The following is a 288358-nucleotide window of genomic DNA, read 5'->3' as shown; positions in this document are numbered from 1 at the left end:
TTCAAATGATTTTTGTGGGACTTTTCTGCACTCTCTCCAATTTTTAACATCCTCTTTAAAATTTGGACGCCAGACGTGAGCATTAGCCTGCTAAACCCAGGATTGTGAGTTCAAGCCTTGAGAGGGCCACTTAGGAATCTAGGGCAAAAAATCTGTCTGGGGATTGGTCCTGCTTTGAGTAGGGGGTTGGACTAGATGACCTCCTGAGGTCCCTTCAAACCCTGACATTCTGTGATCTATTCTCAGCATTCTGTATCAGTCTCACCAATGCCCTATATAATGCTAAAATCACATCCTGACTCCTACTTGCTACCTCCTTGTTTATATAGCCAAGGATTGCATTAGCCCTTTTTGTCACAGCATTGCACTGGAAACATGATTGTGCATTTTGTTTCTGGAAATGGCTAGATTCCCCTTGCATCATTAATAATATTCTTACAAAATGTATCATAAATGGCCCTACATACACAAGAGATATTGGTTCAGCAAAACTGAACTACAAAGTCACTCTTATTTTCAGAAATACTGATTGTCTTCTCAATATTTACACTTAGGGCTGTTCTTTAGGACTGGACTGCGCAATCCTTACTCCTGCAATCTATATGTCTCAAGTCTGAACTTGAGCTCCATGTAAGGTCTGATCCAAAGCCCACTGAAGTCAACAGAAGCCCTGTATACTTCCAGAGAGGCAAAGGCCTTGTCCTGTTGCCAAACATGTGAAAGACCAAATCATAACTGGCTCTAGAAATGTTTCTGAAATGGTTTATACACCAGTGAGACAAAAGCAGCTCCAAGAACCATGTGTGTGAGCTCTGGGGATCATCAGTGATCTATGTCCCACAGTTTAAGAACCGCTTGGCCAAAGGATAAATACCTACTTAAAAATTAATACTAGTCTGTGCACATCTTCCCAATCAAATATAAACCAATGCCTGCTATCTGCAATAAAATACTTCGCTGAAATTATATAATGTCATGCATTAAATATGAAAAGAAATCTAAGTATTCTCCAAACAAAACTCTCTTACATCTTTTCTTAACTGGAAAACCATGCTGATCTTTCAAAAGCAGGCCTTTTCATCAAGCAGAAAGAGCAGATACTTTACAGACATACTTTACAACATTTTCCTCATTTTCACTTTTTTATTTCCAGTTAAACCAATGTGTTATGTGTACTTGCCCCTTCCGATGAATCTCTTTTCAAATTATCAGGCAGTTTGCCAAAATATTAGAATGTTTCTTTTAGAAAGAATGGAGATGACTCACCTCCACTTTCCTCTGAGTGAGTCACCTCAGAATTGTGTTAAAATCTGAGCCAAATAAAATAACTCTGATAAAGCAGCAGAATAGTTTTGACACACCAAAGCCAACACTGTGTCCCTGCTTAGCTAAATTTCAGAGACAGATTTGACAGATAACGTGTCTGGTTTCCCTAGTGCAAAAGCCAGATGTGAGTTCTACTACATTTTCTGGAATCCTTCATGAATAAAGTGAGAAAATATTTCAAGTGTTCCTCACGGACTAGCTTAGCATTTGTTGTAATGCATTGTTAATTAACCTTCATTTTTTTTAGACAGTGGAACCCTATATCTGAACAGGGGTGTTGAATTTATTAGACAGGAGGGGGAGTTTTTCCATGTAGGTGATGCATCCTAGATACAACTTGGATAAGTGAACTCCTACTGTATAACCGCAGAATCACAGAATATCAGGGTTGGAAGAGACCTCAGGAGGTCATCTAGTCCAACCCTCTGCTCAAAGCAGGACCAATCCCCAGACAGATTTTTGCCCCAGATCCCTGGTAGAACTAGAACACCAGGAAGGGTATAGAACTGAGCCTACGCTGTGGAGGCCAGTGCAAGTACCATTCACTCCTTAGATCCTTGCTAACCACGGCCTCTCCTTTTAGCTCACTCCATCCACACCTGCGGTTCAGTGGCCTTCTAGGAGAATTTAAAATTCTTTTCACTGACAACAAGGGCTGACACGTGAGAGGCCTGCAGAAGGAGATCACATGGTCAGGGACGAATGATGGTCCAGTGATTTGGGTGCTAGCCTGGGCCATGGGAAACTCAAGTCTAATTCCTTGCTCTGCCACGCTATCTGTGTGACCTTGGGCAAATCACTTAGTCTCCCTGTGCTTCAGTTCCCCATCTGTAAAATGGGGAGCATAGCACTGCCCTGCCTCACAGGGGTGCTGTTAAAAAGAGTGAGGATCTCAGGTACTATGGTAATGAGGCCACAGAAGTACTTGAGACAGAGAGGGATGCATGCCAAATGCATGCTCGGCGCCTACCCAGGGAAGTTATCTCCTCTTGCATCTGTCTAGTAAGTACTTGTAAGGGATTACTGTACATCTGTATGTAGTTGTTGTCTTCATGACTATGAGATACCAGAATTCTAGTGCTTGTTATGTCTACTTACTTTAAAAATTCAGTGCAGGAGAAAAAAAATATGTCAGCATCTTGGCTTTGCTTGATGGTTCATTGGTGGCTTTCTTTCCCCCTTAGGGTAGGTCTGCCCTGGAATAAAAGACTCACAGCACAGTTGCGGCTGGCCTAGGTCAGCTGACTTGGGCTCGCAGGACTTGGGCTGTGGGGCTAAAATTTGTTGTAGGCTCTTGGATCTCCTTCCTCGCGGGATCCCAGAGCTTGGACTCCAGCCTGAACATCCACACAGCAGTTTTACAACCCCGCAGCATGGAACCAGCGAGCCAGAGTCAACTGAACTGGGTCAGCGACAGGTGTTTAATTGCTTGTAGACATATCCTTATAGGCACTTAATTTGCTTTCACTGATGAGATACGCAAGACAAGGGCTGTGACAGGAAAATACCACTGCTCATAGGCGCGGACTCCGTGGGTGTTAAGCACCCACCGGCAACCAGCTCCCCCCAACGCATCCTGCCCACTGGTGGCCCCGCTGATCAACTCCTCCCCCTCCCTCCCAAGGCCTCTTGCCCGCCGCGATCAGCTGTTCTGTGGCGTGCAGGAGGCACTGAGGTGGGGAGGGAGAGGGGAGGAATGGGGCAAGCTTGGAGGAGGGGGTGGGAACCGGGAAGAGGCGGCATGGGGGCCTGTGGGAAGGGGGCAGAGTATGGACAGGTCCTGGGGTGAAGTAGGGGTGGGAAGAGGCAGGGCAGGGGTGGGAACTTGGAGGAAAGGGGTGGGTAGGGTTGGGGCCAAGCAGGGAGTTGAGCTCCCTTGGGGTCCAGAAGAAGTTGGCACCTGTGCCACTGCTACTAAAATGTACAGCTGAAAATTGGTTACAGCTATGCAATCTGGTTGGTCTCTGATGTTCTTTTTATTATTTATTCATTTAGATGTGTATACAAAAATAAAAGCGGAAACACTCTTGGTGCCCTTACCATAAATCACAAAAACACATACACACACAAATTAAACAGCCAGCGAAACACAAATCACCCTTCCTCTTCCTTCTTTATCAAGCAAGACAACTAACAAACAATTCTTTACTACAGAGACAAGGTGGATGAGGTAATACCTTTTATGGGACCAACTTCTGTTGGTGAGAGAGAGAACCTTTTGAGCTTACACAGAGCTCTTCTTCAGGTCTGAGAAATGTACTCAGAGAGTCAAAACTAAATACAAGGTGGAACAGATTGTTTTACCCACTAAAGCTTATGTCCAAATAAATCCGTTAGTGTTTCAGGTGCCACAGGACTCACTCCTCGTTGCTTTTTTAGCATAAGTAGTTAATACATATTTCAAGGGACCATTCAAGGTGAAATGGCCAGTTTACACCTCTCCAGTCATAGTGGGGAAAGGAGAGAAAGACAAAAAGCTGTGTTGTGTGTGTGGGAGAAATTAGTGGGTTATAGATTTTTGTAATAAACCATAAATCCAGTACCTCTATTCAGTCCGTGATTTTTAGTGTCTAGCAAAGTTATGTATTTAAGCTCCTAGGCTCATCTTTTAAAGGCGTTGTACAGGTTTCCTTTGAGGATGAGGACTGAGAGGCCAGACATAGAGTGACTGCTTTGTAAAAAGTGTTCACCCCCAGGTGATATGGTGTTTTTGTCTTTTTATAATTTTCTGTGCGAGTTCATTCGAGAGCATGGTGATTGTCTCATTTCACCCATCTACTTGTTATTTGGGCATTTAGCGGACTGCGTGAGTTACATACATGTTTATTTTCTTTATATTTATAAACTATATTTATGGTTATCTTCTTTACTACCACCACTAGATGGACCCAAACTCTGCTACAAACTGATGACTCCAGAACATGTATTTTCACCTTAAAAATTCAGGTCTTCAGGTTGATTTTGTAAAGAGCAATATCTCTAGATGGTTTTTAGGCTTTGTCTGCACTGCCAGTTGAATGACAAAACTACTTCTGTCATTCACAGGTTCTTTAAAAAGCCCCACCCCACTCTCAGACAAAATTTTTGCCATGGCAAGTGGCAGCATAAACGGCTCGTTGTTGGCAGGAGCGCTCTCCTGTTGACAACGCAAACCCGACTCGGAGAGGGTGGATGTATTTTGTCTGCAAAAGTGCCAACAAACAGTGTTTACACTGTCTGACTTTTAGTGACATGGCCGTGTCACTAAAAGCTGTGTAGTATAGACAAAGTCTTATGAGTTTTGTGCTTTGACAGAGACGTGGCAATTCAGATTTCAGAAAACATTCGGTCTCTCACTGAAACAATTACAATTTATGTAGGCCGGGGTTAATATGTAGTAACAGCACATGCAGCCAGGAGAGAAAAAGCTTTATCATAGCAAGGAAAACACTTGAAGTTGCTTTATAAAGGCACCTTTTCAAAGAACCAAACATTATAGATAGAGATCATTAACTGAAAAAATGTTATACAGTTTTTAGCAGGCAATAATTAGCTTTAGGTCTAAAGCTATGTGGAACTAAGCATAAATGGAGCTAACTCACCTGGTGTAGTGTAAATCGAGAGGCAAAGCTATTATAGTGCCAGTGCTCTTGTACAGCAGCACTGATTCCATTGTGTAAACTGGATTTCACTAATTGCTGGAGCGACTAGCCAGTCAGAAATCTATTTACTATAGCGAAGTGGAGCAGTAGTTTTCCTTTGAGGCTGTAAACCAAGATTTGGTTTTCAGCATTTGGCTGAACCATTTAAATAATATTAGCCCTTGATTTGGGGGGAAAATATTAAAAATTACAGTGGACTCACTTTATCAGAGAAATTAAAACCCCAACCAAGCAATAGCAGCTAGTTAAAAAAACAAAACCCAGAAGGTGCTGAAGGAGGAGATACAAGTAGAAAACTCCATTCAGCGCCATCTAGCCAATACGCAGATTCAGTTAGGGATGATAGAAAGCAATAACTGATTTGCCAAGCTAGGCGGTAATACTCGAAGAGCAAGTGCTATTAATTGGGAGAGGATATGCTATATTTTTCATACATAAAAGTGTCTGAATCCCTGCTTTAAGTCTTTACCTTTGGAGCTGTGACTGGCGTCTCCGTAATGCATGCCCTGAACTGGAGAGCAGGAATGATCCCTCAGCCGATGTGTTTATAAAGCTAGCGATAAACACGCTAAGATACCGGTAAAAAGCTATAAGCAGCCAATCTATTTACAACATGGGACAATCACTGTCAATAACTCAGCTATAGATGTCAACATCTGACACTGTGTCAATAGCCTTTTGTGTAAGGATAATGCACTCTTAGGTAAAGGCTACTATAAGAACAGTTTGCCATCAGGCATTGTGTTATTACAATTACCTATTCTCATCCCCCATCCTATTATATATAGGGTCAATCGTTTTGATGGATGGAAGTTAGTGTAGTTGAGTGAGATTATTGTACTGTCTCTGAATAGCTGCATTTGGACTTGTTTAGACCAGTGTCTCCCAAACACTGGGGAGGTTTTGATCTCTGAAAGATGCAGAAGCTAGTCCAGGGAAAATGGGAGGAGGAAAAATTGCTGCTTCTTGCAAATTCATTTATATTGAGGATTCAGCAAAAGAGCATTTAACAGATGTTTCTCGCTTTTGATGAGTCTTAAGTAAAGCTGACCCAGCACAAGAGGATCATCAACACACTCTGGCCACTTTTTCAATGGTCTATAAAAATGCACTATATTAAAAAAAAATAAAATCCTTAAGGAGAATACCTTCCCCAGCACCAATGCCCCAACATCTGGGTCTTAAGCAAAGGTAAATAAAACTCTTTAGTTCACCTAAACAAGTTACTCCTCAAAACGCGGTTTTCTTTTTAAGCGGCAGTGCACAGTATTATTCATGAATATAGTAAAGCCTGAACGTCTCAAATTTATTTGATGGAAGTTCATTTCCATTTATGATTAACCCCAAAGTGGTTACTAAAAATACAATTGCTCCCCAGCTATATGGATTCCAGTTTGTACTGAGCATCCCTGATTGCAGTGTATGCTTGTATTAAAAGGAAATGAATAACAAGAGAAGGTTTTAACCACTTCAAAATCATCCACAAGGCTCCCAATAGCACTGTGCAATTGGAAATCATAAAATGAGCCCAACAATAAAATAGGACAGCCTTGGAAAAGATGTGCTCACTTTTTAGCGAGGGTGTTAGCCAAACAAAAGAATGATAAGTTTGCCAATCTGGACCTATTTTAGAAAGGAACACACCAGTCAAACTGCCACAATCTAGTTTAGCAGGCAATGTGCACATACATTATTCAACATTTTAAAGTCGAAAAATCAATGCTTTATGCTGGGTAATCCAGCTTAATGCAACAACCAGAAGGCCAATTTATGAGTGATTTCAGATGAAGTTTCCCCACAAAACCACATAACTGAAATCACTATATGGAACAAGAAGCCTCTGCCTTTTCCATGTTACACACATTTATACCATTTTCTAGAATACAGGTTTCATTCATGACATTGTGCTGTGGCTCAGAGTGCTGTCTCCCTCCTCACACAGTATAATTAATGGGCATCTCTCTATAAAATGCTGACACAAGTCCTTTAAAATATTCCTACTCACTGAACTAGTAGGACGAGGCTTGCTTGAATCCCCAAGTATCTGACCGTCATTTCTAAGTGTTATGGCATGAACAGCAAATGCAGGGAGGCTAATGTGAGGTTTCTGCTAATTACAACCTACACAGTTTACTGACAGCTGCATCACTGTGCCTATCTGCAATCAATGTAAAAACCAGGAATAAACAGGCAATAACAGATCACAAGCTTACCTGTATTTTCTATAATATTGAGCATTCTATCAGCGCTTAAATAATTAATACTTTGCACTCACACAGTGCCTTTCATCCAGGGATTTCCAAGCACTTTGTAGGGTGAGGATATGTATTCCCATTGTACAGGTGGGGATACTGATGCAGAGAGGTTAACTGACAGTCCATGATCACTGAGTTACTGGCTGAATCTATTCCTGGGTTTTATTCCCCAAACTTCTGCTTTAACCATTGACTGGATACCTGCTTAATCAAACTAGCAAGAAGACAGCATGTTAACACTAACAATATAATCTCCCTTAAAGCATACCATATGTTTGTGATTAGGAGGACGAACGCTCCAGAGGAATCCATGGCTGTACTAATCTTCAGAGTGTTCTTTGGTACATTAAGACTGAGCTTTTCAACGGAGGCTAAGGGAGTTAGACACACTCTTCTCATAGGATTTCAATGGCAGATGGGTTCCAACCTTCCCAGGGCTCCTTTGAAAAGCCACGCCTAAATGTCTATACTGGTTCCCCAATAATATATTGGAATTGTGGGGTCAGATCCTTGATGCCAGACTGATTCTCACCATTTGAAGATCTGGCCCATAGAGCTCATATCTAGAGTGAGACCACAAAAATTTAAAGCCTGAATTAAACCATTTTTGAAATGGAGACTAGCATGTTTTGGAAAAATAATTTTGGACATAGCCATTAATCGAGGTCAATGTTCGACCCAAGGCATGATAAAAGAAGTGGATTTTTAAAAATAGTACACAGTTACAGATATACATAGATAGGAATCTACCTTGCATTGCTTGGTGTGAGGCTCTGAGCATGTACTGATTCCTTCTAGCCATCAGGTCCAAAAGCACCCTGAATCCCCTTAAGGCAGCAATTATGCAGGCTCTGAGCAAGGCCCTGCTATTATACTGCTCCCTTCATTCTAAACTATCATTATCTCCAAAGTAATCCCAAAGTACCATCTCTTTATTTCAAAAGCTTCTGATACTCCTCAGTGAATGTGAGAGATGTTCCAAAAGGATTGCCACACATTCAACGTCCTTACCCAAGGCTGTCATCTTTTCAAAGCCTCAACTGGTCTAAAGCAAGACTCAGCTGGCTTCTATAAGCCATACAGCCATGTGCTAATAGCTAAGCTATACAGGGATACATTTTCAAGACCTAATGGAGGACTGTGTGCATACAAATCCCAGAAGGCAATGACAGAGTCTGTGTGCAGCGTTCCAGTCAAAATGATCAAATACATTATAGATGCATATTTTGATTTAGTCTTTGTTAGAGACGTATTTGTGTCTCACAAAATGGGTAAGTCACAATGGTCTGATAGCTACTGCCCCATTTGCAGATGTTTTTCTCGAGGGAAACGCTACCTTCTTGGCATAACACTGCTTTATCTCAAGGAGCACTGACCTAATGCATTCCCATGTTTTAACTAGGCTGATGTGTTATTTTAAGATACGGCAAAGTAAAGCTTCCGTATGGCAATTCTTCAAAAAGAGGAGGGTGTTTTACGTGTAATTGTCTTTTGTTGTCAATCTAAACAGCGAGAATTGTGCCAGCATCGAACACCAGATATTTTGTCGCTCTGACAAACTCAGACAAGAGCAATGGGCTACAAAAAAGGAGCCACTTGACATGGCAGGGAAAGAAAATAATTTTTTTTTTCCAGTGTGCAGCTCTTACACAAAATGAGTCAGTAGGCCTTACAGAACAGAAAACAGAAGTTGCCATAGAAACTTGCCTGCCTTAAACTAAAGAGAAGGAAAAGATGTAGGCCAATATTTCTGCTTAGCTGGCTCCCATTCTTGGCTGGCTCTTCAGCTTGTCTGGATTCTGGAGCTACATGAGATGCATCTATTTTTTTTCCAACACAGAAACGCCCTTGCCCCCACCTCCCCAGGAAAACTGCTGCTGTTCTGCACACACATCAGCTGAGCCAGTGCTAAGAAACTGTTGCCGGGTTACTACGAATCAGGAATCAGCGTTGTTTCCTGCAGCAGGTTAAGTGCATCTAATGGAACGCTTGGGAATGTATTATTAACAGTAGGGTGATGAGTACTCCAGTACATGAGCAGTTTTAAGCCTTCAGCAAACAGCATTCTTCATATTATTCACAATGAACAGGGCAAAAAGGACTGAAAGAAATCAGCAAGAGTTTTGGATTTCAAACATGCTATTTACACTGTAATATTGCAGTCAGCTTCTTATTTAAAATAAACTTTTCCTTTTCTCAGTTTACCTCAGTTTCCCCATCTGTAAAATGAAGACAATACTTCGTTCCCTCACTGAAATGGTGCGAAGTGCTTGTAAAACCCTCTGAGATGCTCAGATGGAAAGAATTATACAAAGTATATAAATACAGACTGATGGCCTGAACCTTTAGGCCCCGCTAATCCGCATATGTTTTCTATTCAAGGAGCTGCCGTAGATAATGCTAGAACTAGTAATTACAAGCCCTGCTATGTACTCCGCAGTTTCAATGGGGTTTGGATCAGGTCTGCAATTCTGAAAGCCTGTGCAATATGTGGTTGAAAACAGCCACAGATCTATCCCTTTGCAGTTGCTGATGATTGCTTGCAAAGAAAAAATGCTTTTAAGAGTTTAATGTAAATGATGATTGCTGAACTGTTATTTATTTTTTACACCTAAGGAGCATGTTATTGTTACATCTCCCTTTTAATCATGTGGACAGGACAATCTATTTAATTCCATTGTCACGGCTTCACTTAAGGACTGAGCAAAAGCAGAAGAGCCTACTAAATATTCAGTAGGCTGTTTTGCTTTTACTAAATCCAAAGTGAAAATATGCCAGCAAAAGAAGAAACCTTTTTTTTTTCAGCTCATTTCTGCCTTGGCTATATTGTGTCCCTCTTGTAAGAAAAGAACTCTAGCATAAATATTTGCTCAGATAATATGTATTTCAGTCTTTAGCTAGCTAGCAGATACCACCAATCTTTACAAAACACCCATTAAAAGAAATTCATTTTAAAGTCATTGTTTTAATCTATTTTGAATATAGAGCACTTTAAAATAAAAGAGTGTATGCAGCTTTTACCCATCGAACTTGATATATGTTAATGAATGAAGAACACTATTTACAAGAGCAGGTCAAGATATCTGACGACTACACAAGCCAACATTTTCAGAACAAAATCATGAGCAATTTGATGTCTAGAAGATATTTGTAAACGTTTAAAATGCATTCTAATGTTTATTTAGTTATCTCAGGTATTCAGGGTAAATCATTGTACCTTTCCTTCAGCTATTCCATCCTTAACATCGCTACCCCTTTTGAGCTGAGCAGCTAGCCAAAAATTCAGGGTCTTGCAGGTTGTTCCAGTTAGGAAAAGAAATTGATGATGGAGTCAGAGATCTTTGACATATTCTTGTTTATCTATAATGAATGTATGAAGTCCTGTTTCTCTGAACATGGGAGGAACCCAGTGGTGTGCCGTGACATTTTCAGGAAGGCATGCAATGCTACATCTGCATGTTGTGCCGAGGATATCTGGGGGCCTGGCGGAATCATTCCTTGGCCACAAGTGGTCCTGGGATATGCAATGCATGTGTTGCATACATAGATGGCACACCACAGGAGGAACCAAACAACATGTGACAGTTTCCTTGCTCGCAGCCCCCAAGCCTCTTTTAGTCAGCACCAGACCTAAAAGCCCATTTTCTAAGCTTCTCTGAAGGCCGAACATGGTGCTTGTGTAGGGTGGCTGAGTCTGGTGCTTCCTTCCTTCTCTGTTTGTTTCTGTGTGTCTCTTTCTCTGCTTGTCTTCCCCTACACCTCTAGTCAAGCAATGCCCAGCAAACCCCCCACCCACATAGTTCAAATTCCTGAGTGGCCTTGGGTGTGCCTTTGTTTTGAATGGAAACGGCTATTATATCATAAAGGAGCTTAACTGCTTGAGCTGTCTTAGGTGAAGGGCTGGGGTTATAACACCCACCAGCTTCAAGGAAGTTTACCCCCACCTATAATAGCAGCATACCATGGAAATATTTCAATTGGTACTATCTATGAAGTGGCGCCTTTCAAGTCTCACACATGATGCACGGCTGCGTATCTTGTAAAATCAGCTATTGCATTTGCCCAGTTTGACGTGGTTCATGCATCTAAAAATCAGAGACTCTATGAGTTAATACAAACATTTTCAAGACTAAAGAGCCTGTAGAAGCCAAAGGACCTACACATCCCCATTTGTGCAACTAGCTCATTGTTGTCCATCACTCTATGAACTCCTGCCTCTCTCTGTCCCTTCTACTTGCCCACAGCAAGGGAATAACAGGCAATCCCACTCTCATCCCCATGTAGAGACCTAAGATCTGGTACTGTAATGCAGCCATGGGGTGGGGGGCTATTTCCTACTACTCCCCTGCATAGCTCCATTAGGGGGAGTCATGATTTACCCCACAATGAACAACCGACTTCCTTCAAATTCCCTTCAACCTTGGTCTCACAAATAAATGCTTTCCTTGGTTAATAAACAAACCACAACAACAACTAGTTCTTACAGAGCAGCTTTTCATCAGCAGAAGTCACAATGCTTTATTAAAGATGAGCACTTTGAAAGGTAGCAACGTTTAAAAGAAAATGGCCAAAAACAACGCAAGAGGTATAAAGCAAGGGGAAGCAGAACTCTTTCACAACCGGTCATATTGTCCAGCATGGCTCGGTTTAAGAATGTTTCAATGTGCACGGTAAAAATATTGTTTAACTGAATTCAATAGACTCATGAAAGCATATGATCAACTGCATCATTTGAAAACTTGCATGTCTTTAATCAATTAACTCAAGATCTTGACAGCTGGAGAGACAGGTAGCTGACAATAATATCTTTCCCTTTAAAAGGTTTTGCAGGGGAAGAGAACATCTTAATCTGTAAGTGATCTATGTCACTGAAGCTATGATATGACTGTTACATTTAATATGATTTTCAAATCCCTCTAGTTAATGATAGTTTAATGCAATTATCTGCTGATTGTGAATCAAGAAATAGCCATTAAAAGCCAGTTTCCTGCTCGATGTGTACTTCAAAACATTCTTATGGATTAAGTTCTAGTTTATTCTGTAAATAAATAAATAAAAAATGCTAGCAGTCTATTATGGTACAAGGCCCAGATACTTCATTCGAAACATTTCCCCGTGCACTAATGTTGCATAGGATGTGGGTTTTTTTAATGACATTTTTATACTGGCACAAGTCCTAGTGTAAATGCAGTTGTGCTGGCAGAAGAGTGCTTTTGCCTCCATTGTTTATTTTGTCCCGGGACTAGTATATGCTATAGCAGGCATTTGCCAATATAAGCTGTGTCTATACTAAGAGAGTTTGCTGGTATAGCTACACTGGCAAACCTTTCTCTAGTATAGACGAGGTCTAAGCCCTGAGATCTATTCTTGGCTCTGACATGTGATCCTGGGCAATTCACTTCCCTGCTCTGTGTCTTTGTTTTCCCTGTCACCATTTGATTTTCTTGTCAATTTAGATTGTGAGCCCTTCAGGCTCTTACTATGTGTTTGGACAGTGCCCTGAACAATGAGGCTGCAATCTTGGTTGCAGCCTCTCTAAGTGCTCCTGTAATACAAGTAATTCATAATAATTGTACTTCAAGCACCTGCTTTTGATGGGTGTGGGCGAAGGGGGCGACAACTGATCACAGTTGCTAGCATTAAAGACATAAAAGGAAGCTGTTTGTACCTTCTGTTGCAACGGTCAGCAACCTTTCAGAAGTGGTGTGCCGAGTTTTCATTTATTCACTCTAATTTAAGGTTTCGCGTGCCAGTAGTACATTTTAACCTTTTTAGAAGGTCTCTTTCTATAAGTCTATAATATAGAACTAAACTATTGTTGTATGTAAAGTAAACAAGGCTTTTAAAATGTTTAAGAAGCTTCATTTAAAATTAAATTAAAATGCAGAGCCCCCTGGACCAGTGGCCAGGACCCGGGCAGCGTGAGTGCCACTGAAAATCAGCTTGCGTGCCACTTTCGGCACACGTGCCATAGGTTGCCTACCCCTGCTCTATTGTATAGGTTTTAGCAGTGAATTCATAGGGAAAGCAAGAGTCTAATTCTATGTCTGCTACTCTGCTTGATTTGATATGTGGGACACCTCCCTCCGGGAAGGAAAAAGTAAGTCAGTGAAGAACAAAAAAAACAACAAAAAACCCCACTTCAGGATAAAAGGGTCTTAAATCCACAAGAAGATATCTTGAGACCATGTTAAAATCCAATTGTTGTTTACAGACATTTCTAGAAGGTTGGCGTTTTTTAATTCAAATTAAAAATCGAAGAACATGTCTCCCTGTGTATGTTGTACTAGTAAATAATTCTCAAATGGCCAAAAGGTTTTTTTATTAATTAAGCGTAAATGAGGGATCAAGTAAAATGTAGCATAAAAGAAGCATGTTGCATTGCAGCCTTCTTCACAGGCTGTAGCATTGCCAATTCTCTTCCCAATCCCTCCCGCTCTGTGTAACACAGCAGCTATTTCAGCGCCTGAGCTCTCTAAATAGGGATAATATGTCACTTGTGTCAAAACGATACCAATTACATCATGTTTTTCTGTTGGTTTTAGTGGCTTTCAGACAGAAAAATGCCTACGATTATACTGAGACTGCTAGTCACACTGCAGTTAAGAATTTAGTCAGATTTAAAGCTATGTTTTTATCTACCGCTATGACAGCTACCACTGAAACAGCTAATGTAAATTAGCTAAAGGTCTTTTGACCTAAAAATGTCAAAATTAAGATCAGCTCTTGCAAACACTTACGTAAATGTGTAAATTTACTCTCTCTATTAATATTAATGGGGCAATTCATATGAGTAAAGTTACTCAGATATACTTTTGTAGGATTGGGCCTGTATTATGCCACAATGGTACTTTTAAAATTAAAAATGCTTTCTTGCCATTTATAAAGTAATACTACATCTTTAAAAATACTAGAAACTTCAGAATTTCATGTTAAAAAATCATTAAATCAGAAGAGAAGCAAATCATTCTGTTTTATCCTAAAAACAAATCCACAGTATGACCCAGGCCCGAGTTCAGCAAGGTACTTTAACACATGCTTAACTCTAAGCATATGAGTAGTCCTGAAGCCAATGGGACCACTCAGTACCTGTACTTACATGTTCTTACTGGCCAAGTGGATGGGGGAGGGAAGCTCTAGAAGTGATATATCTTGATTTTAGTAAGGCTTTTGCCACGGTCCCACTTGACATTCTCATAAGCAAACTAGGGAAATGTGCTCTATATGAAATTACTATAAAGTGGGTGCAAAACTGGTTGAAAAACTATACTTAAAGCATAGGCACCGATTCCCTGGGTGCTCCAGGGCTGGAGTGCTGTGGAAAAAAAATAGCGGGTGCTTAGCACCACTGGCAGCCAGCTCTCCCGCACCCACCCCAGCACCTCCTGCCCACTAGTGACCCTGCCGATCAACTGCTCCTACTCCCTCTCAGCACCTCCCATCTGCTGTGATCAGCTGTTCCCTGGCGTGCAGCAGATGCTAGGAGGGAGCAAAGTGAGGACAGGGTGCACGTGAGGGAGAGGCTGGGGGCGGAGCTGGGGTGGGGGCTTGGAGGAAGAGGTGGAGTGGGGCCTGGGGCTGAATGGGACTTGAGCACCCCCAGGGAAAGTTAGAAGCCAGTGCCTGTGACTTAAAGAGTAGTTATCATTGGTTTACCAACAAACTGGGGGGACGTCCTAGTGGAGTCCGCAGGGGTCAGTCCTGGGTCCAGTACTATTCAATATTTTCATTAACGACTTGGATAATGAAGTCAAGAATCTGCTTATAAAATTTGTAGATGATACCAAGTTGGGACGGTTTGCAAGCACTTTGGAGGCTAGGATTTTAATTCAAAATGACCTTGGGAAATTGGAGAATTGGTCCGAAATCAACAAGATGAAATTAATAAAGATAAGTGCAAAGTACTACACTTAGGAAGAACAATCAAAGCATAACTACAAAATGGGGAATAACTGGCTAGGCAGCAGTACTGCAGAAAGTTCTTGGAGGTTGTAGAGGATCACAAATTTAATATGATGCAGTTACGAAAAACACTAATATCATTTTTGTATTAACTGTTTTGCAAGTCAGCACTAGTGAGACCTCAGGTGGAGTACGGTGTCCCGTGCCACACTTTAAGAAAGATGTTGAGAAACTGGAGAGAGTCCAGAGGAGAGCAACAAAAATGATAAAAGGTTTAGAAAACCTGACCTATTAGGAAAGGTTAAAAAAACTGGACACGATTAGTTTTGAGACAGGAAGACTGACGAGGATATGATAATCTTCAAATATGCTAAGGGCTTTTTGAAAGAGGATGGTGATCAATTATTCTCCATGTCCACTGATGGTAGAACAACATGAAATCAGCTTAATTTACAACAATGGACATTTAGGTTAGATATTAAGAAAACCTTTCTAACTATATGGATAGTTAAGCCTGAGAACAGACTTCCAAGGAAGATTGGGGAAACTTGAGGTCCCTTTCAGCCCTACAGTTCTATGCTTCTGCGGATCTATGTTTCGCTGGAGCAGGGCTTTATTGCTGTATTTCTTTCCACCATTTTCTCAGGAAGAAATAAAAAAGCATGTGTAAATCCATCAGAGGAAATGACTAATGGTATTCAAGTAAACTTAGCAAGTTGATGTTCATACCTGTTATAAAGATTTATATAAAAAAGAACAGGATAAATGAAGAACCACAGAGCAGATTTCCTCTGCAGGAAGAAGCAACAGATATCCATCCTTCTAACATACAGACTTAAAATGTTACTCTTTGTACTGGAACTATGAGAGTTATCTCACTAACAGGAAGAGGGACAATTCGTTAGTGTTCAAAGATTGATCTCTGGGAATTTAGGAATAATGCCTAAAAGAAGAAAATAGTCATCAGTAGGATGCCAAATGAAAGAAAGAACCTACACTAGGAGTTTGCACATTTATCCCAATCCTTTGTAAAAATGAAGCGACCTTCTAGGACTTGTAAACATGCTTTTCAGAACAGGAAACTTGTGGCAAAAATGTGCATCTTTCATGTTAAAGAGGGAAAGATTATGCTATTTTTCTTTCAATACACAGTAAAAGCTTTGTTATCTGGCATGTTGGGGGAATGGAGGCTGCCAGTTAGTCAAAAGTTCCGGTTAACTAAGAGTTATACTTACCAATGGAAGGAGGGAGTTTGGGTGTGAGAGGGGGCTCAGGGCTGGGGGTTGGGGCATGGGAGGGGTTTCAGGGTGTCGCATCTGGGTGGCACTCACCTAGGTTGGCATCCCGCAAGCGGCGATATGTCCCTGCAGCTCCTAGGTGGAAGTGTGGCCAGGCAGATTTGCATGCTGGCTCCACCTGCAGGCGCCACCTCTGCAGCTCCCATTGGCTGCAGTTCCCAGCCAATGGGAGCTGCAGAGCCAGTGCTCAGGGCAGAGACACTGCATGGAGCTCCCATGGCCATTCCTTCACCTAGGAGTAGCAGGGACATGTCACCACTTCTGGGGAGCCATGCGGAGTCAGGTAGTGAGCCTGGCAACCCTACTGGAGATTTGTATTGGAGAATATCAGAAATGTCAGTTTCTAGGGCTTTCTGGATGGTAAAGTGCTGGATAACACAGCTTTTTCTTTTTCTGTATTAACTACCCTCTAAAAAGATCTTGTTTTAGAAAAGTCTCCAAGTTTGACATAAGTAGCTATGATTTTCTTAAGTAAGGCTATTGACTTCAATAGTACTGCTCACGGGAGTAAAATTATTCACAAAGTCATTACAAGATTGGACTCATAGTCCATTTAGGATGAGCAAACATTCATAATCTTTCCACCATCTAGTGAATGCTTTCCAAGTTACTAATCTGCCATGTTAGCAAAGAGACAGTATGGAAACTTTACAGATTGATGTTGCAATTTCAATGTGAAGTAGGAGTTAGTTATCCACTAATAAACCACAGCTATAAGAAAAGCTGAAAGTATAATTGCATGTCCAAGAATCTGGTGCAACATTTTTTAAAATTATGCACATTTTATTATAAGATTATGTACAATTTTGAGTGTCAAAAACAGTTTGTGGTTTCAGCCAGCAATTTACGTACATGACGTGAAAAGTTCCCAGAAAAAAAATATTCAAAATATATGGAGCAATAGTCTCAATCTCAATGCAAACCCCTATGTAAAAGAATGCATTGTGGCGCCAAGATAGCTCAAGAGCTGTCCCATCTGGTGCATTTTGTAAAGCTGCTTCGATAAATGTTTGGTTACAAACTTTTAGGTAAAAAAACATATTATCACCATACTGTTTTCACCTAATAGCTAGAAAACGTTACCAAGCGCACACGCTTTCGAATACACTCCAAGTCTCTATCCTGATATTCAAAGCCTTTCATTGGATTGGGCCTACCTGACTGAGAACCTGCCTCTTCCTATGCTTCTTACCTTCCACCACAGTTACTGTCCACTCCGCTGACCAGTCTGGGGAAGCTCATTAGGGAAGGAGACAGAACTTTCACAGGAGCTGGCCTCAAGATTAAGCAATTTTTTCTGGCAAGAAAATAGAATGACCACAGAACTAAGCGCTCTGAGAACGCAGGCTCTGATCTGCAAACACTTACACACATAAGTACAAATTGAACTGAGTGGCACAATTCAAGTGAGACTTTATGCATGTGCTTAAGTGTTTGTAAGACAGGAGTTTGCTGTAAAATATATTTCTTTGACTTAGTTTTTCCTCAGCAATGCTTCAACACAGCAAGCCATTTGAACACAATTTGACTTCACTGAAACTTCTTACATGGCACATGCATAAATTCTTTTTCACACACATCACCATCTGTACAGAAAACTGATAAACCCCTCCCTGTAAACAAATCACAATTCTCTGACAGGCTGGAAAGAAGAGAGATGGTTATTGTTTTTAATAATCAGAAGGAGCCATATAAGAACCTAGCTAGAGACACAGAGAGAAACACAACAGTTTTCACACTGAAAACCTCCAAATTCTGTTATAGGTAACATATACAAACACTATTCTCCAGAAAGGTTAGGGGATGGGGCAGGAAAAAAGGTCATAGAAGATAAATTGAAGATCCTTGGCATCAATGCCAGTGTGATATTATCCTCTGCTAACACTATAAATAACTTCAGGGGGGGAGAAAAATCCACGATAATGGGATTTTTTTTACAGAAAGATTTGAAGTGATATTTACTGTAACCAGAATCTTGATATTGTACAAACAAATATTTGTTTTGCATTTCTAATACGCAGCCTTCCCAATGGATTCAAGCTTAAAAAACAAACTGAGATCGTATTTTCAATGCACAATCATGGAAAGCACCTCTCATTGGAAAGAGCTAAAGTATTCAGAACTACCTGTTTTCATCTGCCTGCACAAATATATTGGTTTCCCACAATGGCTGTTTTACAGTAGCAATAAGGCTAATAAAGATGGTGTGATTAACCTAAAATGATCACACTGGAAAGATTAAATAACTACTTAAATTGAAATAATCATTTTGCAAGAAAATGATTGATCCCCCACTAGCCACACTGACTACAACTCCCTAATGCATCATGTGAGGTGAAAGGAAATTGCCAATGGATCAGAGAGCTGGTTCTTGGCAGAGGCACAAACAAAAAGGCTATATGGTCCTGGGTGCACTGGGCAAGGAGGATGCTGAGCATCAGCTGGGAAAATGCAGGGACTACCACTGGACAGTGAGTGAGTATGGAATTCATGCACTGCAGAAAGACACATACAATAGACTGTGTATGTTTGTGACATGAGTGCAGTCTGATCCACGGGAAGGGGATGAATACAACAGCTAGTAAAAGGTCACATGCATAGCTCAAGCTATAAAGGTCAGAATGTACAAGAGAGACTGTGTGGAGATGGAAAGTGGATAATAATCTGAGAACTGTAAGAAATGGCAAAGATGCTCTGTAGCAATGTTTGAGGGTATCTAGCCAGTCTGGCTACAGGCAACAGTGTAGAGCCTTGATCTTAATATAGGAAGAGGAAATGGATTCTTGTACAGTCCATGTATAGTAAGTTAATATCCATGTTTAAATAGTGGTTCATGTGTGACAAACAACAAAAGCCAGGAATTTCCAATCTGTGCCTGTGACTTTGCTATAAATGTATATTCCTGGGTCATGGAGGGGAGCAATGTCACCTTAATTAAACATAAGGGCTAGGTTTTTAAAGCAGTGGAGAGGATTTAGATACACATCAACTATTAAAGTTTTAAAAAAATTACTGGTCCACTGAGCACACAGTTCAAAGCAACATACCAAATTATCGACACATAGTTCCACTGCTCAGCCCAAATTAGCCAACCACTATTATTATAGTTATTTGTATGACAGTAGCTCTGCAGGCCGCAACTGAGATCAAAGTCCTTATGTGTCAGGCACCTCCAAACACATTAGAAGACGGTCCTTGCCAAGGACAGTTTACCAGCTATGTGTACAAGACAGACAAAAGAAGTATTCTTATTCTGATTTTAGAGCTGCACAGAAGGCAGAAGAGATGCACAGAGGTGAAGGAACTTGGCCAAGGTTACACATGAATCTAAGCAGTCAGGAATGGAAGTGTCTCAGTCCACTGCCTTAACAACAAGATCATGTCTTTTCCATGATAAAACCACAGCATGCAAAGTCCAGACATTCAGACATATTTGCATTTAATATGTTGGATTTAATTATCATTTTCTAGCAACCAAGACATCCTTATGATGGTAAGGATTAATAGGAAATGTTTCATAATTATAGGAAGTGCACTATGCTAAAGATTTTAATGGTTTCTAATAACCTTAAATCTGCATTTCCCCCCACTTAAATTCTAGGGTTGAAAGCTCAATTAATTTTGAACTACAACTCTGTCTATCATTTCAACAACATGTGGCAGAGCAAGAATTCATGCGAGACAAATGGTTATTTTTTGGTATCTGCTGCTGCCTAATGCCAGGTGTGCTGTCCTAAATAATTAGATTTCAAAAGGGGATCCCCTTCACCTTTCTCTAAAACTGGTTAGTGATCTCAGTTTTACTTCATTAAGCTCTTTGACAGCTCAATGTTCTCACATCTGTTATTGTTTGGTAGTTTGATTCCAAGAACACAAATCGCTTCAAGAATTGGCATCAGATTTATTCAGGCTTGTGATGCAGATCAAACCCCATCTGTTTACTAATCAAAAGCCATATTTTAATCACAGTACAATCCTGGTGTCAGCAATATCATCACATAGACTTTCTCTTTCTGCCCTAACCAGTGATAGATGGCTCTCATCATTTAAGCTGGACCTATCTGAATTATTCTCTTATAATACAGCAAACATCATGATATCCACACACCCATTAACCAATTTATTTGGGCTGTGGTACTTCATCTGGCATTTTTCACCTGTAGGCTCTGATCCTGCAATGAACTTTCTGTTGCCACCATTTTTTCCACTCAATCAATCACATTGAACTGATGAATTAACCCACCTTATGAACCATATAATAATAGCAACTAAGAACACAAGGAAATTTTTGGCACCTTCAGACAAATGGTAATTCCCTCTTCACGCTCAGGATCTAATCAAAATTTCCACAGTCAAGATGATCGATCTATCGATTGATCAGTTATAAGTGGGGCTGTTATTAAAGTTGTCTGACTCGTCCTATTATAGACAGCCAAAGTTTGGCAAGTTACAAGCAATTGACAACAGGTTCTTATAATGGAATGTTGGACAACCTTAAGAATAGGCAGAGCTGCATATGATGGAATTTCTGGGGTGTTTTTTTTTTCTTCCAGATTCCTTTTTTCAAAACCTTGAGACCCAGAGGTCTGAAATAACTCCCAAAAACCTATGTTAAGAGAATGTTGTTAAAGTTGCAAAATCAAGCTCTCAGAAGATAGAAAATGCAAGAATTAAGGTGGCCTGGGCCTCCTAATTCAACATCCTTGTGCATGTGCATTATGATGCATTCTTTAATTACATGATAACATACTATTTTTTCCACAGGACCCCTGCATCATTTACTATATACGGGCAATCTGCTCTGGGATGAATCAGAGTTGTGTACTGAAGGAGACTCTTGCCTGTAGAACTGCCTTATTTGTTGCGGAAGCTAGAAGGTGAAGAGTGAATGAAGCAGGTGTCTGTAGAGGAAGAGAAAGAATGGTCAAGGGTTAAGGCAGTTGAATGCATTTCTTGGGGAACTGGATTTTATCCCTGTGCCACAGAGTTCCTGTGTGATGCTGCAAGGCAAGCGACAAAGAGTCCTGTGACACCTTATAGACTAACAAACGTATTGGAGCATGAGCTTTCGTGAGTGAATACTCACTTCGTCCAATGCATGTAGTGGAAATTTCCAGAAGCAGGTATAAATATGCAGGCAAGAATCAGTCTAGAGATAATGAGGTTAGTTCAATCAGGGAGGATGAGGCCCTCAACTTCTAGCAGCTGAGAGTGTAACACCAAGGGAGGAGAAACTGATTTTGTAGTTGGCAAGACCATTTACAGTCTTGTTTTAATCTGAGACTGGTGTGAAATTGCAGAATGAACATGAAGCTCAAGCAGTTTTCTCTGTTGTGGAGTCTGGTCTGGAAGTTTTTTGCAGCAGGAATGGCTATCTTTAAATCTGTCTTGTGGTTCCAGAGTGTTCTCTCGCTACAAGGTTTTGTAAAGTATTCTGCCAATTCCTAATATCTGACTGTAGTCCAAATTAACCTTTTATGTAGTGACTGTCCAGTTTGGCCGCATGTAAATAGCAGAGGGGATTGCTGGCATATGATGGCGGTATATGCCAATTGGTGGACGTGCAGGTAGAAATGAATACGTGATGTTGTGCTGATCGTTAGTCCTGTGATGGTGGCGCTGAGGTGTGAATGTGCGCAGAGTTGGCATCGAGGTTTGTTGCATGGATTGGTTCCTGAGTTAGAGTTACTATGGTGCAGTGTGTGGTTGCTGGTTAGTGATCTCATGGTGCCTGCTGTATTATAAGGGAACAATCACCCATGAAAGCTTATGCTCCAATACGTGTGTTAGTTTATAAGGTGCCACAGGACTCTTTATTGCTTTTTACAGATCCAGACTAACACGGCTACCCCTCTGATATTTGCTGCTAGGCAAGTCACTTAAATCAAACTTTTCACAGCTAGTCACCAATTGTGTGTTCCTCTTTTATTGGTGCCTGGCTTGAGACCCAGAGATCTGATACGCGGAAGTGCTGAGCATTCACACTGAAGTGAAGTCGACGGGAGCTACGCTTTGAACATATTATATACTATATAATGCTACATGCTCTGAAAAACCAGGTCCTAGGCATCTCAATCAGGAACCCAACATTAGTAATTACTTTTGACCTTAATCCCTCTGTGCCACTATATCCCCATTTTACAGATGGGGAACTGCACCTCTGTATCTCACTGTGGTGGTGTGAAAATAAATTCATTAGTATTTGTGAAGCACTCAGATACTACAGCAGGGGTGGGCAAAATTTTTGGCCTGAGGGCCACATCAGAGAATAGAAACTGTATGGCAGGCCATGAAATGCTCACAAAATTGGGGGAGTGGTGTGGGAAGGGCTCCAGGTTCCGGCTGGGCTCTGGGGTGGGGCTGGGGATGAGAGGTTTGGGGTGCAGGAGGGTGGTCCAGGCTGGGATTGAGGAGTTTGGAGAGCGGGAATGGGATCAGGGCTGGGGCAGGGGGTTGGGGTGTGGGGAGAGGCTCAGAGGCACAAGGTCCGAGCGGCAGTTACCTCAAGTGGCTCTCGGAAGCAGTGGCATGTCCTTTCTCTGGCTCTTATGCGGAGGTGCGGCTCTGAACACAGCCCCATCTGCAGGCACTGCCCCTGCAGCTCCCATTGGAGCACTGGAAGGGGCCATTGGAGCACGTAGGAGCTGGAGAGGGGCCATGCTGCGGCTTCTGGGAGCTGTGTGGTGTGGCCTCTGACCCTGTGCCCTGGCTGGAGCACCGGAGCGGGGCAATCCCAGACCATCCAGCCTACAGGCCGTAGTTTGCCCACCCTGTACTACAGTGATGAATGCCACAAAAAACCCCAGAGGCCAGGTCAGTTGACTCGGGCTCAAGGGGTTCGTGCCACAGAGATAAAACTAGCAGTGTAGGCTTTCGGGCTCAGACTGGAGTCCAGGTTCTGAGATCCACCCCATTCTCCTCAAGGTTTCAGAGCCGAAGCTGAGGCTCGCTGCCATGGGTTGTTTTTTTGCAGTGCAGACATACCCATAGGTAAGTTTCAGCCTCCGTATTTTAAAAAATGTGTTCCCATTATATAATAAACAATAAGAAATTGGGAAATAACATTGTAATTGGAAAAGATGGAATCCTCCTGGAATCATAAAAGAACTGGACATTTATATGGCTAACAAGGATATCTAGAGGTATGATAGTAAAGATTATCTGTTTTTAAAAAGAAAGATTTGGAAGGGATACACATTCTCAAGCTCCAGGGCATGAGCCAATTATTACTAAAGGGCATTAGGAAGAAACTTTCCCATGGACAAGTTATTTATAACTACCTTTGGCAGGGTTTCCGGCACTTTGCTCTGGAGCATGTGGTATTGGCTGTTGATAGAGATAGAATACTGGACTAGATGGACCATTGGTGTGATGTCTGATCCAGTACGGCAATTCCTGTGTTCTCAACCATTTCCAACATGATGCTAAAATACTCCAACAGGTGAAAACAGCCTGATGGAGCTAACTAATAGTTGAGGTTTCCATATGGTTTCTCTGAACTCTCTCCCTGGAGCAAAACATCTTGCCCGCCCAGATGATAAAACTGACTTGGATTTCTGAGAAAGAAGGAAAGAAAGGATTCTTTACTCACTTCGCTCTTGGTCTGATGCACAATGAACACTTAATGGAGGAACAGCAACTCACTAGGAACTTTGAGCCAGCCCAAGTATGTCATGATGAAATTGTTCCCTTATCTCAATTTGATCACTGGTTTGGAGAATATCTTCAATGCAATAGTTAAGTTAAAGGAGAAATCTATGCTACAAATTTTGTAAAAAACTAAGGATGAAGATCAGATAATTCCAGTACCATATGGCTACTGGCACAGGTAAGTACACTCTTTAAATCATTACTTATAATTCCCTCACCTGATTGCTGAAAACACAATGCTTGTGGTCTTCCTCCTGAAAAGCCTTTGACATGAAATCATGGAGCCACTTTGGGTCCTGAACAGGATTACCTTAACAGAACTGTTGGGAACTGCAAAGTAGAGCAAAAAATACCTTTAAATTTTCCTGGAAGAAGACAGATGAAATCTATAGAGCACAGGAGAGGAATACGCAGTGGAAGTATCAGGAAAGTTTGCAAATTGATTGTCTCCTGTAACTCTGAGCTCAGAATCCAGTTCAAGGGAGATGAGAGATAATTAGAAGTTTCAAGATGCTTGGCTGAACCTAGGAAGGACAGAGAGAACATGTGGATTTTGACGGGGGAAGTCCAGGGAGAAACTTGTGGGTTTGGATTTGACACAGGGAGAATGTTTTGCTGTACATGCATCTGTGACAAGGAAGGCAGATGGAATCCCTGGTCTGAGTTTATGGGGGTCACACAGTGCGAGGTGACTCGGAAGAGCTGCCAAATGGGGGGTAGCAGTTTTCATTGCAAGAACACTCGCCGATGCTGACAGGTGGGGGAAAGTACTAATCTTATGATGCTGCCATATCAAACCGTGAAACTGGCTGTTGCTTAATCTTGACAGGGAGAAGCTGCGTTGTATCTAGGTCAGACTTGGAAAGGGAATAGGGTGACCAGACAGCAAATGTGAAAAACTGGGACAGGGGATGGGGGTAACAGGAACCTATATAAGAAAAAGACCCCAAAATCGGAACCGTCCCTATAAAATCGGGACATCTGGTCACCCTAAAAGGGAATCTAAAGATGTCCTGCTGAGATGGACTACTGCATCCAAGTGGACTAAACGAATGACAGCTTGTGCATGGGAAATGGGCCTACAGAGCACTCCAGGAGTCAGCGTTAGGTCTGCATTCTTTTCAAAGCTTCTTGAGAAGAGAGCTCAGAGAACATGCAGTTCATGTGACGCAAATGGCAGAACTACAGCAGAAGTCACCGCATTTCCAGCTCTTCCCCCCCTCCCATGCAAACAAGAACAGCAGAGCTGCAAAAGTTACATAGCACAACGGAACACAGATTGGGAACGCAAATGGGAAGAACAGTACCCGGGAGTCTGAGGACAGAGAAGTTATTTAGTCACTGGTTGTAGCTGTACCACAGAGAGTAAGGCAGGTTAACCCACCAGTTCCTTAGATCAACTCAATTTTATCCCCAAAACTGCAAATCCAAATGAGAGTATTATACATTTACATTGTACTGTGTGAAGGATTAGTGTATAACTGTACATCTCTATAGCAAAGTACAAACTCCATTTTCTTTTGTGAACACCATATAGATTGCAAAACTGTGCTCTATCACCACTGTTGTTGTTTACCTCCATCATGGACTGGGATTCCTGGAGGCATTGGCTGAGGCTGATCAATGCAGAGCAGTCAAAGCTCCTTAAACTGGAAGATCTCCTATGAAAATGGAAACACTCTTGGACAATGAGTTAGCTAACACCTAAGGAAACCTGTTCTTCCAGGTGAGTTGGTAACCAAGCAATGGATCACCTGACAAGGGACTTGAAGTCACTGAAGGTGGTCAGCTGACAGAGGGGAGTGCAACCTTATACAAAGGAGTGTCTCTCATCAGCCATTTTGGGGAGACTGAGCAGCAGAAGGAGAAGAGGAGAATCATGGACCCCCTGAACAAACACTGAGCAAATCCCAAAGGGCTCTTTGGGGGATGCAAAAACTGAGACAGGGATTTACATACAGATTTTTGTTGTCTTCCACAGATCTGTGTATCTCTCCTGTTGTCTAAGAGTAAAGTGTGAGTGAGTTTAGAAATTCCTTACAGAGTCTGTGTCTTTCAACTGTCATGTTGCCTCAAAGGGGGAAACGGTAAACCAGAGGGTCCACACCATCAGGAGAACTCTGAGAGCATACAACAGCTACTGAGGAAGCTTGGAAGAGCTGGTGCTGGTTTCAGGGCCTTGGCAATCGGACTGCAATGTCCCCGCTGCCAAGAGGCGGGGTCAGACATGGAATCTGCACCTAAAGTGTGAGCCTAAAGCTTACAGCTACAGAGATGCACGCACTCCAAGCTTGGGTCCAGTCCAGCCACCTGGTGAGTGCCCACTGAGGGGAGCTCATCCAGGATGGTAACATGCTGTTCAATCCATGCTCTCTTTGGGAGCAATATAACCCGGTTGCAGCAGATGTTTCTGCAGTGAAAAACATCCCTATGTAAACACATACTAAAGGTAAATATTAAGGGAAAAGTTATGTGTGTGGGATGAGATGAAACAGCATCTTGAAAATTCCGAGACAAAGAACAATGAGGTTAGGATTCTTTTGCAAATGCTTGCATTTTTCATATGGTAAATTTTCTGCATAGATATCTAGCTCATGCAATGCCCTATCACATTAAAATCACCTAAATAACATACAAAGAAGAATTTACCATATTCTGAAAACCACATTCTTCAAGGTCTGTGCCTTATATTTCTTAAAACTATAAAACATCAACTGAGGTAATGCCATATGATCCAGGGTATTTTTTAAATAAGGATGCTGACGGTTAAGTGAGACTGACGTGAAAAAGCCATTTTTCATTAATTATATAACAAATGGGTCATATGTATGATTTGGTAAAAAAAAGTAATGTGCTACCTACTGGGAGATCTAGTGATGTGATCATTTTTTGCAGGGTTGGAAGTCAGGGAGTCAGCTTTCTGGAGCAAGCTCATTTGTCCTGTCTGCTTAAAAAAACCCAAAACAACACTGCTATGAACGTTCTCTCTAAAAGAAGAGTTGGTAAAAGCAGAAGCCCAGAAAATTGCTTGGAAGAGATGGGAAAGACGATGGACAGTGTATTCGCATCAGCAAAATATCTTAGCTTACAAGATTTGACATCTTTCCCCAAATGGATCAGACTAATCATATCCCTCTTCTAACTGAATTAATGTACAATTGCACAGCACAGGATATCATACGTCAGATATTGTTTTCCTCCTGTTGTTCTTGCCTTCTGTTTAAACTCTCTTTGTGGCTTATCACACAAGAGAGTTCTGAGTTGAAAAATAATTAAACACTCAAGAAATCAAACAAGGTCCAGCCAATTTGATAAATGCATGTGGAATTGAGAAGCTGGATTAACTGAAGAGTGAACTGATCAAAAAGCAAAGCTAAAATTTGTTGTGGCTGTATTCAGGTTGTAATAAATCACAGATGTTCAAGAGAAAAATCAGTATAAAGAGTAACTGGAGTACTATCTTGATATCCTACACAGTACAAAATGAGAAAGCTAGGAAGCACTGCTATTGACAAAGACTGGAGAAATAAATTACTGTATGTGAATAATATGGATTCATTACAGAATATTTTTAATAGAGGAAAACTAGACTCAAAAATTAACTTCAAAGTAGATTTGTGTGTGCACATTACTAAGCCACAATAAAATGTAACACAATTCTGTATCTTCAAGAGAGATCCAGGATGGGAAAAGAAGGGGTATTTCTAGTCCAGGCTGAAGTATGAAGGAACTCAGCAGAGGTTTGAACCAAGTATCATGAGGACAGATGTTATCCAGTCTCTCACCCACACACCAACTTTTGTTTGGAACAACTGCAAACATGTAATATCAGTAGATGCATATCAGGGTCTCTTAGGGTAGGTCTACACTGCAGCTGGGAGCATGCCTCCCAGCTCAGGCAGACAGACTTAGGCTAGCTCTGCTCAAGCTAGCACATTAAAAATAGCAGTACTGATTTTGCAGCACAGGCTAGCCAGACATCTGAGATCAGAACCAGAGGGGAGAGCAGGTGGCTAGCCCATCCTGTGACAGCTATGCTTCTATTTTTAGCACGCTAGCTTGAGCAGAGTCTGTCTACCGGCACTAGAAGGCATGCTCCCAGCTGCAGTGTAGACAAGCCCACAGTCAATCAAAAGCATCACTTACAAGCTCTAATGGTGAAAGTGAACTGGTGTACCAACATCATCCAAATAAATAGGAAGTGGATTAGTAAGTAGCATACTGTATGTTTATGTAAAATTCCCCATCAAAGAAAGTTTTGTGTTTTTGTCAGCATCATGTTCAATCAGATCTTCTACCCAGTGGATAAAGTTAACCCCTAAGAAAACAGTCAGAATTAACCTTTCCAAAGATGTATCAATTGCAAGTCCAAACTCTTTTTTTCAGGAGAGTACATTAGAACTTTAATAACTTCTAGATTCTTGACATTTATGCTGAATTATCAAAATGCATTTAAACAAAAGAATCCTTATAAAACAGTTGGTATCCAATGTTCTGTTGCCAGTATCATTTTAGTGCAAGAGTCTTTGCCACTGTCCTTTGAAATAAAGTACCAAACATTGGATATGTCTATACTACAGAGGTGTGATGGACAGAAACACAGACTAGCCACTTGAGTACAAATCCAGGTTCCCAGGTGGGCTTCTACAGCCCATGCTGCCATGGCTTCACGGCTATCTTATTTGAGCTAACTAGATCAAAGCTAGTTTGCGTGTGTCTACACGTCCTGCAGTCACATCTCTGTGCAGTGCAGACATCCCCCTGGACAAAAATAAGTTGAACAAATTAGATATAAATTTGTAGCAACTGTAAAGGACTCCACTTCCGGTATTTTCATAGCTGTCCATTACACCATTGGTGTATTCAATCACGTGCACATGGCAAGCACGTGGTATTTATATAAGGCTTAACTCTATTAATTTAGCATAAAGAAGAATCAAACTCTGATGTTTCAGAGACAATTTTCAGATTGAAGAGTAACACCAGGCATAAGCAAGCAAGACACATGCTTACTTCTGTGTTGGTTACAAGAAATCTTATACACATACAATGTACAAAAAAAAAGCTGAGTACTATGAAACTACTTCAAGCATAGATAGGGACAGGAATATGTTGTTGGAAAGTATTTCTTGCTGCATGACCACCAGTTGGGTAAATTAAGTGTGTCAATTCAGTCCTGATCCTGCAATCTGCTGCATGTAGGTGCTCTGCTTTGCCTGTATGGAGCCTCACTGAAGTTCGTATCGCTCTACAAGGATGTAATGTATTGCAGGACTGGCGCCACACGTGAATTCTTGTCCCTATTAACCCAAACGAGAGTTTTGCTATTGACTTCAATAGGGCCAGGATTTCACCATAGTTTTTCTTGATGTAGTCAACCAGTAAGAATCTAGTTTATTTCATTTACACATATATAGAAATGCCTATGGAATTTACAAGATGGTTAACCTATAACCACTATATTAGAGCTGCAGAATACATGTAACTACTTTGTTAAGCGCTGACAGATTAATAAATTGTTCCATCTTATTATCCTCATAGTAACAGGCAAACAATGCTACAAGCACATATAAACCAAAATTGTGTGTGTGTGTTTAAACAGAAAATAACAAAACCAATAAAAATACAAATGATTCCCTGGATTAAAAGAAGAAGTTGATGAAAATATTAGTTCGGATTTATATAGTACCCAGCAGGGTAATACTTTACAAACCAAACACTGCTGCAGTGTGCTAGTGCATGAGAACCAGAAAGTCAAACCGACTAAAAACAACTGTGAAAGGACTCCTCTCAATTTCATTGTCCAAGACAAAGTGCAAATATGAAAAGTAAATCAGACATCAGTGGTGCCAATTCCAGCTGTTCAAAAATCAGGAGTGAGGATGCAAATAATCACAAGACATGTTTTAAAAGAATGAAATTATTTTAAAAATAATGAATGTGGGATTCTTTTTATTTGTCTTCTAGCCTTTGAGCCTTATGGGTCATGTTTTCATGTGTTTATCTGCAATGATGAGGGCTGGAAACTTTTTTTTTAAATCAAAACAAAGATTCTTAGTCAGTCGCATGCCTTCAGGAGCTAAGAGAAACACCAAATATCATGAGACTCAAAATAAATCATGAGAGTTGGCAATAATTAAATATCTGTAAAAGCATTTTAGTTTTGATATAAAAGTGATAGGAGAAACAACCATAAGGTTATAAAATAACAATTTGTATTGGCACAGAAGCTCATAAACGCAGAAGATAATAGGGAAAAGGCTTGTTGCTCTAAGAGATCATGTATTATGGTGAAAGTCATTCATTTTCTACTCAGGAACATGTTCGCTTTAATTTATAATGTTTAGTGCACAGTAGGATAGAAAAAGCCATGCAACCAAGAAAAATGATATTTCCTTTCTGAATTTCTGCTAAATATGTACAGTTTAAGGTTTTCTAAAGTGAAGAGTAGATCATTTTAAAATGATTGTAAAGTCAGCTGGACTAGTATAATTTGAATAGAAGCCCTCCAGCCAACCCACAACAGAAAACTGATTCTCAAACCAATGCAATGCATAGAACTGTACGAGCTTTTTGTTTTCAGTTTAACAAAAAAAATATTCAGATGATCAGGCTGAGATTCTTTGGTCTGTTAAACCCACTAAGCTACAAAAAAAAAGTCCTAAAATAGCCAACAGTGGAGAACTCTCCTTGTGCAGGAGACCTCTACTGGTGTAAAGTTGGCAGAGATAGTATAGCTGCCTCCTCATCCCTGACATAGTAAGGGAGATGGCAGGTTAGGTCATTCTGGAATAGGTGCGGGGCAGGAATGGAACGTGGAAGAGCAGAGATCAGCTGCCCCCCAAGACTGGCACAAGGTCACTGAACGAGTGTAAGTCAGAGCTGCTCTTCTGCAGGGGTCTGGGTGTCACTCAGGATCGAGGAGATGCCATCAGTTTCCTGACCCCCCCACTCCCTGAGTACAAGTGGTGTTCAGATGCAGCTGAGATGCTGCCCCATAGATATTAGGCATCATGGCTTGTTTACTAACAAACCAGTCGTATGTCTGTCCAAAATCAGTGCTAAAAAGGCTTCAGTAATCCACTGTCAAGCTATTTTTTCTTGCCATGAAGAAGTAAAGATAGTTGCTACAATAGATAGCTTCAGTAATCTACCATCCAACTATTTTTTCTTGCCATGAAGAAGTAAAGATACTTGCTACGGTCAATGAGGCAGTAGGTAGTCTTGCCATCAGTGCATCTGATACATTTTTTAAAAAAAAATAAGCCATTTAATATTTTAAACAGATAAAATTAATCTTGAAAAACAATTCTAGTGGAAAAATAACAGTGTGACATGCATCCTCAGTCCTGTTACGGCTTAATTCATAATTCTCTCACACTGAACAATTACTCATATTTCACCTTTCTTGTCCCTGAGGTTTTTAATTCTTCTCTCCAAAAAGTAATATTATCTTCGCTGTTCAATTACACTTTAACTACTCTATCAGATCAGACGTATGGACTCTTGTCTGAGTCTCCCTTACTCAGCTTTTACTTCATGAACAGAAGAGCTACATTCCAAGGTCACAAATGATTAATCTTGACCTGTGAACCATGAAAGTGTTAAGTCTTAATATAAACGTATTACTGAACATAGCAATGTGAAACATACTATGTACCCAAGAAAAATAATTAACTGGATTTTCCTGACTTTACTCTTTGGTTGCTAATTAAGCACTTAATACAAAATCAGTTCTCTGTGGATATATTATATGCTTAGAAAACAGTGGAATCATTTGGCCCTTCAAGAACATGTGCTGTATATATTTGCTTTCCCGGTTTTGCACAATAGGCTGGTTCCCTGTTAAATTTTGAGGTCCCTTAGTGCTCGTAACATGCAGTGATCAGGATGTTAGAAGAACAAGCTGGCTTTGTGAAGGGAGCACTGTTTGCAAATGTGCATATTTAATATATCTGTTAGTTGTCTGATGATATTTGATTAAAATTACATCACAGAGTAGGAAGGAGGTAAGCAGAGTGAAATGACTTGGGGAGAAAAATGTTTGAAGTGGAGATTAACAAACCCAAGATAAGTGAGATGGCAAATAACATGTAAAAAAATTAACTAAGAACAAGGCATGGGGGGAAAAGTTCCCATTCCCTTCCAATGGCAGTACATGAACATTAACTTCTTAAAAAAGAAAATACGTTTTTATTTAGGTCCACTAATCTGGACTGCTGAAATACCCACTGTTCTCCAAGAATGTCTAGTCCAAATAGTGGAGTGAAAGTCTGTGTTGTTGGGAGCTCCTTTGTGTGTCCATGCAAGGTGTGTTACAGGTATGCTAGGGAAACACACAGTGGTTGACATGGCAAATTTCTTCCGTGTATTTGTGCAGGGCCCCAGTTACGCCAGTTTCAGTGGTGTAACTCCACTGACTTCAACAGGATTACTTTGGTGTACAAGAGAAGAAAATTGGGCTCCTTGTTGCAAAGAGACATTTGGTAAATGTAATATAACAACAATTTACCAATATACATTACTATCAACCAAAGGCGGCATTTCCATACACAGCATTCTTATTCTGAAATAGAATCCTCATTTTGCACACAATTCATATCCTGTACATTTATTTAGTAGAAAGGAAATTATGCCACAATGCATGGCTTACTCAACCAGCTATTATAACAGTTATCTCATTTACTTTTTAAATTAACCAAACAACAGAAGGCAGTCAAGTCAGAATAAATTTGCAAGCTACTTCTTGGAATTATAACCAGGGTTGGAAACATTTTCCACTTGTGACAGTGCAATTGGTTATGCTAAGCAGATCTTGTGAAACCCATCTCCAGAATATACTGAAATAAATAGTTCTGGAACTAAACATTATATTCCCTGAAGCTCTCAGACCTGACACAAGTAAACACATGAAAAAAATCTATTTTTAACTGTAAATCATTCATTTCTGAAGTACTGGCTGGTGGGCACACAAAGTACTACTGTCTAAAATTAGATGTGTTCCCATTGGAAGCAACCATTCATTCTATCAGGTTATTTGTGTGTTTGGTATCAGAAGACAGCTTCTTATGGGATACAGTGTCGCTTTTGTACCAGATTTTTCTGAAACTGCTTGTATAACAGCTGAAACATAATATTACTATTATGAGTAAGTCTAGGGCAAGATACGCTTCTGTAAGTATGGGTAGGCCTAATGATAATATAATATCCCCCCCTTTCCTCAGCCAGGTAGGTTCTGTGTATGATGCATCATTAAGATTAACTCAAATTTACAGCAGATTGTAGGAAACAACCCTAAAATCATCTCCACAGAATGCATATAGCGTGGTGACAGGATTCCTTAATAGTTGTCTATCCCTGACCCGATATCCGCAATTTGCAAACAGAATGAACACTGCATTACCAACAAACATGCAACAGATACTCTCATCTTACACTACACCCATCACTGTTGTAATCACTGACTGCAATGATAGCTTTAATTTCAGTCTCATTGCCCGAGGCGATCCACTGCAATGATAAACAATATCCTCAGCGAGCACCTGCTCTTGTCAAACCCCATTCACATGTCACAGTGAAATTACCATATTCTTTTTTGCCCTTTACTTCTAGCCACTGTTAGGATACTGTCCTATTACTGCTTCTGGGAGTACGCTCTTGGTATAATTTACTTCATAAGGGGTTTGTTATATTTTGGTCTATATGAAATGACCTTTTACATTGTAAATCAATTCTTTATTGGCCAATGGCATTGCATTATTTAACATGTTCTGCCTCCCATACACTAATTAGAAAATGTAACTAATTCTGAATTCAGTTCTTGACACTTTTCTTCATAACTAACTATCTATCCTGAAAACAACCAGGACTTAAAAGATAAATGGGCTAGAGGTATGTTGCTGTAAATGAGTGTAGCACCACTGACTTTAATGGAGCTAGGCTGATTTACACCAGCTGAGCATCTGACCTCACTATTTATTTCGAATTAGCTTAAACCGATATTACAAAACAGATCTAATAAAATTGGTTTAGCGCGTCCACAGTGGGATCCCGAAATCGATTGTTTGCGTCCATGGTCCAAAGCTACCATCGATTTCAGGAGCGGTGCACTGTGGTAGTGTTCCTCAGCTATCCCATAAGTTCCCACTTCCGTGTTGAAGCACAGTTGCGCGAGGGCGCAGAAAACACTGCCCGGTTTGGTGCTGGGTACAGCCCTCAACCCCTTCCCTTTGTGAAGGCAGCAAACCCTTTGGCGCCTTTTTCGCGGGAGTGCATTGACGCAACGCCATAGCACAGCAAATCTTTCCCTTTTTTTTTCACGTGTGTGGGGGGAAATAAACTGAGAGCTGTTCCCGTGAACACATGCCAGACACTGTGTTTGAAACCTACAGACATTGGAGCTCAGCCAAGAATGCAAATAATTTCAGAGACTGCTGTGACTGTGGGATAGCTTGGAGTTCCTCAGTACCCCTCCCTTCCTTCTGCGCGTCCATTTGAGTCTCTGGCTTCCCGTTACACTTGTCACACAGAACGCTGTGTATCCTGGAGTAGTTTTTTATTCAAATGCTTTTGGCATTTTCGTGTTTCTAGTAATGGAGCTGGATACAACAGATATTGTCTCCCCATACAGCGATCAGGACCTAGTATCTCCCGTACGGTTCTATGCTGGAGCTCTTTTTTCGATTTCAAATGATCACCAAGCGTTGCTGATCAGAGCTCCATGCTGGGCAAGAGGAAATGTAATTCAAAAGTTCGCGGGGCTTTTCTGTTAACCTGCCCGCTGCATCCGAGTTCAGATTGCTGTCCAGAGCGAGTGCTGCACTCGGATGCCGCGCCGATGGCAATAACGTCGATTCCGTCCACACTGAACCCTAACTCGAGTTATCACTATCGAATATATAAGCATCCCTCGTTGGAGAGTTCCGAAATCGATTTAAGGAGCCGTTTAACTCGATATTAATGACGACGTCGTGTGAACGGATACAGCATTAAATCGGTATATCGGCCATTAAACCGATTTAAAGTCGCAGTGTAGACCTGGCCCCAGACCTGTTCTTATCAATTCTGCTTTGAGAGAAATGGATTCCTGTCATTCCAGGGCCCCATCACTTCAGCCTGAGGTAGCTCATTACTATGCTTCACTTTAGCTAACCAAAATGTACATATTTTTTAAAAACTTATATTCATTTATGTGCTCAAAAGCCTTATAAAGTAATATTCAATAAGGCCTAATAATATAGGTAGAACTGGCTAATTATATGTTCAGTGGCTACTGTGCTCTGCTTAGAAGCTATACAAAGATTTGCATTGTCATGCATTTAAACCAAGGGTAGGCAAAATATGGTCGAAGGCGGCATGTGAGCTGATTTTCAGTGGCACTCACACTGCCCGGGTCCTGGCCACCAGTCCAGGGGGCTCTGCATTTTAATTTAATTTTAAATAAAGCTTCTTAAACATTTTAAAAACCTTATTTACTTTACATACAACTATACTTTAGTTATATATTAAAGACTTTTAGAAAGAGACCTTCTAAAAATGTTAAAATGTATTACTGGCACATGAAACCTTAAATTAGAGTGAATAAATGAAGACTCAGCACACCACTTCTGAAAGGTTGCCGACCCCTGATTTAAACCACAGGGAAATCTGTAGGCATCTGAGTAAATCAAATCTGCTATCAAGGAAATCTAAAAGGAAGCAACTGTACACTAACGAAAACATCATCTCCTTTGGTTACTGTGGGAGCAGGTTTGAGACTTTCACTAGCATATTTCCAAAGGAATAAGTGCAAAGCTGACAACTTTGTATCAATCACAAAATCCTGCAATGATCTTCCCACAAATTAAATCTGCTCTACATCACAGGCTCACCCTATTAACATGCTCCAGGTGAAATGAGTGCTACTATTTTGGGGATTAGGCTGCTCAGCCACTGGATGTCATTGTTAGTCTGCACCAGGGATCGGCAACCTTTGGCACGTGGCCCATCAGGGAAATCCGCTGGCGGGCTGGTACAGTTTTTTACCTGCAACATCCACAGGTTTGGCTGATTGCAGCTCCCACTGGCTGCAGTTCACCGTTCCAGGCCAATGGGGGCTGCGGGAAGCAGCATGGGCTAAGGGATGTGCCAGCTGCTGCTGATCTACACACACAAAAACAAAATTGCATTTGTTTGGCAATAGAAAATATTTAAAGATGATAGGATGACTCTGAACCCCACTGCACACAATGATTAGAAATATGGCTTTCAGATACTGAAAGAAAATTGATCACATTTTCTATCTGAACATGCGTATTGTGACAAGAAACACCTGTATTAATATTCCTCTTTGTAGTCTGTTCATTTGTGAATTTGTTAGGAGTCTGATTAATAGATTCATAAATTATAAGGCGAGAAGAGACCACTGTGCTCATCTAGTCTAACTGGCTGTATAACACTGACCATAGGCCAGATATACATTCAATTTCACTTTCTTGGTGATGGTGAGTTTAATCTCCTATGTCATCTGTTGCTCTGGGTGGAGCTCAAATGCATGCTCTCCCTCAGATCCTGCAACCTTACTAGCATTGCTGCAGCTGTGATGATGCTATTTCTGAGTTACAGACCAAAAGTATTTCCTTCCCTTAATATAGGGTGGCTCTCTGTCTCCCTCTAGTGTCTGGATCACATAGGAAGGTGTATGAATTGGGTACAAGGTTGAGAAGAGTCCTTTGGCTCAGCCAGCAGAGGTTCATTCTGTTAGCTCTAGATGCCATGGTTTTATTCCCACTGCTGATGACTCACCTAGGGGCATCACAGTATACCACAACTACAGAAGTACTAGGGTGAGACAAAATGGTGTACATCAAGATCTGCAAAAAAACATTGCCCATTAAGCAAAAGAGGAGGAAAAGAGTTTAAACAGACTTTACAGTTTATTCCTGGATGTCTCAATATATCCAAAATATCAAAGCAAAGAATCAAAAAGGTGAATAAAGCAGTATGCTTCCTTATAGCGTTAACAACCAATAGGCCTGCTTCTCTGATGTCTTGCACTTTTTGCAGTAATTTACTACTGTGTAAAGTGGCTGCAGAATGCTACCAAATTAGAATGGTAACATTTTACCGCAACTTGTGACCATACCCGGGGAGAATCAGGCCCAATGGGTAAGAGAAAATGAAGAATCAGCTAAAAATTAGAACAAAAATCCTAAAAAATTAAGACATTTCAACCTTGCCTTTTAAAAAGTCAGTTTCAGCAAGGTTCCAAGAAACTGGGAACCACAAATACACTGTGCAAAACTGGAAGTCTGCTACACAGTCGAGATGTCCATTCTGTCTAGCTGCTGCTGCTGCTGCTGTTATCTTATAACAGTGGAGCAAGAACTGGCTGTTAGTCAGTCTGCCTAGAGTGGGGACTTTCCTTGTTCAGGGAAAATTTTAAAGCCATGAGCATAGAGACTGAACCCACCCTTCACCAAACAAATAACTCTCAAATGCCCCACAAAAAGGCAAGAGAGCTAGCTGGTGGAAAACCCGGGTATCAGGAAGTCTGGTGCCTTTGCATAACATAAAGCCAACATTTGTCCGTAGGAAGAAGGCAAAACAAACAAGCCCTCAAAAACAGAAAAGACAGTGCCTGGACATTAAAAATCTGATTAATCCAAAGTAATGAATTATACTGGGGAGTCCATATACATAGTGGGGAGAATTTACCCTAGTAGACCCATTGGTTTCAATAGGACTACTCACATGTGTGTAAATAGTGGTGCCAGAATCTGGCTCAGCAACATTATTTTAAGAGGGAAGAGAGACATCTCAAGAGACACAAAATAGTTGCTATGACCTGAGCAAAAATTTGACATTCCCTCACTTTACAAAAATAATTATTTTAATGATTGCTACCCTGTGTACAAAAAGACTGGGGATTATTTTGGGGATGACCTACTTCATTGATCTTTATTATTACTAGTCTCTGTATTGCCTCCAGATACCTGCATTTTTCACTTCAAAGCTGTGTTGCTGCTAATTCCTTAGCAAAACCAGAAAGAAGTTTAACTATCCATGCTGCCGTAGCAATCACAGGATTCAAATACTGACATTAATTAGCTTGCTCATTTCTTGGTTCTATAACGTTAGCTAAAGAATAAGATATAATAACAGTCATGAACCAACTCTTGTCTAATATACACATTGAGGTTTGTTTTGGGGATCTGGCAATTTACAGAAAATTGCATCAAAAAATAAAAACACTAGGTCTAATTCCTACCTCTGTAAATTAGGAGTAGTTCCACTGAAGGCGATGGAACTCTCTGGGTACAAAACAGGTAGGTGTAAATGAGAGGCAAATAAGACCCATTTTCTAGATGATATGAAACCCCATGTGAATATTTGAAATTATACAAGTAATCGTAAAGCAGAAGCACGCTTTTTCGAAACACTACTTACATTTAAAATACAGAAACACTTGATTGTCCAGTAAACAGTATACAAAACCTATTCATGAGAAGTTCCTCAGAACAAAGACAAACTCCTTTAAACGTACAGCATCTATCCATAAAAGCGAATCTCAGCCAGGGTGAAAGAAATGCTACTGTAAGGTCACCTTTGAGACTTCAATTCGGTGACACATTGTCTCAGAATTGCCACTATGGCAACAAGCTTACTGTCTGTTCAATTTGCTCCATGGTGGATGGCCACCGATTGCAGTTCAGTGCCCCTCATGCTCCAAGAGAGAATGTGTATCAAACAGATCTTCCGCAGCAGCCAAGTGTGGATCGATTACATCCATGCTTAGATGCAGAAGTGCTTGGTGTGCACTCACTACTGAAGTGCAAGAGAATTCAACTGCAGCTGGCAGTCAGATAGAACATGTTAGCAGGGAGCCATAGAGATCCCAATACATGAAGAAGGAGAAGGAAAGTACAGATGCCTCCATACTTAATGACCTCTCCTACCAAAACGTTTCATCTGCAGCAGGGGAAATAAAAAAATGGGACGGGAAGGTCCTCAGAGGAAATGCTTTTCTTAGGAAATCTGGGAAAGCTTTTTTTCAAGGATTTAGTTTCTCTTTAACTGCCTCATATTGTGAAGCCAAATTTTACACTGGAACTGAATAAATTATGACTATAGATTCTCTTTGATACTCAGAATTCATAGATTCATAGAATCATAGGACTGGAAGGGACCTCGAGAGGTCATCTAGTCCAGTCCCTTGCACTCAATTACTTTACTGAAAAGAGAAGAGCCAATTTGTTTGACAATGATTTCAAATAATTAGACTGAACTGAGCCCAATTGTGTAATCCTTACTTAGGTATAATCGATGGCAGCAATGCTAAGGGCTTGGCCACACATAAAAGTTGCTTTAATTATACTCTTATCATTACAACCCTCCTAATTCCCCAGTGTGGATGCAGTAGTACTGGTAGAAAGGTGCTTATACCGGTATAGCTTATCGTCATATGGGACAGGGAATAAGCTATACCGGTATAAGGCACCATATAACTACAGCCACACAAGGGGTTGTACTGGTATACCTATTTCCGTAAAAATCACACCTCTAACTGACATAGTTAGATCAGTACCGAAGTTGAGTATAGAGTAGGCCTCTAACACATGCTACAATGACAGCAGTGCTGAAATTTTGCTCCTTTTGAAGCTGAGAGAGAATCTGATTAAATGCAGTAAATTGGCACAGAATGGCATCTTCTGTAGGTGGCTCGGCATCTCAGGAACAATAGCTGAGCGCGTAAATGTTCAAGAGAATGGCGCTGCAGCATTAGGATTGCTGACTGCCCGCAGCTGCAGGTTTGGAACTTTGAAGTGTTTCAAACAACAACTTTCAGTGCTCAACAAAATGGCAGACAGCCTGTAGCACTCTGTCTAACTGTAGTGAATCTGTTGACATGTCACAAGCTCTCTAAGAATAGCCTATGAAATGGAAAGACGTTTCTCTTGCCCCCAGAAAGAGAGTTAAAGGACTGTAGCTTCCTGCCTGGACAATCCCTGGAGAGTAGCTACAATTTTTTACTTGCCAAGGAAAGCAAACATGGGAGGCGGAAAAAAAAGAGAAAGGTGATACTGTCATCTTGGGAATACGTTTATTCAGTCCCTGATGTCAATAGAGTCACGACAATTTATACCAGCTGAGGAGGTGCCCTCTCTGGAGTCTCATATCTGATAGGCTAGGAGCTCAGGAGTTCAATCCCAGTTTTACCATTGTGTGACCTAGGAAAAGTCACATAGACCAAATTTTTCTAGTGTCTTAAGTTTGGATGCCTCAATTTTCAGGTACCCAGTTTTGGATACTTGAGGCCTAACAGAGGTAGTGCGCACTTGCATTCCAGTTGAAGCCAATGGGAACCATAGGTGCCCTGCACTGCTCAATATCAGGCCTCTGGTATGTAAAACTGGATATCCAAAAATGTAAGCACCTGCATTAAGAGGCCACTCTTGAAAATGCAAGTGTCATACACTCTCTACTTCAGTCTTCTCATCTGTAAAATGGGGATAATGCTTACCTACCTCACAGAGGAAAATAATTAGCAACGAGGCTTAATGAATGTTTGCACCATATTTTGAAGAGATAAAAGGGCTGCATATTACGATTAGATGTTAAATTTTCAGCGGCAAAAGATACATACAAACCATTCAAGAAAAAATTACAAACTCTCAAAGACTTCTTAAGCTCCTAAGTAAAGCCCCATTTACCTTACTGTAGGATTTACAGGCAAGAGCCACTCGTCTTCTTGTTAATTCTCAGCATGAAAATAATTCCTCGGCTTGACTGAGAAGATGGCAAGCTTGGATGTCAATCTCTTACGAGGCAGAGATTTAAGGCTTTGTATCAGGTAGCTGACAGGATCCAAAAGCTTCTTGCTCATTCTGCAATACATTTTTCCCCTGGCCAGAGGATGTGGGCTGCCTTTTTGAATGGTCACAGTGAAAATCTGACAGCACCACATATGATGTTACCAATCTGACAAAAATCTAGGTGAAATTCTGGCTCCACTGAATCCAGTGGCAAAACTCTCATTGACCTCAGTGGGGCCGGTATTAAAGCAAAAGCCATAAGAATGGGTATAGTAAGGAGAAAGTATGTCAGAGGTATAGACAGCACTTAGGAGAGTGGGCTTGTACACAGAGCTAATACTAACAAAAAGCTGAAAACTAAAAATCAGAAAAGCTAGTGGCCTAAATTTTCAAAAATGGTGAGTGATTTTGGATGTCTCCATTTTTGGGTGCCCCACTTGACATACCTCTGATTATTTGAGGGTGGCACTTTATGAAAATCAGGCCCTTTTAAGGTGTCTTAATTTGGACACCAAAAATTTGAGGTAGCCAAAATTACTAGTCACTTTAAAAAAATTTAGATCAGGGTTCATAATGAATTGTTATCCCCTTGCCTCCAAAAGGCTATGAAACTAGATGGTGTTTTCGCTATATTTTTGGCTCCCAAAGATAGTAGAGCTGTTGCATACCCTCATGAAAGGCAGGAACAAAATTAACCTTAACTTCAAACAAACCTAAAAAGTAATTAAGAATTGAAACACCCTTGCTTTAGTTTAACAGGTAGCAGCATGATTTGGCCATGGATTCAATCCACAGGGGTCTTTCTGTGAAATCGGCACAATTATCCTCTCTTTAGGGTTTTCTGAAAAATGACACGGGCTACAGGTTATTTCACAGCTCACAATTAAATGTTTTGGTCACGTTTGGACTTTGTTTGCTCTGCTTTGGATTGTGCAGTTTCCTCTCTCTTGAACAAAAATAATGGTTTGTCCATCGATAATACCTAGCTGTCAATATGCAATACATACATGCATAGGACATATTACTTAATTTAAGGGCCTGATTCCCTAGTGCCTTGCACCTTGTGTAAACCTTTATACCTTTCCAAGGTGGGTGTAAAACACTGCCACCCTGATCTGGTAGCATTTATATCCTTCTGCAGTGGTTTAAAGGACTACACAAGGTGCAAGACAATGGAGGATCAAGCCCTTAATATCATTTAAATGAAGTATTCCTTTTGACGTTGACCTACCACACTCTTCCAGACAAGTTTATCTGCTCATGCTGCTTAAAAACTGGGTATTTAGATGGCAGATAAGCAAAATCAGGCAGCTTGTCCTTGCACTTGTTTCACTGATTTATTAAGGGCCATCCTCAACTGGACCAGTCTGTAAACAATATAAGGAATGATAAGCTGATAAGCAATATGTATTAATCTGTAGGTAAGCAGGGTAATGTACATCAAGTGACAAGAATAAGATATTTGGAGCCAGAACCTCAGCTAGCGTACATTGGTGTAGCTCTCTGGACTTTAATGTTGCTAAGATGATTTATATCAGCTGAGGAAGGGGCTCTTGACTTATATATATCATTGCTCAGAAAACATCAAATCATAATATTGCATTTTATATCTAAAAAAAACATAGTCAGCTATCCACACCCAGGCAGTCTAGGTCAAATCTGTCTCTGTTCAATGCTAGTGGAAATGAGAGATTGATAGCACTGTCTATAGAAAAGAAGAGAAGGTTACTCACCCTGTGCCGTAATTGAGATCCTTCAAGATGTATGTCCCTATGGATGTTGCACTGTAGGTGTGGTGGCGCCCCCTCAACCTGGGATCAGAGATCTTCAGTAGCATTGCCCGTTGGACCTCACATGCTCTCTTCCCTGTCTTGCGCCGTCCAACTGCCCCCCAGTTCCTTCTCTATTGCAGAGCTTGTCAACTTTGAAACAGAAGGGAGGAAAGCAGGTAGTGGAGCACCCAGAGGGGGACACAGCTTGAAGAACCTCAGTTACTGCAAAGGGTGAGTAACCTTCCCTTCTTCTTCCTGCGGTGTCCCTATAGGTGCTCCATTCTACGTGACTATAGAGCAGTGCCTGTAGTTGGAAGGCTGGGGCTTTGGAATGGTGTTTAATACAGATGATAGGACAGTGTGTCCTAGTAGGGCATCTGAAGCTGCCTCATGAATAACTGTGTAGTAATGACTAAAAGTGTCCACGGATGCCCAGGTGGCCATTTTGCAAATGTCAGCAATCAGGACATTATTGAGAAATGCAATTGAGGTGGATAAAGAGTAGGTGGAATGCGCTTGAGTTCCAGGAGGAGGTTGTCAGTTGTGCAGTTGGTAGGACAGGTGTATACATTGCAAGATCCACTTGGAAAGGTATTGTTTATAAATGGCTGCGCCTTTCAATTTTTCGGCCATTGATAGGAATAAGTGAAGCAATTGTCTGAAAGATTTAGTTCTGTCCAAATAAAAGGCTAATGCTCACCTGATGTTCAAGGTGTGTAACGCCACCTCCTTCTCGTTGCTGTTTGGCTTCAGAAAGAAGCAGGGAAGGTGAATAGGTTGATTTAGATAGAAGGAGGATGGTCTCTTGGGTAAGAACGTTGGATGTGGATATAACATAACCTTATCTTTATGAAAAATCATGTATGGAGAGTATGCCATGAGCATGCCAATTTCTCCTACCAATCAGGCAGAGGTGATAGCAACAAGAAATGTTGTTTTCATGGATAGATGACTATCAGAGCACGTTGCCATTGGTTCCAATGGTGGTCTAGTTCTTACTAGCATAGGACAAGGCTAGCGTCCCAAACTGGGGTGGGATCCTGTATGTGTAGGTAAAGATTTTGGAGGCCTTTCAGGAATCTCTTCATGAGTGGGTGGGTAAAAATGTAGTGGTCATCTATATTGGGGTGAAAGGTCATGATGGCAGCTAAGTGTACACAAATGGAGCTGGTGAATAATCCCGATCTTTTAATATGTAAAACACAATCTAGGATGAGCAGTCATGGACCGCTTATTGCTGTGACATGACTGGTGGTGCACCAGGATTGGAATCCTGTCCATTTTTGGAGGTAGTTGCATCGAGTTCTGTCATGTCTGCTGTTCAAGAGTACCTCTTTTACTGCCTTTGAACAGGTCATCTCCAGATCCTGAAACCATGCAGGAGCCATGCCTTCAGAGGGAGGAACTGTGGATTGGGATGGGCGATTCAACCTGCACCCTGTGAGAAGAGTTGTGGAGTCAGTCGCAAAGTGATTGGAGGATATAGTGCCATGTGAATGAGGTAAGTATACCAGATCTGAAGGGGCCATGTTGAAGCTATAAGGATGACTCAGGTATGATCTCTTTGACTCTTGTGGCGTACTCTGAACAAAAAGGGAGAACAGCATAAAGTAGTGGACCATCCCATGGGAGGAGGAAAGCATCTCCCAGGGATCCGCGGCCTAGGTCCACTCTCAAGCAGAATTGAGGACATTGGGTGTTCTCCAGTGTGGCGAAGAGATCTATGGTTGGGAATCCCCAGCAGCTGAACATGTGGTGCAGGGCTTGTGTATCCAGCTCCCCACTCATGGTCTTGGGATAATCTCCTGCTCAATGAGTCTGCTGTGGTGTTCTGGTGTCCACAGAGGTATTCGGCTGAGATGCTGATGTCATGCTGGATACACCTGTTCCATAATTTCAGGGCTTCCAAGCCTAGAGAGGGGGGCCTCATTCCGCCTTGCCTGTTGATGTAGAACATGCAGGTGATATTGTCCATCATAACTCTTATAGTACGATGTCTGATTGATGGTAGGAAATGTTGGCAGGCACTGTGGACCACTAGTAACTCTAGGAGGTTGAAGTATAGGATGGATTCAGTTAAGGACCATCTGCCCTACACTGTATGGATCTAAAGTGCACTCCCCAAACTGATTAAGGAGATGTCAGTTGTAAGTATCATGGACAGTGTTGGTTGAAGAAAACTGACACGGACGTTTTGGGGTTGTGTCTACCAGAGTACTGAGTCCTTGACCTTGACAGGTGTGAACAGGAGTTTGTGAAGGCTGTGTCTGTGAGGTACAGTAACTCCTCGCTTAATGTTGTAGTTATGTTCCTGAAAAATGCGACTTTAAGTGAAACGATGTTAAGCAAATCCAATTTCCCCATAAGAACTAATGTAAATGGAGGGGTTAGTTTCCAGGGAAATTTTTTTCACCAGACAAAAGACTATATACATATATACACACAAACACACGGTATAAGTTTTAAATAAACAATTTAATACTGTACACAGGAATGATGATTGTGAAGCTTGGTTGAGGTGGTGAAGTCAGAGGGTGGGATATTTCCCACGGAATGCCTTACTGCTAAATGATGAACTAGCAACTGGCTGAGCCCTCAAGGGTTTTAACTCATTGTTAATGTAGCCTCACTCTACAAGGCAGCACATATGGAGGGAGGGGAGAAAGCACGGCAGACAGAGATAGAGACACACACCGTGTGTGTGAGAGAAAGATGCACATTGCTCCTTTAAGTACGCTGATTCCACTCTAAGTACATTGCATTTTTAAGTAGATCAGCAAGCTGAGACGGTAGCTCCTGCCAGGAAGCTCCCTCCATCTGAGCCCTGTCGTGTGTCCCCCCTGCTCTATGGAAGATGGGGTAAGTAGGGTGCAGGAGCAGGAGGACACGCTGCATTAGCCCCCTCTTCTTCTCCCTTTCCCCCACACAGCAAGCAGGAGGCTTCGGGGAGCAGCTCCAAGGCAGAGGGCAGAAGCAGCACATGGCAGTAGGGGGAAGTTACGGAACTTAGGGAAACAGGGAGCTGATGGGGGGCTGCTGGTCCACCCTGGTTCCAAGCTCCCACCAGCTAGCTCCAATGGGCTGCTCTTCCTGCAAGCAGTGGACAAAGCAGGTGGCTGCCAACAACGTTATAAGAGAGCATTGCGCACCTTTAAACGAGCATGTTCTCTAATTGATCAGCAACGTAACAACGAAACGTTAACTGGGATGACTTTAAGTGAGGAGTTACTGTACACAGACTGTATATAGCCTGGAGACAGTGCATGTGCAGTCTTGGATACTTTACCACAAACTTGGCTACTGCCATGTGGCCAAGCAGCTGGAGACATGCCCTGGCTGAGATCTGAGGACAGGTTCTCACCATTGACACGAGACTATTGCCGAAAATCTGTGAACTGGGAGGAAGCCTCTGGCTTGTATGGCACCCAATTGTGCCCTGATAAACTCCAGATGTTGTACCGCTGACAATGTGGATTTTTCTTTGAGGCTCGCCTATTGGCATAAAAGACGTCGGGTTCAGATGAGGCCTTGATGAGACAGTTGTCTGAGTAGGGAAATATTACAATTCCCTGTTTGTGTAGGTAGGTGGGCACTACTGCGAGGACTTGGAGAATACTCAGGGGGCTGCAGAGAGTTCAAAGGTAGTGGACAATAAAGGTCCTTTATTGGTAGTGATCGGTTCCCATGATGAATTGGAGGAACTGTCTGTGAGCAGGGTGCATTGTGATGTGAAAATACGTGTCTTGGACATTGAGGGCCAAGAACCAATCCCCCTGTTCCAGTGCTGAGATAATGGTCAATAGGGTAACCATCTTGAAATGTTGCAGTTTGATGAATTTATTGAGGTTTCATAGGTCTAGGATTGGTCTCCAACTGCCGGATTTATTTTGGATTATCTTAAACTACATGCTGTGAATACTATGGGCACAATTCTCAGCTAGTGTAAATCAGCGATCATTAGAGCTATGCCCATTTACACTAATTAAGAACCTGGCCCTATATTTGCTATAAACATAGGCTATGGCAATATACCACACAAAAACAGGCCTAAAGGTGGCATGCTCACAAAACAATCCTGCTAGAAACAAGACAAAATAGAGATGGAAAGTCCTGTTAGATCATCCGATCTGTGCAGTAGAAATAAATGTAAAATGCTTTGGGATTTGTTGTCGGCATGTGGAAGAGGTTTTCCATTATGCTCCACTTGATCCACTGCCTGATTCCTTCAGAAAGGCTGCGTGGTAGTGAGGTGGGAAGCAGCCCTATCTGGAGGTTAGGACATGGGAGTGGGAATCAGAAGACTGGTGTTCTAATATTGGCTCTGTCACTGATTCTCTTGCCCACCTTGGGTTACTTAACTCCTCTGTGCCTTTTTTTTGCACACCTCTCAGGAAGGACAATTTTACTTGCCCTAGTCACATGGAGTTTATGAGGACTAATTATTATGATATTTACTATTAATGTTGTGGTAGGGCCCAAGTTGACCCAGTCAGGATAAGGGCCCTGTTGTGCTAGGTGTTCTTACCCTAGTTTACTATCTAACCAATGTCCTTGTAGCGTGCTTCAAATACAAATTATGGGACCCGAATGAGCTTCAGATGGTAATTTTAAGTTGTATGTTCCTATTAGCGAAATCACTGCTCTTGCTGGCTTCCCATCTCCCTCACCTCACCCTAGGCCTTCTCCAATCACCCTTATGGCCTAATCCCCACCCTCATTGTGTCCTTGTAGCCCACCCCATGATTTAATCGACTTCCACAGCCCCTCACAAACTTCCCATCTACAAATTTTTCTTCTTGCTTTTGTCATCTCTGCTGACAAATCCAGTCTCTTCCTGGTCACTCAAGAGCACAATCTTGGAGTTTCCTTCCTTTTCCTTCTCCCCTCACATTCAGGTTTTCAACAAAATCTTGCTGCTTCTCCCTCTCTAACAATTCTAAATTGCATCCCTTTCTGCCTTATTCCCATTGCAAAAGCCCTGGCTTACGCCTCGATTCTCACTCACACAGACTACGGCAACTTCTTCTTCAGCCTTCCTGTCTCTAACTTCTTCTCTCTTCAATCCATTCATCCAACATATTACAGCTAAAACAGCCTTCCTCTCCCTTTTCTCCACTCCTGCTCCCCTGCTTGACTTATTCTCAGAAAACGGCATATATAAGAAAGCGGCCAATCTCTACTGTCACCTGTTTCCTTCCATTCACTTACCTTACCTTTATCTGCTCTCATTATCCATGTTTGTATAACTTTGTAGGCTGCAATCCCACAAGTGGCTCTAGACCAGCAGAAAATCTACCTGAATGGAGAACCCAATGACATTCCATGCAGACACAGATGTCCTCCTAAACAGATGCAATTGCAAGGTCGAAGCCTTATACCGCAAGCTCATGGGGGCAAAGACTGTTTTCTTTGTAAAGTGTCATTCACACCTACCCACTACTTATATATGGGTAGGTAACTTATTTACTTCTTGGGTGTTGTGCAAGGATTGACTGGCTAGTGTTTGCAAAGATGTAAAGTGCTATTTAGGTACAAACAATGATTAATTATTACGATTATTGTTAACTCAGAGGGGTGTTGCGAGAATCACTTAATGCTAGCAAAGCGCTTTGAAGATGAGAAGTGTTACATAGGAACTACTACAAATAATAATTGCTTTACCCATCTTAGTAGCCATAAACAGTTAGGTTGAAAGAACTTCTTGTTGTGAGACCAGCGAGGTCAATTACATTTTCTGTTCACAGTCTGTTGCCCTTTGGGGTTCTCCTGTAGCACATGCTGTTGTCTTTGGGTTTCCAGCTCTGAGAGAAAGATTTAAATTAAATTCTTCTTGGGTTGTTTTTTTTTTAAATCATGAAATTATTTCTATTCATTCCAGGCTTTGTAATCTTTCCCCACCCTTCCCCCATTTTAAAAAACAAAGCTAAATGTTCCGTCTAAAACTCCTTGCCAACCTCCCATTTTAATCAGCCTTGTGGCATATTGGAAAATGGATCATTTGATTCCACTGCATTATTATGGGGGAGAGTAATCTTACAGACAGGCTTCAAGCACCTAAATACCTGGAGCCACTTTCTAATCTGTAATGCACCTGGGTATATGCAGGCAAGCAATTTTTCATTTCCTTGGGGCAACACTGCTTATGGTGACTGGCAGGGGCTTTCTGAATTTCATAAGGCTTTTTATTAACACACTGCTAGAGATCTATAGCAGCACCTGCTGTGTTAGTGATCAAATTGTGTGCAATGGCATGTCTATCATGGGAAATAATGGGTATGCTGCTGTCAGGGTACAACGGATAGGCCAGTGTGTGAAGAAATTTCAGATTAATGGCTACACCCCTGGTAGTGCATGAGACTTAACGTGTACCTAAAAACATGTCTAAATTTGCATGAACATAGAGATATCACTGGTGGAAGCCCCTGTGCTCAAGGCAAACAGCACCTTTTTGCCCCCAAAAGGTCTTGTTGCTCTGATCCTGAGGAGACGCCAAGCAACCTCAACTCCCACAGTCTACTCAGGAGCTATTCAGCACCTTTCAAGATCAGGTCCACAAACCTAATCATAATTGCTTTCCATCTGGCATCTAGTTCTGTGAGAACCTTGACTACAAAAACAGCCCAACTGACTTAGAATGGTACATTGTTTGTACACTGTCAACTGATTTTGATCCCGTTCATCTTTTGTATATTGTTTGTCAGATGAAGAGCCGGGATACAGCTCTGAGAATCAAGATGAACAAATGAAAATACTCTGTCCATAGGTGCTCAGATATCACAGTGATAAGCCTGGCATAAATAATATCTACAGAGACTGGTTAGCTAAATATATCTCCAGCTAAGATGATTTAAATGGCAAAGGACACCCTACAGCCTGGGGATCTATAGGACCCTTGTGCTTTGAAATTGATGAAGCTGGTTACTTTCTTTCTGGTAAACTGATTGAATCAACGGATATTACTAATATTATATTAATAAACTTGCATCAGTTAACTGATGCAATAGCCACCTACCTCCACCCTGAAACCGAGGAGATGTTTAAAAACAGCCAAACTGAAAACAATAACAAAAAAAAAGTCCTGAAAATTAGGGTTGGCCAGAAAATAAAACTTCCGCTTTGCAAAAAATGCAAGGTCTTGACACTGATTCCTGTCCTGATGTGAAACAAAACCAAGGGCCCTTCCCCTCCACTTTTGACCTGAAATTCCATCCTGGAACTAAGACATCTTCCTGAGTAAACTTTAGTCAAAACTGATACATTTTCACTAAATTTCTTTTTTTGACAAATTGGCATTTTCTGACAAATAAACATTTAGTTGAAAAGTTCCCAACCAGTTCTACTCAAAACACAAAGGCTAAAAGAGAGAAGCAGCATTTTTGGATAAGGGGATGGCCCCATCTAGAGTACAAAAAATCTGTTATCTGAACACTATTTAGAAAATGCTGTAGCCAACCAAGGGTTTAAGATGCTTTGCCTGGTAAGTGTGTATCAGCCAGAGTATGTTAAATCTATTTTAGAAATCTGTTTTCAAGAGGATTTAATCCTGTGAGGAGCTGAGTGTCTTCTGAGAGGGGGTTGGCACCTCACCTTTGCAGAATCAAGTGCATCTAGACCTACTTGCACTATATACAGGTTCAATTTAACACAGTCCTTTTTTTAGTGTATATGGTGTTCAGTATTAGTGCTGTATCAGTTTAATATCTGATACATCCCCTATCAGGGGGTCTGTATCCTGCAACTCTCAGGGGATAGGGCTCAACTGTGTAATAGGTCTTTTCCATCTCTAACATACGTTATAAAAAAGAAAATCCCTCTCCCTTTCCTCTCAAGGACACCAAATAGCCAATCAGAGAGAGTGAAGAGGCAGAGTTGAACCGTTGGCACTTGGGAGTTGAACAGGGGACAGTGTGTCTGGTACGATATTTGATTTTTTCAAGGCCTTGCCCCCGAGCTGCTTGATTGTCTTTAAAAAGCTGCATAATGTTTTCAAGCCACAAGTTGTGAGCCTCTGATGCAGACACGTTGCTATACATAATGCAGCGCAGAGACACGGTTGGGTGGTATCTTGACTGCAGAAGATCTTTAAAAACATTGACACGTCAGCAAGACAGAAACCACACCTTCTTGTGATCATTTGAAAGGGACTGAAATGGGTAGCAGTACCACAGACAGATACACTCCTCCTGGCAGCATTGTGACTATAACAGCTGTGCTACCGAGAGGGGGAGGAAAGAGGATGATGCAAGGGGGTTGGTATCACACTCAGCAATCACCAGACTGCGTCCTTTCGTAAGAAGCCAATGAAGCATGCGTAGCCAAGAGAGACAGCACGGATGTATGGATGCAGTCACTGAGAGTGGAAAGTACTCTGACTGCAGAGCCAACAGTGACATAGTGCATAGCATTTTCATCTGCTTGTTAACCCTGCCTGAATAAGATCCATGTTTTGCTTCTTACTCTCATGAAGTTATTCCAGAAATTACAGGGCACAATATAACAGTCAGCACTGATATTTAGTGACTTATCTTCAAAGCTGTTTAAAAACAGTAATTAAGCCCCACAAAAGCCTTGTAAAATACAAGATTAAGTATCATTAGCCCCATTTTACATATGGGAAACTGAGGCAGGGAAGCTAAGAAACCTACCCAAGATCACAGAGGGTATCAAAGGCAGACCCAGGATTCCAATTAATCAGTTAATATCCTGCCTCCAAAGCTCTCAAGAGGCTTTGTAAACATTAATAAATTAAGCCTCAAAATGTACCTGTGAGGTTGGCAAGTATTGTTATTCCTGTTTTACAGCTGGTGAAACTGAGGCACGGGTATTAAGTGATTTGACCTGGTTCCCAGATTAACTCTCTGAGAGAGCCAGAAAATAAACACAGGTCTCCTTCTTCTCAGTGGTCAGACCAGTTTACCACACCTCTCTCTCACTGCAACATACCTCCATAATATTCATTCAATTGCCTTTTATATACATTTATTTATGCTTTAAACAAAAATGAAACAATCAGGTGCAACACATGTAATATCTATCTTCTGGAATGGACTTTTAAATGTTCTTAACTTTCTATCTGCTTATCCTAGCTGTCTAGAGACCACTAGTCCTCAGGTGGAGACATGTATTTGTATCAATAGCAGTAGCAATTCTTCAGAAGGATTTTGTACAATCTAACAGATTTCTGGATGTGGTGCCAGATGATTCCTAATATATAGAGATATACCTATCTCCTAGAACTGGAAGGGACCCTGAAAGATCATTGAGTCCAGCCCCCTGCCTTCACTAGCAGGACCAAGTACTGATTTTGCCCCAGATCCCTAAGTGGTCCCCCTCAAGGGCTGAACTCACAACCCTGGGTTTAGCAGACCAATGCTCAAACTACTGAGCTCTCTCTCCCCCATGAGTTACTCATGAGTCCCTGGCTACTGCATTTCAAACTGAGCTGCTGTATCTTAGATGCCATACATAGATGCTTCCCTATAAACCATCATGTCACTTTTGGCCAGTCAAATAGTTTCATCCACGAATGTTTATCTTGCCTTAACTGTCAGCCTCAAGCTGTAAAGATGGAACATTCTGCTGTGACACACTAACACTGCTCTGGAGAGTGCTGGATTTCTAAATAAATCCTTTCTTTTCTCTCTCTAATTGATATGGACTCTATCCTGCTCCCATTTCAGTCAAAGGGAGGTTTGCCACAGACTTTAAGTGGAAAAGGATCAGGCCCTTCAGGGCACAGCTACACAGCAAAAAATATCCTGTGGCTGCAAGTCTCAAAGCCCAGGTCAGCTGACTCAGGTTTGCAGGCACTCACACTATGGGGCTAAAAATAGCAGTGTAGACGTTGTGGCTTGGGCTGGTACACAGGTGCTGAAACCTGGCAAGGGGGTGGGTCTCTGAGCCCAGGCACCAGCCCAAGTGGGAACGCCTGCCCTGTAGCACGAGCCTCTGAGTTGACCTGGTTTGTTGCCGTGGGGGCTTGCAATGTAGACATATCTTCAAAGACCCTTATATAATAAAGGCCATACACTATACCCTTTGAAGTCAATAGGAGCCTTTCCATTGGCTTTAATGGTGTCAAATCAGGCTCCAAAAGTAGATTCTTGTTTATAACTGTGCCTTTGTGCAAAAAACCACTTACAAGACAGCTCTCTTAGGTAAACGACACTCTTGATGGGGACCAGGAGGAACAGTGGCTCGATCCATTGTTTGCTACCAAATATTTCAGGTCCAGTCAGGTAGAATTCACCTGCTCTACTTTTTGGGGGTACCAGCTACCTGCTAACATCCAATTGGTTTATTCGTCTCTGGGGTAATACTGTGCACCATTCAGAAACAAGTTTGGGATTTTCTCTGTAGACTAGACAGACCCAGTGCCACCACACATAGTCAGGCACAATTCTGACAATGTGGAATTTCAGAAACGAGGGACGAGTTCCCCATAAGAAGTAGATGATACAGGAAGGAGAGACAGAGAGAAAGTTGAAGGCTGTAAGAAAAGGAACTGAGAGTGGACAGTCGGGGGCGGGGGGGGGCCCACCCCATCTAGACTAAGAGCCTGATTCCAATAGGTGCACCTTAGCAGCAGTGGGGGGGGGGGGGGGGGGGCTTTATGGGAGAATTAAAGGCTGGGGGACAAAACAGACATGACACTGGAAGCAGCATAGGAGTTCTGGGGTGCTGCTTTCTGCCTGTTTTGTAGCTGGCTTGCTATTTGGCTTTGAACCAGTCTCATTGTTAATTGGATCCTGAGTGATGGATCTGGCCACCTGGCATTCTGTCTGGCTCTTAGCTGATGGATCAACTCATTTGGCAGGCTAAGTGGGGAACTGGCCACCTGGCTAATAAATGGACTATGGAATATTTGACTAGCTGACTGTCAACCTGATAAGACATCTCTTTATTGTGGATACTGACAGCAGACACTCTCTTTTGCTCTCACTCAGCTGTCTCACCCTAGCCTGTGTTCCTAAGAAAACACCCCAGATCAACCCCTCCCCCTCCTTACTTTCCTCTGTCTGTCTGCCACACGGATAAAGGCAGATTCTTTCCTTAATTGCTAAATGAGACTGACATCAGCTTCTCTCCCTTCTCCTCCCATTTCCTTAGCTTCTTCCAAGCTCCCTCCCCCCCATCTCCCACCCTGCCTCTAACCCAGGGGGAGGCAACCTATGGCACGTGTGCCAAGGGCGGTACATCTGAGCTGATTTTCAGTGGCACTCACACTGCCTGGGTTCTGGCCACCGGTCCAGGGGCTTCTGCATTTTAATTTAATTTTAAATGAAGCTTCTTAAACATTTAAAAAACTTTATTTACTTTACATACAACAATAGTTTAGTTATATATTATAGACTTATAGAAAGAGACCTTCTAAAAATGTTAAAATGTATTACTGGCATGCGAAACCTTAAATCAGAGTGAATAAATGAAGACTTGGCACACCACTCCTGAAAGGTTGCTGACCCCTGCTCCAACCTAAGGTCCTCAGCATTCCAGATTACTATTTATTTCACTTGGAGTGGTTGATAGCAGTTCATGAATGCTGTAGCAGCAGCTCACTGAACATTTCTTGTGACTGCAGGGGGTTGATTCTGTCCTCATGCCTGTATAATCAGAAGTAACTCCATCAAAGCCAGAGGGGTTAAAACAGCATGAAACTGGTGTAAGTGAGATCAGATTCAGGCCCTGAGAGCATCTGCCTCCACTGCCTTGTACCTGGTGTTATGCCCTCATCTGTGAAATGGGAGTACTAAATGGTGCATTCTGATTCAGTAGTATTTTACATTCATTTTGCACAGATGTAAAGGACTCCACAAGGTTCAGTGCGGTGGAGAATCAGACTCAAAGCATGTAAGCACGGGTCAGTAAGACTTCAGCAGTTTATTGCCAACCCAACCTAGGTGACCCAGAGATTGGCTGAAAATCCTGAGTTTTAATTAATTAAATAATATTAATAATTAATAATAAATGTAGAGGGGTTTTGTTTATCTTCAGTTTTTTGAGGAGTTAGGCTACATCAAATAGCGAGAGACTCGTAAAATCAGAAGAGTTGGCACATTGCTTCTGGGTTCTATTCCCAACTCTGCCATTGACTCACTTTATGATTTTGTACAAGTCACTTAAAATCTCTCTACTTTAGTTTCCTCTTCTGTCCATGGGAATAATAATACTTTAATACTTCACAAGGAATGTTGTAAGAATCCATTAATTAAAGTTTATAAATGGCTTTGGGATCCTTGGATGGAACACACTAGACAAGTCCTGAGTACAATGATAATTCTTATATTCTAGGAAATGCTTGGTATTCCACCAGTGAGTGACATAGGCAAATGCAATGTTCTCCACCTCATCTCCTAACCCAGATGTCATTTCCAACAAGTAACCAGCAATTATGATGTGGCTGAAAGCCATGGGTCAGAGTCAGCTCAGGTTTGCTCTGACTTTCACAAGGGTAAACTCAGGCAAAGCTTTTTCCCTAAAGGAAAAGTTTATTATGGAGGATGAGGTTGCACTGACAGAAAACTGCTGCAACCTTCCTTCTGCAAGGTCGGTGGGGGCATCTCATAGCAAATAGACAGAGCCCCAAAAGTGGACAGCCCTATCTGGGAAGAGGGCACGACAAGGGCAGCCACAGGATGCTATGATTCAGCACATCCCATCAGCCACTAGTAGGGCTTGCATGAATCCAGAGCTAGAAACCAAAGTTACTTTCCTCGGTAGAAATCTCTGAGGAATGGCAACAACAGCAACACCACCTATCTTCTATTGTAAATCAGGAGGATTAACTGGCAAAGAGAGGCATAAGTTACACCTCCCTGTCTGGTGATTCTGTCATGGAGATCTTCTCTATGGTGCACAGCAAGATGTGGAGCGCACCTGTCTCCATACCTCTCTTAACAGCCTACTGCCGGGTTGGAATCTGTTTAGGAGCTTCCAGGGCCTGAGTCAAAGCTAACTGAATTCAGTGGTAGTGCCCAAATCAGGCCCTTCATGAGTATATTAGGACCCACCAACATTAACTATAACTCACATAAAAACAATACAGGGGCCCCAGTCATTACAGCTTATTTTTCTATCTATCATGCTTCATTAGGTATTCTCACATCTGTTATAACACAGCACAGGGAACAACTTAAATAATGAATGATGGACTGCTCTCTATTCACCATCCCTTATTTTTTTAAATAGAGACCTAACATCCAATTTTTTTTAATTGATCAAAAACAATTAAAATATTTTTTCCAAATAATTCAACTGAGACTGAATAATGTAAAGATAAATCCTAGAATTATGATTCCGTATGAAATATGTTTATTTTGAGTCTACTAACTCAGTATCAGAAGGGTAGCCGTGTTAGTCTGGATATGTAAAAAGCGAGAGAGAGTCCTGTGGCACCTTATAGACTAACAGATGTATTGGAGCATAAGCTTTCGTGGGTGAATACCCACTTCGTCAGATGCTCATGCTCCAATACATCTGTTAGTCTATAAGGTGCCACAGGACTCTTTGTCGCTTTTTACTAACTCAGTGACTCTCAAAACAGTTCAAAGGTCATTTATTATCATGATAATTTATGACCTAATATCATTTATCAGGTTTCCTTAACTGATGGAATATACCTAATTTGGTACACCAGAAAAAAGGAAATTTTTCTTCATCTGGTTAATTGATCCAAAACATTAGCCCTTATGATGCTATGCAGAAGATTCCTCATAGTATCAAAGACAGGAAATCTGAAATAATTTCCCACAACAGGAGATGCATATACTACTTGTGGAGTGAGATGAGAAAGAAAGAGGGAAGGTTAATATTGAAGTAACTGCCACAAAACATGAATCTGTATTCTCATTTACATTAAGCCTCTTTACACACTGAAATGAATGTAAACGTAAACTACACCCATTACAACACCAGAGCGGTGTAAAGTGATTTTAGAGTCAATGAGAATCAGGCCCAAATGGACTAGATCCTCAACAGGTGTAAATCAGCATAGCTCTATTGAAGTCAATAGAGCTATGCCATTATAGTTCATCTGAGGATCTAGCTCACTGGAAAGAATTAACTTGTTTCTGGAATATTTAACATGCACTGTAAGTTTCCCACCATGCATTGCAGTTTAGATTATTATTTTTTTTAATCCTTTACACTGCAAGTGATTTTTTTCCAATTACAAGTGTATTATGACAAGGTTTTGTAGTATTTTAAATTTTGCCTACTAATATAATGAATAGCTAATATCAGGTTTTTCTGTTCATTAACGTGGGTTTGAAAATAATGTACTTTGTTAATTGCAATCTTTGTACAAAAATTAAATTGCTGATTGAAATATATAGGGTCAAATTCATCTCTGGTGTAACTTCATTAATATTAACCAGACACTAATTTGTTTCTTCTAGCTTCTTGTCCTATTGAAGGCAATGGAAGACTTTCCACTGACTATTCAATGGAAAATGTACCAAGCAGTGCAGAGAAACTGTTTTTTCTAGGGAATCAGATTCTCAGCTGGTATAAAATGGCATATCTCCGTTGATATCAAATGAGTGAGGGTTTTTCCTCTAGATATGGAGTGTTTTTGTCTTTTGATTTTACAAAAGTTAAAACTAATAAAAAGAAGCATATTGCACATCTAAGTAATTCATCTCAAATAACGATAGCACCTAGGAAATTTTCATTGAGGGCTAGCTTAGCAACTAAGAAGTTATTAGCTTTAAAATGCATATTGAAAAATAGCATATTGGCTTAGCAGATGTGGTTAATCCTGGGAGGGTTTCTTTTCATATAAGAAAGAAATTACAAAATTTGGTCCAGTTTTCTGGATATTTATAAAATAATAGAATCATAGTGCTGCAAAGGACTTTGAGAGGTCAATCAGTCAAGCTCCTTGCACTAAGGCAGCACCAAGTATACCTCCTGGACTATTCCTGAGGGGTGTTTGTCTAACCTGTTCTTAAAAACCTCCAGTGACAAGGATTCCATAATTCCCTTGGTAACCTATTCTAGTACTTAACTATCCTCATGGTTAGAATGTTATTCCTAATATCTAACCTAAATCTCCCTTGGTGTAGATTAAGCTGATTACTTCTCATATTACCTTCAGTGGACATGGAGAACAATTGATTGCCATCCTCTTTATAACAGACCAATCACGTCGACATATTTGAAGACTGTCATCAGTTTGTTATGACCAGTTCAGTTCATGGATATTCTCTCTCTCTGTGTGTAAATTTACTGTTACTTAATTTTATATATGTATATTAATACAGTTTATTGAAAGCATATGTGAAAGAAAAAGAAAGAAAGAAAGAAAGAAAGAAAGAAAGAAAGAAAGAAAGAAAGAAAGAAACTTTAGTTCCATTGCTGATTTGTCATTTTAAGTATCCCTTTTACTCTTTTGTCATAGGCACAGTATCCAAGTCATAGACAGCACAACAGAGGTGAAAAACAAATGCTTTTACTCACCCATAACATACCTAAGTTCAAGTTAGATTTCACAAGAAGACATTTAAATAAAGTGCTATCACCTTTTTACAAAGTACAGTGGCTGTGTGAGCTTCCAAGTCCCTATGCTTCCCTGGAATTAGCCTACTTATCCTTTGTAGCTTTTTTGTCACTTATCTTAATACAGCCATAATTAGGGAAAGATTCTTTTTCTAGTCTGAAGGTAGGAGAAACTATTTTAAGTAGCCATATTAAATTAGTAAAGCTAGGATGCCTTCCCAGTTAAAAATGTCCTTATTTCAGTCAAATGTATGATTTTCTTTGATCTACACTTGAGAAGGTATCAGGAATCAATTATTGCCATTGAGAGAGCATATATTGGCAACTTCTATGCATACCTTTGAGCAATGTCTCTCTACTATGCAAACCTGTACCAGGAAAAATGCTGTCATACATGCTTTAAATGATTTCTTAGAAGCGACCAAAAGACTCTCTCACCTCTGTTTTTTCTGTGCTTGATGATTTTCCTGCTGAAGAAATGCAAGGCTTAAATATCAGCCTATCAGGCCAAATTAATGCCCTCTGTAATTCCACTAAAGTAATAAAGTTATACCAGCATTGAATTTCATTGATTATGGGCCAGTTCCTGAGCCTCCTCTGGCATCACAAAAGAATTATAAAGCTGGAGGATCGAAACCACCTAAGATTGCCTTTGCCTATGAGAATTCACAGCATTCAGCAGCCGTAGTCCCTATGCTTCAGCAATCCTCAGCTTTTGAAATGGCCCCTTGGAAACTGTGATCAGTTGGCCATAATTAGGAGCAGCTCTAATGTTGCTCTAACTTTGTTGGGGACTGGCCCAATCCTCAGCCAGCTCTGGCATTTGAGATGTATAAAGCTCCATCCCCTGGTCTTGCACTTATTGCAGTTTGGACAGACTGGAAGATCTAGGCTTTGACATTTAATGGGTAACCAGAATGAATACAACTTACAAGTTCATCACAACATGCACCTTGCAGAGTTCGCTACAAATGTTCCTTTCATAGGTGAGGGAATCAAGGGTCTGTAGATGAGTCAGGAATCCAAGCCGCACAGATCCCAAGGATCTGATAGAAATGGATGTTCTAGCCATATAGATGGGCCCCCTTCCTATCTGGCAGCAGGATTCCCCCAGCAGCCATACTACCACTGGCCACTCTAGCCACACCTGTATGGTAAATCCTATGCCACAAGGCTGGTTTGGGGGCTTTACAGTCTTATTTGACTTTAATTTGCTCTCTTTTATGCCTCACAGCTGATGGGAGCACACAAATATTAATTTTTTTTTAAAAGCCAGTGATTTTATTTAATTCTCTCTTTCAGGTCCCAATTGTCAAGCTACAGCTGTCTATTGCGCTTCTGTGCTCTGTGACTGTATCTCCCAGAGACTGAACTGCTAAGCTACTAGGTAACAGCTCACTGGCCCGAAGATCCTCCCAGTGCTTTCAGCTGGCTCAGCTCTTTTTGCGAGGAGAGTGCTTTCTATTTTTCTGACTGGTGATGCATCTCCTCACATTAGTGTTTAATCTTCAACTGGTAAAGGGCTGCTGAACATGTGCAAGGCTCATTTCCAAGCATGACATTTAGCACTACGAGTGGTTTATTTTCTCCACCTTACATGTCAGTGGGAGTCTTGTTGCTTTCATCTAAGAGGATTTAAAGGTTCACTGTTGTGGACAATGATGGCAGCAACTGTGGGGCAAAGAGGGGAGACTGAAACTTTCAATCAACATTTTGGACTATTTCAGTAGCGTGCATAGGTGCCAACTCTGTGGGTGCTCTGGGGCTAGAGCACCCATGGGGAAAAATTAGTGGGTGCTCTGCACCCACTGGCAGCCAAGCTCCTCTCACCCCCCACCCCACCTCCTCCTCCTCCCCTGAGTGTGCCACGCCCCCGCTCTTCCACCTACCTCCCAAGCGATTCCCGCCTGGCTGCCGCCAAACACGTGTTTGGCAGCACTGGCATGCTCTGGGGGGCGGGGAGGAGTGGGAACGTGGCGCACTCAGGGGAGAAGGTGGGGAAGAGATGAGGCCAGGGCGGGGATTTGGGGAAGGGGTTGGAATGTGGGCGGGGAAGGGATGAGAAGAGGAGGGCAGGGGTGGGGCCTCATGGAAGGGGTGGAGTGGGGGTGTGGCCAGGGGCAGAGAGGGGGTTGAGCACCCACAGGAAAAGAGGGTAAGTCAGCACCTATGGTAGCGTGTACAGACTATTATCTGATGTAGCTGCTGCTAGTACTGACCATGAGAGGTGCTGAGCACTTGCAGTTTCCATTGACTTCAGTGAGAGCTGTGGGCGCTCAGCATCGTACAGGATCAGACCCAATATTGCCCCCTCTACTATTCATTATTGTGTCTCTTCACAGCCCTGCTCAGTAGTGGCTTCTTGTCTCTGGTGTTCTCTGGCAGTCACTGAGCCAGGCGCATGCACACACAAAGCTGTAGAACACTTTAAGAGTTTGTTTTCATTTAACTGACCTGGTGGTACAAGACTAGATCTATACACTGTAATAGGTACAGTATGTGTAAGTAATGACTGATAATGCTATCAAAGTCTTTTCCTAGAATATAGGGATTAAAGCACCTCATTAAGTGTACAGGATTCTGCCTAACATAATGCAGTACTACTTCAGGACAACTATTTAAGATAGCCAGAAAACATTATGCTCTGTGAGAACTAGGATGATCCCTGAATGTCCTCGTCTTCACTGACCTCACACTTGGTAAAGCAACCCCCATCCTTTCATGTATTTATACCTGCTCCTGTATTTTTCACTTCATGCATCCGATGAAGTGGGTTCTAGCCCCTGAAAGCTTATGCCCAAATAAATTTGTTTGTCTCTAAGGTGCCCCAAGGACTCCTCATTGCTTTTGCTGATACAGACTAACACGGCTACCACTCTGAAACCATTCAGATTTTTGTCATCCCTTTAGACTAGTGCTTAGACATTACAGCAGTGGACACCATAGAAAAATCTAAAACAGATTATGTTTGATTTCTGAGTACCAAACAAATCACAGAGGAGACAAACATAATTAATTGGGGCACAAAAGGACTAACTCATAGGGGAAAATTCCATGAAACCTTGAAAAAAGGTGATCTTTATCATGTACCTAAGGGGGCACATGTAATGATCTAGTAGGTAACATACTCTAATGGACTGAGCGGGGCTTTCAGTCAGAAACTCCTAAGTATCAGGCAGGGAGGTTTTTTTCTTGATAATTTGTTTGCAGGCATCTAAGACTTCAAATCTGGTTGTCCAACAAGAAAAAATGGTCCTCTTAGTTTTGAGGGTGTGGTCTCATTCTCTCAAATGAAAATCTTGTTAGTCTTACTCTAGATGAATGGCTCAAAACTATGAGAAGTGGTTGTTATGGAAAAATGAATGCAGCAATTATGTAACCAGCAAAATAGTCAGAGCACAAAGAGATACTTAAACATTCGGTTACCATTTATTCAATGCTCAAAGTACATTTGCCTGCAAAAAATCCAGCTCACCCATCCAATTTTTTTTACTATTAACATTTGATAGACATGCCTGGTTTGTTAATTATGTATAATCAGAGAATTCACTCAATGTAATAAAACCACTAGAAACGACGTCAGCGGTAGTATAAAGATGCTCACTCTGTATTATAGTAACACCCTATTAAATAGAGAGATCTGATTGTATTATAGGATACTGTTTCTCTAAACAAAAGCTCACTGTTGTAATTATTAGTGTATTGTCTGTGATTTTACGTAGCTAGGATTTGTACACTTGCTAAAACTTTCTAAATAAAGGCAGTTTAAAAAAAAAAGAAATCTTGCTGTTGCTTGGATTGTGTAAAGGCATTTCTCAGCATTTGGACTATTACATTAGGATTTCTCACTTAGTGCCCATTCCTGGTAATGTGAAAGTCAATGGCAAAACTGACATAAATTGTCTTCCGTGGTACAGGGTTGGGCTGTTCGAAAGTCAAATTATTTCTCACAAATGGCAAGCCAAAGTTATAAGGGAAAAACAGATCTCACTTTTATAGTTGTTGGGTTTTTCTTAACTCATCTAGATAGATCCTAGCAGCACTCTCTGGCCTGTCTGACTTCTTGTCTGAATCACTCTAGGGCAGATGACCAACGGCAATTATGTATGTTCATGCTTCAGAAACAAGCTCTCAGGATGGGATTTAAGAGATGTGTAAGTCTTGTGGTGGCCTCCTGGACGGAGCTGATTGTGAATCTCTTACAGCCGCAAGTAGGTATGTTCCCCGCTTGTGTTACTACTCATGATGGTCATAATTAAATCTCTTACTAGGTGCCTTGTTGTCAAACTAGTTTCCTCTAGAGTTGTTTCTTGCACTTCTTCTGTCAATTAGTCAATTCTCACGAACACAATAACCTCTTTAAAGCAGAGTTTCCAACTCTATCCACAATGGAAGATATATCTTTCAAAGTTGTGCTGCACATCATCTGTTTGATGAGTACTCTACATTCCCCGACTCAATGTCACAAATCGGTAAAATAATTGAATCGTACATCCAGAATCCTAAGCAATATTTATATTGGGAGAAATGACTTTGCAACTGAAGAGATGATACATACTCTTCATATTTACATAATTCTCATTCTCTGACTCGTCAGACTCTACCTCTTTGGTTGTTTTTGGTTTTTCCAAATACCTCCTTAAAATGGAAAACTATTTCTTAAAACAAAGAAAGAAAAGTGCAGCTCAATAAATACATTTTAGACGTGTACTCTATCTTGGATGCCTTCAATCAATACATATGACATCAATAAATCCTATATTTTGTAACCCATCAGAAAGCTCAGGAAAGATTTTGTATTGTCTTGTGCTGTAAAATGTCAAAAATGATCTAATTTAATATAGCTTTCACAGAGCCTGTTTAATGAAAAAGCTGCCATACAAGATAAAGAAGAGGCTACAGATAACATGAGGAAGCCTGAAAATGGGGACAGAGAAAATTCTCCAAGCCCAATGTATCCCACTGGGATTCTATAAAGGAACCAAAGAGTATTTGATTCCCATTTCTGAAGCATTATTAAACCTGCCTCTTAATCAGACATTTCTAAATAAGAACTCTCCTTATGTATTATAAGAATTTCCAAACAAAGGTTTGAATATCCTTTTACAAACAGTAGTGAATTAGGCCTAATCACAATACTCCTCTGTAATTTTTATAATTTTAGTGTCAAATATTGTTCCTAGTTATAGCTGTGCATCACCACTGGACAAACCAATGAGGTTAGAATTCTGGTGTTCATAGTGTTCATTCTGCTGTTGAGACCACCACACCATGTCTCTCTCAATTTATTCAGTAATGAATTGAATGCAAATATATTGAAACTATCCGAGACAGTCTCACTATTACCCACTTGATAATATCTTGAATACTTATAAACTGAAACTATGTAATAAATATTCTAACTACTGCCTACCACTGATGATAGTTATACCAGAGTACAGAGGATACAATATAGAACCAAGGAGAATTTCATCCTTAGAATCAATCCAAAGGGTTCTCTTATCAGGGCCAAAATTTTGCATATTACAATGGGTCTCTTTATATTTTTATATATGGAGATAGTAAGGTTATTGATCGTGGTAAATCAGACATTTAGGACTTGATGCTGAGAAAGCATTTGAGCCAGTAGAACGTGTATTCGTGTTAAAGTCCTACTATAAAAAAATTGAAGCAGAGACCAATTAGTTAATGGCTCTGTCTACCACAGTTGAAGTCAACAGGAGTTTTGTCACTGATTTCTAAAAGAACTTTTCAACACTTTGTCAATTCCATGGTGCTGTCTATCAAAGCACAGAAACAAACTTGCTTTTATAAATGTGAACTAAATATTTAAGCTTTTTTACATGTGAGGAAAGTGAGCTACAAAATGGTTAAAAGACTTGCCCAAAGTAACACAGTCATTAGCAGATCAAGGCATAGAATCATAGAGCGGGAAGGGACCTCATCTAGTCCAGTCCCCCTACGCTCAAGGCAGGACTTAGTATTATCTACCATCCCTGACAGGTGTTTCTCCAACCTGCTCTTAAAAAACCCCAATGATGGAGATTCCACAACCCGCGGTTAGCAATTTATTCCAGTGCTTAACCACTCTGACAATTTTTCCTAATGTCCAACCTAACCCCCACCCTTGCTGCAGTTTAAGCTCATTGCTTCTTGTCTTATCCTCAGAGGTTAAGAGCAACAATATTTCTGATTCCTCCTTGTAACACCCTTTTATATACTTGAAAACTGTTATCAAGTCCCCTCTCAGTCTTCTCTTCTCCAGACTTAACAAACCCAATTTTTTCAACCTTCCCTCATAGGTCATGTTTTCTAGACCTTTCATCATTTTTGTTGATCTTCTCTGGACTTTCTCCAATTTGTCCACATCTTTCCTGAAATGTGGCACCCAGAACTGGACACAATATTCCAGCTGAAGCCCAACCAGCGTGGAGTAGAGTAGAAGAATTACTTCTTGTGTCTTGCTTACAATATTCCTGCTAATACATCCCAGAATGATGTTTGCTTTTTCTGCAACAGCGTTACACTGTTAGCTCATATTTAGCTTGTGATCCACTATGACCTCAAGATCCCTTTCTGCAGTACTCCTTCCTAGGCAATCATTTCCCATTTTTTAGGTGTGCAACTGATCGTTCCTTCCTAAGTGGAGTACTTTTTATTTGTCCTTACTGAATTTCACCCTATTTACTTCAGACTATTTCTGCAGTTTGTCCAGATCATTTTGAATTTTAATCCTATCCTCCAAAGGAACCTCATGGAACCATGATCACATTTATCACACTAGTTCACATTTTAATTGCTGGATGATACTCCCAAACCTATCTGATCCTGCATTCCTGTTCTCTGGTGGTATTCAACAGGGTTGCTCCCTTTTCCTAATGTTATTTATTTGAGTAACAGAAATTTTGGTTTGAACTAGAACGAATTAGATTGAGCTTATTTTCTTGCCATGATCATTTATAATCTCTGCCTTTGAACTACTGAATCCATGAGGTACAGTGGCTTTTGCCACCTCTGCAAATATAGAAGTAAAACCAGAAAGTCTAGTAAAATCATTTCTCTCACTAGAGAGGGTCTAAAGTGCCTTTTCTATCCATTTAAAGTGCTAGACCATAAAGAAACATATCAGGGGAGTCAGTCAGTCTACTCTGTTTCTTCACAGTACCACTCAAGTTGTGAGCCCATTTTCAGTACAATCCCAGATGATTTATGTAGCTAGGAAAACAATCTTTTATCTAGATTCTCACATTCAAAAGAACGGATCACAAAGACTTCTTTGTTTTTTTGCCCCCAATTTGCTCTTCTATAAGACTTTTTTTTTAATATGTTCAATCTAAGGCTGGGAAAATGTATCTGGAGGATGAGAGAATTACAATAAACATAAGCCAATAATTCCCCCAGTTGCCTTAGGAGAAACATTTCTGTAATAGACTTTAAGATTTTTTATCTCTATCTCTGTCTCTCCCAGGCAGCCAACTTAGTTTCCTCCATAGCCTTGTATTTGTAATAAGCCCCCCATTCCCATTGCTGTTATCATTCTGATGGTAAATTACTGAGACCAGCGATTTTCTCTTCCCCACTGGACTTTTTCCTCCATAGATTTTCTGCAAAAACAATGGCTTAAAGCACACAGATTTTTTTCTTCCTTTACAACTTTCAATTCATTTGGTTAAAAAGGGCGTACAATGATGGCTGGTGTCTCAGAGAGGCCCTCCTTCAGCACATGTTTTCGGCAATGTTATATTAATTAGAACTGTTCTCCAGAGATTCAAACCTGAGTGAAAAAGGCTACCTAAGCTTACTACTGTTTGTCCATTGAATAGACTACAAAGAATGGCCAAATTCCACCAAAGCATGTAATTTATAGGTAGTATGATATTCAAATAGCAGCATAACTAATAAACCTTTTAATTTTCAGTAAACTTCATTTTAAAGCGGTGCCAAATGTATAATTTCATTAGGGGGTGTGTGTGTTTGTGTGTATTTGTATAAGGGTTGTGCTTGGCATGTCCTATGTTTGTGAATCATAACATATTGTGAATCACCTAGCTCAGTGATTCTGAAACTTTTGTACTGGTGCCCCTTTCACATAGAAAGCCTCTGAGTGCGACCCCCTCCCCTATAAATTAAAAACACTTTTTAATATATTTAACACCATTATAAATGTTGGCGGCGAAGCGGGGTATGGGGTGGAGGATGACAGCTTGTGACCCCCCACATAATAACTCACGACCCCCTGAGGGATCCTGAGGGGTCCTGACCCCCAGTTTGAGAATCCCTGACCTAGCTCTTGGCAGACAAGACAGTAACCTTCACTATTCTCATAGATGCTACATTTTGATTAGAAGTAAAAATAGCCTAATCTGAACCATTTTTTAAAAAGTTGACAACCACCCTCTATAGAAGAGAAATGAACACTTACTGCATATTTTAAACAGCTGTAAAAACTTCTAGTCAGGCCCATAACAGTCATGTCACAAGTAGAAGAGAACTATACAAATTTTTAGGGGGACTATATTCAGGGGTATTCAGATCTGAAAAACTTTAGTTCAGGTCCATTTCTTTTGAAAAGTATCCCAAATCTTTCTTAAAGTGATAAATCAACATGATATTGACAATATTGTTTTTCCAGGAAATCGTTTCGAAAATGCTATCCTTTATTTTCTACAAAATTTTGCAGATACTTAATATTTAAATTGACTATCAATCTTTTACAATAGGAGTGGGTGCATTTGCTAAATAACAATAGATGACATTCAAGGTGAGGAAAAGCGCATTCCTTTTCTCTTCATTCTCAGGCAATAAATATTTGTATTTGAGAAAATTAGGAGATAAGAAAGGTTAGAAATTGCCACTCAGGTGGGCTACTGACCAGGCTACATGAAGATCTTAGAATCTGCAACATGAATTTCCTGTTACATTACTAATGACTTCAGCTGCAGAGATCACCTTTCTCTGGGGTAAGAAGAAATTCAGTCTTTATGCCAGCTAAGCCCTGTGCTGCTTCTGAGAAGAGTAAGAAAGACAGTTATGTCAAGGATATATATAGCAATTCTGAAAAGTTGATTATTGTCTACAGGTCTACTGTACTGCAACAGTGGATATAGTTTAAACGTTATGCAACATTGTTCCATAAATAAAATTTATTTTCTACATAATCAAGATATCCTTGCCCATTTTACTAACAACACTTCAGATTATTGAGTTGTATTTATTTAGTTTTCAGTTTTCTCATTTCACTCAGGTAGAGCATTGAAACTAAGTTAATCAGTTTCACTTCCAGTCAGTTTATCTTTCTGGTTCTCCTGCACCAGCATTACCTTGTTCTCTCTGGGTTCAGGACACCACAGGGAATGACTGGAAGATTGTAATCTCTTCAGGGCAGGGACCATGTCCACCTCTGTGTTAGTAGAGTGTCTAGCATAACGGTCCCCAGCGTTAAAAAATGATTGCTAATAGCCATGTCCTGCAACCCTGCAATAACAAATCAATGTGTATACTGAAAGTCTATTGGAGGAAAGAAAATTTCAGTTTGACAGCAGATTTCAGATTCCTAAGGCACATGAACAATAAAATAAAAGATAATAAAAATTATTAAAAATAACATAACTTTTAATATCAGAGTGAATGCAATGTGTTGGAATTGAAAAGCAAATATTTTTTAAACAAATTATCCTTTTCTGAATAATAATTACATACAAAGGAAGCATTTTCATTTAATTTCACCTGCATTGTTTTATTATTTCTAGGAAAGGAACCCACTGAAATTAATTTACAAGGGACTCTGGATGGCGGCTGCAGTAGCAATACACACACATTATGAGTTACCATAATTAGCAGTGTGAGTTAAAGAATGAAAAAATATGCAACACATCTGCTGTATTTTTAATGATGTCTTAGACTCATTCAACACAAAGATATATTCAAAAGAAAAATTTATCTGTCTCCTTTTAAACCTGGACCTATTCAAGGGGAAACCACTGTGACCAAAGGTCAACAGTAAAATATGAAAAGAACCCTTTTTTTTTTATAAAAAAAAAAAAAGGTGTGGGCGGGGGAGAAACAACCCAGAAGGCACTTCAGTCCAAATCTGGGATAACTATGGATTAAGAATGCTGTGATATTAGCCTGTGCTTTCCCCTCCTTTAATACTATGACCTCACGGTAAGATGCTTTGGATTATTTGCCTCCAAAACTTTTTACTCCCACACTAGTGTTACAGTACCTTCCTTCTTATGACAAACAACTAATGATGAATCCTTACATCACTGTTTATAACAAGCTGCCAAGCTGCTGTGTAAAAACTAATTTTCCCATACTAATTTTCCCCCTACTGTTACTCACACCTTCTTGTCAACTATTTGAAATGGGCCATCTTCATTACCACTACAAAAGTGATTTTTGCTTCCCTTGATATTCTACTGTTAATTGAATTGTCTCGTTAGACTGACTCCCCCCCGCCGCCACTTAGTAAGGCAACTCCCATCTTTTCATGTACTATTCGTATATACTTGCTACTGTATTTTCCACTCCATGTATCTGATGAAGTGGGTTCTAGCCCACGAAAGCTTATGACCAAATAAATTTGTTAGTCTCTAAGGTGCCACAAGGACTCCTGTTTTTTTCTGATTAAAATGATTTATAATTCATGTGCTTGTTAAATGTGTACGTTTGATTGAAAAAGATGTCACTGAAATACAAGGAAGACTTGTACTTCCTTGTCTCCTAACTTTTATTCAGAAAGCTCAGATTACATTGAACTTCACTTGTCATGCGATCAGAGAGATAACGCTAGGATTATGGAATTATCTATCCAGATATTGGGTGTCTGATTTTTAAACAAGCTAGCTCCCCAACTGAGTGATTTCATTATGCAAATCAGGTATACCTCTACCCCGATATAACGCTGTCCTTGGGAGCCAAAAAATCTTACCGCGTTATAGATGAAACCGCGTTATATTGAACTTGTTTCAATCCGCCGGAGTGCACAGCTTCGCAACCCCCTTTCACCCCCAGAGCACTGCTCTACCACGTTATATCTGAATTCATGTTTTATCAGGTCATGTTATATTGGGATAGAGGTGTACCTGTGCCCACAAATGACCTTAATTAGCCATTTGAGGCTACGATTACCTAATTTACAAGTACCTCCATAGCATTTGCATGCCCAAATTACCAGCATAATTGGACATATATTTTACAAGTACAACTGAAAGCCTAACTACACCCCTACCTTGATATAATGCGACCCGATATAACACAAATTTGGATATAACACGGTAAATCAGTGCTCCAGGGTGGGGGAGGCGGGGCTGCGCACTCTGGGGGATCAAAGCAAGTTCGATATAACACGGTTTCACCTATAACGAGGTAAGATTTTTTGGTTCCTGAGGACAGCGTTATATCGGGGTAGAGGTGTAGTTTATTATATGTGTGTGCATATATGTGGTTTTACTGTACTTTTTATTAACAGAGCTTTGCATGTCACTAATAGTGTTAACTTTATTTTATAAAACTAAAAAGTGCAAAGGCAGTAGGAATAATTTTGGAAATATGCAATGGAAAATTTTCATTTTTACTTATATATTGGAATTACGGACTGTATATGACACCTGTCAAACACTGCAGTCTCCTCACAAACACATGCAGTTATCTCCCTACACTGGGGTTTGTTATATCATTGCCTTAAAATGGGAAGACCTGAGCTTCTAATGGACAGTGCCTTAATACATGGAAATAAATGAATGTGCAGGTAAATCAGAAGTCTACTTTTTTCTGTTGGAGGATATTGGCAGGTATGCTATTGCAAGGAATGGTTAAATATAAGATACATTGCTTTTGTCCCTATGATGGTTTTTGGATTGGTCTGGCAGTCCACTGAAAAATATTTTACCTACTAAACTGATCTAGTCATCCCACTTGTCAGCTGAAAGTTCATGATATGATATTTGCTTCTTGCAACTAAGTTGAGCACCACCAATTTCCTCAGCAAAGCCAGAGATGGCAGCAAAATTGTATGGCTGAAACATTCTGAACTTGATTTTACTGAGACTATTGCTCTGAGGTAAGTACTGGGCTCTTAAACTAGGAAGCAGAAAGGTACAAAAACATACAAAAATTATATAAATCTGGATACTAACATGTACTATGATGTAACATGCAAAATAAGCACAACTAGCACAAGTATACCCCATCATAGGTCATACCCACAGCTAGTAGAAATGTTAAATGAACATTTTTATTCATGTTAGATCTTCTATGCCCCCACCTTTCCCCTCATTTTTTGACAAGTTTCTGTTTTGGCCTAAAATTAATTGACAGTGCTCTTTTAAGCATAATTGAAAGAGAACTTCCACCAGCAACTTATTTAAATAGTATATATTATCTCATTTTAGTTACTTATAAGAACTGTAGATAGATGTCTGAATGTACTAAGTGAATTTCTTAATGTATGGAAATAAATGTCCACAGTTTATACTAAACATGAAAAGCTTCATCAAGGACACTATGTTTGCTTCCAGAATTCACGCTGTCACCAGTAAATACATACTTCCAACATTTGTAGGAATAACATTCCATAGTACAGGTGCCAAAGGAGGTGGAACTTTGCAATGTAGCAGAAAAGAGCTTACCACATCACCAAAGTACAAAGGAGACAGCAGAAGAATGGTGACTCATCATATGAGCCTGATTTACAGATGCTAGATAAAGTTGTACTTCAAAGGTGAGCAGCGAAGTTTATATAAAGTCCTTTGTTAGTGCAAGAACAATAAAATAGGACTGATAAGCTAATGAAACACTGTTTGTAGCTGGACCTTTGTCCTTTAGCTTTAAAGACAATTTGCAGATTCTGAATCACCACGTGATTTAAAAAAAAAAAATAACCAGAAGATCCTAGCCACAAAAGGCAAGCTGTTCAATCAAGGCAAAGAAAGAAAGAAATACACTCTTGTTTGCATGAGCCATTTATGACACAGCAAGGGCTCACTAGCTTTGGCTATAACCACTGTGGAATAGAGGGCTATGAAATATTTGTACCAAAATGCAAAAGACTGAAAGTAATGTGATTGTCATTCTTTATGAACTTGAAAATGAGCTCACTTCGGTCAAAAATTCCACTAAGCTGGGTGAAGACTGCACAACACTGGGTCCATTTGCAGGTCCTCAGTGTTGGAACTCATTCTTAGCTTGCTAGAATCTGGATTTGCCAATCCTCCGCGGTGCTACAAAGCTCACTGAGTACTGTGGCTTAGCAACAAGACCATCATTCATCTTTTCCATTTCATTTTCCCATGCTTTTTAATTATGGCCAACAATTTTTACCCTATAACATCTCTTCGTCAATAGTTGGGACATAACGGTTTTGTTGTAAAGCAATGCTCTTGTTTTCAGGAAGGCCACCCTCAGTATCTTTAAAATATTAATAAATGTTATCTTTTGGAAAGCCTCTGTCTCTCTAACTGCTACATTGTGTCCTGCTTGAAAGCATAGATTAGTCCCTGCTGCTGGTGCCCCTTACTGGAGGAGACTCAGCAGAACAGAGAATGGCAAATGTATGCTTCCTCTGGCTGATGCACCACAGAAATGGGTGTTGGCATGAGACAAAATTGTCACCCCACCCACTGTGGTGTATTCATCTCAGTATGGTGAAATAATACAGAGACGTCAGAGAGTCTGCTCAGAGATGCCTACATGGACCTGGTCTATGGGATAAATACTCACCTAGCTCTAGATAGGGAATAAATTATAGTGACACAAACATTGTCATAACTAGCTGTCCATGTACGACACAGGGAAAATTAAGGTCTAGCAATGTCTCACCATTCAATTTAATGAGTCAATGGGCATGTCCACCTGTGTCATTACCTTTGTCACCAAGATACATCACATAAAATGAGGATTTCCTCATCTTCTCACTCACCAATAATTAGTGGCTTCCCTTGTGGTTTAAAGCAGGGCCTACTCTTCGAGCTATGCAAAATGTCCCATTTTTTCCCCATAAAATTTAATGTAAAAGGTTCTTCCAGTGTGTTTTGCAGGAAATCACAACCCTTGGAATTTATCTTCAAAGCCACGACAATTACACAACTTACACATGAGTGTACTCCCTGTGGAAACAATTTAACCCAAAACCAGTGACAACATTCCTTCAGAGTCAGTCTCAGCCTGGCTGCTGTTACCTCATGATATGAGCTAAACCACTTGTTGTTCAAGGCTTGTTATGTTGCCTCTGCCTCTCAAGACAGAAATTATGCCACTCTGGCCATCCAAGTTGACTCCTGCCAAGTAGCAGCACAGGCCACGTGCACAAAGGTATGGAGGAACGCCTCCCAGGTCATCTTCTAGGTCCAACTTCACCAACCCAGGGTCAGGCCTACCTGAGCTACCCTCTCAAGGACCAGCAAGACTCCTTGGAGCTCACTTTTCAAGGTACTTCAGGAACCGCTTTTGTTACTGGCATTGGGCCTCCAGCTGATTTTATCCACCCAGGAGAAGTACGGAGGTCAGTTACTGTTGTGTCACCAACAAGGAGGCAATCTCCTCCATCTGATTTCTTCACAGTAAAAAAAGCAAGAGAGGGTTCCATCAAATAAACCTTGCCAGCTATCACTTCTGTTTCTATAGCTGTTTCCATAGCTGTTTATTCTTTTGCTACCTCAATTTCCTTTCAGTTCCAGGGGCCAAGTGTCTGCCAGCATTCTCCACCAAGTTTAGGCTGCCGGCCTGTCTTCCCAACCCCTGAAGGATTGGTGCCATGCCTAAAGCCATGCTGATTCTTTTTCTCAGGGCTTCATTCATTGATGACATCAACAATCTTCAACAAAACTTCAGAATAAACAGTTCAACATAAATCCAAGAGCTAAACCCAGTCCTTTCTTTTGACTCAGCAGCTTCCTATCAGAGTCTCCATGCTCCCAGGAGCACTCTACCTCAACTAACCCACTTGCTGGCTTTTATAATCATCTCATCCTTAGTTGATCAGTCTCACCTGAGAGGTAGCTGATCTGTTACAGATGAAGCTATGCCCAGCTCCCCTTAAAGGGCCAGTCACCCTATGACAGCATGTGTAATAATGGGCCTTACTAGATTTTTAATACCCATTTTAAAGATATGTAAACTGAAGAACAGAGAATTTAAGAAATTTCCCCAAATGCAAACAAAATCAGTGACAGAAGCCAGAAGAAAACCCAGAAGTCTTGAGTTCCAGCCCACTTTTCTAACCACTAGATCCAATCCTACCCTAATCCTAAATAATATTTCTGATAAAAATAACCTCTGAGTTTCCTATAAGTTTCTATGAGCCAAACCCAGGGTATTTATCAGAGATCTGTGAATATCTCCAAACTCTGCCCAAACATAGATGTGGGGAAAGACCAAAAGTGACTAATGCAGGAGGCTTCAGATGATGCAGAATTGACTTATTTAGCAAGAACAGAATTTCCCAAACCTTCATCTACTGATGCAGCATTTATAATATAAATAATTTACCAAAATAAAAGAGGGCACCAAATGTGTGAGAGACCAAGGTCAATACAGGCAAAATGTGGATAACACTCACTTAGGGACCTTAATAGGTAAAGTGACCGTTCAAAGCCAACATCTTCAATAGCAACAAATATTTTAGCCATTATATTTTGTTGCATACCCCAATACAACTGCTTTGTCATGCACATACATAAGCTAGTATAATAACCACCACATCTTTTGTTCATACATAACAATTAGAAAATATACATAAAGGACCAGTGGAAGGCACTTTCAATGTGCAAGGTTACTTTTGTAATTTAGCAAAATGAGTACCTACATATATAGATAGATAGATTACAATAGATTATAGATTATATATATAGATTACAGTTTAGATTTACAATAAGATTGAAGGGAATATATAGATTATCTATCTATAATCTAGCTATCTATATAGATATGTATTTCCTTCGATCTTATTGTAAATCTAAAGCTAGATCTTTAACCATCTTTATTTTGCTGCAATAATTTAAAAATATATAAAAACACACCTACAATGTAACAGATAAGGCTATGCATGTCTGGAAAGGTATAAAATACAATGAGGAAGAGATCATTCTGCATGGCTGTGTAATCTGTAAACATTTACTTTAGGAATAGTATGAAGACAAATTACAACAGTGGGGCCATAGTCACAACATTTGGATCTTGATACCTACTCAGAATTTGAGGGTATTCTAATCTGAGATCATATTTTGGCCCATTATTAAAATACATTTTAGGAACCAATCGAAAGGTTTTAATCTAGTTCCAAAGTTAGATGGTGTTTTGATTTGGGAGTTTGTTTCAGACCAAGATTAAATGATGAAAATTACAAGGAAGATAAAGCGGAGTAGTTTAGTATCACATTATTTACAGAGAAGTGTGATTTATTATTAGAACACATGACTGGAAGTCAGGACACGTCCAACTCTGCTGCCTACTTTTACTTTGGAAAAGTCACAATCTTTCTATGTCTCAGATTCCTCATCTGTAAAGTGGGGATAACAATATCTATCTCATAAGGGTTTCAAGAGGCTTAATCCATGTTTGCGAAGTGCCTTGAGATTCTTAGCTAAAAGTGTAAAATATTATTGGATGTGTACCTCAAACAATATTTGATAGAGAGTTATAGTTCTCAAAAATTCTAAACCAGGTTCACCATTTTAATTCCAATATTCTTTCCAAACAAAACTATATATATATATGCTTTTGATTTACAGCATTAGTTCTAATCCTAAATTTCAATCTCTCTTTCTTCAAAGTGCCTGAACACAGGTTGCAATTAATGTAATGGGCAGATCCGATTTAACAATGAGATCAAGTGGTGGCCATAGCAAATACGATACTGTAATTGGAAAAAAACCTCCATTTTGTTGGTGACATTCTGAAGTTCAGCCCAAAGAGACTTGTTTGATCCTTAAAACACTTTCAGAAAAAGTCTTTATGGTTTGTAAAATGGAACTAACTTTGTACTCTATAGGCATCTGTGCCTCATGGCAGTTTTTAAAGTAATACTGAAATGCATCCTTACAGAGTAGCTATATTTTAAATAATCAAGGAAAGGCTATTAATGTTTTCCTACAAAATAGTTGTTTACAGTATTTTATTTTAAAAACATTATTTAAAGATCCCCAAGCTGTTTTTATCATGTCAAGTATATATATGACTTTTATACCTGTATGTAGCATTTCCAGAGAATCCCTTCTCTTACGGGTTTGTGGTTTAAATTCTGTTTAGTGTCTTACTCTGTATTTAAAAAATCGTTAATTTTTTTACTGTGTAAAGTTAATCTTAAAGTGAAGTTCCAATTATTCACTCCTGGTATGTTCCCGTTACTAGTCTTTCTTACTGAATACACTTGCTGGGACAAACAATCCTTCCAGGCAAGTCTGATTGTATCAGTTCTTTGTATTATTAACATGATTATATCACTTTCTGGACAGCAGGGAGCCCTGGTTTGTTACTGAGGCCTGATCTACACTACGCGTTTAAATCGATTTAAACAGCGTTAAATCGATTTAACGCTGCACCTGTCCACACTACACTGCTCTTTATATCAATTTAAAGGGCTCTTTAAATCGATTTCTGTAATCCTACAAAACGAGAGGAGTAATGCTAAAATCGATATTACTATATTGGATTAGGGTTAGTGTGGACGCAAATCGACATTATTGGCCTCATTATTTTACAGTAGCTACCCACAGTGCACTGCTCCAGAAATCGATGCTAGCCTCGGACCATGGACGCACACCATCGGATTAATGTGCCTAGTGTGGACGCGCACAATCGACTTTATAATATCTGTTTTATAAAATCGATTTAAGCTAATTTGAATTTATTCTGTAGTGTAGACGTGGCCTGAGGGGCCATTAATGGATTATCATCCAATATAAAGGAGTAGGAGCCATTTGTCACAGAAAGTCAAGTGTTTAGCTAATTGTGACCACACCCACTGAAATTGATACACTTGGGCTTCTAATTTAATATCAGTGTGGAGTCTATCTATTAAGGGTTTCCATAGGAATATAAATGTAGATGGTGTTTTAAAGAAAGCTAACTCCAGTTTCTTTATCTGACATTCTAAAAGATCACATCGGATGAAAAAACTGGTTCCCACTATCTGACGATATTATGAGTGTCACAAACAATGTCACTTTTAGAGAGCTATGAAGGACAAATTTAGGAGACAGGAATGCTTAGAATTCCATGGTCCATTCCTTGTCTCTTGTGCTGACTCTCTCTATGACCATGAACAAGTCTCTTAGGCCCAGATCCTCAAAGGTATTTAAGCTCCTTCCTTCAATGAATCTTTTGAGGACCTGGGCCTATGCAACTTCTAAAAGCCTGTCCTTACGCCATTAGAATCTGAGCCAATGACCCTTGGACTTGTAATATAAAATAGACATTAAGAATTACTTAGAATATTTAAATATGAAAAACATGATATCAGATAACGGTTAGTGTTTTAAGAGGTTACAATGAGATATTGCTCCATGTCTGCTAAGACTCAGAGTTTGCAGTGTGACTTTTTTTTTCATTGGCCATGAAAAAAGGTTGGGAAATTTTCCCCCAAAACAAGTTCTCTTGGTTGGCTAGTTTTTGGAATATCATGCACCTGTACCTTAGAGAGAACTGCTTGGGAAGGAGAAGGAGGAAGGTATGTTTCGAGTGGAAGATACCATGTTCAAGATTTCCCTGAAAAAATATTGTTTTCTTTGCACGGTGCTCAGATACTACGGTAATGGGGTAGTAAAGAGAGAGAAGAAGTGGGAGTACAGATGTAGGGTAAAATTCAGGCCCAATATTAGTAGGTGTAACTTGACTGTAGTCAGTCGTGGAGTTGCATCAGTTTATATCAGGTCTGAACTGGACCCACATAGTCTAGATTTGTGGGCAAATGCTTTCCTTAAAATACAAGATGCCTAGAGTTAAGGCACAGGACTTCACAGATGCTGCCACAATCTACCTGCTACCATGTAGCTGCAGTAGAAATCCTGGATGTAGAAGAGGAATGTCATGTAGCTTAGGCTGAAAATTTAAGTTTAGTTACAGTGAAAATGTTTTACAAAATAAATATACACTATTTCCATAAATTAAAAACAAATACAAACAAACAATGTAGATATTTTCTTTCTGGATATCAACAGTCCCTTCACTGCTTGAAACCCAAACTTTGCAGGATCTTGCTAGTGCATGAGAACATGAGAGTAGAAGTGACTAGAAGCAAAAGAAATTCTTTTTTACACTCTTCTAGCAGTACAAAGGTTCCTTAAAATAGGTATAAATTACGTTTGCACCCACTTCAAGACATTTCTGCAACGCAGTGTAAGGGGACCTTAGCATAAATTAAAATCAAATCAAAAAATGACTGATCTGTTTTCACTGCACAAGATGAGTGAAATACAAAAAGTCAATGGTGTAAATAGTGAAATTAAATGAAAAATGCATACTGGGAAATTTAGAATAATTAAATTGGTCTAAAAGCTTGTTAGTGTTAATAATCTCAGGTGTTATAACTAACAGAAGTAAGGAAATTCGTTCTGATACATTATTTTTAACAGACACTGCCCCTTTCAACATTGAAATCAATATACTTTAACATTAAGCCCCAATCCTGCGATTAGATCCACACAGAGCTCCATGGTACTCAATGAGGCTCCACGTGGCAGCAAGAGTACGCCTGAAAGGAGCTATTTGAATGGTTGAACCTTAGTTGTAGTTTTTTAAATTTTGTTTTAGCCTATGAGTGCATTTAGTTTTGAGCAAATGAGTGACTCATAGTAGAGACTTGAGCTAAACACAGCAAAAGCAAGTACTAATTAAACCCAACTTGGCTTTTGCATCTCGAACCTGACCTATAATATGCGTGCTAGCCTGGCTCTCCTGAATGCAAGAATAGTCAGTTATGCAGAACTGTACAATAATAACAATGCACCTTTGTGATGAACAGAAATAGAGCACAGGATCAGACCCACAAAACTGCTTTCCCTTTAAGTTAGGATTTGAACTCTTGTCTCCTCAATATAAAGCCAGTACTAACCATCACACCATCTAGCTCACTGTTAGTTCTAGTATTCATAGCTGTAATAGTGAATGACTTTACACTTTTGGTACACTGTGGATCCCTAGAATTGCCTTTGGAAATAGTTGTCATATCAGCTGCTCTGGGTATAAAGTACAAGGGGTTTCAGAACTTAAAAGGGACTCTCAGTTTGCAACTACTCAATTAAAAAAAAAGTTAAAAGAAGCTTTGTATTCTACACTTACTCCAAGTGACGCTATTATTTTAGCAGTTTTATAATCACATTTCATTATGTGTTTTTATATTGTTTTCTCTTTCCTACTGCTATGTGAAAGCCCAAAAAAGTGAAAGAGGAAAGTGACTAACTGATGATACACAGGGAAACATGAAATTGACTATGCACAAAGTGCTGTCAAATGCCCAAAGTAAACAAACCAAAAATACCAGAGAGATGTTTTTTTTCTAATTCCAGTTACTTGTGTCAAAGTCTTATATTGTTACTTGCAATAAAACTGGGTAAAAATATTCAAAAAGAAGTGTGACTGTGAAAATGGCAGTGTGGCTTTAATCCTCTTAAAATGTATACTTTTACAACTAAAAATATGGAAAAATAATATTTATGTATGTACTGGGCATCAATAATTTAGAAAACGTTATGGACCAAATTCAGGCCTGGTGTAAAATGGGTGGGACTATGGAGTTATGCTGGCGATCACCAGGGGTGATTTCATGTCTCTATAACATTTCCTGTAATAACAAGATTCTTTCTGCTTTTCAGCTTCATGTATTATAAGCAAGTGGTTGCACTGATTCTGTCTATTACCAGCTCAGCTTTGTCATTTACCCCACACAAGATATGTTTTTAAGCACCTATGTTAGAGTCTGCTGTCACTGGCACTCAGGCAAGCCAGTGAAGTCAATGGGGATTGCATGGGCGTAACTGAGGGCAGAATTTGGCTGTTGAGGTATAAATCCTGAGAAAGGAGTGTTGTAAATGGGCAGAGCAGGGGACTGGGTCTTACCTTTTATGGATTTTATGCCCACTTCTGCTACTTACTTGCAGGAAACTAGTGGACAAGGCACACAAATCTCTCTGTGCCTCAGTTTACCTCCACGAAACATAGCTAGCAACACTTACCTACTTCATAGGCACGCAGTGCAACTTAATTAACTAGTTTTTGTGAAGGACATTGAGATGTTTGGCTGAAAGATGCTATTTAAGTGCCAAGTTTTATTACTGAGGGAGACAAGGTAGGTGAAGTCATATCTTTTATTGAACCAACTTCTGTTGGTGGAAGGGACAAGCTTTTTAGCATCACAGAGCTCTTCCTCAGATCTGGAGAAGGTAACCAGAATGGCCAAGCTAAATACAAGATCAGACAGATTGTCTACCAACAGAAGTTGGTTTAATAAAAGATATTACCTCACCTATCCTGTTTTTCTCATATCCTGGGACCAACATGGCTACAATAACACCACAGACAAATATTATTACTCTCTCATATTGCTCTAGGGTGGTATGAGTGTATCTCAGCAGGATGTGCTGAGACTTGCCGAGTCGCTAGATCTCAAATCAAAAGGAGGTAAGGGTCATGAATGATGTGCTTGCTTCTTTCAGATCTAGTGAGCTTAGGTCCTGAGGGCAAGTTCATTTGTTAAAATACTGCTGATTCAGCAGCAGATTTCGCACAAGACAGAATTAACATACCGTGCCAATCCATCTCCTTGTGTTGAGACCAAATGTAACATCCACCAGAGAGGAACAGTGATGACTTAGCTTTAGGGATTTTTTCCACACAGCAGCTATCTCCAATGAAGATATTGCCATACCACATTGCAGACTCCCATCTAGCTGACTGCTACTACCACTTCTTAGTTTCTTTCAGTACTACTGTTTCCCAGATTTCTTCCCATTTAGTGTATGTGTCAAATTATTTTTCTCTATAGGTATTAGAAATTTGTTCTATTTAAGACATATTTTCCACGGTGGATTTAATTATATTACTCTCTTCCTATATTGCTACCCTCTTCATGTCCCTTTTTAATATTTGTCTCTTCAGAAGTATTTGCAACTCTTCTCAGTTTAGCATCATTTGCAAATATTAAAATGATTTAAACTACATATTCCAGATCATTAATTAAAAGGTTAATAAAAAATAACATTGAACCTCAAACTGATCCCTGCAATACCCCCACCGGAACCCTCCCCACAACTTAATACAATGCTATTTATCATTACCTTTTGTTTATTGTCCTTGAACCAGTATTCAGTCTACAGGGTTCATATTCAATCCAATTTGAATACATTTTTCTAATAAGATTTTGTGAGTCTGCCTGATTTTTTGTCCCTTGGGAAGTATACATGAGTGCACAAAAATGTGTGACTACTTTATGAGCATATTATTTGACATTCACCATGCAAGCTCCATGACACCACTGCTCTGGCATCTGCACTAGCTGCCTCTTGGATTCAAAGTGAAATATAAAGTATTGATTTTGACCTATAAAGTCCTAAATGATCTAGGATTTTCCTACCTGACATACTTCTTTTTACGTGCCATAGTGCTGGAGTTGAGATCAGTAGAGGCATCTGAGCTGGAGCCCCTCAGTACAAAAAGGAGGGAGCTGCTGGTTGGGCATTCTCCAGGGTTCCTCAGCTTTGGAATATACTCTTCTTTTTGGTCCAAAATAGCTCAACTCTGTTGCTCTTCCAGGCATGCTCCAAAGCCCATTTCTCTGAGTGAACTTCTGGCAGAACTGCAGCTGACTTAATGGTAATGTGAGAAATGGAAGGTTCTGATCTGTAATATTCATGCAGACTAATAATTGTTATGTAGTGACTCATGCTCCAGTTTGTTCCTAATTATTTTCATGTTGTATTTATAATTACTGTCAAGGGTACCTAGAGTTTCAGCTAGGCACTCGTTTATGCTGAATTTCAATCCAAATAAGTAAACATAAATAAATGCATGGGCCCATGGCTAGATGCAAATCTATTGTTACATGTGCACACAAACTGAGATTTTGCACATCCATCTCTGGCGGTCTACTTGAAAATATGCACTTAACTAGACACTGGAGAGCAGTCACTTTCTGATATGTGGGAGATGGCATTGAGAGTGGGCATGGCACAGAAGAGTTGTGTGGAACATCACAAGATAGGGTTGTCAGTTTGAGAGGACTCTCTTTTGTGCAGGGGATAGGTGTTCTGTGGGGCTGGGAGTTGGATATGCTGAGAAATGCAGTGTGTGGTGTGGAGATGGAAATGGAGAGTGATATGGAGGTTTGTGGGTCTGGGAATGAAGGTGTTTGGGGCTGGTAGATACTGGAGGATGGGGTGTGTGGGGCTGGGAATGGATTTGCTGGGGGATGGGTGTGTGGGACTGGTAGATGCTGGAGGATGGGGTGAGCGGGGATGTGCTGGGGTATGGTGTTTGTGGGACTGGCAGAGAGGACATACTAGGGGAAAGGATGTGGGGGTCGGCTGTGGGCTGGAAGTGGGGGATGGGGCGTGTGGGAAAGGACATGGGGGAGATATTAGGACTTGCGCTAGCAGATGCTTGAAAAAGGGTCTGCCCGCGGTGCATGCCGGGAGAGGAGGCAGGCGCGGTGCATGCCGGAAGGCGAGCCTCAGCTTTAGCTTCCCAAGATGGCCTCTAGGCTTCTGTCCCCGCCCTCGTTCCTGCACATGCGCAGTGAGTGCGGCGGGCCGAGCTATTCCCTCCCTCCCTCCTGGCGGCCGGGGCGCTACTGACAGACCGAGGAGCCGGAGCGGCGGCGGCGGCGATAGCCGGTCGGAGTCTGCCGAGACCCCCCCCTCTTCCCCCGCACCCCCACCCGCTCCAGTAGCGCTACCCCCACCCCCACCCACTCCACAGGGCTCGGCGTCGGTGAATGGGAGCGACGGGCGGCACCGGCCTCAGGGACCGAGGAGAAGCGGCGGCGGCGGCGGGGGCGCGGGTAAGGCCGTGTCCAGGGGAGAGCCCCTCTCCGCCCCCAGCATCCCCCCGCCATCCGGGAGCGGCGGTGCGAGCCAGGCCCTGCTGTCCGTGCGCCTCTTACCTCCCCTGCCCCCTCCCTCCTTCTCTCCAGCTCGGCTCTCAAAATGGCTGCCGCGCCCGTTGGTGGTGAGGAGGGGGGGGCAGGGCGAAGTGGGAGGACAAGAGGGGAGCTCCCTCCCCTTCTCCGCAGCACTGGGGGCGCGAGGGGGGCAGACCCACCTTCACTGGGTCTTAGCCCCCCTCGGCGGTGATTTAACAAGAAAATAGGCCAAGGCGGGGGTGGGCCAGACAAGGGGTGGGGGAGAGACGTGCACCTTCTGGGTGGGCTCCAGCCCCATCTCTCTGGGGTTTCTTCCCCCCCTCCCCGCCCCTTCAGGCCTCTAATTTTCCCCATTCCGTAATGACTTAGCAAGAAACCAGCGAGGAAAAGACTGAGATGATGGGCCAGGAGACTGGTAGTAAAAAAAAAAAAAATAATAATAATAAATTGAGGGTGGTGTGTGTTATATAAACTCTGCTTCCCTTCCCCTTCCTCCCTCCCCACAAAAAAAAAAAATCCCTTAGAGGATCTAGTTTTGTTTTTTCCTTCCCTTGTTCCCTTTGAGATTTGTTAGGTGGCCCAGATCTTCGGAACCAGCTGCAGCACTAACAACAAAACCAGTATTGCTACCAGAGAGAAGAGGTCTAGCCTTTTATTTTGGGTCAGTTTCCCACTCACCCCTACCTTCTTGCAGTGATTTAATGAGGGAAGAAAACATTGCTAGGAGATGGGTCAGACCTTCAGAGCCAGCTACAGCAGAAATGTGAGAGGGAGGTACAATCTCTCTCATTTTTGGGGCGTCAACCCCCTGCCTAGTACTTGGCATTAAAATGGGTTTTAGGACAAAAATAGGTGGATGGGAGAGAGGATGGAAATCCTGCTGCTATTGGCTTTTGTGCAGGATGGAGTTTATATGCAGGCAGATTTTGGGGCCAGGAGTGAGGGGTTGAGAATGGTGTCTTCTCTCTTACCTTCATAAAAAGTTGGGGTGACTCAGTTTTGTGGCTGTAAAATTTATGCATATAGAGTGAAGGAGATAGTGTACTTGGCCTTTGATACAACAATAATGTGACACCCTCACCTCCTTTGCCATAGTAGCTGTGCTAAAATTTCTCTGCTGATAATGCTGCAGCAGGGCTTGGCTGTTGCAGGTCAAATCAATTCATAATGAATTACCTAGCCAGGGTGGTGGTAGGTTACTGAAGCTATATTAAAAGCCTTCATTGAACTCTTTGACTGCAAAATAATTGCAAGTGATCTGTTTAGATTTATTAACCTGATTGAATCATCTGTGAGTGTGTAGGAGGGGGGTGTCAGGGTGTATACTATGGCAAAATGTTACTTGCACATTTTAGTTTTATGGGGTGGGGAGAAGAATCTGTTCACAATGATTTGTCATTTGCTGCACAATCGTTTTATATTCAACTGGCTTTCAGAAGAGGGAGGGTCTCCTACCAAAATGTATCATTTGCCTTTAAAGTGTCTCTGAAAAACAGGAAAATATACTAAGGAGCTAAACAAAAAGAAAATATGTCTTTAACAAAAGGTTTTGTTGCTGATATCTGGTTTGTTTTTAGGGCTATTGTTTTTGTGTTTTCTTTTGATTTGACCATGTTTATGGATGCTGGGTGCAGCCATTGATCAGAGAAGAGACTGGGTGGAGTAAGGAGGCAGAAGCTGCGAAATGGCTAGATTACCCTTTCATAGCATTTTGTTTCGTTGCTTGCATTTTGCTGGGGTGTGGGAATGCTAAATGCTGTAACAATGAAGTCTCTTCTTTAGGAAGAGTAGTGGTGCAGGAACCTTCTAAAATTAAACGAATCTAGTATTCTGTTTTGTGGTTTATTTTTCTGCAGGGTGGATATCGATTAGTCTGGCAGTAAAAAGTGACCAGTCACTGTTGCAGAGCGAGGATTATGTTGTCTGATTATCCTTTTCATATGTTGACTTTTATTTTTCAGTTGTTGACTTAATTTCATTAAATAAGTATGAACTAAAGATTATCATTTTTTTTTTTCAATTTCTCTTCTGTGTAAACATTCTGAATTCTTATATTGTGGTTTGGTGCTCTGTTTGTTCATTCATATAACTTGATGTATTCCCTACACCTCCAGTGCCCTAGCAGGGTAATTTTATAAGGTGTCAGGAATGCCAGACTTGAAGCTGGGTGATGCAGTTATATGAAGTGATGTGCAAAGATTTTTAAAGCTCTTGTACAAATGTGTTGCTTTGTGTAGCATTCTCATAGAACTAAAACCTTCAGCACCATGGGTAATATTGGTGCTTAGGTTTAAAGATGAATAGAAAAAGCTTCAGAACAAAGAGGTTTGAGAACCACCATAGGGATCAACTGGTAGACATCTAGGAAGGGCTTCTTATTCTCTCCAGAAGTACTCTCCTCTAATGAGAGGAAGCAATGTTCCCACCCAGATCCAATCTTAACCATAGAAAGTATAGCATTGAACTTAGGGTGATTCTCTGATAAATTGTCTGAATCGTTTTTTGTGTGGTGCTTGTATCATTTTCATTTTGGGGTTTAGTCTCTGGTATTAGGTGAGTATAGACTAAACTTATTTGCCAAATTTAACATAAAATTTAAATATCTATTACAGGGCAGTTGTTTTTAAAAGATAATTTTTGATTTACTAGAGAAACTGGTTTTACAGATCAGGAAAGGTTTATGCTTACTAACAAAACATCTGTCCTGTAAGATGTCTCCAGAAAACTAAATCTATCAGAATACTTTCTTCCTTATAACTTTGGTTGACTGTCCTCCTTGGAAAGATGAAATGCATCTTTTTTAAGTGCCTTTAGTACAGGAATAACCTGTTCATTTTCTGTTCTCTGAAGGAAATAGCAGCTAATACTCACTTGTATAGCTCTATGCAAGGTCTCTCCTGCCTACAAATCTGACGACATTTCTTTCTACACTGCTTCCTATGCTCCACCCAACCTTCTTTTGAAAAATTTTAGTCTTTATTGCCTTCTCTCAACTTTGTGCCTTCCATATTACCTTTTTGATACCTAGAACAGCCATTTAGTCAATTTTTGCTGATTGCCTTGCTTCACTTTCAAAACTTTCTTTTGCTCAAGGCCTATGCAATATAACTTGCATCCAGCTGTACTATACATTTGTATTTTTTGAACTCAGGGCCTTGTCTTGTTTGTCAGTGATTATTTTTATGATTGTTAAATGTTATGCATGTGAATGGTCCTTGAATACATTCAAAAAGTTGAATATTTAAATTCTTATTTGAGAAGTTATTATTAGACATGAACTGCAGAGGTCTGAATTATTGTGTTAGAAGTAATAGGCTTTGCATAGTAGAAGCTGGTTGTAATATGATGCACTTAACTTCCATTTGGAAAAATGGTTTGGCCCAAAGGCAAAGGAAAATTTAGAAAACTCATCCACTTTCAAGGAAAGAGAGTGTTTGTTTGGATCAGGGGAGACACAAACGTATCCTGATCTGAAAGTTTGGTTCCCTTAAATTAAAAACAGCTTATTGCCTGTTTGAACTTTCCATGTAGTTAAATCTCCTTAATCTATTTAATTTTTGCTGTAGATATTTTGAAATCAAATCCTGCTCCTAACAGGTGCACTTTATTGGCTCGTTGCATTGCATCTTAGAATATATTGGTATTTCCATAGGTTCCAGTTAAGAGATCCTCCTTTCTTGAATGTTAGAGGCCTGTGTGTTGGAAGAACAGGTTCTGGTTCTGGCATTAAGTATTAGGATGAAGCATTGGCCTCTATATAGTTAAGTTTCCAACCACAGTTTTATTAAAAGGCTAAAGCTCCATTGTAACTCCCTTCCCCATCTTGTTTTAGAATGAAGTATGATAATAGAAAGCTTAATTTTCAGAAGACAAATACTTCTTGTGATTAAAATACTTTTAAGTAGTTCTTGGAATAGTACTTAAAAGTAGCTTTCAGCACAGTGGGGATCCTAGTCCTGATTGGGGCCTTTGGGTGTTAAGATAATAAATACTGGTAAATATTGTTGCTTTAAGTTCTTCTGTCTGCCCAACAGTCAATTACATCTCAAATATGAAATAGGTAAACTTTGACACTGACTCTTGGAGGGCACAGGAGTATAAAATGTTCAAGAATCTGCCACTACCTGTAAATTAGATATGATCTGAAGGAGACATGTCATTGAAATTGACAGAGGAAAAACATAGTGTCAGAACATTTTAAGTCTGAGCTGACCAAGGCTATTCTTCAAAGACTACTCCTGCATTCTCCACCAAAATATTCCCTTGACTTAGGGGAAATATGTACAGGGTCATCTTCCAGATGCAAGTATACGTTTATAGTTCAGAATAGAACCTTGATTTTTTTTTGAAGTGGTAGACACATAACACGTTCACTAGACCACACAGCCTCTCTGACCAGGATGAGTCCAATTTCTGTGCTAAAGTCAAGTGTAATGAAGATAATGCCTTTGATAAAGTGTGTTTGGGACCTTCTGATGACTACTGTATAATACAAAGTACTTCTAGCAGCCACATCTTTCACCTGGGGCCAGTAAGAGGCACTGATTCAATGATTTGTCTAAGATGACATAGTTATACGTTGGATGTGGAACAGGTTTGGGATCTAAACTTCAGTCTGGCATAGAACTTGTTGTAATCTGTACTGCATATGCTGAGTGTCTAATTTAGCTTTGTGGTAGGAAAGATATTTATGTACTCTTACCAGATGCAGGAAGGATTCTGTTAGAACCATTGCTGTATTGATCACTAGTACCTCTCTAACTTAACCTAGTGAATTGTCCATCCTATGTCGCTAAAAAAGAAAATTAAACATTTTACAAGGGAAAAAATGGAATGATGGTGTGTGTTTTGGTGTCTTGTCCTTTAAACTGTTAGTTACTAGTTAACGATGCAGTTCACCTATCCCATCACTTACAAAACCCAAGTGTATAAAAGCAAAGAAAGGACTAGTAAGGGATATATAATAAATCTTGCGCTAATGGAGTCATAAACACTTCATTTTAAAATATAAAGAGGCTATTTCGTCACAAGAAACCTTAGTTTTGACCCAAGCAAAAATGCTATTTCAGTAGTACTCAAAATATAAACATAACACAATCTTGAAAAATATGTACATTGTCACACTAAGCAGTGTCAAGGGCAATACCTCACACGTAATTTTACTAAAAATCCCTATTATGCATTCATTTAAAGAATTCCAAGTACTTCACTGCAAATTATCAGCTGACAAATATTTTAAGTTTCCCACTTAATAGAATTGCTTCTAAGAAATAGTTCATATACAAAGATCATGATAACCAAAAAAACAATTATTGGCTCAGTTAAGGGTTATTGTGATTAAGTATGTATTTATTGTCTTCCTCGCTTTTAAGTTCTTGGACTTGGTGAATGACTATAATTACTAGTCTGTTACCACCTTAATTGATATTTTTTTTAAAGTCTTTTGTTTCTGGAATGGAGTTAGGCCCAATTGTGTTACATGTTCAGATCTTTGAGGCTTCCTATCGATGTGTCTGCAGTCACATCAATCTTCAGTTGCAGTTTCATCAGATTTTCTATGTGAAATAGCGCTGTGCCTGATCAATTCTTAGATAGACCTTCAGGAATAAAAAGATGTTGTAGGAAGGGTTGTTGGTGACTGAGATGGCATGTCTCCTTTTGATTCATTGATTAAAGGTAATCGTTTTTTATATTAGCATGGGATAGAGTGCTTTCTCTGGGACATAAAAACAAAGACCTTTACAACATTCAGTTTTTAATACTGATGACTAGGGCCCTATCAAATTCACAGCCATGAAAAAGACGTCATGGGCCGTGAAATCTGGTCTCTTGTGTGCTTTTACTCTAGACTATACAGATTTCACATGGGAGATGAGCGTTTCTCAAACAGGGGAGTCACAAGGTTATTTTAAGGGGGTCGCAGTATTGGCACCCTTCTCCACTGCTTTCAGAACTGGGTGTCTGGAGAGTGGCAGCTACTTTGAAGGCAGCAGCACAGAAGTAAGGATGACAGTGCCATACCATGCCATCCTTATGTCTGCACTGCAGCTGGCGGTGGCTCTGCCTTCAGAGCTGGGCTCCCATCCAGCAGCCACTGCTCTCCAGTTTCCCAGCTCTGAAGGCAGCACCGCCACCAGCAGCAGAGCAGAAGTATGAGTAGTAGTACCGCAACCTCCCCTACAATAACCTTGTGATCTCCCCACAACTCCTTTTTGGTCAGGACCCCTACAATTACAATATCATGAAATTTCAGATTTAAATAGCTGCAATCATGAAATTTACAACTTTTAAAATTCTAGGACCATGAAATTGACCAAAATGGACCATGAATTTGATAGGACCCTACTGATGATGCTTGAGAGAGGAAGGATATTCGCTCCTATTATGCTCTGCAAAACTAAATTGACTCAATTTAACGGGATAAGTCATTTTTACTCCCCAGTCTGACTTCTTTTCTCCTCAAAGATAGCTTGATTTTAGGTATTAAATGTAAGATAGTATGGTAGAGAAGGTTAACACAGTAAACAAAATCAGTTAATTTATACATCTTACCATAGATTCAAGCTTTCCTCCGGTGATATATCACTCTTTTTAAAGTAACTAGGTAGTGTTTGAACTTGCCCTACTTGGTCCACCTGCCTTTGAAATGGAAGAGAAATCAGTTTTTCTTAATTGACTTGTTTGTTTAGATGCCTGAATGCTTGCATACAGTTAGGAATAGTATGGTTTCATTAATTTAGGCATGACTTTTTTAAAAGCAGAAAGTGCATTTATTAACAGTGGAATATTTTTTTCTAATTGATCTAGACTAGAGGCATAATGCTGTATGGGGATTGGGAGGGGGAAGATGACTATTGGAAATGGCACACTGGATCAAAATATCCTGTTAATCTCCTTGGAAAATGAAGATGCCAGAATAAAAATTTGAGAGCAGTTATACACTGACTTTTGTAATGAATAAAATAACAATTAGAGTACTATAGTGTTTGCTGGCACTATTCCTTACAAAATTTGACATCTGTCCTTATGCATAATGTTTCTCACATTCATAGTAATTAGAGACACACATCTCTTGCCCAATGACTGGGAAATACATCTTTGATTGTTTTCTTTTTATTTTCTCCTTTATCTTTCGCACCCATTTTAGTGGTATTAAATAGGCTTCATATGTTTGAAGCCAGGGCATGGTTAGGGAGCACTACTGTGCTAGGTTCTAATCAGAGCAGCGAGGGAAAACAAGTTTGTCCCTCTTCTTAAAAAAAAAAAAAAAAAAAAAAAAAAAAGGACAATTGGTAGGGTTTTTAGGGAGCCTCTTAAAAAAAAAAAAAAAAAAAAAAAAAAAAGTTTGGTCCTATGAAGTGTTGCCTAAGGTTTTTCATGTTTTGACTTCTATTGTTTCTGATGCATTAAGATAGACACTCACATACTGAAATTTGTTTATGCTGGAAATAGGGTATGACTTCACTTTGAATGGCAAAGAACATTTTAAAAGATCCAGAAGATGACAGATTGAACTTTATCAAGTTGCAACTTAATTTTACGCTAATGTAGATTCATAGACTTAAAGCCAGAAGGGACCATCCATGATCGTCTCACCTCCTGCACATCGCAAGCCATAGAACTTCACCCATCCACTCCTGTAATAGATCCATGACTTCAGTAACTCAGCCTGAGGTTCTCAAATCTTAATTTAAAGACATTAAGTTATAAAGAATCCACCATTTACTCTAGTTCAAACCAGCAAGCGACCTGTGCCTGATACAGCAGTGGAAGGCAAAAAACTCTCCAAAGTCTCTGCCAGTGAGACCTGGGGAAAAATTCCTTTCTGATACAAATATGGCAATCAGACCCTGAACATGTGGGCAAGATTCACCAGCTGGACACCTTGGAAGAATTCTCTGTAGTAACTCAGTCCTGCCTGCCTAGTGTCCCATCTCCAGCTGTTAGATATTTTTGCTAATAACAGTTGCAGATGATCCATATGCCGCTGTAGGCAATCTCATCATACCATCCCCATGCTAAACATATCAAACTCAGTCTTAAAACAAATTGGGTTTCTTGCTCCTACTACCCTTAAAAGGCTGTTCCAGAACTTCTCCTCTTTGGTGATTAGAACCCTTTGTCTAATTTCAAGCCTAAACTTGTTGATCGCCAGTTTATATCCATATGGTCTTGTGCCAGCATTGGCCTTTAACTTAAATAATTCCTCTGCTGCCTCTGATCTGTTTTATAGGGAGCAATCTCCTCTCCTCTCCTTCTTTATTTTATTAGTCTAAACAAATCAGGCTCCTTAAGTTTCCTTTCATAAAGTAGGTTCTCTATTCCTCTGATAATCCACGTAGACCATTCCTGAACCAGTTTCAGTTTGAATTCCTTTTTCTTAAACATAGAAGATCAGAATTGCACACAGTATTCCAGATGAGGTCTCATGAGTGCCTTGTATAAATGGTAACAACACTTCTCTGCCTCTATTAGAAATACCTCACCTGATGCATCCTAGGATTGTATTAGTGTTTTTCATGGTCACATCACTGTCAGTGTAATACACAGTCAATTTAAGGAAACAATTTCTGTACTTGAGATGTAGTCCTACAGACAAATTTAAAATTAGAGGTCCACTACTGGATGCTGCAAGAGAGAGGAAAAACTTGCAGTGTAAAAATCAACATAGAAATCCAATACAAGATGCCTGGCCAAACATAAGATATGGCCCAGTAATGGCTCCACAGAGGAAAAGGGGTGTTTGTCGATGCTGTTAACTCTTTAAAAAGAAAACTGTGAAACGTGTTCAAGCTCCTGAAGATGCAATATGATAAGGAAGCTTTTGCCATTTGATCGGACAACAAAAACTAAGTATAAAAAGACAAGAAATTCTTGAGTGCAGTCATCTTAAATGTCTGAGTAGTTGAGGGACACTACTTTAAACAATCTCAGAGCTGATTGTGGAAGGTGAAAACTTTCCAGCAACACGCAGTGGAATTTGTAAAGATTGATACAGATATAAAGACAATCAGAAATGTTAGTTTTAACTTGTAACTATTGCCAGGAGGAGTTTGATGAAAACATAGCACATGCTTTATACAAAGGACTCTACAGAGAGGCATTAAACCTAAAATTGTTTTAGATATTGGAGGGGCTTGACAGGTTGCAGGCTGATGCTATGGTTGCAGTTGGAGAAATCTCGCTTGCTCTAATAAACAGAGAACCACGTGGGCAGAACTGTAAAACACTACAAAAAAGCTGTCTCCTTTCCATCAGTGTCCAACAAAATGAATAATAAATGGTTATTTACTGAGTCTAGAGCAGGAAGAAGCAGAAATATATTTAGTGGAATATAATCAGGAGATTGTTCCTTTTCAAGTATTTAAAACTAAAGATCTAGGTTTCTGATTGAAAATCTGTTTCTGAAGGAAGCTGTCAAACTTTATTCCATCAAAATTGGTGGAAAGCTGAGGAACAAAAATGATGGAATACAGAAGTGAATTCAGAGTCTTGTCAAAATTTGATACCCACTTTTGCACCAGCAAGTCCTTTTCGTGGCATGTTTGCTATGGTCAAAACTTCATAATAGGCTTGGTGCTGAAAAGGCAAATATATTTGTAATATTGCATTGGTGTCAAGGCCTTGATAGTACTTGAGAGGCTCCTGAATGTTGGTTATAAATCTGAATTTCCCAGTCAGCTTTTTCTAAAGTAGACTGTTATGGAATTGTAAGGTTTTTTTGTTTTTTGTTTTTAATTTTTGACATTGTGTGCCTCTTTATTGTTCAACGAACATACCTTACAAAATGAATAGTACAACATGTTTTCATTTTTTAAAACCTTAGTAGGCTCTTGCTTGCTTTCTAAAAACTGTTTATCTCCAACCTGGAGTGTGTGAGAGGGGGTTGTGGGAGTTTTAATTCCTTGTATGAATGGTGGCACTGGTCTAACGTCATCCAGTTTCTCCTCTTTTTGGGCCAATAAAACATGCACAAGTGCAATGTTAAATTGTATTATTTACTAAATAAACTGGCTTGTAAATATGTTCTGAAAACAAAATCTGGTATCTTTTGTTTGATCAGTTAAGTATTTCTTACTATCAAACCCTATGTGTAATAGGTTACATTGATATTTTGGTTTAAATTGTTCATTTGGACCATATTTTAAAGGTGAGTCTGATTTACATTTCACCCTAATCATCTGAGGTTAGTATGGACACCTCTTTAACTTTTTTTTTTAAAAATGTGGAAGGATTTATAAGTGTTTTCTCTAACTTCTTAACCAGTTGTGTATCAACATAGGTTAGTCCACCTCATAAGTGAGTTCCCATTTTGCACTGTTAGTTTCATCCCTGCATGCTTAGCAGGTAGTAAACCTAAAATATCTTCCAGGGTAGGACTTATGTACTGGGTCACATCTAATTTGTAGATAATGCTGCGATCAAGATTCTGATGTAGTAAAGTAGAGGAGAGGGAACTAAAAATGTTCTTAATCATATTCTTCAACTGTACTACAACTATGGACTTACAGGGCTGTAGTATGATTTAGAAATACTATAAAAATATAGCTCAGTTTCTGTCTCTACTTGAAGAGTCAATGGTATTTTAATCAAATTTCCTGGCATGGTCACTTCTGCAGGATGGATAAAACCTTAGTATGATGACTGCTTTGTTCACTAGCTTATTTTATGACATAAATTATAACAAATGGAGGTTTATATTTTATCCCCCTTATAATTTGCCTTCCAGTTTCTTCCCAGCAGATGGAGACAAATGTCTTAAATTTCTTTTCGAGATACGGATGTTAATTCACTTTTTTTTTTTTTTGGGGGGGGGGGGGACCAGTTCCATGGCTAGCTGGTCGTTCTCCTTCCTTGAATGGTGTGCTCTATTCATAGTATTCCCCTTCTCTCTCCCCCAACCTACCCCAGTTCATTCTAGAGAGACTGGATCTATTTTGTGGTTATACCCTTAGAGTTCACTGGTTCAGAGTAGCTTTTTGTTCATATATGTTAGAACAAAATGAAGCCATTGAAATGAGACAAGATCCACTGAAATGCCTTTAACACCCTTCTCCCATAATGCATTTGAGAATTATATCTCTGAAGCTGCCAGGGGATGACCATTTTCTTAATGTATTTTGAAAGAGTCACATTAAGCCCAAGTACCCTATATGTATATGTAATTCACCAGCAGTGCAGCTGTATATAGTTCATATTAGCTCATATCTACTGAATAAATTTCAAGTTCCGTCTACTCAATCCCTTTGCCAGTGCTTGTGGCTTAACACCATTTTTTTAAGTCACTTTCCTCTTGGTGAATTTGAAAACTTTGTGTGAAGAGAGAAGGCTAACTAGACAGATAACTCTGTCAAATATATAAACAGAAAAAACAAAAATATTAGAAAATTCTTCTAGCCTTAAGTGTGCTTGTAAATAAGTCTTCAAACAGAAATGACTTAAATTATGTCCCTGTGATATATTCATCTGTCTTTTTTTAATTTTGAAAGACAACTCAGTCTTGCATAATTACACTGGTCATTGGATCCTAAATTGGTTGCTAGTTACAATTTAAACTCAAAACTACATTTAACCAATCCCCATGTCTATAATTTTTTTTTGATTCTTCAGTGTAACTCTTCTACCCATACTATGTTCTTCATAATGTTACACAGATTTGTATAACCCTGTTTCTGAAAAAAACCCTTCTAACTGAAGAGCTTGGGACTAAAATTTCCTATCTACTGCTAGTTGCTGGTCCCTCAGTTTCCAGGGCAGATATGGATTGTCTGGTACATGGGTTGGTTTGTGTGTGTGGTTTTTTTTGTACACAATGGACAACTCTTTGCTCTTTAAAGTAACCCTGGGTTTTGACTACTGAAATCCCTTGTCGATTTTAGTTTTACCTCTTCACCACCCTCTGATTTTTAATGTTAAAGTATTGCAAGAAGATAAGGTGGCATGATAGATCTAGCAACAAATTAATCCCCTAGGCCAGGTTTATATATGGTCTATGAATATTAAATGGGGATTAGCCCTTCAGCTTGTATGCCACTACATTGAGAACTGCAGTTGAATGTTTTGGAAACTATTGTATTCTTCAAATGTGTAACTTGTGTTAGACTAATAATTGAGATGAAACAGAAATTTTGAGAACTGTATATTTTTTCTTAAATATTTTAGGACAAATTAACTTTAAAATCTGGATTTGAATACTTTTTATTTTAAGGCTATAACTGTGTTCCTTCACAGCTAAACCTGTAACTTCATGGAATATTCTTGAGCTTAATTCAGGGCCTGTTTTTAAAAGTGAAACATTACTGATGCCATTTACAGTTGTTGCCTTCAGACTTTAAGTTGTACAGCAAAACAGTAAGAAGTATTGGATAACTTCTTTCCATTGTATTGAAAACTGAGAAACTTTTTATTTAAAAACACATAAGTACAAAATCATTTCAGAACTTCATTTATCTTAGCTTTAAAGTAGTAGTATGTTAAAGGTTTTAATAAAGGCTTTAAAAGAAAGTGACTGAGCAAAGATGTTTTAGTGGACTGCGTTACCATCGCCTTTAAATTACCAAAGTTATGAATGACTGGGGTCTAATAAACTCTAGATCATACATACTTGTAAATGTACAGAAAAGCTTACTTTAAGACCAAAAAGAGAGTCTGTTAATGTCAGTTATCACAGCAGAGAACTCATAAAACCACCAGCCAAATCTGAGTGGGGGAAACTTGCTTGGGGAGCCTAAGCCATCAGTTTCTGCAGAACTCTTCTTTAAAAGAAACAAAGAGAAAACCTCCCCCAAAACCTTAGCCCTGTGATTGCAAAGAGTATGCTGAATATAAACAGATGTTAATAGTGTTCTCCAGACTTTGTGGATAGATCCATCAATTAGCATTTGCTTTTAGATTTCTCAAGCATCTGTAGAGTAAAATTAAGATGACTCAGGTCAGTGTCAGGGGCTCTTAATTTTCCGTTTCACTTCTTCCTTCATAACACTGTGGGCTGCAGTGAAGTTGATCAGACTTGTTAGTTTAACTATGGCCGGAAATCTAGGATACCTAGGATTATTGGAAGGCTCACAAGAGAGAGTGATCAAAAATGCTGTTTTGGGGTTTACAAAGAGATAGGAAGAGTGATAGAGGAATGGGAGTTGGCTTCTCATAGCAGACAGTAAGCTGCCGCTTCCAGAAGATGAAATGATTAGGGGACTTCTTGTTTGTCAGGATGTCGAAGATGTCACCCGTTACCTGGATCTTGGAATAGAGTTCTAGCAGATGTCACTGGCTTCTACCATAGTGCTGTTGGGGACTTCCTCAGTGTTGATGGGGACTCCTCCTTTTATAACGACTTTGAACCACTGAGCTTTTTCTTTTGACTAGTAGGTGTTTGCCACTGTAGGAGAAGCTGGTAAGATTGAGGGTTTTTTTATAATTGTAAAAGAATGCTAATGTAATTCATATATAATGTCTTTTTTGCAGTGGGATACTTCCCCATGACACTCCAAAAATGTCTGCTTATTACACTACACGTGCACTTTGGCCTTGTCTTCATTACAGCTTTTTACTGTCATTTTTATATCCAGTTTCGTCACCTTAATTGGTTATAAGTAATATAGTTTGTTATCTCAACTGTGCATGTGTGTCAGCACTTGCTGTTTGTAGCAATGCATTTTAGGAAAATCTAGGCAGCCTTAGCCAGGAAAAGTATTACAAGCAGGACATGCACACAGAATTGTATTGCTGATACGTATGGTATGTGCTCTGGAGTGTCACAGTACGTAGGCTGTTGTGAAGAAGGAAGGCCAGTTAAATTGGTTATGCATACATGGTTATAGGATCCTGTCCATGCTGTAGGAAAGTGTTGAACTGGTTACAGGAAGGCAACCAGCTAGCAGGAATGAAATGCTGTTAACTGTCACAGGTAGTAACAGCCTTTGTGTGGTATTTGTACATAACCTATGCTTGGATCCAGTTGTGCTAGGAGCTAATTACAAATTTAAGTTGTAGCATACTTAGGGGCTTAAGCTGGAGTGGAAGATACTGGGCATACTCAGTTAATTTAAGTTGGGCTCTCTGTCTTGTCTTCAATAAATTATGGGCTTCTGCCCCAAATATAGTAATTGAGGGTTCTCATAGTTCCCCATTAATTAGTGAGGCCTCTGTTCTTGTTTCCCTATTAAATGGATTCTTGGCTCTTCTCTCTGTAATATAAACTTGGGATCTGCCCTGCTCCCTGCCTGTTGCATGGCTCCAAGATACACAAGAGGCCCTTTGCCACCCAATAACTCCTTCTCAACATATGCTGCTCTGCTGCTGTTTTTTTTCTCTGTTGGAAAAACAGGGGCTTCATGCTCCTGCCTCCCCTTCTCTTAAAGGAGAAGGAGTACCTGTATTATTCTTTCTCTTCTTGCCTACTTCCCATTGGAAAAGAACTCTTCCTTCCCATCATCTCCTAGAAAAAGAACAAGAGGCTCCAGGGCCATTCTGCTTCCTCCTGTTCCCTACAGGAAAGGATCTAACAGGTCTCCACCTTTCCTCAGCCTGGTTGACTATCCTCCATATTTAGCCTGTCTAAATACACCCTGAGTTTGCTGTAATGAGAACCTCACTTGTCTGTTTCTTGACACTGCTTTTGAAAAGTTATACTTCAGCATGTTTCCCACTCCTTAAGCCTGTATTTGTAGAGGGCTGACACTGTTGTGTTCATTATTTATCTTTTTAGCAGAAATGTTTGGACAAGTCTTTAAAGTTTTTGATGTAAGATGCACCCTCTGGTAATATGAAGAGTAGATATGTCAGAGGAATCTCATGTTGAAGATATCCTTCTCAGGGCAGCAAGCAGGATGATATCTAAATTGTGTGCCGCCTGTTCTTTCTCACTCAGGTCTAGCCTATGCTTAAAATATAGGTCGATGTACCTATGGCAATCTAACCCCTGGTGTAGATGCAGCTAGCTTGATGGAAGAATGCATCTTTCAACCTAGCTGCCATCACTTGGGGCATTGGTTCCTACAGAGACTGAAATGCCCGTTCCGTTGCTTTGGGTTGCATCTGTACTATAGATTATGCTGGCATAGCTAGGGCATCATAGCTACAGTCCCGATAGTGTAGACATGGCCTCAGTCTCATTGTCCTGATGGGCCTTCTAGTTGAGCTGCTCTAGGAGTGTTTGGAGAAGTTTTTGTCCTTGAAGTTTCCCTTCTTACTGGAGATCTCTTCCTTCAGAAGATTGAACATATCTTCAGAGCAAGGCATATTGGCAGGGATGCAGTTAGTTAAGAGCAAGTTTGTCATATTTTATTCTTTGGTTTCCATTCAGTTTCATGGTGTAAGAAGTAGAGAGGCTTCATGCTATTGCATCTGTGCCCTGTTAGTCTGTGGGAGTCATATCAGTTATTGCTAACCATTTGATATCTGAAAATTAAAATCTATTCTTGAAGTACATCTGTTTGTTTCACAGAATTACCATCTTAAACTGAGAAAGTGGTACGGTGGTTAAGGACAGACAATAGGAGAAACAAACAATATCTCATTTTGGAGCGAGGGAAGGAATGTCTCCTGCTGTTTTAGGGTAAAGTGTCTTTCAGTTGGTCCTTTTTTTAGGAGGCTTGTCTGATCCATTAACTCTTAAATTGATCAACAGGTACAGTATTCTAGATCATCTCTGTAGGAAAATTGTTCATAGGATTTTCCAGCTAACACCAAAAATCATATTCCTGCAATTTACAAAACACCCCCCCCCAAAAAAAAACCCCAAAAGCCTAAACATAACCAACCCCCCCATCATTCTAGGATCATCTCTAGCAACATCTGTTAAAACACTGGGATGAGACCAGTCCTATTTGGTCAAGGAGATGGAAAATACCTGTGGCTCTGTGCAGCAGAGAATGCAGTCACATACCATCCATCAGGATATTTGCTTTACATTGTGTCAGATGGCCAGATGGATAGTATGTGACTGCATTCTCTGCTGCCTTTGGTACGTGTGTTCTGTGGTAGTCCACACCAAAGTAGTTTGAGTAGTAGAACATTTTTTTTTTTTTTTTTTTTGGTGAACTGTTAGTGCTCTGAGCTGATACAGATGTTGTGGATTTTTCTTTTTTTAAAGAGAAACTATTTTTCCTGTAACTTGAATCTTGGTTCAGTAGTCAGTATACCCTAAACCCTGATTTTAGCAATCCAACTTCTTACCCAGAAGAAATTAAGGAATGGGTAATATTTAGCTGTAAAAATTGAAAATACAGGCTAAAGTGTAAAACTCTTAAAACATTGGTTATCACTAGATACAAAGAAATAAGTTCCAGTAGTTCCTGCCTTTTGTAGGTTAATTATATTTATCTCAAAGCCAGACTTCCTCTGTTGTGGAACAGGTTTACAGGAATTTAACTTATAATATCTGAACATGGCAACCTCTGTACCTTAGTCTTCAGACAAGAAAATTTAGCTACATATTTTTCTAGAAAGTAGTAACTCTATCTTGGATCTGTTAAAGGATTTCTCCTAAAAACCTGAAGGGATTTAGTGTCTCACAGTACTGAGTTGTCTGTATTAACGACTTTAGCAAAAAAGAGAAACTCCATACCACATGGTCCATTAATATTCTTCCTGGTGTGTTTTCAAACCTGACATCTTTGTTTTGCTTACATCTTTGTCTTGTAAGATGACAAGCTTAAAGGTTTGTCTGCCTGTGAAGTTGTCTGATTTAGCTTTGCTGATACGGAACTGTCTATTCGTAGGCAAGATACTAGCAGATGGCTACCCAAAAATGTTATGGCCCCAAAGTAAAGTCATTTTAAATGACTACCTTGCTTTACCTTTTGTTGCAAATAGACCAAGAGGGAAAATAGTTAAACTATTTTTTTAGTCAACAAAAGGGCACCTAACTTCACTTGATACAGTAGTGATATTGGCATGATGATTTATTTGCTTCTAATCTTAATTTTAAACATTTGGGCGAAAGCAAGAGCAAAGCTGTTAAAAGCTGTTTGTGCTCTGGGAGATGCACTGGAAAAGAACACCTTTGTTTTTTAGCTGGTGGGAAAATAAGACTGCTTATAATAAACTGTCTGACCAGCAATTTGTTTTTTAGCTGAAGAATAATAATAACAATAAAAAAAATCATTGCAGGCAGTGTAGTCTTAAATTAGTCCATGAATTGAAAATACTGGGTTCTAGGCCTGCAATTGACTTGCTATGTGACCTTTGACTTGTTGTTTAAACTGAGCCAAGGACTAACCATTTGTAAAGGGAGTACAGTCCACCTCATGCTGGTGTGTAGAGGCATGAAGCTTTCTTATAAACTGAGTTGAGGATATTCTGCAAAACTAACTTATTCCTGTCTCCAAAATAGCATGGAATTCTACAGCTAGCATCCTGCTGAACCAATGGTAGTGCTCAGACTTAATAGTGAAAAGTGAGTACCCCAGGGTATATCTTCACTAGCAATGTTAAAGCGCTAAAGTGGCTGCGTAGTCACAGCACCAGCGCTGGGAGATCTCTCCCGTGCTTTAAAAGAAAGACACCCCATGAGGGGAGTAGCTGAAACCCCTGCGCGAGTAAGTTGTAGTGCTGTAAAGTGGCAGTGTAGACAAGGCCTTAATTAGCTACACAGTTGACCTCTTGGTGATATACTATTACAATAAATCGTTAGTTTTGACTGGTTTGTGGTATGCTATTTCCAGAGGAAAAGCATCTGTTTTAAGCCATGCCAGCAGTGTGTGACCATGCTGACCTGCTCATATGCTTACAGCCATTCATATATGTATATTCGGGAAAATTCTGGGCAGCTATCCCACTGCTTCAGCTGCTCGTACCAGAAGTAAAGAAAAGGACTGTGAATTTGTTTCACATCTATGCTGTATTGAAATGCACAAGACCTGGGAGGTAGAACTTGTTAACATAATTACACACACAGTTAAATGGTCTTATCTAAGCAGTGAAGAACTACTGGAAGTATGTGTAACCTCATAATATTGCTCAGTTCGTCAGTTGGGTTCCACACGGATAGGAGTAAACAAGTTTTGCAAGTGGACATCATTATGTAGTCAGCCATTTCTTTAATCAGGTTTGAAACTAAAATATTCTATAGTATAGACAGCTCCATGAGTGGCTCGGGCTGTTTCAGTTTTAGTATTTAAATGGCTACTAATACTCAGTAGATAACTCTATTTATTTAGAAAAAATCCTGCTTAATATTTTCTTCTTTATCGGAAATGAAGAAAAACATACATTTGCATGAAAAAGAATCTTCTCCTTAGTCTATTGCAGTTTAATCTTCTGTTTGCAAGATATTATCTGACTAAGCTGTTGACAGTAACAGGCTTGTATTCAGATAAGGAATAAACAGGTGAATTTTATAAGATCCTGTTCGTGAGCATGATCTTAGTAATGAGGGAAGAGGAACATAATTCAATTTTCATAAGGTGCTTGCAGCCCTTTAGTGAAGTGGGAAGAATTAGCTATTAGCCAGGATGGACATGGATGGTGTCCCTAGCCTCTGTTTGTCAGAAGCTGGGAATGAGCGACAGGGCATGGATCACTTGATGATTACCTATTCTGTTGTTTCCCTCTGGAGCACCTGTCATTGGCCATTGGCCATCCTGTCAGAAGACAGGATACTGGGCTAGATGGACCTTTGGTCTGACCTAGTATGGCCATTCTTATGTTCTTAATGTTTAGCCTTGTTTGAGTTTTCTCAGCTGTTTGAATGTCAAATTTGATAGAACCTTCATTCATTTGCGAGAAATGGCACTGTTTGCACAGCATAGTACTTAATAGCTGCAATTTCTGTAGTAATGCCTAAAAAAAGAAATAAGAGGAAGTCAAAACCACTTTTCTGCCAGGAACTTACCTTACTACTCAGTAAATTAAGCTTTATCTCTTGCATATGTGGTTTCACTGTTTGTATATATCTGGTATTTACATATGTAAACTGGCATTGGCTCCAGTTTCTTTACATAAAGAACCTCAGAATCTACTAGCAAAGGCCCACCTCAGAGATCTGAGGACTTAGTGGCTCTTTCAGGCGGTACCACGGTGAAAAAGCCAGTTTGCACTAGCCCTGCTGACAGAAATTTTGTTCTAATGCACTCGGGATTTTAGGTATCTGGGTTGGGTGATCAGATTACTGAAAAATCTGAAACTGTTGGAAAAGCATTAGCATCATGATGCTATTTGGTATAGATAAAATGGGCATAGAAGTACCAGTGTCTTGGACACTAAGTATGATTATTGGGCTCTGACAGTATCCTGTTCCCAGTGAGAAGAGGATTTTCGGCTTATTGATACTTCCATTTGCCTAGACTGAGTTATTAAAACAGAGTTCTGGATTCTTAAGTCGTGGCAGATGTCCAAACAGATAAAGTAGGCAATTATTCATAAGATGAATGTGTAAAACCTGTTGGAGTGAATTATATCGTTAAACACACTTTTACCCCCGGTCAGCTGTGAAACTTTTTTTGGTGGAAGCAACCTATGACCTTACTCTGGCCTCCTGCATTATATCAGTAGCACCTTACTGTTAAGCACACCGCAGCGCTGAGTGTCTCCAGTTTGACTCGTTAATGATGACATTGACTGTAACTTGTGGCTGGAACATTACCATATTACTTGTGTAGTGTAATCTCTTTGAAATTGACTTTCACAACTGAGACAGATTTTTGCACATCTTACTTAAAATTAAACAACTTGGTATAAATGCCACTCAGCTGAATACTATTTAATATGAAGATATTTGAGTCTTAGCTCAGTTCAGTCCATCTAAATAAGACATAATCTCAGACAGAACAAAACTAGCCATTTCCTGAAAGGAATCAGACTGTGTGAATCAGAAGACAAATCAAGGAGAACTAATGTAATTTACTGTAAACCTTCACCAAGACATGCATACAAACAGTTAAAGCAGTGGAGTTGACAGAAACTGATAATTCTGATTGGTTAATAATAGCTTTCCACTTCTAGGTCACAGTTCAGATCTAGCCTGTCTATAGTGACTGAAAACAGTTGTTATCTAATGAGATCTGGTTCTTAGTGGACTGTTGTCACATAACAGAAACCACCATCGTAATCTTCCTTGCCAGCTTTGTACACTAGGGATGGAGATCAGACTGTTTCCCCTGTAGATGGTCCCTTCAAGGCAAGTGATGGGTCACTGTGGGGAAAACTGTACTGCTGTCTATGATGCACATGTTATTAATGTGACCATTGGAAGAAATAGAACTTCAGGCCTTATTGTGGTGGTTCTTCCCCAGGGTGAGTTTGACTTAAATTACTAGTCAAGAAGACTCGATTTAATCATGGATTTCTACGTAAAATTGCATTCTTCTTGGTTGTTCTAAACTTAATTCATAACTCAGAGATGTAGGTTTCATTCTTAGAAGGTGCACACTATTTTTAAAGTGATTTATTTTGAAAACTTTTCAGATTAGTTTTATGGCTGTATCAGAAAATGAATGATTGGTTATTTCATTTACCAAAGGTAATTGAAGCAGATATTTATGAAGTCATTGGAGGTGAATTATCTCCAATTCGACAGGTTAATTATTAATATTTGGAGGATTTTCTTGCCATGCTGTACTAGGAGGAGAACATAACCAGGCAGACATTTAAATTGTTTTATTTAACTAAATCAACTTTATGTATTCTGGATTTTTTTCTTCAACAGCAAACATATAATATTTTAACAAAACAAGCCTATGAATTGTTGAATTTAGTTAGACATTCCGGTTTTTCTTTGCACTGTTTTCATTTTGCACACATGCCTGTCTTACTCACAGGTAGAGGAACTTCATTAAGATATTCCCAAACTGGGTCTCTCTCACAGCCTGCTGCCATTATAAGTTTTCCCTCCTAGTGAGAGAATGGTATGGTAGATCTCAAATCAATGAGGGTGACACTCAGGAAAAACCTTAAGACTCCTGGAATATGCTGCTCAAACAGTTTCACTTTTGTTTCTACTGGCTGTCCCTCCCTTCTCACATTTATCTCCAGACTTCTTCTCCTTGTCCAGATCTATTCTGCCCCCAACAATCTTTTATTCATTGAACTTTTTGAGACTTTGCACTTATAAAGAGAGGTGAGGGATTGACTCTGTGTCTACAAACTTGCAGAGGGACAATAGGGTTGAGGTATGTTATTTCTCACCTCTGTATAAGTATTTAATTAGTTAAAAACATTTTTGCTGTTAACAAGTATGTTATCTCTGGAGACACAAAGCCACAGTTTGAGAACTGCAAAACTAAGAATCTCAGATGGTATCTTCTAGACTGAGCACCGAGTCCCATTGGGTAGATAGAGTAAATAAATCTATACAGAAACCCCTGGAACCCTATAAGATTGGGTCCCTAATCCATGAACTACTGGAATTCATTTACAAAACTATTTTTTCTTAAACATTACATCAATATATTGTCTCATACTATAGAATTAGAATTTATAATCCCTATTCCATGATGAGATCTTCAAGCTCTAATGTATCTTAATTAAAACTATCTTTTAGATAAAATGTGTAAGGAAAAAAAAATCCAAATTTTTTTCTTTTAAACATCATTGATTTTTATCCACTCTGTTCTTTTCCCCTTAGCCTTCACAGTTGTAGAGCACCTATAGCTCACATTCTCCGTTTGAGAGAGAAGGAATCAGCATTTCAGAAACTCAAGCTCCTTGTTCTAGTTAGTTTTTGATCATATGAAGTGTGTTTCATTTGACTCTTCATTCAGTTTTTTACTAATTTCACTGCTCTACAGCCAAAATGCTTCTGAAATAAATGTAGTCAAACTTTACTAATTCTGGGTCACTGAGAACGAAAATGATGCTTAAAATTGTTGATTGGTTCTAGTCTAGCTGTTGGGCTCCAGACTACAGCAGTGGAATCTCCTGGCAGGTGGTGATAGGGTTTCCATGTTCCGTGACCGTCAAAAGGATCTTGTCCCATTCTTCTTCATGGAAGGTGATCTTGTAGCCTGCAACAACATCGATGGTGTGATGGCAGCCCTCAACATCGTTCACGATCCAGATGAGTGGAGACTGTTCATTGATTCATCGAAGACGAGTCTTAAAGCTGTTTTGCTGCATAATGGCAATGTTTTGCCATCAATTCCAGTTGGTCATGCAGTCCATATGAAGGAAACCTATGACAACATGAAACAACTTTTGAGGTGCATAAACTATGACCAACATCAGTGGCAGCTTTGTGGCGATTTGAAGGTTGTTGCTCTCTTGCTTGGTCTGCAGACTGGATACACAAAGTACTGCTTTTTTCTCTGCGAATGGGATAGTCGTGCAAGAGATTCCCACTACATCAAGAAAGATTGGCCACTCCGACAGTCATTGGAGCCTGGGAGGAAAAGTGTTCAGCATCCACCACTTGTTGAATCAAGGAAGATTTTGTTACCACCCTTACACATCAAGCTGGGTCTGATGAAGAACTTTGTCAAGGCCATTGACAAAACACAAGCAGCTTTCAAGTACCTCCGTGGAAAATTTCCAAGGTTAAGTGAAGCTAAGATAAAGGAAGGTGTCTTTGTTGGTCCTCAGATTCGTGAACTTCTTCGAGATGATGCATTTGACCATGCACTGCGTGGCAAGGGAAAGACGGCATGGAAAGCCTTCCAGTTAGTGGCAATAAATTTTCTCGGAAACAACAAGGCAGACAACTACAGGTTGTTGGTGGAAAACCTCCTCAAGGCATACAAAAGCCTTGGTTGCAACATGTCACTAAAGATACATTTTTTGCACTCTCATCTAGATTTTTTTCCACCGAACTGCGGAGCAGTGAGCGACGAGCACGGCGAGCGATTTCACCAGGACATTGCAACAATGGAGAAACGCTATCAGGGCAAATGGAGCCCATCAATGCTTGCAGACTATTGCTGGACAGTGACAAGAGATGCTCCATTTAATGAATACAAGAGACAAGCCAAGAAGCGCCGAGTAGACACTGAATAGGACTAAACTATGTACATAATAGTTTTTTGCCTTTTGTTTCATAATAAATTTTATTTATATAACCCTTTTGCTGATTTTTAAAGTGTTACATAAACAGGACAGGTGAAATATTATCATGTAAAGCAACCATAAACACATGAAAAGACCTAGGTTTACAATTTATGATTAAAACTCTACTATCTACACAATATACATAGACATAAAATGTAAAAACTTAAATATCTTAGAAACAGTAGCCAATCAGTTGTTTTAATTGTCATATTTGAATTCAGCACATCAAAATACATAATAAATAACACATTTTATCTCTGAAGTGGACGACTTCTCAAAAATTGTAGACCAGTGTTTTCAGAGATGAAACATAATTTATTTCCAAACTACATGAAAATTTGGTATGATAGTTCAAGATCTATATGTAAATGAATATATTCAGTGGAAGTACTGGTAGGTTTCAAAGCTGTTACCATGATTAGTGTTCTTAGATATGTGAGTAGTGCTCGTTCTGTATATGTGAAGTAACTTCCAGTTTAGAAACAGAATCTCTTTATGAATTTTTCAGGATGTATGTGCACCCCACAGGACCATTTTGGCCAGACAGCCTACTGATCTAAAGTCCTGTCTATGTGATTTGGCCCAGCCTTTGTAGAAATACAAGGTTTTGCAACTGGATTCAAATCCATGGTCTTGCCCAGGTAAATCTAGACACTATCTCTTTTAGTATAAAGAGGACCTAAATTAAGTCAGCTAGTTGGTCTAGAGTTGCATAAGGCATTTGGAGTCCATGACATGGGCAGAATGATCACGTCATCACTGTATGATTGACTTTTGCAAAGCAGCATAGAAAATGGTAAGAAATGAACCAGAACTTTGGGAATTGCCCATCATTCCATAGCTCTTACCACAACACACTGGTGGGAGGTGTGTGATTTTTTTGTAACTCTGATAACACTGCCTCTCCTCTTTTCCTCCTGCACACATCTTTGATATTACATTAAACATGTATGGTAGAACTGCATCAAAAGAAGCTTCTTAAAATAGTAAATTTCATAATTGTCACTATTTCAGTAAAAAAAGTATGTGTGTGTATATAGTATATTTCACTAGATTTTTGTTTAAAAGTAATCTAATCTAATTCTTTAGTTTTGGTATTAATGGCACTAGCTCCAATTTGTTTGCTTTCCATTTACATTTTTTTGACTTGCTGTTACTGAGTGTTACAAGCAAATCAAATGCGAACTTTGAAGGACACCCTTCTTCTTCGCTGTGCAGTTCCCTTTTGAAAAATCGAGAATCATGGCCTGCTAACCGCTTCCTCTCCAAACAGTGAATCGTATCAACTAGTGTGATAGAAAAACAGGCCTGTAGTTCCTGGATGTAAAATTGTCTGACAAAATATTGGGTCATGACTTTATTGTTTGAGTTAGTGGTATTTGTGCAGTATACTGAAATACCTGTTATGAATATAGGGACTACTTATTGCATTTTATTTATATTAATCCAGAATCTAGGGATTAAATTAAAATTGTAGGTGTAGATGGAGAAAACCTTTTTGTAGTATAGACTCTTCATGTATCTGGAATGCTGAATTTAAATAAGTCTGCATGAGAGAGCCTTAATATTTTTGCTAGGTTGAGTGTTAGACGTTCATATTTTCTTAATATATGATCTAGTATCTAAAGTTTAATGGTCCAGACACTGTTGGTATCCAATTCTTTGAAGTTTAGGTGGTCAAACTTCTTGGCAGCCAGCTGTGAAGCCTGATTTCTGTAGCTGGTTGAATGGGTGTATCATCAGCTTGTCAGTAATATTTCTGTCTGCCTTTATTCATACTCTTATCTATAGGACAAGTGTATTTCAGAAACAAGAGGATTCTTTCATTGTGAACAATGCTTGTATTTGTATTTAGAATACTTTGTTTTGCAGTTTTCAACTAGAGTGCTATAAACCAGATAAGTCTCTAGACCTTTATTCTTAAACCCATAGAGCCATTGCAAGGCTAAGTGGTGGTTTGGAATGCCCAGAGGTCTGGCAGCATTGCCCACTAGAGGGCATCTTTTCTAATCAATTCAAGGGACAATGGTTTTGTATTACATATTCTCTCTTCCCTCCTTCTCTCCCCCCTTAACTTGAATACCATTTCTTCCCTGTACTGCAAAAGGTCAATCTTCAAGCGCTACATTGTAACTGCATAGAATCCTAGAACTGGAAGGGACCTTGAGAGGTCATCTAGTCCAGTCCCCTGCATTCAAGGCAGGATTAAGTATTATCTAGACCAGGGGTTGGCAACCTTTCAGAAGTGATATGCCGAGTCTTCATTTATTCACTCTAATTTAAGGTTTCGTGTGCCAGTAATACATTTTAATGTTTTTAGAAGGTCTTTCTCTATAAGTCTATAATATATAATTAAACTGTTGTATGTATAAAGTTAAATAAGGTTTTTAAATTTTTAAGAAGCTTCATTTAAAATTAAAGTAGAATGCAGAGTGGACGGTGGCCAGGACCCAGGCAGTGTGAGTGCCACTGAAAATCAGCTCGCGTGCCACCTTCGGCACGCGTGCCAGAGGTTGCCTACCGCTGATCTAGACTATCCCTGACAGATGTGTCCAACTTGCTCTTAAAAATCCCCAATGATGGAGATGCCACAACCTGCCTTGGCAATTTATTCCAGTGCTTAACCACTGTGACAGTTAGGAAATTTCTCCTAATGTCCAACCTAAACCGCCCTTGCTGCAATTTAAGCCCATTGCTTCTTGTCCTATCCTTAGAGGTTAAGGAGAACAATTTTTATCTCTCCTCCTTGTAACGACCCATATCATGAAGCAAGGCATAAGCGCAAGGCTGAGTGAAGAGGTGGTCATCTTTGCTGCCTCTTGCTGGTGACCTGGAATCCATACTGTCAGCTCCTACAGCACTGTTTCAGTTAGTTCATGAAAAACACTGTTTGACTGGTATTGTGGATGGGGTCAAGCAAACTAAGTTGTCAATCTCATTGAGATTGTAAGCTTTTTGGGGCAGGGATAGTTAATACTTTGTGTACAATGCCTAGTACAGAGGAGCCGAGAGCAGAGCACCTAGGCTCTACCATAATACAAATAACTTATAGCCTAGACTTATCTTCAGAGCATATCTTCCCCATGTCCACAGTGGATAGCCACGTGGTGTTAAGCATATAACAGCTGAGTATTTTTTAAAACACTATTCCTAAATCTAGCTTTTGAGGATGTGGACTAAAGTATGTGTACGAAAGCATTGACTTTAGTGTATAAAAGAACACTATCTGCTTTGAATAGGCTTCTTACCAAAATTCTGGATTTAACTGTTGTTAAAAAATAAGTATTCCAAATGGAAGGTAAACTGAGCGCACACATACTATAACACTTTTTTATTTGCACATTTTACTCTATTTCTAAAATTCACTCGTTTGGTCAGTCTGCTTTGTTCTTCAGCGGACTGAGTAAATGGTGTAGTACAGAGACACTTGTCAAGTGCATGCAAAAAATAGGATCCTGGCTTGCTCATAATGATATTGTTTGCACAACAGAACCTAGAGCATGGAAGATCACTGGAACTGCAGGGGAAGCTGTGTTAAAGTGATTCAAATGACAGCTCCTGGTCCAAATCTGATCACAACCATCCAGTAAAAGTAGTCTGCACACTAAGGATATTAAAATTCCAGTACTGCATAGAATACAGTTAAGTGGTGAAAAGCAAAACTTATGCCGTGACTCATCCTACCAATGTAAAGATTTAGATTTTGAAGATAATTTTGAGAATGAATTTGAAAATTCTGTCATAAGTGACTGGTTACTGTTTGCAAGATTCAGCTCAGTACAGTTAAAGTAACAAGCTTTAATTAAGGTAACCCAGAGCACCAAGAATCATACTACCTGGTCAGATTTTAAAAATCTATTTTAAAACTTAATGTCTGGATGAAGACTTAATACTAATACTTTTTTAAAGGTATGTTTAGCAGATGATTAGTCCACGTTACAGTGGAAATTCTAGTGAACTTTTTTGGATGGTGTGGTGACAGACTTAAAATTTCATATTAGTACTGCTTTTTCATGTTGTAGGCTTTGGCCTAAATGCTTGAGTACACTCAATAGCTTTGTAGCTTTAATTCGGAGGCACATTGCCAAAATCCTTGAATTTGGGAGAAAGTAGCAGTACCAAGATGGTTCAGATCATTAGCGCTCGGTGCTGGGTGTTGCAAACTGAAATGGACTAAAATAATTGGGACAGAGTCCTGTGGCTCCTTATAGACCAGAGTTTCTCAAACAGGGGTCGCTGCTTGTGTAGGGAAAGCCCCTGGTGGGCCGGGCCGGGCCAGGCCGGTGTGTTTACCTGCCCCGTCCGCAGGTCGGCCGATCGCGACTCCCACTAGCCGCGGATCACTGCTCCGGGCCAATGGGAGTTGCGATCGGCCGGACCTGTGGACGGGGCAGGTAAACACAATGGCTCGGCCTGCCAGGGGCTTTCCTTACACAAGCGGCGACCCCTGTTTGAGAAACCTTGTTATAGACTAACAGACACGTGTCTGACAAAGTGGGTATCTACCCACGAAAGCTTATGCTCCAATGCTTGTTAGTCTGTAAGGTGCCACAGGGCTCTTTGTTGCTTTTTACAGATCCAGACTAACACGGCTACCCCTCTGATCTTAAAATAATTGGGAAATCTTCACTTCACAATGTGGTATGGAGATGTAGATCATTAGAGTTATGGAGACTGCTGTGAGGAAAGCAACTAAAGATTGAAGGAGACAGCTGTAGCCTATCCAGACCCCTCTCCTGAGAGGTGAAGAAAACTTGCAAGGGTGCAAGTCAGAAAAATTAATGTGGGAAGAATGCAGTAATTTGCGTGCACACTTGTTCATTTTCACTATTCCAACCTGGGTATGTAGATGTTTATGTGACTTCAAAATGTCTTAAAATGGCTTCATAAACATTTTGAAAAGGAAAATGTATTTTTTCCCCTTCTAGATGGAATGAATCTTCCCTGTTGAATGCCTCCAGATTTCCTATTGGATTTCACGTGTGGAGAAACATTTTTCCTTTTGGTTGAAGCTGCTCTGTGGCAGACTAAATTTTGGATCCAGGATTCACAAGATTTTTTTTAATCTTGCGGAGGCAGCCACAGCTGAATCACGTTAGCCTGACATCACAGCCACCATGGTGCTTTCACAGAGGCAACGAGACGAACTGTAAGTATTTTTTACAGTATTTATTTAAAATAGCAAAAGTAACCTTTGCTTACACTTAGTTCTTATTTCATCAGCCTTCCAAAAAAACACTGATCTTTCTCTTCCAGTTTGATTCGATGAAATGGCTCTTCCCGTATTTGTTCTGCCTCAGTTAAGTTTCTGTGAATTACCTTTTTATGATCTCTGGATATCTTTGCTAGTATAACCAAAGTACAGAACTTGCTGGTATAAACTAGAATGGTTAAAGATAGGAGTTTAGGAATGGTAGACTGGAGGAGGGAAAATGTAACCAATTATTTGAAACAGTCTTTATAAATTTTTATAGTGTGAGGCCGAAACTGGGAGTTTTGGTTTTTTGGCATAGGAATGATTTGCTGAAAATTAGACGTAGTCTGTTCAAAGTACATTGGAATAAAATGCTGAAGTTTAGAGTTTTAAAGTATTTGCTCTGTATTCGGTTTGTGATGCCTAGCAAGCGCACACATGTTCTGCCGGACCAGTGTAAATAGAGTAAAAACAATATGCAGGTGTGTGAAATGAGAAATATGTACAGTGCAAGTAAAATCATAATGGTGTAGTGTTGCTATGTCTCTAGTTTCCAGACATAATAAATGATCCCCTTCTTGCAATCTGTCCATGACCCACTCTTCATCATTGGAGTTAACAATAACCTACTTTCCAATTTCCACTGTCACCCTTAGCACCTCTTCCCCCATCAATGAAAGAGGGGGGAGTTAGTCATGAAGAAATTAATACAAAGTGAGTCTATCAGGAGTCTCTCAAAGTTCCTTGTTTTAATGGGGGGGAAATAACAGAGGAAGGAAGGTGGTGTCTTGAGCAGATGCTGGTGCATCTTCTGCCACTCTACCACCATTCTGGCCTGGTATGGATCTAGTCAGCAGGGTTCCTATTGGCCCAGAGCCCAGGACTCTGCGAGTACTGGAGCAGCTTACTCCTGCCTCCCTATATCCTCTTCTAAAATGAAAGCTCATCTTAAGCAGATGAGACAAATATGGTGTCAGTTCAGTTTGGGAGATAGGCAATTGTCACATGATAAACTATGAATGGTCTTCTGTATATACACTTCTGCGTGTGTGCTTTTGCAGAAAACTAGGATGGGATGTTTTAAATGATGATTGCATACAGGAGTTGGTTTGGTTTAGCACAGTGCCCCAATTGTTGATGGACAACAGCATGAAGTGTTTAAATGGCTCATGAATGCATGGACTGATCCCCCTGTTATAAAAAAGGAAGGGAGAAGTTGGAGGAATTTTGCCTTGTTAAAAATAAAATAATAAAGTGCTTGATAAAAGAATGAAAACAGATTGGGAGTTAGGAACCCTAGCATTCTTATCCAGTTCTTTTGGTCTTACTGTCAGATCTTGGGCAAGTCACTTCACTTCTGCTTCAGTTTCACCCTCACAGGTATCTCCTCGGTGTCAGTACATACCCTTAATATAAACAAAAATAGTGTTCACCTGCCATTTCTTCCAGGTTTTATTGTATTGAAGTTATTTTAAATGAGGCAAAACCCTGATGTACTAAAACGGCATGTGAACTATTACATTTTTTTATGAAAGATTATGTGGGTATTTATAGCATTGTTTATGAAAGGGCTGGGAATAAATGAGGCAGGAAAGGCTTCCTGAACGCATCTAGAATTAAAATATTGTCTTTTGGTTGCTAGAAGCCAAACTTCAAGGAACAAATATGTGAACAGGAAGGTGGGGAAAACAAGACATTCTGCATGGATAATTAGGAGTTAACAAGGCAATTGGGGCTCCTTTAGAGGAGAGATGGCCTGAGAAGATGATAGAGAGGTCAGAGATCCATTCATTCTGCATATGGGGAGCAGGAAATACTGAGAGGGGGTTGCTGGTTCTCTCTGAATACAGACAGTGGGTTGATGTCTAGAATGAATCCATAAGGGAAGAGGAATGTATAACAGGAAGAGGGGGATGTGATGAAGATCCTAGAGAATGAATAGGGATGGGGAATTCCAAGGAACTGGGGAAAACCTCCTGAGTAGAAGTTGGGGAGGGACTTGGAGATGTCTACTGGCCCAGTAGTTTATAAGGGAAGGCAGTTAGAAGAAATTTTAGTACATCCCTTATTGTGTTGGGGACAAATGTGTGCGCAAGAGCGAGAGAGAGGATCCCATTGATTCTTTTTTAAAAAGCTTGTCCTCCAAGTAGTTTGGGGGCCCCTTTTTTTTTTTTTTTTTGAAGAATTTTGTTTAGGCCTGTTAATAGGTGTGAGGGGTAAAACATTTGTATTTTTAGAGGTTGCTGCTTCACTTAAGGAAAGAATATTTAGTGCTTAAATAGCACTTTGAAATAAATTATTACCCACATGTTAAGACTTAATGACATGAAATTGTTTTTTGAAAGTTCTTCAATTCAGCTCAAGGAACTAGTACCATACAGTTGTCCAGTAACAAGTCTTTACAAAAACTTTTGAAGGACAAGTGCAATCCTCCAATTTTTTGACTTGTGTGAGAAATAAATGTTGGTACACAGCATTATGATGGTAAAACTTAAGTTACAAAGATTGTTGTATTCCCAAAATAAATTGCGCTTGCTACTGTTGGTGGTACTTAGTGATGCTCTGTGGAGTGTAGTGCATAACACTCTCAGTTCATTCAGTACATCATCCTATAGCATTTGACTGTTGCAGGTTTTCTGTTGTTAGCCTACCCCAATGAGACCATATTGATGATGCCAGTAACTTGCCTTAGTGGAGAGTCAAGAGCCAGTATATAAACATAGGGCAAAAGGAGGAGATCTTAACCTTCACGGAAACAATGACTGTCAGTCAGTGCTGGGCTTCTGATTTACAAACTACTGACTCTCTTCTAAACGTAACCAAACAGTCCTTTATTGTTCAAATAATTCTAAAGTTGGCACCTTATTACTGGACGCATGTTTCACTTGTGTCTTCAGAAGTGTATTTACTCAGTTTTTTTCACTGCTCAGGTGACTGGAAAACACAGCCTGGTTGTCTGATAATACAAGGGTGAGCTCTGTAGTAGTGCTGGTACTTAGCAGGAATCTTTTTGTAAATTGCACAAATTAGTGCTGCTGAATTTTTAATTACCCTCTTGACGAATAAGTCAGTTTGTAAAGTAGTACTAGTTGAAAGGGGTAAAACTTCCACTGTGTCCCATGCACTTGATTATAGTTTCTGGTTTCATATCTGTGATGGACTCTGCACAACATGTCTCTAGTAAGCTATAAAGCAGTATGCTATGAGAGAACCTCTAACTGACCTGGTTTTAGTCTGAACAATTGAATTCTTTTCTCTATGAAAATATTCTGACAACAGGTTTTTGGATCTGTGGGTTTTGAAAGGAATTGGCTTTCACACTTTTTTCAGTGGAGAAACCTGTTTGGTGTATATTTTGGATTAGCCATAGAATTGCCAGGTTTATCTCTGGCCCTGAACTTTTTTAGCAAGAAGTGGTAGGATGAGGAGAGGTTGAGATTGCAAGTGGCTTCTTATTTAAGATTTTTAAAGTTAGATGTGAGGTGAGATTTGTAGTTTTATTAAACTGGAATTGGTCCAAAGCCTTGGAATATTTTAAGTGCTTTTTAGTTATTCAATGACCAAAGAAATGCCATCTGAAGTATAAGCCGCTTTATACTAACACATTGGTATGCACTCAAGGAAACTGAGTTCCTAATAATGGGAGACAAACTGAGGACTTGGACATTCTATTGTTGCGTGAGTTACTGCACATATACAGGTACCAGATTAGATTCTTTGACTCTTAGCCCATACTCAGGAAAGGTGGGTTTGGTTTTTTTGTTTGGTTTTTTTGAAGCGTGGGTCTACTCAGAAAAGTGACTGTGTAAAAATGGAACTGCTTTACTGTGTAGATCTGGTCCCTGTGTATATCTACAAGTTCTGCTTTTTGTGATAAAAATAAGTGGTGGTAGGTGGTTTTTTATTTTTGTTTTTAGAGTTTGCTCCTAATGCTACTGATCCAAGAGAAGTCATAGTGAAGGTTTGTTCTATTGAGGCTCTTTTATTAAGAGTGATTTACTTAAGTTCAAATTGTTGTATATGAGACAATAGGAGTCCAGCATGACTCTCAGATCCTAGGTTGAGTTTTCAAGGCTGGTACTGTGGAAAACTAATATTTTTATTTGTAAACTAGGTACACTGAGTTTGAGGTCATTTGAGTTAAACAACCTTGTAGCCATTAAGTTACTTGCTCAGTTGAGCTGCACTGAGCTTCTGATGATATTGGCTCTCTTTATTGTCCCTAGATGTTTTTGCATAAAGATAACCTTGTTTTTTTCAAACAAGCAAAAACAACCATTCCTACAGTTGAGGGAGAATATAGCACACAGTGATAAGTGAATCTTGAAGTTTCTACACCCAACTACCCCACAGTCAGTGTAACATGCTTCATAAATTATAGTGGAGAAAGAGCAGTAATCCAAGAAAAAAGGTGAAATTGTTGTCTTTTCAGTTTCCTTCCAGACATCAAAGTATCTGCCTCTTGTGGATAAATGTCATAAGCTTTATGTTCTAAAATTATCTGATCTAGACACTTTGTCCTCCTGAAGCCCTTAATTTAGAACAAATTTGAGCAGGATAGCTTGAAAAATTAAATCCCTCATAAATAGAATTTAATTTAAAATAAAAAGTTGCCACACCCAGGATAAGAGCAGTTTCTAAGGTGTTAATTTTAACAAACGGTTAAGTGCATTGCAATGTGTGGAAATCTGTTTTTAGTCTTTGAATTGCTTTTTTTTTAAAAAAAGCATTTCTATTTATTCATTAAATACTTGTCCATGTATGCTGTATTGTCATCTGATGTATAGTAAGGTAAAGTTTGTCATGCTTAAGTTACTATTTTCCTGAGGTCTGAGTAAATATATTCAAAACATGGAGTCAGGTGTTTTTAAACATGGCTCTTAGTAGCAAGGCACTAAATTTTCTAATATGGTTTTGCAGGCAAAAGATGATAGTGATATATCAGAGCTTGAATGTTGCAGAAATTGCTGGCTTGCCTTGATGCTTACCAGGGAAATCTTGCTCGCTCACGGCAAATGGATATTTCAAGCCCTGGATCCTCTGCTTCAAATTAAAAGTTCTAAATTCTGCAAATATATTAAAGCCTAGTGAAATGTATTTTAGTTTAAAAATTTCATTTTGCAATTATAGCTACTGTAGCAGATAACAGTTTGATTCAGAGACCCTTTTAAGGACAAAGTAAATAAATTCAGAACTAAGTTTCAGCCTTCCTGGTCATTTTAACTGCTTTAGTTAGAATGGAGTGAGTAACAGATGCAGAATGCTTGCTATCTAAATCTCTTTAGGAGGATATCTCTGGTTGACCAAATAAAATCAACATCAGCAAACTACATGAAACCACCTGTAAGAGCTGCCCTTATGACTTGGTTATTTGACTCTTGACAAACTTTTAGTTTGGTAAAGGACAGATATAGGCAAAGACCATGAGGAAGACTGTTTCATTTGGAAGTGTCCCCAGTTGATCGACACGTACTGCAGAATAGTCTAGGTTTCAGTTAGTTATAGCACATAAGAATAAGGACCCCCCCGTCCCTCTCCCCCAAGCTATAATGAAGGAGCATGAATTAAACTTACTGTGTTAAGGAGGAACATGAGGGCATCCTTTTATAAATTCCTTTTGTAATTATGTTGGACATAATGATAAACCTTTTTAGTTACTGCTGAGTCACTTACAATCTTTATAAGAAAGAACTGAAAGTCTGAAACTTTATCTACTTAAGGATGTTAATTTACCTGTAATTTGAAGATATTGTACACTGGTGACAGAAATTCATGTAGTGATACTTACCTATAAAAACTTAATTTTACAAAATAATAGTGTATTCTAAAACTTGGGACATGTTCACTTGAGAGAATTGCTCTGTTTAACCTAAGATACGAATTTAAACCAGCATAAATCCCTGTATGCATGCTTATTTAGGTTTGTCTTAAAATTGTTTCCCAAAATCTACTTGAGCTAAACTAAAAGCCACTCTTAAACCTTCGCAGCTTTTATGTGCTTAACCTGCATTTTCATCTTTACTTAAGGGATAATGAGTATTAAAATAGTGAACAGGAGCTGCCTTTATCATAATTTGTATATTAAATACTCAATTTTTTAATCGCAGCAAGTTTGTTAGAATTTAAAACTACATACTAAATGTGCATTTTTGTTTTACTGGTCATGTTTTGACTTGACAACTTCATATGCCATGTTTGCTTTTAAAGTTGGTTTGAAGATTTTAGTCATCGTATTAGCTGATTCTGTCTTAATACAACGAATAACAAGGTTTACCTTATTGGTTACTATTTGAAAACCTGTACGCATTCATTCTGTATTTTGTTTTTCAGTACTTTTCAGAACTGTGGCTAGGATGATGATGTCTTACTGTTTAAATCGTTTTTATTTTGTCTAGAAATCGAGCAATAGCAGATTACCTTCGATCCAATGGCTATGAAGAGGCTTATTCAGTTTTTAAGAAGGAAGCTGAGTTAGATGTGGTGAGTTGAAACACAAGATCCTTCATAAAGCTCGTTTGTCGTGTAAAACATTATATAAGGTCTGTGGAGTGCACTACTTCTGCTAAAACAGTCCTGTTTAGCCCTTACAATGTGGAAATCAATACATCATACACAAGCTTAATGCAATAATCACTTAAGACACAGTAAATGTTCTCTCTATATTGTGATGGTCTCAACTCTGCCCAAGAAACTTCACATTACAAAATTCGTCCCCCTTTACTCCCCTATTCCTGACACTGGTGTATTGTTCTTTAGGCCTGTTTTCCACCTGCCTGTCACCCATCACTCCAGAGCAGCCCGCTTTTCTGTGGTATTGTAGGGATCCAGTTCCTAAAGGGCTCTGAGTTCCTCCAGGATGAAAGGTGCTATAGAAATATAAAATAAACTTTTTCTTGATATCAAAAAAGTGAATGAATGTTCAGGAGAATGCATTTAATTTTCTGAGACAGATAATATTATTCCTTGAGTGTTCTGATCATGGTGATCATCTGAACCTGGTTGTATTAGTTTAACTCTGCTTGAAAATTAATCCAGTTCCTTGGTTACTCAATTCTTGTACTGAACTTTGTCCAGATATAGGATGAATCAGAGCCCCTGCTAAAATGCTTAAGGGCCCCAGCTGGAGAAAGTACAAATTATTCAGTCTTCCAATTTAGTATTATGGAAACAGACTGTTAGTTTCAACTTTAACAATGGTAAGACTGATTCACTTTTGACCCCTCTGGCTTTGTCAAAACTGACCCTGACCCTATCAAGTTTGGCAGGAAGTTTTAAGCCGAGGGGAAACCTTTTGGAATGCATGAAGTAAATAGGATGAATTGTTTGTTTGTGCCATAAGGGAAAAATGTGGGGATTGTCAGACTTCCAGAAATATCCTTTTGTATTCACTCTAAAAATCCTGTAAGGGGTTTTAATCTTTTGGCCTCGACTCTTCTGTACTGGGAAGGGGTTTATGGACCCCCGCAACTAAGGCAGAGACAGGAAGAGAGCTGGAGCAGTACTGGGCCAGGAAAGCTCTGCCCCATAGGCACTGTTGAGCATGCTCCTGGGGAAAAGACCAGTATACAGAGATCTCGAGCAGTCCAGAGGAGTGGGGGAGAGAAAGCATTTCCTGGACGAGCATGGCTCTTCAGTAGTAGTAGAAGCCCTCCCCAGTAAGGATGTCTATGTACGAGTCCCCTCCCCAGACATCACTCGAGGGAGGGAGAACCACACAGTAGCACCAGAGTCTCCTGTATCAGCCCCAGACTGTGGGGGTTTGAGACAAGGGACTCTAATCCAGTAGCAGCCACACCTCAAACAGAGGCGGCATGTGGCCCAGGGGAAGGTGAGCAGGAGGTGGGCCTAATCCTGGCTATTCCATGCTTTTCCTACCCAGCCCAGATTCCCCTGTTCCTAACGCTAGGATGAACGGGACCATTGGTTACCGACAAGGAGGCTGACCCAGCTGGAACTTGGTCCAGGACATGTTGGGTTGAAAGAGAGAATGGAGGGAGAAGGCCAGACCACTGGGCCTGCTGACTGAACAGACAACAGTGCTACATGTACTTGTATACATATATTCTAACCTTTTTAAAATTACCTGGCTTTCTGATATCTATTTAATTGCTAGAAGGTCCCCTCTCTTACTCCCAAATTTATTTTTTTACTGAGAATTATATAGAAGCCGAGAAATAAAGGAGGCTTTTGTAGTTTGGACCATTTATCTAATCAACAACTATTAAGTGACTTATGAATTCTGGGCCTCCTGTTTCAAAACCTTAGTCGGCACCACCTGTATAAGGTTAATGTACTAGTTTGTGTAGTGGATATACTAATTGCTGAACTAAAGTGAAGAAATCAGGTGTGTCTGCTCCAGCTGTATGTACTGTCCAGATGTGGCTGAAACAGTTTGGTGCCTCTCACACTATTGATTTGTATTCTGTATAGTCATGGGAGGCAGGGGATAGAGGTGTGTGTAATAAGTACCAGGGTGTGTTGACTGAAAGTGCTCATGTCACCTTCAATCCTGTTTTAAATACTAGCCTCTAAAATCTAGCCAGTTATAACAGATTGAGAATATTTTGTATGTCAGTAAAATTACTAATATTTGATACCTCGAACTTGATGGCTGGAAAGACTTGAGTTTTAAATGATTTATTTTTAAAAAATAAGTGAAAGCATCTCTTGAACAGTTCAACGTACGCAGTTTGTTTAAAAATTGCTTCTTAGATTTTTCCAAGTATTGAAGTATTTGGATCAGAATGTGCTTAATGTCTTTCAAAAAATCATTTATAAACTCTTTTGAAGGTCTACTTAAACTTTTATTAAAAGTACTATTTCTATAAAATAAGAGATCTGCAATCATACTATTCTCATGTTATCCACATACCTTGCTTTTTTACTCCATAATCTAAGATTTCATAGAGGAATAAACTATGAAGGTCCTTTTGAAACTGGAATGGCTAATAACATTGATGCATGGTTTGCATCTGCAGAGACTGTCAATATCAACAGCCCTGCCCTTTTTTTTGTTAATGTTCTATGAGCAGTAAAGCCTGTGCCATATTTGTCACCGTTTTCAATGTTCATCATACCGAGAGTATCCAGAAAATGTTCCTATTATGTCCTGGGTTGAACTCATAAAGCTACTTCAGTACCTGAAACTGCTAGAAGTCACTTGGTGGTAATATAGGTGGTAAAAATTCTGCCAAACAATTTATTTTGACAGGATAGCCAGTTTACTGCTTATTGGAAATAGTGGGCCAGACTTATTGTCACTGTAATTCCATTGACTGGGATTCACAACACAGGTGAATTTAACCTGTCTTTTCATTTTTGTTTCATTTGTATGGTACTTGTCTCCATGACAGCTGGTCAGTGGAACTTAAACTGGATTATATTCAAATTCAAAAACTTCTTTTGCTTATGTGTAATGTCTTTTTGACCAAACACTTGCCAATTTTCTCACTTCCAAGCCATATGAAGAAAATCCCTGATCTTTGTTTTACATCTAGGAGCTGACTCTAAAATGAACAAATATCCCTTGTTTTGGATTGAAAATCTGTAGTGAAATTAATATTGTGTACATATGTAAGATTAATCAGGAGAAGTGTTGAGTTGACTGTGAGCAGGTTACATTTGTAATTGTGCTTTCCACCTATTTCTGAAAATAACCCTCAAGACTAGCAAACTATGTAAATTAGCATTTCTCTTAATTTGGATGTTCATCCTATTTTCCAAAATACTCAGTTGAGGTTTTACTTGATTTCCCTAAACTGCACTCAGTGTTCTAAGTAACAAATGAAAGAGAGGATTAATTGGGATATCATATGTTTTATAATAGAAAACCATAAACATATCCATCAACCTAATTGTCATCCCCCCCACCACCCCCCCCCCAAAAAAAGTTAAGCTCTAAATATGTTAGGCAGTCTGGTTATTTGATAGTCTTAAGGGAGGTACAAGAAAATCAAGTTAGTTAAAATTGCAGATAGGAACTTTCTCATAGGAAAATGTGAATTAGATGGGACTACTTTAATACAGCTTAAAAAGGACTAACAATTTCTGACACATTAATGGGTTCAGTGAGTGGTAAGGAGTTAAGCAGAGCCGTATCTGGGGATCAGTTCTGGTTCTAGTTCTGATCAATTCTGCAAATAAAGCAAGTTCTCACAAACATTGCCGGAGTAATAGGCTGCTCCACCATGGAGTCTGACCCAGATAGCATATTTGTCTAGAAACTTTGTGGCAGGTTGCCCCCTCTCCAGGGTGCCACCTGATGCACTGGGGTACCACTGAACCCGCTGGTTCTACCACTCTGGGTTCCCTTGCACTGCCCTGCTGAGCCAAGCACTCAAGCCTTCTCCAGCACACACATGGGTAGAGCCACACCCAGGCGCAGAAAGACACACTGAGATCAGCTCTGTGTAGGAAGACTTAACTTGGGAATTGTCCAGCACTCAAATGCACACCCCCTCTGGAGTGTAAACCCAAAATTGTATTGTCTTGGGCTGTACAGAGAACTGTACAATGTAAACTCATGAAATCTGCCCCCTCATTCAATGTGGAGGAAGATATACACAGCTTTTTGAGCCTCCCCTCCCCCCCCCAAGTTATGAATTCCACAAACTGGCTTTGGAATAAGCAAAAACAAGTTTAATTACACAAGACAGATTTTAAGTGATTATAAGGGAGAACAAAACGATTAAAGCAGGTTACCTTAGTAAGTAAACAAAAACCTCAAACAGAGTTTAATACTCTAGATAGGTAGGATATAAATTAGCAAAGTCTCATCCTAAGTGATAAACAGGCTGGCAATCTGGGACCATCACTTTCCACAGTTGAGTCCTTGCCCCTCAGGTGTTTCCCAGTGTGTTATTGCAAGGAGAATGAGGTCCCATCATGATGTCATTGTTCCCCTTTTTTATCTTCTTCCCACTTGCTGGAAAGCTCTTTTGCTGTGACCTGGGTCAAACAGTTCCTATTGTGTAATGTCAAGTATCAGAGGGGTAACCGTGTTAGTCTGGATCTGTAAAAGCAGCAAAGAATCCTGTGGCACCTTATAGACTAATAGACCTTTTGGAGCATGTGGTTTCGTGGGTGAATGCATCCGACGAAGTGGGTATTCACCCACAAAAACTCATGCTCCAAAACGTCTGTTAGTCTATAAGGTGCCACAGGATTCTTTGCGTTGTGCAGTGCCATCTCTGAGAGGTTTCTATTGTACATAGTTCCTGGGGTAATCCTTGTACTTGTGTGCATTTCCTCAATAAGCCATTAACATTGTTTGTTTGGCCTTTTTACTGATGCACCTGAAAGGCTGCTTGCGGGTGTTTTCAACCTCTCACGTTTCAGTAAAGCATACATTGCCAAACTTCGTAATTTCACATACGACGATAGTACATACAATCCAACAAGATCTTAATGTCTAACAGATCAAGACTTTTAGAAAGATAGCTCACAAGGCATACTTTGTACAAAACTTATGCTAATTACTTGACAGTGATGAATACTGGGTGTCAAGGTGTTGCACTCTGAAGTCTTGCTTCTGCCCTGCCTTTGTCCACAGTCTGTTCTTCCTCCAGCTCCAGGTATCTCAAGACCCAGAGACAGAAACTACATAACCTATAATGTAGGCAGGATGCCCTTGTCTGCTTGCCTTTTTTTGCCCCTTCTTGAAGCTGGGTTCTTTCTCTTGTTCTTTTCCTCTCCCACAGAGGGATGATTAGGATTCAGTGTGTTTGCTTCCTTTCCTCATATTCTTGGTGTTTACTAGGGAAGATAGTTATCCCACTTAATGGTGGGGTCAGTTGCTCATTGTTGGAGCTGGGGTTGTGTTCATCAGCTAAAAATAAGAAACCACCATAGCCTATATATGCAAGCCTGCCTTCTGGCAGCTGCTAGTAAATTTTTAAGCAGTGCAGCAGATGTCTTAAGTTAGCTGATTATGCGTGCAAACATAATGGTAGCATATTTCCTCGGCTGTTGTACATACAGGTCCCTCAGTTTTTGATCAAAAGGTTAGGTAATTACGAAAACCTAATTATTACCAGGTCACGCTTACTCTCCAGTCCACACCATCAACACATCCCTTCCTATCTTTCCTTTTCTAATTGATGGGGGTTGGTGGGAAAGATAATATCACAAGTTGGGTTTTCACAGCTGTTCATTGTATACTCTACTCCCGAGGGAATTCTGTGCCAAAAATTTAAAATTTTTGCATATTTTGTCAGTAAATAAATGTGGAGGCTTAGCATGGCAATGGGGGATCCTGATGCAGTGAGGAAGCACAGGCCACTGGCTGCATGGATGCGCAAGATCCTGCAGTGCCCCCACCATGCCCTGACACAGACTTAGCTGAGAGTCTGCACAGAAACGTCCAGGGGCCCTTCGCCTCCATGCCAGGTGCACCAAGATAGTAAGCGAGATGGACAGAGTCTCTCACGCATGCCCAGCCCTCGCCCCTGATCCAAGGTGTGGGGCAAGCAGGCTCAGGCTGGCAGGATCCAAGTATGAAGTGGTTTAGTGTGGGGGATTCAGGTGTGGGGTGAGAGGCTGGTGTGGGGCAGTCCGAGTGCGGGTGGCTCAGTGGGGGGTTCTGGGTGTGGGGAGAACTGGACACATGGTTGTGTGACAGGCGGGTGGGGGGAGAATACCCTTATAGTGCCCCTTCCACTTGTAGCTGTGAAGTGATGGCACAAGGAGTGTGGTATGAAGCTTTGTGCAACTGGGGGAGGTTTTGGGATGTGGGTCTGATTGGGTGCCCCAGCCCCAGCTGCTCCCTTGTAAGGGAATAGGAAGTCTCGTCTTCCCCCAGCCCAGCTGGGACAAGAGGGTTCAGCACAGAGTGGATGCCAGGCTCATCCTGCAGTGATTTACCTCTCCAACAGCTGCTCTAGGTGTCTGAAACAATGCATGACTGTTCTTATAGCTTCCTTTTGCTTCCCCATCATCTGCAGAGAAGCAAAAAAAATTTGTGGGGTACTTGACTTCTGTGCGCATGCAGTGGTACAGAATTCGCCCAGTAGTAATACTCATTTGAGAGCCTCTCATGAGCCCTAGAAATAGTGGGGGGTTTTAATGGCCAGAATACAATAATGTGGATGACTTGAGAGTTTGGGTTTGTGGATTTGATTCACAGAAAATCTTTGGCTAAACTTCACTGTTACTTTGTAACCAAAGTGGCTCGCCAAAGTATTTATGGTATTAGTCTTTAAAAATAAAATAAAAAATCAAGATGTCCTTATAGTGACTGAATTAAGTTGATTAAAAATCAACTGATTCCTCTTCTTTCCTCCCACAAATTACTTAATTTGAATGTTTAGACATTTTTGAAAAAATTGACTTGCTTTGGCTTGTCTCTTAACTACATTATAACAACTTTTTGAATTACTGTTTCAGAATGAAGAGCTAGATAAGAAGTATGCTGGACTTTTGGAGAAAAAATGGACATCTGTTATAAGATTACAAAAGAAGGTAAACGGGAGGATTTGAGTTTTTCGTATTATACAGTTTTACAATGAGTAATCAGTTTTTAAAGCAAATTATTAAGGGCATTTGGTGGACTGAAATTGAAGAGAAACTATTGTATGCATTTAAAGGACGTGTGGGCTTATTATTTGTTCTCCTAAAAGTATTTTTGGAGGGCAGAATAGGGAAGGTAACAGTATCCATCAAGCAGAATATTTAGCCTTGAAATGTGTTTTCTACTATCCACTTCATCTCCAGCAAAAATATTAACTCTTTTATAGTGGCTTCTCTGATATCTGACTCTTTGCTTCATCTCATGGATTTCTTTTGCACTTTGTGAAGATGGTGAGAAGGAAGGAGTGCCCCAAAGCTTTTTGGAAATGCAAAGGCTGAGTAGTTGTCCTCCAAAAGCTTCCTTAGCAGGGAAGAAGGCAAAAGCTCTGCTGCTAGTCCTCTTTATCTCTTCCTTTGCAGTGAAGCCTTTAGTTCTGGTGCATTAGAGTAAGTGGCTCTTACTCTAATACAAACACACAATACAAAATATGTGCTTAATAGAGCATCGATAGGTATATATAGTGTATTAAAAATATCAAAAATCATAACATTTTAACAGCAGAGGCTACCAACTGTAGTGGTAAACGTTGCAGGATTTTACTGAATTTTTAATAGTTTTTGCTCTTGGATATCCTGTGTAAACATTTGATATGTAAATCCCAAGATTGTCTTTGACCAGTGGTCCTTGGAGTGTGTAAGCATTTTTCGTAGTAAAATTACCTCTGACAATAGTTTTGCCAAAAAGCTGTTCACAAAATTCAGTAACTTGAAAAGTTACTTTCAACCAGTTTGAAGCAGTGAACTTTCCAGTATGGTAGCACTAAATGACGTTGCATGTCAGTCCCCTTCTCACACAAAACCTCTGGGGAAAATTTTGAGTTCAAATCAAGTATTACTCTTTTTACAAGGAAACTTGTTCCATTGTGTTTTAGGGATGGTCAGAGCTACTGGAGGTCAGTAACTTGCTCTCCACCTAAGAGAGAAGCAAAATATTCTAGATCCAAAGCCATTCAGAAAACGTAGCTTTGTTAATGACCATTGCAGATTAGCTAAATCTTGCTGTAAAAAGTTGTAGAAACAATTGATCTTTTTTTTTTAAACACCATAAATCTCAGGTGATGGAATTAGAATCTAAGCTAAATGAAGCAAAGGAAGAATTCACATCAGGTGGACCTCTTGGTCAGAAACGAGACCCTAAGGAATGGATTCCTCGTCCTCCAGAGAAGTATGCATTGAGTGGACATAGGAGTCCTGTCACAAGAGTAATTTTCCACCCAGTTTTCAGTGTTATGGTCTCTGCTTCAGAGGATGCCACAATAAAGGTAAATGCGTCTATAGACAGTTTATACGATGGGCTAAGCAAATCAGTTTGAGATAATGAGGGATATATGCCACCTGCACACATGCAGTCCTGACCCAAGATTTACCTACTTTCATAGTCCCCTTATAATTTAGAGATTGATCATAGTCTGTGTGGTGGTATTCATCAGATTTTAGTCTGATGCCTTCAAGTCGTCTGTGGGGGTTTCTCTTGGGTCAGAAGAAATATTTTGAAAGCTGTTGAGACCACAAGTGTGGATTTAGGGACTGGGTAGAAGATTAAGGAATAAACGCTCTTGTGGAAGGAGAGGAGCCAAAGATTAAGGCAGATGATGTGGGATATAGAAGTCTTTGGATGAGTTAAGAGTACGCCTCTACCGCGATATAACGCGACCCGATATAACATGGTAAAGCAGTGCTCCAGGGGGATGGGGCTGCGCGCTCCGGCGGATCAAAGCAAGCTTGATACAATGCGGTTTCACCTATAACGTGGTAAGATTTTTTTTGGCTCCCAAGGACAGCATTATATTGGGGTAGAGGTATAATGAGATGTTGAGCAAGAGAAAGAAAAGACTATCTCAGAAGATTCATGAAAGAATGACGACTTTGCAGACTAAAATTTTAAATAAACACTAAACTGTAATGTTCCCTCCTCCCTCACTACTTTTTAGTATAAAGGATTGATATCTTCTACTTCTTTTGTAATACTCAGCCACCAGTTGATGCTGGTTTTCAAAATAGCCTCCTAAAAACATTCTTGGGAAATGAAAGATAATGTGTAGAAAAAGGTTTAGTCTTCCAGTACCTCTAATGTTGTCTTTATTAAGATCTTTGTAGCCATTGTTGCAGGTGTTAATGCACCCATATGAGACTCATGTGGTAGGCATGTGCTTTGTCCATTTAGTATCCTAATTATAAAGAAATATTTGTGTAACTGATTTATTCGTGGAATGAAAACGAGTACTTCCACTTGGCTACAGTCCTTGGGGACCTTCTCCTTGAGCATTTGCTTGGGGATTAATTTAAACTTATGCTTGCATGAAGACTACCATGGAGCTGATGCTGCTTTGGAAATGGTTGAAAGTGTCATACTGACTTAGAGTTTGGGTAACAAATATTATAAAGAAATATTGAGCAACCAGTTGTGATGGAGGATACAACGAAGATTAAATTCAAATAATTTTACATCGTTTTAACCAATTGTACTGTCATTCTTTGAGTTATTGCACATATAGATTCTACTTACGGTGTCCGTTTGCCCCAGCATAGGAGTTTAGAACATTTTCACCAGCAGTGTCTGCAGCGGTTGTATATGCACCCTGCATGCCCTTACGACACTTCTCCCCCCCGGGCATAAAGTGCACGATGACCCCCAACTGCCACTCTGTTCCTTTGAACCAATTTAGGCAGTGAGTCAGAACAGCGTAGTGTCCCTCTGTAATAATTAATCTGGTAGATAGGTAGTGGTAGGTGTACTTGTTACTGTTTCATTTAGCTTATTACCAGTATATCAGCCCCTCACCCCCACCCCCCCAAATAATAAATAAATAAGAGAGAGCAAGCTCCTATCTTCTAGCAGAGCCTACACTTCCAGGCTCTTAAGGCATGCTGTTCCTGCAGGGGGAGGGAATTATTTCTCCTAACAAGATCAGCTAAAACTGTTCAGTGGCATTCTTACATGCCTTTGTTAAATGTTACTGAAAACTTTTTTTCATAAACTCGGTATCCTTCACTCTCTTCTATTAGTAGAAATTTATCTGGTGGGTGCTGTTCTTTAATTCAAACTATTTAGTACCATCTGTCATTTTTCTAAACGGGCATTATCACTTGTTAACACATGGAGTAATGCTGAAGTGATGGTGGAGAGCTAGACAGATTACAAACCATATATTTTGTAGGTCCAGCATAAACCATGGCTATTTTAATTATGCATTGCCACCTTAAAAACCAGATCACATCAGAAATGAACCCTTATGATACCTGTGACCGGTATCCACCTCTCATTTTATTTGCATTATTAAATAAGGCTAATGATTTTAGAATCAGATGTTTTCATGCTTCTAAATGTTATAAAGTGAAACTCTTAATTTAGTTAATCCTCAATTGGATTGTGATGAGGCCAATAGCATTAAGAAATTAACATCTGTAGTAGCTTGTTTATTTTAGAGTGAGGTAGGTTTATGTTCATGGTTATTTAATTATTAGAGTATTGACAAGTTAATAGTGTGAATACTTCATTTTCACCTCTTGATTAGCTCCATGTTTATCACAAATGTTTCATGTTTCTGTTGACTAGTGTCCTGGCTGATGCAAGAGTCTATTTACTTAATTTTGGAAATGACCTCCGATCTTCTTCCCTAAGCTGACTGAAATGCTGCATATTGCAGAGTTCACATACTGCTTTCCAGTAGGGAGTGTTGACCATATGGCTCTTTAGCATCGCACAATTACTATCGGTACACTGATGCTTAGAAAGGGGAAGGGTGTAAGGGAAGAACATTGGAAAGGTTTGTGGAAGTGGGTGGTAAACGAGTGGAAGAGAAAAGGACTCTGTGTGTGTGTGTGTGTGCACGCGCATGCGCGCACACACTTCTACCTAATTAAAATTTTACTTGCGTGATCTATTTTTCCTTTTTTAAAAGGTAAATTGTATCAAGACTTTTCAGGGATGCGGCAAACTCTCTTTTCCTATTCACATTGTACAGGAGACCATTTACATTAATTTATTTTGAAATCTGGGAAGTGCACCTATTCTTTAAAAGTAACTAAACCATATAAATATAGCACAGCTTATTTTCTTCCACTGCTTGGCTTTTCTAGGACAGTCTGCCTTTGTCTCCTGCTCGAGTTAATTATTGAACAAGGTGCCAGACTAGCCTGTGGGGTGCAAATGTAAAGCTGGAGAACATGAAGAGTGATAAGCTGGTGTTAACGAATTTTCTGTTCACTTGTCAGGTGTGGGATTATGAGACAGGCGATTTTGAACGAACCCTTAAGGGACATACAGACTCTGTGCAGGATATTTCGTTTGACCACAGTGGCAAACTCTTGGCCTCCTGTTCTGCTGATATGACCATTAAGCTATGGGATTTCCAGGGCTTTGATTGCATCAGAACCATGCATGGTAAGGAGACTGACTTGATCTACAAGATGAAGAGAAATCAATTTTTGTATTTTGTTGATCCAGAAAACTGCTGATGTGATAACGGATATATAATCAGAATACCAAAAAGAGTTCTCTTTAACCTTTGGAGTGCCTTGTACGTAACTGTCTGTTATGTCCCATCGCTAATTGAAAATGCAACTCTAATCTGCTGTGTGAGACTGTACTGGAAATAAAATATCTGTAGTGGTAGTTTCAGTGAAACAGCAGATGAATAGGCTTTAGTACTTGCTATATCCAGAGCTCAATAGAAAATGGGACCATCCCACAAGAGAATGGGGTTATAAAACATAGCTTGGTACATGTGGGAAGAATAAATGGTTTTTGCTATTTTGCTTGGTATATTGAATCCACCTTTTATGGGAATCTCTTGTTCCACATTTTCTTGTTTTGAATTAACATGCTTCCTGCTCTTGGTCTAGAAACTGTGTGTGTAAATTGTGCGTTCCTTGTACAATGGTGGATGAACACATTCCCAATCTGTCAATTTCAGGAGCCATAGCATGGCTCAGAAGGGACCGTGATCCTTCTGTACACTGCAGGCCACAGAACCTCATCCACCTGTAATAAGACGCCCAAGCTAAGCTACTGAAGTCCTCAAATCATGATTTAAAGACTTTAAGTTACAGAGAATTCACTCTTTACATAGTTTAAACCCATAAGTGATCTGTGCCCCATGGTGCAGAGGAAAGTGAAAAACCTCCAGGTTCACCCAATTTAAGGTTACAAAGGCACATGGTGGAGGTGATGGGTTGTGGGTGTGGGATGGAGAATATGAAGGCTGCCTCTGCAGTCTTCAGAAAGTTCTGAACAAAAGTATTCCTATGCTGCTGCATCATCTCAAGATAATTCTGTTTTGTGATAGTTAGTTGTATTAGAAATGAGTGATCAGCGGGAGTAGATAATCTTTTTTTATAAAGAAACAAAGTTTTTGTATTGAAAAGTGTACTAAAGAACAAGAGAAGAGAGAATTAACTGCCCACCTGCTGTTTGTAAAAAGGGCTCCAGAGGTAATCCTGGCAATTACAGACCATAAGCCTGACTTCAGTACAGAGCAAACTGGTTTAAACTATAGTAAAGAACAAAATTCAGACCCATAGATGACCATAACTAGGGGAAGAGTCAACATGTTTTTTGTAAAAGGAAATCATGCCTCACCAATCTACTAGAATTCTTTGTCCACATGCTTGTTGGCCCCCTCAAAGGGGTTCCAGTGGATATAACTTATTTAGATTTTCAGAAAGCCTTTGACAAGGTCCTTCATCAAAGGTTCTTAAGTAAACAGTCATGGGATAAGAGGGAAGGTCCTCTTATGGTTTGTAAAATGGTTACAAGATAGGAAACAAAGGCTAGGAATAAATGGTCAGTTTTCAGAATGGAGAGGTAAATAGTGGTGTCTCCCAGGTGTCTGTGCTGGGTCCGGTCCTATTTGACATATTCATAAATGATCTGGGAGAAGGGGTAAACAGTGAGGTGGTAAAATTTGCAGATGTTCAAAAGCACTCAAGATAGTTAAGTCCCAGGCAGATTGCCAAGAGCTACAAAGGATCTCTCGAATCTGAGTGACGGCAACAAAATGGTAGATGAAATTCAATGTTGATAAATGCAAAGTAATGCACACTGGAAAACATAATCCCAACTGTACATATAAAATGATGGGGTCTGTTAGCTGTTACTATTCAAGAAAGAGATGTTGGAGTAATTGTGGATAGTTCTCTGAAAACATCTACTCACTGTGCAGTGGCAGTCAAAAAAGCGAACAGGATGTTGGGAATCATTAAAGGGATAGATAATAAGATGAAAAATCCTATTGCCTTTATATAAATCCATGGTACACCCACATCTTGAATACTGTGTGCAGATGTGGTTGCCCCATCTCAAAAAAATATATTGGAGAAAGTTAAGAAAAGGGCAACAAATTATTAGCGGTATGGAACGGCTGCCATGTGAGGAGAGATTAATAAGACTGGGACTTTTCAGCTTGGAAAAAAGGCGACTAAGGAGAGGGCTGAGATAGAGGTCTATAAAATCATGACTGGTGTGGAGAAAGTAAATGAGGAAGTGTCATTTACTCCTTCTCATAACGAGAACTAGGGGTCACCAAATGAAATTAATAGGCAGCAAGTTTTAAAACAAACTGAAGTATTTTTTTCACACAATGCATAGTCAACCTGTGGAATTTCTTGCCAGGGGATGTTGTGAAGGCCAAGATTTATAACATCATTCAGAAAAGAACAAAATAAGTTCATGGAGGATAGGTCCATCATTGGCTATTAGGAAGGGATGGTTTCCCCTAGCCTCTGTTTGTCAGAAGCTGGGAATGGGTGACATGGCATGGACCACTTGATTAGCTGTTCTGTTCATTCCCTCTGGGGCACCTGGCATTGGTCACTGTCTGAAGACAGGTTACTGGGCTAGATGAACCTTTAATCTGACCCAGTATGGCCGCTCTTATGTTCTCGTGCCCAGAGTCTTCAGTGAAGCATCTGCTGTTCTTTAAGCATCACTGAGTCATTCAGCAGTAGGTGAATGAGGGCTGTATTCACCTTAAGCATGCCATGTGTTGTTGCCTCTGTTTTTTCCCTTGCTATAATGATCCTTGGTTACTGCAGTATTTCAGAACCTCTGTACATATGTCCAGCATATAGGGTATTTGTTTTTTATAAACCATGTTCTTTCAGTTAACATGGGTATGGGCGAAATGGCTTTACTCCATACTTCATAATTTCATTGTTTGAACTTTTTTCCCGTTTCCTTTTTTAAAATGACCATTCAAATGGATATCACTTTGATGGAGCAGTATGAAGTACAGAAAATCTCCTAAACTAGCATTCCTCAGACTTTTTTCATATCCCCAGAAATGGCTAACTTTTTTTTAGTGGGAGTTTAAATTCTTCAAGATTTACTTTTTTCAGTGAGTCTTCCTGTTTTATTCATAGATATCTGGTATGCAAGACATTATGCATTTACTATTAAAACCTCGTTAGTAACCTAATTCTTGGGGAATACTAGAATTTCTTGTTAACATAGGAAGTTGTTTAAATTAATACTCTTAAACTGCTGCCTCAAGATTATTCAAATCATTGTACCTGAAGCTTTAGAAGTATTAACTTCTGCCCCAACATCTTAACTGGAGGCAGTATTTTTTTGAGTTATTTTGCATTTATCTTAAATGTTTAAGAACCTCTACATGAATGGACAAATTGTTGATATGGTCAAAGTTTTTTTTTTTGTGGACTTGTCAAAACAATACACACAGTTTTTCTGGATGAGATTTGTGTTAAAATTATTTCAGAAAAATTTACTAATACTTTCTATTCATTAACACTTTTATTCAGATGTGTGAAATCTCTCTTGACCCAAAACACATTCATTAATCCTCAACACTCGTGGGATGGATGGTAGTATCCTCTCTTATAGATGGGATAAGTGAAGCCAAGTGGTGAAACTACATATCCAAGGTCACCGTGAATCTGGAAGAGCAGAGACCAGAACTGACTCTTTTCTGACCTGTCCTGATCCCGTTCCTTAAGTCACTAGATAATAAGAGGAGAGACCATCAGTTATGTTGCTCTGAATGATAGTTATTGCACTATAACTAATGCCTAAAATGAGGCACTCTTGAAATGTTTAATCTTTAAAATTGTGTTAAGCCCCGAATGAGGATTTTCATTTAGGTCTTGTTCTTGCCCACTTGGTGAAAACTTGAGTTATTTTCCTTCAAAGTTTTCTTTCCAAGAAACATGGTGTTGCGGTATCATATTCACAGAATATATTGTGAACAGTGGTTACCCTGTAATGCATACCATGTATGTAAAAGTAATTGCAAAAGGGAGTGAGGCTAATATTTTAATGCCTGAACACTGCCATACAGAAACACTTGACATACCAGTGCAGATGCATTGAAATATTACGTAGCTCATTAAAAACCTTCATAAGCTTCCATATTAAGATTTTCCCATAAAATGTATAGTACGTCATAGTTTAATTTCTCAAGAGAATTGAATATTGGATTGCTTATGCATTGTAATACTATGTATCAGAGCACCACTTATACAAGCTTGATTTGTTTTTAGGTCATGATCATAATGTTTCTTCAGTAGCCATCATGCCCAACGGAGATCACATAGTCTCTGCCTCAAGGGATAAAACCATCAAAATGTGGGAAGTTCAAACAGGGTAAGTATAGTTCTGGTTAAAAGCATCCATTCCAAAAGGAAACACTGTGTACCCTTTGTAAGAAGTGTACCAAATATAGCTTGAATGTCATCACAACATACCCTTTGGATTCTGTGCCTTGAGACTGGCTGCTAAAGGATATTTCCTAAGTGACTGGGCCCCGAAGATCCAGTAACCACATATTGATTCCCCCCGCTCCTTGTGAGCTTGTGGTCTACTGTGGGAATGTAATCAATAGATTACTATATAGTTTTGAGCCACAATGACCGTACCTTTATAGCTACCAGAGAGGAGTGCCATTCTTGATGTGGACAAAAGGCTCTTCCCATCTTTGTACTTTATTCCTCAATATGTAACACTCTCCCATAAATCTTTGCTTCTCCCTTCTTTTCCCCCGCCCAATATGCTCTGAACACACGCATAAGTATTTCTATATTGTCTCTAGCTCTCCCCAGATGTCTTTTTAAAAAGCCTAGTTTTTTACGCAGATTAATTTTCTCAGTGCTAGTTTTTCTCTAGGCCTGCTGTTTTACTACTTTCATATTTCCTTCCTTCCCTCCCTATCTGCTTATTTTAATCGCCTTTTCTTTCTAATCTAGTGACCTTTCTATCCATGAATTTTAACTCTTCTAGAGCCTTTTCCATCTTGCTTAGCCAGCATGTTGATACTTCAGTTCATTAGTAGACCACCTTATAGTCATAGCCACTTCAACAATAGCCCCCATGTCCCTAAACCATAAAGCTGCCTGCACCAGATTTTTATAGCAGCATGCTTGGAATGATTCATTACTTTCCTTTGTTTGATAGTTATTGTGTGAAGACTTTCACGGGGCACAGAGAATGGGTGCGCATGGTGAGACCTAATCAGGATGGTACCCTGATTGCCAGCTGTTCTAATGACCAGACAGTGCGTGTTTGGGTAGTAGCAACAAAGGAATGCAAAGCTGAGCTCCGAGAACATGAGCATGTGGTAGAATGCATTTCTTGGGCTCCTGAGAGCTCATACTCCACCATATCAGAAGCTACAGGATCTGAGGTAAGCATAAATACAGTACAGGTCTTTCCTTCCTGTTCCAATGCAAATACAGTACAAAGACAACTGTAAAGGTTTTGGAGTATTAAACGTTTTTTATAATATTTGGGTGCAAGGGATATGACACCACATTTGGGGTATTGTTCCTATCAGTGTCACTTCCTGAGCTCCCAGGTTGAAGTGCTCTTTCTGTTGACCTTTTTGAGTAAATTCAGGAGCTACCTGTGAACTCACTATCAGGAGGTCGGGGGGAGAGGGGGGAGTGGCAAGTTTCTTCTGCTTTTGGGGAGAAGGGTGAGATGCTCTGATTTTAAGAAGCCCCATTTCTCAACCTGGAAGGAACATGAAAAGAGATGGTACGTTCTTGTCATTAGTTCAGCTCCTTTAATCACCTAAAGGCCATTTGAGAAGTGGAAGGGAAACCTATTCTGGAATGAAGAGGCAGGCTGTCTGTTAAAGGATTTGTGCAGACTTCATTTGAGTTGAGCTTTGATTTGAATGTCCTAGAACACAAGAGATTCTCACTCTTTCCTCCCCCCACCCCCATGTGCGCAAAGCCTTTAGTTTTAGAGGTAACTCATCAGTAAGAGGTTTGTTCAGAGTTTGTGCAAATCACTTTTAAGGGTGACCTGAAATGTGACTGTTCTGTGTGGACAGCGGCTGTTGGAAGTTCCTTTTTATTCAGGTGAAATAAAAGCAGCCACAGACCAATGACAGCTTTGGACAAATGTCAGTTAGATGATTTTATTCACTTTTTAAAAACACTTTAATGTACTTACAATTTTTGAAGTAATTTCCAAATGTTAACTACCATGGCAAGAGGCAATTAGTTACCAAAGTAATGCTCTCTCCTGCCCTCTTCTGGATTTATTAACTACATACATTCTGTTGACAGTCTCGTTTTGAAAAAGAAGCGAGCAGGTATATTAGGACTGAAATCTTTCAGCTGTGCAGCTAACAACTGAATATTGCATTGGTATTTGGGATTGGGGCTATTGGAAATAAAGTCACACAGAGTAAGGGTTTCCAAATAGTATTACCCTCTCAACTGATTACGTGAAGATTCAGAATATAGGAAGGCTATGTCTTGATAGTCTAATGTTCCCATTGAACATGTTTGGGTTCCCTTTTTGCTATTTAATTACTGGATTGCTTCTGGAATTTGATCCGAGGAAGTCACAGGCTATATCCACCAGCATGTTAAATGAGAAGGCTCAATCTTACTAAGTTGAGAAGGGCACCATTATTAAGTCTCCCAAATGAAAACTTTAGTTTGGGTCGTTGGGGGGAAGAAGGGGGCAGGACTTTGTTTTATATGAATGCAGCAGCAAAAATATTAGTTCAATGCTTGTGCTTTTCTTTGTTAATGTTAATAACAAAATTCATCAGGATTTTTATTTTTAGTTTTGTAGTATGTGCTTAGTAGCCTTAACCTTGTCAGACGACAATCCAGTTTCCACTTACCGGTAATTAGAAATATCACTCAAATTAGGGGTGTCATTTGAAAGGTGTCTGCATATTTTTCTTTCATGGATAATACCATAATCTAAAAGTCTTGTTTGTTTCCATAGACTAAGAAGAGTGGTAAGCCTGGGCCTTTCCTGCTGTCTGGATCCAGAGACAAGACCATTAAGATGTGGGATATTAGCACTGGCATGTGCCTTATGACACTTGTAAGGTTTTTTCTGTACTGCAGACATATTACTTTAGTCAGTAAGAGAATGAATGATCTTAAATGTGAATTCGAAACTTAAAGGCCAGCTCTCCTCCTTTAGAAAGCTTCTGCAATGCTAGATGCAACAAAATAACACATTCAGACAAAATATACAACATAATAGCATCAGTATTTGGTTTCTGTTAGGATCATTAAGAAATAAAATACAATGCTCTTCTTGGTGAAAGAAGCATAGGTTCTGAAGTACTATTGTGTGGTTGTATAACATTGGGTATCTTGATTCACCTTCTGAAACTGTAAGTTTAAAGTTTTGTCTAAATTCTGCCCTACATAAATGTGTCTTGAGACCCAGCAAATTCAAAAGTGAAATCAAGTGTGTTGCTGTGTTTGGGCTGCTGTTGCAACATTTGTTATCAAGGCTGGGATGAAAATTGGTGTAAATATCCAACATTGAAGACACTAGGGGTTTGGCTACACTTGCAGCTGCACAGCGCTGGGAGTTAAAGCTATCTTCGTATAGCTGTGTAGGGAAAGCGCTGCAGTGTGGCCACACTGACAGCTACCAGCGCTGCAGTGTGGCCACATTTGCAGTGGTGTTGGGAGTGGTGCATTATGGGCAGCTATCCCAGCGTTCAAGTGGCTGCAACGTGCTTTTCAAAAGAGGGGGTGGGGTAAAGTGGGACAGGGAGCGTAGGGGAGACAGAGTGGATTTTTGGAGCTGACACTGTCAGCTCCCTGCCTTCCAAGTTCTAAGGACTTAAGATACACAGCACTGACCTTCAATCATTTTAAAAGTTTTGACCCCTTCCTCCACCCCTCTCTCATTCACTAAATGCACATAGCCTTCAGACCATATAAGCAGCTGCTCCAAAATGGACCTCCCCTCCGGGCAGCTTCTCTTCTCAAGCAAACACTAGCTGTGGACATTCATCCCCCTGCCTGCCTCTGCTCGAGCACAGTAGCTGTGTTTGTTTTTTAGATAAGCAGCTCCTGGAGCCCCGAGTTCACAACAAAACAGAGTGTTATATTTAATTAAAAAATATTATAGGAAGGTTCTGGAGGTCAGTTACAGCGTAGTAAGATTAATCACTGTTTACACTGACACCCCAGCGCTGCAAGAGCAGCGCTCTTCTCTTTATTCCTCTCGTAGAGGTGGAGTACAGCCAGCGCTGTAGCCAGGGAGATAACAGCGCTGTGTGTGCCTTGCCAGTGTGGACGGGGAGTAAGTTACAGCGCTGTAGCTCTCAAGTGTAGCCAAGCCCTAGGGCTGTTTTGTAGAAGAGACAAGGAATGTTGGATGGATTTTAAGAAAATAAACTAGCATTCTGTGATGAAGAAATAGCTTTATTCCATATTGACACTTGTTAATGAGAGACAGTTAAGTATTTTAAGCAGATCTAGAGAGAATGTAAGAACTTTGTCTGTCTGCTTGTTCATAAGGTGGGCCATGATAATTGGGTACGTGGCGTTCTGTTCCATTCTGGAGGAAAATTTATTTTGAGCTGTGCTGATGACAAGACCCTCCGTGTCTGGGACTACAAGAACAAACGATGTATGAAAACCCTTAATGCGCATGAACACTTTGTTACCTCTTTGGGTACGTATTGCTCTACAATGCTTACTACAGAACACTGAACTAAAACTACCAACTTTCTACACTTCTACTCCTTGCATTCTAGGCCAGAAATATCCACCCTGAAGACTTTAAATACAGTACTCAAAGGAATAACAGTAATAAAGTGTGCTTAAATGTAAGGCCTTTTGGCACCCATCTGAACTGCTTCTGTACCTGCAGTTCGTGCACTGTTCACTAGGCAGTGCTGCCATCAGAGATGCACAAAATATGTCCCAAAAGACTGTTTAATTTTAAGGTACATCAGTAAAACAGTATTACAGGGAGCAAATCTGGTAGAAAAGACTTGTGCTATTCAAGACTTTGTAAGGTTAGTCAACCACTTATTTGATGGCATTAACTTATGTATTGTCAAGCCAGTTTTTAGTGGATGATGACCGCATCTAAAACCTCCACCTGCACTGATTGAGTTTCAGCACACAAGCCAGAGATGTGTGTACATATTCTAGCTTCCAAGCCACTTAGGTTTCCTTCAAATCAGGGTTGAAGCAGGTTGAAGTGGATGAAAAGCTTTAACTTGCAATGTTAGTCTGAAACAGTTTACCAGTATGTGTGGATGGGGATTGTGGGTACACTATATTAAAATTAGCTGTCCCTTTAAGTACTTTACTTTGTGCTCATGTGCACTCTTGTGTGCTAATTAGCTTTATTAGCTGTTCAGTCTTTTTTTCCAAAAAGTTTAAAATACTTCCCAGACAAGAACAATCCTGGATTTATCATAGAATCTCTTCTCTAGTTGTGATGTTTTTTCTGTAGTCTTCTAAACCCTCTGTGTCAAGGTAGTGATAGGCCTGAAACTTGGGCCACTAAGTGTTTGTGTTTATCACAATTAGCACGTGAGTCAGGCTTTCTGTATGCCCTGGGATATTACTGCTAAAAGGAGTAAAGTCAGTAGGGAAGTAAAGAAAAGATGTCAATGTTAGATACATCTGAAATTTTATAGCACCCACTTTTTAAAGATTGCTGCTTCCTAATTTTTCCACTTAGCCCTCCCAATACATTATTGTCCACCAATTGACCTGATCAGAAGTTGATTACAGGGTTTATAATGCCTCTCAGATCCCCCCCTGAGAAGCAGTTTCCTTTTAAAGCCTGTGAAATACACACGTATCCATTCCTGGTCAGTACTAAATCTCTCTGCTCCAGGAATAAAAACATGGTACATGCTGATGTCCGAAGTCAAACACTTGATCTGTATGAAGTTACTTAATGGTGTTTTGTAGCCAGAGGATGCAAGACCTGAGCCTACAGCAATCTGACTACTTAGTACACCTTAAGTTATGCTACAAACTTCATACAACCATACATTTACACAACGCTTTCTAAAAATAGAGCAAGACTATTTATTTTTTTCCTGCCCCGCAGAGCTTATGATTTAAATGTTAATAAGATCCAGACTTTTCAGTATGAAAAGGAAGAGTTTGTCCTTGCAGGAACTTAGAACAGTAGCGTTCTTCTAGCTGAACAATCACTGGGGAGGGAGTGCTCATCTTATTTGGGACCTCTGTGGCTCAGATTCAGAACATAGTTCCCTGTAGCAGAACTCCAGAAGAAAGCTGAGATTTGCACCCTTTTTAGAGTATTTGGAGTATGCTTTTTGTTGAAATTCTGTTGCGAGGTCTTTTAACTTCACCCTTCCAGTAACATCCTGGGCTGGGGAGTTTTAACACTCTAGGGAATGCTTCTTAAGCTTATTATGGTTTTCTGTTGCAATAGTGTTTAGGAGCCCCATTGGCCCTGACTCTGTTGTTTGTACAGTGCCTAGCACAACAAAAGATGGTCCCTGCCCCAAAGACCTTACAAGCTGTGTCTCTCCTTCACCTTTATAGCATTGTTGTGCTTTTTCAGAGGGGAAAGATATTTTTGATGGAGAGAGGGAACACTATAAATTGTTGCATTCATTTAATATGAGTTTCTCTTTCTCACAGATTTCCACAAGACAGCACCATATGTGGTTACTGGCAGTGTAGATCAAACAGTAAAAGTGTGGGAGTGCCGTTGATTGAAGTCACATTTGACCCCCTTTTCCTCTGGATGCACTCAGATACCATGGTTGTCCATTGAGCTCTGTTTAAATAAATATTGTCCTTTCATGTAAATTATTCTGGATGTAGATTGAGCTTATTAAATGTTACACACAAAGTATTCATGCATGGTGAATCCAAATTGTATACTGTAAATTTACATACGTTGTCTAGAAGTACCATAGGTTTAAGAACATGGGCTGGCATTGGTCACATCAGACCTAAGAAGGCAGAAGTTGGATAACTGAGATAGGCCACTTAACTGAATAGCTGACGGTGTCGTTGTATGTTGTATAATTATACCTGGTTTTCTTTCTGCTGTCTGTTGGTGCCTGAACTGGTGACCTCATTTGGGAAAAGTTTTGTAGGGCTCTTTCAGAAATGTGTATCTATATAACATCACTTAAGTGTGCTTAATAAATCTTCTCTAAGGATACTAGATAATAAGGCTGCAATTCAGAATCTTCTGAACCTTATATGTAATTAATGGGAATTAATTAAACTTTAGGATTTTTGTCATGACACATTTGCCAAATCAATAGAATACGTTTGTTTTGGCCTCCTGTCTCGCAAAGGGTGGTGTATTTATATAAACAAATTAACTTGTAAATCTGAAATAAGAGAACACATCTTAGTAGCAGCTGATGTGATATATTTATTTTATTTGGTCATTCAGTGGTTAAGCTATATGTAAAACTTTAAGCATAATGCTTTTCTTGTTAGACATACTTCCAAGAGGAGTCCTCCTTCCTAGTAGACTTTAATGATCTAATTTCCATCTAGAGCTTGATCTCTACAGTGACTACGTTGTGGTAGCAGTTTACTGTTTTGGTTTTGACATGGTTTGTGTGCAATGCCCATTAGGCAATATCAAGGACACTCTCTCTGTATTCTATGTGGAAAGTGCGGGAATACAGGGGCTCGTGAGTGCCACCTCAAATCCTTCTGAAATGTGAGGTAATATAAAACATACGTTTTAACATAGCTTGCATCAAAATTTACCATGGTCTGTGTAAGAAAAAGATCTTAAGGTACAGTATTCAAATTCTTTCAATAAAGCACTAAAATGGATCTGATTGTAGAGTGATGGACTCTATTACAGATTTTGATACAAGCTTCTAAAAATGTTCACATTTATAGCCTTATAATGAGCCGCCCGAGTGTGGGAATGAAACTATCAAGTAAATGTTAAAAACCAAACAAAATCTTAGGGTGATTTGGTAATTCGTAATCCATTTCTGGTAGAAGTTTTAATTTGCATATCCCTAAAATTACATATTTTGATCCGAAGTGAATGAAAATATCAAATGAATATTTTAATCAGCATTTTTGTGACAAATGCCATTGTAGATAATTAAGAAATCCATTGCTTATCTGACCAGGTCTTTTTAAAAATCCACTTTAAAATTTGCAATATAATGAAGTTATCAGTCTGACATTTTAATAGGTGAATTTATTCTGTGCATTGTTTTATTCGTTTTGTTTACATGGCTTTTAAAACTGTCCCTTTTTAAAGAAATGATTCAATGGAAAGCATTGGATTGGAGGGTATACACACACTAAGGGAAAAAATGGTGAGTAGTAGGATTGTCAATTTCCTACAGTCACATACAAAAAGGGTCCATAAAACCACCAGAAGGAGCTGGATTCTGATATTGGTTCCTTGCATAAACGCGCCTCTGGTGTAGGGGAGGAAACTGAGCGTTTAATGTATTTTGAAAGCAGATGAAGATGGAGGCTAATTCCTTAAATCTAGTGGTTTATATCATTCAGGATAATGTTTTCCACAGTAAAACATACACAAATTTGAAGACTTTTTGCTTAAGCTGTTTCAACTGGAATAACTTGCTGCTATTTGTCCTATTTTGAGAATTCCAAATACAGAGATGGTCCATTTTAAAATTTCTTTATACATCTGCAACTGTAAACTAGTATTGCATTTTAATTCCTGATAGGATCTAGCAACTTCAGTTATTTAAGGGTAAAGTAAACCCGACACGTGTACATAATTCATTAACATGAATGAGAAACTTAAAGGTACCTATTATGTGGAAATTGTGCACTGCATTTTTTCCCCTGTAGCATGCAACGATTTACAGGGACAAAGAGGAACTAAAGTTTTGTAAGCAGCATTTTATTTGATTGAGAAAGTGAAACACCTTGCTGAGTATTTAAACTTGCAGCAACTCAATTTGCAATCTTCTCCTTTAATAAGCAGTGAATAATCTCAGGGATGGTCCTAAAATGGATCAAAAGTTAAAGCCCTGTTTTTAGACAAAAAGTGAAAGCTTACTACACAGGAGTTGGGTTTATGAGTTGATATTACACTGTGTTGATCTTTTTCACCATTTTCAATGTTTTCTGTCAGCTGTCTAATCCTGTGCCTTTCCTGTGATAAGTACAATGATGAGGTTACTGGTTTGGATTGTAAAAGGAATTTATTGGAGGGTTTAGAGGTTCACTGCTGCTTTGTCACTTTCCTTACTAAAATTGGCATTTTAAAAAGAAAACATAGTGCTACATTCCCAAATACACAAATATGAATTTTGTTAAAATGAATGAGAACAGACATTCCAGTGCCACACTAACTTAACATGCCCACGAAATCCTAGATGCATTCTTGGAAAGTGCAAAATTTATTGTGGTGTAGACATAACCTGAAAGTTGATGTTTTATAGCATCTTGCACTTTAGAAGATTAAAAAGCCGTCCTGCTTTTGTGTATGGTGTGACCAATGATGTGCCCAGGGCACTAATTAAAAAGAAAAAAGCAAAGCAAAACTAGTTGCTAGCAAGTTCTCCAAGGGCTGTGGAGCGCTGTAGTGGTTTGAAAGCTTTGGCTATAGACTCACCAAGCCCAGTCTACTTATACTATCAGTACCCTGCTTCTCTTGTTTGCCTCCTTCTGTTTTTGTGAACTGCCTGGTAATATCACTCTTAAATAGCTTTTGTTCCTCATAAAAGCTATTTAAAAGAAAAAATATATACTTTTTTTGACCGTGGTGGCTTGATAATCCTTAACAATTTGAAGATTAAAAATTGCTGAACTGAATGAAGGAAAAAGGCACTTAGACTGCTCATTCTCTGTCCAGCTGTACATAAAGTCCAGTGTGTTAGTTACTACAAAGAATAATCTCCATTAGTGGAGAGAAACTCCATGTAAAAAATGGTAGGGAAGAACACTTGGGGGATGGGGGAAGTGAGCTGGATTTACAAGTCACGACTGGATTTAACTGGCCTTTTATCTTTCCACTGTGTCATGTAAGTAGCTGCTTTCTTGTCCTACCTATCCTTCAGGCTTCCCCCAGTTCATTCTGAAGATAAGTTAGTGAAATCTTCAGGTTTAGAATTTGATCCTGACATTGACATGAAGGCAAACATCAACTTTTTTTCATAAGAACGATGTAGAGATTGCAGTTGGAGAAAACAGTTCCCAAACTGTAGGAGTTAACTGAAGATATGACACAATAATAGTAAAATCAGTAAAGGAATGTATATAATACTGCTCTGTGTTTTACAGTAAGATTTGTTGCTCTCAGACTGTGTAAAACAAAATTTATTCATGTTTTCTGCATATTAAAAAAATCTTATTGTACCAATTGGTAAACTATTAAATGCATATAAAACTAGATGTGGTTTTTGTTTCCTTGGATGCAGGAAGTAAAACTGTTTGATAAAAGCTTTTGTAGGTTCACCCTTCAGATTTCACTCCACACTTTTAACTCCTAAACTCATTCCAACCAGGAAGTGTGGAAGTAGTTCAAGTTGATTAGTTAGCTCTAATATTATAAGAGGAGTAACTGAATTACATAAATGACAATCTTGGGTTTAAGTGATGCAAACTGAAAATTTGAGTGACTAGTTCAAGGGAGACAAGGTGTGTGAGGTAATGTTTCACTGGACCAACTTCTGTTGATGAGAGAGAAGCTGGTCCAATGAAATGTTACTTCACTCACCTTAGTCTCTTTAATATCCTGGGACTGACACAAATACAAAAACACTGCAGAGTTCAAAGGAAGCTGTCTAACTCTTTTATTTCCCATTTTAGTTTCTTTACTGCCTAATTTTGTCCCTTCCTATTAAACAAGCATCAATTGATATGATGCTTTTAATGGAGTACTTCCTTATTTGTCTTCAGTCTTTTTGAGGTGTCAGCACAGCGTGGGGATTTAGGTTTATTGAATGGTCCTTCCTGATAGCTTTGTAGCAATAGTACAGAGATATTGCAGTGGCATCTCTCTGCAGTGCTTGCTTGTTTTGAGGTCAATTTTTGTCTAAGACTTACCTTATCTAGAGGACAGTTCCCTTCCACAGTTGCTGGTTTCAAGAGTAGAAAATTTTGAGCATAAACTACTTCATATGCAGCACTCAACCTGGGTTAGAAAGCTCTGAGAATTATGGTAGAGAGGACCCAATGTGAAGGGTGTCTTGCAGAGCAGGAAAACTACAATGATTGTTTGATGTACACAAAATGAGTAAGACCCAATCAGTGAAGGAGAAGAACTATGAACCTTTTCAGCATGATATATGCTACCTGGCAAACTGCAAAAGGCTATTTGTACCAGATCCAGTCTTCTGCATCGGGAATAGGCTTTGCTTGATACCATACATTATCAACTGTATGTTATTTGCAATGGAGATGATCAATATCTTGAGACTCCATGAAGAGGACCTATCAATGGCTCTAGTTGACTATCAAATCGCATCCATGTTTGTAGAAGTAAACAAATGGGCTTTGTCTTTGTGCTAGAATGAAATGAGAGCCATACAGAAGGCCACAGTATTTGTACCTTAATAGCAACTGCTGAACTTAGAGTAAATGCTACAATGAAAGGAAAAGCTTCAGTTCAGCAGAGGGAGTGGGAAGATACAAGTGGACTTTGGCAACCTACTGGAAAGGTCTATCCATGCAATACATTTTAGTGGATACTTTTACTACAGCGAACAATCACTCTAAAAGCTTTCATGACATTTGGTGTTTTTTCTTAAAGGCACAGCTCCTGGAATCATGTATTGCATGAAAAACACTGAGCTTTGATGTTAGTTTCTAGCCCTTGTGGAAAAGGCTCATACAGAAGGTCAAGAAAAAACAACTTTATTTTTAGAAATCTTTTGCTGATCTGACTAATTTTAGTGAGATATCAGGACATTTTTCCTAACTCTAAGGATAGTTAAGCATGGGAACAGGTTACCTAGGGAGATCTGGAATCCCAGATGTGCTTTTGTAAGAACGGGTTAGACAAACACCTGTCCGGGATGGGCTAGATGACCTCTTGAGGTCCCATCCACCCCTACATTTGTGTCCCCATTTCTCTAAACCACCCCTATCTGTTCAGTGGGAAGTCTCTCCCCATCCCATGCTGTCTAATGTCCTAGCAGTAGATAACAAGGGAGTGAATTTGAACTGATAAGACATTGTTTCTATTTTTTAGTTCTCAGAATAAACAAGTACAGCCTGGATGGTGTTAGAAGATGATGATTTGCCAGCCCAGTTTGGAAGGGTTGTCTATATTGTCCAGCAATGTGCAGCATGCTCTAACTTGTGGATCTTTAGCTGCCTTTGAGAATTCATCAGTGTCAGATTTTTTTCATTTCACTGACACACTCCTTGTCTGGCTGTACTAAGACTGTAGATTGAGCTGGGGACAGAACAGAGATTTCTAGCTGAGATACAGGAGGATGTGAACATTCATTCTGCTGAGGTCTCCTGACTCATTAGCCATCCTGGGCAGCAGGTCAAACAAGAAAAGGCTGTCAATAATGCCATCCAGGGTGTGGGAGACAGGCAGCAGAAAGTTTCAAACCCCTCTGCCACACACACATTCAAGTTTGAAATCCATATATTTGACTTTCCACCTCCCCCATTCTTGTTGGATAGCTTAGCTCTACTTTTGAGTGCTTTATTGCAAGGAGCTTGACAAACACCGAAGACTAATTCCCAGGACAATTTTCTGAAAAAGCTGGGGGGTAAATGATCAGTATGTCTGAATAGTCCAGTGTTTGGGAGGTTTTCAGAATTTAATTTTCATGTGTAGTGGGTGGAGGAGTAATTCTCTGCTTTGGGATTTAGTGTTGGAGTCAGAGTAGCCCATTCTTCATTCAGTTGAATGAGAGGGTGGCTGGATTCCACTCTAAACACAGTAGGGGTTAAAATGGTGGCATTTCTGCTCTACTAAAAAGAAGAGTTGCAGCTAATTATGTATCATTGCAGAATATTTGACATGAACTCAAATCCAGCAAATTCCTTTGGGAAAGGAAGCAGTGGTGATAAAAATAGGTATCTATTTTTTCATACTCATCAGGAATAATTTCCTCCTCCTGCTTTTTGCCAGTTTTCTCTGATGTTGTTCTATTCCCCCCACTGGTTCTAACTGACTATATGAAAAGTGACATTCAGTTGTCCCCTTGCCAGCCTGATTAGTGAGTGGCTGAAGTTTGTATCTTCTTAGTGGGACCAAAAAACCAATGTATGTGCCACTGCCTGCCCTGGGTAACAGGAGTCTGGATTTGGGTTAATCAATTAATAGAACTGTGATAGAGCAACATTCTCAGGGATAGGTTGCTCATTCTTTAAGCAACTTACACCACTAAAAGCAGTTGACAAAAAATGGAGAGGAAGGATTGTCCTGGTTAGGATGTTAGCCTGGGTATTTTGTCCCAGAGCCAGGTGCTGAACCCAGGGGTCAAGTCAAAAAGGGCTGGGTCTTCCCTGCAGTGTTGACTGTTCAAGTTAGCCGAGCCTGAGTGAGGGCAGTGGTATTGCAGAATGTTTGAGCTGTGGAGTTCTCTGGGCTTTGGTCCCTAATCTGTACAATGGGGGTAATAGTAATTTCCCAGCATGCAGGGACTTGTGCAGGAGGAGGGGACAATGGAGCATGAGTGGGAGGTGCTACTATGACATGGTGATGGTGACAAGATCATGTTTGTTAAAAGTAGTTTTTCCTTGCTAGAAAGTGTGGATAATACCAAGCTAGGAGGGGTTGCAAGTGCTTTGGAGGATAGGATTAAAATTCAGAATGATCTGGACAAACGGTGTGAAGTAAGATGAAATTTTAATAACAAATGCAAAGTACTCCCATTAGGAAGGACCAATCAGTTGCACACCTATGAAATTGGAAATGACTGCCTAGAAAGGAGCACTGCAGAAAGAGATCTGGGTCATAGTGGACCACAACTAAATGCGTCAAGTTTTGGTAATGCTGGTTACCAAAAAAAAAAAAAAAAAAAAAAAAAAAAGCAAAATGTCATTCTGGGATTGTATTAGGCAGGATTGTTGTAAGCAACACATGAAGTAATTTCTGCTCTGCTCTGATTAGGCCTCAAAACTTGGCCTAGTGTAGTCCAGTTTCGGTGCCAATTTCAGGAAGGACTGTGTAAATAGGAGTGGTCCAGAGAAGAGCAAAAAGAATGATGAAAGGTCTAGAAAACATGAGCTGTGAGGGAAGACTGAAAAAATTGGGTTTGTTTTGTGTGGAAAGAATAAGACAGAGTGGATATACTTTTAAGTATGTTAAAAGATTAAGAGGAGGAGGAGGAAAAATTTTTCTTAACCTCCGAGGATAGGACAAGAAGCAATAACGTGGTTTAGGTTGGACATTAGGAAAATCTTCCTGACAGGGTAGTTAAGCACTGGAATAAATTGTCCAGGGGGGTTCTGGAATCTCCATTGTTGGAGATTTTTAACAGCAGTTTGGATAAACACCTTCTCGGGGATGGTCTAGATGATAATTAGTCCACCAGGAGAGCAGGGAACTGGACTAGATGACATCTCAAGGTCCCTTCCAGTTCTATGATTGCAGGAAGGAAAATGCTTTTAGCAAAGCCAGCAGGAAACTGAGACCTCCTAGCTAGCAGTACCCAAGAGGCTGTTTGAAGCAACATAACAAACAGGGGCTGTTGTATTTCAATCAAGGTGCTTGGGAAAATCATGAAAAGCAGCAGCTCATCAACATCTTTTGATCCATGCTGCTCCTTGCGTGCAAGATTCCATCAATAACTTAATCAACAACTAAATTAATCTTTACAGAGAGAGGCCCAGATTTCATCTAAATTCCCCAAGAGTGAGCTGTTCGTTTTGCCCTAGCCCATTCAGTTTTGAGCAGTTAAGTTTCATATTAGGCAGGTGGTGCCTTCTGTGCACGTCCCCTCACTCCCAAGGACAAACAAACCACTTGCTACCAAGATCAAGGTGTGGCTTACTTCAGAAGTGGAATTTGGAATTAAAAAAATTCTTAATGCTTTAACTGTTGAGGGGGGAAGAACTGATTGTGATAGTTTATTATGGCTCAATGTGTGCAACTCTTACCTATTGTGTAAGAATAAAAGGAGTGAGATTCTCTGTTAAATCTACAGTTCCCTTGGGAGTGCTGTTTTTTTTTTTTTGCTAATTTCTTCTACCTATCTCCAATAGCCTCCTAAAATGAGCAATTCTGTGCTATAATTACACCACTTAGAACTGATTCTTCTATTTGATTGAACTCAGTCAAAACCCCTTGAGATTTGGTGCTAAATAAGGGATCTCATATTACAGAACCAGACCTACTGTACTTTCCAAGCCCACATTTGTCTGTGCCTTATGAGGAAACCACCTAATCAGCTGGTTACTCCTGATTGTTTCTTGAAGCAAGGCCAGACTCAGCTGATGTAATAGAGATGCTTAAGTTTACACCTATTCTTTTCCAACTCCTAGCTGAAATACTTTGTGCTCTGTCCTGTGGAAATGCCAAATGCCTGAAGTGGGTCCTGCTCCTTGGCCACTGTGTTTATTTTAAAAGAAAATACTGACTATGCTGTAGCTTAGGCTGAGGAATTAAAGTTTAAAAACCAAACCAGGCAGCATTTAGCCAGCAAGAGATGCAATGTTTAATGTATTTCATTTTCTGCCTTGCTTCAGCAGGTACCTTTATTACAGCTGCTTGCTAAATGTGAAAGAGCAGTGTCCTGTTCCCACCCCAGAATGGGAGGTAAGAGGTGGGAAACTGGCTTTTAGGCTCTCAGGCCAGGTCTACACTGCGACTTTAAATCGGTTTAATGGCCAATATACCGATTTAACGCTGTATCCGTTCACACGACGTCATCATTAATATCGAGTTAAACAGCTCCTTAAATCGATTTCGGAACTCCTCCCAAATGAGAGGAGTAGCGCTAAATTCGATAGTGATAACTCGGATTAGGGTTCATGTGGACGGAAATCGACGTTATTGGCCTCCGGGCGGCATCCCAGAGTGCAGCACTGACCGCTCTGGACAGCAATCTGAACTCGGATGCAGCGGGCAGGTAAACAGGAAAAGCCCCGCGAACTTTTGAATTACATTTCCTGCTTGCCCAGCGTGGAGCTCTGATCAGCACGGCTGGCGATGCAGTTTGAAATCGAAAAAGAGCTCCAGCATAGACCGTACGGGAGATACTAGGTCTGATCGCTGTATGGGGAGACAAATCTGTTGTATCCAGCTCCGTTACAGAACACGAAATGCCAAAGCGTTTGAATAAAAAACTCCAGGATACACAGCGCTGCGTGACAAGCGTAACGGGAAGCCAGAGACTCAAATGGACGCTCATGAAGGGAGGGAGGGGGTACTGAGGACTCCAGCTATCCCACAGTCCACAGCAGTCTCTGAAAATTATTTGCATTCTTGGCTGAGCTCCCAATGTCTGTAGGTTCAAACACAGTGTCTGGCGTGGTTCAGGGAACAGCTCCTCAGTTTATTTCCCCCCACCACCACGTGAAAAAAAAAAGGGAAAGATTGCTGTGCTATGGCGTTTGCTCAATGCACTCCGCGAAAAAGGCGCCAAAGGGTTGTCTGCTGCCTTCACAAAGGGAGGGGTGAGGCTGTACCCAGCACCACCCGGGGCAGTGTTTTCTGCCCCATCAGGCACTGTGCTCTCAACACGGAAGTGGGAACTATGGGATAGCTGAGGAACAGCTACCCACAGTGCACCGCTCCTGAAATCGATGGTAGCTTTGGACCATGGACGCAAACAATCGATTTCGGGATCCCACTGTGGACACGCTAAACCGATTTTATTAGATCTGTTTTGTAATATCGGCTTAAGCTAATTCGAAATAATCGTGCAGTGTAGACGTACCCTCAGTATTGCACTTTTCCTCAACAGAGGCTGGAGCTGGTCTGAAAACCAAACCAATTCAAAATAAGGGCTCACAGTCTGAGTCACAAATTTGTAGTAAGAAGTGGAGCCTTTCCTCTGATGGGGTGGGGGGAAGCTGAAGTCACTTGATGGGGAGGGGGGAAGCTGAAGTCACTTGATGGGGAGGAAAAGCCAACACACTATTAGTGCATCAGAACAAGATTATTTTGAAAAACTGATCAGTTCAAAGCCCATCTCTTCCCTGTAAGCTGCTCTAGTGTAAGCTACTCCTGGAGCTGGGTAGAGTATAATTATACCAAGCAGGAAGGAAAATTTACTGCTCTGTTAGGAACATGGCTTCAGTATTACTTTTCTTTAGTGTTGTGAGACAGACAAGTACCCCCTCGCACTGCATTGTGGAAATAGGAGTGGAGTCGAAGTTACTTGTTGCTATTTTATCTATTTTTTAATTAGCTGCTTAAGAAAAAAAATCCAGTTGCTTTTGTGCTTGGTGTTACCAAAATGTGGAAATCAGGCTAGAGAACAAAGCAAGCAGTGGGGGCGCGGAGGGTGATGATTCAACTTCTGTATCTAAGTCTCATCTTCCCTCACCCCTTACTACATGTGGTAGGAAATCAATCAGTTTAGACTAATCTTCTGCTTCTGTGGCTGTCTCATTCATTTTCCTCACCTATGTGTGAATGACTCTGCCTGTGAAGAATTAAATCTCTCTCCGTAGATTATCACTCCTGAAGCAGTGTGTACCTTACCGAAAGAACTGTGATGAGGAATAGGGGGCAGTGCCACCATTGTGTGGGGAAAGAGAGCAAAGCCCACTGCTCCAAACCCAGGCCTCTGCTTCACTGTCATGTGCAAGCGGCAGGGAAAGACTAATGACCTGATGCTGTAGCAGACAGACCGGTCTTCCTGTGTAGCCTATGAAGATAAACGTTGACAGCCCATTTATGCTGGATTCCACCCATGGAAAGCATAAGGTAGTAAGACTGTTTAAAGGGCTGTCTAAACCGTGGCACAGCTTTAAAAATCCAATCAAATCTTGATGTAAGTGTGAGTGTATAGACCAGGCTTAACTTGCAACTATAGACTGTTACACAATTGTGGACACTCCACTAAACAGGAACAGTGTCTCTATTTCCTCAGGATGTAGGCCACCTACACCTCCTCCGTGCCAAGAACTGGAATCTAGTTCTTTACCTCTTTCCAAAGAGAGTGGAGAGGTGGAATCCAAACATCTGCCACCTGACACTTCATCCCAACTCTGTGGGTCTCTTCCTGGCTGTTCATGTCCTATCTCTACATCCAGGTGCAGTATAAACTACATTGCGGGAGTTCACTTACTGTGAAACCATTAGACTGCACTGCAAAGACACATTGAAGGGATGAGAAAAGCAGTGGGTTACCTACCTTGAGAGACAGCTCCTTGCATTAGTCAAGTTACACAGCAGTGCAGAAAGCACTTAGTAACAAATATTAAGTACCCTCAACATTAGATATGCAGTCAAAACTCATGTGGATCCTACCAAATTACATTAGGCATTTTAAAGCAATGAAGTTACTCACTTCATAGCAGTTGCCATGTTTTACAGAGACACAATGTATGTCATTTCATTAGCCCAAGAGTGGAGTCAGGTCAGTTACCTTCTGTACAATTGACAGGGTGAGAGCCGCTGGCCTGTAAGAAGGTTGAGCATGTGTGTATTATTTCTGTTAATGGGCACTGCTCTTGGTATTACTTTTTCAAAAGGCATAAAGGGAGGAGAGATTCAAGCTGCTCATGCTGCAAAACAAGCTTTCCCAGGCTCAGAGCAATCTTAACAGGAGGCTGGTGCAAAATCCACAAAGCAGGTGGTTGGTTTGTTTTGAGCATCATTAGAAATGCAGGGGTACTGGGAAAATGTGTGCCAAATGCACAATGGGAAAAAGACAGTTGAAGCCCTTAAAGGGAAGTACTAGCTCAACTGCATGCAACACTTGCATCAAACTGAAGTTCAGTGGCACTTAGATGATTAACACTTGTGTGCTAATTAATGCTAGGGTTTTCCCAAGAGTGTGTGTGTTTTAACCCACCTATGACACGTCTTCTGACCTGGTTTACACCATTGGTACTTCCCCTTCTTTGCATCAGTGTGAAGTAGCAGCAGCAGCTTTTAGGCAGCATCATCTGTTTAAACAAATCCCTGAACTCTGCTTGGATTTAACACAACAAAATTAAACTTCTTAGTAAACTACTTTGCACATTTTTATTTAAGAGGTTTAATTAATGGACTAGAACTGGAAGACATTAACAAAAAACGCTTGTGTGAAAGATGCCTGTTCATTTATTGAATGTTTCCAGTGGGAGCAAGTTTTTGGATCAGAAATGCCTCCTGCTTTGTACATTCCCTCTTCCCCCCAAGTTACAAATACCCAGTATGCAGTACAGGAAACCAAGGGTAAAGAGCACAGTGATAGCACTTGTTTTCCCAGAAGGTCATCAAAAAAGCAATGCAAATTAGCATAGTACTGGTGCTGACAAAGAGACATGACTCCTTGGGCAGCATGATATGGTTTTGGACTAGCAAACCTCTCACTATAGGTCTTCGTTTACTTGGAAAAGGACATTCAACTCTGTCGGCATACCATGATCTGCAGTGGATCTCGCCTATTTGCCTTGTGACTGCACCAGCAGGAAGCATGCTGTATTTTAAGGGGGGCAGGCAGAAGCGAGAAGGAAAAAAAGTCTATTGTTCATTCATTGGCATCTGCTATGTCCGTAACATCCATTGCCTGCAATGGAAGTTCTGCTGGGAGCGATCTCAACCCAGCATGCAAAAAAACCAAAACCCAGAACAAGATATTACCCCTAGCGTTAAGTGCTATGGGATTTTTAGTATTCTTTCAGCCAGAGGGAAAAATGCCTAGTAATTTTAGGTTGTGTAAAGACATACATGATTCAAACCTGTAGCAGTTTGCTGATTACTTTACAATTAGAAGATGATTAACTTCTGACGCTCATTCAGCTTTGTATTAAAGCAGCTGCTGTAAAAAGGGTAAACTCCCCTCCCCATAGCTATTCCAACAGAGGCCAGGTTTTCCCCTTCTGTGAATTTCATTTGGACAGTCCACTTTAATGCCAACACTGATCGAGGAGAGGCACTGGGATTTTCCATTGTAAATGGATTAATGACAGGTTTTTTTTTTAAATTTTAAACCCTTACTCTTTGGATGCAATTTCCTCAGTTACTCAGGCTCAAGCAGAGAGCACAGGGGCTGCACAATGACCTATGGATCATGAAATCAGAATGTAAACGGTATGAAAATCCCATGGCCACTTGGACCTGAGCAACACAAGAGAGGCTACAGGACCCAAATGGCTATATCCTAATGTAGCAAAAAGCAGAGCATTTCCCCTACCTCTTCACAGGTTTCAAGCACTTAGACAGACCAATATGGCTGCTTTTTCCCCCACTTAGGGCAGCAACTAATAGAACAGTATTGTTTGGCTTGGAATCCAGGTTTCAAGCTAGAACTGAGCACGAGGATGGGTGTTCTGGCGAAACAGTGTCCCTCAGACAACATAAAATGACCTGAGAAATGTCCTACCTCCAGACCATTCATTTGGAATTCAGATATGTACAAAGTCGAAATGGACTGACACGCGTGGCACACGCACACACCCACACACACCCGGACGTGACAGCCACTGGCTGTGCTCACCTAGGATGTTCTTTCGTATGCTGCTGCATCCTGGCCACCTTTCCCCCTTCGCGTGGTGGACACGAGCGCAGTCAGATTCTAGTTCTCAACTTCGTTCTTTGCATTGTGTATTAATTGTACCAGTGCAATAACATTGTCAAACAAAGGAGAAGCTGCCCCAGGGGAGTCCAAGACCCTGGTTCAGATTCAGAAAAAGGGGAGGGTTTAAATTTTGTGGTTTTTAAGCGAGGTACACTTTAAGCAGAGCTCTGTGCTGGGGGGACCTCAGCAGAAGGCATGCTCGGCTCAGCCGCTCTCTCCTCGGAGACTGCATCTTCTGCTTCCAGCTGTTCGCTGTTCTTCACGGCCTCTTGGAGCTGCTGGCGTCGCTGCACCTCTGCTTTAAGGTTCTCCAAGTCCTTTTGGCTAGGGAGGGAAGCAGAAAGGAGGGGCTTGTGTTACAGCTGCTTCAGGAACCTGAGAGAGGAGGGTAAGCATTGTTGGGGAAGGCAGGAAATCCTGGGGGATTTCCAGCCTCCTCTAGCATCTCATTACAATGCCAGTCCCCTGGTGAAGCAGGGCCCTGCACACCGTCTGCCAAATGGTGCTGGCCTGTTTAACTATGGCAGGATAACCCACTCTGCTCCCAGAGGTGGAGGGGAGAACATGTGTATTCTCCTCCTAGACATGTGATCCCACCTGTTCCTCATTCTTTCCCTGGCCCATCAGCTGCGATATTCCCCACCGATGCTTTACATGACAATGGTTTAGAGATGTGTCATTCACCAAAAAGCATTAGCTGGTGCTCCACGGCAGCAGAGTGCAGTTCTTGCCCCAGCTTCTCCACCTGCGAGCCTCTGCCCATCCCTCGCCGAGCAGCCTCAGGGCCGTGCAGGCTCTGGGATGTGCCAGGACTGAGAGTTTCTTGGCTAGTGAAGTCTGGCCGGGCTCAGATCACTGGTCAGCGTGGAGGGGTGGGAAAGGTTGGGAAGGGATATAAATACCCCAGGCCGCTCCAAGGCTGGATCACTGCATTTGAGTTTGTAATTGCTCCACTGGACTAGTCCTATAAGGCAACAGCTCAAATCCTTCCCAGTCCTGAACCGGCCCATCACTTTGCTCCCATCTAATTATCTTGACAGTGACTTCTTGTCAACTTCCCTATAGATTTATACCAAACGCTCACAGGCCCTGCTACTTCGCCAGGGTCAGATTAATAATCCCTGGGGAACAGGGATTTGCAGGGGCAAACTGATTTTCCCTCCAGCAGCCATGCAGCGGGGCACTGGGATGCGGCCAGAGAAAAAGCATGCCAACGCATGAAACACTCTACCTGAGTGGAATGAAAAGAATTCCATTGATAATGTTGAGCTGCTCCAGCACGCTCGCCATACTGGGAGCGGTGAACTAGGGTTAAAAATAAAGAAATCAAGTCAGTCATTTGTAAGACACCCGAATGAGCAGAGAGACCTCAGCATTGACTCACTTGATAATGACTTCCTTACCTCCTAGGGGGGTGGAAGGATAAATCAGGTACAGCCGGTACATTTGTACTGCACCTAGCGCAACGGGGCCAATCTTAGTTGGTCTCCAGGCACTACTGGAGTAAACCTGATTAACAGTGCAATGCTGGAGGCTACAGAAATGCCCATGTAGACAGGAGAGAGGGGAGACAGAGCAGGGCAATAGGACTGACTAGCTATATCAATTCTGGGACCATTACATGAGCCAAATTTGAATGATTTGGTCTTTTTAATTTCAGGGAGTAAGGAGAGATTAAACCTTATGGTCTCTTGGATTTGAGCCATTCCCTCAGAATTTGACAGGAGGGTGGGGATGGGGCAGGGATTGGCCTTGGCATGTCTAAGGATTTGCTTTAGGCCCTGGCCTGAGAGCGTCACCTAATTTGAACTGTGTCCATAATCTTGCTCAAGATGTTTCATTTTAATCTCTCCAGTTCTGTAGCTGAAAAGGGGGGAAAAAGCCGCCAGTGACCTGGAAAGCGCAGAGCTGCGGGGCTGTCGACACTAATCTGTTCCTCTCGTCCCCAGTGGTTCAGCGCCTCTGCAGAACCAGTGGCGTGAGCAGCCAGGAACCCAGCAGTGCAGTAGCTTCTGCACAGCCAGTCCCAAATGACACTCGCCGTGTGTGCGCGTTTGGGCTTTTCCAGGCACAGCATGAGAACTCCACTCCCGCAAGGTGCACGTGCAGATAAGAGCAGCTGGTTTTGGAACCAGACTCTTCCCACGTTAATTCCTGCAGTGTTGACGGTTGGGCATGGCCCTGCTATGATATGATATGCCGTCCAGCCTCCTGTCAGGCTCGCTCTGCCAACGCAGTTAGGCTGCACATTTATTTACGTGGTGCTTGCTTTCCATGGATTTCAAAACGCTTTGCACAGAACAGGGACCATTGTACAGAGGAAACGGAAACACAGAAATTAACTGACTCGCCTACAGTCACAGTGAATCAATTGGCAGAGTCAGAACTAAGGCGTTCTAGGTTCCCACTTATTTTCAGCGAGTGCCTGATTCTTTCGTACCGGGTTTTTCCAGCTGGGACTGACCATGTTGTAGAGCAAATCACCCAACCTCCTAAGTTTAGGGGAGATCAGAAGCCAGCAGGTTCCTAGCCCTTTCTTGCAGTTATCTAATCATGAAACCACCTCAAAAATTCAAAGCCAACAGCATGTGTGTCACATCGGTGCATGAACTAGTGTTACAAATAAAGGTTTCCAAGAGTCAATTGGAAAAAGGCACCCTGCAGTATCAGGTGCTTTCCGACTAGCCCATTTCTGCAAACCTACAGACCAAGACACCTGAGTCTCTCCTGGGGGGCAAAAGAAAGTCTTAACTATGAGGTTATGGGTAAGGAATCCAGAAGAACGTTGCTAAGCAGGTGGGGTTTTAAAATCCAAGGTTGCACTTGGTCACTTCTGTTTTGGAAGATCCTACTCGCCAAAGAAACCTCATGCGAGTAAAATGGGGACTACCAGTAGAGGGGGTAGTAGCTCCCAAACCAGGAGAAACAAAGTTCACCCATCGCAACTGTTGTTGCAGCATACACATCTTTGTGGAAAATACCCAGACTGCCCTAATGAATGCAAGTTACCTTAAGTGGCATAATGTTAGCATTGGATCCATTCTTGTAGATCTCATTCATTGTGCGTTGAAGAGCCACTGCTTGCTGAGTCAGGTATTTCAAGTACTCAGAGCTTTCTTTGGTCTTTTCATGGTGTTCTCCAAGCTGGCCAGAAATAATAAGAAAAAAATTGTATCAGAACAAACCCTGAACTCTGCCTGAATCACAGCATCTAAATGGTTATTTGAGACAGTGGAAGATTTCACCTACTGAAACCCACTGGGACTGGACTGTGTCTCACCGTAGAATGAGTGCGGATGACCTGGTATAACATGCAACACTGCCTGCAGGCAGCTGCTTATCTGCTTGATGCAAGCACACAGCTTTGATGCATGTTCTCGCTCAGGTTTACAGAGGTTTCCTCCACCAGGCTGAGCATGTTGTCAATGAAAGCGAGCTCAATCAATTGCCTGGCTTCTTTTGTCAAACAGGTTTGCCTGAATACATTGGCAGGTTTGCTGCGTCTCAGTGAGTTCTGCAAGCAAGAGAGGTTCCCCCCGGCCCAGGACTGGGTTGTGTCTTAGATTTGGAAGGGTGTTATCAAGAGCGAGACGCACACTCTGAATCTTGTCACTGCTTTCTCACATCTTAGTGTTTTGCAGCAGCAATGAAGCCTGCAGGTGTTTCACGCAGACTGAAAATCTGTCCAGTGACTGCAACCACAGAGGTTACAAGTCAAACGGGAGACCTTGTGGCAATACTAGGAAAGACTAGCTTTCTAACAGCACGTGGCAAGACAATCACCTCCTAACAGTCTGGGAGGAGTTCTCCAGAGCTGGTCCTATGAACAAGTCTCCCCCATGTTGTAAGATGCAGGACAGTTTCAGCACAGAACTAGGGGCTTCGCACCGGAAAGCCAAATGGGGCAAGCGAAGCAAGCACAGGCTACTGACCTGATTTTTGTAGATTGTGTAGCCTTCCTTTTCATGCTGTAGAGCTGATCGGAATTCTGCTTTACTCTCGTACACTCGGGCTACCAAGTGATGGCTGCAATGGAAAGGAAGAGATGTGGATCTAGCTTTAATGAACGCATGGTCAATCAAGGGAGAGAGTTCTTCTCTTCTGCAAAGAGGTACATGCAATGCTCAGTGCTAACACAACAACGGCCATACTGGTCAGATCAATGGTCCATCTAGCCAAAGCCAGATGCTACGAAAGGAATTAATAGAACAAGGCAATCATCAAGTGATTCATCCCATCATCCAGTCCCAGCATCTGGCAGTCAGACTTAAGGACACCTAGAGCATGGGGCTGCATCTCTGACCATCTTGGCTAATAGCCATTAATGGATCTATCCACCATGACTATATTTTTTTAAGTTTTTACCTTCACATCATCCCCTGGCAAGGAGTTCCACAGGCTGACTGAACAAGTACTTCCTTTTGTTCGTTTTAAACCTGCTGCCACCTCACCATCTCAGCTCAAGGGATGACCAGGGTCAAAGGAGGCGGCGGCCAGATATTTGACTGTCAGGACAGTGTTAGTGGTTACCTTCTCTCTGGTTAACTCTTCAGATTTACTCCATTTTAGGTTAGGAAATTACGCCTAAAACCTAGCAAAAGTAGATCAAACCCTCATCACTCCAACCAGAGAAGAAAAGTCACCTCAGACTGCACTTGATGTTGAATTTTGGTCACTGTCTGCTGCTTGGGAACAGGAAGCTTGTTTTCTGTCCAGGACATTTTAAAATGCCAGTTGTACGTTATGTGCTCAGCACTTCCAGGTAATGCTGAAGGCTGTGAGAATACCTAATTGGTCAGGCTTCTCTCCCAGCCAGGTAATTAGAGTAAGAGGAAGCAACCCAGGGGTCTGCCCTTTCTAAAAATGCATTTTGTTTTCTTGGAAAGTGAACAAGTGAATCTCTTAGCCAGCCCCGCGTCAGAATCTTACAACAAAGACACAACTGGCAGCAACAGTGACAGCAAGAGCTGCTGATCCAAGTCACCTAGTTGTTCTCCAGTTGGGAGAGTCACCTTGGCTTGATCTCAGCAGCTCAAGCATTCTTGGAATGGCAAAAACTTTCTACGTTTGGCTTCGTTATTCTAAGGGATCTCAGTGCACATCTTAGCCCCATGGAGGCATGCAGGAAGAAGTTCTCTGCAGAATTTGTATCCATCAATTGTTGGAGAACAAATCAGACTCATGTGGGTGCTTCAGAAGATTTCTCTTTACCCTGATGAAGTGCAGAGGGCTGCAGCGTGGGGGTGACAATTTCGAATGGGACAATGCCCACTCGCCATTTTTTCAAGGGAAATGTCTGTAGCAATGGGTACTGACTCCACAATTTTAGGATCTGATCCTAAGAGGTGCCGAGTGCTCTCAACTCCCAGTGGAGTCACAAAGAACCACTTCATAGGATCAAGCCTTTACGGTGAAAGACAAATGCAAATGATCTGTGTCTCCAAGCTAGTTCAGCAAGAAAGAACAACCAGGGGCTTTCCATCATCTCAGTCCCAAACGTACTGAGGATATTTATCCCTCTCCTCCCAGCCTTCACTTACTGTTTGCATTCTTACATAGGAAGCAGGGATCTTACTACGTTTGTGCACAACACCTAGCATATTGTATTGTGGTAGGTCCTACATGTAGATAATTCTAGATCCACAATTCTCCGCCTTTCGAAGCAGCTATCCCAGACTCAGCCAAATCAAGCATAGCTGCCTTCCAATTGAACTGGGCAGCTGAGCTCTCACTTCAGAAATCATATAAATGGTTGGGGGAAGAAAGAATGGAGGCTTGCACACAGCTGACCAGGGACAGCACTCATAAGCCAGAGTGGGGCCCAATCCCAGATGCGACGAGGGTAGAATCACAGTCTGACTTTCCTATAAAGCATCACATCCCTCAAACACCAACTTCAACCCATTTCCCCAGACCGAGGCGCCATACCTCAGTGCCACCTTCAGAGACTTGAAGCCGTGATACTTGGAGTTGATCGCTAGAGCATTCTCCAGGAATCGGAGGGACAGGTCGTATTCCATAACCCCGTGAAGCACCAAACCAATGTTGTTCTAAGGGCAATCACCACACACAGATCAGAGAACAAGAGGGAATTTCGAAAGGTGACTCCTGACTAAGCCTTTTGAGCTAAAGACACAGAAATGTGTGGGACTGTTATTTTTATTAGCTCTTTGTCGAGGGTCCCACAGAGATCAGGGCCCCATTGCACTAGGCACACGTAACTAGAGATACTGTGCTCTGAAGAGCTCTGAGCAAGGCAGACAGAGGGAGTGAGAATGGAAGTACCCTCATTTTATGTACAGGCAGGTTAAGTGACTTGCCCAAGGTCACATAGGAAGTCTACGGCAGGGCTGGGAACTGACCCCACATCTTCTGAGTCCTAGTCCACTGTCTTAGCCACAAGACCATCCTTCCTCTCTACAGAACTACTATCTATGCATCTACAAGCTTGTTTCTTCCCCCATAGTGGGAAAGTAGGAGCAATAATGCACGTTGGAAGGGATGGAGAGACATTTGCCTATTGACGGGATTAAAATAAGTGAACAAGCTTCACGGAGCCTAGACAAGGAGTTTACTCAGAAGGATCACTTACGTCTAAGAGTGCCATTTCTGGGTGGTCTTCTCCAAATACCAACAGCATGAGGTAGCGTGCGCGGTACAGTAAGTTTAATGCTGTGGAGAGTTGGCTGTTGGCAAAGCAATACAAAGCAAGGTGCATCTACGGTATAAGAAACATTCAGAGGTTAAAAATGTGGCATCACATCCTCAGTACAAATAAACCAGTCTCCCTCCCACCTGTCCCCCTTTTGTGTGGGGCACTGAGAAAAGCACTGCCTTTAAGAATCAAAATAATTCAGGTTATAACCATTAGGAAGAGTTATTAATCTCCTAGCCAACTTAAAGAAGCCTGATATGCCGTGTGAGACATAGAGCTGAGACACGGTTGTGTTTATATTATATATAATCAGTATCTCCAGAAAGTATTTCAAAGTTGACCAGCATGTATAATATACCAATTGTTACACAAAATTTTACAAAATTGGGATGCGGGGGCAATATGCATATTTTTTATATTTATATATAAAATAAAATGTGTATATAATATAAACATCTGGCAAACCAGAACAAAAGTCTCTCTCACCTGGTGACATTTCAGTATGAGCAATTGCAGGATTGGATTTTTGGAGAAAAAAAATTTTGAATACAACCTTCTACAGAACGACAGGGCCACACTGACAGCGTGAGGTCAGTTTGGAGAATCCATTTCAATCTCTCTCTTCCCATGATTGCTATAAGTGGGGTTTTTTTGCATGCATCTTAAGTATTAGTTTAAGGGCCTGCTTTTCAGGACTTCACTTTTAACTCTTGTGATTCAGTGACGCTCTGAGCGAACAGAGACTCACTTTCCACACATCTTGTTCCTAGCCATAAGACACCTACAGAAAAGAAATACCCCCAAGAAAGCAGGCAGCGTGGGAAGAACAGGTTTACCAAGAGACTGTTTTACAAAGTTAGGGAGGCTACAGCTGGTCTGCAAATGGGCGCATAAGCATTAAGTCACAGACACCAGATGCGAACGCTACACGCACTATTCTCTCTTTATACTCACATATTCTTGGATTGTGTTGGGATGCTCAATGCCCAGGACCCTCTCACTCATTAGCACCGCTTTCTGTTGATTACTTAAGGCCTATGGAAGAATGACAAACAGGAGGATGTAGCAAATTCTGAGACTTGCATCTCAAGAGATACTTGGGTGGGAACAGAAGAGAGGAAGGTGTCTTGGTTTCCAACCTCTCTCTCAAGAAACGGAGGATCTCAGCAACAGTTTCCATTCATTTTTGGACTTCAGCAAGAGAAATGCCTTCCAGCAACTCAATGAGAAGTCTGGGTGAGTTGTGCCAGGGCACAGCTAGGTTTGCCTCTTGGTAACTCTTCTGCCTTGGCAAGTTAGAGACCCAGATTTCATTTCCACTGGGAGTCAAAGGATATGCTGGGTGCACTCGAATAGCCCAAACCTGAAGGGCTGTTAATCCCAACACTCCTCAGCCCAAATGAGCCAGCAAGTAGGTCATTGCTGAGGAAGAGGACACATGTTCAGGGTACCAGATAAGAGAGCCTTCAACAGGAGTCAAGGAGAAACCAATGACCTCCAGCGAGGACTATGGGTACGGTAACAGAATCCAAGTGGGCTTCTCATCAGGATGCCCACCTGTACAGTGGTGAAAGTGACAGAGTGCTGGCCACATGGCCCTTTGGCTAGCTAGCTAACATAGCCATAAAAGGAGAAAGGGAAAAACCACTGACGCAAATGATTTTGTTTCCTTAAATAAAATGTAATGCTTCAGTAACTGCTTTTCCAAGAGAGGCTAATGAACCCCCAGGTCACTCTTATGCAGTAGGGAAACAGATGTTCTACCCATTCCAGAGACAGGAAAACAGACAGGTGTAAGTGGCCAGAGACAAGACTGGAATGAGAACCCAGGAGACCTGGCCCCAGGCCTGTTCTCACATCCACTTCTCAGCTGAAGTATATCCCTCATTCTGCAGTTATCAGGAAGTCGTTAATCTGAAGGCACAAAGGGCAGCCGGGAGGGGGAGAAAACAGTTACCGCTGACCAGCCAGGACATTTCTTAGGGAGGCGGCAGAGGGGCTGAGTGTACCTCTGAGTAGTCTCCCATGATATAGTTGAGGCGAGCCAGCAGCCGAAGGCAGGCACAGATTTCCACGTGCATAGCACCGTACACATTGTTAAACAAGTTTAAGGCTTCGTTGATGAGCTCACAACCCTCCTTCAAGAAACCTACAAAAACCCATAGGAAATATTAGAACATAAGAACGGCCATACTGGGTCAGACCAAAGGTCCACCCAGCCCAGTATCCTGTCTGCCGACAGTGGCCAATGCCAGGTGTCCCAGAGGGAGTGAACAGGTAACAAGTAATGATCAAGTGATCTCTTTCCTGTCATCCATCTCCACCCTCTGACACACAGAGGCTAGGGACACCATTCCTTACCCATCCTGGCTAATAGCCATTTAGGAACTTAATCTCCATGAATTTATCCAGCTCTCTTATAAACATTGTTATAGTCCTAGCCTTCACAACCTCCTCAGGCAAGGAGTTCCACAAGTTGACTGTGCGCTGTATGAAGAAGAACTTCCTTTTATTTGTTTTAAACCTGCTGCCCATTAATTTCATTTGGTGACCCCTAGTTCTTCTATTATGGGAACAAGTAAATAAATTTTTTTTTATTCGCTTTCTCCACACCACTCCTGATTTTATATTATATTATATTCTTATTAAGTATTAACCTGGGACTTCAATTTCCTTTTCCTGTAACTATAGAGCAGAGAGAAGGCTGGGGAACTTCCTTTGCTGAATCTCTGGGCAACTGTATTACCCAGAAGCAATGAGAAATCTTAACTCCTAATGCCACAGGAAGAACAAGCATCGTCCATAAAAGAGAAACACAACGAGGGAGGTCTAGACAGCTCAGGGAAGTAGTGATGGGACACACAGTTCTCTACCACTAGGACACTAGCTCATGTTATGATTCTGCCTTTTCTTTGTTTTTGGTAAAGCCTAAAATTACTCTCTCTCAGACAGAAGTTATTTCAACCATCTAATCCCGATCTGGGTTCTGTGAACCTATGCTGGATTTCAGAGATCCGACAGCGGTTTAATAGTTAGCGTGCAGTGAGACTGTTTGCGTGCAGTCCCCTTCCTAGAAGTCATGTGCCTGTCACTGGTCCCTTGGTAGTTTCCACTGCGGGACTGCTTTATGACTGGGCGTGGAGACTATTTCTCTCTCACCTCTGGAGGGTGTCCCCCTAGAACAGACTAATGACTGACACAGGGCAGCCTCCCATGCTGTGCAGAGCCTGCGCTGTGGCTAGACAAGGTCAGGGCACAAAGCAGCATTCATAAGAGGTGGCACGTACCTTGCTGGACCTTTGCTTGCCCGCTCTGGAAGAAGTGGAAAGCATCTGAAGCTTTGGGGTTTACATGCTTCACGACTGGGAAGATGTTGAGAATATCCTCCTCTGTGAAGGTGGGTTTGTGCCGGTTATCGAAGTTATACTCTTTCAACAGGATCTGAAGAAACCAAAAAAACCCAAAGCTAACATCTTTCAGCTACTTTCCTCCCTCCCAAAGCCATTCATGGACATCTGGGGCAAATGTAACCCTCAGTGGCACTTGTGTGACCCCACTGAAGTCCAAAAGAGGCTACCTGGATGTAACTGAGGACAGAATCAGGCCTCCCAGGACACTGTGCAACCAGCTATGCAGCAGGCAAATGTCCCCATTTCCCAGACGGGCAACACTGAGGCCCAGAGATGTGAAGGAGTTTGCCCACGGTCACACAGCACGTTGGTGGCAGAGCTAGGAATAGAATCCAGCCCCTCTCAGCCCTAACAGCAAAATCACACTCCTTTCCATACTGTAGAATCTAGAGGGGAGTCAAATTCCTCCACATCCGAACAAGACAGGCCAGTGGCTTGGGTTGCCAGGTCACAGACAGACAAATCAGGGGCAGTGTTAATGCACACACGGCTAGCTTCCCTTTGGATTTTGTTTTTACGTTAGTTTACGTATGAAGACGTGGGGACAGTATCTTGAAAGAGGGCCATGGTGGAGGTCTGTGCTGGAAGGCCGACTCATCGTATGCCTATATTAAACCCCTGCAGCAAACCGATCCCTGGTTCGTTGTAGGAGCACGCTGGAGATGCTGAGCTCTGGGTTGTGCCAGCACTTGCATTATGAACCCTGATGTGCAGGGATTGATAGCCTACGATAAGGTGCCATCTGAGCTGAATCTTGACACAAATCTACAAACGGGAGCCATTTTTTTTCGGTAAAGAGGACAGCATCATCCTGCTTTTTAAGGCAGAAGTTGAGCCTATTCCCCTTAACAGCAGTGGTTTCACTTTGTATTGTGAAGGGCCATTTGGCCAGCACCAGAAACAGGACTAGACAAAGGACTGAGACTGGAGCAGACCAATCTTCTTATATAAAGCATGTTTACCCTTAATGCAACTACATAAAATCCCTTTGCAGGGCTAGAACTGCCATTTCAGTATTAAATCTGTGGGAGGAGTGAAGGGCCAGGGGTGGGAATCATCTTCTGAAAGACCTTGTGATCTGAATCAACATATGCCCCCTGTTAGTGAATTTCCCCACTGGAGAAAGTGATAAAGGAAAGCCGGAGGACTTGGCTCTCACCTGGATTCCAGTTTTGAGGGAGATCTCACGTAGAAGGGTGATTTTCTGGAGGTTATACACCTCAGCTGCTTGGTCAACATTCTCGCTGAATGAATAAATAAATAAAATTAAAGAGGCGACAGCTTGGGGTAAGTTTATACTCAAGAGTATCCACCTAGGGCATGCCTGAGGCCCTCCCCCCGGAATAGTTAGGCGCTAGTCAACAAAGAAGGTGCAACCGAACTAGGTCACCAAGCAAGGAGCTTTCCTGCAGAAGCCCCAGAATGCTGGGTGTACACCAATGCGCGTTCACTTCAGTCCTACACTTCAGCTTTAGCAAGAGGGCTGCTTGATTCAACCTTTCCCTTATTTGTACTAAAATCTTAAATTCTCGACTTAAAGAGTGTGTGTGTGTGTGTGTGTGTGAGAGAGAGAGAGAGACACACACTGTCTTCCTCCTCTTACAGCACCGGCAACCCCTTCATTTCAGGGGCTGGCTAAGATCTGTCCTTGTTCTAGGAACATCCACAGATTTCACACCCGCCTAACCCATGGCCATGAAATCTCTACTCCCCTCTCTGCCAACGCTCCTCTCAGACTGGATACTTGTCCCCTCTTCTATCCTTCACACTATCTCCTCTGCAGCTTGTGCCGTCTGAATCAGCCTTCTGGGATCTCTTTGCCTCATGCATTTGATCTCATTTAAAATTTCACCTGTAATCCTAATTCAACCCTCCCCCACCCCACCACCTCTCCATCTGCTACTTAAGGCTTTTTAAAAAGTCTGATTCCAGTGCTTAAGGGATTTTATAATACAGGCCCCCTTCGCAATGGAGCTACTGATGAGAAAGAGAAATCGGGCAAAAGGAAGGGAAAGTGACGATAAATCATTCTACTTACCATTCAAGATGAAAATCAAAGTAGTTCTTTGCCTCAGAACAAATATTCTTCCAAAGCTCCTGAGGGGTCATGCTGGACCAGGCAGTGTTATCAGCATTTCCAAGGTTCCTGTTTTTCCTTTTCTTATTCTTCTTCTTGGAGACCAGCTCATCAGCAGGGAGATGGGCAACTGGGTTCAGGAAGGAGCTTAGGAAGCAATTGAGGAAGTGACTGATGGCTGCCGATAAACCAGACAACTCCACGCCCTGTAGCAAAATACTGCAAGTCAGTTGCGGAACCTTTTCTGCGTTACACATGCATCAATCTGACCCAACTCTAATGGAAATCCAGTCCCATCTATACGACAAATACCATCGTGGTGCCCAAAGAGTCAGAGGGAAGCTCCGCGAGGACAGCGCATCTCAGAGCAACAGAACAAACATGCGTGAAGTGCCACACACAAAGTCATGCACAGTTTCAATAAAACTCCAAAAAGGGGCGGGGTTGGGGAGAATGAACAACTACTGGGGATCTGGAGATGGTAATGCAGAATTCTTCTAACAGATTTCCTTGCTTCTGGAACGATGCATTGCTCCATGTCCTAGAGTTCATGTAACAAACAAGCATCCAAACAAGCACTGCTGTTTGCTTAAGCAGAGTAAGTGTTTTAAGGTAAGACAAGCTGTGATTTCACTCTTAAAAGCCTTCAGTGTAATCAGTGAAATTCTGGGGAAGAAAAGCATGAATAATAATCCGCTGGAAGTGCTTCCTTCAAGTGGAAACTTGTTTTCTCTTGGATCCAGGTCTCTACCTATATTAGGCCTAATGAGATTTTACTTCCAGTTGCTAGGCAACATCCATGAACTAGCTAATGAGAATACAGATTTAAACAGCTTCTATTTCTGAAAAACTGTTAACGAGAACCTCACAAGGCGAGAGTTTAGACAGCCGCTCGTACCTGAAGGTATGTCTTGAAGATGTGTTTGGCTGATCGAGTGATCAATTCGCTTATTCCAATTTTCTACCCAAAGGAATAAAGAACAGGGACTAAGAAAATTAATTAGTCAATAGAGGGAAAACCACACACACACACACTTTGCTTTTAGATGCATTTTGATCCATATTGACAAAGGGCCCAATTCTGCAATCGTTACTACTGCAGAGTTGTACCCTACTCTGCAAATCACAGTGTAAATTCTTGGAGGCAGGGAACGCTTTGTTCAGGAAAGGAGGGTAGTATGCAGGGCCTCAATCCCTGGCAGAGGCTTCTAGGAACTATTCCATTTCAATGGGACATTCCTGGAGCAATGTACTCAGTACTCAATGTGAGCCAGGGTGGCAGAATGAGGCCCCAGCGTAACCCCCTGACCAATCACAAGTAACATCCTTTCCATTCAGTCCAGGGCCCCTGTGGGTCACTACATGGCCAGAAAAACGCAGGCTGTCTCGGACCGATCAGCAATGCCTTTTACCCCAAAGTGCTTTACGGACCCTCAAGGCACCTACCCCTCCCTAGCCCGAATTAAAACAGAAATATAGGAGTAAAACCTTCAACCCCTGCAATCCAAGGCTTTTTCACGTAGTTTCAAAGCCTGGCTGTTTATTATTACATGGAGGCTGACAGAATGCAATTAGCCGAGTTGGAATGTGGCCAGGCCCCAATTATCCCAGTGGCAGCTGAAGTGACAATCAGAAACAAAACCCGCTGCTTACATAGATGTGATCCAGCTGTGGGCGGGCGGGGGTCTTGGTGATGAAGTCGACGACTTTGCCTAGGTAGCGCATGTTGATGCCTCTCTGGTGCATGGCCTCTGCTAACGTAGCGCCATCCATCGGAAGCATGGTGTGGTCCAGGCAGTCTTTCACCTGCAGAGCACATGGAGCTTACGGCAAAGGAGCCACCGGCCAGAAACGGGGCACTCTGAGCCAGATGTTCAAACGTGCCCAGCACCTGCTAGCTCTCGTGGTCCTCAGTGGGGGCTGAGCCCCTCTGAAAAGCTGGTCCCTTGCTCAGACTGGGCTCTATGTTTCAGATCTTTTTGGGGCGGGGGTGTAATGCATAGGGCCCCAATTCTTGACTGGGGTTCCTAGGAACTCTTGCGCCAGATAGGATTCTCAGGAGCTCCACACATCTGATAAGTGTCCTCCCTTCCTCTGCCTGGAATCCAGGCACAGACCATGCATGCCCATGGCTGGAGAAGCACGGCTGTATCAGGGAATGCTGTGCAAATCCACCTGTCTGGAGCCATTTACCCAACCTCCTGCAAGCGGGAACCTACCAACTAAGGAACAGGGAGAAACAAGAGATGGTCTCCCCTCCTGGCTGCTGAAGGAAAGAACTACCACATTTCCCATGCTCTCTACAAATCACAAAAAGAGGTAGAGTTGGGCTGGGGAGAGAGGCCAGGGCTGGGCGAGATAAGAGGTATCGGTTTCTAGTGCTGGCAAATGGAAGTCGTGAAGTACAATGAACAATGCAAATGTAAATGCATCCCCTTGAGTTTTAAATACATTTGTGCAAGTTACCTTCACATATTGAGAATGGGTGGGAGGGTGGGTACACAGCAGCTCTATACGTGTCTGTCACCTAGTTTGTATGCTCCTGCACGTACACACCCACACACACACACACACACACACACACACACACAGTTGTGTAGTATTTTTGATCCCTAGTTATGCTGCTCATTGTAGACTAAGTATTCAACAAAGAAAAAAAATTGAGTGTGTGCCTTTTTTTATTGTTTTACTCTGGTATAAGGGGGAAGGGTTGATTTTTCTCAGGGTTTTTTAAGATGAGCGTTTTGGGTGTTGAGAGTTATGACAAATACTGAATCAGTGAAATGATGACATCAGAAGCATGTGAAAGCCAAGCAATTGATACAGGAAGAGATTTTCATTCATTGTTTATTTCTCTCTTAGTGACTAAAGAGCACTCTGGAGAGAAGAGAGCTTTGTAGATTCACCAGCTCTACCCTTCAATTAGAGCGCATGACTGCACACCACACACAAGAATCTGCCCCCCAAAATGCCTTCAGGAAAACAGGAAATGGCAGACGTTTCTTACATTAACAATCAGAAAGAGCTCTTAAAAAGTAACCCCCTCCATAGCCCTTTCAATTCTAGCAAAAACAGAAAGGTCACAAATCCAATTGGTTATTGTGGGGTGGTTGTTTTTTTAAGTCACCATCAATACATGCAGGGTCAGCGTGAGGGTGAGCAGGCAGAGAATATTTTCACTGTTCCATTTTGTGATTACAGTGTATTTTGTAGTGCATCTTAGCATTGCATTTACACAGCTCTCTCTCTGCCACATTGAGTTCGTTTTCAGAAGTTCCTGTCTGCAGACATGACGTGGTCAGTGTTTAATCCACGCCAGGGAAGCACTGACTGGAATAATGATTGGGGTGATCCAATAGGTCTGTTTCATTTGCAATTTCCATGATACTATAACTGAAGATTATTTTACAGCTTCAGAAAATGGTAGTAGGGAAATACCGTTGATAGAGTTCTTTGTTCCGTGGCACATTTTTCCTTCTAAACTAGGGGCTGTGAAAGAGAAAACCCCTCTTCTCTTTGCACCACCAGAGATGTTTACATTGTTCTTTGTATTTCACAACTTCCATTTGCCAGCACGAGAATCCACCCACTGTTTAAGATGAGCAATAACTGCACAGCTGTGCTGCCTGGCCAGATGTGAGGCAAGATTTGATGGAGAAGATCAGCACAACCCCCCAGTGCCTTACCAAGCCTGGGATTTGGCATGACAGTAAGAAAGCAGCGGCATCCTTTAATAACTGCTTCTGATCCTGCATTTCCTCTTTGCTGGACTCAGGGAAACGAACACCTAGGAGGGAAATTGAAGAGCTGAGAAACGGAACGACAGGGAAAAAAAGCCCTTAATTCTCAAAATATACATACAAGAGCATGTGGCAATAAACAGAAGTGCTTTGCCCTTTCCTGTTATAAAGATGCTCTTTGAGACCTGTCAGTTCTGCAGAGCACACCAGCTGGAATAACCATGATCCATGCTGTGTTTGTTACAGGCTGCTTTGCTTCGTTCCATACCTGCTCATTCTTGTCTTTGTCTGGCACATTCCGAAGTGCCATGCACACTCACAGGGCTAAAATGAAGAGTCAGTGAAATGAGAGAGGGTATGTTTTGTCAGAAGGATCAAAACATCGTGCAAGCACTAGAAGCTCCTTAAGCCCTTCCATCAGATGGACTCAGGTTAAAATAACCTCCTTTAAGCTGCCATCCCATGCAGAGTCAGCAACAGCCCTGTCTTCACCATCAGCATGAAAAAGGTGCTTGTGGATTTCAGCTGAACACGGCTTCTACCGCATTTATTTCCAGGCCAAGATATAGAGTCAAATCCTGCTGCTTTCGACCGCGCATGCGCAGCTCCTGTTTCAGACCATGGGGTTAGGACACTCACCCCCAAAGAGATAATACAGCACTGAGGAAGCATTTCCAGCATCTAATTTAGTCACCAACAGATGTACCCGAGGATCCTGACTCGTATGGACAAGCTGTGATCAGCTTACAGCAAGTCAGTGGGTTTGGTTTGTGATCTGAGAGCAGAGGCTCTCAAACTTCACTGCACCGCGACCCCAGAAACCTGCCTGAGCAGATCATTAAAATGGGGTCGTGACCCACTTTGGGGTCCTCACTCTCAGTTTGAGAACTGCTCCTTCCCGCACTGAGGAGATTCAAACAGCTGCCATGTGACAGCCACAGCAATTGTTTACGGGGACAACATCAGGATCGTGTTTAATGTGTTTCTCCGCCTCCACTGATGTGGTCTAGCAGCTGGGATGATGGAGAGCCAGCTCCATGTGCCAGGCCAGCATTCTTCAGACCACCAGCAAGTGCAGGGAGGCAGCCTACGTGTGGTAGCTCCAAGCATTACAAACAATTACATTGCATCTTTCTGCCCCAGGCCCTGTGCAAGAGCAGAAAGGGAGTCTACACTCTATTCTGAACAGTTTCAAGGCCATCCCTCTGAGCCCCTACCTGGTGAGAAGATATCCGGGTTAAACCGAATGTCAAAGGACGTGTCGCTGATGGAACCCACGGCTTTGCAGGCATTTTGAATCACCTCTCTGCTTTTGGGATCCACTGGGTAAGGAAGGAGACAGAGAGACTTGGTAAAGAGTTAGAAAAAAGTAATGCAGATTCGAAAGACAGCCCACAGCAGACATTAAAGTAAGAGGCAAGTTTTATTACGGAGAAGTGATGTTGCTGCACTGCTCTGCAAAAGGCCACTGTAAAGCATTTGGCAGTGCAATATTGTTTGGGGTACAGATACAGACCACAAAACCCAGACAAGGGCACAGAATTCAGTACTGAGAGTGCATCTCTCCACTGCAAAAAAAACAATACTGGGACTTTCAGTTGGGGGCACAATTCCTATTAATTTTGGATGGAATTCAGGTGCCTCTCCCCCAAAGCCCCTTTGAAAATACCCTCCCACATGTACAACACAGTCATGGCAAAGAGATTCCTAGAGAGAGCAACAGTGTTTTCAGCATGCAGCGCTGGGAGCCTACTTATGCTGAACTCTGTTCGATCTTGTAGTTAGTGGTGACATGCAGAGTACCTGTCCCAGACCTGAAGAAAAGCTCTGTCTAGCTCGAAAGCCTGGCTCTCTCACCAACAGAAGCTGGTCCAACAAAAGATATTGCCTCCCCACCTTGTCTCTCTTATATTTTCAGTGGCAGGGAAAGCGCATGAGACAGCCCAGTCAAGTGGCTGAAGAGGACACAGACCAGAGATTCCCACATTCTAATCCCAGCACTGACAGAGTCCCACTGTGTTTCAGGGTTGCTAATCCCTGCTCAGGCATGCCATGAGGGTTAATTTGCCAGTGTTTGAACAGTGCCAGGTAAATACTCAAGTGCTAGTACTGGTGAAGGCACGGCGTTCCGGTCTGAGCCACGGCACGCGTTCATTTATTGCGACGCACCAACTTGGAGCCGTTTTGATTCGTCACCCAATCCAAAAGCTACCAGGAAAAGCGTGGCCCTTTTGTGGTGCATGGGGAGTGGGTACCTGTTCCATCATCAGATGCAATGGTCTCTGCCAGCTCTTTAACCTGATCTAATCCAGCCACGTTCTCCTCTATTTTATCATCTGATTCCGATTTCTCGCTTCCCACTGTTCCATTCTCTGCGGAGGCCCCATTCTCCAGCACGCCCAAGTTCTCCTGCTTGTTGGCCTTCTGCTGCATCAGCTGCAGAGCAGCCAGTTTCATGAATAAGAGATATCTACAGGACAGGACAGGACAGGACAGATCTAAACAATGCAGCATTCAGCAAAATAATCCCGATGAGCCAAACAACCAGACTAGAGGATAATCCAAAAGGCTTGCTCTTTCTCTGATAGATATAAGATCACAGAGGCTAAAGATGGACCATCTGAACCCTGCCAGGGCATGTCATAGTCCACATCTCAGACAGCGGAGCAGTACGACACTTGACCGACAGACAGGACATTGGCCCACTGGTGAGCCACAGTCACTACTGGTGTTAGGGCTGCTGCACTGTTCAATAGCCATCATGCTGGGAAATTAACTCCCCGCCGTCAGTACACTGCTTTCTGCCACTAACCACAGGATATAGCTTAGGGGTCCCTCTATCTCCAATGTCTGATCTCAGAAGGTCCAGGAGCACAGGGCTCCTATAAGAACAGCAGCAGCACTTACCTAAGACCGTAACAGATGGAGTTTTACCTACTTTATATGGGTCAGTGAGTGGCAGGACCCCCGTGCTGTTGGCCTGGCAGGGCTAAAGCTGAGCAGTTAAGGAGGGGGTAGCACTCCAAGAAACACCTCGCTGCAGTAGGAAGTGAGACTGGTGATTCAGCAGGTGGCGTTTCTCCTGGAGTCAGCACTGAAGCAGTGTCTCAGCACGGCAAGAGGGCCAGGCCCGCACCGTCAGAGACGGCGAGGGAAATCTAGATCCTGACCATGTGTGGTAACTCAATATCCCACAGGCGGCCACACAGAAGTCGGAGAGTTAACCTCAGCTCAGGTAGTTCCCTGCCTCTTGCAGTTGCCACAGGACATGGTGTTCTTGTTCAATCTCTCACGTAAACACCATGCAGTGTCACGCAGCTGCTACGGTCCGCCCTAGAGGGCAGTTGCCATGATCTCTGTATGTACATAACCCTTTCTTGCCTCCACGGGGCTCAGGGAGCGTCTAAAGTGCTTGGAGATCCTTAGAAGACTAGTGCTACAGGAGCAGCACCACTCTTATTACCTAGACACTGATTGTGCAGGGCATTTTTGGGGAAAGGAGAAAGAACTGGAGATTAAAACCACGACATCCTTCCTCAGTTCTTCCATAAGCCTTTCAGAAGCCCCACTGTTTTAATCTCTCACCAAGAAAGTTTTTATAACAGCACCTGTCGGGGTGGGGGATGAGGGGAAAAAAAAAAATATTAGCTACATGCAAATGGAAGTTTTGCTAGGATGCAGCATCTCTGGAACGATGCTGCATGCATTCTGGCCTGTGCTGATATCACCCAGCAGGGCTGGGTGGGTGGGGTGAACTCTGCTGAACTCACCTGTGCTCTACAAAGGCATCCACCAGCTCCTGCCTGAGACAGCAAAGCTTGTGCCTGTGCTGCTTGGGAAATCCCATTTTCTTACATTCTTCCGGCATCTCCTCCCCTTCGACCGGCAAAAAGTTCAGGTCGGGGGGAAAGGTGCGGAGCAGGTCAAGGATATAGTGGCGTCCATCATTGCCAATGATGCCTTTGCACTCCACAGACGAGCACAGCTCCACCTCCTCGTTCTTGTCATTCAGAACTTTGTGCTTCTGGATCTTGAGGGGCCGGCTGGTCTTCTCCAGCAGCTCCAGGTACTTGGGGTGAGAGACAATGGTCTTGCCGAAGTCTATCGACCCGTAGATGACGCTCTGCTCCTGCTCTCGTTCTAAGATCCCTGGAATGATGGACTGTGCCGTGACCCGGTAACCCCGGTAATCCACCACCACGGTCCCCAACGTGTACAGCCCCTCAACGTCCACCGCGTTATAGGTCCGCACCCCGTTGAGGTCGTTGGTGGGCGCCACGTAGGCGGCGACGTCCCCCCCGAAGTCCTTGTAGTGGTCGCGGACATCGAAGCCCAGGCTGAAGAAAATGTTGTTCCAGATGAACATCTGCATCTTGGTCTCCTCACTGGGATTGATGGCCATGACGTTGCCATCGATGACGGCCATGGCTCCTCTGGTAGCAGCCGCTGTGAAGTCGCTGTGGACCTGTGTGTTAGGAGGCGAAGGGAAGCATGAAGGCAGGAGTGAGCTGGGTAAAGAGAGCAGGCTGTCCACTGACAACATACTCCCAGCACTTGCCCTCCATTCTGCCTGAAATCCCCTCAGCCACCACCTCACGGGGGCCAATGGCCGGGAGAGCGGTTTTCACCCTCACGAGTCTGGCTGATACTTAGATACTGAACACTTTATGGACTGGCTCCTGTTTCTTCAGCTTGGCCCCTTGGGGTGCTACCATGAGAAGGTATCTGACCAATGGGAGCTAATCCCTGACCTGCCCCATTTGCTGAATGCCCCTCCCCCCCGGTTCAAAGCAAGGCTGCGTGGTATGAAACAGGAGCACTGGGCTGGGAGGAGACTCCGCCATTGCTGGCAGCACGAGCAGAGCAGGGACATCAGGAGAACGAGTCTCTCCCATCAGTCTGGGAGATGGGGAGAGATGAAGACAAAGCTCCTGGCCTGAATCTTAGACACCTGAGGCAAAGCATCTGGGCTTATAAAGATTAAACCACAAAGCTCCAGCGAAGCTCTCAGTCAACCCAGGGTGGGTCTCTAATTGGACTGGGAATGGATTACCTACAATTTGTGTCTAATCCCCCCCCCCCCACACACACACACCTCAAGATTACCTTGAAAATGGCTCGTTCTCTCAGCAGCCTCTCTGGCAGATTCTTGCGGGGTAGCTCTCGTGTGGTTTGCAACTCCTCGTTCCAGTCTCTGGTCTGAAAGGGGCAAGTCTCAGGTGAAACAGGGGTGGGGTTGGTATTTGTAGTTTACGAGCTAGTTTGCAGGAGTCTACCCCCCACTCCAGATCAGAAAGGCAAATGAAGTCAGAACTGCATAGCATTTAAAAAGAAATTCCTCAGCAGCAGCACACTCACAGCTAAAGTTCATTTAAACAGCAAGCTGTGATAGATCTTGCATTGTCCCAGTTACCCAGTGCAGCTTAGCTGGAATATCAACAAAGGGTTTGATGTAATGCGATGCTGAATTAATTAGCCAGCATACTGAGATTTAATTATATTACAGCTGGGCAGAGAACCAATATTTTGCAACCCCAAGGAACTTTCAACATTCTTAGGGCCACAGCCATCAAGCCCTAAGGGCTGTTTCAAGCCAAGCGCTCAGGAAGGAGGACTAGCCAGTCATTTAGGTCCTGATCCTGCAAGGAGTTCTGCCGAAGCTTAATTTTGTGTACTCACTGTAGTTTCCTGACTTCAGTGGGATTACTCACAGTGAGTGAAGTTGAACATGGGTATATAAGCCTTTGCAGTATCAGGGCCTAAACCTTTATTAAAAAAAAAAAAAACAACCCCACCCCCGCAAACATGCTGCAAAAGATACTTCTCCAGAGAGGTCCATGTGCAGAGCAATGTTATGATCTGAGCTGCAAGATAATTCTATCAGGTGGAAGGACAGGAGGCAAATTTAATGGTTGAAGAAGGTAGCTAAGATTGTCAGGATCCTGGCTCTGAGACACACCTTGCACAGGACACTTGCTGTTTTGTGCCTCTACCTGCAAGATGAGGATATTAATTCTCCCCTTGCTTCCCATGGATGCCGGGAGGTTGTTATCCCTTGGTAAGCAATTTTCAGTTCTCTTTGTGAAAGGCACTAAGAGCATCATCACCATCATGAACAGTCGTACAGCATGCAGCTAGATATACCTGTCCAGGTATGTGCTCTTCATAGCCCAGCCTTGACGTATAAGCATCTTCCGCCCTCACGCAGTCCATGGCGTGCTCTGCCTGTGGTGCCGTCCAACTGTAAACCTGGAAGGGGGTGGCTATCCTTTCAAAGGGATGCCTCTGAACCCTAGGCAGGAGTTCACAGCTATCAGATTATTTCCACTGAAGTGGACTTTAGATTTGGAGAACACAACAAGAATTCTCCTCCCCAACAAAAGCTTATCAACAAGACCCAACATCAGCCCTATAAAGGTAACACAGCCAGCTCAACAAGTGTCATCTGATCAAGACCCACGCTCGGAACTGGCCTAAAACTCAACAGCAACGTGGAGAATAAACTGGGCTTGGTACCTTTTATTCAGTCTTGTTCTTGGAACCAAGCTAGCTTTGTATGGAGAAAGCTCTCCCCACCCCAATCTTACAGATGTGTTAAGTCACTCTATGTTGGAGCTAGGGTCATGCCTGTGCTAAGCCCTGGCCCAGAGGGATTGTTGTTATAAAAATATAGTGTATCTGCCAGTGAAGCGAAAAAGCAAGCTTCATCTAATGGCCTTTTGTGTAGCTTCTCTGCTCTCAGCAGGTGTCAGAATCCCATCTGTACTCAGTTCTGACTCAACAGGCAACAGACTAATCATTTTTTAAAATGGCCAGATAGTCACAGTGGAGGGTTTCAGGCCACAGCTAATTTCTAGCTTTCGTATAGTGTCACTTTCATCTCCCTAATGAGACCAGATGCAGGATTTTTGAACGTGTGTGTCAATTTATATCCTGCAGAGCCCAGACAGTTCATTAAGTGGACTCTCCAAAGGTTTTGTCTGGGAGCAGAGTAAGTGGGTCCCTATCGCAAGGACAAGGTTATAAAACAATTAGCACATGTAATAATAAAAAATAAAGTTACACAGATTTACAAGAAATTCACACGCATGCGTGTTTGCAGGTTTGTAATGATCAGAAGAGTAGTTTTAAACAAAATCACTGTGCGATACTTTCCCTCATATTATACTGGTTTTAGTCTTAGTTCTCTATGTCCATGCAAGAATGCTAAGATCTATCAAGGACTGTTACAGAACCGCGTACTGCTTTTCATTAACTCTTTGGTGCCTGGCTAGGCACACCAATCGCAATAAGATATCTGCTCCATAGATTCCTGAGGGCATTTGTTCTTCCAGTCCCACCTTTACTGGGGTTAAAGCCCCAAGAAAAAAAGGGTGTCCCTTTCTCATGTACTCCCCGGAACCCAACCTTGTACACAGGCATAGACATTAGATTTCTAATCAGTGCAGTGACAAGGAACTTAAGAGTTCCAGCCAAAAAGCAGGCCTTATGCTAATATGTTTACATGCTCTCAGGGAAGGTGGTCTAATGGTTTCCGGAAAAGCTACCAAGGGGATTAGATGTCAGGACTCCTGGGTTCCATGCACAGCTCTGTCACCGACTTGCTGAGTAGCCCTGGGCAAATCACTTCAGCTCTGCACCTTAGCTTCCCCATCTGAAATGAGGATTTCACTACCTACCTCACAGAGATACCATTTGTAAAAAGCTTGGAGATCCTTGCTACAAAAATGCAAAGTTTCATCTAATTTCCTGTAAGCATCCCCCAGCTCTGACTGAAGAAGAGTGTTACGAGCCAGACAGCACCATGCAATCCCCTGGACAGCAAGCCAAATATCTGAACCTCACACCAAGCCATTTGACCAATCAGAAAAGCCAAGGCAGCTCAACATGGAAACACTGCTGCTACCGTTTCTTCTGAAGAGCTGCGAAATTTCTTTTGAAGGTCGGGCTGATCTGGTTAAGGAGTTCCACCAGGGAATGACTGAGAAAACTCGGATTGGCAGGTTTAGGATTAAAATTATATGCTGTCGACCTGCAAAGAGAAAGAAGCTCTTGTTACAGCAGAAATAAAAATACCACTGTCTTGTCAAGATAAGGCGGTGGCATTTTGGCAGCTTTTAATTTACACACCGTATGAAATGGCTCAAGATGGGAAAAAAAAAAAACCAGACGCAAGATTTGCAAAATAGAGACCTTTGTGACATGTTCTCTACTAGTCAGATAGGCTGTAATAGGCTCCGTTGAGGGTCATCTACTCCCTCCACTTAAACCACAATCAGCATCTTTGAGCCTGCATCCTGATAGATGGGGTAGCAAATGTTACTAGAATCAGTCTAGCCACCATCAGAGTTATGTTTTCCCTTCCTAGCTTGAAAGGTGGATTTCACGAGCAGGGCTTCTTCTGTGTTTTGATCACATGGACCACCTCTTAATAGACCTCTCCCTTCCCAAATCGGGAAGACCTGCCTCCCAGATCCACTCCTGGTCAAAGAGCAGTTGCTTTTTTTAAATAGCTTTCACGGAATATTCGGACAAGAAATAGAATGTTAGATTTGAGAAGGTGGAGTCACCAGGACCACACGAACCAGATCTCACCACAGTTCACCAGCTATTGGTCTGCAGGCCACATTCTCGGAAACTCTTATCAGGAGTAGTTTATTTTGACTGTGGGCAACACCACCTGCATTCCAATGGCCTAAAAATCAGACACTTTACTCACAGGAGTTAAGTTATGCACACGCTTAAACTTTTTACTTTCCTAGTCCCAACCCTGCAGATTTTGAAAAGGGCTACAGACCACCCATAAAAGCTTCTCTTCAATTATTTCTTCTGTGAGCTGGCTTTGCATTGGTCTCAGTGGCTCACTCTCCCTCTGAAGGAGAGCAGAACACAGACACCCTCAACTTGCACGTTCTCCTCCTTAGTGAAGGGGGTCTGGTTCTAGTTCAGACTACTGTTTCCTCCATGAATTAGGACCTTACCATCTTCCAGCCCATCAGCTACATTTGCCAAGGAGATTAGCTAGTCTGGCAAAATTCTACTCACTCACAGCAAGCACAACACAATCCGTTTATTTATTATTTGCATTAATGTAGCACCTAGAAGCTCTAGTCACTGACCTCACTGTTTATCATCTACAGTCATGGTAAAGGATGGGCAAGTAAAATATATGCCTGGGCTGGTCAACTGCCAGATTTTGCAAGGCTGGGATAGACACATGCTTCAAGGCATAAGATGATCACCATGGGGGTCAGGAAGGAATTGCCTCCCATTTCAAACACCACTGCACAATTAGCTTGGAGCATCACGGAAAGTGTTACCTTCTTCTAAAGAATCAGGCACTTATCTACTGCTGAGGAAGGATACCAGACTTGGCCAAGTAGCTCAATCCAGAATGGTAACACCTAGGATCTTGCATAAATGCAGGGTTATATTAGGCTACTCACTACCGAGATAAAGACACTTCGTTTTAAGCCAGTTAAGGCAAACAAGAGGAGGAGAGTCATATTTACTCACTGATTCAGGTAAAATCCTCTGGTGGACGCAGTGATACTAACGTGTCGATCCTCCACAGTGATGATGTACAGATACATGAGGTCTCCATGCATTTTCCGGTTGCCAGGAGGGGGGTTCCAGCCACTCATGGTCAAGACTTTTAGGCACTGCAAAGGCTGTGAAGCACACAACACGAGCGCTTCCATCAGTCCGGATCCCCTGTTTCACAACACACTTCACATGGCTAGAATGCACACACTCATGTGCAAGCTCTCTCTCTCTCACACACCCCATCAGTCCCTGCCAAGTTAGTGGTCCTGAAAGTACGCACCCACTAAGCACTTTGCAAGTCTTGCCCATGGGATATTCTACAGCTCACACCCAAGCATCAGAGCGTCGCTCTTTATCCATAGTTGAAGAGCAGATCCTCCATGGCTTTAGACAGTACAAGGCATGGATTTCTTGACGCAATGGTTCTCAAAACAGCAGCTGCAAAAGCTGTGTTGGAATCCAAATGGGAAGGTATGGGAAGCACCAGTGTAATTAGACTAAAGCAATCTGAAGCCCCAGTATCCTAGAATTTGCAAGGGGTAGAAACGCAAGATCTCTCCTCCTCCCTCAACCCTTTCAAGACAATGGGTCACTGCTATAAAGTGATCCACCTATCCCGTGTAGTCTGTGTGCAAAATACTGGACCTTAAACTTTATGCCGGTGGCCTAGCAGTGCTAGCTATTCAGGCACAGGTCCAGCACTCACCAGAGCAAGTCCCAAAGGTCACTTCAATGTAACTTTCAATCCCTGAATGTGTCCCTTCAAGAGGGGCCCAGACAGCCATCTTCAAAGATGCTAGAGAACTCTACCTTCCAGTCTCTGTTCTGGGGCTGGAGGGCACAAAGAGGTCTCTCTTTGCCACCTGGCAGGATATGTTCCGGAGGGGTGCAGTCAATTTGTTCCATTTCAGTACCTTTCTTCTTCCGTTTCCCACTGTCTAAACAAACGGACAGACAGGAGATGAGTGCTGCACAGTGACTGCCTGGTCGCATGCAGTGCAGAATATTTCCACGTGGGATTCGATTGCTGGAATCCCCCTCCAGAATTGACCCCATCTGTTTGGACTGTTGGAACTACACTTAAGCTACGACCACTATGCAAACAACTGACAGCTGCTCCCTTCTCCCAGCCTGACATTAACATTATAGCACGGAGTGGTTTTTATTAAGCATCGAGGCTGGAGTTTGCAAAGCAACCTAAAGGAGTTAGATGTTTATAACCCTTTGAAAGGTTACCTCTGCCTTGTAAGCTAGTGTATCCGGAAACAACAATTTCCACCTTTCCGTTTCGCTTCTAAGAGTGAAAACATCCCAGCATGAATATAACTAGCCTTAGAAGGATTAGATTTTTCATCAATAAACATCCATTTCACCATATGCACGCTAACCAATGGAACAATGTTTCCGTCAATAATAATCAAAATGTACAGACAGGCAAAGTAAGAAAAAAGTGGCTTTAGAACCCATTAGAATTTGATTTAAGGCCACTTACTTTGTGTATTTTGACATGCGATGGTGAAACTTGTGTTTGAACCCTTATAAAACTTTACCTTCTTGAATCTCAGTGTTGACTGTCATTAAATAATTATTGGCTGACTACCCCATAATTTCTTGTAACTGCCAAGATTTAAGATTGATAAAATAATTAAAAAAAATTTAAAAAACAAACAATTGATCTGTCAAAATTATGGAGGAAAAAAAAAATCAAATTCTGCCATACCTAAATATAACTGCAGCTTAACGTTCCTGGGTTACGACACTTCCCAAATGAGAGTGGCTGGCTGCTCAACACTTGTGAAATTCAGGTTGCTTATCCAGATACAGACTTGGGATCCTAACGCTGGGCACCAGGTTTTGAAAGTTTTGGCCAATATTTGAATAGACAAACAGTCCCCCACCTAGAACTCTCTCTACTGCACACCTTCACGTTAGAGCCTGGGAAAGTGCGCTCACATCCTGCAGTCATTTAAGCCACACAAGCACCTAATATAGACAAAGTACACATTAAATGGCCTGCAGCTAGTGACAGAACCAGGAAGAACAGTCAGGACTCCTGACTCCACAGCGTCTAGTCACTTAACAATAGATCATTTATATCAGGGAAGGCGTGTTGAGAGTTTGTCCCCTAGGCCCCACTGATATGGGGCATCCAGACATTAAACCAAGCACTTTAATCGATTAAGCGCTCAGCGTGGTGGAACGGCTGCATTTTCCACCACAGCGGAGGGGTTCCTCAAACCCGAGAAGCCTTCTGTCCCATACCTCCTAGGTCTCCTTCCGTGAAGATGCTCAGGAATGAGAGCGAATTGCAGTCCACGCCATTGAAAGCATCGGACGGGTCAAGGCTCTTCAGAAGGTCCCGAATGTGACGCACGTGTATCCTGGCTTCCCGTACTGTGTAGGGCTCTGATCATCAGAAGGGAGAGAGAGTCTCAGGGTCACCACAGTTTGCACCCATCGTGGCTCTGGAAGGTCTCTGCACACACAGGGAGCTCAGCCAGGGATTAATTTTGCCCACCTCATTTTATAGCCGTTCTTGTCCCTCACTAAGGACAAGCAAGGGAGGCACAAGCACAAAGAGCCACTGGCAATTTTACATCACCATCCACTTGCGCGTTGCTGCAGCATGACAAGACACCTCTGCCTGCGTGAAAAAGGTCTCGCAAGCCGCCTGACCTCATCTGTAAGCTTTCAGGGCCTTTCTTGGGAAGCAGGTACAGCCTATGAGCCCAAACTCCAATAACCAGAGAAGACGACTGAGGATGGAGTTGGATTCCACTATTCTGCTGGTGTGTTCTGCTTTAGGCAGACAGGGCAGCCACGAAGTGGCATTTGCCCCTGGCATATTTGGCATGGGTGAAGCTCACTGGATACAGGAATACCCCCCACTGTGCAATTGCTGCCCTCCCAGGGCCTGACTTGCTTTATATGATCAACTTCACCGTTCATGGATACTACGTGGGACCCAGTAGTTTGCTGGTTACCTAGCCATTCCCCTGCAGGCTAAGGGTGCAAAGACTAGCGGCAACAGGAAGTTACCCCCCGCCTGACGGATGCTCAGTGACTTGCATGAGTGATCTCAGTCCAGTCCCCAACCATGGAAAGGGGTCACACTGCAAGAACCATGTCCACAACTGATTTTCTTGCAGCCTGGCACCAGAGGGGCCTAGGACTGAATGGGCCATGGGATTGGTCCTGACAAGTGAGGGCTAAGGCAAGGAGGTGGCAGCAAGGAGTGATCATTGGGGACGGAGAGGGCCCCTCCCCTTCTCCAAAGAGCTCAATCAAGTGCGATGTCCTCACTGGTACTAAGTCTGTAGAAAGACAATCCAGAGGCTTCATTTTCTATCACTCAGCTGGTTCCTCCGCCCCCCACGTTTATAGAACGTGCCTTCAACCACTTTCAGCACCGACCCCTCCTGCAGCCCTTCAATGGTTTTCAGCTCTGCAAAGTTATCCAGGACATTCCCATCCAGCTGCAGAGAAAAGCAGGTTCGGTGACAGGTGTCCTCTCTGTCCATCAGCACTTGGTGGATCTCCTGCACCATCTCTTGAGGAGAGACCTTAAATAAACAAACAAATAAACCAAATGAGTTACATGCTCAGCTCCACCTCCTTCTTGTCCTTGGGCACTAGGCATTTATGGCTAGAAAAGAGTGAACAAGGAAAGGTTACAAAAATATTAAGCATTTGGGGCCAGATTTTTAAGGATGCCAGTGGCAAAATGGATAATTAGGAACCGAGACTGCTATTTCCCCCCCCATCAAGTTTACTTTGCACACACAGTGGTGTGCTGTGCATGTACAGCCACACTGCACTTTGGGGAGAAGTTCAGCCTTCAAGCACGCAGCTTCAGCAACAGACAAAGCTGTCTTGACTTGAGCGACTGGCCTACCGAGGCTCCTCTCTAACCCCTCCGCCACGTTTCAAACATTGTTTTGGCCATTCTCAAGGTATGCAGACCCAGGATGGTTTACATAAGCTGCTGTAAACAGCACAGCCTGCTATTATTAGCCTATTAAATCTAACAGCTGAAGGGAATTAAAGGAAAAAGGAGTCATATTCAGGTTCATCTGGTTGCGCTGCAGAAATCAGTTAACTGTATTTTCTGCTGGTCACAGGTAGTTACGGTTCCTCTTTCATTTAGAGACACAGACGACTCCGGGAAAAAGCTTTCCCTAGGCTGTTTTTTCAGTGCCTAAGTGTAATGGCAGCCGAGTATGTCCAAGCCCATCCTGACCTGTGGGGACATCACATGCTAGTATATTCAACCCAACTCTCGTGACAAAAAGGAGCTTCTGTAACAACTCTCCCACAAGCAGGAACTCATTTTAACTCTCAGCCGCAGCACATATTTGCACACAGCTTTTAGCACCGTCCCCGAAGCACCTACCTGGAATCCTAGGGACCCAAAGAGACTATGGATTATCATCCCTCTCGGGGCGTGGAAGGCACCTCCTTTACAGAGACCAACTCCACCACTAGTGACTGACCCACTTTCCACAGCCTCCTTGGCACCTCACTGCAGCAAGGCTCAGGAACCTGCCCCATCTCATAGCCCTGGAGGAAGGCAGGTGAGCAGATCTCTCCCTTTCTCATTCTGCCAGGCAAGGCAGCCCTTCTCTGAGCAGCTAGAAGGGCCGGCTGTTCCACCCGACATGCTCAGCCTGACTTTGCCTCTCATGAGCTCACGTTGCCTCTCCAAGCTCAGGACCTTGGATCCAGAATGATTTTTAATCTTGGATCCTGCTGCACGCAGCCAGCTACACAATGCCGCTGGACAAGAATGGAGGGGAGAGAACAAGCCTGGTGGTGCATGAAAAGAGAGAGGAAAGCTCTCAAAGCTGCTCCATCATACAAAGCAAAGCCACGGCTCACACTGACAGGGTTGGAAGGTGTGGTAGTAGGAAGGCTAACAACTGGATACTAGAGGGGAAACAGCACACTCCTACAGGCACTCTGAGACATGGTCACATCTCCCAAATGCCATTGGCTCCCCATTTGTTTCAGGATCCAGTGCACAACGCCTTCCTTGTTGTCAACTGACCCTCCACAGGTTTGCCTCCAAGACTACATCTCCCTTTGCTTGTCCAGCCGCCTCTCTTTCCCTTCGCATTGCCTTCTCCTCTGCAGCTCTGTCTCATTGTCCTCAGGCAAGATTTGAGAAGGGAGAGGAAAAACAGCCAGCCAGGGAGGAAAGGCGTCTGTGACCATGAGATGCTAGCTAAGCATCACTATTAAATTAAACAGACTTCCTGCAAGTGCAACTCTGCCAAAACACAGCCAGCCAGCCACCTGTTCTTTCCCCTTCACTCACTGGGAGAGATGGTCCCATGTACATGCACCAACCTCAAAGGCTTCTGGTTAGCTTTTGCCATGCTATGTATGCCGGTATAGGGAAACCTCACGGAAACAGAGTTCTAATCCCAGCCCTGACACTGCTTTCCCGCCTTCCCCCAACACCCGGGGCAAGTGATTTAACATCTCTCTTCTTCCCGCCCCCCTGTCATCTCTAAGGATAAGGCCAGACCTACCTTCCTCCCTCACACAGATATGGCTGAGAGGATTAATTAGTTAGCGTTTGTCTAACAGCACTTTGAAGATTAGCTTTGCAAGTGTCATGCTATATGCTGGTATAAATGATTAACACGCAAGCCAGCAAGGGTCAGCCAATCTGGGCACAAGCACCTTATCCCGTCCGGGTCTTTCCCTCATAACCGCCTAGTTCTCAACCGACGCTCACCTGCAGGGAAAAAGGTTCTATTCCCGGAGCGTAAATCTTGACGGTGAAGCCAGTGTCCTGTATGACGATAACTTCCTGGTCATTTGCATCATCCCCTGGGTCAGCCTCCTCGTGGCCATTCTGCCTGGTTTCCTCCTTGAGGTGCTCGTAAGAGCCGTCACCGTTCATTAAAGCCATGCCAGACGGATGTTCTAGTCACAACGCGGGAAAGGAGAGAGAGATTTAGCAAGGGCCCAAACAGAGGCAGTCGCCGCGGGTTGTTTAACATACCAGCCTACCATAAGCTGGTGACCTCCATTTCAACAATCTGTGGTTTAAAAAAAGCCAAAGTAATTACATTTCCCACCCATACAATTGGTGGGTAATAGACATAGGTATGCCATACTTTAACGCTTGCACACGTAACACCCTTTCTCTTGCCCAACGGGTACACATCCCCCAAAGAGAGCAGAATTAGCAGGGCACAGGTAGGGGGGAAGAGAGAAACAGGGAGAATGGCTCAACCTACAAAAAGTCAGTTCAATTTTAAGAACCTTTTTAATGAAAAGAGATGGGTGTGTGATGCTTTGCAGCCTGAGGGCAGCTGTAACTGGTGCACCAACAAGTTACGTAGGTTCTTAAATACCTTCCCTTGCTCTCCCGTTCAGCTAAAAATCAGGCAGTTTCATTGCTAACCTGCATGTCACGTGGGACCCAAGCTACTTCACAGAAACACAAACTGCTCCCACGCCCCTGTGTGCGTCACGCAACTTTTTACATTTTAAAAATACTTTGCAGATGTCTTGCAGTACACAGGGAGTGACTTTGCTTGAAGAACACGTCAGCTGACACATGCAAAATGAAATGACTTCTTGTTCTGCAGTTCCTCCATGCCCACTCTGGTCCTACTGCCTGGACATAGCCAGATTTTCTTACTAATGACAATCTGCACATATAGAAGCCATTGGCAGTGTGATAAACGGCAGTGATCTGTTCAAAATCCATAACACTGTGAAATCGTGTCCTGGAGAGTCATATGAAATCCCTACCTCAATAATTGAAATGAGACTGGGCAGAACACCAGGGAATGTGCTGTAGGGAAAATATTACTGTGCTGGTCATGAAGGAAGGGGCTGGCCTGGATGATCTAATAAAAGAGCTGCACAAAATTTAATTTAGTTAAAATATGCTGTTTCCTCAAAGCTGAAAGCTTTTGCAAGCAGCACATCAGTCTCAGTGAAGTTTTCATCAGGATGGTTTAAGGAGAGACGCTGTCACCTTGTAGCCTGGTGGTTAAGAACAATGACCGGGGATGTGGGAGACCCAGGTACAAGTCCCCGCTCTGCCTGATTCAGAGTGATCTGAGATGAATAACTTCTGTTCTGGTGCCCTCCTTACCAGGAGACAGCCACTTTCCACACTGAAAAAGATATTTTCCCCCCCCTCCCAAGAAAGTAAGTTTTTTTCTTTGTTCCAATACAGAACTAAAACAAATGTCACAAACTCAAAAACTGCCATGAAATGAAATTGTCATCCTCTTACTCAATAGGTTCTTTACATTTCTACTACTTCTAGAGAGTTACTGTCTCATTCCTAGCTGCATTTCTGGGTATTCCATAGCATCTGCATAAACGCTTTTAACATGCTACTCCATTTTTGTAGATGATTCGAGTGAAGACAAGCATTGTGACGCTCCAATACACATCAGCGAGCATCAGCCTCGCTAGACCCAAAGCATCAGCTCCTTGTGCAGCCCCAGGATGGTCAGGTAACCACCCAGCCTCTCACTTTTACCATCTGGAAAATGAGGATAAACATATTTACTTGCCTGCCTCTTGAAGGTGCCACAAGACTTAAGTTATTAACACCAGCAAAGCACTAAGCGTCCTCTCTCATAGGATTATTATTCTGGTATTATGGCTCCAGATTACAATCACTCCTAATTTACTGGCCTCCTAACGGCAGATGACTGTCAAGGCCAAATTACAACAGGGAGCACATTCAAGAAATGGGGCAGGAAACAATTTCTCCCTATCCAATGGGACGGGGTAAACAGCAGAGCTGTTTAAACAGCCTCTGGTGCCATCAGCAGTGGCTGCCCAGATGCTAATGTTTAGTGTCTCTCTACAGCGTCTCCCACGCATGCTGTGCTTTAACAGAAACCACAAGCAGAGCTGACTAAAGGCTCCACTGGGATTCTGACATGCCTAAGCCATGCTGGGAAAGACGAACAGACACACTGCCCGAGTAACCGTGCCCTGAGAAGCCGGGTCTTTGAAAGGCACATCCCCAGAGCCCCCGGGGAGAGGCACCCCTTGTTACACCTACAGAGCAGAGCTCCCTTCAGACAACCTGGTGCATGAGGGGGAGGCGGGATGAGGCCACAAGATGCCCCTGAAATGTTACTCTGGGGTTACTAGCATCAATGACAGCACTGTCCCTCCCCTCCCACATAACCGGACTTCTGGAGCCTAGGACAAGGCTGATTCTGCGTGGGTGCCATCGGAGGGGGAAGGGCTCCCTTGCTGTACTCTAGCGCACGTGAAGGTGGGGAGGCAGGGTTTAGCCCCAAGCGGGCTACAGTGGGCCCCATGTACGGCAGGCTACTTTAAACTTTGGGGAGCTTTCACTTGGTGTCAGCAGACACACAAAGGCCAGTCTTTATGCTCTTCCACCCAGGAGCCACCCTGAAGCTCTTGCGTGCACCTCTCGCAAACCACATGGGTTCAGCGCAGCAGGCCTCATTCCATCCCCTCACACTAGGATCCCACGGGTGCTATAATCAACCCGATATTTGCAGCTCTGCACACATGTGTCTATCTCCTATTAGCCCACCAAAGAATTGCGTGTGAGGAGGCATACCACACAAACAGACCCGCAAGAGATACCTAGTTTGGATACAACAGCCACTCCAGCAACAGAGCCCATAGAGAGGAACACAGCCAATTGACATTCTCCAAGATTACTACCTTTTTCTAACACTACAAAAGCAGGAAACACATCAGATGGAAACACTTCTAAGTTCCCAGCAAGTAAGTGAATTTTCCTAAAAAGCAAGTGGAAATTAACTGACTTGCTCAGAGGTGGGCAGTTCTAGAGACAGGCATGCCACTCATTTTCCTACTACTCTTTTGTTTTTGTTTTTTGCTGAGGCATCATAGGCTAACAAATGCTGCAAGCCAGGACTACCCTGGCTCCAAGCGTGAACTGAGCCACGCCAACTGGTCATGGATAAGTGCTATTAACTCCATCTACCCAAGCGAACCCTGCCACCAAACAGGGTCAAAGGAGAGGCTGCATATGAGCTTTCCTACACAAATTCAGGGCGATGCTTCTGTTTGTGACTTTCCTGGGCTATAAAAGTTACCAACAATTGGAGTGAGCAGCATTTTGGTGGACTGCTTCCTAGCAGACTTCAACACAACAAGAAGCTGCCATCATGCAATATGGTGCAAAATAGCCTCCACTGGCCATCGGGAAAGGATATGACTTGGTCAAGCTACAGGGCAGCAAAGAGGTGGCAGTTTAATGCCTACTTGCACCACATGATCCAACTCTAGCCAGCACGGTCTCAAGTTGAGGAGCAAGAAATTAATCCTGCACCAAGAGAGAGGGTCAGTCGAGCAGAATAACCCACTAGTTTGGGTCACCTTTGGGAAAAGGAAGATGGTTTTACAAATCAAGGGAGGTTTTCAGGACAGTGTCCTTTCCATGCAAGCTGTCTCTTTCATTGCAACCCCAATTTGGAGCGGTGCAGGGGAGTCTCCTCAGGGTAAGCATCGCATACTCTGCCGTGACTCACAAAGCCTAGCAGAGCTTTGCATGGAAGTTTCGCCTACCCACTGTTAAAAGGAGTCACCAACTTTCACTGCCGCTCTGTAGAGCCAGATAGAAAGGGAGAGGACAAACAGAAACAAAGCCAGCCGTGCCAGCGTTTTCCACAGAGAAACGCCTGAGGTAATCAAACTGCACAAAGAGGGAAAGGAAAATAAATTTTATAAGCTCACCTTCAATAAAATTTAAGATTGTTAGTAACAAAAGGGAATTTTTTCTTCTTTAAAAAAAATACCCACACACTAGCCTTTTCTCTGAGAGGCAATGCAGTTTGATTTTATAATTCTCAGTCCGAACCTGGAACCGGTATGTTGTGCTATTCTATCAAAGGATATACTCACATGAGTAACTTTACTCACTTCTTCAAATTACAAAACATCTCTGGGCATCTCTCCTGTCTTTTTTACGTTTTAATTTACAAACCAATGTGTTTGTAGGACTGAGCCCCTACTCTGCACAAAAACGTGCAACACAAAATATTTTTAAAACACGGGATGGTAATTTACTGAGTCATGTCTGAGAATTGGTTGTGTTCTTTTCAGAAACCGCAGCCCAGCAGCCCCTCCTTTCCGCTCAATGACCCTGATCTTATCACTATAAACAGCAACATGGACATTCCTTCTATTTCTACATTAAACCTCTAACACTGCTTTGTGGTCATAGGTGTTCCTCTGAACCTCCAGGTTTTTCTATTATTTCAAGTGACAATACACATTTACAGTAAGAATCCTCGGCATCTGAGCCTGCCCTCCCAGGCTCTTCTAAAGTGACTGAACCATGTTCTCTTTGGGCAGACACTTCAGCTGTAACTAAATATTCTGAGCCATTGGTTCATATCACAATCCTCACCCTATGTTCAGGTTCTGCTGACCACTATGTTGAAAAAAAAAAACCAAGCAAACCAAAATATTATGGTGAAAACCAACTCTTCAGAGGGAACAGAGAACCCTGTAGTACTTGATTAAATTACATGTCACACCTGGTGTAACAGTGCAAGTAGAAGAATTTGTTTCTATCTACTCACATGGACAGACCAAAAATATACTGAGACAAGACATCATATTGTAATTATCTCTATTTGTGCTAAACCCACACATGAGGTAGGCACCTCACAAAAACAATTAGATCAAGGTCCCTGCCAAGGTGTAATTTTAAAATCCGAACTTGAATACCACTTCCTATAAGCAAGAGAGGTAGCGGAACATCAGCAATTTAGATCCATAATGTTCAAACAAGCCAGAGAAGTGCCAAATAGCTAAGTCAGTGGTTTTCAATCTATGATCCAAGGATCCTTGGGGGGCCACAGACTATGGTTCAGGATTGCCATAAGGGTCCGTACCTCCATTTGAGATTTTTTTTTAGAGATCCACAAATGAAAAAAGGTTGAAAACCACTGAGCTAAATCATTCCGTTATTTCAAGAGACAATAACGATGCCTTTTAACAGAAACACTTTGCTGCAGATTTCGTCCTCAGGTCTAAGACATAACAGTATAAATGCTGTCCCAAGTTAACCTGCTAAGAAGTCACATTCCAAACTTAAGAAATAAGCAACACTGTCAAAATCAAGTGAGGTTTTGGGTTTTTAAAATCCCCTTACCTGCATTTAGCAACACTAGCAGCAGACTGTTAAAGATGAAGGAATTAAAACTCTATTTTGTCCTTACTCGTCTTAAGCATGAACCTGTCACCACTGTGATTTCAGGTTCATTTTGAGGGTACAAACATGTCTTTACAGTTTGAAATACGCTTCCAAACACTTCTCTTGCTTTTAAGCATGTCTGCAGAATGAAAATGCACATTTGGCACAAAGATGAAAACCGAAGAACCCCAGCACGCTAAAAGCATTCCCACCATCTTACTAGCTGAACCCAAGACAGCATTCAGGACCAAAATTCCATGGTGTTACACTGCTGTAAGTACAAAACAGCAGCAACAGAGCAGAAAATGCAGCTACTGCACATTCACAGGGGCAGAGAAGAGCAGAATATTTGACCCCAGGACTTTTATACTCTGCTTCCATAATCTGGGTGGAAACAGAAGCCTGATGGGACGATCACTTTGATCCCAGGTTTAAGTGACTAATATTTAGATTTAAGCCATGCTAGTGTCAGTTTTCAGTAAAAAGCAAAATGGAGAGGGTGGGGGTGGGGGGAAACAACAAACCTGTTCTCCAAAGTATTTCCACTCAGAACAAAAGCCAGCATGTCTGCTAAACTCTGTAGTGCCTTTTAGGTAGAATTCAGCCACAAGCACAACTGGCCTGAGTTTTAAATAAACACATTATTTTTAAAGACTAGCATTGTAACAGTGCACACACGAGTGCTACTGCAACATATCACTCTGGTTTAGTGCTATGGATTATGCCTCCTGTGGAGAGTACCAACCTGAGGAACAAGAAACGCAAATCAGATCCCTCATAGAGTTCCAAGTGGCTTGGCTCCTATGTGTTTTATGACATCATAGAATATCAGGGTTGGAAGGGACCTCAGGAGGTCATCTAGTCCAACCCCCTGCTCAAAGCAGGACCAATCCCCAGACAGATTTTTGCCCCAGATCCCTAAATGGCCCCCCTCAAGGACTGAACTCACAACCCTGGGTTTAGCTCAAACCACTGAGCTATCCCTCCTCCCATCACAGCAGAACCCTCCACTAAGCTATCTTGCTTGGCCTTCACTGACCTCATTCACCTATTTTACATACTGGATGGGCTCTACTGCAAGAGATCTAAACTATGCAGCTATCCAACAGTCCCAGTAGTGACTCTTTAGCTATGTTGCCCTAACCTAGGGACTTATCCTTTGCCCAGCTCCCACTTTAAGCATGGGAAAGATGGAGGAAGAGGAGCAGGATGCTGCCCCAGTCTATAGAGCAAGTGCAAAGCTGCTTAGAGGCTGTTTCATCCACAATGGCTCACATAGCCCTGCCCATCCCTGACTTGGCTCCACCATGAGGCAAGGGAGCCAAAGACTTACAGAGCTGTACTTCTGATCCCTCTCTTTCCCAGGCCTGCCTTCAGTGCAATAATGTGAAGAGCCCCTTGTAATCCAGCTCTGGCCTTTGAACAGCACAACCATATCGGGAGATGCATAAACTAGGCCTGGATTTGCCTAAAAATAAAAGGAATAGCAGATTAAATACCTTAATTCTTCATGCAGAAGTTTGTGTACACACTGGTATAACCACACACCTTGTGACACTATGCATGCACAGATGATAGCCACATGATAGTCTGCAGAATCACATGGAAAACCGTATTTAGCAGGCACCTTTCACAGCCTCAAGGGCACCATCCTCCCTCCTAACACTTTAAACATTCTAGACCTTGAAAAAAATAAAAATAAAAAGGAAAAAATGGCCACAGAAGAATTTATTCTCTTCCCCTCCTTAACCGCAGAACTTCACCCGAGAGCGACACTGGCCCACGGTTAGGGTTCCATTCTCTTACTAGGCTTTAGCCATCAGATTATGCTACCTCTCTGCAAAACAAGAAAAATTAAAACTTAGCCTATAACCTTCACGTTACATTTGGGCACACACAACAAAATTTTCATATTATGTCATCCATACTGAACATACGTACCCATTGTGCCTCATTATATAAAATACATAGGACCAATCGGTTCTATATGTAGACGTTACTGTTTCTTGTGCAGTTCCTGATCTGTGTATAAATGCATAAAGCTAACACTGCAATAACTTACTCTTTTAAAGAGCCTGGGGAAGGAGCAGGATGCAAAAATAAATCCTAGTTGGTTGTACAGTGCAAATGCACACTTAGATTTTAAAAATCCGCCACCCTAAAATATCCTGAACCTAAGTACAGTTTTGCACAAATCTGCAATTTTTGCACATTACCATAGTCCTGCACTTAGGAAAGAGACCCGCACTGCACACAGAACATCTGTTTTAAAAGATTATGAGCTTGCAACTTCAATACAGTAACTATTCCTTACTGAGCTCTAGTCACTTGTGAAGTCAGAGGTTTAGATTGCAGTGACTGAGTTGTGCACAAAGAAAGTTTGCTTTCATAAAATGGAAAAGAGCTTTTGTGCAAAGATCAACAAAAATAAAATTAAAAAGTCACCTTGAGATAGAGCAAACATGCGATATTTCAGCCAAAAAGGAAAAGTTTTGAGATAGTTAAGGGAGTGAATACAGAGTCTGTATGGAAATGTGATTCTTCCCAGCATATCCCTCCCCCAAGACATTATATATAAACACACACACACGGAAGAATAAAAAGTCACCCCCCAAGCACCTAAAAAACAAAGTTTCCTTTTCCTCCTCCTCTTCTTCTGCTTTGATGGCAGTATGCTCACTTCAAGATCAGGATCAACGTTTAACTTGCCATCTAGGCCAACTGCAGGATTGGTCAGTAAGTAACAAGTGCTTTTATCCTGGATCATGTGTGTATTCTCATCCGTAATGACAGACAAGACCATCTCTTGTATATTCTGGCTTCTCTCTGCCTTTAAAGAGTGGTTAGATTTAGGCGTTTCAGCCATTTCACAGCTTCCCAAGTTAGAAGCATAAGTTTTGTCTTTTAACTGGACACCTGGATCTGCTAATGATGGTTCCAAACTGGAGGCTTTTCCCCTCTCAGAGATGTCTCGGTTTTGCTGCCAATCAACAATAGGCATTCTGTGGGCTGCAGCTCTTTTGTCAGCTGGTACCACAGGCTCTTCCTGGTTGAACGCTTTAGAGTCTAGGCCATTGGCCTCAAGTTTCCCGCAATTCTGGCAGGCCTCAAGTGACTGAGAATGATTTAACTGTGTAGCTGATCCTTTCTCAAGGTCGCCAGGAAGGACAGCCAGAGCAGAAGATGCCTCTGTCTGCTTTATTAAGCTAGAAACAGCAACACTGAGTTTCAAGCAGCTGTTTTCACAGGCCTTCATCATTTCTTCACTGCCCTTCTCCTTGGGTAAGCCTTGAACATATTCTGGCCATTTTTGCAGACTTTCATTCGATGCATTGCTGAGAATAATGTCCGGATACAGTGGCATGCACTTGCAAGCTTCCGAGACATCTAAGTTCATTTGAACAGGGAGGGAGACATCAGGAGATGCAGTGCAACTAACGGGAGAATTGGGTAAGAGAGGGGCCCTCTCAGCCGAATTAAAGCTGTGTGTCTGAAAGATGAGATCAGTGACATGCCTGCAGCAATTTGCAAAGATACTGTTTCCCATGATTACCGGTTACACAGATGAAAGACCAAACGGGAGAAGTACGTTTTGTTTGCAATCTCTTGTTTGTATACATATATTAAAGTACACAACAAAGACAGGTCTCGCATGGTCTACAGTTTGGACTTGTTAATGCTGCCACGTAGCTAACTGATCGGATTTTCTAAGAAAATTCTCATTTGAACCCCATGAGACAAAAAGCACAAGATTAATAAATTTAGACTGCTATCATGGAAAGAGACATACATCAGGGAACAAAGAAAGTATTCTCTTAAACATTCATCTGTTTCTTCCCTTCTCGTATCTTACGCAGATTTAAACCTTGGATTCACCATAGCAGGAGTTGTCCCAAAGTTCCTTCCAGTGACCTTCATCTTCCAAATGTCTTTGCCTCGGTCTTCAAAATATCAAGTTGCAGAATGCCAGAACATCCACAAAATAAAACAGAAGTTCCCCAAAGCTGAAGACTTCCTCCTCTCCCCGCTGCCCCAGAGACGGGAGAAAAAAATCAAAGTTCTTCAAAGTGTCTAAGAGAGAGTTGATCCGAGCCTGACTGTTAGAACCAGCAGTGAGTTATAAATAGAGTGGTGATAGCAGGCTCTGTACCGATGCAGTATGGGACCATGTTACAGCATTTCAGCTCTGCCAAGTTTATAAACAAATAAGATGCATTGAATTACAAAACAAGGCTAGTTACTATGGCATGCCTAGGCTTATGCAGAGCCATCCATATTAAACAGACTGGCATAAAAACGGACTGTAAGGAGTGAACTAGGTAGACAGAGTTGCCAAATGAGTTTTCTGGCTCCATAAAATGCCTCTATTTCAAACTAACTGAAGGAATCTCCAGTAACTTTGCAGGAGTTGTAGCTTATAGATTTTCACCTTGTAACAAGAGCACTAAAAACCCTACTATCTCATAGGTGACAGTACAAATCAAAGCTGCCAGACAAGAGTATTCAAAGGACAAAACTAAACCACAAAACCCAACCACCCTCCTTGTTCTCGTCCTATCCCATCTCTCAGTTCAGGATAAGCACTACTAATGTGTGGGCACATGTACGCCGGTAAAGTGTCTAGTAGGCTCTTAATTATATTTGCTTCTGTGGTGTTACCAGACAGTTATTTTCCTTTGGAGACACATCCTCTAATGAAAGCTACACTGGGGGGGGAGGGGGGAGAGGCGAACTCTTCAAGGAAGACTATTACAAAGTCATGTTCCAAGAAAGATACTCAGCCTGAAGAACCAGAAGTTTAGACTTTGCAATGGCAAGTTTTATGCTCCTAGTCAAAGCATTTCCTTCCGTTTTGCTATAGCTTAAGTAATTTTAAATGTTTGCATCTAGTTTAGTTGTAATTCACTCTTGTGAACTTTAAGATAGGCCAACTCCAAATTTATGGAGGTAAAAAAAAATCCTGTCTCTGCTGTGAATGTCTCAAGAGTAGGGTGAAGACAGACACTATGTCATAAACATATTTGTTAACAGTCAATCCCACACCCATAGACATAAAGAAGAATCATTTCTCTTATGAAAATTTTAGGAAGTTAGAGCCAATCATCATAGCAGAATTCTGTACTCCAGCTAATGCCCTGCCAAGAAGAAATGGAACGAACAGGTTGGGAAGGAGGAGGAAACAAAAAAAACAGGCTTAAAGTTCTTTATACAAAACTAAATCCCCGATTAGCTTCTATTGTTCTTGTATTTTGCTTTTCTAAAACAGCAGAACAAAAACCTCTCCCATCGAAACTCATTCTAACTCCAGATCCAGTCAAGGCAGCTAAGATTTCCTTTTTTAGGACTTCTGACTCATTAGCCCTTTTCTAAGTAAGACGCAGTAAGGGCCTAAGCAAACCCTTAGTCACGAGAAGCCCCATTACCTTCAGGATCTAGTGCCGAGTTTGAAATGCTTAAAAATGTCCACATCTTCCAACTAATGTCTCTTTCAGAAGCATCAGGAAACGGCAGATATACTAACTCCTTATACATAGAAGCACAAGCTGTACATGCTCCAGACATCAGTTTAAAAACCCTTTAAATTCACATGGGTGTTTGTGTAAAAGACAATCTCTGAGAAGAAACCCTCCTGGTACAGACTCATTCTATTTCAAATTGCTTCACTAACTGTAACAAGTTTACCTTAATTCTAGTTACCAAAGCTGTAAATTCACCAACTTCATCATTTTACTTCTATACAGCGTGTACATGGCCCCTAACTGGAAATAAAGAGCCAAATAGAGACCCAATTGAAGCAGGCACAACTAGCACAGGAGCTGGATCTATTTACTCAATGGGGGAATTTTGGCCAAACCGTTAGCTCAGACTGAACAAGTTATAGTTAAGCTATTTGCACACACACTAAAGTCAAAAGTGGTTTAAGAACGAGCAATAAAAGGATCCTATAGGAAGTTGCTCTTATATCAAAAATTGTGATCAAATAATTACCACCACCAGAGTTCCTACTAAAGGTAGGTATACAAACAGCAAAATTAAGCTAGTGCAAATTGGACCTGAACTAGAGAGAATGTACTACATATAGCACAAGCTATAGTATTTTACGTTCACTAGAAGAAAGTTAACCAGATACAGTGAAGGCATTGGGCAGGGTTCCAATTATAGTGAGTGATATTTATGTAGGAGGAAACAAGTTTAATAGGGACCCCAAAAGCTTATGCCATCTTCAAAGGAGGATCAATTATTTCCTGAAGATTCCATTGAGAGAGGCAGGATGTCATGGGACCTGCCTCTCTCCATCCCATCAGGGGGCATCTATAACCTGGAGGTTCCAACTTTTCAAATTAATTTCCATCGTCTCTTCTGATGCAACCAACACCTTTTCCTTAGTGAGTGCCCCTAAGTAAGTGGGTTGGAGGTGTCCCCCAGGATCTGTAAATCAATGTTTGTTTTAAACCATCTGTAGGTACCAATAAGGGTTGTAAGCATCATGTTTAGTCTCCAGAGGCTTCAGGACACACAGAGTTGTGTCATGTGAAGTTCCTTCACTCCCTGTAGTTATGTAGCTGTCCAAAAGAGTTCATCAGCCCCACAGATAAAGTGATGCCTATTCCAGTTAAAAGAGGAGGTAAACCTGAGACAGAAATTGCTGTACTGGGAGTCTCTTCTGTGGACACTACATATAACACCACGGATATTTAAATGGGAGAAATTCTTCACTCTTTTAAAGAGAGTAGAGTCATACCAGAATCTGCTCGGTTAGGCCCAACCATGTTCAAGCCACGTTTAACAAGAGCGGTTCTAGTTCAGGTAGAAGTTTGCACCTTTTATGCTCTTTTGTGGATACCAGAAAATTAGTTTTGCAGTAGTTGCCCCTGCAGGCCACATTCATTTGTGCTGTGTCAATCCTGCTGGCTCAGAGGGTCTTTCCCGCAGCAACTGAAACGCTTTCTAAGGTTTGAACTTAGCATCTTGAGTCCCTCTTCTACACTGGCCAAGTCTGGGAGTTACATTTCAACCAATTTCCAGCGTGGTTTGGCTGGCCAAAACTTTTTTTAAAAACGTGGTTCTACCATTGGCTGGCCAAAAGGCTTAGCTACAATGGTAAACAGTTCAAACACTGCTCCCAAACTGTGTCGAAAGGCCAGCGTTTAAGGCAAAGTTCAAAAAAATATATATCAGCAACTACAGGAAACTGTCTTGACTTCCTAAACGGAGGGGAAAAACCCAAAACAAGACAGATGGGTAAGGGCACCTGGAACTCAGAACAGGGATAATTTTAGCACTGGTTTGGTTTTCTGGAGTTAAACAGACTCTACAAAGGGAAACTTAGGTTAAAGGGCACTTCTAAAAATTAAAAGTCTTAGTAACTGATAAGGAATTTTGTTTTAAGTGGACTGATCCTTTAAAATTTCCCTTCAAAGAAAAGGTAAGGGGGAGGGAGAAGACAGAAATACAGTAGCAAAGATTTCAAAATACAATAGCAGAGATATAACTTTTCCTGGAAGCTGGAATGAAGTTTATTTCAGTGAAGGTAGTTTTGCCCCTCCCTAAGGGCGAAGGACTAAAGGTCTGTAATACCACTTACTAAGAGCCAAAGACAGATTAACAAATTATTCTAGTTAAGAGCAGTTAAAAAAAAAAAAAACACACAAAAAAACCGCAAAGCTCCTCCATTTGTAGCAGCTGACATATGGGTTATACAGTAAAGCTTGTTTAATTAAAGTGCTCATGTGCTTACGGAGATGAGAACAAGCATTTTTACTATTATTTATGCAGTGCCTAAGCAAGTGTCTTGCAGCACAAATGAAAGACCTGTACCATGCCCCAAGGATCTTACAGTCTAACCTGAGGCATACCACAATGGGGCAGGGTGAGAGAGAGTTGAAGCATAAAGAAACAGGGAAGAGGAGAGTTACAGTAATGACTGGTTACTTTATGCGCATATCTGGATTTTTAATGTGGCTGAATAGAGAGCCTCCCTACCTTCTCCCAAGCTCTTATTGCTTTTCCCCTCTCCCTTCTTTTAGGCCTCGTCTACAACAGAGGATTTTAGCAAACCATTTCCACCCAGGGTATCACTAGTTCCAGATGCAAAGGGGAGGGATATTTGAGAAGATTCCCTTGTGTAGAGACTGCCTAAGGTCTCTCTGCAGGGAGACATGGTCCACCACTAATGTTGGTGCACAGACCTGTAGAGACAGTGGTGTCTGAAAGTTGATCTGCTTCCAAACACAATGGATTTCAGTGCTGAGGAAGTGATGATGTTTTACTGTGTGTGCTCCAGCTAAATCCTACATTCTCCACCGATGGTTACTTTACAAACACATAACAATACAGGAATGCCAAACCCTTAAATAACTCCTCAAAACAATGGACTGCCTAGATTGACCAACCAAACACGTGACAAGTAAATAGAGCCTCCAACATTGCCATCTGAATACCTTCTCGACTGCTATCACTCACTTGCAGGCAACATAAGACAGAAGCCATGCTCTACAGTCTAAAGATCAGCCCCTCTGAAACGTCCATGGTCCAGTGACAGACAGTCATAGCAAATCCTTCGATTAAAGAGCACTCTCCTGACCTTGTTACTTCTGTACGACTGCACTTGCATCTCAACAGCAGTTTTCCCACAATGCCTGTTCAAACCAATGGCGCAACAAGGCATACCTGGAACATGTGGTAGAACTAGAAGAGTTGTATCTAGAAAAGCCAGGAAAGGTGGCTCTGAAAGGTGCTAGAAGAAGTCGAGTGAACAGCATTCCTTTGAGCTGACTGTATTATTAAATCTGCAGCTGAGACAAGCTCAGATCTGAAGTAGTGACAGCAGTAAAAATGCTAGTAATCCAGGAACCGTATTATCACCGTCTTTTGACTTTGTATAAGTTAACTAAACCAAAGGGTTAACTATCCTGTCCTTGCTGGAAAACACTACATGGCCAAACAGTGTGAGAGGTTTTAAAGGAAAGGCAATCTTCATGTAAGAGAAAGAAAAGATAGCATTTCATTAGCTACAAGCAAACTCAGTTCAGCAGCTACAAAATTACACCAAGCTTCCACACAATACTGGCAGAACTCCTTAAACACAGTAACATTTCACTTATTAGTGTAACATTATTAAGCAATACACAGAAATTGTCACACTGGAACTAAACCTTGATCTCTCTCACCTGAGCACATGACTGAGAGCCAGGAATTTTGAAATGTTACTGCCAGCTCTGGCAAGACTCCTTCTGTGGTTGTGCACAAATCATTCAACCTCTCAGTCTCCTCTACGGAGATCATGCTGCTCTACCTCACAGAGATGTTGGAAGGATTCATAAGTAGTATAGGTAAACTCCTTCTAGGCCAGAAAGCATGTAGTATCTTCCTCCTGCCTATGGCCTACACCTGATGCTTCAGAAGAAAGTGAAAGCCCTCCAAAATGTACCTGGCCAATCATGCAACGCTGTAACACGGACAGCAATTATTTTCCCACCCAACACCAGCTAGCAATTAGTTAATGTCCTGAAGCACAAGATTATGCACTGTAATTTTTAACTAAGTTAGTGGAACTGCAAACATGTCATCCATTTGAAAAAAAAACCTGAAGGAAAAAAAAAATGTGCTCAACATGACATTCCTGCATCCTTGAATTACTTCCAGTCCACTTAGTCACCTAAAACAAATGGACTTCGGCTTAGGTATAAGCTTCAACAGCTTACTACTGAACAATTTTAAAAGTTTCAGTCAGATCAAATATAGGTGCAAACTTCTCTCACTTGGATGTAGGTCTTCCACAAGGCTCTCATCCCTCCCTTTATGTACTTAAATAATAATAAATAATAATAATAATAAATAATAATATTATTGAAGATTATCAAGGAAGGGGTTGAGTTTGGGGTCAACATTCAAGTTTATAAGATCCTCTGCACAACACTTATTTTTAAAAGTACAAATCTGAGCACCTTTCACATTAAGATTCAAGTTTTCCCAAATGAGATGCATGTTTTTAATGTGCCTTTAGGGCTTGTGAAAGGTGCCCTATTGAGAACCCTAAAGATAAAACCCTCTAGTTATTCACAGTACTAACAGAATAGGGACAGCGGCATTGCAAGCTTCCCAGGTGCATCCCCAGCATTCCTGTGGGTGAGCCCCTCAGCTAGGATTGACAAGAGAGGGTAGTGATTTTAATATCTGACTTTACTCACAGATCACTGAGCAACCTGATCACTGGTCACTATCAACCTGCAATGGATTTGAATTAGAGACTTAAAGACAAATGGCTCCATATCCCCCTTACCCAGCACTTCATTTGGGCCAGGGCTGAGCCCTGGCACATCTGTTTGGCAGTTCATAGTCCCAGCACCTCTGCCCTTGCCGGTTCAGTTATGAAAGTAAAAAATATTACTTGAGCCTCAGCACCTAATTGCTTGAGCCCCAGAACCTCTTTCATTACAAATTAAGCACTGCCATTACCTACTCTCTTCAGCCTCCCCATCTCCCTAATTTAATGTTACAGGATGGCCAGATGATAGATAACCAGCTAAGCATGTTCAATCAAAGACTCTAATGTTTTTATTTATTTGGAGGGGATTATGCTGCATATTATTTTTAATTCTCCTAATCTGGCCCCTCAATTTTTGAGATTAATGACCCTTCTTGAATATTTTCTGACATCTCTTAAAAATGCTCAAGCTTTAGTTTCTACAGTAACGTTAGGATATTTTGTTAATAGTGAGATACTAAGATCCAGCAATATTGGCACCAATGGAATACAATTTGCATGGTTATGTTGTACACAACATATCTGAAGTGAGTTTAGTGGCCTCAGGACAATTCCCTTTGGACAAGCAACCCCATCAACCATTACCACAACTGGCGCTAAGCGGTGATTTCAACAGATAGGTCAGGGATTGAATAATACTTTCACCCCTAGAAGCTTCCCCTCCAAATCAGGAGACAGCAGCACACTGATGGAGCAGTGCATTGGGGTGCTTGTACCACTACTGCTGCTAGCACAGCACCTAGTCTGTGGATATAAGTCAATTTAGAATTGCCAGTCAGGCACTTTTTCCATGAGCATGAAACTCAGGACATACAAATGTAGCAAACGCAGAGCTGGATTCTAAGAAGGGTACAGTATCCATGACTGGAAGGAACTTCCAAAAGACACTGCAGTTGTTCAGCACCTCTAGGAATCAACTCGATGATGAGCCTCTAGGTAAAGTTTTAAAATCTTTTCTAACGTAGGACTAAGCCCCAAGGTCCTCAAACTCAGCAAACTCCAATTAGAACATCAGTGGGAGTCTGCCCGAGTAAGGACATCAGGATTTCTCAAAAAATAAACATCCATTTCATCTGAAAACCTTATGCAAACACAAAATTAAAGCCAAGTTTCTAGGCATTCAGTACTTGTGTTGTAGGTTCATCAGGTAAGAAATTATACACATACATGGCTCCCTGCTTTGTATAGTGTAAACATATGAGCAGGTTCTGGAAAAATCAGAAATTTAACTCCCTTCAAAATACAATTACCAAAGACAAAATGTGAGTCTGTGATCATGGGAAATCTTTGCACTGTAGCTTAAACCACATTAATGGGAAAATGTATAAAGCAAATTTTTCAAGTGGCCTTCTCCTGCCAGCCACCACAAAATACACTCTTCTTTCACACAGAACTGCACATTATTGCAGCATGTTGAAACAATCTGGGGCAGGATATTTTATATAATGATATCAAATTCACCATAAGACTACTGATAAGAGATTTTAAAAAAATGAAGTAAAGATGAAATCTATATTTACACTACCAAAGCATCATAAAAAGGAGTGAATCCTGAAAGTATAACTCTCTGCTTGGTGGTTTTGCAATCACAATTATGCTAGCAGAGACGGCACAATAACTATTATTCAGCACGTGAAATCTAGGCCCCATTGTGCTAGGCTCTTACTAGTGTAGGGATTTGTACAGAGAACTTACAGCCTAGACAGACAAAGGTTGTGAGGGAAAGTGTCTTGCCCGAGATCGCACAGCAGGTCAGTGGCAGGGCTGGAAACAGACCTGAAGTCTCTCAAATTCTAGGGGAATCTGCTCTGCTCTCCTATTGTAATATCGTTCTGTTCTCTCCTCTTGTACCTTCCACCTCAGCTCCTCAAAATGCTCCAACACTTGTTAGTTATGCCTCGCATCACCCCTGTGAGGCAGCATCCCTCTTAGGGGCAGGGACGGGTTCAAACAACCTGCTGAAGGTCACAGAGCACGTCAGCGTGGGAGCTGGGAGGGCAGCACTGCTGCAGCAGGCTGGCTCCTGAGTTCTGGCAGCCCTGACACCCACCTCCCTGGAGCCTGCAATGGAGCCCTGGGAGCATGAAACTCCCAGTCCCCAGGGAGAGCCGCTGTCTCTTTAAATCCCTGACCCCGGCAGCCAGCGGCTTCGTGCTGGGGGCCCGTGGAACGTCGGGGTCGCTACATTGTCTCAAGCCCGGGCACTCGGGCTGGGAGCTACCACGTGTGCGCGCGGGAGAGGGGGAAGACGGGTCGTTCTCTCTCCCTCCCCGCTGTCCTGCGCTTTCCACATCGGACTCCGCCTCCCTTGGCGAATCCCAGCTCCCGACTCTTTCCTTCCCAGGCCCGGAGCAGACCAACGTGCAAGACGTCGCGGGGGGGGGGGGGGGGGAGATGATACCGAGGGTTCTCTGCAGGGAGGGTATTCTGCACCCCCCCCCCCTTTGCTTAGTGACCCTGCCCCAGAGGAGCAAGGGGCGCCGGGGGCGGACACACCGGCGAAGGCACATCCCCGCCCCCCTCGGGCGGCTGCACAGTGCTGTGGCCCAGTGAAGGTCACCTTCATTGGCATTAGGAGAGGAAGCGGCAGAACCAGGCGCAGCCCCCCCGCCCCCCCGGGCTCCCCTGCCCGCTTCTGGCTGATGAGCAGGGGGCAGCCCCAGCCCCTTCCCACCACTCGCGTCTCCCTTGCCCGGCGCATCCCTAACTCCACCGCTGCCCAGGAGGTCCAAAGCCAGAACCCCTCTTCTGACCCGGCCCCCCACCCCCAGGAAACCCAGCGTCCCCCCAGCCCATACCAGGACCCTTTCCGCCGAGGAGAGGCGTTCGTGTCATTCACAGCCGCGCCAGAGCTGTTCGGGTTCCCTTAGGCCACGTTTCTGCAACTGGAGGGAGATCTCCAAGATTTTGGGGTTTTTTTGGGGGGGGGGGTAACGAAACAGTCAGCGATGCCAATTGAATTGGAAGAGATCTGCTCCGACCATGCAAAGGAAATTCGTCCACCGGGGGCGTGGGGGGGAGTGGTGGCGGGGAAAAAGAGAAGGGTGAAGGTTAAGAATTTAAACTAACCAAGCAAATTCCCTCCCTGCAACTGACAATCAAAGGAGGCGGCAGCAGCAATAAAATAATCTGGACCGGTAAGAAGCAGAATCCCTTTGCTTCCAGTCACTCCTTTCCCCCTTCTTCTTCAACCACCACTAAGCCTCTTCTTTGGGACAGACTGGTTACCTGCCATGGCATTAAGTGTGTGTAAACGATTCTGGTTTAAAGAATTTTATTTTCTGGCTTTCTTACAAAAATCTTTCAGGCCCTGTTTACCAAAGATTCTTCTCTGCTTGCTTTTCCTTTAGAACTCTCCAGTTCGGGCCCTAGATTTCCTACTTTGTTGCAGGGCTGTGGTTTTGAATCTAGCAGTTTTTCTCTATTCAAAAGGCCAGTCACTGGCATTAAATAGGTATTCAAATGAAAGTTTAATAGTGACTAAAATCCTTTCCCCTCTTGATTGCTCAGCTTTCACTCTCTACACTGGATAGATCACCATTCATCTAAAAGTGATCAAATCTAGGCTGGACCTGCCAGAACCAGCCAGAATTAAAAATCTTTCAGGGCTTTTGTATACATCATAGAGCAGCAAAAATGGGCACAAGCCTTTTAAAAAGTACTTCTTTTCCAATTTTCTTCAGAACTCCCCCCCCCCACACTGCACATAATCTCATCATTTGCTCCAGGATTTCCCTTTAAACACTGAAAGGGAATAAAAACCTGAAGATTTTTTTTCTGTATAGCTTTAAACCAGCTGGGGTGAGGAGATAAAAGACAGGGAGACTTTTTACCTCCTTATCATGCTAAATCAAGAGTATTAAGGCCAGGACCAGGCCAACCCCTTTTTTTTTTTAAATACTCTCTCCTTTGAGAGCTGCCCTGCATTCTTGGCATCTATTATCTCCCACCACGTATACTGGAATCTCCCAGTAAAAAAGGCAACCTCCCTATATAACAGGGGTCGGCAACCTTTCAGAAGTGGTGTGCCTAGTCTTCATTTATTCACTCTAATTTAAAGGTTTCATGTGCCAGTAATACATTTTAACGTTTTTAGAAGGTCTCTTTCTATAAGTCTATAATATATAACTAAACTACTGTTGTATGTAAAGTAAATATGGTTTCAAAATGTTTAAGAAGTTTAATTTAAAATTAAATTAAAATGCAGGGCCCCCCAGACCAGTAAGCAGGACCTGGGCAGTGTGAGCGCCACTGAAAATCAGCTCGCGTGCCACCTTCGGCACATGTGCCATAGGTTGCCTACCCCACTATACAGGATAAACATAGCAATGGGGGCACAGGAGAAGGAAAGAAGAAAGACTCCCTAATGTCCCCCTGGGTTCAGCTCCTTCCACCCAGGAAGACACCTCCATATAGGAAACTCACAGTAACAGATGAGGGTCCCCACTGTACCTTCTGGTGGAGTCAGGACTGTATTTCTAACAATAAGGGTCAGGGGGATCTTTGTACAACATCGCTTAGAAAAGTGATTGGCCCTATACAGATTTTCCCTCTATGAGCTGCTCTCATACAGCCCTCAGTACAACAGGACAGGACACTTACAGCATACAGAGAGTGCCCTTACACACAGTATGGGGTGGCCAGAGTACACTCTCAGAGTATCCCCAGAAAATCAATCCTTTCAAGCACAGCAGAGCTCCCTACTAAGCAGCCCCTCCTCCAACAGCACAGAGGGTCCCCACTGGGCAGCCTCTCCCCTGAATAAGTATGGCTTCCTCCCCACACTCCCCAATACATGGGCCTGAACACAGCACAGAGAAGAGCTCTCAACCCATCACATGGAGGTTCCTTGCTGCAGTCAGGAATCTCCCCTTCTACATATTAGAAAAGGGCTGCACAGGGGAGCCCCCCCCCCTCCTGTGGGGACAGTTGCTGAGTTCTTTGGTATGCCAGGGAAGTGTGCACAGGGTAAAGCATCCCTCTGTATTATGGGCCAGACTCCTCTATGAGGGGAGGGTGGAACAGCGAGGAAGTCCCCCGCCCCCGAATCCTGAGGACGTTCCGCAGTGTACAGCCCCCCCTTCCCTCAATACGCACTGGGAGAAGGCAGTAGGGGAGGGCTTCCCCCAGAAGGATAGGGGGGGGAGGAAGAGTACCGGGCTCCCTGCTTGCATAACTCCCCTTTTCCCCGCCCACTACCAGGGGTTCCCTCCTCCTTATGCAACCCTCCCTCCCGCAATATCCAAGAGAAGGCATCCTGGAGTGATGGCTTTCCCTCATGCAGCCCCTTAACCGAGGGCAGGTGTCTAAGAGGGGGCGTCTCCCTCCTGCAGCCCTCCCCCCCCGCCCCCAACGCCCGAGGGGAGCTGTCGGGGGCCTATCTCCCCCCTCCTGCAGCCCTCCCCCCCGCCCCCAACGCCCGAGGGGAGCTGTCGGGGGCCTATCCCCCCCTCCTGCACCCTCCCCCCCCGCCCCCAACGCCCGAGGGGAGCTGTCGGGGGCCTATCTCCCCCCTCCTGCAGCCTCCTCCCCCGCCCCCAACGCCCCGAGGGAGCTGTCGGGGGCCTATCTCCCCCCTCCTGCAGCCCTCCCCCCCCACGCCCGACAGAGCTGTCGGGGCCTGTCTCCCCCCCACGCCCGAGCAGAGCTGTCGGGGGCCTGTCTCCCCCTCCCTGCACCCTCCCCCCCCCAACGCCCGAGCAGAGCTGTCGGGGGCCTGTCTCCCCCTCCTGCAGCCCTCCCCCCCACGCCCGAGCAGAGCTGTTCGGGGGCCTGTCTCCCCCCCTCCTGCAGCCTCCCCCCCACGCCCGAGCAGAGCTGTCGGGGGCCTGTCTCCCCCCCACGCCCGAGCAGAGCTGTCGGGGGGCTGTCTCCCCCCTCCTGCAGCCCTCCCCCCCCCACGCCCGAGGGGAGCTGTCGGGGGATTGTCTCCCCGCTCGTGCAGCCCCCAACGCCCAAGGGGAGCTGTCGGCGGGTTGCCTCCCACCCGCCCGGAGGGGGCCTCGGGGCGCCCCCCTCTCTCACCGGAGCTCCCGGAGCGCGGCTCGCTCTCCGGCTGCGGCTGCCGCTTGCTGCTCAGGTGCCCGGGCTCCGGCTGCTCCTCCTCGCTCTGGGCCGTGGCTGGCACCGCCGCCGGCGGCATCTCGTCTGTTTTAATGACCATAGCGGGCCCCCGTCGCGCCGCTGCCTGTCCCGCACTCCGTGCCCTGCCGCTGCCGCTGGAAGGACAGAGCCAGTCACAGCCCCACGTGGTGCGCACTCACCTCGGCCACCCCGACCTCTGACACACCGCTGACTACGGCTCGTCGGCGGGGACACACCTCCACGCCGTCCGAAACGCCTTAAAGGGACAGGCGCCTGCCCAGAAAAACCTTTCTCTGTATGTGTGTAGGTAGGGGGTGGGTGGCTTACATACTGGGCCAGAGTCCGTCTGTCTGTCTGGCCGACCGACCATTCCTACACTCTACCTATCTGTGCCTCTCCATACAGACTAATAATAATAATAATCTGTCTTCAGAGAGCATCATGGAATATTTCAGCCTGAAAGGTAAATGGTAAACACCAGTGTCCATAGGTGATTATAATGGGGTGTTTGAGCCAATTTAAGTAGAGCCCAGCTTCAATTCTGATTATAATATGCAGAGACTGGGTATTGTCTGAAGGGATTAACATGGGGCTGGGCATCTGAAACGAATCCCAAATAACATAGGCCAACATTTTCAAATGTGAGGTACCCAAATCTTTATTTAGGCAACTGAATAATGTGGCCTGGTTTCTAAATGTGCTGAGTGCCTTCTGAAAATCAGGCCAAGATGCCTAAATATGGATTTAGGTATCTAACTTCAGGCACTCAAGTTTGAACACTTCAGTCTAAGTATATAAATATATAGGCCCAGTCTTGCACCCATTAAAGTCAATAGCAAAAACTGATCTATCCCAGGGAGTCTCAACCTTTCCAGACTACTGTACCCCTTTCAGGAGTCTGATTTATCTTGTGTACCCCAAGTTTCACCTCACTTAAAAACTACTTGCTTACAAAAATCAGACATAAAAATACAAGTGTCACAGCACACTGTTACTGAAAAATTGCTTTCTCATTTTTACCATAGAATTATAAAATAAATCAAGTAGAATATAAATATTGTACTTGCAGCTCAGTGTATAGTACACAGAGCAGTATAAACAAGTCATTGTCTGTATGAAATTTTAGTTTGTACTGACTTTGCTTTTTATGTAGCCTGTTGTAAAACTAGGCAAATATCTAGATGAGTTGATGTACCCCCTGGAAGACTTCTGTGTACCCCCAGGGTACACATACCTCTGGTTGAGAATCACTGATCTATCCCATGGTATATGTAATAATATATGACATTATGCAATATATGTACCACTGTATGCAAAGCTATATATACATGGTTTGTGAGACAGTAGTGTACAGGTTAGAATGACTGGGAAGAGGTTATTCACAGTAAAGGTCATTTGACTCTGGAATTTGCCTTCTCTCTTGGTCTGAAACAGCTTGAGTTTGCTGACCTTCATGCCATATGCTGCAAGGTCATCTTTGTGCTCAGGCTTTTTGGGAGGAGCTGGGTTGAATTGGAAAAATTTTATTTCAGTTTGTGGCTTCGGAGATGCTTGTTACCAATACCTAATATCTGTATTATGTTTAATAGCAACCTCTCTGTTCTTCTGAGACTTTGCTACTAAAGGGCTAGATTCTGGTCTCTTCTCTCTGATTTAGTACCACCGTGACTTCATGAATAGCCCCATTTCCTTCAGTGGGACTGCTTAGGTACTCTTCAACATGAAGGGTATCAGAATCTGGCCTGAAAGCAGTCAATTCCAGCAAACTATCACTGTCTCTATTAATGACAGGTTTCAGAGTAGCAGCCGTGTTAGTCTATATCCGCAAAAAGAACAGGAGTACTTGTGGCACCTTAGAGACTAACAAATTTATTTCAGCATTGTCCATTCTATGCATCCGAAGAAGTGAGCTGTAGTTCACGAAAGCTCAAGCTGAAATAAATTTGTTAGTCTCTAAGGTGCCACAAGTACTCCTGTTCTTTTTACTGTCTCTATTATCATTCTCCTTGCAAATTCTACCCCACAAAAGGCTATTCCTCAGCTTTAGGCTTGTCTACACACAGAAATTGTCCTGGTTGTATTAAAGGTGCGATGTCCCCAAGGTGTAAACTAAACTAGTGTAAACCAGGTTTAAACCAATGTCAGTGGCTACACACAAACTTGCTCCGGTTTAACTAAATCAATGCAATGTTACACCTGTAGTTAAACCAGTGCAATTCTAAGTGCAGATCTTTATGAAGAGTCTAATGCATGTGACCTGAAGTGAGTTGTGGACAAGAGAAGGGAAGGATTGTTTCAGTGGACACCACTGGTAGATTATACTTGGATTGTAAATTCTTTGGGGCAGGGAATTGTCTTTCTTCTTCTATGTTTGTACAGCACCTAGCACAATGGAGTCCTGGTTCATGGCTGGGGCTGCTAGTTTCTAAGGAAATACAAATATCAATAATCACGATGATTAAGGCTCTGGGCACTATGATAATACAGATAATGAATGCAGTACTAATAATATACATTAGACATAATATGTTGGACAATTTGCTTGATGGTGATGGGTAGCATGACAGTCCTGCACTTCCTACTTCATCCAAAGCACTGGCATCCAAAACCGTGCAGCATGTGTGCACCACAGACATCTCAACCCGGGGGTCCTGTGCAGGAACAAGACTCACATCTCAAAGCCCTGCAATTATCATATTAGACAAGGAGGCTGGCACACCCCAGATGTGGTCACTGTCTGTGCCTTGGGGTGTAATCCTGATGCCCCTCTCACAAGAAGCCCGTATTAAAACTGGAAGGTCTTCCCCTGTAGCTCAGCATGGCTATGATGGGGCACTGCTCCCTCAACCAGCCTAGGATGGGATATACCAATCCCACACTGACCAGACAGGGGTTAACGAGGGCCAGCAGGCTCAGTGAGCCCCACCTGTTACACCTGTGTGAGGTGTCAAGCCTTGGGAGAGCAACTGAAGGGAGAAAAGCCTTCAGTAGGGCTGTGAAGGGAGCCTAACCAGACTCTCCTTGGGCCCGGTGGGACTGGTGTGGGACCTTTTGTTCCCCAAAGCTGGTTTGGGTCTCCCTTTTGGGGGCTCTGTAGAAAAATCAGCCTGGGAAGAGACCACGAGAAAGGCCAAGCTGTGGGCCACAGTAAGAAGTAGCCCCAGGATACAACACAAACACACCGTATCTGCTTCATACAGGGTCTTGGGGCTGGAACCCAGAGTAGAGGGTGGGCCTGGGTTCCTCTACCAGCTCCCCTAGGGGGGCAGTGTGAAGACCCCAGAGCTAAGGACTTGAAGGCCCCCAAAGCCTAATGTTGGGTGAAAGTTCTGGTGGGATGATGCCTGGTTGTTGGACTGGGTTTACCCCAGAAGGGGTAGGATTAAAAGTGACCTGGCTGGAGGGTAGAGTCACAGGCAGAGGCAGACTATGGCAGGGCTGGAGCAGCTGTTGGCAGGGCGTGACAGAGGGCCGCTATGCCATGCTCAGCAATGAGGGGGTGTGTCTGCGATGAGTAGGTTCTGCCACACAGCTACTGTAATTAGGATAGTGGAGGGAACAAGAGGGGCACACGGTTTGGTTTCAATGAGATGCCATAGGTGGACTCTTTTTTTTATTTAAAAAAAACAACATCGAATGACTAGGAACTAAATGGATGACAGCTCAGGGGAGTTTGTAGGAAAGTCAGAAACAGAGCAGGAGCAGTGGGACATGTATTTTTGAAGGTTTAATATGATTATATAAGTTGTTCTAAAAACTTGGTAGAAAATGCCTTTAGCTTTACACCAAGCCCCATGTTTACACCCTGACTGTGATGGGTGATCACCCAAGGACCTTGCCCACGCTGCAATAAGATCCTGTTAAGTAGAGTCAGGTTGTGACCCATTCACCTGACATAATGGCACCTAATGTGATTAAGCCCATCTACACAGCAATCTCTCTTCAGGGGCAACCATATCTGCCCATCTATACCTACACCGATGCACAATGGTGTTCATACCAGTGCAGTCTGAGGAAATCTGGGATGCTATGTCAAACTGCCTCCACAATTGGTGGCAGTGGTAGGGGGTACGGGTGCTTTTCACATGGCATGGTGAACTATGGACAGTTGTGTGACACACAGTCCTGGGAGGTTGGAGGACTAGCTAACTGTTAGGTGAGGTGTTGTTTGCAGGACAGGAGAACCCTGGTAGACGTTGGTTATTAGAAGCACAGGACATGGGTATGTGATTCCGGCTGTGTGAACTCATCACAAGCTGGAATGGCAAAGGGGGACATCTGGTTGCACACAGGAAGGTGACATTCTGGTCAAGATGACCCCGGAGCAGTAGAGGACACACAAGGAGACAGGCTGACCCAAATGTGCATAATGCAGTGTGGGATAGCAGTGGAAGGAGTACCAGAAGCAGAATGGTTTATTTGAAATGAGGATGCATCCACACGAACCTTACTCTGGGATAACTCTTTCTGAAAGAGAGTTAACCCACTTCCAAAGCACATTGATCGATGCACAATGAGCTGCTAGATAATTTGCAAAAAGAGCGTTTGTGTGTGCACGCAAGGCAGTTCATCCTGAAAAAAATGAAAGTTAATCCAAAATAACTTTCCTGGAGAGACAAGCCCTGACTACCACTCTGCTTATGACTGGGGTTGAAATATTATACACCCACACAACTAGGAATCCCAGATTAGCCCGTTGTGCTTCCATGTGACCTGCATGTGAGGTCAACCATATTACAAACTGGCTACGATATCAATAAAATATCTGTAGATAAAGAAGTTGGTCCTTTAGTTCACACTGTAGAGATCCGTGCTCCATCTCTGGGGGTCCCACATTCAATCCTGGCCCATGATCAAGATGACAGGTGCTGGGCACCCCTCATAGGATAGATCCCCAAATTATTAGCTAACAGCACACTATGCTGTCTTTAAAAGCATTTGATCCTTAGCTTCCTCTTTAAGAGCTTTTCTGCTCCATTTATGCATAGGCTGCCATTTCATTTCACTGCAGGCACTCCTGAATTCCTTTCCCAAATGGTCTGGAGGAAGAAAAGGCAAACCCATACAGATTTGAGTCCTTTATTAAGAAAAAGGGATATTACAATGACATCTAAAATACAAGTAGTTTGTGGGTATGCAGAGAATACATCTTGAAAAGCACAGTCAGCAACCACATACCTCTTTGCCCCCTTTTGCTATAAATCATAATGTCCTGTAATAAATTGAACATTCAGATAGAACAGTATCAAACCTTTGGCTTCTGTCCCATTGTAATGGTTTCCCATAGCAGGCCATATAGGCAGCTCACAGAACTGTGCAATTCATCCTCTGTGCAGGACCTCACTTGGGTGAATAAGGATTCTTCAGGGGAGTACGTGTTGCGTGATCCACCCTACCAATCCACGTTACCGTGAAGCCTAAGAGCAAATTTGGGGCTTAATTCTGAAAGGTGCTGAGTAACTCCTGGGAGGTGCAGAGCACCCTCAACTCCCATTGGGTTAACTCAGTAGTGCCTCAAAGGACAGACCCAGCTGCTAGAGAGGTTTTCTTTTTTCAAATGTGTAGAATTTCTGGGGTGTCCCTGTCCTAATGTTGCTTTGGTTTTGTTATCACTGTAATTATAATAAAAGGAAAGTGCATCTTTCTTTAAATATTGTATCAGTAACATTTAATGCAGAAAGGAGGAGTCTTCACCTGCCCCTCTTAGTGCTGCAAAGGTTCAATAAGCATTTTGACCTAGATTTCACTTTTCTTCTAGGCGTGCACATGCAACTTGAGCGTCCCAGACGTCTCCCGGGAGTGGGATTAAGGTAGGATTTACTAGATCAAGGATCTTTATCTTCCAAAGCTCCTGGGAAACTTCATGGAGTCTCCTCTACCCCTGCTTCTGGGTTTAGTTTCCCATCGCATTCCCCTTTCTACTGGGAATGCAGTTTTGGGGGTGCCTAGTTTTTTTTTGATTGGTGTGTGGGGTACTCACCTTTGCTTCGGTAGAATGTCTCCAGGCAACGCAGTAGAGCCCTGGGACTCTTTATGCTGTCGTGCAGTTAGTGCCTTGCCAATGTCAGCCAAAAGGGCAGCTCATGCAGAGAGGGAACCAAAGAACAAACTTGGCATTTGGGAGCCAAGGTTGAAGAGGGCAGGTTCTTACTAGTGTGGCAAAGCGGCACTTTTATCTTCATGCTTTCATACAGTACATGAGGCCGACGGGATCCTGAATGGACCTTTAGAAATACAGGTAGTTTTTGATGCAAGTAAGTAGCAAAAAGCATGTCTTTGACATCTCTCGGTTACCCAGCTTGGGTCCCACCCATGAAGGCGAAATCAACAACACGCCAGTATTATACAGATGTTATCCAGCGTGAGTGAAGCAATCTGTGAATGTAAGGCCATCCTTCCCTCCCCTCCTCCCCGTGGGACTTGGCAGTCAGGCTTCATGGCAGTGCAAGCAGAGACAGTGACAAGAACAGACATGCACTAAGGAGACGGCATCGTTCTTACAATGAGATTTGCTGGAGCAGCCTGCACTGGATCAAGCAAGACGCACGATCTAGGGTTGTCAGTAACAGGACTCGGAGTCAGGAGAGTCCTCCTGGTTTCTAATTTGATGAAACGACTGAATCTCTGAACTACCTTTGGCAAAGCACTCGGTGTCCTTGTGCCCCCAGTCTGCTGACCAGGACCTAGCAGCAAAATAGCTGCTGAATCAAATTTCAGTTTGCCCAAATAACTATCTTTTGCTCCCGAAAAACCTCACGGTTACCTGTAGGCCATGCACATCTGCTGCACTGTCATTTGGCTTTGTTTTTAACGTGACACTTTATTGATCTTGTCTCCGGCAAAACTCCCGCTGAAGTCTATGGGAGTTCTGATACTCATGGGAGTCTATGGGAGTTCTTATACTCATGGGTGTTATATGCTAGTGGGGTACAGAAGGGACCTTAAGGATACCTAGTTGCTCACACTTGACTACCAGCCATTCCAGCTAAGCTGTCATATGGGAATTTAGGCCAGCAGAAGGCAGGCAGTGTTTACTTTCACCCCACCTCTGGGTTTCTAACCAGGCAAAAGATAGTTTTAATTTCTGCAGAAACTCCTTTAGAGCACTGCTGGTGGGAAACGTTGAATGAGATCATACTCTAGCTACACAACTTTCCTGACCAACATTGCTTCCCTGCCCCCCACCCCCTCTTTTTTAGCTGTAGTGGCCCCACAGACATAAAGGAAGTTCCTGCTGGCTATAGACTTTCTGCCAGCGCCACTGATGGAGTGACTCTGGCCCATCTTCAGAAAAAGTGACTTGGTAAAAGGGCACTTTAATACCAGTCTCCTGTGTGCTGGAGTCAGATCTGCTCACTTTTACAAGTTTGTGCTCCTATTAGCCTTGTAGCGCCCATACAGCTATGGGCGAGTCATCTGGGTTCTATTCTGCCTCACGCATGCTCAGCAGAATTGTTGGCTAAGGTGCAGTCTTTGCTGCAGCTGTCGTGAGAGGCAGAAAGAGCACGGCTTGATTTTTCAGGTCCTAGACTCTTTGTGCATGTGGTGGTGTGAACCTTGTATAGTGAGCAGACTGTGGGGAGTGGGGGGGGTGAAACCTTGAATCCATTGGAGTCAATGGCCAAACCTAATGGAGTCAGGATTTCACCACTGATATATGTCACCGAGGGAGTGGGCAACCTCACAAGGTCATTTTCAGAGTCATTATTCTGACGAACATACACACAGACTTACAATCACACTTTTAAACTTGGATGGGGGAGGGGAAAGTTATAAACCAGTGACCCTTATATTAGACCTACCAAATGCATTGGGCTTATGCAAAGTCTAGCAGCATCACTTGACGAACTCAGAGAATATGGCTTTTTAAATATTTATGCCAGTGGGGAAAATTTCCCTACCAACTTGCCTTGGCAAAAAAATAAGAGACGTTTTCAGTGAATCAGTGACTGAAACCATCTGCATTTTGTTTCAGTCGGTATGGCCAGATTCCAGACATGTTTTGGGATGTGGGAACAATATAGGCAAGCAACATAACAACATCCTCTCTCTCCCCAACCCAGCTGCTGTGTTACAGTTCAGCGGGTGTGATCCTAGGGGATGAAATTTCTTATTGGCAGAGACCATTATGAATTCAAAATTCAAACCTCAAACCAACCCCCTTAGGCGATTGTACAGTTCCAGAACAAAAAATACCATTTAAAACGGAAAGGAAAGTCACATGACTGCTAGGATGTATACAGAAAGTTCCCAGCACATGTATATACAAGACATCCATTTAACAACAAAGTGTTATTGCTATGCGTCCATTTCCAATCTAGTAGTGAAGCTTTACAAGTCAACATTAAACATGTTATACAAAACACGCAGACTTCAATTCTTACACTCCCTGATATGTGCCTCTACATATAGAGATATACAGTATAGATATAACTTCTATTTATCCTTTCTGACTCACAGGGAGTCTGTGAAAGTGCTGGATAAATGCACAGTACAAATCTCCTTTTTGAATATATATCTTACATTCTAATACACCTATACCCTGATATAACACGACCTGATATAATACAAATTCGGATATAACACGGTAAAGCAGCGCTTCGGGGAGGTGGGGCTGCGCATTCCGGTGGATCAAAGCAAGTTCGATATAACACAGTTAGATTTTTTTGGCTCCCGAGGACAGCGTTATATTGGGGTAGAGGTGTAGTTAATTTACACTCAGACACTAGAGAGTCTACAAACATGCTCATCCATCAACCATAGTTAGAAAACGTGTGTTTCATTAGGTGTGCATTGTTCCTTTGGACTCTCTGTGTCTAACATGACGCTTCAGATTAAAAAGGAGGACCACCGACTTTAATTTTTGATCATTTATATGAATACAAAGATTAAAAAACCATAGATTCTTTTCAGCATATCTGCTTTGAGCATAGTGTTTTCTCTTCAAAACTAAATATATTTATATATAGCCTCCCCGCAAAAACACAGCAATGAATAAAAAGACCAATAACGAAGTTTAGGGGCTTATCCTGCAAGCTCTTAGGCAAGAATTCCCACATAAAGGGCTGCGGGGTCTGGCTTTTACAATTAACTTGAGACGACATTATTAATAAAGGGCAAATCCTGATGTCCTTACTTAGGGCTAGATTGCAATATCCTTAATCATGGCAAGTGGGATCTTGCCCACCTGAGTGGGCATTACAATCTAGCCCTTGGTTTTTAATAAAAGAAATCCTTAGGTGAAAACTCTTAGTGATGTCAGCAGGAGCTTTGCCAGAGGCATGAGTGAATGAACATCGTGTAGGGGCTTCAGGATTTAGCTCATAGGAATAGAAAGTGCTCCATTTAGCTCCTCTGTCTTGTCTATGGCTCATCAAAACCTGTCCTAGCTCCTCCTCCTTAGTTGCACTGGTGCAAATCAGAAGTAATCCCATCGACATCAATGGGGTCACAATGGTCTAAGCAAGGTCAAGATCAGGCCCAATATCGCATGCCATTTTCTATATTTGTTGCTTTATGGCTAATGGGATTTGTGCCCTCCCCCGTCACCTCCATGTAATCTCTGGTCAGGATTTTGCAAGGTTGCAGTGATACCTGCTGGTGAGGCATATGGCCACTTGGCTTCAGAGCATGAGCAGCCTGCATGCAGAGCTAAAGGGAAATATGGGCAGGAGGCAGAGGAGGGGAAGAATGGTTGAAGAGAGCTGGAAATTAAATAAACTCCTTGAATGAGCCCATACTTATCAGTAAAGCAGGAAGGCTCCTACAGCTCAGATGGAGTTGTTCCATTTACATACCAGCCACTGAGAAATAGATGATTGGTAGGAAATTATTTATAAAAAAGAACTATTGTATCCTCTCTCTTTTTTATACTGAAGTCTGCTACAGTCTCTGAGTCTGCCCGTTAGGGTTATCCAGAAATGAAAAGAGAAGCCATGCAAATCACCACTAAAATAAAACCTAACTAAAACAGTACACAATGAATTTATTAGCTCCTCTGGTATTAATCTCCCCCACACACACACAAAGAAAGAAATATTCTCAGCAGAACCTCTGTGAACCTGAGAGAAATAACCATTTACAAAGGCGAGGTTCAAATCTTAATCAAGTCGAAGGGATACTGCATTTCCATAGCTATAATTTCCACAGTGCAATGCAAATTGCTTATTGCTTTCACCGCTCTCCCGCAGATTGTTTCATCAGAGCAGGATAGTGAACAATCCGTGCTCACTATATGGTAGAAATCTTATTACATTGCTTTGCCAGCAGAGGGCCTTCTCTTTTTAATAATCCTTAATAGAGACAGACAACAGAGTATCTCATCATAGCATTATAAGAAAACTGGACCCATACAGTAGGTGTCCCTTAGAGCGTGCATATTTTTCTCTTGTTAATAACTTGGATTCTAGTATAAATGCTCCTGATTTTTCCAAAGACCTCTTTGCAGGGGCTTCTGAGGCAATTTTAGCCACAAGTTGATAAGAAGTTTAACAAACAAGAGAATTATGTCCACTAAAATGAGCATTATGGTAGCCCCAGTCTCACAAGCAAGCATGTACTGATGAAACACCACTGTTGGGGCCAGATCCTCAGGTGGTGCAAAGTGGTGTAGCTCCACTGACTTCACTGAAGCTGCATCTGTTTATCCCAGCTGGGGATGAGGCCCAGAATTCCTGTGTGATTTTTTTTTTCTTTCAATACAAACTAATTAATTTGGTACAATTTCAGTGGAGTGACTGAGCTGGACTCTCCTCTCAGTAATGTGGGGATCGCGTAGAGCGGGATCCACGGAAGTACTTAGGTGCCTAAGTCCTGGGGTTGGCTCCACTGCAATCCATAAAACTCCCACTGAATCTTGTAGGCACCTGAACTTACTCGACGCCTAAGTTATTTCGGGGCAGGGTAAAAGTCCCCGACTCCCTGGGGTGCCTAGGTTTCTGCTTCTGGGCATGTGCTCTGCTACCTCCCTCTAGGCAGCCAGGTGCCTATCTCCTACCGAAGCTCCAGAGCAATCTGGAACCAGGGGAAGATAGGTGCTTCCCCGCCAAAGTCGCCTGCAGGGCCTGAGCTGGGAGGCTAACCACTGGGCTACAGGATCATTCCCTCTCTCTGGCCCACTGACTGTTTTAGTATTTATCTACTGCGGAACAGTCATTGGGTCAGACAGAGGGTGAATGACTCTATATCCCAGTGGTTACAGCCCCCACCTGGGAAGCAGGAAACCCCGAGTCCAGTCCCCCTGCTCCAACCTCTCTTTGATTATGGATGCACAGTGCAACAGCTTCCACAGAAGGGAGCCTGACATCAGAAATCCTCAGAGAAGTGGGATCTTTCCCCCCCCATCACTCCCAGCAGAGGTAGGACTTGAACTTGGGCCTCCCACATCCCGAGTGCTCTAACCACTGGGCTAAAAATAATGATGTGTGTGGCAACCACTTCTGTGAGAGATGGGATGGGCTTTGGGACACACTCATCCTCAGCACCTCCCACTGGCTAGCTTAGGCAGCTCCCCACCTAGCAGGCTGGCTTTTGTGGATTGCATCCTTAGGCGCCTCTCTCTCCCCATTCATTGTATAGGGAGCCTAGATGACAAAGTCGAGCAGGGTGTTTTTCCTGGATTTTGTAGGTGCTTAAAAGTTAGGTGCTGCAATGCCCAAGTTCCTCCGTGGATCCCTCCCTTCCCTGCTACATTTCAGGGTGAGCGTTAGCCTGCCCACTGAATCATAGTTACAGATCTCCTTTCACTAGCTGCTTGGCTAGTGCAATAAATAGGATGAGATAATCGCCCTGGATTATTTCCTCCTTCCTCACACCACTAGTTAAGCCTCATTTCATTCCTTTGCCAGGTGTAAACTCGTAGCATGGGTTGTCACTAATTCAGCCGCTCACTGACACCTCCAGGGACTAAGCAGTAGCAGAGCAGTGATTAGAAAATGTAGGGGAAGACGACCTTGAAGAGGAGGCAAGATCCAAACAGGATGCCTGTTCATGCCATCAAGTTCGGCTGTCAGAAGAAATAAATGGCCCTACCAGCTTTGCTGGCAGAAGAAACAGCTATGCCCAGTGTAGTGATTACAGTGAACACTTGCCGCACAAAGACAGCTTTGAACAGCACTGGCGTGGAATCTAAAATGACAGTCTATGACTTCAGTGTAGTGAGTCAATAGAAGGAGTCTAATGAGCTGTTTCTCAAAAGAGAAGGCAGCTAGCAATCTAGTAAAGGGCCCTGAAATGACTGGCTATCTGTGCTACTCCTGCCCGTTTGCAGCGAGTGCAGTCAGAGGAGTGACTGCAGCGCGTGCTGGCAGAGCCACGCTACCTTTTATCTAGCTAACCTGGCTACAAAGACCAGTGAAGACGTAGCAGTATGGGCTCCCGCACAGGCTATCAATGCAAGTACACACCCAGTATTCCTGGCGTGCTTGTACAGTCTGCAGTGATGCCCGTGACACTGCAGCTACACTGTTATTTTTAGCTGGATTAAAGCTAGAGTTGCTATTCCAGTGCATGCTGCAGTCACATCTCTGATTGCAGTGTAGACATCCCCTAAGAGGTGCAGCTCTGTCTCTTTTTCCTACATCCTTCTGTTCCTTGCTTTGGAAGTGGTCAGACACTTAGGGACAGATTTTCAAAGTGCAGATAGGGACCTTGTGCGATACTCAAAAGCAGGCACCTGTCATGGAAATCAAGGGGATTTAGGCGCTTCACAGGCTTAGGCGCTTTTGAAAATCACACTTGGGTCCTATTTACATCTTCGGGCGCTAAATACCTTAGTAAATCTGGCCCTTAGGGCTTATTGATAAACCAGTCCTGTGCTATAGAGAGGTCTTCACAGATGACACCATGGCATTTCATACCGAATTCAAAACTGCGTTTAAAGAACACAGGTCAAGAACACATATCCCATAGAGGGCAAGGGAAGATTTAAAGGAACAGATAATCTTCTCTTTCAAAGAAAAGATACAAAAATGCAATTTTCTGCCTCAATAGAATAAATCTTCTATTCTGAATTTTATTTTTATAATTCAAAAAGTTGGGCTAGTAATTGCACTACAAAAATAGATACATTTCAATGCATATCATATGCATGACCACTACATGGGCAAACTCAAATTACTGGTAAATAGGGCTGGTCAATTAGGACCAGATTTTCGAAGAGGTTCCAAACGGGTTTTGGAAAAATGGAGTCTGCATTATTTCCCTGCAGACACCTATATTCACATGCAAATTGAGTGGCTAGCTGGATATGTGGGATGAAATCCAGGCCCTAATGAGGTCAATGGCAAAATTTCCATTGATTTTAATAGGTCTGGCATTTTAGCCCTGGTTACTAGATATTCACACATGCATACACAAACAGCCATGCCTGCAAAAAAAAAAAAATAAAACAAGGGTGCCCAGTTTTGTTGTGTTTGCAAATGTGTCCCTAAATAGCAAAACAGCAAGTGACTGGTTTGCTATTTGTAATATTTAATCTAGGCATGTATTTGTGCACTCGTAAGACACAATCAGAGCCACTAACTTAGCCACACTTCCTGTAGCCAATAGAAAGGAGGGTGTAGAGAAAAAAAAAAGCTAATTGGTTAGAACAGGTTGTCAAAAACCACATGGGTCAAAATCTTGCTCTCAGTTACTGCAGAGTAACAGAGAATCCTTCAAGGTGCCGAGCATCCACTGAAGTCCTAAAATCAGAATTTGGCCCTCTGTCTAATCTTCACAATAATTTTTCCTTCCTGTAATTGTTAAGCAGTTGCAAGATGCTAAAGGCACATCACAGATTTTGGAGCTTTATATTGGAGGCTAAAGCCTTAACCTTATTCATGCCTTTAGTTTTGAAGTTAGGTAGTGTTGAATGGATGGTGCTACCTCTTTGAAGTGACACACCTGAGGACCGAGGGGGCTTTTGAAAAGTACCAGAGATTCACTGAGGTCCAAGGATAACACCATAAGGGGGTCAGTGAGCAAACAAGAAGGCTCTAGCTTCTGAAGGGTCTTGATAATCAAGAAGTGACCATAGATGGTCCACAGGGCAGAGTAGGAGCCTCTGTGGATCTGGGGTTGTTCAAGCAGTAGAGTCAGAGGGACCATGGAAGATGACAGTAATTTCTGGAAGGACCAAGAGAAAAATCAGATGATCTCACCTCTTCAACAAAGGCCATTTTTAGACCCTTTGATCAGGGCTGGATTGACACCTTACGTGTCTCTAGGCACAGCATTTTCAGTGCCCTCCACCCCCCACCTACAGCTGATCTTCATGTTGCACACAGTTTTCGAGACCTAAGGTGTCCCTAGAACGACGACACCCCTAGGCATGTGTCTACTGTGCCTAATTGGAAATCTGGCCCTGCCTTTGGTTCTCGTTCTCTTGTTGCTTCTTTTTCCTTCTATACATTTTCATAGCCTAACAAAACCAACCAACCAAAAGATACTTCTGAATTTCATTTTGAAAATATAGCTTGTAAATAAATAGAAGATATATAGTACAATAGCAACAGATGTTCTAGGACATGTGTTATTGGACAACTTCTGAAGTAGGACCCCACTCACGGCTTTATGCCTCCCAGTGGACACAAATAGCTTAGCAACGCAACATCCACTGGTACATCTTAGTGTGCTTCAACAATCATAACCATCATGAACATAAGAACTCTTCAAAGGTGTGACCCAAAGCCCACCGAATCAATGGAAATCGTCCTATTAATGCTAATGGGGTTAGTGTGTGTGGTGGGGGTAATTTTGTAGTTAGGGCACTAGGCTGGGACTCAGAAGACCTGGGTTCCATTTCTGACTCAGCTTCACACTTCCTGGGTGAACTTGGATAAGTCACTTGATCTACCCTGTGCCTGGGATCTCCATCTGTTAAATGGGGATAAGAATAGCACTTCCATACCTCCCCAGGGAGTTGTGAGGATACAGTTCATTAATGACTAGAAGGTGCTCAGATACCATGGTATAGAGGACCATGCAAGTACGTAACTAGAAAGATGGGGCTCAAGCCCCAAAGAAGACAGATTTGTAGTTTCCTTATAACTTCCCTTCAGTATCACAGTAGAAACGAGTGGCTGGCTCTGCCACAAAATGTTTGCAATGTATGAGATCTCATCCTCAAGCAGCTTGTTGCTAATTTGGTTACTTAGTCTTCTGAGCAGGACTTCAGTGGAGAACCATTGCATGCTTAGTAACTTAACTCAAAAACAAAATCCTGGTGTCTAAGCAGCAGTAGTAACAGACACTGATTACTAGAGAACTCTGCCTGGAATGTGGAGTAACTAGGACACATTTAGAAAACCTGCTGTAATAACATGCAAAACAAAAGTATTGGCCAAGGTTCTCAAAAATGACTATTGACTTTGGGTGCCCACCTAGAGATAACTTAAAGGGGTCTGATTTTCAGATCAGCTTCTGAAAAATCAGACCCCTTTGAGATCTCTCATGCTAGGCACCCCAAAAAATGGAGGTGCCCAAAATCAAAGGTCATGTTTCAAAATCTTGTCCATTCAGTTTTGCATAATTATTAAAAAAGAAGGAATTTGGGTGAAAATATGTCTTTCAACATTGTTGAGTGACTATTTCAGACTCGATTGGCTTGGCTATGCTGTTTTTGCAGATGATTTAAAAATCCCTCTTAGACTAACTTGACCGATTGTCATTCAACTGCCGACATTCTCCAGAACCTGGAATACCTTATATTAGACATTTTGGGCCAAATTCATCCCTGTCCCAACTCCAGTGATGTCATGAAGTTAGAACCAAGGAAGAGTTTGGCGCATCCTGCCAATTGCCACATTCACCATCAGTGAATGGCTTTATGTGCAATTCTGCCATTCCCTATCCCCACCCTTGCCCCCCTCCACCGCTACCTAGTGCCAATGAAAATAAGAACAATTTTATCTAGAAGGAACAATGACAACAATAATGGTTAGAAATTTTAGTCTCAGAAATCTTAATTTTTACGAAAGGGACACTCTAGACAATTGTTAATAACCGTTCCCTCCACGCTCAAACCTTCTCTCCACGTTCCACATCTGTGCCCATCTTCTCTTGGAGTCAGCTCCAGAACAACATTCAAAATGCCCTCAGCACTGCTTGCCCTCCCGCTCCCCTGCACCACCATCCCTTGGGATAAGACAGCCATTCTATGGTCATCCTGAATGGAAATGTTAGACGAGCCAGATTGTTTCTAGCTCCTTGAGGGAATCCAAACTGAACCGTATTTTACTTCTTGATGGGATGGTGGGGAAGAAATCTTTGTAGGCCTCAGTCTCTTTTTTGGTATAGTCAAACTCATTTTCTGCATTTAGTAGCCACACTGTTCTGCTTTCTTTGTTTTTACTCCAAGCCTTTTGAATTCCTGGGGCTGGATCCATGCTGTTTGCCTTTCTCACCCTTCCAGGGCTTGGGTTTGGCTGAAGGCCTGATGCTTGTACCTTCCGCTTGCTCCTGGGAATGAAGACAAGAGGGTCTCGGCAGGCTGGAGCCTCCAGCTGCACTGTCACTCGGATCAGCCCCTGCTCTGTTAAGGGCCTGGGCTTTGGGCTCAAATTTCTGATGATGGGGAGCGTGGTGCCTTTTAGTGTATAAAAAAAGTGCTGGGTCGGGCATGGGGTCTGCCTCTTCGAAGCTGCTCATCCTCTCCCTCTGGAAGGAGTCTTTGATGACTCCCTTGCTATAGGAGCAGTCGGTCACCAACCTCCGAACGTGAGACTTGTGGATTCGTTTTTTGGGCCTCGTCTCACTGGAAGGCTGCGTGGGGAATGGTTTGTCCAGAGGCCTGTCAGAGGGGGGCTTGCCACCTTGCTGGGAGCCATGCAGTTTCTGTTTGGTGGCATGCAGCTGGAAGGAGAGATAAGCAGCAGCCTCCGTCTGCTTCTGCAGCTCCGTGTTAAGGACAGTCACCCGGTGGCTTCTTCTCTTCAGCTCCTCAAGGAATTTCCTCTCCTTGTTCCTGAGATTGCATCTCAGTGTGGACACCAGGGTCTCCTTATGTCTGAGCTCCTTCCTCAGCTCCAGATTATCCTTCTCCTTCTCATGCAGCTGGGCTTCCATGATCTTGCACTTCTCCTCCAGTTCCTGATCAATGTCATCTAAGGAGAACAGGACAATAATCAGTGTTCAAAATGACATCATTAGTTTGCAGTGAAATGAATTAGAAGGGCGGGGAAGGGTTGGACAGGATAGCTCAGGGGATATATGGAGCCTTTCAACAATTCCTGTAGATTGCATCCAAACTGAGGGACATAAACAAAAATTATCCAGGATATTGAAATGCTGTGAGTCCCATTCCCCTAGTGCAAATGACTCTTTTAAAACCTCCGTTTCATGATTCTTTATTCCATATGTAAATAATTGTCAGAAATAAAAGTAAGGGGATGCTAAACTTGTGTGGAACATAGATAACTCTGGCACTAAAGTAATAACATGTCCTTTGAAACAAGGACTATGTCCCTCACCCCTAATTTAAATGGAATCTTGACCCAAACACAGTATCCGTTTTCCACTTCTACTGTTCTCACTTAAATGTATCACATACACAGCTGACGCCAGAACCTTCAGTCCGATGATGGTATCTTATGAAGCAAGCCTGCTTGATATGCTGAATACAGTGATATTTTATGAACGGGAGACTTTATTCTTTGGCTGCAAAATTTAATCCTGCGCTTGTGTGTTCTCAGCGCTGACCTCGGAGCTGAGCCCTGCAATGGAGTTTATGGGTCAGGAGAAGAAGAGGAAAAAAAATACTGCAAAACAATCAGCTAAACGTATTAGAAGGTGTCATTGACCTCTTTCCAGATACTACACAACCTGATTAGAGAGTATGGAAGATGTTAATCCAGTATTACAGAGGAGCTAGGAGCATGATTGACTGAGAACCTGAGGAGGAAAAAATACATATAAAAACCCTCAGCTGTACAGAAATAATGTGCATTTTTTTGTTTTTCTGAAGGGACTTGTCCTTTGTATCCAGAGAGAGCGGGAGAAGCAGCTCTCCATGTCACTATAAACCTTCATGCTTCAAGGCACAAGCCAACTGCTAGCTGCTGTAAGGAAGACTCTTCCTCTCTGGGCAGGTTATTCCATAATTGTCCATTACTGAGATTCCTGCACCTTCCTTTGAAGCATCTGGTTCTGGGCACCGTCAGAAATGAGGCACCCTGACTAGCCGGACCATTGATCTGATCCACTGTGGAAATTCCTATGGTTCTATTAACCTTTCACTGATATGCTGTTTGGTGGTAGTTGTTTTGGGGCTTCTTTTTTTTTTGCATTCATGGTTATTTCCCATTATCTATGAAGGAACTGAAGATTTCCCCTCTATCCTCTTATTAATGAGGCTGGGATTTTCAAGGGAGTCTAAGAAACCTAACACTAAATATGATTTTGGTGCCTAAATCCCCTTGGTTCCCCTGAAAATCCCAGCCTTGGTGAACACGGCTGCTTTAGACACCCAGGCAGACCCTCACGGAACAGCCTTTGTTCAGTCTTGTTTTAAGCATCACCCTTGCAACATATCCGGCTGGCTCTCCATTCTCTTACACTCATTTTAGGCCAGTGAAGTTGATGTTGCATAGCTGCAAATGTGGAGCTTTTGACGCCAAAGAAGAGGAAGTCAGATTGTCACCGATCAAGATTCATAAAAAGGGCAGGATATTAAAGAAGAGAGAGCGAGAGAGCACTTTGTAATAAAAAACCCCTAAGAACCAACACACAGCAGTTGCTAAAAAATGTTAATGGTGTCTGCCAGTTGTCAGGCCGGAGACATGCTCAGAGTCTCTAGCAGAGGTAATGACATCATGTTCCTTTGTCTCAACTCGCCCTCAGTTACATTAATGATGGAGGGGTGAGGGAGAGGAGTATAAACACAGCTCACGAGCCAGTTTTTGCTCCTGAGGGTTGAACGGGTGCAATGGAAGGCAGAAATTAATCCACCCGTTGCAAACTCTGAGCCCTGATATTTTAAGGTTCGCCCAGTACCTGTGTACCCTTCTGAGCAGTGAACTTTTGCCGTTAGCAATGCCCAATAATATTGTTGGTAATTCGGTAGCAGCACTAGGATTTTTTTTCTTCTTGGCAGTTCTAGTCACAACATGAAGAGCCCTGTATCATTTTTCAAATCGCAAGCAGGAAGGGTGATCATCTGCTCTGGAGTTGAGCTGAGTGCACGCTGAAGAGAGAATTCTCTGGACGTTTGTCCCTGGCACTTTGCACTTGTGGCAAGTTCCAGGGAAACACCAGGCAGAACCCAGGTCTTTCCTTTCTCATCTCCACCCTCAAACAGGACTCCAGCAAGAATTACTGTAGAATCCAGACATTCTCAAAGCAGATGCTGCTCTGAGGTTCACACCCAAAATTTGACTCCTAAACCCATTTCACATCCACTCTGACTGGCTGCCTTCCAGTGAATTTGCCACTCCTATGTCAGCTCCTTTACTGATTCAAGCCAAACAGATTTACCAGTAGGGCACGGCTTGTTCTCTAGAGCATGCAGAGAAAAGAAAATGCAGCCTCAAACCTACCATCCTCCTGTATGACGAGGCAACAGCCAGGAATACCATTTCCAAAACAGGAGTAGGGCAAGGGAAAGAGGGTGGTTTAAGGCAGGCTTGTGATATAAGGCAGGACCTGCATAAACTTACTTTTACAGGTTACTACATTTGAGGATATAGAAGGCATCATTTCCCATCCCGTGCTTCCTGGTATAAATGATCCAGATCCATAAATGGCTATTCGCTGGAAAGCATTGGATAGGCTTTCAGAGGCCTTGGCTTTGCTGGAAGAACCTGGACCCAGGCTCACCTTTTCTCTGGCTTGTCTTTTTAGATTGTAAGACGTTTAGGGCAAGGTCTGTCTTTTCCTATGTGTTATCCAGCACCTGGCACAATAAACTTGTTTGCTTGGGACCGCTAAGTGCTACCATAATACAAATAATAAGTAGGATCTAGTCCCTAGGGTAAAGAGGGGGTGAGAAATCAGTATGTACAGTGCACTGCTGTCTGGAACAGCCTGTGGGCCTGGTCCTAGGGAGCAGGGAGGGCTGTGCCTACATATTGGTGCCCCCAGGTAGCTAAGTGGCTAACACAGCAGTGGAGGCAATAAAGTAAATAGGAAACCAAGCGGCAGGGGTAAGAGGAGCAGCAGCAGCCTCTTGGGAAGGGGAACGGCAAGAGAGGTCTAAGAAACTGATGTCCCCATTTGGGATCCTAGGTAGTTTTCTCACTTCCTCCAAAAACGTATCAGGCTGGCTCTGGTGGGCCGGCAGCTCTGTGTGAGAGGATGGTCAAACACTTGGGGTGGGGGAACAGGTCCATCCAGGGTATGCTAGGCTGGGAGGAAGAGTCTGCCCCAGAGAGGGGAACGGAGAAAGTTTTGGTGAGTCTGGACCCCTACGGAGGTTGTCTAATAGTCAGAGCAGTGGACTGAGACTATGGAGACCTGGGTCTATTGCTGGCTGCAATAGGAGCAAGCCACCTAGCCATGCCATGCCCCAGTTCTTAGCACTCACCTGCCTTTAATCTACCTCTGTATTCTGACCCCAGCTTCACCCTGCCTTCGCCGTCTGTTATTCATTTTGCTGGCTTTGCTCAGGTTAAATCTTTTTTGCTGCCACCTGGCATCCCCCCGCATAGCTGGTATTCTGTGACCTAGCCTGAGATCGCTCTGTGAAGGAAGCAGATGCAACCCTTCACCATATCCCCCAGCATTTCAAGTCACTAAAGTGGAACGCCATTGGGCACCGCAAATCCCTGTCGAGCCATCCCCACTGCAGCTGCTGGCCCCTGAGTCCACACCAGGATCAGCCCCTGATTTCCAGACCAGCTCGCCCCAGGGGTAGCATCCCTCCCCATCTCTGAGCTCCCCTCCCTAGCTCTGCCCTGGCTATGGTATGCACCATGCAGAACCTGGGTACCACTGAGTGGGGGGAATGTTCTACTTCAACCGGGGTGCAGGACTTGGGGGTCAAAGCAGGACGGTCCCACAAAGCCCGGGGCTGTTGGGAGGTGTCCCCTCTCTCCATTCCCCCCTCCCCCCGCATTAGGCACAGTCAACTCATTGCACAATATCTTTATTAAGGATGGTGAGAGCAGCCGTGGAGCTGCACACCCACCACACAAACACACAACAGACTCCCTCGTCTGTATTCCGATGAAAGATCAAAGTAAATAGCCACTGTGGTGTGCAGAGATTTACTCAACTAGCCCATTCTCCTTCGGAGTCTCTCCCCTAGTGTCCTGTCCAGTCAAGGTCTGATCCCTGCTATGGTGCACTCCAACCACCGGATGGAAGAACCCGCCCTGAAGTGACTGGATCCCTCAGCGTGACAAGCATCTGCTGAACACTGTGTGTTCTGCATGTAGTTAGCATTTCTCTCTGTGGCTGTTTGCTCACTGCACAGTCACCCCTGGTTAATAATGCGTAGCCTGTTTGCCTTCTTTCGGTTCCTGTCAGCAACTGACTGCTGGAGCCTGGAAGTGCTGACAGGACTTTTAAAACAGAGATGCTGGATGTAACAGCCAGCTTCTCAGCGGCTCCCACCCCAATATTCCCTTCCCACACTTCGTCCTGATGACTGACGGCTTCTCTGCCCGGCCTCCTCTGAGTCATGTCGGAGCTGCCCAAAAAACAGAGCCTGGCATTACAAGGAGAATGGGGAAGTCTGTGAAGCATATGGTCTAGCTAGCAGACTCAGCACGCCTCAGTGCCAGGCCCACAGTACTCAGTGGGGCTCCAGCTTCAGCCCCAGGCAGTAGGGTTTGGGCTTTGGCCTCAGCAAGTCTAATGCCAGCCCTGGCAACTCCATTAAAACGGGGTCACCACCCACTTTGGGGTCCCACCACCCACTTTGAGAACTGCTATGATAGATAGATCTGGCCCCTTTTGTGGCTATGGCCACATCCCCTTGTCTTCTCTGTGTTTCATTTTCCTACCCCTGTAGGTGGGGACAATGACATGTGGTGTATTGAAAACTGGTAAAATTAAAAGCTCTTCCTGGTCCTGCTTGCAGGCTAGAGGGCTGTATGGGAAAGTGTGTGATCTGGCTCCTCAGCACAGCAGTCAGTCTGCAGAGAGGTAGCCTAGAGCAAGGTGAGGTGAGTTATGCTGCTTTGCCTTAGGGAGCAGCCTGCTTTCTCTCTCTTTGCTTTTATTTTTTATGTGCTAAATTTCTGGATTTTAAGAAATAAAGTCGCATTATGTGGCAACCTTCCAGCAAGAGTATTGTATGTTTTTATCTTATTGCTCTGTGTGTATGCCATGATTATAACATGACACTTACTCAGCCAGCTCACAGAGGTGTGGTGATGAGGCTTCATTAGTTAATGGCTGAAAAGCAATTTGGATAATACTTTACATTTCTATAATTCCTTCTGCCTGGTGATCTCAGAGGGTTTTAAAACATTAATGAATGATGCTTCACAGCATCCTACTGAGGCAGAGAAATTATCGCTGTTTTACAGACGAGGAAGCTGAGGGACAGAGAGATGAAGCAATTGCCCAAGGTCATCAGGAAGTTTGTGGTGGAACCAAGAATATATCTCAGTTCCTTTGACACCCATTTAGCCACAGGACCATCTTTCCTTTGCAAAAATAAAACGCGACATAAGTGCTAAGTATGACCATTTTTATTGTGTGTGCATAAGTCCATTGTTAGGAAAAGGTCTTACTCCAACTCTTTGCATCACCTCAGAATACAAGAAAGGTAAGAGAGATTCAAAGACACAAGTGCTCTTATGCAGTGTATTAACTGTGGGTAGAACCTGGAAGGATCAGAACTGTGATTTGATTTGGAGAGGTATCCTGAAGGGCATATGCTCACCTGAACCTCTTAATGCTACAAAACTGGGAGGGAAAGTTCCTAAGAACAAGCTGTCTTGAGAATTATCCTGCCATTGCTGCTTCTGGTTGGTTCAAAAATGTCAGCATTTTTGCGGCAGGTGAGAACCTAACATGAGGAGAAAAACTGAATTACAATGATTAAGGGAGAGGTTGTCAAAAGAGCTCCTCTCTTGATTGGAATGAGACCCTAATCAAGATGGCAAAGGATGTAGAAAACGGTGTGTCTGTACAGCACCATGACACATTACAGCATTAAAGAAATGATCCAAACTCTCCCAGTGTTTTGGGTCATAGGGAGCTGCAGTTTCAGTTTAGGCTCATTTCAGATTCTAGCAATCACTCATGCTTTAAATATTAAGGTAGCCACACCATTCCAAATATCAATCAAGCCTTGTAGCTTAAAATGTGCTGTTCTTCCCCCCATGAACTCATTGCTCATGAAACTAACTCAAACCAGGCATAAGTGCAAGCTGTTGCTGGGCAAGCCTCCATCCACCAGCTCTGCCAGTGTAACTCACTCTTAGGGTGACCAGACAGCAAGTGTGAAAAATTGGGATGGAGTAGGGGTTAATAGGAGATATAAGAAAAAGACCCAAACATCGGGCCTGTCCCTATAAAATCGGGACATCTGGTCACCCTACTTGCTCTAAAAGGCCCCACTGTTCCAATGCTAGGCCTCTCTTGAGCAGGGATTGTGAATCACATGGTGGTTTAGAACACCCTGCCTATTTTCACATGGGGTTTGACCAGGATTTGAACCAGGGTCTCTAGAGGGGAAAGGTGAGTGTATTAGCTCCCTGTGCATCAGCCAGTCCTGGACAGAATTATCATGTGACTGTTTTCTTTTCAACACCAAACAGTCCTTTTACTAGTTCCCTGCTTGACAGAGGCACCATTAAGGGAAGACTTGATAATTAGCAGTTGTGTATTCACTGTGGAAGCTATGAAACAGGCACAGTTTGAACTATCGCTGATAATAGCAACAATCGTTATCCTGAGCTCCATTCCTTAAGCAACATTTGTGCAGAAAGATCCCAAAGCCAGGTGCAGATTGAGGGCTGGATTCAGCCCTCTGGGTGTTGGTAGTGCAGTATTCACCTCCTTTCCCACTGGGGCAGCTGCATCAGTACAGGGGAAGGTTGCTTTGTATGACCCCTGCCAGTGGTGGCATCCCGGGAGGTGTGTTAAATCAGTGCATCACCTCTGTGTTCAGACCCTGCCCGCTCCCTGCCTGGTTTGCCCATTTTGTAGGTTGTTCTGACTGTCTCTAGGGCATGGAGGGGGGAGGTAGAGCATGCAGCCTGTGCTACTGTGCCTCTCCCCACATCTAGGCAAACTTTCTGCCACTGGGGTTCTGCTTTCAAATCATAGAGCAACCAAGGGAATAAATTTGGCCAAGTCTATATAAAGAGAGCAACCATCTGCCACTTAAATGCAGCCACTTCTGGGGTGGAACTCAGCAGCGCTTGTACATGCAGCAATTGTGGACACATTGTTCGCGCACAGCAGTGCATGTGTTTGTTTTTGTGGCCCCAAAAGGTCCAACATTCAGTGTTATATCTACTGCAAAAGGCTATAGCCATGCTTACGGAAGTCACAATTTTGGAAAGCTGAAATGAGAAGGAAAAGAAACAAGAAGCAGCTTGCATGACCTTCACTTTCTCTCCCTAACTGCAAACTCGGCATCAATACAATGTATGATCCTGAGATGGAGCAGGTCTGCCTGAGGCACACGGCCACATAGAATGGTCCCATACCTGACAGAGAAAAATAGCCTGTATGAAGTTTTTTACAGGTATGGTAATAACTCATTATGGAGCCCAGTGCCGTTTTCCTTGCTCAGCAATACTGCAGCTGGCCTTTGCAAATGGTCATATACAGCGGGGTTTATTCAGGGAGATTTTACTTTGTTTTCTATAATGGGCTTCTGTTGAAAAGGGAACTTGCTAACACAGGTACTTTGTAATATGATACAGAATACATAGGGCGTGATCTTCAGCTAGCACCATTCGATCTGGTCTTTGTATCTACATCATCAGTTCAGGTCTCCTGGTGGGTCTGAATCTGATGGCTTCCTACACTGTCAGTGATCAGGTAAGGCTTGAACCAGTCTCTGCCATCTCTGTCTACCACATTGTTTGCCAGAATGGCTTCCTTTGTGCTTCTATAACTTAACTTGTTTACAAGGATAGGTTGTTGGCCTGTAGCTCAACCCCTCAACCTGGAGGTTCAGAAACCCGCATTAGGGAACAGACACTGCTTTTCATCTGATGCCTACCCTTTGACCTGGCCCTACCAGGGGTCAAAACTCCCACTGGCATATTTCTCATGGTCATTGCCTTCTCACTGCTTCAAGGGGTTGCGCCCAGGGAAGGCCACTCAGGTCAGAGGCAATCAAAATTGTTGCCACTTTTAGCCTAGGCGAGATAAAGCCTATCCCATCCTAAGCCTGCTGATTCCTTTCTTTAGATCTGGATGGTTTTTAGTATATTGTCTAAACATGACAGACAGGTGCATATCTAAGGGTGGTTGTCATGCACAAATATCTGAAGGAAGGAAACTCCAGTGAAGGAGAAGGTGACACAAAGAAGGGTGACTAGGAGTGCTGAGAAAGAGAGGACCATTTAGGCTGAATAGTGTGATGTTTTCTCCAATAGTGAAAATCTATTAACCTGTGGAATAGTCTTCAAAAGTAAGTTGGGGGAAGTCTCTTTGCTAGAGATATTTAAAACTGGGCTAGGCAAAGCATTAGATAATATACTGCAGGGAACAATCCTGATGGGTAGGTTGGTGGGTGGGTCTGTCTATCTCCATTGAGATACACATAATACAAACACTTAGTGAGAGACAGTCATTCCCCGAAGAGCTTATAGTCCAAATCAGTGGTCTCCAACATTTTTATGCCCAAGATAACTTTTTGAATTTAAGGGCAAGCCAGTATCTGCCCTGCCCATACCCTGAGGCCTCACCGCTTCCCTGAGGCCCTGCCCCTTCGCCAAAGCTCCACCCTGCTCACTTCATCCCCACTTGTCTCCGTCACTCGCTCTCCCCCACACTCACTCACTTTCACTGGGCTGAGGTAGGGGTTTGGGGTTTGGGAGGGGGTGCAGGCTGTGGGCTGGGGCCAAGGGGTTCGCAATGTCGGAGGGGGCTCTGGGCTGAGCCTGGAGCAAGGGGTTTGGGTGGAGGAGGGGATGAGGGGTGCAAGCTCTGGGAGGGATTTGGGTAGTGGAGGGGGATCTGGGTTGGGGCAGAGTGTTGGGGTGTTGGAGGGGGTACAGGGTGCTGGCTCCAGGAGGGGTGTCAGGGCTGGGGCTTGGGGTGCAGGAGACGGTGCGGGATGAAGAGGGGGTATGGGATGTTGGCTCTGGGAGGGGGCTCAGGGCTGTGGGTTTGGGTGCAGGAGGGGGTTCAGGGTACAGGAGGGAATATGGGGTACTGTGTCCAGGAGGGGGCTCAGGACTGGAGGTTGGGGTGTGGCCTCCCACTGGGCAGCACTTATCCCCAGTGGCTCCGGGTCAGCAGTGTAGCATGGCTGCTGCTAAGGCCCCTGAGGGAGGGGGCAGGGGGCATGTAGCTTCGCGCGCTCTCTCTCTGCAAGCACCGCCCCCACAGCTCCCGTTGGCCACAGCTCCCCGTTCCCAGCTAACAGGAGCTGCAGGGGCGGTGCCTGCAGACAGGAACAGCGCGCAGCCCCACTGCACCACCGGAAATCATGATCAACTGGGAGATCCTCTAGGATCCACCAGTCGATCGTGATCGACTGGTTGGTGACCACTGGTCTAAATAATAGACAAGACAGACAAAGGGTGGGAGAAAGGAAGGACAGCTCTTGGGGGGAAGGGACCATCTTTTTAATGTGGTTTTACTGTGCCTAGCACAGTGGGCCCTGGCCCATGTCTGGAGCTCCTAGGTGCTACCACAGTACAAATAGTAGTACTTTATAATTAATAATAATTATGATTATCCCATTTTACTGATGGGGAAGTGAGACACAGGAAGACCTCAGGCTAGATTCTGTGCTGCACCTCTCATGGTGCATGGCCCAGAAGGCCCCACCCAAGAGGAGTGAAGGCAAAGGTGACTTAATTTATAGCTGGATGCCCTGCAGCCCAGAATAGCTGTCCTGCCAAGGACTCCTACCACTCCCCCTCCCTGGCAGGTGTGGACCATGGCAACATGTGAGACAAAGCCTGAGTGTCCACCTGCCCTGCCTATGAGCTGCTAACCCTCCCTGATCCCTAGCTGATTTCATTGCAAAACCCAGAAGGCAACCACTTTCTTGAGAAACTGGCCAGTTGTCGAAGGGCTACTTCTCAATCTGTGCTGGTAAATATGCACGGGCTTATTTAAATCGTTTATAATCAATAACTGCCTTTATGGCCTCCTCTCTTCAGTGTCTGCTGTGGAGAAAAAATGCTTTATAATGAGATATTAAGGGAGGTAGTTGCAGCTGGTAATTATTACATAAATGGATTTGAAGAGCAATTATTTGATGGCATCTTAATGTGGGTTGTTGCTCCATAAATATAGTGAATGGGATCTTGCTGCTCACAAGCAGTTGAAGTGCTGGAAGTGAGGAAGAGCTGTGTGGGTGGTAATCAAGGAAATTAGGTACCCCAAGTCAGCACACTCGGTGAGTCAGCCACCCGATTGCACCTACTAGGCAGCAAAACAGATCTGACGATGTACATTTGCTTCCAAGAATCCTGTGGAGGCAGCAGCCCCATCTGACTGCTCTTGTCTGCCCCATGTCAGGTATTTGAGCATTAAGGAGTCATTTGAGTGTGACAGGGGAGCTCCGTCAGTATTCCTTTGCAGGGAGGACATGTGTAATCTGTTTAGCCTGGATTGCGCTGACAGTCAAATGCCAGCTATTGATGGGAGTGGCTGGCTCGGTTTAGCAGTTTTGTTCCTCCCACTGGGAAACTGAAACTTTGGAGAAGGACTCAGGAGAGGAAAGGGGCTGGGTTTACGAATTCAAGGAGCAACAGTCCTGGTGACGATGAAAAGCCTTTAAATTCTGCAGTTAAGAGGCACAAGGAGAATTAGCATTCTGGAAATGCAATGCAGGAAGTGGGACTTGCACTCAACCCGCTGTATCCCCATCCTCCACTCAGCAAACTTGGGAATGTTCAGATCTGCAGCTAAACTTTGCACCCGGGGCCCACCTCTGAAGAGTGGCCCTGCCTGATTTCCCTGGATACGGAGTCCCTCTACTGAGGATGATGGGAGCTGAGAGCCCTTAGCACCTTGCAAAAGCCTCTCATATGTGCATATCAGCACTTCCTAATGTTTATGGCCATCTGTACTGTCTTTCCAGAGATGCTGAGCAAACCCAACACCTGATTGAAGTCAGTCCCCTTCAAGAATCAGGCCCCGAGCTCTCGTGTGTGTCAGCCGACATCCACCTGCCTTCTGTTCAGTTTTGTGGGCTCTCATTCGCGGAGAATTGTAGGTTGCATCAAAGCCCCATATTGCAGCATTTTTTGCTTTTTCTCAAGCAGCAAGCACCCAAGGGAGATTGGGACTGCCCAGGTGCTTTAGAGGGTTGGAATGAATAGCAACGAATGGGAGTGGGAGAAGGGAGTCCAGCAGAGTAGCTTATCATTAAGAGGCAGAGAAAGTGGCAGACCTCTTAAGTTTAGCAGTACCAAGTGCCACTGGTGACAATACCTGAATCTGCATCCACACCGGGCTTAGTCAGTCCCTGCCTTTCCGAGAACAGAGAGTAACAGTAGAGCCACAGGTCTCAAAGCGCTTCCCAAGGGGGGGGGCAAGTTTCATTATCCCCATTTTATAGATGGGGAAACTGCAGCTCAGGGAGGTCAAATGATTTGCCCCAGGTCACCCAGTGGGTCAAAACTGGGAGCAGAACCCTGCTCCCAGGACTCCCCCCACTGTGCTCCATGCACAGGAAAAAGCATGGTTCTTGCAGGGCCGTTGCTGCTGTCATGGGCTGAAAGGGAAAAAAGAGCTGGAGGCGTGTGGGGGTTTTGTGGGTGATGCAGTTTCGCTCAGTGAGCTCAGGGCATGGCAAGAGGATTAAAGCCCTTGGACTCAGCCAGTTCCATCACCTGGATGGTCCCTCTGCATTCCATTCGCCTTATAATTCCTGCTCCAGTCCACGCCCAGAGCTCTGCCCTACGCTGGCACCTCGCCTTTGGCCAGGAGGCAGGGCGAGTGCCGCTGCCGACTGCCAAAGCCGGTGGCACGCTGCCACACCAGGGCTGACTTGCTGCAGGTGATAAAGATCTGGGCCCCCTTCTTCCTCCCTATTCTGACTCCATGTTTCCCAGTCCCCCCCATCTTTCCCTTCCTCTCCTCCCTATCCATCACACCTTGCTTCCCAACTCCCTCTCCCCTCCTTCCCTCTCCATCTCTCCTTCCCTCCCTCCCCATGTCTGATATACCAAAACCCTGCCCTGATTCACATCCTGGGTCATGGCGCCGACTCCCCGGTAGGATTGAGCCCATTGTGCTTCCTCTCAGTGAGTTTTGTGTGGCAGGCTCAAGATGCTTCATCTCTGCCCGCTGGCCCCCTCACTCCGGGACAGGCGGATGTGATGCCTGGCTTGGCTGTCTGAATAGGGGCTCCCCAGCTAACTCGCTTTGCCTTGCTGCCCAGCCCTGCACAATGTGGTGTGATTAATTGGACAGAGCCAGGCGCTGAAAACAGCGCAGAGGACTGAGAGCTCCAGATTTCTTTCTGTCTCTTATCACCCATGACTTGGATGAGTTGGGCTCTGGCCCCGCCCTGCTGCTGGGCTCGCTGGGGAGAGCCACGGCATGAATGGGAAGGCACAGTGTGTTGGGACTGGGTCCAAAGCCCACACCAAGGCATCTCTTGTTTCAGATTCACCCCACAAGGGATAAAAGGAGGTATACTGCTCACATAGTGCCCCCTGCTGGTCAGATGGTGTCTGAGACTGAGGCAGCCTCCCTGGCCAATTGCACCTCTCAGTGAGTGGATGTCAAGAGCAGAGCTATTCAAGAGGAGGGGAAAGGAGTCAGAAAGGGGGAGGGATGGAGGACAAAAAGATAAGGACAAAAATATATTGAAAGTCTTTCCTCAGAGTGGGATTCAAGAGTCTGAAATCAGATCCTTGCCATTCTTTATACTGTAGAAAAATACAGCTACTGTAGGACTCTTTGTGTGTGTGCATCTAATGGGCACGAGGTCTTTCCTTCTTTCTTTCTTATCTTGTTTTTATCGTATCTGTCTGCCTATCTGGGCTGGCTGCCTGCCTGTTACTTGTGTCATATATGCAGTCTGTCTGCCTGCCTATCACACTTCACTGTGGTATCTCCTCTCCCACAGGTCACATTGTGCTGCCTGGTGCTTTGTGCAGAGTAGACAGAGAAAAACCCGAGGGAGATAACTGCCCTGCATGTTCAGGGGAGACCTTTGGAGAGCGGAGTGGAGTTTGGACTCTGTGACCCATACAGTCCTTGGCCTCTTCGCTGACCCCGCCAACTGGGGGCCAATTAGGGATCACTGCAGTGGGGGGTTTGTAGTGGATTTGACCAAGACCTATCAACCTCATTTCACACAGATCACTCAACAGACACCAGACTAACTTTCTGGTCCCTTCTGGCCTAGGGTGCATTCAGACCAGCAACCCACATTCTGCAATCTGCAGTCCCTTACCAACTACCCCCAGCATCAGCCTGGAAGGGATTCTGCTGCACAATACCAGCGGGGATGGGAGAGTACATAAGGAGGTGGAGACATTGGGTGCATGTTTGTGGGAGAATAGCTGCAGTTATTCCATCTGCACCAACATAAAAAGGCTACAACCAAAGAACAATGTCAAGAGGAGGAGAGGAATGAAGAGACACTTGCAGATAATAAGCCAGCAGATTCAATCAAAATCCAAGACTTTACTTAAGTGGCTGCTCCTTCATGCCATGCGCATTCCCAGATTTTCTCTGAGTCCTTTGACTGGCCACCCTCCCACTGCCCGAAGTAAATTTCTAGAGTGGGTGAGCCAGTTTTAAAAAACTTATTTATTCCCTTGGAAATCAGGCAGGAGAAATTATTCCAGCTTTAAACAGAGCTTGGGTCCAATTCTCAGCACTTCGACATGTCTGTAGACGTTCATCATAGCTCTTTGTCAATATTAACTTGTCGAAGGCAAATATCGTTATATGTATTTTACTCAGGGATAAACAGACATATGGAGGGATTAAAGGTCTTATCCTGGACCAGTGAAATCAATAGGAGTTTGGGCATCAAATTTCAGGGGGAGATGGATCAGGCTGTAAGGCTAGAATTTTCAAAAGAGCTCAGCACACTAGGAATACATTAGGTGCTGCTAAGGCAGGGGTAGGCAACCTATAGCATGTGTGCAGAAGGCGGCACGCGAGCTGATTTTCAGTGACACTCACACTGCCCAGATCCTGGCCACCGATCCAGAGGACTCTGCATTTTAATTTAATTTTAAATGAAGCTTCTTAAATATTTTAAAAACCTTATTTACTTTACATACAACAATATTTTAGTTATAGATTATAGACTTGTAGAAAGAGACCTTCTAAAAACGTTAAAATGTATTACTGGCATGTGAAACTTTAAATTAGAGTGAATAAATGAAGACTTGGCACCCCACTTAGCTGAACCCTGTGCTAAAGTCTTTTGAAAATCTGGGCAAAAATTGCACAGTGTAAACTGCGGATGCTAGACACTTTTGAAAATCTGGCCCTTACTTAGGTGCCCAGATGGAAGATGAGCTCTTACGAAAATCTGCCTTCACTTGTGGATGCTGAACATTTGAAAATCTGGCCCTGAGCTCTTTTGAAAATTTGCCCCCACACGACTTGCCCCACCTAGTGTAGTAAGTGAATAGTAGACCTAAAACTGGAAACAGAAAACAGGAGTCTTTCCTAGTGCCCAGACCACTGTTCTGACCACTGGAGAGCACTTCCTATTTTAAGAAGGGTTATTAAGACTGAAATGTCCTTTAGCAGTAATCACATGACTGAATTATTTTATGTGTATAATCCCCGTTCTGATCCACAGAAGCTGTCACTCACTGACCCTTCCCTAGGCTTCTTCACATCAGAGCCCTCGTCAGGAAGAGAGAGGCATGTGGCTTCATTAGTCAGATAATATAGACTCATCCCGGTTATTTCAGAAATACATTTTTAATGGCAGATTTTAAAAAAAACCTGCTTCTCCATCTTTGCTGCTATTGGTCACAAAAGCCTTTGATAATGTCCGCCTTCGAATGGAGACCTGGAAGGGTTCTTCTCAGAGCCCTTGGGCAAGGGACAATGCTGTTCCAACTCCACCTGCACACGTGATTTGGTGCATGTGCTGCAGTTTGGAAGAGTAATTGTGTGAACATGGAATCAATAGATCTGCAACCCTCAGTTGGACAGGATGGCTTCTGAATAGTTTAGCAGCTCAGCTTCAGCCAAGGTGGGTAGTGACTGGAGGTGGGTGACGTTTTTCACACAAAAGGATTTTTTTTGTCGAAAAATGGGCCTGTTTGGGAAAATGGTCTTGAAATTTTCGGTTTTTCCAGAAATTTGTCATTATATTGTTTTTTGACATTTTTATTAGAATTTTTTGTACTCGATGTGATTTTCAGGAAAGGATTTTGGTATTTGAGCACTAAAGAGTCATTCAGGTGTGATATGGGAGCTCTGTCAGTATTCCCTTGCAAGGAGGACATGTGTAAAATAGTTTAAAATGTTCACTGAATATGTTGCCAAAATGGATCTATTTTGAACAAAAATAGAAGCAACCTTGGCATTTTGAAATGGTTAGCAAAACTGTTTTTCTGCTTTTTGACCAGCTGTAATCAGGACTGAAAGTTATTGATGTCTGATGAGTGGCTGGTGGCCTGCATGGGTTTGATAATCTTAGATCACTTCCATATGGACAGGGGTCTACATTACAAAATCATCCTCCCAAATAGAAGCAGTTAGCTGTCTCAGCAGTGAAGCCAAATGAACATATGATTAGATAAACCATATATACCTACAACATTTTGAGGATCTGCATCTACATCCCTGATCCAATAGCTCCAAAAAACCAGGTCTCTATGCACTGAGTTGAAAGATTACACCCTTAGCTGGTAGCAGTAACAGTTCCTTTGTTCCTTCTACAGACCAGCCGCTAGAGAAAAACACTTAAGAGTCACAAAGCTAGTGTATTACACTCCAACCCCTAATATTAACCTCTCCAGGTTATGGTTGAATCTTGTTGTTGGGCAGTGTGTGGATGCTTGAAATGTTCTTTCCTATATAGGATGTCTGGGTTGGAAGGGACCTTAGGAGGTCATCCAGTCCAACCCCCTGCTCAAAGCAAGACCAATCCCTAGACAGATTTTTGCCCCAGATCCCTAAATGGCCCTCTTAAGGATTGAACTCACAACCCTGGGTTTAGTAGTCCAATACTCAAACCACTGAGCTATCCCTCCCATCAGCCTTGTTGTTCTTGGCCCATCTGTCAAATCCCAAATCACTTGGAAAAGCTTTTGCTCTTACCTTGCTGGTGAGTTTCCAGTTCCTTTGTCTCAAGGTCATGGGTCAGATCTAGAAGACAAATCAAACAGCCATCAAAAGAAAATGTATCATTCTGGCAAACTCTGCTCTTCGCATTTACTCATCATCACGTTTAATGCTTTAAAAAGTAGGTTGCTGGATGGCTTGTAATTTATAATGGCTCTTGATGGTCTTTCTTAGACTGAGCCCAAACCGTCATGATAAATGTTTCTGTCTCAGAGAATTCAGTGACATGCTGATGTGGAAATAGATATTTCTTGCTAGATGGAGAGTATTAGTATATTATCAAGCAGCCATGTAGCTTTTACATTCTGAATGACAAGTCTCCTCCATGTGTAACCAACATAATAATTACAGATGCTGCCCCATCAGCTGCAGTGATGGAGCAACCTGTTATTGTTTAACTTGGCAATGCCTCTTTTTAAAAACAGAGTCGCTGGAGCATTCAGTTGAACCATTGTAGGTGCTTATTTAAGCCAGGACAAAGAGCAGAGCAGTTAAGTGAAAACAGAGCAGAGTGTAAACTGCCTACTGAAATATCTCATAATTTACTCTGACTGAATCGTTCTGTCTGTCTATCTCTTGCTCTGCATGTTCTGAAAGCAGAGCACTCTTGTCTCCTGTCCTGGGGACTGGAATAAGGATGTTGTCAGTACTCTTCTGGCATTGTCCAGCTTTTAAAACCTGTCACCCAAGGTAGCTTGGATAGTATATGTGACATCTACTGGAGAGTTAAGCATCAAAGTTCTCAGCCACTGGACTTCCATTCTGATGATGAAATGTTTGTAAGTGAATATTCATATGTATGGTCACCATCATGGGCTGTCACCAGGGTGGGGTTGCAGTTAAGACCCCCAGCACTAAACGTATAACCCTCTACTAGTTGAGATTAAGGAAAGGCCCTGATCCTCAAAAGTATAACTTCTTTAGCTGGTAGTTGTACTAGCCTCACACCTGCTATGGATCACCCATTGGAAGGGTGTGTGAAACACAAAATGAACAGTGAATTTCACTTCCTGGCTGCGATGGCTGCATTCTGAAGTGGCCTCTGAAATGCAGAGAGCTCTTCTGCTTGTGTGCTTGAATTAAACTGTCTTCACAAAGCAGCTGCTAACCAGTTTGCTTCTGGACTCTTACCCTTTGCTCTGAAAACAACATGCATATCCTCAACCCATGCTCCTGGCTTATCTTTCATATTACAAAGATATATACATATAGTGAACATACGATGTGCTTTTTGTGTTTACGTTACTGAAATCCCATGATTGAATATAGAAAAGATATTTTGCAATCACAAAAGGCTGCCAGATATTCAGAGCTGCATGCTACAGACATTATGATAATAATCTAACAGTTATCTATGGAGCCGAGCCCCGATCCCACTTGCATCCATGCTGAGGGTAGCAGGATCAGGCCCATTATGTGAGGCTGATATATAACAGTAAACTCAAGAGATGAATAAAAGCCTCTGAGAGTTTGTTTCACGGCATTTTTAAATGACTTAGCACCTGGACCTTATATGAAATCCATTCCTTTCTGCTGATGAATAATGGGGCTGGTCCCAACCACACTGGCAATTTAAAAAGGTTAGTGCGTGAGCTCAGGGCTGTGTGTAAATTTGAGTGCAATGAGGGAGAGTCAGTCTGTGGGGGGAGAATGGGGCAGCAGCTGGGTTCAAACCCTTTGGTTTACAATAAGTGGCAGAGGTAGAAGTGGAATCTAATGCAGAGGAGGCTGGCTAGGAAGCTGGGACCCACTTCAGTTTCTCTTTCTAGCAGATCAAGGTCAATTGCTGGTCGCTTCAAAGCTGTTGGGAATTCTAGCATTGCCTCCTTTGGAACCAGAATGGCTCTTCATTTAGAAGGGAAGCGATGAATCCTAGTTGCCTCCCCTCTCTGCACTGGGAAAAGGGAGACAGACTAGAACAGGGGTGGGCAAACTTTTTGGCCCGAGGGCCACATCTGGATATGGAAATCGTATGGTGGGCCATGAATGCTCACAAAATTGGGGTTTGGGGTGTGGGATGGTATGGGGTGAGGCTGGGGGTGCAAGCTCTGGGGTAAGGCCAGAAATGAGGAGTTCAGGGTGCGAGAGGGGCTCTGGCCTGGGGCAGGGGGCTGGGGTGCAGGTGGAGGGGTGAGAGCTCCGGCTGGGGCTGCAGGCTCTGGAGCGGGGCTGAGGATGAGGGGTTAGGGATGCAGGAGGGTGCTCTGGGCTGCACAAACACAGAAAAATGCAGTCCCTGCCCCAAAGAGTTTACAATCTAAGTCATTAATACTACAGCCTAAGAATTAAGCAACATTACAATCTACGTAATTAATAAATACTAAATAATTTTTCCAAGCTGTGCTATAGAGTAGCTAATGGAGCTCTAGCGGTCCCCATTAAAGAAACTGGACATTCAAATGCTGCGAATAGGCTGTGTTTTGCTTAGCCCAAACAGGAGCCTTTATATGAAAAGTGAATCTCATTCTCGATCATCCTTTTTTTTTAGTTTCTCTTTGGGACCAATGGATAAAATGAATTAGAGAGATATTAATCCTGTTTAGCAGAAGGATGCTGTCTGTGTTTGGGTATCAGGAGAGCTGGTTTCAATATATAGCTCTGCCACAGACTTCGTGCATGACCTTGAGCCAGTCATTTAATCTTTCTGGCCCAGACCCTCAAAGGTATTTAGGCTCCTGACTACCATTGAGGATCTGGGTCTGTGATGGGGGGACCACCCCACAGAGGACTAGAAGAGGTTAAGGTGGCCCACAGGCCAATCAACTCCACAGACTTCACCTGGAGGAAGAGCCATGGAGCAGGGAACTAATTAGAAGCAGGTTCAGCTGTGCAGCAACATGAGGGATCTGTAAAGAACCAAGTAGCTGGCAACACATGAGGGCTGCTGAGAAAGGCAGGCAGTAGTAGTTGTCCCTGGGAAGAGGAGGGTTTTGATACTGGTGCACCCAGAGAGAGAGAGAGAGAGAGAGAGAGAGAAAAAAAAAGGGGAACTAGGTGTGGTAGGAAGTAGTCCCCAGAAGGAGCAATGAGAGGAAAGCACAGAACTGCTGAGCTGCAGGTCCCTGGACTGGAACCTGAAGTCAGACCAGACCTGGGTTCCCCTACAAGCCACAGAGGGAGTGGTGCTATGAGGCAGTGAGAGGGACTTTGCTACCGTGGAAGGGGGAACACTGAGTGACCTGGCTCCAGGGCTGGGTCATGAAGACCACACTGCAGTTTCTGGAGCAAGGGATGGGCTGCAGACTAGAGGGAGAGACAGAGCAACAGCATGTGAACCGTGGAAGCGAGTGTTGACCCTGAGAGTGAGCAGGAGGAGGCACCAGACCAGTGGTGAGTGGTGTTCCTTGTCACTGCCTCATTTCCCAATCTGTAATATGGGGATAATCACAATTCCTTTTGCTTACCTGTAGGGTTTGTCAGCTGAGGAAAGTTCTGCTCTAACTATGCCTTCACAGTTAAAGCAGCAATTACCCCATACTGTAGATAGATTTAACACTAATCTAAAGGAGCTTATAGCTTGTTCTAGTTCAGGTAGCAAAATAAGATAAAGCACCTGTAACAGGGAAGCCTGCCCCTTTCAGAGCCAGGTAGCCCTGCCTGGCTACACCTACACCGATAGCTAGGTGCAAGCAGGGCCAGATTTAGGGGCAGGTGACCTAGGTGACGGTGTGGGGCTTGGGGTGTGTGCTGGGCTTGGGGAGCTGTTTTTGCTTTTTGTGACAAAAAGGAAAATAGATTGTCTGAGGTAACATGTTCCAGGTATTCTGTAGGTGGATTTATTTTTCACTGACCTCCTAGAATGTTCTGGACCCTTGTAGAATCTCCTACAGTATCCCAAATTGCGGGGGAGGCAGGACTGAAGATGCTCCTGGCCTGGGGCACCATTTGGACTAGGGCTGGCCCTGGGCGCAGGGGCTGGGATTTCTACAAAGAGGGGCCCAGCATTTAAGGGTTAACTGGGAGGCGAGCGGTCAGGCTGCCCCTATGGGGATGGAGGGGCAGAAGACCAGGTGAGGGTCAGGGGGCTGTCTGAGGACTGTGACCACCCAGATGCCCTGGTAGAGGACTGGGGCTTGGACTGGAGGGCGGTGTGGCTCAGAGCCTGGATACCTGCAGTGGGTGAGACCAGGCTGACAAGAAAAGATGCTGGATTGAAGATCCTCTGTTTTGTGGGTCTGTTAGACAAAGTCCAACAGACTCTCTTGTCCCAGAAAGGGCAGACTGCTTTAAAGTGGCTTGGCTGGAGGGCCCAGTCACCTCCATGGCTGGAGTAGCCAAAGATGGTTGTGGGAAAGCTGAGCCAGAGTGTTGCAAGGATAGGTCTGGCTGTGAGGGGAAGCTTGGAGGTGGTAAGTGTTGTAACAGCACCTTTATACTGGTATCAATGTGTCTGTGCTGTGGGTTGTACTGGTATAACTATAGTGGTAAAAATCACCCCCCTCCTCCCCAACTGACAGACTCATACTGGTATAACTCTTCTAGTATGGTCTCTAGTCTGTCTCGCCTACCTAAACAGTCCTTGCCCAAAGAGCTTACGATCTATGTACAATGGGGCTCCGATCTTGCTAGGAGCTACTGTGCTACAAATACTCATTGTTATATTAACAATACTGTGAACAATGCAAACTTTGTGGGCAAACGTGGACAATGTTGGAGATAATATCACATTTTTCTTTTTAATGATTGTACAAGCCTAAGTGTTTGTCATTAAAATGAAGTGCGAGCACAGATTAGAAAGTGTGAGTGAATAAAAGAAGCCCAAATACTTTGGCTTGGAGACTTTTAGATATCCTGGAACAATTAGAAAATGCTGGTTGCTACTCCTTTGGAGAGTGAGGGATAGTCTACCACTGCTTTAACGTGGCTTGTGTGGTTGCAGCAGAGCTACCTCCACAAGGGGCGTAGCTACCAGTGCTCGAAGCACTCTCTACGCTCGTGCTTTACAGTGCTGAAAGTTGCTGCACTCAGAAGGGTGTATTTTCACACCCCTGAATGAGAAAGTTGCAGCGCTGTAAATGGCCAGTGTAGACAAGCCTTAAGGCAATGGCTCTCAAACTGTTGTACTGGTGACCCCTTTCACATCGCAAGCCTCTGAATGCGACCCCTCCCCTTATATTAAAAAGTGGGTTTTTTTTAATTTATATTTAACACCATTATAAATGCTGGAGGCAAAGCAGGGTTTGAGGTGGAGGCTGATAGCTAACGATGCCCCATGTAACAAACTCACGACCCCCTGAGGAGTCCTGACCCCTACTTTGAGAACCCTTGCCGTAAGGGGGCTGAGAGGCTGCATCACAGCTTGTCTACATAGTGTGTTAGCATGCACTAGCTGGGTTGTATATTCTAGTCTACGCTACCATGTCATGCACTGACTGGCCCATGTGGACCCTGCTGGTGTGCACTGCAAGTTCCACAGTGCATGTTAATGTAGTCCTGTTTTGAAATGGGGCGCTCTCAGTGTGTGATAGGGAACTAGCAGTGCACACCAGCAGGGTCCACACAGGCCACCTAATGTGCAACATCAGGGGGTTAATTATAGTGTGCACCAGCATGTCGTGCACTAATGCATCATGTAAAGGAGCCCTTAGTCTAATGGGAAAGACCAACTGTACTTTCTCCTTAGCCATGAATACCAACAAGACTTGCTATTTTAGGCAAAACTGCTGTGATCATGTCAGTCACCCCGAGAAATATGTCATTACTGTTCCATGGGGAATTTTATTCCTGGCTTGCTTTATCAGGCTGTTCCTTGTTCTCCCACACAGACAGCGATATCACCAGCCGGATTAATGTACATTAATATTTCATAGATGAGACCCCAGTGTGGTTTTTTTTTTGTTTTTTTTGTTTTTTTTAAAAACCACACTGAAGTCTCACTTCCCTGCCCACCTGGACTGTGTTTTCTGTGCTACATCTCCTGAAAGCATAGAGCTTGGCTACACTTGTGAGTTACAGTACACTAAAGGAGCCCTGGGCGCATTAGCTCACTCCCTGTCCACACTGGCAAGGGACGTAGAGTGCTCTGACTCCACGGCTAGGGTGCTGCTGGTACTCCACCTTGGCGAGAGGAATACCATTTGCTGTGCCCTCACTGGAGCACACCAGCATGACTGTGAATGAGGTGTTGCATTACTGTGCTCTGATCAGTATCTGGAAACATCCCATAATCCCCTTAAGTCAAGTGGCCACTCTTGTCATTGTTTTGGATATGCCCTTTGAAAGCTCCGTTTGACAGCCAGTTGCTTATCTGCTCCGAGACAAAGCAACCATTACTGTGGAATGGGTGTGTGTGTGTGTGTGTGTGAGAGAGAGAGAGGCGGGGGTAGGGATGGTCTGCTGCTGTCTGAACTTACAAGACAGCATGCTGACATGCTCTGAGCCCCCCCAACCCACTCCCTCTCCCCCCACATACACACAACACCCTCCCTGTCACACTCCACCTCGCCCCCCCACACACTTGAAAAGCACGTTGCAGCCACTTGCATGCTGGGATAGCTACCATAATGCACTGTTCTCTGTGACCATTGCAAGAGCTGCTAATGTGGCCACACCAGTGTGCTGTCAGTGTGGACAGACTGCAGTCTTTTCCCTACTGCGCTCTGCGAAGGCTGGTTTAACTCAGTGCTCTACATCTGCCAGTGTAGCTATACTCACAGAACCAGATCCTGTGCCCTCTGCTGGCAGGATGTTCTTTTCTCAGGCCCTGCCCCTGGCTCCCAGTAGTCTGACTCTAATAATGCCTTGAGCAATTGTATTCAGACAAAATGCCTGCTGTGCTGTAGTATCCTATGCCTTTACTGATCTATTAAAAATAAACCTGGGCTGTTTGGGTAATTCCAACTGTCTTTTGCATCTGAGATTTTTATTTTAAGGGAAGAATCTCTCTGTTAGAGGTCTCTCTCCTGGGCTTAGTACTTCTTTTAAAGATCCTGCTTGTTTGCCTACCAGTAATTCACAGAACCCCCTGCAGTTTTCTTCATCCTGGGCACTAATCAACACACCAGTACTTTGCTACTAATTCTGCTGACAGTTTGCTTTTGGCATTTGCCCATGTGCTGTTCATGATGATGGGATAGTTACTCACATCATGTGGCATCACCAGCAACACACACTAGATAGGAAACCTATCACCATTTGGTATGGGGGAGTGTAATTTCTTTGCTTACTTGATATTATGTTAAGGTGATCAGACAGCAAATGTGAAAAATCAGGACAAGGTTGGGGGGGGGGGTAATAGGAGCCTATATAAGAGAGAGACCCAAAAATCAGGACTGCCCCTATAAAATTGGGACATCTGGTCACCCGGATGCCGCAGGGTCACGACTGGTACAGGCAAGCCAAACTTTCAAAAGTGGCCACTAATTTTGGATGCTCAGTTCAAGAAAGAAATTGGAACGCAGGGGATTTTCACAGAATTGCCTACACAGTCAAGCCTTGTTACAGGGATGACCCCAAAACAAATCCCCACATCCAGATGCCTCTCAACCTGGTGGGGATTTGGAATTAGAATCTGGCTCCAGACCTGGATTTTCCCATCTATCTTAGATATTTGCATGGGCTCCATTACCATAGTGCGTCTCAACGCCACTATGAAGTAGGGCAGTCGATTGTCCTTATTTCTCAGAAGGGGAACTGAGATAGAGACACAGTGTCTTGCCAGAGATCACACAGGAACTCTTTGTGGTAAGAAAACAGAAATGAACCCAGGTCTCTCAAACCCCTAGCTGGTTCCCCAGCCACAGGAATATTCTTCCTCTCTTCTGCCTGGCTTCTATTTCTGTAACGGATCTGCGCATGCCCAGACTTTGAGGCTGGGAGTGGGTGTAGGTTCTGAAATCTGAACCAAATGTTGATGCTCAGGTTCATTTCTAGACTACTTTAACCTGCCACACCAAATTCTGTTATAAGGGACAGCGGGGGAAAGGGAACTCCTCTCTGAAAGCTTCTTTCGAGAAAGGAAGGCCCTCCAGAATCACAGTTTAAAGGGGGCCTTTATGTCTCATGACTTCTCCTGCTCCTTGGAAAAGTGCCATATGGGTGGATTAAAGCTATAAGGGCCTGGATCCATCAAAACTTTGAGAACCCCCAAGTAGATTCTACCTCCCAGATGTATCTAATGGATCTGGGGTTTCCTGCAATTCTGAGTCCTTGATCTTCCTGCCAAATGTAGCATCCCAACTAACACAGCCCCATCGCAGCAGACGAGCAACTGACAGCATGTTCTATTGATCTGCCTCTTGCTAACTTCTTTGTCAGGGTCTCCTACCACCTGAAATCTGGTGTCCCAAATCCTAGGCATCCTGCCTTAATTTGCCACTGCATGCTACCCTCCACTCTGTTCCTTAAAAGTGCTGTGGCATCACAGCAGAGCAGTCTTAAGTGCACCAACCATACAATGTCGAACACTTGGCAACCCATAGACTTGTTCACATGGCAGCCTATAGTCTTGCTGCATCAGTCCTAAGCCCCAAAGCTGGCACAGGAATTCGATTCGGACACAGCACTGTGACAGAATGGTTATGAGCTAGGAGAGCCTTCGGTTGAAATGGCAAGCATTCTGCACTGCTTCAGAATCCCTGTGTCTAGCAGCTTCTAACAGGGAGTAGGTCAGGGAGACAGATTGGGAGACAGCGACTGGGTGGGGGGAAGGGGGGTAGGAAGGGTCTAGTGATCTGAGCTCAGGGAAAGGAGCCAGGTGCTCCTAAATCCTCAGCCTTGCTCTAGCACTCTCATCTGTAGCCTTTGAAAAGTCACTTAACCTCTCTGCCTTAGTTTCTCCCACATGCAAAATGAGGGATGGCCATACCTACGTCACAGGGCTGTGGAGTTCATGCTTTGCGGAGCATTTTGAAGCATGAAAAAGCATGGCATCAGAGCAAGTGTTCTCACTAAGAAAAGCAAAGCCAGCATCAAGTGCAGCTTATTGTGACTCCTGGGTCTTGTCCTGCTGTTTGCAGGGAGCGGAGATGTGCAGGGAGTGTGCTATACGCAGTCACGCCACAGCTCTATCTTGAGTTGCAGTGTAATCAGGACAGCCCCAGAGGCGGTTGCATAGAGAGGCTGGGCTAGCAGCAAAGAGCGTTGCAAGATGGAGAATGAAAAACACCCTTGAACAAAGATCAGTTTTTAACTTCTAGGAAAAACATGCTGTATGAATGTGAGTCCATATGCATGAGTGCTCCTACATGTTTATATCTCTACATGTACCTGCTCATGCCTGAGTGCTTGTGTGTGCATAGATACCTGTTTGCATACACAGCGTTATGCTTGGGTGCAGGGGTGTGTGTGCGCGTGCATGTGGGTATATTTGTGTGTGCATGCTGTCCCAGAAGCTCTCTAGATAAAGTGCCAGTAGATGGTGCTCCAGAACATGCAGCATCATGCCTGGGGGTTTTTATAGGAACAATGAAACTTGTTGCTGTTGTGCGGGACATCAATCCTTAACATAACTCGTGATTCAGACCCCCTTCACCCCCACATCATTAGATTAGCTTAAAAATGAGATTTACAAGACTCTGCATTCTGGGTTCTCTTACTTCGCTTTCCAGTCTTGGAGGCTTTGCAGATCACGTTTTCAAGCTTTTCTGCATAATTACCTTTTTAAAATGAAAGCTGAGATTCTCTGGGTTTTGTGCAACTCCAGAGCTGGGGCTTTAAGGAAAACAGCAAATTTTATGAGATGCACAATGAAAACACTGCATCAATGTGTCCATGTGCATGGTCATGCACATGCTCATTTGCTGCATTCTGAGGCTTCTCAACTCTGCTTTCCTAGTAGCAACTTTAAAAGCCCCATATCAGTTTGGTGGCAGCCCTCTCCCCGATCCAAAGAGGGCTTGCTGCTTTTCCCTCTGGAGTCCCTCAATGCCTTTCTGACCATTGGGCAAAGGGGTTGTGTTCTCTGGGGATGGAGGACAGACTTTAAGTGGTGACGGAAAGAAGGGTAAAAATGACAAGTCTAATTCTACTGCTCGTTCATATCCAAAATGCCACAATTCATTTTTCCCTGACTGACTGCCAGACTGTTTGTGCATGCTTGTCTGTGTGCATCAAAATGACTGCTTTGACCTTATTGTAATGAAATATTGCAGTAAGGTGGTTTCAGAAATATCAATCTTGCACTTTCATTTTCCAGGAAATTCTCAATCTTTAAATTCAGAGCAACAGGAAACTCTGAAATGTTGGAATTTCTTGACCAATGGAAACTCAAGTTTCAGCCAGGATTCCCAAACTTGGTTCGCGGCTTGTTCAGGGTAAGCCCCTGGCAGGCCGTGAGACACTTTGTTTACCTGAGTGTCCGCAGGTACTGCCGCTCCCAGTGGCCGTGGTTCGCTGTTCCCGGCCAATGGGAGCTGCAGGAAGTGGCATGGGCTGGGCCACCATTTCCCTCAGCTCCTATTGGCTGGGAACGGCGAGCTGCCGTACCTGCGGACACTCTGGTAAACAAAGCATCTTGTGATTTGCTAGGAGCTTACCTCGAACAAGCCACAAACCAAGTTTGGGAACCCCTGCTCTAGTGAGTAGTTGCATTGAAGTCAATGCGTCAACTTGGATGCATGAAGTTATGCATGTGTTTGCAGGATCGGGGCCTAAGTCGTTGTCCCAGTTCTGAATTAGGATGACATCATCAGCTAGTATCAGAGGGCTAGCCGTGTTAGTCTGGATCTGTAAAAGCAGCAAAGAGTCCTGTGGCACCTTATAGACTGACAGATGTTTTGGAGCATGAGCTTTCATGGATGAATACCCACTTCATCAGATGCATGCATGATGAAGTGGGTATTCACCCACGAAAGCTCATGCTCCAAAATGTCTGTTAGTCTATAAGGTGCCACAGGATTCTTTCCTGCTATTATCAGATAGGCAGGCATTAAACCAGGATGAAACAAATTGCTTGGGAACAAATCTGCTTGGTGAGAGACCATAGGGAAATGTCAATCCAAGACAGTTAAAGTTACTCCAGACCAAATGTGCAGCTTCTCACTTCACTGAATCTCAGTTAAAAACTACACTGGCCGTTCATTCTCGCACAAAGATCTTTTAGGGATGATTTATGTACGTGTTAAAAAATGACTGTTCAACCCAAGAATCCCATTTCTTTCCTTCTTCCTAGCCTTGGGCTACTAACATGATTTTACTAGGAATGATGGGGGCAGGGGTGGCGTGATTTTTGCATCTATTAATAGTTCACTTTTAACCCCCAAACCTTTACAAATTATCTTTCAAGATAATTATCATGCAACCACCAAACCTAAAGCAGCTGGAGAGCTAAGGGAGGTGCAGGGGGAGTAACATCAAAACTCAGTTCAATTTTTTTCCAAAAATTGAACTTAAATGATTAATCTTTGTCTTTAAAGTCAATATGAAAGAAGATTAACAGAAAAATCTAATCTCCCCACTAGAACATCACATTAGACACTGCTACACTTCAGAAACTAATCACTTGGCTTGATTTTCCCCCCTCGCAAGGCCTCTGTGCTTTGTCTTTAAAAATAAATCTGTAGTGACTGTACCAGTAATGGAGAACATGCTGTAATTTCTGGAAACCATTCAGCACTCTGTCCCATTGGAAATCAATATGGCAGCTATATTTTTCTAAAGCTAAAATGGGATACAAGGGATATTTCAAATGATGTTTAAAAGTGCAGCAAAGTCTCCTATGGCTGTATTTTTAGAACAAGACACTACTCTCTCTGGCCTGGGGTGAATTTCGGTCTCAACGTTTGATATACATAATAGGGGCCTTGATCCTGCATTGAAACCAATAAGCTTACTCATCTGAATAAGGACTTTTAGAATCTGGCTCCTGTGTACATACCATAATGTATGTGAGTGAGAGAGACAGGGGAAAAAAAACAGGAAAAGCAGTGTCCTGCATAAGTAAGGGCTTTTATAGGAGGAGAGACTACTGATGTGAGTAAAGGCTGCAGGATCAGACCTTAGCTTTGCTAGTCCCTCTGAGTCTGCATTGTCTCATGATATAGACTTTCTATCAAGGTGAAATTACTGATGGTCTGGTATGAGGGGGGGAGAGCACTGTGCTTTATAATGGTCTCCCGCTGTATTTAGCCAGGAGCCAGCTCTGGGCTTTTCATTTGCAATGCACGGATGGAAGGCAAGTGCATTGCATAAGCAACGTGTGTGATACGGTATCTGTGGGAAGGAGAGTTGGCAGCACCACTAATGTACTGTCAGGCCTTAACTCCCTCCCCTCCTCCAGCAAAAGCAGTGTTCCAAGCAGGGCTGGCATCTGCTGCAGTGGAACCTTGATTGCCTTGCTTTCTTTAAATGTGTGACCTAAATTTTCTTTAAAACACACACACTCCCTCCCTCTCTTCAGCATTAACTTCCTTCAGGTCTTGGAAATGCTTTTTATATACTGATAAGCGTTCACGCGCAAGACAGAGGCAAAGTCACAGAGCGCTAATCTATCTCCCTCCCTCTTTCCCCAGACCAAATCACGGTATTTTTAATCAGTCTTTGCTCTGGCAAAGCTAAAGAGGGCTATGAGAAAAGGCTGAATTGTGCCTCCTCAATTCTCCCTCCCCAGGCTACAAGTACCGTGCACTGACTTCAGTGGCAGTTTCTCATCCCTCCGGGAGAACAGGGCCATGGACCACTGCCTATCACTACAACTAAAGCACATCAACCACACTGAAAGCCCTCAACTGTTTTAAAAACCTAAAATCCTTCCCTGTTGGTGGTTCTCCTTTAACTTGGATTCCTTCATTTAATTTTAAAATAGGATGGGTTATTAGCAACATACTGCCAAGCCTGCAGACCTGAGAGCAGAGGAACAGCCCTGACCTGGGAGGGAGATGAGTGAGGTGACCTAACAACGGAAGCTCCAAGCATTTGCACTGCAGAGCACTTTACGATGTTTTACTTTGTAAATGTGTGTTGATTGCTGCCCTTAGAATCCCCTGGCTTGAGTAAACTGCCTTTACGCTACACAATTGCCACCTTGCTACATCCAACTGTCACCTGGCTAGTTTGGTTAGCTTGGGTTGGTCCCTGCCTGTGGCTGTGTCAAAGGGAAATGAACAACACCCTTTTGCTCCTTAGCACTGATCTTTCCTGACAGCGCTGAATTTGAAGGGGAAAGATCTGAACAATTCACTGTTTTATTTCAGCGTGCTCAGTGCAAGCAGCCACTGGTGAGGCATCTGTCTATACGCTGCCATTTCTCAAGACAATCATAGAAGATCAGGGTTGGAAGAGACCTCAGGAGGTCATCTAGTCCAAACCTCTGCTCAAAGCAGGACCAACCCCAACTAAATCGTCCCAGCCAGGGCTTTGTCAAGCTGGGCCTTAAAAACCTCTAAGGAAGGCGATTCCACCACCTCCCTAGGTAACCCATTCCAGTGCTTCACTACTCTTCTAGTGAAATAGTGTTTCCTAATAGCCACCCTAGGCCTCCTCCGCTGCAACTTGAGACTATTGCTCCTTGTTCTGTCATCTGCCACCACTGAGAACAGCCAAGCTCCATCCTCTTTGGAACCCCCTTTCAGGTAGTTGAAGGCTGCTATCAAATCCCCCCCTCACTCTTCTCTTCTGCAGACAGATTGTCAAACAAGAATCCATCCAACATGGAATCCAACCTCTGCCTGTCAATATTGCCTCTTATTCTCAAGGAAGCGTTCTGCTTTTGTCTTATTGAGGCATGTGTTGTAGAAGGATTAAGACCCTAGAAGGGGGAAGTCGGGGGAAATATTTTTTAGATAGTGTCATTTCAGAAATATGGGGCCCGATTCTGTACTCGGACTGGTGCAAACCAGCAGTTACTCCACTGAGGGCGATGGGCCTTGTGCACTCACGTACACCAGTGAAAAGTGAGAGTAAAACACCACCACCATCACCATGGGAGCCCTTTACACTTGCTGTGGACTAGTAGTAAATGATGGCATAAGGTGAAGGGCAATGGAGAACCAGGCCTAGTGGTGTTGCATCCATGTAGAATGAGCAGGAGGCCTGACTCAAGCCCAGCAGGGTTTCAGTGGCTGTCGCCCAGTGAGGCGAAATGCCCTTGCTCAAGGTCGCATTCTAGAACGGAGAATAAAACTCAAGGCCAGAAATGGCTAGTGGTATTTGGGTGTCAATTTGGGGGGCAACTGGAGACACTTTAAGAAGTGGGCTGGTTTCCAGAATGTGCTGAGCATTCTCCCCCTGAAAATCTTTAAGGTGGCTCAAACTGGGAACCCAAAAGATGAGGAGATCCAGAAATCACTAGTCACTTAGGAAATCTGAAAGAAGATTTCCTAGGGTCAGTGCCTGATTCCGTGGCTAATCCCTTAAGCTGCCATCTCGTGCTTCCTAATTGCTCTCCTTTACGTAGCCCTCTGTTCAGAGGAGCTAGCAGATCACACGAATTACTGCCAAAAGATTTAAGTTTCCCTTCTAGTTACTGGAGAAGGATCAGGAGAGAGGGGAAAATAGTTGGAACAAATCCATTTCTATTTCGGATGTGTTTATGCTGCCCAAATGAAAATGGGGGTGGGGAGGGAAGCCAAGTTTTCTGTCATTTCAATAAATGAATCACTGCAGAGCTGTTAACAGCATTTCTCTTCCTATAAAACCTGGTACTGTAAACAGTGGAGGGTGTGTATGTGGGGGAAACTTCTGAACTCACCCGGGGAATGTGGTTTGTCTGAAATGGTTTTGGCTGCAATATTTAGTAAAAATGCTCTCCCCCATCCCATGTCATCTAAACAATGCTAGATGGCAAAGTAGGATGTCAGCTGAATTTGCTGGCCAGGGGTGCCAAGGATTGGAATTCTTCCATTTGAGTTTCCTTTCCTCTCCTCTCCCTCTCTCCTCTTCCTCCTCCACGTTGGAAGGATAACTCTATTTGGTAAACTTCTACCCAGGAATCTCACTCTAACTGTTGTGAATGCCATTAACCAGTTGTAATTTATGACCTCCAGTCAAATATTCAGCAGACTTTACGTGCCTTTAGCTCACTGCTTAGCTTTGCTCCCATGCCAGAAATCATGGAGTCTTCTGTGAACGTACACTCTTTTCTTTCCAAAATTTTACTGGTTAAAGCTGTGAAAAGGTGAACTGAGGTTCCTGGATGCTTTGGGTGGGGAGAGCATGCTGCTGGGAAGGTGGATGATCCAGAATGAATCATCCTGTGGTCCACTTGAGGTTGCCTGTTGGCACATGGTGGGTGGTGGTGGTTGTCATGCAGGCAAATCTCATACTGTGGTTACAATGTGGAAGGTGCTGAATAGATTTATGGGCATCAGGGAAGGCTTCAGGGGATGAAAGCTGCTACCTAATCTGCAGCGCATTTGACAGGTTGTACAAAGGGTTCCTGCTGATCGCTGATCCATTACTTCACTGGAGGAGGCGGCACAGGGGTTTTTAAGGACTTTTTCCTGATGAGTTGTTGTTAGTAACCCTGTTGCAACATTTTGTCAATATCCAAATGAACAGCTCTTTTGGGTGAGAGGCTTGTTGTCAGAAATGACAAGCAAATAAGAAAATGGTGCATATATTACTGTTGGAGCTCTCTGCTTACAGTGACCTGTGTCTAGAATTCCTCTGGAATCTGAGAAGTTAGGATTAAGACAAACCAGCTCTTCCAAAAGGTAATGCTGGGAAATGGGAAAACTTGCTAAATTAGCAAAAAGTCTTTTAGAAGAGACACAATGCCATATGGTTCTCCCCAGTGCTAGCCTCATAATGAAAGATAAAGGACATCATTGAAATACGACATCAGATCCAGCCCTGAATGAGCACCACCAAAAGTTGCTGCTGTTTGATGTTGTATCTGACATAAAATACTCTGTCTCAGGCTAGTTCCCAGTGGCCAGGTATCCTCCTCACTAAAACTAGCCTTATCAATGGTCCTCAATATTGGAAACCTCATCAAAGAAATCAAGGGTTAAATGGCTCATGGACACATCCAGGACCAGGTGACTGGTATGGGAGATCTTGCATTGCTTCTGCCTACACTGGACCTCTTTAACACAGATCTTGTGTATGCATCTATGACATTGAGAGGCACTCTGACATTAAGATGTCGGACACAGGATAGATGACTGGTATCAGTGGTATAAAAGTCTTATGGCACCTCAGCTAGCAAAAATCAGCCTAGCTCTGGAGCCAATGGCGCGCTACTGATTTACATTGGCTGACCATCTGGTAAAATGGTACTATCCTTTGACATGGTTGGGAAGAAATGATCTATAATGTCCAAGCTTGTAATGGGGTCATTGATGCCCGTGTGCATTTCAAAGCCTCCAAACCTGATTTATGCACAAGAAATTTATTTCATCTCATGGCTGGAAGAGCTGCATTTGGGTCTAGTTTTAAAAAAAAAAAATAGAACAGCAAAAGTATGAAAGGGATGGGGAAAATGGATGATTTTGTCACTGCAGACTTATCTTTTGTTTCCTTGGAGTCGGTGAGAGAGAAAAGAGCTGGAAGACAATGCGTTATTAGTCATTGCTGAATTATTGATGAAAGATTCTGTACAAGTTAGAACAAATTTCAGCAATGGGAGGGAGTTAAGTGAATCATTTGCCTTCATCTGGAGAGGCTTTATGAAGAGCAAGTATCTGTCCGGACCTGCCCATCTTCTGCCATGGACAAGGACAGGATTTTCAAGTGAACCTCACTTTCCCAAACTCCGGTTCACACAACTTCCCAGGTTCACAGAAGGTTCATGTGGCTCCCCAGTTACCACAGCTTTAGCATGCGCTCCTACCGCCCACTCCCCGCCTTAGCTTCAGGCTTCATGTCTAAGATTTGCAGAGCTGGAGATAAGCTCCTTGGCCATGCCTCCTCTCCTGTGCAGTGCCTAAGATCTGCAAAAGTTTTATCTTCCAACATCTGCCCTGTGGGGTTCCTAAACACTGTAAGTCTGAAGCTCCCTAGGCATGGCTTCTGAAACCCCCAAATCTATGGATGCTTCAGGTGTCCTATAACTTCTCCATGTTTGGAACTCATGCTGCATTCATGAATGATAGAAATCAGAGATTGCCTTAGTTGTTAGAACCTAGGAAATCTAATCAAAGATCAAGGCCTCATCACTATTTAGTCCACTCCCTTGTCAGATCTGGATTGCCCCCTACAATATATTTAAGTGATGAGATCCTTAACGATTTGTTTCCTATTATAGCTCATAGATCGTCTGGCCTAGAGCAGAAGATACTGGGTATGAGTCTTTGCTTTGTGTTTAAAGCAGGAGTTCAGACTAGATCTAACGAAGAGTTAATCTGAAACTGCTTTTACAACATGATTACCCTTTGGGCTAGCATTTAACAGCTAGCTCTTCTTTTGTGTCACTTGCACAATTCTATCATTAAACAAAATTTCCCAGGCCACAAAAACTCTGAATCTTGTGGAAATGGTGGGAGATTGCTTTGCGGCAGAAAAAAGCTGCAGCTTGTACTGTGATGCCCTGTTTAAAAATTCATGCCAAGGAAAGATTTTTCAGATGAGCAAGGTAGGGGAAACCCAATATATTTATGCTGCTAGCTTTAGCACCCATCTAGTGTCTCAGTCATAAAGCAGCGAAACAAGAGGGCTGCTGATGCTGCATGTTACTGAGCTGCTCTGGATTGAGGTGGGGGTCAGAGAATTGATTTCATATTTCCTCACTGCAAAAAGAAAAAAAAGACCACATTTCCTGTGGCTCTGAAGGAGACTTTTGGTATGATCTCATCCCTATTGTTATCAATGAAGCCCAGCCTTTTTCCTGTCCTTATGCGTGCTGGAGAAAGAATGAACTATTTTTATATCTTAATTGATAAACAAGAGGCAAAATACCTCTGAAGGCACAGATCAGTGGAGGAAGTGGCAAGATCATCTTCATGCGCCCCCCCACCCCAACCAGTGAATTGCTGCAGTATAGATAAAGCAATAGTGAGTCAAACGCAGAGTAGTGGCTGAACAGGTTGCAAAAGCTAATTCCCTCTCAAGAAGTGCATTGTGATCTACTGTAGAATTAAACCAAAGGGTAGCTTTATAATGATGGGTTATAAGCACAAGCACCTGTTTTATCCTGCACTCTGCCAGCTCAGTGTCAGAGTAAAACATGCCCATAGTCTCCAGCAGGTGTATCAGCCAAGGTAGCATTTTGTCACCCACGCTGGGGGAGAAGCTTTTTAGTGGTTGCTATTCAAACTGGATTCAGCGGGATCATCGTGTGTCAGGTTAGGACTGTAGGACCATGTTGGTAAAATGAGAACCGTGCCAACAGTGTGAGTAGTCAGGATTAAGGACACTCACAGTATGTCTACACTGCAATAAAACACCCAGAGTTGGCCCATGTCTGCTGATTCAAGCTCAAAGGCCTCAGGCTGAGGGGCTCTAAAACAGCAGTGTAGATGTTTGAGCTCAGGCTGGAGCCCGAGCTTAGCCAGTGGTGGCTCCAGGCACCAACACTCCAAGCGCATGCCTGGGGCGGCAAGCGGCAGGGGGTGCCTTGCTCGTCCATGCGAGGGCAGCAGTCACGCAGCCTTCGGCGGCTTGCCTGCGGGAGGCCTGCCGGTCCCGCGGATTCAGCAGCAGCTCGGCAGGTACACCAAAGCTGTGGGACCTCCCGCAGGCAAGCCGCCAAAGGCTGCCTGACTGCCGTGCTTGGGGCGGCTGAAAAACTAGAGCCACCTCTGAGCTTAGGCACCTCCACCCCCGCTCCCCTTGGGAGTCTGAGTATCATACTCCATGAACCATCCCATTGTCTGCAGTGGTACTGTGCATAAAGAGGACAGAATTGGATTCCCAGCAGCCAGCTAAGGACTAAATTTTTGCCTTAAGCAAGAGGTGATGCACAGGCTACAGCTGTAATTTCCAGCTCAGCTAGAGCTACGTGGGCAAGCTTGGATTCAGCTAGCACACTAAAAATAGCAGCATCACTGCATCCGCATGGGCAGCAGGCGGGGCTAGACACCGTGAGTAAGTACCTCAGATTTCAGCTAGCTGTGGCTATGCTGCTATTTTTAGTGCACTAGCTCAATCAGAGCCGGTGTGGGTATGTCTGAGCTGGAAATTTTTTACCTTTTGGCTGCAGTGTGGGAAATGCTTCTCCCTCGGAACATGGAGAGGAACAAGTTACTCCAGTCCTTGCAAAGTGCTGCTTCCCCCCACTCCTCCCTTGCATCTGGCCAATAAGCAGCAGATGCAGAGCAAAAGCTCCATTCACTCCCCAGCCTCTTGGCTTCACCCACTCCCAAGTCACTGGCTCACAGCAGGAAGTGTTCACAGCAGAAGCAGACCAGGAGCGACAACCTTGCTAGGTCTCATTTGCCTGAACAGGTGGCGTGGTGCAGCCTTAGCCCCTCTTAGGATCCCGTTTGTGTCTTCAGTTTGCTTAGACAATTTAGCCTGGAGACTGAAAAGCAGCATTTAACCTTCTGTCCTTCAAAACATTTAATGAAAAAAGGCATTTCTTGAAATGCTGCAAGGCTTTCTTGGTTGGTAGACATAAGGGCCAGCTGTGGAGTTTGGTTCTGGGTTGTGAAATGGATGGTAACTCCCTGCTTTGTGGGTTGTGGATTTTGGATCTTGCATTATCATTGGGTGATTATAGTATGACACATTTATTCTCCTTGTTCAATGGCTTCTAAGCCTGTGTGTGCCACCTTCTCCTTTAGGAAGTTCACGGATTCCAAGCAGGAATCCGTGAACTTCCTAAAGGAGAAGGTGGCACACACAGGCTTAGAAGCCATTGAACAAGGAGAATAAATGTGTCATACATTTCCCCTTTACACAGCAATAATCACACGAAGAAATCACACAGGCACGGTAGGGCCCAAATAACCATGTTGCTGAACCTACAGAAACACACAGGGCCTAGTTATGCATATACGCTGCTCTGGTTGTGTGTGTTTTTTTTTTTTTTTTTTTTTTTTTTTTTAACCTAGAACACAGTGAGCTCCACAAGGGGGTTCACAACTATTTAAAGGGATAACTACTCAATTCCTGTACACTGTACAGGGAGAGTATCACATTTCAAAGTGTACATAGCTTTCATGTCTGTGGTCCCTGTTCTATGGGAAGATCTACATAGGGAAGAGGTTAGTCATGACACCAAGAACTCACCTGTGCAGTGCTTTTGCAATCGGAGGATCTCTAGGTGCAGGTCATGGAGCAGTTCCATCTGTTCCTTCTTCAGGAAGGCGATATGTCGCTGCACGCTCTGGATCTGGTGCTCCAGGGACAAAGTCTCCATCGCAACAAAATTAACAGTCCAAGCCTGGAGGGAGTAAATGGTTCATGATCAGACATGCAGCTGTGTACTATACTTGTGATTCAGCTGAAGAGGTGAAAATTATTCCCGCAGCTTTTACAAGAGACATTTAAAAGGGGAATCTAACGCTGCTTGAGATATATTATGAGCGGCTGAACCCCAGTCTTTCCTTTCTCTTCACACACATTCGGGACTCCTCTGAGTCTCTTTACCTAGATAGATTTTACCAGGGCTTTTTACTTGTATGACCCCCATTGCTACAGTGCCTAAGATTAATGGATTGGACAGAGAAGTTTTATCATCTGTCTTGTGTATATGGGGCACAGAGACACAGATTAAGCTGCTTTCCTACGGTCACACATGGGGTCTGAAATAGAGCAGGCAATCTAGCCCTGATGACCCATGTGGATGTCAACTGATGTCAGATTGATGACAGATGTTTTTTAATTTTACTTTTTAGAAACTAAACTTTGCAGTCTTAATATTTGTATGTATGAGAGAGAAAAGTCAGGGAACTGCTAGAATTGCATTGAAATGCCTGTGCAACCTTAATTCAGAACCTTTGTGCATATGCCTTTTTACACAGGCTTTCATTACTCTTACAGTTTTATTTTTTTTTTTCCATTCAGGGCACAGACTGCTTGATCACTGAACGAGCAGCTATTCAAAACTTGTTTGCCCCTTGCTATTGCATGGGGCATACATTCCTTACTTACTGCCAACTATTCAAACGTGGCTCTGAAGACAGAATTATGCATGTCCTCCTGAGCTTTTTTTTAATGGTTTCCTCACTATAGTATCAGTGCATCAAACATTAATGACTTCATTTTCACAACACCCTGAGCAGTGCCAGGTAGTATTATCTTCATGCCTCCATTTCCCATCTGTAAAATGGGAATAAGGTCAAAAGTATCAGCTAAGTTTTCTATCTGACTTTAGACACCCTGCACCTGATATTTTTTTTTGTAAGTATACATAGCATTAGGTAGAACTTCATATATTCAAAGGACAGCTCCCATTGATTTCGTTTGCAACTCAGAGTACTTGACACTTCTGCAAGTCAGGCACTGAATGAGGCAGGGGTCCAGTGCAAAAAATAGTAGGTGATCATGTGTTTAAAGACTGCATCATAATGCATAAGCACAAGGAGACTAATTAGACATTGTCTAATTTTTGAGTGGCGACTTTGCAACCTTAATGTGTTAGTGTGTGCATGTGTATAAAATATTATATATGATGGTGGAAGAACTGTTAAGGAATAACACGTTTAGTCAAATTATGCTCTGTTACTGATATAAACTGGAGCAACTCCACTGACTGAAATTTCAACCACCATAACTGAGAGCAGAATTTGGTCCTCAGTATAGGGAGGCTCCTACACTGATTCTTAAAAGCAGTCCCCAGTGAAAGATAAAAATGGTCTCTATTTTACTATATAACCTCTCCACTGGAGACGTAATACAGAGCACTCTACAGTGAATCTCCTCTCTCATTGAGAGAGAGGCTTGAAACCAAGCTCAGATCTGCATCCCCTAGGTTGGAAGCTAGGCTCTGATCTGGATCCAAATTCTGTAGCTGGTCCCTATGATCTGTAATAGCATCTTGACCAAATCCAGACTCCAAACTTTGGAGAGGGATTTGTTTCTGGATTCTGAGCTCAGTCCCATCTCTAGGACATCCTACCTCTTAAAGAAGTAAAATGTCTTTTGTGAATCCACTACTTTGTCCCTCCTAGAACCAGAGTGTTTGTGAATACTTTGATTGTGTGAGGCTTTCAGTAGGGCTGGGGCCTAAGGTGAAGCAACTTCTACCAGAAGCACAGCAGTGATACGGACTAACTCTCTGAAATAGTTTGAGAGAAGCAGGGGAAACTCCAGTGCTTGGGACATTTAAAAGCAAGTCAGGCCATGGCACCAGAATCAGATTTTAGCTAGGAAGGATATAATTGTATCAGAATTTGTGGCTAACACCCCTTCTCTTTCCAAAACTGTCTTGTGTTTCCTAAAGACCAAAAGTAAGTTAGGAAGTTGGTTTTATTTCAAAGAAGGCAAGTCCAAAAGCACTGTGGTCTCGAACCTCCCCACCCTCCTAACATTATGATGGGGCATTGGTTCAGGACTAGGGGGAGGGTGGGGAACAGAGTATCACTTACTGAATCACATGATGACTACTTGCAGTTCCTAGGTTTTCCTTGGAGGTCTCCTATCCTAGTATTGCCCTGGCCTGAACTTGTTCAGTTTCAGAAACAGCAGCAGCAATTATTTGCAGAAAATGCTGCGGTGGATTTCCCTTCCCGTATATCTTACAGTTACGCTTTAAAAGCAGATACCCTGGAGCCAGATTCATCGCTGAGTGGAGTTGCATCTGGGACAAATTCACCCTGACTGGAGTTACACCAGGATGAATTTGGCCCATCAGTTATCATTTGACAAGCTACATACTTGGAATGCATGAAAAATACAATACAATCAGTATTATGTGGCAAGGAGATTTGTCTTCTCTTATAGTCTTTGCTGGTAATTCACATGACGGACAAGTGGTGATGTCAACTCTGTTTCCCGGAGGCTGAGCTCCTGGAGGTTAGGGAGTTCATCGCTACATGTTAGTTTCTTCTGTAACAGTGCTGCATTAGCCTGCCTACCTGTGCCGCTGCACAGTACATAAAAATAAACCTCAAAGAATCTGTAATCTTGGGGAAACACCATCACATGTGGATACGGCAGCCATCCTTATTCCATGCATAAAACCCAGAGGGTGGGGGAAACAATAATTTTATCTGTAGCAAACCATGTTGATTTGTGCTTGCATTCCATCCTTCGGAAGATTCTGCCAGCATCATGCTGTCATTTAGAAGCTATTCCCATTTCTTTTTTCCTCCACATCTGATTTCCTTTGCCAGTTTCAACATTAAGCCAATGCTTTAGATTATGCTTACAGCCCACAGAGTCTTACTTTTGTGCATTTTAACTTAATTCAGTGGCATTTCCTCCCAATCAAATAAGCTTGATTACTGTAATAAGCCTTGGAAAACACCAGTTTCAATACTTTCTGTTGCCAAAACCTCTTAAATATTTGAGATCCTTAAAATCAGGATGTCCAAAATCAGGCACTAAAGCTAAACGAATAGCAGTAATTTTTTTGCCATATTTACATGTGCTACTGTTGTGATCACTTGCTGATACCCAGGTACTAGAGTGGACTTGTCTAATACTTTGCACTTTTCCTCCACGGATCTCATTGAACTTTACAGATATTCATTGATGCAGTCATGCCATCCCTGGCTAGGTGGCTTTAGACCCAATTTATAGATGAGGGAACTTCGCCGCAGAGGTTATTGACTTGTCTGACTTATCATATGGCTGGGAAGTCCTGACATTCAGACCTTGCTCTAACTACTAGATATCTTGCCTTCTCAATAAGATTTTTCTTTTAAATTAGGGATTGTTTTTTGATGGCTAAGACCATACCATCCACTGGCATGGAGCAGAAGGTTTTTTGGGCTTTCTTATGTGATGACTGCCATCTTGGCTGACCCATTGGGGATTGAATGGGGCTCAGGGGGAAGGGGCACCTCTAGAGCTAAAAGCAGAGCTTCTGCAGCTTGAACGAAACGGTGGAGGCTCCCCAGATGTGGCAGTAACAGACATTTTCTGCAGATCAGGCTCAGGGAGGAACGTGTAACGCTCACTTCCCAGAAAGACAATCTTTGGCTCTATCTCCACTGTACAGTGTTAGTGCTGATGGCTTTCTGTGCTTTTTAGGAAGAGAGGTGTGGACTTTGTCCCAGTCTCACCCCTCTGATGATCCCAGTGTGTTTCCACTCCTTTGAACTATCCTTTGCTTCCCCAAGAGCCAGAGGTGAAAGTAAGCCGGTACAGTGTACTGGCTAGAGCCAGTACGCCATGCTGGACCAGACAGGCTTCCCCAGGCTGGTGATTTTAAAGGGCCCGGGGCTCCCTGCAGCCGCTGGAGCCCCAGGTCCTTTAAATCTCCTCCCGAGCCCGGCTGCTGGAGCCCTGGGGTAGCAGTGGCAGGGCTCTGGTGGCAATTTAAAGGTCCCAGAGCTCCGCTGCAATAGCAGCGGCTGGAGTCTCGGGTCCTTTAAATTTCTCCAGGGCTCCCAGCCGCCTCTGCAGCTGGTAGCTCTAGGGGTGATTTAAAGGGCCTGGGTATTTAAAGGCCATGCTCAACCGGAAGAGGCCACGCCCCCTGTTCAGGACACCGGCATACCAGTAAGTCCTTTAAGTTACTTTCACCCCTGCCAAGAGCTCTGTATTAGCTATTTAAAATGGAGCTATGCCAATTTACACCAGCTGAAGACAGGTTTATCAGATTTTATCTCCTTTTAAATATACATAAAATGATGCTGATCATCCTCATGATGAAAGCTGCCAAGAAACCTTCTGAACAGTGAGGCATTGGGGCTGAGACTTTCAAGATTGCTTACTGGTGGTTGGCTTAACTCTGCTTGATGGTATGGGAGCAAAGTTGGGCTAACCAACACTAAATACTTTATTTTTACATTTACATTTTTCAACAAGGACTGAAACAGGGGTGCACCAAATCTGTGACGCTGCCTGATGCTGTGTTCAGTTGTTTAAAGCCATGAGTCACAATTAATATTCTCTTTTCTTATGTGCTGATGGGGGCATTGAAGTGAAATTACTTATTGTTGCAGTCCAAGAAGAGTAAAAACCAGGATCTCTGTTCTGATCATTCCACTGAAATCCATGGGCTCACTCCAGATTTGCCTTGGCAGTATTGCTGAGATTAGAATTGTGTAAGGGCTGTGTATCTGGATTCTTCAAAACACCAAAAAGAGGAATTTTTGGATAAACCTGAACGTAGCTTATCTTGGTAGTTGTAGTTTTCCATTGGCCTCCACTGGGAGCCGTTTATGAATGTAAAATAACAAGACTTCTGGTCTTCTCATGTTTCCACCATCTAGATTGAACCATTCATGGAAGCTTCAGAAGATTGAGATTTGTAAACACAAATAGATAGAAAATGTCAGATCCACGCTTGTATTAAGGCCACTTTATGGAATGCTGGAAAGTATAATTTATACCTGCTTTAAGGTCCCTTTACATAAGGAGTGATAATGTAAGTTAGCATCAAGCACAAATACTCCTTTGCCTATTTACCCCTGCAGGTCTGGATAGTCCATATAAAGGTGTCTAGGGGTTCCTGACTCCCCCAGAAAGGCATGTCTTCCAAATCTCAATCCAATCCATTTTTTTCCAAATCTAATAAAATCCAGGTCTATATAAGTTTGACTTTCCAATTATTCCTATTTTTCTGTGTGGAAGCAATATAACTTCTTAGTCCTGTTCATTAGTTTTCTCTGGTAAGTCCATCCTGTTTCAGAATATTTAGGCTGGGAACAAAAATATCACTAGCATTTTCATCCCATTCAAAATACAGCACTAGCAGCTGGACGCTAATTGGGTCGCAGTTTGGTGATCTTTCTTAACCATCTTACCGTTGATCACTTCTAACTAAAATAATGTGCAAAGCTGAAAGCATGGCATGATGATGGCACACAACAATTTCAGCTGTGCTGGCCATTCTTTTTATTTGTTATCATGTAGATATCTAAGTGCTCATTGAATGCTAGGGGGATATTTTATTTATGGCTGTGTGTTTGTTACAGTAGCTGTGGAATCATTTTTAATGGCTTCTGTGATTATAATGCATTTGCCCATAAATCCTCCGTTTTCCTGACTCTCTATTGTCCAGGCATCATGAGACTATGCAAATACAAATCATATTGCAGCAAAGGACAAATTCTGCTCTCACTTACCCTGGTATTAATCTAGACTAATTCCACTGCCTCTAGATTTATGGAGATGTAACCAAGATCAGAATTTGCCCTAAAGTGAATATCAGGAAATTCATAAAAGTGAAATGTATCCAGATTTTTCAACAGGGTTTCTCAAGGGAAGCTGTGGGAATCACAGCTCTGGAAACATCTGTCACTAGGCTGGACAGAGCACTTAACACTATAGATATAGATGTACTTATTTTCAAGTGACATTGTCCTGTCTACATTAAATGTCTCTACTAGAATTGGTTGAAAATTTTCCATTGAAGCTATTTTCCACTTGAAAATAGCTTCCCCACCCCACCGGGGGGAGAGAATGAATTAAAACCCCTCTGTGACATTTCCTCAGTAAACATTAAATTGAGGAGCCCGGTTTTGCTGCTTTCAAAAATTTTAATGGACACTATCACCACTTTCTAACTAGCTCTAGCTTTCAGTGATATGGCTCTCTGACGTCTAGTATAGATACAGCAGAAATTTTACCTGAGTAAGGACTGCAATCTTTGCTCCAAGTCCATTAGAAGCCTGAACACACTCCACTGATTACCCCAGTATAAATGAGGAATAATTCCACTGAAGTCAGGGGAACAGATGGGGGGGGGGGGGGCTCAGGAGGCCTGGGTTCTACTACTGACTCCACTACTGGGTATCCTTGGGTGAGTCACATCAGAGCCATGCCTCAGTTTCCCCATGTGTAAAATGGGGATAAAGTGCTTTGAGAGCTACTGATCGAAAAGCCCTATGTAAGAGCTAAGTATTAATTATTACACTAAATGCAGTTCATAGAATATCAGGGTTGGAAGGAACCTCAGGAGGTATCTAGTCCAACCCCCTGCTCAAAGCAGGACCAATTCTCAACTAAATCATCCTAGCTAGGGCTTTGTCAAGCCTGACCTTAAAAACCTCTAAGGAAGGAGATTCCACCACCTCCCTAGGTAACCCATTCCAGTGCTTCACCACTCTCTGAGTCGGGGGCGGCTCTAGACATTTTGCCGCCCCAAGCAGAGCAGCATGCCGTGGGGGCGCTCGGCCGGTTGCCGGGAGTGCGGCAGGCAGCTCCAGTGGACCTCCCGCAGGTGTCCCTGCGGAGGATCCGCTGGTCCCACGGCTTTGGCGGACTTCCTGCCACCGGAGCCGTGGGACCAGCAGATCCTCCGCAGGCACGCCTGCGGGAGGTCCACCGGAGCTGCCTTCTGCCCTCTCAGCGACCGGCAGATTGCCCCCTGCAGCATGCCGCTCCAAGCATGCGCTTGGTGTGCTGGGGCCTGGAGCCACCCCTGCTCTGAGTGAGAAAGTTTTTCCTAATATCCAACCTAAACCTCCCCCACTGCAACTTGAGACCATTATTCCTTGTTCTGTCATCAGGTACCACTGAGAACAGTCTAGATCCATCCTCTATGGAACCCCCTTTCAGGTAGTTGAAAGCAGCTATCAAATCCCCCTCCCATCCCTATTCTTCTCTTCTGCAGGCTAAACAATCCCAGTTCCCTCGGCCTCTCCTCATAAGTCATGTGTTCCAGCCCCCTAATCATTTTTGTTGCCAGTTACGCTGGTACAACACCAATATGAAGTTAGAAACAAGATCTATGACGTTTAAACGTATTGGAAGATGTATCATGCTCTGTTGACTGACTGGCACAGTGGCTGACCTAGTTCTTATAGGCGCTGATGCAGCAAAGCACTCAGAGATTTCCCAAGACAGTAAGATGCCCAACTCCTATTTGAACTTTTGGAAATCTCCCCCTTGAGCATGTGCTTGACTTTAGTAGGACTACTCACCTGCTTAAGGCACATGCTTCAGTGCTTTGCTGAACAGAGGCCTTAGAGCTGGACTTCTTCACAACTTCTAAGTTTTAGGGAGCTGCTGCATCACCAGGGTGTGTGTGTGCATGTGTGAAATTGCTGTGTTGATTGTGTTGACACGAGAGGCACTTAGTTCATTGGAACACCATGGCATCATTGATAAGAAGGCACAGTCATGTTGCTGTCACAGCAGGCAGACAGCAGAGAAGCCAGAGGTGAACGAGCTCTGTTGAGTCATCATCTACATTAGCTGGTGGAGACGGAGGTTAGGGTTAGGGTCAGACCAGAGTTGAAATGCAATGATATGGGGATAGCTCAGTGTGGCATGAGAATTTCTCAGGGCTGCCACTCTGTCACCTTTCTCAAGCTCTAAACCCACTCTTCAAATGTTTTCATTTTAAAGATATGAATCTTCTGTTCCCCTTCTATTTATTGTGCTTTTATATGTTATGAGTAAAACGTAAGGGCCAATAACGATTACTAAGGCTGTAATTCAATCTCCACGTTCTGATAACATTTATAACCTGATCAAGTATTTGTTTATATTATTGGAACCCTATGCCGCTGTAAAACAGTAATTCAGCCAATCTGCCCATCCATTAACCTGGATTGCTTAAGACTTTTTAAATCTGATGCTCAGTGAATGTCTCCTTTCTTTTTTCTCTTTGCCTTTACTATAGAGAGTGACAATTCATTGAGCATTTACTTCAATGAATATAAGTGAATAGTTAATTCACAAGATTTAACTGCCATGCCATGTTGCAAGATGGGGGAACTAGCACAGGTAATTCCTGATGTAAAGTATTTTTTTCCTATTGGCCAAGGAACTGTTGGTTGATCATGCTTTACCCTTCTGTAGCATCTTCCATTCAATTATCTCAAAGCACTTTGAGGACCCTGGACTGCTTCATAAACACTAACAAACTCATAGACACCCTTTGGGGGCTGGGGAGGTTAGGTACATACTTATATCCCTGTTTTCAATAGGAGAGCTGAGGCACAGAGAGGTTAAGGGTTTGATCTTCGGAGATGCTGAGCACCAGTGCTTCCTTCTCATTGACTCACCATTGAGGTGGCGAGTATATAGCAGCTATGAAAATCAGGTACCGAGAGCTTGATCCAATGCCCGTCAAAGTCAACAGAAGGCTGCCTCAGTGGGCAGTGGCTCAGTCCCTACATGACTTGCTTGTGGTCACACAGGCAATCTTTGGCAGAGTTAGGAAGAGAAGCAAGGACTCTTGTACAGTCTTGGTCCAACACTTGAAGTCTTTACATTGAGACCAGATGCCTTTCTAAAATATGTGCTCCAATTCAGCCCCAGCTACAGGGCTTGATTCAGGAATTCCTAGTTGAAGTTCTAGGGTCTCCGATCTGCAGGAGATCAGACTAAATGATCACAATGGTCTCTTCAGGTCTTAATCTCTGAAAGTCCCCCTCACTAGTAGTTCAATGTACATGTTAATTATTAAGTGCAAAATCTTTGATTTTATTGGCAGGCAAATGTTTGCAAAGGATTTTTTTAAAAACAGACCATTTTTAAACCCCAGGCAGGAGCCTGATCTCAGCTAAACTGAAGAATTCTGAACAGATTTATTACTAGTAGATCAAGTCCTCATGTTGACTATTTGGAATACAACATAAACTTTGCTGCTTAAGTTAGTGGCCTAGGCAGGGTTCTTGTTACAGCTATGAATTTTTGGCCATCAGTCCTGCAAAGGGAACTAGGCAGATTTTTAAAGGTATAATAGCATTTGTACACAGATCCCTTTGCAGGATTGAGCCTTTAGTCATTAATCATGCATGCCACTTTGTTCAATTAAAATTTAATATCTCTAGGTTGGACCTATCTTACTTTCCTTTTTAAAATAGTACAGAAATGGACCTGATCCCCTCTCACAGGCAAAACTCCAAGATTCTCTGCTTTAAGCTAAGGAGATAAGCATTCAGCCAGATTATTTAGGTTCTAAAGATGCAGTTGGGCGCCTAGTTGAATTTTTTTCAAAAGTGCTTAAGTAAGTTAGGTGCCAATTCCTATTGATATCAAGGGGACTTAGCTGCCTAGACAGCTCCATGAGGTTTTTCAAAAGCACCTATCTGGATCACTGGGCATCTTTTGAAAATAACCACCGAGTACCCAAATACCAGTCAATGAAAGGTGTATGCCTCATTCCTCTAATGCTCCTGTGAAATTCTTAGTCCTAATATTTGAGTAGAAAACAAGCCCATATTGTGGCTCTTTAACGTAATATATTGCACTGAAATATCTGCACATTTTCAGACAGGAAAAATGGAACTAGGTTCTCCATTGTGAAAATATGTGCAGTAGAAACACAGTTACCTTTCCAGGTGAGATGTAATGAGTTATGTAGGAAGTTACAGTTGTAGCAAAATTCTGGAATAAAAATCCAAGAAACTGCTATTTCTCCTTGGCTTGGGGGAAATGCTTTGCACCTCCTGGGTTTCTGATTTGATATCTCCTTTCTAGCAGGCTTCCACGTTGGTAACGTGTAATCACTACTCCTCTCTTCTCAGTTAAGTAGCTCATAATTGGTGAAATTCACCCGTTTTGAAGGCTTAAATAGATCTTAAGTGGTGCCTAGACCTTGGGCTGGCAATTTCTCTGGATAAGTTACTGTCTGTCTGTTCTGCGTGGATGAAGTCAAAGGTGTCCAGTTTACATAGTGTCTGATCCTGCAGCACTGGTCATTGGGAGTTTTCCTATTGGCTTCAGTGGGAGCGGGATTAGGGCCTTCATGAGACATTTCCTATCAATGAATAAACAAAACTGGGTCCTCCCCACCCGAAGTTTTGTACCCTTTAGTTTTTCAATATCCTGATACATGGGGAGTGGTTCAAATCTACACAAGCCATTTGAGAAGGTAGTATTGGTATTCGTGCACACTTCTTGTTGGTCATGGGTAAAATTTCGAAATGTGCCCAAGTGCCATTTTCAAATGGGCCTTAGGGGCTTAAGCACCATCAAAAATGTTACTTTGCATTAGCAACTAAGCATGGACATTGGGATACTCTGGCATCTCCACTGACTCATTGGATGGCCCTGGGCAAGGCATAGGCCCAGATTTTGAAAGGTATTTAGGCACCTGAATGTGCAGCTAGGAATCTAGTGGGATTTTCAAAAGTGCCAGTATGCCTAACTCGCATTGATTTCAGTGTGAGTTAGGAATGTAAATACTTTTAAGGATCTGGTGTTCTTGATACTTCTGAAAATCCCACTAGGGGCCTCTCTGCTTATTTAGGCATCTAAATACCTTTCAAAATCTGGCCACTTATGTACTTCAGTGCCCCCAAGATAAAATGAGGTTAATCCTTACCTATAACACAATGATTGATTGTGAGGGTTAACTGAAAGTGGCCTGAATTTCTGGAATACTGAGCACCTGCAGTTCATATTGCAGTCAATAGGAGTGAGTGCTCAAGGCCTCTGACAATAAATCTGAGGTAGGTGCCTAAAGATGACTTGAGTTACCAGACATTAAGCACTCAAGCTTAAACTGTGGTGAGAACATTCCACACTCTCTGTTGTACTGGCTGATCAGCTTGGTAGGAGGGATCATTAGAAGGTGATGCGCTTTTTATTCCTCCAAAAAAGGCGCTTTTATAAAGCCATGGTCTTTGAAACCTGGACTCTTTTTTTTTTTTTTAAGTTAAATAGTAGATGAAGCAGAAACGTCACGGTCATCCCTTCCAATGCATGCAGATCTAGGAACTGGGTTTCAATTTATATGGATTATACTCTTAAAAGAGCAACCTTTCCCTCCACCATCCTGCTCCTAAAGGAGGAGGAATCTGGGGCACTGGGCAGCATATTACTGAAGACAAGGAGGGATTTTTGAAGAGGGGAAAGAAGTAGAATCTTTCACATCAGTGTTCCAAATTCAGATCCAGCTCATGTGGGCAATGATTTAAAGGTCAGACCATTGGGTGGTTGTTCAGTAGCCTTGTGAAATGAGTGTGGTCTGTCCAGTTCCCTTTGGACTAGTAAAGCCAGATTCTCATCAAACTGGCAGCTTAGAAGGGACCTAAGAGTAGATGGAACAGGCCCTTATTGTCAGTGAGAATCTAGCCCATACGCTCCACATTAACATTTTTATTGATTAAATGTCAATATTTTGCACTTTTGCCTTTTCAAAGCTTTATGTAAAAACGCTCCTGAGTCGACACTCATTAGCATGCTTGTTGGCAGTCTCAGCTGTGGGACCAAGGTTTCAATGGGCATGGAGAATTCGCACTACTCTCGCCCCTAGAAATGATCCTTCCTAGGCAGTGCTGAGAGACATTCGTAGAGCCATGCGGAGAAAGTTTGTCTGTTGCAACTCATGCTATACACTACTCCACCAACGTGCCTGACCTGGAGGGAGTTCATACTGCACAGGTTCTTTAGGTAAGCAGAGGATTTGTGCTGGTGAAACATGCCACACTAAAATAAACCAACTAGAAAAGAGCAATGGTTCTCAAACTCTGTATTGGTGACCCCTTTCACACAGCAAGCCTCTGGGTATGACTGCCCTCCCTATAAATATTTTTTTTTAAAAAAAAATATTAAACACTATTGTAAATGTTTGGGTGGAGGCTGACCAGCTTGTGACACCCACATAATAACCTCATGACCCTCTGAGAGGTGTTAACCCCCAGTTTGAGAACCCCTGGAAAAGAGGATCAGTTCATTTTAGGTTGGTCTCATGGTTAAGGCATTGGACTGGGTCTCTGGAGGTGTGGGTTCAGTTTCCAGCTTGGCCACAGACTCCCTGTGTGATCTTGGGCAAGTCACTTAATCTCTCTCATTTCCTCATCTGTAAAATGGTGGTGATACTTCCTTTCTTTCACCCTTTTTCTTATTACTTGAAACTGTAAACTCTTGGGGGGCAGGCACTGTCTCTTACTGTATGCACATGCAGTACCTCGCACAATGGGGCCCTGATCTGTATCTGCTACTGTAATACTAATTAATAGTTATAAGTAATTCAATCAGTGTTTGAAAAGTAGATGGAATGATCAGTGCAGTTTCTAATCTACTAACGGATGGCTTTTTATTGTATAGTCAGCTCATCTAAGACTAAGTCTACGTGAGCTAGAGGTGCGATTCTCCTGCTTATGTACACACACTTGCTCTAGCTCAAGTATAAAGAGCAGTCTAGCCACGGCAGCAGCAGAGGCAGAGCTTAGATAGGTTTGTACTCAGCGCAGCTAAACTGTTTATACTCCTGCGAGCTTGATGAGAACTAGCATGATTATGTGTACACAAGTAGGGGACTCACACTCCTGGCTCATAGTGTATACGCAGCCTAAAAAGATGCTTTCAGGCTGATGTTATACTGAATACCAAAATGTTGGCTAAACTAAAAGAAAAGATTTAATTTCTAATGTGTGCATATAAAATGTATTGGTATTTGTGTATACGGACCAAGGAACAACACACTACTAAGGCCCAGTCTTTACTCATGTAAATTGTATCCTCATAAATGCTAAACTAGCTAGTTTAGCAGTCAGGGGATTTACTCAAGGGGCCAGATCTTTCAGACGTTAGTTCCCTAATCTCTCCCACTGCATTTTCCTAAAATAACACACACTCCCCAGCATAATTACTGATATTATACACATCTACAGCACCTTTGATTTGAAGACCTCAGAACATTTTATATAATACTTTGCAATGGTATTGTGAGGCTTAATCCTTTTCCTTTTGGGGAAAGTTAAGGACAGGGAGGTTAAGTGAGTTCCCAGGGTTCCAGAGGCAGTGGCAAAGCTAGGACCAGAAACTGGAGGCAAAATCCTGGCACACCCCGTGCTGTCAATAGCAAAACCCTCATTTGACTTTAATGGTGCCAAAATTTCACCTAAAGATTCCTATTCGCTAGTCTTATTATCACTTGTATTTTATTTAAAGCTTACATCAGGGTAAATGTGAATGAAAAAGCTGTTTCCTATCAATTATTTAAACATTCCTGCCTGAGTAACAGCCAACAGCTGATGTCTTTTATTTCACTGCATAAGTTAAACACATAAGGCCAACTTCTGTTCTCTTTGGCTTCACTGGTATTACTCTAGGTTCAAGTTAGCATTGCTGGGAGCAGAATTTGGGCCACAATCAGTACTGTGCAGAGATCATAAGAAGTGATTCCTTTGGCCTGATCCTGCACTCACTGAATTCAGTGGTGAAACTCATGGACTCTACCTATTTTCACCAGCAATTGCAGAGTCTCATGCACTTCTGAAACGGTTATCTTCACCAGCAGCTCCAGGAAGAAAGAGCCATCAGCCCCTCTGCCAGCCCCTTCTAACACTGCACCAAGAAGGCCTCCAGGCGGAGAAGTTCCCCTGGGTTACACAAGACCCCTTCGCTGCTGTAGGTCTAAAACCTGACTGCATATCCTCTAGAGGGATGCTACTTCTGCTGGCGCTAGAAAAGCTAAATCTGTGCTAGATCTTTGATTCGTGCAGGAAAGGACTGCAGCTTGGAACCACTTTAAAGCCCTTCATTAGCTGGAGAGCACAAGGGAATGCTCTCGTGGGGTGGAGAGAGAAGAGGTTTATAAAGGCTTTTAATAACTTAGCCTTAGCTGGGATATCAGAGTCATCAAACAGCTGGGGTTCATCATCCACCCCCTGCACAGCTTGCACCATCCCAGCCTCAGTGAAATGGGCCCTGTGGGGAGTCAGGGCATTGTTTGAATTAGACAAGTTAGTGTCAGGGTCACTGAACAGGCTCTAAACCCATCAGATTTTAGTCTTTAATTTCTTTTGAGTTTAACCAGGCAGCAAAGGTGCTCCCCCCACCCACAGCCTATTCTAAAGGAGAGTATGGATCTGAGCATCACGTGAAATCATCCTGTGCTGTGTCCTGATTATCCCAGTCCTGAAGCTGCTCAGGATCTTAGTCCTGCTTAGGTAAGGACACTCATTAACACCAGCAATCCCCATGCAATCATGCCCCCCCTCCCGGCTTTCTGTGTCTCACCTCCCCCCCCCCCGCCACCATCTCCAAAACCAATCTCCCCTGCTGACCCCGCCCCCCCCACCACAACATGCCCATTTTCTCTTACCTGAGAGGAAAGAGGTGACAGGAGAAGGTGCAGGCAGCTGCAGGGTGTCATCCAGGGAGGTGTTGCACAGCTGCTGGACAAGGACAAAGCTTGCTGGGGGTGGAGGAAGGGGGGAGGCTTAGAAAAGCCAGTGCAACCTCCACGTGTTCATCCGCATCCCCCAAAACCCACCCCCCCAAAAAAATCCTCAGATGAGGGGCACTGCACCCCCCACAGCCCCTCTCTCCCTTCTGCCCTAGATCTCCTCCAGATTCCCCTGGCGCCCTGGCTCCGAAGTTGCGGTCTCCATGGCAGAGCGGGGCCCGGGTCCCCCCCAGCGCGGAGGACGGGGGTTGCAAGCTGCAGGCCCCTGGCTCCCGGGGAGCGCAGCTTCCAGCCCGCTAAGGCGTAAACACACTGCAACGTGACCGGAACTGGTGAGCTCAGAGCCGGGCTGTCTGCACAGGCGGGGAGGGGATGGCTCCACTGACAACCTTAGAGTGATGAAATCATCCCCTGGCGCCTCCCGGGAGAGGTGCCCGCTGCACTGGAGGATGCTGATTAAGCACTGGCGGGGGATGGGGGGCGGGAAATCACCCCAGAAAGGAAGCTGCCTGGGTGGGAGCCATTAGCTCCCGCCAGCCGCCCCATGGCTTGCAGGTCTGCTGGGCTGTCCCAGATCCGATCCCAGCAATGCGGAAACCAGCCCCCGTGCACGGTCCATCTCAGTAAAGGCCTTGGCATCCCAGTTTAACAGCTGATCCGGGGGCAGGCAGACTAGAACTCTGCTCGCAGTGCTGTCCAGGGTGCTGAAAAGTCTCCCGCGTGAAGGAATCCCTCTCCTCCAGCCACCCATCGCCTTGGCAAATGCCTCCGGAGTTGCGTTCAGCTCACGAAATGATTCCTCGACCACTTCCCACCGCGTTTTCAGTCGTTTTTTGGAAGCTGTTCAGGACGCTAATCTTGCCTTCAATAAATAAATAAAAAATAGCTCCCAACCTTGTGGGATTTTATGGCTGGCACGGAGGAGGCGGCTGCTGCTGCTTCCAGCGGTTTAGCTACTCTAAAGTATAAGGGCACATATTTATTGTTCAGAGTATAAAATGTGCCCAGCAAATATGGCACAGGAGAAGGATTTTTAAAAAATCAGTGGGAAGAGTGTGTGTGGCGGCGGGGGTGGGGAGGAGACGTGGAGACAGTGTTCAGGTCTGTTCCCCTCACCTCTGGGGTTGGTTTGGAAAACACCTAGAAAAATTTAAAAAAAAAAAAATGAAAAATGGGTGGGGGAAGGGGAATTCCTTAATAATGTCTAGAGAATTGTTTATCTCCAGTTTGCTGCAAGTTCTACTCAAAAGACTTTCTCTGTATATGTATACATACAAATGGAGCTACTCTGATCTGGCCTACTGGGTGATATTCTTGGAATCCATGTGTGAGGTTTCATAATATAGAGCTGATTATTATAAAACTACACACACAATTACCAAGAATAATATATACTAGACCAGATCTCCGCTGGTGTAAATCAATCAATTGACATCACTAGATTGACAGCAATGTGTAGTCATATCAACTGAGGCTCTGGCCCACAGAGGTCATTCAGCCATGAAAAGTGTTCCAAACCCCCCCCCCCCAAATGCAACACTTCCCAATGGGCTTCTTAAGGCAAAGGCCAGAGAAAATAGACAAGTTTTCCAGCCAATTCAAGAGTTGCTAAAGAGCCCCTAGCATCAGTCAATTAAATGCTCTCACCCTTTAGGGTGGGATTGCAAGTCATTTGTGTGATGCTAAAAACTTGTCTAGGGAGAGTTTCCTAGAAGCAACAATCATAAAACCTGTTTGTTGCTGCCTATCAATTATGGGCGTTGCAACTGTAATAAATACGTCACACTTTTCAGCTTTTTGTTCATAGATCTCAATGCAATTCACAAAGGTGAGCAAAAAATGATGCTCTCCATTTAACAATTGGGAAACCGAAGTGAAGCGACTTGCCCGAGGTCTCGACCCAGATCCTCAAAGGTATTTAGGCACTTAACTCCCATGAGATCTTTGAGGATCTGGGCCACAGTGACCAAGCCAGGAATAGAGAGAGAGGGGGGGGGGGGGTAAATCCTCAGCTGGTGTAAACTCTCATTGCTCCATTGATTTCAGAGATGGACTAGGTGTAATTTCATAGGTGTCTGCCATCTCAGGGATGTTGTTGTTAATAAGCAGAAGGCCAGATCCTTCACTGGTGTAAATCAACACAGCATTGCTGAGTGAGGCAATGACCTGGCTGAGAGTTTGAAGTCAATTTATTTTATGGAGCAAGCTTAATTTACACTTAACCAGAACTGAACAAATAAAGGAAAAATGTTGGTGAATAATTGTTAAGGGGGGATGGGACCCTCTACTTTCAATTAATTAATTCAAGCTTCTCTATTTAAGACCTAGTCTCCAGCAAATGTAATGGAGAGCTCCATCTCTTCCTCACACACATCCATTCATGCCTGCTCCTGTGGGCTTTTCTCCAAATGAGGTGCTTATAACAAATGAGTTCCTTTTGGAATGCTGAGTTAAGTGATGGATTAAAATGAGCATAATGATGATGTCCTAATTCAGAGAAATGTTGTTGCATTATTACTGCCATCCTCACATTTGTAACGATCAGATCCACATTTGCCAATGCATAATTTATTTCTATTTGTAATTTGCTCTGCAGGAAGGGTTATTTTTAGTGTCTCATTTTCCCTTTTCTAAATTATTTTATCCTGAAAAACTACGAATTGTATAAATGCAAGGGGATGATTTCTGAATGCATCAAGTTTCACTAGATGTGTACAATCATTGATTTTTCCACTGTATAAAAGACAAATTTGCAAACAATCAAGGTCAGACATTCAGGGACAGACAGATGCCTCCTAAATGAGGTCATTGCTCCAGGATACACTTAGACTGAAGAGAGGGGCAGTAGTGGAATACAATCTTTCCTTTGTGTCCAGAATTAAGTGTGGATAAAGCTATTGCCTCTGTAGTGATTACCTAGCAGCTTGGATTCAGCTGTAATGCACGCATGCTATTAACACATTTTCTAAGAGTGTTTCTCTAGCAGTTTTGTAGTGTACTAGATTAACAGGCTCTTCATTACTCCCAAAGAGCTGAGTCTCAATTGGAGTATGACAAAGGTCCTTCAGCTAAAGCCTCCACACAGTGCCCATTGCCTAGTAATATTTCAAACCAAACAATGACCATGGTGATTCTTCCTAGCGTGTCCTATTATATTAATCAGAGCCTGCTTTACTGAGGGGTATGAGGGTGATCTGGTTGGGATCAGTACTATGGGGAAAGTCACCGCTATGCAGAGTCCTTGCACAAATCTTATGCTAAATTAAAGTCCCACTTAAACCCTCAAACATTCACTCTTTCTAATCAACCTATATTGTATTTAATTGAATACATATTAATTACGTTACACTGAATACATAGAGATGACTTCACTATTGCATATTTTTTCTTGGATTTAAAGGATAACAAAGCTCTGGAATAAAGATATTATAAAAAAAGTTTCCAGTGACACACAAATAAAAAAATAAATCTGAAGATACTTCAGTGTCAAGAACGAATTACTGGTTCACCTAAACCACATGGCAGATAATGTGCTGCTGTACTCCACAGAATGAAGTTTCTGCAGTTTATTGGATGAATATCCTCCTCTGGGGAACCCCTTATGATAGAGTGGAACATCTTGTAAGAAAGTTGTTATAGGCTAAGTAATGGTCCCATTGAAATCAAGAGTAGTTCAGCCATTAACACCAATAGGATCAGCTATGGCCTTATATACACAGGTTCACTATAACTAGAATTACAGTCTATCCTCGGCAATGCACTGAAGGAACTAGAGAGTGCGTGCCCAATTGTGGAAACGTTTGCTATTCAGTGTTGTGTTTACCCTGTAGTAAGTGTATGCATAAATGTGCCCTTTGGATTGACTTCCCTGGAGACAGAATTGCTCTATTGCTCATTACCAGGGGATTTCTTTGCTGATGTTCATTGCTTTTTATGTTGAAAGCAGTCCTATAAGAGTTCCATAAATCTCTAAGAAATAAATAATGCAGTAAATAGGGGGGAATTTTGTCTGGATTTCATGCAGGCTAGCATACTAGGCAGTTCCTTACCTGACACTGACCTCTAGTGGCACTGACATAATATTCAGTTATGACCCAGCTTATTCAAAACTATCACAGAAATTCAGTTCTGCATTATTACATTACCAATCCAAGGCCCTAGTTCTCCAATGAACCCTGTGGCAAAATCTGTCTCTGAAAAGCTCACTGTAGTGTGAAGTCCTAAACTCCTTTGATTATGACTAATATATTGTGGGTAACATTTTCAAAAGTCCCTAAGAGATACAGGAGCCTAAGTCCTATTTTCAAAGTGATTTAGGTGCCTACAACCCATTGACTTTCAATCTATATATTTTTAGGGCTATCCATTAATTGCAGTTAACTCACAATTAACTCAAAAAAATTAATCGTGTTTTAAAAAAATCATGATTAATCAGTTTTAATTGCACAGTTAAACAATAGAATACCAATTGAAATTTATTAAATATTTTTGGATGTTTTTCTACTTTTTCCAGTATGTTGATTTCAGTTACAACACAGTATACAAAGTAGACAGTGCTCACTTTATATTGTTTTTGGTTACAAATATTTGCACTGTTAAAATGGCAAACAAAAGAAACAGTATTTTTCAAATCACCTCATACAAGTACTGTAGTGCAATCTCTTGATTATGAAAGTTCAACTTACAAATGTAGACTTTTTTTGTTACATAACTGTACTCAAAAACAAAGCAAAGTAAAACTTTAGTGCCTTCAAGTCCACTCAGTCCTACTTCTTGTTCAGCCAGTCAAGTTTGTTTACGTTTACGGCAGATAATGCTGCCCGCTTCTTATTTACAATGTCACCTGAAAGTAATAACAGGCGTTCACATGGCATTTTTGTAGCTGCTATTGCAAGGTATTTACGTGCCAGAGATGTGCAACATTTGTATGCCTACATTGTGGTATGTACTATTTCTAGAGACAATGATATACTACCCTATTCCATCACCAAGGCCCCAGTTCTGCAAACACATAAGCATGTGGTTTACTGCACAATCGGAGACTGAAGGACCAATGTTACTAGTGCCATTAAACATTGTAAGGCACTTTTGAAAATTGTACCCAGTGTCACTTTAGCATTAGGAAGCCACCATACTTCTCATTTACTTTTGTTTTGTTATATCTACAATTAGTGTGACCAAAGTCTGACTATGACAGTTACGGGCCTTGACTCTGCAAATGTTTATGCACGTGCTTAATTTTAAGTACACAAGCAGCGTCAGTTACTTTAGTGGGACTATTAGTGTGCATAAAGGCACAAATAGAAACTAAGCACCTACCTCCTGTTGGAAGACTGAGAGTTGGATGCCTAAATGCCATTTGTGCCTTTGAAAATCCTAATCTTTGCAAGTTCACGGTCCTATAAGTAGTTGGTCAGTTGTACTTGACTGCAAATTTAAATTTTCTAACCTCTCACCATTTCAGAGGTGCTGAGCATATACATCTAGGATGACCAGATGTCCCACTTTTATAGGGACAGTCCTGATTTTTGGGTCTTTTTCTTATATAGGCTCCTGTTACCCCCCATCCCCACCCCCTGTCCCGATTTTTCACACTTGCTGTCTGGTCACCCTATATACATCTCACATTGATAAGTGCCTGGCTTCTCTGAAAAGTGAGCTCCAAGCTTTTATCAAACCAGAGATCAGTGGAAATATTTCCATAATTTCAAAAGGAACACAACACAGAAGTTGTTTTTCAACCAATAAACATCCTTCTGTGGTGTTTGCAACCCAAACATTGCACCAAAATAAAACAGTATCATTGATGTCATGCTTCCAAGTGACTGTAAACAGAACCTGACTTCATGGCTTTTCTTTATGCAAACAGAGAAATCACACAATAAACAAACAGCTTAGACAGTGAAAAATCAACTGGATCAAACCAATGCTTTTTAAGGTGTTATCAGTAACATAGATAAAGGAATGAGTTTGTTTGTAGTATTTGGGTCTGGACTTTCTGCATGGGACTGCTCATCTGAACAAAGTTACTCATAGAAGGCTTGATCTAACACCCAGAGAAGTTAATGGGAGTCTTTCCAATAGTTTGAATGGGCGTTGGATTGCCAGCTATGTATAATTGTTTGCAGAATCAGATTTTTTTTATTTTAAAGCAAGCAATGTCCTTTTAAACAGAGAAAGTCACGATTAAGATGGCGGTTTCCTTGTTTGGCTATTTAGTACTTTATATTCTTTGCTTCCATGTTTTCTTTTTTTTCAGGATTCTCTTCAATGTACCTTTGTTCTTTTGGCTCCAGGCTGTATTATCTTTCTTTCCTAACTCTTTAAGACCTGAGTAAGAATTAGATTGCAAATTCTTTGGGGAAGGGAATAGCTTTATTGTTCTGTGTTTGTACAGTGCCTGGCCCGATGGGGTCCTGGTCTGTGACTGGGACTAGTGCTACAAAGATACAAATTATTAATAAGGATGTGACTTCCTGCTCTCTCCCACTCACTACTCCCTCTGTCTACCTAATCTCCACTCCCCTCTAAAGCAAACCATTCAAGGGGGCTTAAAGGGTATAGCAATGGGGTAGGGGTGGAGGACACAGTATGATGAAGGATGTTGACCTGTGGCTGATCTGCATGTAAATTAGGGGTGGAAAAGGAGTAGGTTGTGTGAGATAGAAGCTCTTACCCAATGAGATGTAATTAGAGTTGAGTGAGTAATTTACACTGGATACTTCATTCAGTGAATTTTGCCTCTTTTGCTTGTGGAACAGCTGTGAGCATTTTGTAATTTCCTCAAATGTATTCATCATGCCAATGTATTCCGGGCTCAACTGTGCAAATGTTTGGGTTACAGGCACTATGGGGAGGGGAAGTGTTTTAAAAGCAAATCTGGCCTGGGGCCATTTGATCTTGTGTAGGACCAATTCCTGATGCTATCCAGAAAATTGAAACTGTCTCTCTAATTGCGCTGAGGCTGCTGCTGAAAGAAATGGATCCTGTATTGTAGCTAGAACCCTTCAGTGGGAGGTCAGTCCAAGAACACACAGACAAGGAAGGCAAGGTCCAGATTCTGATTCTTTTAGTTATGCTGAATAACACTTTACTCCAGAGCGGTCCCATTGATATCAGACAGGCCACTGATAGAGTAAGGTCCTTCTCAAGATCAGTAAAGGTATTGGAATCTGGCCCCCAGTTCTATCATGCAAGAAACAGAACCGTTGGGTGAATCAGTAAGAAGTGTGAGGGGGCTTGTCTACATGGAGACTGTATGTGGCAAGATGAGGTGAAAACGTACGTGCTAACTTGCTGTGTAATAACTAGCTGTATGGACCCCACCATTATGCTGAAACAGCAGTAGGTCAGAGGGCACTATGGAACTACACGGGACTCTTTTTGAATCCTGTCCTGCTATTACGGCAGCAGGTTCTGCAGGACACATGGGATCCTAGTCCCACTGCAGGGCTCAATTGGCAGGTTCCACACAGCCCCGTAGAGTGGGTAAGCAAGTGTGATGTAGATTCGCTCCGTGGCTTGCTGTGTCCATGAGGACAAGCCCTGTGCTAATCAATGCTACTGCTCTGTATAACTGCTATTATTGGCAGAAACAAGAAGCGTGTGCAGGACTGAGTTTTAAGGCACTGATTCAGCAGGTCACTTAAGTATGTGCTTAACTTAAAGCGTACGAATAGTCCCATTGATGTAAATGAGCTATGCCTGTGCCGAGAATTAAACATGTTTTAAAGTCTTGATTCAACAAAGCCCTTAACATATGTTTACTTTTGAATACATAAATCAGGGCCTGATTCTCAATTATCCTTCAGGCTGGTCTACGCTGAGAAATGTTACTGGTATAATTTCAGTGAGGGTTGTGGTTTTTTACCGAAATAATTATACTGGTAAAAGCCATAGCATGCGTTTAGTTGCTATGGTACAAAAGGTGGCTTATTTTTATTCCCCTTCCCTTGCAGGAAGCTATACTGGTATAAAGTACCTTCATAATGACATAACTGCATTCACCCAATTTTCTAGTGTAGGCAAGGCCTAAATCCCCTTTACTCTGCTCTGGGAGTGTAAAAGGATCGTAAAATGGGAGTAAATTAGATTTATACCAAAATCTCTTCACAGTGGTATAACAGCCTTAATGTAACTGGGAATCGGGGACCAGATTTTAAAGTTATTTAGGTATGTAAAGATGCAGATAGGTCCCTAATGGAATTTTCAAAGGTGTCTAGGTACCTAACAGGACAATGGAAGTTACGCACCAAGGTCCTTTTGAAAATCCCACTAAGTGGTTTTCTATACTGTGCCTAAATAGCTTTAAAAATCTGGCCTCAAGCCCTTAAATCGGCATTGGCTTAACCGTGTGCTTAAATTAAGCTTGTGCTTAAGTGTCTAACTGGATCAGAGACTCGGTATGTATTTAGCTCCCTTCATCTTCCAAAACTAGTCTTTAGGGCAATTTCTGCTTTAATATAATTTAATTTGACTTTAATTTAGTCTTAAATGCTATTTCTTAGTCTTATTGAGGTGTCTGGTCTTCTAATTGCTGTGAAGAACCTCATAAGAAACTCCTTTAAATGGTGCAGGACTGAAAGCTAGAGGGTTTTGATAAATTGAACAGTAGCTTAATATTACCATGGGGATTTAAAAATATCAGAGACTCAAGGATATTTGCTCCAGCTAAGGAATGCAATTTGTCATCCTTCAAAGAGATCCTGCTCTGCACACTCACAAGAGGACAGATGAATTTAGCCTAAGCAATGTTGGTCAGTGGTTGTGGTGGCATGACCATATTTTCAAAGGTTAAATGCACCTAGCTTTGGAAAATAAATAATAACAGGCAGAATCCTGAAGAGGTCCTGGTCTTGCAGTGAGATCCATGAAGGCAGACTTTTGTGGCCCATTGAAATCAGTGATGCTCTTTGCTGACACCAATCCCACCTGTATAGATCCAGTTGCAGTATTCTGGCAGAAAGTGGGAGTCAATGTAATTTATGGTCACTTTATTATGCCTTTACCCTGCTTGGGTGGTGTAAATGGGCTTTAATATCAAGGAGTCTGACCAGATTGACGCAAAACACTTTATTGCTGTTTCTTTCTATCATATGTATTTATTTGATCCCCATCCCCATCTGAACACCACACAATCTATAATAAGGCTGGGTAGAATTTGATTTTTTTAAATAAATTTCAGTGGATAATATCAATGTTTATTGTAAAGGATTTTTTAAAAACTGTCATAATTTTGCACAACTCTGAAAATGTATGGGTTTTATGCATTTTATTGATTTAAATTTTCACAATGGAGGGTGTCAGACAAGGGATGCCAGACAATAATTTAATTTAATGACTGTAGATATTGAGATTCAAAAAGTTAAGCCATTAAATCACAGCTTGTCAACGTTTTATGCCAAAATATAGAAAGTAAATGCCTTTAAATCAAACTCTATAAGTTTGCAAGCAGCATTTTTCATGCTTTACTGATCTGTAAATTTCAATAATTATCGGTGGAAACACTTTTTAATCAGTTTGTGTGTAACGGTGTACTGACGTTTACCAATAACAATCAAATCTTTCCCAAACCTATCTGTAATGTATTTATCCACTCGCCGAATACCCCTGTGATGTAGGGAAGTACTGTTATCTCTTATATTTCCAGATGAGTACTTGAGACACGGATCCTCGAAGCACCTAACTCCTGTTGATTTCAACGGGACTTAGGCATCTACCTACTTTTAAGGTTCTGAACCGAAATGACTTCTCCAAAGTCACCCAGGAAGCCTGTGGTAGAGCAGGGAATGGAACCCACATCTCTTGAGACCCATTCTAGCATCCTGGCCACCTTTGCATGCCAGTTGATCCTATAGGCCCTAACCAAGATTGTAACAAGAGACAGCCCTCTACCTTGAAAATCTTATAATCTTCCATGCAAGTTTTGCTTACGTCTTGAGGATTGGTCACTTACTGCATAATAATTATAATAATTAATAAGCATTTCTGTACATTGTGTAGCATTTTATTTTTTAGATAGAAACTGGAGCAGAAAACGTGGTCTCATCACTTGGCTGTATCGTGTCCTCTGTTTTGGCTTGTGAATCTATAATGGGTGTGTGACAAGGTCACTTCTTGATGATGGATGATTACTGCAATGAGATCCCAGTCCTGGGTAATAGCTTTTATGAGTAAAATCATCATGCTTGTTTTTGTGCGGACGTTAAGCAGCCAGAAAATACATCTGCCAAATAGTAGCATAAGCATTTCTGATAAAATGTAAACAGGAAAAAAGTGCATAGAGGCCTTATAAAATCAATATCAATAAATGTATGTAAGTGGAGGATTGTGTGCATTGGTATGGGAAACGTATCTTTGAAGGGCACATATGATTGATCCTCTGTATTCTACCACAGAATTTGCCATGGAATCCATCCTTAATCTCCTGTTCCAAGCTCTTTTCTCCTTCTTTTATTTAGAAGGAAGGTGCTGATCTTGCAAAGACCTGTGTGCCTGCTTAGCTTGATCTGCTTGAGCAGTCACATTGCTTCCACTGAAACTACTCATAACCCATGAAGTTAAGCATGTGCCTGCATCTTTGCAGGATTGGCAGCCTTTGTTCTTCTATCCTCTGGATTGTGAAGGAGACCTTGAAAACATGATCTGGAGGCAGTGTTGCTGTCTTGAATCAATAGGCTCTGTGAGGTGGGAACCCATTCGCCCAAAGGACTGTTAATCTGGAAACCTAATTGACAATTCAGATGTCAACAACTGCTGGCTGATAATTGCTTCCAAAATATCCAGGTGATGCAGTTGGTCCCAACTGTTTCCCATGCCTGTCAAGTGTCAGAAGTCCCAACTATCAGCTGATTCTGCCTCCGGCTAACTTTCACCATGCAGCTCTGTGTTATCGCAGTGCAGAAAACAATGTCAGGCAGAAAACATTCAAGTCTTTGCTCCCCATGGACTTCCTTCCATGTGAGCTTGAGCAAGTCATGTGGTCTCTCTATGCCTCCCTTTCCCATTTGTAAGGTGAGCATAAGAGTACTTCTCCACCCTACAGAGATGTTAGGAGGGATAAATACGTTGATGGTTATCAGGTGCTGAGATAATATGGTATCACGGGCCATAGGAAAGGGAGATGAAAGATAGATGTTTGATTTAAATGAAGCTGCTGCAAAATTGCTGTTCTGTTGCATGGATCATGGGAGTTTGCCATGGAATATAGGTCCCTTTGCCTGGGAAATACACACATGACTTCTTAAGGACTAGGCTCCAAACACTAAGCATGATCCAAAGCTCATTGGGCATCTTTCCACGGACTTTGATATTCTTTGGGCCAGGCACTTAGTTTGTAGGTATTTTTCCTATGTGTTAGAATTCTGTTTGATGTTGTTTCTTATGTTGCCTTCATCACTGCAGTATCTGAGCACCTTCCCTTGTGCATTAAACAACATGATTCTTATCTGACTGCCACATGTGGTTCATTTTCTCCCTCAGCCTCTTCCCTGGAGAGAATTGTGTGTACAGAATAGAGTGGTGTTTGGGGACTTTTTTTTTCTTTTTAAAAAGATAAAATGAAGACTAGAAACAAATTCTGTACGTTGTGGGGACATAAGCGTCTCATTATAGTTAAGTCTAAAATCTGAGGGATATGACCATAAAATTACCATACCTTTATGTGCACCTCACCTATGCATGTAATACCCGATGTGGCCTTGTAAACTGGGTATTTGGGGCAACACGTAAGATAGACATGCGTAAAATGTTCACAAAGGAATTACCTAACTTTGGAAAGCTGGCATTTTCCAAATATCAGTTACGTGAAAGGAACATCTAAAAATTAAAAAATACTACAGCTTTTCATGAAACACTGAAATCATAGTTCTCAATAGTGCAGAAACAAAGGGTTAAATAAGTGCACAGGTTCTGCAAACGTGTGTAAAATATTTCACTGCAGAAAAATCAATATTTGTATTCTTTTAAAAAGCTCTAGATAGATTTTTGAAGCACCCAGGGGCTTAAATCAGTAACATTATTCTGAAGGGGTTCTACTGTTGGTTTTTGCAAGCCCAATGCCATAAGTAAAGTAGAAAATCTAACTAATTAGGTGTATGTAAGTTATGCTGACAGATTAAATCAAATGAATCGCACAATTATCCTGTATCTTTCCCTAAGTGCTTTGTGAATAACATCAGCTCTGAACAATTTAGGACTGTGCCTTGTGTGAAATGAGTTTTATGGTCTCAGCTCAGTTCTCAGTCAACCGTCATCCATGCCACAGAAACTCCCACTAGCTGTGGGACTAATCTGGCACCCTTTGGCAGAGAGCTCAAGGAAGCAATGGAGACACACCTATGCACCCACTTCTAGCCTAGAGGGACCACTTCTAGAATAGAGGGAGGCACTGTGGTCCATAATGTCCATGTCTTGTGCACAGACTTCCCCTGTCCTGTCTCTGGAGTCCCCTTCCCTTCAGTGTCCCTTCTCCCTTCACTTTTCTTCTCATCCCTTCCTTACTAACCTCCCTCCCGCCCAGTGCCATGTGCTGCCATCGTATTGTTCGTTCTGCTTGTGTTACACCCCTTCCCCCAATTGCGAGTCTCATTCAGGTAAGAACAGAAGACGTAGAACTTGAGATTTTGGACCTTCAAGATGATATTCTTCTAAAATCCTGCGCAACAGATGAAAACTTTTTTCGGTCAACCAGATTCCAAAAGTTTCCTGCCTTAAAAAATGTAGCATGCAAAATAAAATTTTATTTCAGTTCCACTTATCTATGCGAAGTTCTGTTTTCTACAATGAAAATCATAAAATCAAAATACAGATCTCGACTTACAGATGCCCATCTTGACAATTGCTTATGAATGGGAATAGCATCCTACTCTCCCAACTATGAAAAATTGGCTGAAGAAATGCAGTGCCAAAAATCACACTGACTTTATTAGAAAAACCATGTGAATTAATGATACCTACTTTCCATTAAGTGCTGATGAGCGCGTATGATTAACTTTGTGTTTAACTTTTTTCATATTTGTTTGTTGAAATCCAGATATAAGTAACAATACAAAGAATATTTTTCATTAACCATAACTGGCTATCTATGTTAAAGTAAGAATAATAAATATATTTGGACCAGCAGTTCAACAATGTTTTACTTTTTTAAAAAAGGTGAAAACTGTTTATGATATTTATTTTGTAAAAACTCCTTAATTTTTCTTACAGGGAGATAAAAAAGAGCAAATTCACATGGTAAGGAAAGAATAATTGCCAAATAATTTAATTAATATCGTTTACATGTAAAATTACCCTTTTTATCTTATGGCTTCATATATTATGTAATATTAAATCATTTTTGTATTTAATGTACAAATACAAAGTAAGCTTTGAAAAATTGTTGGTGCCTGCCACACTCTTCTGAAAACAGGAATGTGCTACTGGCTACAAAAAGGTTGGGGGCCACTGCTCTAGCCCCTGTGTGTCTGTCTCCTAAGCTCAGGGCAGGAGCTGTCTACTGCTTTGTGTTTGTACAGGGCCTGGCGCAAAGGGGCTCTGTTCTTTGTCCCCCCAGGTACTTATTGCAGTAAACAAAACAACAGAATAATTTCAGTCTCCTACCATTGTCTAGCACTAAACTCTCAGACACATAGTACAGGAACAGTCTGAGCTCAGAGGTTAACATGGACTAATCCCCGCAGCCCGGCATCCAAATAGCCTCAAACTTTGGGGCAAGTTCTGCTACTGATTCAAACGCGTGGGACTGTCCCAGCTCCCAGGGCCAGGGAGGCTGAACTCCCAAGGGAAGGAGCTGCTGGCAGCAGGGGCCGAGCAACGGGATCCGGCCGCCAAGAAACCATCCTCACAGTAGGAGCTGGAGAGAGAAACTCCAGTGGTTTTGGGGGGCGCGTCCTGGGAACGTTCGGGACCCGGGGCTGCTCAGCGCGCGGACTCTGGCCTCCCCCCGAAATTCCTGCTGGGCTCCAGCTGGCGTTTGGGTGGAAATCTCGGATCTCTCAGCAGGTTTCTGCCTCCAGTGAACCAATTCAGAGGCTAGCGCTGCTGCTGCTGCTGCTCCACACAACCTCCGCTCGCGGGGCGGCCCCTAGCAGCACCCCCAGGACAAGGGGGGCATGGCATACCACAGAGCGCCGGGGGAGAAGCGATGGGAGCTGGTGCGCTGGTGAGTGGGGGGCAGGCAGTGGGAGCGTGGGGAGGGCGGGTGCTCCGGAGGGGGGAATCCAAGTTTTAGCAGGAGATGCTGATGAGGGGTCCCAGCTGCTGCC

The 288358-nt window shown here is 42.6% G+C and overlaps 3 protein-coding genes across 11 annotated transcripts; 1 reads left to right on the top strand and 2 right to left on the bottom strand.

Moving 5' to 3' along the window:
- The first annotated feature begins 81844 nt into the window (after positions 1-81844).
- Positions 81845-142543, top strand: PAFAH1B1 (platelet activating factor acetylhydrolase 1b regulatory subunit 1). Of its 6 annotated transcripts, XM_075074020.1 has the most exons (13): positions 81858-82127; positions 105697-105829; positions 109765-110029; positions 110117-110337; positions 116778-116862; positions 123766-123840; positions 125004-125210; positions 128164-128332; positions 132448-132550; positions 133358-133586; positions 135155-135256; positions 136699-136855; positions 138820-142543. In XM_075074020.1, exons 4-13 carry the CDS (start codon positions 110306-110308, stop codon positions 138891-138893), a joined length of 1233 nt encoding a protein of 410 aa, XP_074930121.1. In that variant the 5' UTR covers positions 81858-82127; positions 105697-105829; positions 109765-110029; positions 110117-110305; the 3' UTR covers positions 138894-142543. The 6 variants fall into 6 exon arrangements, with proteins under 6 accessions (XP_074930119.1, XP_032635337.1, XP_074930121.1 ...); XM_075074019.1 differs by lacking the exon at positions 105697-105829 and having other exon boundaries at positions 81859-82121; XM_075074018.1 differs by lacking the exons at positions 105697-105829; positions 109765-110029 and having other exon boundaries at positions 81845-82121.
- Positions 142544-151247: 8704 nt separating this feature from the next.
- On the bottom strand, positions 151248-205977 carry CLUH (CLUH binding protein of NUMT mRNA). 4 transcript variants are annotated; one of them, XM_032779443.2, is made up of 26 exons: positions 205715-205977; positions 183970-184160; positions 181618-181789; positions 180489-180632; positions 179037-179164; positions 178197-178351; positions 176587-176712; positions 174825-174972; positions 173787-173879; positions 172451-173145; positions 170936-171150; positions 169898-170002; positions 168627-168727; positions 166594-166746; positions 165839-165901; positions 164902-165146; positions 164023-164107; positions 162741-162894; positions 161463-161602; positions 160408-160488; positions 159391-159516; positions 158727-158848; positions 156731-156824; positions 155808-155942; positions 154030-154103; positions 151248-153122 (listed from the first exon to the last, which is right to left on the bottom strand). In XM_032779443.2, exons 1-26 carry the CDS (start codon positions 205851-205853, stop codon positions 152954-152956), a joined length of 4053 nt encoding a protein of 1350 aa, XP_032635334.1. In that variant the 5' UTR covers positions 205854-205977; the 3' UTR covers positions 151248-152953. The 4 variants fall into 4 exon arrangements, with proteins under 4 accessions (XP_032635334.1, XP_074930159.1, XP_032635333.1 ...); XM_075074058.1 differs by having other exon boundaries at positions 183970-184161; positions 205725-205926; XM_032779442.2 differs by lacking the exon at positions 205715-205977 and adding an exon at positions 192043-193005.
- Positions 205978-221715: 15738 nt separating this feature from the next.
- Positions 221716-259325, bottom strand: CCDC92B (coiled-coil domain containing 92B). The gene is made up of 3 exons (XM_032779290.2): positions 259175-259325; positions 239102-239149; positions 221716-222858 (listed from the first exon to the last, which is right to left on the bottom strand). Exons 1-3 carry the CDS (start codon positions 259302-259304, stop codon positions 222104-222106), a joined length of 933 nt encoding a protein of 310 aa, XP_032635181.2. The 5' UTR covers positions 259305-259325; the 3' UTR covers positions 221716-222103.
- Between the last annotated feature and the right edge of the window lie 29033 nt (positions 259326-288358).

The sequence above is a fragment of the Chelonoidis abingdonii genome, chromosome 20 (assembly GCF_003597395.2).
Source record: "Chelonoidis abingdonii isolate Lonesome George chromosome 20, CheloAbing_2.0, whole genome shotgun sequence".
NCBI lineage: Eukaryota > Metazoa > Chordata > Testudines > Testudinidae > Chelonoidis > Chelonoidis abingdonii.
This window is presented reverse-complemented; position numbering and strand designations above follow the sequence as displayed.

Bases quoted from the DNA above. Each gene is read 5' to 3' on its own strand.
- CLUH (XM_032779442.2), bottom strand. From the start codon at position 192,970: ATGGGAAACAGTATCTTTGCAAATTGCTGCAGGCATGTCACTGATCTC. The intron at 178,352-179,036 runs GTAGAGTTCTCT...TGTGCTTCACAG, and splicing joins CCCAGAACAGAGACTGGAAG to CCTTTGCAGTGCCTAAAAGT. The intron at 173,146-173,786 runs GTAATCTTGAGG...CCTAACACACAG, and splicing joins GAGAACGAGCCATTTTCAAG to GTCCACAGCGACTTCACAGC.
- PAFAH1B1 (XM_075074018.1), top strand. From the start codon at position 110,306: ATGGTGCTTTCACAGAGGCAACGAGACGAACT. The intron at 128,333-132,447 runs GTAAGGAGACTG...ATTTGTTTTTAG, and splicing joins TTGCATCAGAACCATGCATG to GTCATGATCATAATGTTTCT. The intron at 135,257-136,698 runs GTAAGGTTTTTT...CTTGTTCATAAG, and splicing joins GCATGTGCCTTATGACACTT to GTGGGCCATGATAATTGGGT.
- CCDC92B (XM_032779290.2), bottom strand. From the start codon at position 259,304: ATGGAGACTTTGTCCCTGGAGCACCAGATCCAGAGCGTGCAGCGACAT. The intron at 239,150-259,174 runs GTGAGTTCTTGG...TTTGTCTTCTAG, and splicing joins ATTGCAAAAGCACTGCACAG to ATCTGACCCATGACCTTGAG. The intron at 222,859-239,101 runs GTAAGAGCAAAA...TGTTCTCCTTAG, and splicing joins ACTGGAAACTCACCAGCAAG to ATGACATTGATCAGGAACTG.